General features: G+C 42.0%; 7 protein-coding genes and 1 long non-coding RNA gene across 11 annotated transcripts; 3 read left to right on the top strand and 5 right to left on the bottom strand.

The window, feature by feature from the left end:
• Nucleotides 1-15,512: 15,512 nt before the first annotated feature.
• On the bottom strand, nt 15,513-26,583 carry LOC135480326 (uncharacterized). 2 transcript variants are annotated; one of them, XM_064760146.1, is made up of 7 exons: nt 26,571-26,583; nt 26,089-26,188; nt 24,945-25,025; nt 24,198-24,254; nt 22,782-22,880; nt 21,999-22,082; nt 15,513-15,786 (listed from the first exon to the last, which is right to left on the bottom strand). In XM_064760146.1, exons 3-7 carry the CDS (start codon nt 25,006-25,008, stop codon nt 15,725-15,727), a joined length of 366 nt encoding a protein of 121 aa, XP_064616216.1. In that variant the 5' UTR covers nt 25,009-25,025; nt 26,089-26,188; nt 26,571-26,583; the 3' UTR covers nt 15,513-15,724. The 2 variants fall into 2 exon arrangements, with proteins under 2 accessions (XP_064616216.1, XP_064616217.1); XM_064760147.1 differs by lacking the exon at nt 26,571-26,583 and having other exon boundaries at nt 26,094-26,174.
• Nucleotides 26,584-29,180: 2,597 nt separating this feature from the next.
• LOC135480182 (kynurenine--oxoglutarate transaminase 3-like) lies at nt 29,181-60,770 on the top strand. The gene is made up of 13 exons (XM_064759948.1): nt 29,181-29,300; nt 37,069-37,130; nt 38,847-38,898; nt 43,852-43,950; nt 45,412-45,561; nt 46,133-46,219; nt 49,550-49,672; nt 50,462-50,582; nt 51,632-51,798; nt 54,368-54,554; nt 54,841-54,914; nt 57,739-57,825; nt 58,554-60,770. Exons 1-13 carry the CDS (start codon nt 29,184-29,186, stop codon nt 58,611-58,613), a joined length of 1,386 nt encoding a protein of 461 aa, XP_064616018.1. The 5' UTR covers nt 29,181-29,183; the 3' UTR covers nt 58,614-60,770.
• Nucleotides 60,771-72,714: 11,944 nt separating this feature from the next.
• On the bottom strand, nt 72,715-119,157 carry LOC135480617 (transforming growth factor beta receptor type 3-like). Of its 3 annotated transcripts, none has more exons than XM_064760501.1 (17): nt 118,901-119,157; nt 111,101-111,388; nt 88,835-89,059; nt 88,033-88,142; nt 86,955-87,141; nt 86,039-86,168; nt 84,604-84,787; nt 83,502-83,679; nt 80,538-80,716; nt 79,387-79,536; nt 78,541-78,768; nt 78,033-78,153; nt 76,776-76,863; nt 76,162-76,351; nt 75,471-75,609; nt 75,018-75,230; nt 72,715-73,062 (listed from the first exon to the last, which is right to left on the bottom strand). In XM_064760501.1, the coding sequence occupies exons 2-17, from the start codon at nt 111,174-111,176 to the stop codon at nt 72,968-72,970; spliced, it is 2,493 nt and encodes an 830-aa protein (XP_064616571.1). In that variant the 5' UTR covers nt 111,177-111,388; nt 118,901-119,157; the 3' UTR covers nt 72,715-72,967. The 3 variants fall into 3 exon arrangements, with proteins under 3 accessions (XP_064616571.1, XP_064616573.1, XP_064616572.1); XM_064760503.1 differs by having other exon boundaries at nt 86,039-86,120; XM_064760502.1 differs by lacking the exon at nt 118,901-119,157 and adding an exon at nt 118,141-118,336.
• A 16,895-nt stretch (nt 119,158-136,052) lies between these two features.
• Nucleotides 136,053-138,619, bottom strand: LOC135480771 (uncharacterized). The gene is made up of 4 exons (XR_010445962.1): nt 138,556-138,619; nt 137,201-137,316; nt 136,746-136,883; nt 136,053-136,229 (listed from the first exon to the last, which is right to left on the bottom strand). It is a non-coding gene; the product is annotated as an uncharacterized LOC135480771 (long non-coding RNA).
• A 4,123-nt stretch (nt 138,620-142,742) lies between these two features.
• On the top strand, nt 142,743-148,073 carry LOC135481053 (uncharacterized). The gene is made up of 6 exons (XM_064760983.1): nt 142,743-142,790; nt 143,872-144,006; nt 144,129-144,275; nt 144,730-144,831; nt 147,292-147,430; nt 147,982-148,073. The coding sequence occupies exons 2-6, from the start codon at nt 143,920-143,922 to the stop codon at nt 148,071-148,073; spliced, it is 567 nt and encodes a 188-aa protein (XP_064617053.1). The 5' UTR covers nt 142,743-142,790; nt 143,872-143,919.
• An 11,099-nt stretch (nt 148,074-159,172) lies between these two features.
• On the top strand, nt 159,173-161,643 carry LOC135481052 (uncharacterized). Its single transcript, XM_064760982.1, has 4 exons — nt 159,173-159,281; nt 159,403-159,549; nt 161,204-161,305; nt 161,560-161,643. Exons 1-4 carry the CDS (start codon nt 159,195-159,197, stop codon nt 161,641-161,643), a joined length of 420 nt encoding a protein of 139 aa, XP_064617052.1. The 5' UTR covers nt 159,173-159,194.
• A 33,074-nt stretch (nt 161,644-194,717) lies between these two features.
• On the bottom strand, nt 194,718-199,671 carry LOC135480785 (uncharacterized). Its single transcript, XM_064760709.1, has 6 exons — nt 199,654-199,671; nt 197,731-197,875; nt 197,486-197,632; nt 196,666-196,767; nt 196,061-196,199; nt 194,718-195,011 (listed from the first exon to the last, which is right to left on the bottom strand). The coding sequence occupies exons 2-6, from the start codon at nt 197,815-197,817 to the stop codon at nt 194,941-194,943; spliced, it is 546 nt and encodes a 181-aa protein (XP_064616779.1). The 5' UTR covers nt 197,818-197,875; nt 199,654-199,671; the 3' UTR covers nt 194,718-194,940.
• A 9,277-nt stretch (nt 199,672-208,948) lies between these two features.
• On the bottom strand, nt 208,949-209,947 carry LOC135481051 (trace amine-associated receptor 13c-like). The gene has a single exon (XM_064760981.1). It carries the CDS (start codon nt 209,945-209,947, stop codon nt 208,949-208,951), a length of 999 nt encoding a protein of 332 aa, XP_064617051.1.
• Nucleotides 209,948-213,507: the final 3,560 nt, after the last annotated feature.

Genomic DNA, 213,507 nt, shown 5'->3' with positions numbered 1-213,507 from the left:
GCTCTGTCATACTCAGCATAATAGGCCTGCTGTGTCATACTCAGCATAATAGGCCTGCTGTGTCATAATCAGCATAACAGGCCTGCTGTGTCATAATCAGCATTATAGGCCTGCTGTGTCATACTCAGTATAATAGGCCTGCTGTGTCATACTCAGCATAATAGGCCTGCTGTGTCATAATCAGTATAATAGGACTGCTGTGTCATAATCAGCATAATAGGCCTGTTGTGTCATACTCAGCATAATAGGCCTGCTGTGTAAAAAATCTGCATAATAGGCCTGCTCTGTCATAATCAGCATAATAGGCCTGCGGTGTCATGTTCAGCATAATAGGCCTGTTGTGTCATACTCAACATAATAGGCCTGCTCTGTCATAATCAGCATAATAGGCCTGTGGTGTCATGTTCAGCATAATAGGCTTGCTGTGTCATACTCAGCATAATAGGCCTGCGGTGTCATACTCAGCATAATAGGCCTGCTCTGTCATAATCAGCATAATAGGCCTGCTCTGTCATAATCAGCATAATAGGCCTGCGGTGTCATGTTCAGCATAATAGGCTTGCTGTGTCATACTCAACATAATAGGCTTGCTGTGTCATACTTAGCATAATAGGCTTGCTGTGTCATACTCAGTACAATAGGCATGCTGTGTCATGCTCAGCATATTATTCTGTTAGTCTAACGCAATCTTTGCATGTGTAAATAGAAGGTGTGTGCCGCATTTAAAAGAATATTATCTGCCACAATAACAGAATACATTCTAACCTCACTTAAAAAAAACAAAATTTCTGTTAAATTTAAGATATAATGTTTGGAGTGAGTGGGTGAGTGCTTGGGGTTTAACGTCGTATTAACTATGTTTGGAGATTACCTTCACATGTACCTGGCAATTATATCATGTGAACATAGGGCTTGGCATGGTAAGGCGGGAAATGAGCCCCGGTGCAAGAAACCATGCACCTCAAGAATGGAAACTGTCCATAGCTGTGACTGACGCCTTGGTAATGCCACTTTTTTCATTTCTCCTTTACTCCTCTTTTCCTGTTATACACATGACAAGCACGCGACAAGGTCTAATTTGCACTGAGGGAAGCCAACATGGGTGTTTTCGATATACTGCTGATGAAGGCATCCTACGCCAATCATATACACAGAAATATCTTTGTGCGTAACAGACACTGCACAGTGAGACAAGTCACTGTAAAACAAACGTAACTTTCTGAAGAATTCTTTAGAGCGGCGTTAAACACCAATCAAATCAATAAATATATGACAAACGTTACTTTCAGCCTTATAATTGCACTGGACATTACATGTAGTATGACAAACTGATGATAGGCGACCACATGTGCTGTCAAAAATGATTCACGTGTGATTTCTGTAAAGTTGTCACTTGTTACGTATATGCTATAAAAATGATCGATTCTAATTTCTGGTAACACTCATTTATTGTAATTTCATCTGTATCTTTACGGTATGATTCCAAAAAATGGAAAAGAATAACTAAGATTCGAAGAAGTGTTACCGTAGTTGTTCTCCTCAGTGACTTCGTCAACTCCCTGTTTTATAAGGGATTCTTTGTCGACTCCGGGAGAAAACAAATTATAAACTTGCCAAAATATATCAGATCTGATCGCACTATAAACGTTATGTGTTATGTATGACGACAAACGTTATCCAAATCGTATCCCTCTGGGACCGATCGCCCGCGTTGTCGTACAAGGTCCCTTGCACTTTCTTATCGTACCTCTCTGGGACCGATACCCCGCTTAGCTGTGCCAGTTCCCTTGCATTTTCTTATCTCACCTCTCTGGGACCGATTGGCCGCCTTGCCGTAACAGGTCCCATGCTCTTTCTCATCGCATCTCTCTGGGACCGATTCCCCGATTTGTCGTATCAGGTCCATAGCACTTTCTTATCGTACCTCTCTGGGACCGATTCCACGCTTTGCTGTACCAGTTCCCTTGCATTTTCTTATCGCACCTCTCTGGGACCGATCAACCGCCTTGCCGTACCAGGTCCATAGCACTTTCTTATCGTACCTCTCTGGGACCGATCGCCAGCCCAGCCGTACCAGGTCCCTTGCACTTTCTTATCGCACCTCTCTGGGACCGATTCCACGCTTTGCTGTACCAGTTCCCTTGCACTTTCTTATCGCATCTCTCTGGGACCGATCGGCCGCCTTGCCGTACCAGGTCCCATGCTCTTTCTCATCGTAGCTCTCTGGGGCCGATTCCTCGCCTTGCCGTACCAGGTCCCTTGCACTTTCTTATCGCATCTCTCTGGGACCGATCGCCAGCCCAGCCGTACCAGGTCCCTTGCACTTTCTTATCGCACCTCTCTGGAACCAATTCCCCGCTCCCCCGTATCAGGTCCCTTGCACTTTCTTATCGCACCTCTCTGGGACCAATTCCCCCCTCCGCCGTACCAGGTCCCTTGCACTTTCTTATCGTACCTGTCTGGGACCGATTCCCCACTTTGCCGTACCAGGTCTTTTAACTCTATGTAACTTAATTTATGAAGTTTTTGTCTTGTTTTCTTGAAGTAGAAAACTGTAGCCAAAATATAAACGATAATAGTTTGGTTTTTGGGCATGTTTGTTTGTTTGTTGTTTTTTTTTTGTTCCTAACCACAACTTTGTAATCAGTATGAATATGTGCTAGATCTAAGGCTATGTTCTGCGGCTTGAGACTGAAGTCCCACTAAGGCATGTATCTCGAGTTGTAACGGTGTCTTTCGCCGTGAAGTGACCTGCGCATCATTCCCCAGTGGGACAGGCACTCCGCATACAAGCATGGTGTATAGCCCAGGCTGAGTTACTTCTCAACCCGCAAACACACTGACACTCAATCCAGGAGACAGACCCGTTACTATTGCACATATTTAGTGGTAGGCCTATACGCGTGTACAACTGGGTGCATGTTTTCGAGCGTATACTCTTTACGTAACAGTAATCTTTAGTCGAAATCAAATCATTATTACACTTTTACTCTGAGCTCTACTCGATTACTCATCCGCACATTTTTGCCTTCTACAAAAATGTTGTTTGCATTGCATATGATAACTTTTAATAATAAAATCAACGTCAGCATTGTATTACTTGACAAATGCTTGGTTACTTGATAGCGAACTATGTATATAGTTTGAGAAAAATAATCTCCAACACCCGCTGCACATGTTAAAGACACCGACCCTTGGACAATGAGATCGTGTGTTCGTATCCACCACCCGCTGTTTAAGACTGCGGCTTTAATTTAGGCCAGCTTATGCTGGCTGCCTCTTCGGCTGTACGTGGGAAGGCCTGGCAGCAACCTGCGGATGGCCGTGGGTTTCCCCCGGGCTCTTCTCGATTTCCTCCCACCACAATGCCGACCGTCGTCGAATATGTAAAATATTCCTCAGTACGGCGTAAAGCAATCAATCAATGAAATTAATATAGACGTTTTGTTAGGAACCCGAGAAAGCCGTTCGTTTACCTGGAGAATTCGCTGTCCTTCATCTTAAGCCTGACCATATATATTCATATATGTGAAAAATTGTTGAGAAGTACGTTACAACCCCAATCAAATGGATAAATAAATAAATAAATCAATAAATATGACATGTACATGTATTTGCGAGAGTTTCTCTAGAAAGAACATTCTGACTTCCTTTGCCAGGATTTTTGCGACCCTGATTTCCAGCTCGAAACTGATTTTGCGTCGAACCCATGCATGTAAACACGTAAGTAGCCACGTTGCATTACCGACTCACATGACTTCGCCTGTTATATCCCCGATGCACTCATGCCAGTTCACGTATATGCAGCCTCAGTGTCTACCACTGAAAGCCAACCCAGTGCAGGACTCCATGCAAACATGTTATGTATATGTAAAGCTGACAAAAGCTTACCTGCGATCAAGACGTCCCTTTTCTCTCTTACCTGTTTCTGTCTATTGGAATGTATCAAAAGCATTCACCAAAAATGTGTCTTGCTTACGTTGGCCTATAAGAACGATTCTCACTGAAAATGCTGGTAAATGCTATGCAGTCAAATCAACACTGACAACATCCGCTTTGGTTTAAACCAAGTCCGGTTCCACAAAGCTACAGTTCAGCATAGCTGGAATATAGTGTATCCGGTGTCACTGCTGGGAAAGTGTTGAGGCCTTATCTGAACACAATACAGGATGGCGATGCGTCAGAGGCTGACATTGATATCATATTGCCAGCCGCATGGTATAACGCTTCAAGTGGATGTCAGCCACTAAAGCTGAATTCATTAACAAAGTAGTATTCCAGAAATATTTTAAAAATACTTTTAAAAATTCCACACCACTTATTAACAAAATAAATACCAATAATCGTCAGTACCTGGCTACTCACTTGGTGACGCCATTTTGCTATGTTTTAGCTATCTGGAGTGATGTCACAAAACCTAGGAGCTCTCCCGTGCCATCGGTATTAAACAATGTGACAATGAGAAAATACAAACAAAAACGCCTGATACCCAACCAAAGAATATCGGCTTTGTTCCGTGTCCAAAGGGCCGATGTTTCTTTTAGTTTGGCGGTCGGTCAGGGTGATGTTCATGGACACAAGTCATTGTGTTTTAGCGGTCCTCCTCGTCCTCGCCCTTCATGGTTGTAAGCATTTTGCCTAGTTGGCTGCACCGGCTTCAGGGAATTTACCGAACATAGTAGGACCTTCTGACGGATAGACCCTTCTATTCAGATTTTGAGGAGATATTTTCATAATAAATCTGGCTTTACCTAGGAAAAATAATGCACAGTCAAAATATTTTTCTTCAAGCAATGACTCTACCGAGGCTGTTGTCTTGTCAGCTCACTCTGACAAGTTACTGCAGTATCCTGCCCAACATGTACGCATGATGACATGGGCACGCGTTCTCAGTTCCCTGCTCGCAGATGTGTGGTTTAAAATGCTTCAGTTTAACACTTAAACTAACCGCAAAATCCAATTTATTCCATCGATATCTGTCTATCCATTATAAGAATCCACACTGACCACCGAGAGCTAATAGGTTTTTTTAACGTGACAGCCAATTATCACCTGACGCTTTCAGCGGTAGTGATTGGCCAAGTTCATAGGGGCTTGTACAGCATGGCGACTCGGAGATAATTGTCCGTCAGTGCCATATCTTCAATGCTGAATTTCATCTTCTCGACTTTCAAAACTTCCTAGAATTTTTTTACATGTTTTCTGTGAAAACTGTGTCCTATATCATTTTTTTTTTATGTATATATAGTAGCCGACTTTATGTTCTTTTTAACATTCACGTTTGTCAAGATGCTCAGAGCGTTGGAGATGGAAAATGTCTTCTGATAAACAGAACTGAAAATCGTACAGCACACCAAAGGTCATGTGACCAGCTCAGCAAGTTACGAGTCAACCGCAAACATGCACGTAACGTCTCTGATTAACACTACAGTGCCCAGATGATGCTGCAGTGAACAATACAAGTCTATCGATATCCAGGATCCCACTGCCTCAAGACAAACTACGTCATGTTTCAGGATTATATGTCTCATTAAATATTCTTTACATACAGGAAACTTTACCATTGAGACGACTTTGGGCAGAAACGAGAATTACATGCAATCTCTTTTCTGAGAAAAACAGATTGGTTTAGTTTATACCAGTGTTTTATGGCATACCACTGAAAAATCTACATGTGACAAGTCGCCTCGAATTCATTACGAAAACAACAGTTATGATTCTTTGCACGATAATGGAGGCCATTTTTTCATGAGGTACTTCAGGCGCTTAAGGCACATCCAGTCAGCAAAATGCGTTTGTGTGATTCCTTTGCTGGTACATAAAGCTGTATGAGTCGATCTGTCTGTCTGTCGGTTGGTTGATTGACACTGTAGAAATTAACATAAGCCTTTGACCTAAAGTAAGAACAATAGATTAATTGTATATATCCACCCCACATAAAGTATTAAAAGCACACGTTTTTAGTTTTGTGACCGTTTAAGTCTGTTAAACTCTCTTGAAATAATTCATTCATTTATTCACGAAATCACGAAATCAAGGCAAAATTCTTGTCTCCAGACTGCCCCAAGACTACAACAAAACTACAAGGGAACTATGGAATGTTGGAAATATAACGTCCATACTTGTTCGTTTATCTGATGGTAAACAGATTTACTATAAAGGCACAACACTATGAAGTTTATATTTTAAAACTCTTCAGAGATATTTGTCAACTATAATAAAGATGAAATATATAAAACTAAACAATCATACTGGTTGTGGTTTGTCGATAAGAAAAATAACCCAAACAATAGGACGCAAAGAACCTGGTACAGTGAGGCGGTGAATCGGCCCCATAGAAGTACGATAAGAAAGTGCGAATTTTTAAATCCCAGCACGACTGTGCAGATTTCCAAGTCAGCAGTATAAATCTTGGTCGAATCACCCAGAAAAGTTATATGACCATAAAAGAGATGGTATCTTAGTACTAATCAGCCAAAAATGAACTCTCGACCAAAAACGCTAGTTTTTTCGTTTAAACGAGGTACTGTATCTTTAATTTACAGTATAAAGATCAACATTAACCAGAAAAATGTCTTTACTGAAACTTTCATGTGCTGTCAAAGATAAAACATCCCCATTTCTACCATAGTATGTCAGGCATCCGTCACGGCACATTGAACCAATGAAGTCACCACGGAGAACAAGTTGCACCTCAAGGAAGAGGTCAAGTCTTGTTGTTCTCTTTTTTCTTTGGCAACATACTTTTCGTGTGAGTAAAGATATGGACGGTTTTGCAATAAATAAGTGTTATCACGAATTGGAATGGATAATTTGGTAACCTATGGTATTACGTAATGTGTGGCAACTATAGCGAAATCATATGTGAATCCTGGTTGAGAGCACATGTGGTACGCCATGTCGATGACACTAGGCAGCTGTTTTGCCACTACTGGTGACTATGCATGCAGTCCATTTGGCTGGTACGGCATGTCGATGATACCTGACAGCTGTTTTGTGACTACATGACTACATATACTGTTAACTATTGACTGGTACGCCATGTCGATGACACCAGACAGCTGTTTTGTCACTACGTGACTACGTATACTGTTAACTGTTACGCCACGTCGATGACACCAGACAGCTGTTTTGTCACTACGTGACTACGTATACTGTTAACAGTTAACTGGTACGCCATGTCGATGACACCAGACAGCTGTTTTGTCACTACGTGACTAAGCAGGCAATCCTGTTGACACCAGACGCCTGTTTTGTCACTATACGTGACTATGCATGCAGTCCAGTTGACTGGGGCGCCATGTCGATGAAACCATACAGCTAGCTGTTTGGCATCTTGAGTTTATTCAGCACCTTATGTATTGTACTTACAAAAACCATGGAGGTATACATGGATCTCTATACATGTATATCTTCATGCTAAAACATAACTATATGATCTATATTCCCAATCCACTGTTACAATTATTACAAGATATTGTAATTTTTAGGACGTTTGCTTGGTTATTGAAGCAAAGTGTCAATCAAATTAAGTTGTAATGACTTTTATTTATTTATTTATTTATTTGAGTGGTGTTTACGCTGTATTCAAGAATATTTCACTAGATAATCACGACAGGCCAGCTTTGTGGGGGCAGAGCCAGGGATAAGCGCACGTCCATCCGCGGGTTGCTGTCAGACCTTCCCATGTACGGCCGGAGAGGAAGCCAACATAAGCTGGACCCGAACTCACCTCGACCGCATTGGTGAGAGGCTTCTGGGAACTTGTGTCGCGCTGGCGTACTAACCCTCTCGGACATGGAGGCCCCCCGCAACGACCTTTAACTAAGGTGTATTTGCATTAGATTTAAACCACGTGGAGTAATTTACAATACTTTTTTCCCCTGTGCTTGAGACAATTATGGGATGTTAGTGAGATACATAGAGACGTCAGTCATGTGGATTAAGGGACTGTTCAAGAATGCCATAGTCATCAGATACTTATGGTAAAGTAATGGGGGAGGTGGATTATCCGGATGATTGAAGGATTTGTAAGTAAACAAACAAGAGGATAAGGAGGAAAGTAGTTCGCTGGTGGTACTTCTGTAGACTGCGTTAACCTTGGAACTGATGCTGGGTGTGATCGACACAAATATACTGAGAGCTAATCACGACGGGAATACCTCCTCTGAATTGTCACGATTGGTTAAAAGATCAAATGTTAAGAATAAGTTTACCCGAGAGATCTTATCATAGCGAAGGCACTCGCCGTATATTATAGAATAATCCTCGGAATATGATGAGTAATACTGAAAAGTAAGCAGACCTATCTCCTCTTTCACCAAGGACATTTTAACGTACAATCAATATGTTTATTTCAGAAAAAAAGTCACTAAAGTTCAGTATGACGAACTTTTCGTGTTGTCTTGGTTACCTAGTTGAATTTTGTTATATTGGGTTATTATATATGTTATATTCTGTTTTCACAACTTTTAACGATCACAGCAAAACCGAAAATGAAGTTTTCATTCCTGAGCTAAATTCCAGAAATAGTTTTTTGCATCAAAATTTTGGAAAATTCACGTTCAGCGTATAGTGGCTTACTCCTAGGCCTCACATGAAAGGTCTGCCCGCAACCTACGGATGGTAGTGGGTTTCCTCCCACAATTGTCGTATGGCCGCCGTCGTAGGAAGTGAAATATTCTTGTTTAGAAATATCATTTATGCATATATGTAAGAGATAGAGGTAGGTGATCTGTGGGCGACTAGTTGTGGGGCAATCCCAGAACAATGACTCAGGAACCTCTCACAAGTGCAGTCGGTGTGTTCGTGCAAATTATATTGGCTTTTCCGTCGATCGTATGTCGGAAGGTCTGGCACAACCAGCCGATGGTCGTGGGTTTTCCCCAGGCTTTTCCCGGTTTCCTCCCACCATATATGCTGGCTGGAGTAGTATAAGTATAAATATTCTGGAGTACGGCGTAAAGCACCAGTCAAATAATACATAAATAAATAAATTAGAAGAAGCAAGGGACCTAATATAGTTACGATATATATCAGATGCGTCACGCCATACTGAATAATTTTTTCCAAACACTTTACGCCCAGCCCCTCGCACACCATCGATGTGTGGTTCTTAAATTCTGTGTTCAACCCCCAAACAATTGCTTAAAACTGCTTGCATCTAATGTCTGTCCCCCGGGCTCAGCCCGGTGTCCTCCCACCATAATGCTGGCCGCTGTCGTTTAAGTGAAATATTCCTGAGTATAGCGTAAAACAACAATTAAATAAATAAAATAAATATCTGTATACTCTAACACACGCTTTAAAAGACACATGTGGACTGTGGACGACTGTACACTTGAGGTTAGGTTCAGCATGTTGTGTGTTTTCAACCATATGAACCCAATACCGAACATTTGAACGACCACCGTGTCCTGTTGTACCATTTAATTACGCATGCGTTAACATAGATGGTCTTTAACTGGTGGAGGGAGTGAACACATCATAGACATTCATCCAATAACGCAACCGATCGTGTAAGCCTAAGGTCCAGGTCATGAAATGTATCCCTCTGTGGGAGAGAAAGGTCAAGGTTGCGGTGTAGAGTTCCAGAGGTTCTGAATTACGGACTGGGGCAAACCCACCTGATGGTGAAGCATACCGTACACACGTACGGAACACGGATGCGGCCACTCGTGTTCTTCTGATCATTCAGTATATATGTTATTCAGCTTTTGTCGTCGGGTTTAAGCATGAGCTTAGCCTTGTCTATAAACGTATGCATGTGGTTTATGGGAGACGAGACTGTAAAATATATATAGCAAATATGACATTATATGTCCTTAGTTATGTTTAGTGAAAGCATTTTATCTTTTATGTATCGTAACTTTAGAATATAGGATGACAAAATGCACCACATTTTTGCCTTTACGAACGTTCTGTTATTTTCACATTGCAAAAAAACAAAACAAATCAAAACAAAAAAAAAGATAAAAAAGCGCAAATCACTACTTAGTAATTGTGCTGAAGGGCTAATCTTTATTGGATTTTGTGTGACTTTCGTGTTGCTTAGAACACGGGAATGCAAAATTAGTAAAAGTATTAATTATAAATGCGAGGAGCTTTTGTCAAGTCGCACAGTGTTCTGTGGTTAGGTAATCTTAGGTGATCTAATTCAGCTGACGTGGTTACGTTGACGCTCCAAATCATGCAGTTTGTCGGTTACCTGGATGAGACGCTGGTATCCTGTGCCCATAAGCCAGATCGGTGGTATATACCGTAAGTTAGATATCACTTAGTATACCAGGTAAACCATCAGTGAATATGAACGCTAGCCTGAGATTACTACACAAAAGGCGCTCCGGTTTGTGACCGGTGCTGGAAATAAACCACAGGCCTTCGGCAAGTTAGCCTCCTTGTAGCCTTTCACTCCATATTGGTGGAAGACAATTAGCCATCAACGAGCGTAAGACTACGTCAACGGCCATGCAATCAACGCCCAACCTGTAACCAAGAACGAACAAGGCGGAGGGGGAGGGGGAGGGGGGTTGGTGGTGGTGGTGGTTAATGCCACGCAATCGACGTCCAAGCTGTAAACAAAGACGAACGAGAGGAGAACGTCCACCCTGTAACCAAGAGCAAACGAGAGGGAGAACGGCCATGCAATCGTCGTCCACCCTGTAACCAAGGACGAACAAGAATGGGGACGGCCACGTAACCGTCGTCCACCCAGTAACCAAGGACGAACGAGATAGGGAACCGCCACACAATCGTCGTCCACCCAGTAACCAAAGACGAATGAGAGGGGGGAAATCTAGTCCCACATACGTATCTGTAATAACAGTCGTAGAAAATTAGGCGTGTACGAAGGGCGCTCAAACGTAGGTTCTCCAACCCCTTTCTAATAAGAAGAAATCAATTAGTGACCACGTCAGGTGGTGAATCAAACTAAGATGAAACTAAAATGTCGCTGATCTTGGGTGCCATGAAGACGTAGTAATAGCCACAGTCCTGAATTAAGTTTTAGCTGCCACAAGAAGCTGTAGTAGTCACTGCCTGCTTCTTGGTTGATACCCTACGATTTAACTCCAGTTTGGGATATTCAGTCTATCACCATTGTCGCATCTGTTGAGAATCTGACTTTGTTAAAGCTGACGTTCAGGTAAATACATCGCTTAAGTGTATAGGTCTCCCATTACATATGAATATCGGCCAGAGTTTACACATACACTCAAAAAATTAATCTTCTGATTTCAACAGAAATCACTCATCACTCAGACAACAGAAAGTCTGTTGTCTGAGTGATGCTAGATTATATTCTGCTATTGCAACAGATTATTCTATTAAAATTGACACATTAATTTTTTGAGTGTTTGCGCGATTTTCTGAGCAGTCGTCGCCTTAAGAACATTTACGACGGCTACCAGTGGCGATTAAAAAGGCAAGAATATGGATTGCGACTGTTTCCGCTATGGGGTTTAAGTTCCGCCTTCGTTTTTCCTGTCATTTCTTGTGGTCGCTCCGTTCTCGCAAGTAACAACATCCAGCGATAAACATTGTCTTCACCTTCGGGTATGTGCAAGGATAACGGTATGAAGTTATCATAACATGCATAGATGTGTCAGTTACCATCTTTTACTCTCTAAATGGCACTCTAAATGGTACACAAGAGGAACTGGACGAAAGAGCGGTAAGATTGTCTCTACAGGGCACAAAAGGAGTGAGGTGAGAGAGCGGTCACATTATTGCTACGAGACACTCCCGTATCGTCGACAGCCCTTTGGGGTCGTTAAATCTGGAGTTCATTGAAGGCTGCTGGCCTTTTCATAACTAGGGAATTTGGCGTGAGTCTCAGTCACATCACACCGTTGAGCAGTTCGTAAGTAGCCTGCCAAAGGTCGGTCGTTTACATCACCTATAAAAATGACCGGGTCTGGAATGGTTTCTGACTATGCATGCATTAAACAACAATCAATCAATCTTTAAACCACAGACTTTCGTGGACGCGATATTTCCTGCGTAATACCTGTCCGTGTCAATCTTTTTCTTTTAACACTTCAACGAAACTGTAATATAATTAATGACTTACGGCATAGAGAGTAATCCAGATCAATGACGATAGTGCGATATTTGGCAGATGGTCACACGTATTACCCGCCCGGTGAAGTTCAGTCACTTATCAGTTCACCTCAGTTAGGATTTTTTTCTAATTGTTCACGTATATGCATAAAAAGTAGCAACGTACACGCCTTTAGCGCCATGCAGCCATCTTAATCACCTTGTATTTGGCGTCACTGGTCTAGGGTGACTCAAAATGTTGTGTTGTGATTTATTTATTTGATTGATGTTTTACGCCGTACTCAAGAATATTTCACTTACACGACGGCGGCCAGCATTATTGTGGGTGGAAACCGGGCACAGCCCGAGGGAAACCCACGACCATCCGCAGGTTTGAACAGCCCTTCAAAACTGATTTTCATACACATCGGCCTACACCGCTACGACAATACGTACTACAGAACTCTGACGTAGTTTCGTGTCACTCCCAAAGTAAACTACCCGTACAGAGACAAAGGATTCGATTATTTCTGACGAACGAAAACATCCGTTCGGTCACAACGACCTGCCAAAATGGAGACTGCATTCCATTCGGCTTGAACGCCGGATTTTTGAATTCCTGAAACCTTCGTCTGTCTGTTAGGTCATGCAGGTTATCATGGTCTCGGCGATCTCGACGACAGACATCTTGCCATCGTGGCGTGTCACCTGCAATAATTGTCATTTGGTGGGTGAAAAGTAAAGGCGGTAGAAGACATCTGATCTACACCAGCAATACCGTGGGCATACATACTGACCACACGTTCGTCAGTGACTTGCCAAAGGTCAATAGTTTACGCGGGCCACTCCGGTTTTTTCACCCATAAACCCGCCCGCCCGCTATAAGGCACGTGAAAACTCACACGAATAGGTTAAAACAAAAAAAAAACCACAGGGAAACCACAACATGCACATCATTGTCCACTAAATATACTGTCCAATTTTATTATGTACGTTAAAAAATTTAAATAAACTACAATGTTAGATTAACAGACAGCATGTCACACAAATAAACAAAAACAAAGTACATTCTTGGAAATGGTCAAGTCATGGTAGTGAAAAGAGAAGCCCATTAGGCGTACATCTAAACTGTGAATCGCTTCAGACATGATGATGTACAGATTCTGACGCCTGAAATCGGAGACGATAGGCACAGCAAAACAAGTTAGCTTGCATCTCCCTTACAAGGGGATTTGTTTCCAGTTGATCTAGTTTTAATTACACGATATCTTGACAACCAGCAAGTAATGAATAATTAACTAAATACACAACCGGTGTTTCGGCTTTCCTTTGTATTTATAAAAATAGCGCTGCTGATTGAAGCACATCTGTATAGCCGGTGTGCCATGGATTAGATTCTAAGTAACTCTTGTTTAGTATGTATAGCAGGCCAATACATTCCGAGATCAATGGGTGTCCTATGTACATTTTGTAATGATCAACAAAAATTGCCCCACCCCATAACACACTAGTTTTCCAGGTAATGCGGTGAGGGACCGCTCGTTCACAGCGGATTAACCTCAACTATTCTGTTTGCGCTAGATATGTCATGTTAATTCTTGCAAATACCACTTTCGAAACTTAAAGATACCATTTTGTATTTTGTAAGTCTTCAGAGCCAGTTTTCCTGATAAAGATCAACCAGGACAGTTTTTCAAGGCATCAAGCATGAAAGTTGCCCAAACAGCACGACTTTCACCTAAAACATTTGTAATTAAAGCACTTTGTACGAATACCCTGAGATTGTGTGTTGTTTTGTTTTGCCACGAATCCTTTAGATTTATCTCCTCCCGATGGCAACCAGGAATGTAAAGTCCAAGAACGGACAATTTCCAAACCGATAACTGTATCTATATTTCTGTATGATGGAGAAACAATGGCTTGTGTTCCTCCAAACCACGCTTTATATACGACTAAAGTAGCTTTATATGTCAGTAAAATTCCTGGCCGGCATTTTCTTCACGAGTACTCAAATGGTCATGGCGATTAACAGATGAAATTCTCTTCATCGGTATGTCCTCAAACAACAAACCCAGGTACACCCAAATATGGAACCCAATGAGATACTGATGAATGAGTAAGGCTTACACACTATGACAACAACAACATACATAGAAAAAAAACTCAAAGACTCATGGACGATCTACACAGATGGTCCAAATGACAGTAGAACGTACCATTTTTGTCTGTGACATTGCAGTGCATGTGTACTCCATATATGGTTTACGTGTGCCGATAGGTGTAACGTAATAAAGGAAAGAAGAAATAAGTACACAGGTTTGAAAAGTCTTGTACAGGCGGGAAGGAGTTGTACGAGTTCCCCATTGCAAAGCACGTCTGCCACACAACAATTAAGTATATATAATATATGTATGCGTGTACAGTGTTTATGTTCAAGTTTAACGTTCATGACAGTGAGTACAAATGTACGTACAAGTTGTACAAATCCTGTGTATCAAAAATCTCTGCGGAAAAAAACCCCAAATACTCCATCGGACAGACGCAGCAAAAATGCACTATAGAAGACAGAAAGTAATAAAAATCTACTATGCTTGAGCCGGTATGTGGTGTTATTAATATATTATCGTAGGAGTATACAATATAAGTGAGCTTAGTGCCGGCTTATGAACAATGCTGGCATGGGACTTTCGCAGGTCTTTCTCACTGTAGGATTGCCTTCAACAAGCCCTCCCCTCTCAGAAATTGCAATTCAAACATTGCAGATAGCACTTGTGTTACTTACTTTTCTGTGCCTGAGCTTCACAAGTATGTTGTACGACAATCGCACCTATAGGTCAAATCGTATGGCAATAGTGACATACAAAATATCCTACGACCAATGTACGATAAAAAAAATGTTGTACACCCCTTGGTGAAACTCTGCCCAGGTGCCTACTACAAGGGCACAAATATCGATGTAATATTGTGTCCATAATTCTTCTTCATTACCATGTAAAATGTTTCACCATGCACACCATGGACATAAAACCAGCACAATGTACTCAACCCTAAAACTTGCCATTATTGTCACAGAAGGGATGGTGTCAAAGACCTCAGCACTATTGTCATGTTTTGCACTAGTCAGTTGAGAACTAGCATGTCTGTCAAAGACTACAGCACTATTATCATGTGTACACTACAGTCAGTTGAGAATTATGACGTCTGTCAAAGACTACAGCACTATTATCATGTGTACACTAGTCAGTTGAGAACTATGATGTCTAAAACCTTTTTGACCACTGACACACTGTCAAAAATAACCTACTTCATAATAAATAAGTAGTATAAAAACAAAAACCACACTTAACAACTCTGTTATACAAATCAAAACAAAACCAATACCCAGCATTCTAGCACCAACATTTAGGGTTTGGGATAGACTACCACAAAATCTTGCCACTCCTTCATGGCATGAATAGAATGTGCTGCTTTCGTCTTCTGTCAGTAAACTTGCATCTAAACAGAAATCTAGGCGGCCTGTTCCACTTTGAACAACAGGGGATGGAAGGCAGGCTGTGAATGAGTGGGATTGTGGGAACTCTAAAAAATGGTCTCTAAATCTACGGGACATGCTGTCTTTTCAGTGAGATATAAACATGACGAGAAACCAAAATGATCGGACAAAAGTCATTCCCTGATTTTGTCATCACTTCTTGCTTTTCTTGCCCTTTCCTCCAGCAAGGCGTTTCACGGATTTGCTCTTACCCCCTGCAACAAACAAAAAGAAAAATATATTACACTTAATGAAGTTTGTCAAAAACCCCCTGACTTCAAGCACACCAGCCAAAATACAGTGAAATCAGGACTGAATGCAATCCCTGCAGTGGTGCTTAAAGTTTGCAACGAATAGGCTGTACTCAAAGAGACACAGTTACATGTAAATCCTTGGGAGCTGGAATCAATTGTCAACCTTGTTTGTGAATCGGTGACATCAACAACAGAGACAGTTCAATCAATCTGAGAGCTGATGACTAAAGTTCCCTGGTCCTGTCAGACACCTGCTGACAACCATAAATCACCTGAAGTTTCATTTCATTTGCCAACAAGCATGGCCCAGAATGCCTTACTGATTTTAAAGTACAGCATGAGCTCAAACACAATGTTACATGTATTTTCCTCTGAAATACATTACCTAGCACTATAAAACTCCAGCAAACTAAGTCCAGGAAGACCATGTTCACTGCAGTGCATGGCCTGATTCTTGTTGGAAGCTTAAAGCATTTTCCTGGACAGACAAGGCATGTCCGAGTTTTTGATAAATTATTTTTCTTCTTTTTTTGTCCATTCAGATTGTTTTCAATTCTGTATTTAAGAATTTTTACTTGTTTATACAAGGAGGCAGCCTGAGTCAGGTATTATAAACAGAACCACACATTTAGCCACATATCTCAAAAAGTCCAGACAGCCTGAGTCAGGTATTATAAACCAAACAGAACCACAAATTTAGCCACATATCTCAAAAAGTCCGGACAAAAAAGAAATAATAATCCAGGCCTAGTAAGATATACAACAAAAATAATGAAAAACTGCAAGAGTACAAGGGCACAAGAAAACTAATCTGATCGAATGGGAAGAACACTTGGTTAATAAAGGTCGAAGTTCTGGGTACTGCAAAGATTTGTTACTGTCACGTGCAAAGTGGGAAACTTTCATTACATGCCAACTTGCTATAAATACCACATACATTATGTATAAAGTTGGCAAATACCAGGTACGTAAAATGTCATACTGTCCTCATCCATGAACATGTACATAAAATGTCATACCGTCCTCATCCATGTATATGTACGTAACACGTCATACTGTCCTCCTCCATGTACATGTATGTTACACGTCATACCATCCTCCTCCATGTACATGTATATTACACGTCATACTGTCCTCCTCCATGTACATGTATGTTACACGTCATACTGTCCTCCTCCATGTACATGTATGTAACACGTCATACTGTCCTCCTCCATGTACATGTATGTAACACGTCATACTGTCCTCATCCATGTACGTAACACATCATACCGTCCTCATCCATGTACATGTCATACCCTCCTCATCCTTGAACACGTCATACCCTCCTCATCCATGTATATGTACATAACACGTCATACTGTCCTCCTCCATGTACATGTACATAAAATGTCATACCGTCCTCCTCCATGTACATGTACGTAACACGTCATACCGTCCTCCTCCATGTACATGTATGTTACATGTCATACCGTCGTCATCCATGTATATGTATGTTACACGTCATACTGTCCTCCTCCATGTACATGTACGTAACACGTCATACCGTCCTCATCCATGTACATGTATGTTACACGTCATACTGTCCTCATCCATGTACATGTACGTAACACGTCATACCGTCCTCCTCCATGTACATGTATGTTACACGTCATACCGTCGTCATCCATGTATATGTACATAACACGTCATACTGTCCTTCTCCATGTACATGTACGTTACACGTCATACCGTCCTCCTCCATGTACATGTATGTTACACGTCATACCGTCCTCCTCCATGTACATCTATGTTACACGTCATACTGTCCTCCTCCATGCACATGTATGTAACACGTCATACCGTCCTCATCCATGTACGTAACACATCATACCGTCCTCATCCATGTACATGTCATACCCTCCTCATCCTTGTACACGTCATACCCTCCTCATCCATGAACATGTACGTAACATGTCATACAATCCTCATCCATGTACACGTCATACCCTCCTCATCCATGTACATGTGTAACACGTCCTACCGTCCTCATCCATGTACACGTACGTAACATGTCATACTGTCCTCATCCATGTACATGTACGTAACATGTCATACCGTACTCATCCATGTACATGTATGTAACACGTCCTACCGTCCTCATCCATGTACATGTATGTAACACGTCCTACCGTCCTCATCCATGTACATGTATGTAACACGTCATACCCTCCTCATCCATGTACATGTATGTAACACGTCATACCGTCCTCATCCATGTACATGTATGTAACACGTCTTACCGTCCTTATCCATGTAGATGTATGTAACACGTCTACCGTCCTCATCCATGTACATGTATGTAACACGTCCTACCGTCCTCATCCATGTACATGTATGTAACACATCTTACCGTCCTCATCCATGTACATGTATGTAACACATCCTACCGTCCTCATCCATGTACATGTATGTAACACGTCCTACCGTCCTCATCCATGTACATGTATGTAACACGTCTTACCATCCTCATCCATGTACATGTATGTAACACGTCCTACCGTCCTCATCCATGTACATGTATGTAACACGTCCTACCGTCCTCATCCATGTACACGTACGTAACACGTCATACCGTCCTCATCCATGTACATGTATGTAACACGTCCTACCGTACTCATCCATGTACACGTCATACCCTCCACATCCACGTGCATGCACACCATCTTGCCACAAACCATTTCAAATGTACATGAAGTCATTACACACTATTTCAAATGTACAAGTACATGAAGTCACCCAACACCATTTCAAATGTACACACAGACACCAAAGGCAAGGTTGAGAGGGTGACCTAATAATGGACAATGACAACACCGTGTTATCATAGTTATCAGGAGGACAGTCAGTTTAACAGTCAGATGTCTTGTGGCAAGATGTCTTCAAATGGCATATGAAATATTTGTATGACAGACATGAAAACATGAGTACTCTGAAATAATGAATGCGAGATACTGAATGAGAGAAATGAATATTCTAAAATACTGAGCACAAGGTTATGGTTCCTCTGAAAAAAAAAAATCAAAAGCCAAGCACTGGACTGACAATAAACCGCAGATTCATCATCCTCTGCAAAAACTGATTGTCATTAGGTAATGGCACATACGGACACTCTGAAAAAGTCAACATCGCTTTAGTGAAAACTACAATACTGGTGAGCAAAATGTTAATGGGAATAGAGAAATGAGTAAAAGTATAACATTATGTACAATGATCTAGAAATTATGAGGTCTTTCAGTACAGCACATTGTACACCATGTCCCATCTATCCAGCCTTAATATGAAGTGACCACATATACAACGTAGACGTTTATCGTATGTTATCCACCAAGATGGCACAGAAATTGAGATTGTATTGTAGGTGCAAATCTGTCCCTCATACCTCTAAGAGGGGAAGTTTGTCAGTTATTTGCCATAGGTGGTTTACTCAAGGTAATACATGAGAATGACTCTTACTGGAGAGTATTAAGGTAAAATACTCTTGAGTTAACCAATGACACACACATAAGAGGCTAGACAGATGTTCTGTTTCCCTCCCCCTACAGTCTCAAGCAGAGGCTGAACAGCAGAACCCCTGGGAGAAAATCATTTTCATCTAAATTTCTCCTGACACCAGCATGTCAAAAAATCATCTGAACTAGGAGTATGTGTAACTGGGTCTATTCTAGGACCACAACTGAGCCTCACTCTCAATTTATGTGATGGATCATATCAATTGTCTTGATGACACAAACGGTTATGTGACAGATTAACTAGAATGGGTGAGACGACACAAGAATTCATGCAATAGATTTTAACAATGGCAAAGACGGCAAAGAATTTATGTGATAGATTTTAACAATGGCAAAGAAGACAAGAATTTATGTGATAGGTTTTAACAATGGCAAAGATGACACGAATTTATGTGACAGATTTTAACAATGGCAAAGATGACAAGAATTTATGTTACAGATTTTAACAGTGGCAAAGATGACAAAGAATTTATGTGATAGATTTTAACAATGGCAAAGATGACCAGAATTTATGCGACAGATTTTAACAGTGGCAAAGATGACAAAGAATTTATGTGATAGATTTTAACAATGGCAAAGATGACCAGAATTTATGTGATAGATTTTAACAATGGCAAAGATGACCAGAATTTATGTGATAGATTTTAACAATGGCAAAGATGACAAGAATTTATGTGACAGGGATTTTAACAATGGCAAAGATGACAAGAATTTGTGCGACAGATTTTAACAGTGGCAAAGATGACAAAGAATTTATGTGATAAATTTTAACAGTGGGTGAGACGACAAGAATTTACATGTATATGATAGATTGTAACACTGGGAGCGATGACAAAAACTTTTGTGATAGATTATAACAATGGCTGTGATGACAAGAATTTATGTGATAGATTAAACAGAATGGGTGAGACAAGAATTTATGTTATTGATTAAAACAGAACGTGGGAGTGATATTTCAAGATTTGCTCCACGACATCTTCAAGACAAATAAGCTCTATAATACTGATCAGTGTTTTCAATGAGAATTAGGTCAAGATTAAAACGCAGGAGGAGGAAAATAAGGCTGAAACGAATTTAAGTATCTTTTTGATATGATTGTTAAATTGTTATATGCCTGGTTACAGTACAAAAAGTAGGTGGTTACAAAGATAGCTGTCTGCAGCCTTGCATCTTGCTCTTTCTTGAAAGCCCTGAACGATGATAAGGTTAAAAGGTGCCCAATGGTTCATTCAGCCAAGCCTGAATGACCAGCTATTCTTTATAAAGAGCAAAATGGCATTCATGTCCAAGAGAACACTTTCATGAAACTTTGCAAATCAATTTTCTCGCAAGATTTTACGACATCGTTTCCTTTTTCCCCCCACTAAATTACATTTATAGATAGACTGCCACAGGGTATTCAACATTATTTTTAGGTCAGGAAGAAATGATTTACCCAGTTCTGTGAAAGCAACATTATGCCATGATCTGGATACATGCAGCATGGTGAATTGGGCGGAGATGGCAGCACAGCAGAAGACATGCACTTTGATCAGCAAGCTGGGTTTCTCAGTGCAGCGTTACATGTGGGCCATTTGATCTGCTAAACCTGAGTTTTGTTGAATATTTTTTCCTTCTAAAAACAATGCCAAAAGGAGACCATTTTCACACTTTGCCAATGATAGTGAAAATATGTCTCAATAAATTTGAGAAATCTGAGTTGCTGGGAACAGGCTCTGCTACATCTCACTTTTAAGAGTATTTATTGCTTTGGTTTTTCTTGAAATATAGTTTTACACATGTGGAGTTTTTCACAGGTCTACTACTAATTAAGCCTTCTTCTGGACAATTCCAGGCTTCGTTAGCATCTGATGTCCCTAACACAAGCATAATTTTGCTAATCATAACTAAATACAATGTGCTTTGTGTGAAACAATCTGTACTGAAATCTCAGAAAACATACATGTGGATATGGTGCACTGTACCACAAAATGTGGCTCGAGCTAGCTACCATCCAATAATCCCGCTAGTAAAAATACTGTTTAATAGCCAAAGAGAAACGGCATTCACAGCTTTATTCTCTGATTTCCTACAGTTTAGATTCTCAAAATTTATCTAACTTTTATATAAAGTTATTAGTGAAAAATATGAGAAAAGCTGTTACAAAATTAGTTAGTTTCCATGTGATATTTCTCCAATTTTCAAAATTTTATTGTCCAGGTGTTTACTTTAGTTTATTATTTAAACTAAAAATAAAAAACAGTCCCACAGATTTTTAATATTCATCTTTGATTTTTCTAAACATTAAGAAATAAAACTTTTAAAAATTCCAAAAGTTTGATTTTGAGGAGGTTTCTATACTGAAGCAGTAGAGAACGTGCACTCGTGAATACGTTTGATCTACTACAAAATAATCCCAATGTCTCTACAGGAGTTTCTCTTCCAATGTGTGAAAGTGTAAGCCTTGTACAACTTGTGATTGTTCTGTTGATGAAATTTGGAACAGTTCTGATACCAGTCAGTCCACACCATGATGGCTGACACAATGTAGCGTGGAATAGGGGGCTACTCTGAATCATAAAGATAAAACTCAGGTTAATTGCAAATGGCCCCCTACCAGACAATCGGTACCCATTATTTTACCTGCATCTAGAGCTGCAGAATGGTAAGGATTTCCCCTACCCCCTGTTCTGGAACCAGAGCTTGCTGTTATGGCGGACTCGACCTCTGACACGGAAACAAACAAGATCAAGGTCATCATCTCCAGACAGGTATGTGTGCTAACAGTAACACTGACTGTCTGTACAGATCCTTACAACTCCATCTCAAAATTATGAACAAAACCGAAATATGTTTTAAACAGTTAAAAATCTCAGTTTAATGAGCTGATCACTCTATTTCATATATTACAGGCCAAGAAAGAAAGATGTTTAGAAAAATTATGGAAACAAACAAGTGAATTCTGTTTTTGAACTATTATAGAAAGCATGATTTGGTTATAATACAAAAATACCCAGAATGAGATGCCCTGTAAACTTGTACATGTACGTCAAATTGTTTTCTGAGCATAGTTATATTATTAGCACGCACAATGACTTAGCTATAATGGTATCGAAAAGAACTTGTAATGAAGTTTTACTTAATTAGAAAAGACTCACATTCTACGTCACAGAAGTAAACATGTAAATGTCTGAAGTTTGTAGATATCTGTAACGAGTTCCAAAATTTGAATACATTGTACTACATGTATTAGTATGCGTTCACACCCAAAACACAATATGAACTAGACTTGAAATACACGTAGTACATCTTTTAAGAAGCTGGCTTACAGGTACATGTATATACTTTACAAAATAATAGCCAAGGGTATGTTTTACTACAACTTTGTGCATCAACAACGGCTTATCCAACTTCCATCAAGTTTACCTGCAGAGGAGTCTAGAGCAGCAGAATGATAAGGGTTTCCGTCACCCCCTGTCCCTGACCCAGTGCTTGCCTTAAGCACTGGCTCTATCGCTGGTGTCACTACAAACACCAACATTACCTTGGTTATATGCATACAACAACACTGATCAAACTTTTGTAGCCCACAGCTCATACAGCTTACCTGGCAAAGTGTATTAATCAATTTTATCAACCTTTAAGTTTAAGATGAACTTCTGCAAAGACAAAATGTTTTGTATGGACACAGCATTAATACTGTATCCACATTAAGCATGTATACATTGTCTTACGTACCCCTGGAATAAAAAATCAAAACCCCTTGAATACTATCATCTGTAATGAGCATGTGGTCATGTGAACTACATATATCACATATATGTACTGTTTATGTATTAACTGTCTTATGAAATACATATATAAATAAACTACGTACACATAAATATCATTTCTTGTCATAGCCTGAAAAATGCCAGAGAGCCCACAACACAATGAGCCTACGCACTCAGTTTGTTAGTCTCTTCATTCAGTACATGTTAGCGCTAGAATTCAATATTAAATGGAATTTGGAAAACTAGAACCCTGTTCTTGAAGAGCCAAAGAGATCAAGTGAGTGGGCTCATTATTTAACAAGCTCTGTTACACACTACATAAAATCTTCTTTGCTGCGCCCACCTCTTGACAACAGAAACGAATTCATCTTAGAACATCAAGCACTCTGCAACCTGAGCTGTTCCAGATGATGTAAAATTTTCAGTTTACTTCATACATATGGAATTATACATGTTGAGAAATGCTGCTGTCAGAATTTCGACAGAATGGTCATCATGAACTTTGGCACACAGGGAAAAAAACACTGCCAAAAACTGGCTTCGAACTCAAATTCAAAGGAAACATTTTTATGTCTATGGAAGTACATGTAAAGAGCATCAGAAAAGAATACTAAAACTCAATGCAGAAATATGCATCTCCCATAACAAATGTGTGTATGTATGCTTGATTGCTTAGGTTCTAGCCATAATTCCAACACTCTCTCAGACATATCGCAACTTGCAGCACAGCAGTCCCCATGCTGACAATTTCATAGTGCTGCCTCACTGAAGCTCCAGGTGGTAGACACCAGGATGACAAGTACTTCACCTATCTTCTTATGAGCTGCACTGTATCCTGATTCCCACGACACGATGACAAAGATTACCAATTCAAAGCTCTAGGGTACCTGTACATGTGCAGTGTACGACTACACAAAGGTTTGAACGACGCTCACTGGACAGGTACCTATACATGTAGTATACATTTTTATCAATATTATCTGTTTTATCTGTGAACATGCACACTCTACACCTCACCCTTCACTTTGCCTTTGTAACTAATCAGTCTCCACAAAAACCTCAACTCTACCTTTTGCTCCCTTCTTTCCTGCTTTCTTGCCAGTTTTTTTGGGCCCTTTCTTGGCAGCTGTAAAAAACCACGGGAAGTCAGTCAGATTTTTTTTTTTTTTTTTTTTTTTTTTTTGATTGGTGTTTTACGCCGTACTCAAGACTATTTCACTTATACGACGGCGGCCAGCATTATGGTGGGTGGAAACCGGGCAGAGCCCGGCGGAAACCCACGACCATCCGCAGGTTGCTGACAGACCTTCCCACGTACGGCCGGAGAGGAAGCCAGCATGAGCTGGTCTTGAACTCACAGCGACCGCATTGGTGAGAGGCTTCTGGGTCACTACGCTGCGCTAGCGCGCTAACCGACTGAGCCACGGAGGCCCCTGAAGTCAGTCAGAAGTATTACATGTATTCAACACCCTAACCAGTGCATTTTAGGAAATATCTCACCTACTCTCACATCAAATAGCTCACATGCAAAGTAAGCAAAGAAATAGTCCATGATCAAAAACCAGTTACATGTACCCAGTGGTCAAAATGTACCCAGGAGTTCAAATTAACCACAACATGTCACAAGCCAATAGGGCCGCCGCCCTTCAAAATCTACTGGTACTTGAGTCAAGTAACATGATCAAACTATTTAGTGATTTATTATCATCTAAATCTATAAATGTACCATCCAGTTTAAACCATATTCTTGGATAAAGACCAGCAAACCAGAGTTAATTTTGAGTCCCAAGTACCTTACCACATCTTCTTATTTTACCTTTTTTAACACCGCTATCCCCGGCTGGAGCCTTGGCTTTTGTTGCGCCTTTCCTAGCTGCCATTCCGACAACGTTGACACCTGAACAAGGATTAACACAAACATGACACATCAGACAGTGACATAGTTTGTACAGGAGACATAATTCAGGAAAATTGGCAATATGGTTACCATGGTAACTGCTGCAAGACAACGCCGCACCAACCTCTATGTCTATAATGTATTCATCAAAAAAAATATATTAACTGCATATGTCTGCAAAAAAAAACTGCGAGATGTAGCCCGTATGCAAAGTCATGCCTATTTATATTGTAGATGTGTAGTGGAATGGCATTCTGGTTACCGTAACAAGCACGGAAGTGTGCCTTTGACACACTGTTACCTCTGTATCCATGCATCCACCAAAGATTACAACCGTATATGTACAACAGTTGGAGTTGTAACTTGGTCACAGATACTGGTGGACGGATAAAATCATTTTGAATAGTTGAGAACCAAATGACATTTAAGTGTCCCAGATCAACTTGTGGAGATGAAATCTTATGAAAAGTAACACAATGATGTCGACTGACATGAACAGGGAAATTAAATTCAAAGTTCATCTTCTGGTACCGGTACTGAAAAACAAATTTATTTATTTCCTGAATTTACACGTATAAATATATATAAACCGTTTCAATCTTGCAAACTGAACAAAAAGAAGACAAACAAAAAAAAACCGGAACCCAAAAAATAATAAACAAAAAAGCAATCGCCGGTGAAGACGTTTTCTAGAAACTCTTCATCATTCGATCATCCCGAGTTTATTTAACTGCCGATTCAAACCGCTCGCTGATGTAGCGCAGCTGATGAAAGCTCGGAAAAAGGTTTCCTTTGAATACACTAAGTTTATGGCTGATCTGTTACACTTATCAGGTATGTGAAACTGGGGAACTTTAGGGCACTACTACAACTGTGAGGGCAAACATGTCTTTCTTTGTTACGCTGAGCTTGCAGAAATTTGACCAGTGCTTCCTTCTCGGGAGGCAAAAACCGTGCCAATTTCAGCATACAAACACCTGAAAAACGCTCAAAAGTCATGCAAACAGCGATGAGAAACACCTAGGCAAGTGTTTCTCTGTGAAAAACAGTGATTTGGACAAACCTTACGTGAAAACTTCTCGCAAAAATACAGCGGTTTTTATCAGTGATCACCTCTTTCCGCGCAAAGTCTTCGTTTGCGTCAAATGGCGTGCTTCAGAGGGCTGTATACAAACGAAAGCGACGTCATGAATCAAATGGACCAATAGAAACGAACATTATGATTTTTCCTCGTATTTTATCCAATGAAATAGCTTTTAAGTGTGCTTTGGCTCTGGATATTAATATTCATGTTATTGACCTATCTTTTCCGAGCTTTTTGATTGGTGAAAATTTGGCGTAAACATGAACAGCACATGTTGCTTTTTTGAAAACAAACCGCGTTTTTCTTAAAACGCACGACTGACTATATTCTTTGCGTTTGAACAGTGAATCACAGATTAGAGAGAACTAAACGAAGGCACTGTTTCAAGTTTTTCATTGATTTTTTTACATTTTGTTTTAGAAACCTACGGATGCATAAAAGTTGAAATAAAAAGGACGTACATCTACCTGCAACCAACTTAACCAACCGTACCCTAGCTATAGTTCCTCAAACTTGTCACATATGAAAGAGCAGCTTTCAGTGTAATTTGTGCTGAGCATTTTAAATTTTCTCTTCGCAACACAAACCTACACTAGGTTGACTGACCAATTTCGGGGCTTCAAAAAAAAGTGGAATTTTATCAGTCGAACTACACAGAATAATGCCTTCATACAGAATATCCTTGAATAAGCACATTGCAAACATGCGAAAAGAATTACCGTGTGTACAAATGATCGTACGTACGTAAGTCTAAACGATGGGCCAAAAACCAGACATTATCGGCTAAGAATAAGACAGTTGGGTTCGAACGTCGTGATCCAGCCGCTAGGTCCCGCTTGGTGACAGACCCTATTCATATATCCAGCCGGCGCCGTGCTGGCAAACGTCATAAAGCTTTAACTTGGCTCCCAGTTACGAAAAAGGTGAGTTTTTTTTTATATTATTATTGGTTTTACTTACTGACAACACGCACGGATGAAAACTGATAGTTTTTACACAATTTTCTACTTTTGGCGTGGTATTCTCGTGTGGGGAATAATGTCTGAATGGAACGCAAATTTCAGTACAACAACAACGCTCTCGAGTTCATTCACAATCATGGCTCTATAGGGCTGTGGTTACGTATACTGTCATAGCCCTTCCTTGTTCCATAAGCTTCCCTTGCTGGCTTTAATGTACCACTTCTGGGCACCAAATAATTTATCTGTCCGTAGTCATACAGTAGTTGTCTCCGCTATCAATTTTAGGTACTTGTAGGTGTACCCATGTGTCATCATAGCCCAGGACGACTGCGCCACACTCGTTTATATTTTGTACTGATGCCCCGGCGGGAACAATTGTCAAATTTTGGAAAACAGTCGATTGCTGAACTACCACCCCCGTCCAGTCACTCCCTTACAATGCTTAGAGTCCTAGAATGTTGAACTGACTGTTAAAATCCCAAGATGTTTGTCATCCCAAAGGTAAATATTTATCCATATTTATTAAAGTCCAGCTTCTCAGCTCACTTCTCATTTATGAAATGGCCGCCATCTACATGGCATGCATGCACCAACAGACAACTGGATAAGAAACTATCCCTCCCTTTCAATACTAATTATGATGTCCTTTTGTTGTTATACAATCACACTAGGACTTTAGTCCTTTTGACATTAAATGTACAAATCGCACACCTGAGAACGAAACTAAAGCATGTGCAGTTCCTCCTCAAATGAGGGCAGTATGGGTCAGTTGTTTTGTATCCAACTGCCTGGCGGCGCATCTCCGCCCTTGTAGATGGCGTCCATTTCATAAATGACAAGTGAGTGGAGGTGCTGGAATTCAATAAATGTGAATGGATATTTACCTTTGAGATGATTGACATATCAGGATTATAACAGTCAGGTGCCCTAGGATCCTAAGCGTTGTAAAGGGGTAACTGGACGGGTGTGGTAGGTCAGTAAACGACTGTTTTTTTTTAAATTTTACAATTCTTTCCACCAGGGTTAAGGGGACTCCATGACAATGCGAGCATCAGTACAAACATAAAAGAGTGTGGTGTAGTCATTCAGGGCTGGTGTCATCACTTATAAATCCACACAAGTATGAAACTTGTGGAAACTAGATAAATTCCAATTCCAAACGCCGTATTTGGCTGCATAATCCTCGCAGTGAAGCCAATCATGTATACAATTATCACTGCCACTATTAGGCAAATTAGACCTTTTGACACACAGACTGGATAATTGTTTAGGATCAGTCTCACCAGTAATGACATAGGGGGAAACCATAATCTACATTGATGAATAAAAAAATTTCTCAGACAATTTAAAAATAGATTAAACAAGATTTGCAAAATATTCTAATGGCTAGTAATGTTAGTGGTTATCTCCCTTATATGGGCTGTGAGGAGTATGCATTCAAACATGGCGGTTGGAGTTAGAATTTATCCAGTTTCCACTAGTCTCATACTTATATGGATTTATTAGTGATGACACATGGGAACACCTACCTAGAATTGACAGCTGAAACAACTGTGACTACAGACAGACAAATTATTTAGTGCCCAGTACATTAAAACCAGCAAGGGAAGTACAGAGGTATCACATTGATTGAGTTGACAAGAAGATGAAGAAGAAAAAAAAGAAGAAAGGTGTCTTAGGAATAATTCAATAGCCAGCAGTCGTAAAGTCTAGGTTGGTTCTTTTGTCAGCCAATGAGTCCCTTCTGTGATGTTGACGTCACATCTACCACGTGAGGCGAACCTGCTCTAAAATTCCCTAATTGCCCCACTGTCAGCTGCAGCCGCTTTTGGAAATTTATAGATGAGGTTGCTGTGACGCAGTAGAAGAGCCAGCTTTTCATAGCGAACATCTGAAGTAATATATATAATGGGGATAGAGGGGTTGCATGATCCGCTTTTGACAACCCAAAAGAGTAATGCGCGCAGATATACCAGTCAATGTTACTCCAGATGTCATGTGCAACCGCTCTATTGACCAACAAAAGGATCGGCCTAGTCTTTACCTTTTTTTTTTTTTTTTTTTTGTTTTCTGTCATTCACAGTCATGTTCTGTGTTTATTTCAGCAGGTCAATGTCTGGAAGGGTACTGTTATCAATTATCTCCCTTAGGAAGTGCCCCCTGTGCCTGGATAGAGTTATCTCCCCTTTGAGAATAACTTCTTCATCATGTCTGCAATATGTTGCTAAGGTAGAAGAAGATATTTTGTTTGTGTGTTTGTTGGAATTAAAGAGACCAGATGCAGTACATGTAGTAACCACCCGCTAACTTTCTGAGAAAATTAAAAGAAAAAAATAATGCAGTTTGTATTTTCTGTAATTTCCTGTAGGTGTTTTTTTTGGGAGGTGTGGGGGGAGTTGGATACAATGTACATGTAACTGAATTTATTCTTTTATCTCCGGCCTTCTTGATGCCTGAGTAAGATCTAAGTTCTTTTTAAAAGGAGTTCCGTCAGTGAAAGGAACAAAAGATTCCTTGGTCTCTTCCTTTTGACCAACCCATACTGTACATGTTTCTGCTAAAGTTCCTACATAGTCATGGCTTTCTTCCATTCACCCCTTTAGGACACTCAGTAAAGTTTCAGAAAACAGTTGATAATTGTTAAACTCCCCAGCCTGTCAGATTACTCCTTAAATAATGCTTAGGGTTCTAGAGCACCTTACTGATAAAATCCTAGGCAGCCAATCATCCCAAAGGTACATGTAAGTATCCATCTGTATTTCTTCATGTTCACCGACCCGGATAGCACAGTTGATAGGGCGTCCGCTTTGGGACCGGTAGATCCAGGATCAATCCTTGATCGAGTCACACCTAACACTTTAAAAGAGGAAGTTGTAACTTCCTCGCTTGGCGTTCAGCATGAAGGGGATAGTGCAACGACTGGTTGATCCGTATCAGTATAATGGCTCGGGCGGGGCGGCTTACTTGCCTTCGGTAAGTCGTCTCAGTGAAGCAGCACTAAATAAAAAAGCGATGGACATCCGTCCTGCAACAAGGAGGCACATTACACGTACATGCACCCTAATGATGCCTTTGTCGTCATATGACTGAAAAATTGTTAAGTACGACGTTAAACCCCAAGCACTCACTCACTCACTCTTCATGTTCAACCTCTATGCTGATTTCAAGATCACAGAATGGCTGCTTTGATTTGTCTGGCCCCACCTTCAGACGGAAGGAATGTGTGGCCCAGGTAGCATGATGGATTACCATTTTTGTGGGGGACCTCCGTGGCTCAGCTGGTTAGCGCTGCATAATGACCCAGGAGCCTCTCACCAATGCAATTGCTGTGAGTTCAAGTCCAGCTCATGCTGGCTCCCTCTCCGGTCGTATGTGGGAGGGTCTACCAGCAACCTGTGGATGGTCGTAGGCTGTGCCCGGTTTCCTCCCACCATAATGCTGGTCGGCGTTGTATAAGTAAAATATTCTTGCGTAATACGGCGTGAAACACCAGTCAAATAAATAAATAAAATACCATTTTTGTGAAGTTAAGAAGTTGATCTTTAAGAAATATGGATGGATATTTACGTTTGGCATGATCAGCAGCTCAGGATTTTATTCAGTACGGTGCTCCAGAACCGTAAGCATTGTATAGGAGTAACTGGACAGGCTGGGGAGGTTAGTAATATTTTCCAAGAGTTACATGTAACTGAATATCCTACAGGGGGGAATGGGAGCAGGTCATGACTATGCGAGCACCGGTTCAAACATAACAGGAACACATTAGTCCAGGGCTAGTGTGATAGAGAATGACCTAAAATGGCAAACTTTAGTCTCTTACATGTAGGTTGCTTTGATATTTTGTTGGCTTCTTGTGAAGAGAAATGGGTTTTGTGTGTTTGTGTGGGGTACATGTATATGGCTGTGTGTCTGTGTGCGGTGCATGTATATGGCTATGTGTGTTTGTGCAGTACATGTACATGGCTGTGTGTGTTTGTGGAGTACATGTACATGGTAGTGTGTGTTTATGTGGTATATGTACATTGCACATGGCTGTGTGTGTTTTTGTGGTACATGTATATGGCTATGTGTCTGTGTGGTTCATGTATATGGCTGTGTTTGTGTGGTACATGTGTATGGCTATGGGTCTGTGTAGTACATGTACATGTATATGGCTGTGTGTGTTTGTGCGGTACATGTACATGCCTGTGTGTGTTGGGGGGGGGGGTACATGTATATGGCTGTGTGTGGTACATGTATATGTCTGTGTGTGTCTTTGCAGTACATGTGGCTGTGTGTGTGTGTGTGTGGTACATGTATGTGGCTCTGTGTGTTTGTGTGGTACATGTATATGGCTGTGTGTGCTTGTGTGGTACATGTATATGGCTTTGTATGTTTGTGATTTTTTTATTTATTTATTTGTTTGATAGGTGTTTTACGCCGTACTCAAGAATATTTCACTTATGCAACGGCGGCCAGCATTATGGTGAGTGGAAACCGGGCAGAGCCAGGGGAAAACCCACGACCATCCGCAGGTTGCTGGAAGACCTTCGCGCTTACGGCTGGAGAGGAAGCCAGCATGGGCTAGCTAGCGCGCTAACCGACTGAGCCGCGGAGGCCCCCTGTATGTTTGTGTGGTACATGTATACAGCAGTGTGTCTTTGTGTGGTGCTTGTCTATGGCTGTGTGTGTTTGTGCAGTACATGTATTTAGCTGTGTGTGTTTGTGCAGTACATGTATTTAGCTGTGTGTGTTTGTGAGGTACGTGTATTTAGCTGTGTGTGTTTGCGCGGTTCATGTATATGGCTGTGTGTGTTTGTGCGGTTCATGTACCTGGCTGTGTGTGTTTGTGAGGTACATGTACCTGGCTGTTTGTGTTTGTGCGGTACATGTACCTGGCTGTGTTTGTTTGTGAGGTACATGTATATGGCTGTGTGTGCTTGTGAGGTACATGTACCTGGCTGTGTGTGTTTGTGTGGTACATGTATATGGCTGTATGTGTGTGTGGTACATGTACAGTATATGGCTGTATGTGTGTGTGGTACATGTATTTAGCTGTGTGTGTGTGTGCGGTGCATGTATATGGCTGTGTGTGGTTGTGTGGTACATGTATATGGCTGTGTGTGTTTGTGCAGTGCATGTATATGGCTGTGTGTGTTTGTGTGGTACATGTATATGGCTATGTGTGTGTTTGTGTGGTACATGTATATGGCTGTGTGTGTTTGTGAGGTACATGTACCTGGCTGTGTGTGTGTTTGTGTGGTACATGTATATGGCTATGTGTGTGTTTGTGTGGTACATGTATATGGCTATGTGTGTGTTTGTGCAGTGCATGTATATGGCTATGTGTGTGTTTGCGTGGTACATGTATATGGCTGTGTTTGTGTGGTACATGTACCTGGCTATGTGTGTTTGTTGTCACGAACATGAATAATCCATTCACATCTACAGAGAATTTGAGGGCTTCTTTTAGTGTGACACTTTTGCTTTTAAGTAACCATTTAGTTTTGTTTGTTGTGTTTTTGTGAATTGTTTTAATGGTCAAGTGGATTGTGTGCCTGTAAACATTTTTTCCCATGGTTATTATTGGATTGTGCTAGTTCAGTGCTATGGATAGTTGTACTGTTTTAGGGATGAATACAGACAGGTCTTATTGTGCCCATCAGACAGACTTTTCTAAAAATCATAAAGGCGAAAATTTGAAATGAAATGTTTGTTTGTGTTATTAAATTCATCGTAGGACTACCTCAAGTCTCCTGGCTAGGTGTTAGTGATATACTTGTTATAATATGCGCAGAAATAGCTGAAAATGGCTGAGAATACAGTACATGTACACAAAAACTGTGGCCTCCAGATGTCACCAGATGATAAGGAATCTGCAAAAATTCCTGGATCCAACTGGCAGGCTGCTAAGGAATTACGGCAAGGCTGCCAAAGCTGTAGCGTGCATATTACTTAGTGCAGGTCTGTACTTTCAATGGATACAGAAGACAAGTAAAGCAAATGTAAGGGTTCATAGCTCTGCCTGAGTGTAAGCAAAGGTGAACTGTACTTTCAAAGGATTCACAAGACAGGTAACGCAAATATAAGGGTTCATAGCTCTGCCTGAGTGTAAGCAAAGGTGGACTGTACTTTCAAAGGATTCACAAGACACGTAAAGCAAATGTAAGGGTTCATAGCTCTACCTGAGTGTAAGCAAAGGTGGACTGTACTTTCAAAGGATTCACAAGACAGGTAACGCAAATATAAGGGTTCATAGCTCTGCCTGAGTGTAAGCAAAGGTGGACTGTACTTTCAAAGGATTCACAAGACAAGTAAAGCGAATATAAGGGTTCATAGCTCTGCCTGAGTGTAAGCAAAGGTGGATTGTACTTTCAAAGGATTCACAAGACAGGTAACGCAAATATAAGGGTTCATAGCTCTGCCTGAGTGTAAGCAAAGGTGGACTGTACTTTCAAAGGATACACAAGACAAGTAAAGCGAATATAAGGGTTCATAGCTCTGCCTGAGTGTAAGCAAAGGTGGACTGTACTTTCAAAGGATTCACAAGACAAGTAAAGCGAATATAAGGGTTCATAGCTCTGCCTGAGTGTAAGCAAAGGTGGATTGTACTTTCAAAGGATTAACAAGACAGGTAACGCAAGTATAAGGGTTCATAGCTCTGCCTGAGTGTAAGCAAAGGTGGACTGTACTTTCAATGGATACAGAAGACAAGTAAAGCAAATGTAAGGGTTCATAGCTCTGCCTGAGTGTAAGCAAAGGTGGACTGTACTTTCAATGGATACAGAAGACAAGTAAAGCAAATGTAAGGGTTCATAGCTCTGCCTGAGTGTAAGCAAAGGTGGACTGTACTTTCAAAGGATTCACAAGACAGGTAACGCAAATATAAGGGTTCATAGCTCTGCCTGAGTGTAAGCAAAGGTGGACTGTACTTTCAAAGGATACAGAAGACAAGTAAAGCAAATGTAAGGGTTCATAGCTCTGCCTGAGTGTAAGCAAAGGTGGACTGTACTTTCAAAGGATTCACAAGACAGGTAACGCAAATATAAGGGTTCATAGCTCTGCCTGAGTGTAAGCAAAGGTGGACTGTACTTTCAAAGGATACGCAAGACAAGTAAAGCGAATATAAGGGTTCATAGCTCTGCCTGAGTGTAAGCAAAGGTGGACTGTACTTTCAAAGGATACGCAAGACAAGTAAAGCGAATATAAGGGTTCATAGCTCTGCCTGAGTGTAAGCAAAGGTGGACTGTACTTTCAAAGAATACGCAAGACAAGTAAAGCGAATATAAGGGTTCATAGCTCTGCCTGAGTGTAAGCAAAGGTGAACTGTACTTTCAAAGGATTCACAAGACAAGTAAAGCGAATATAAGGGTTCATAGCTCTGCCTGAGTGTAAGCAAAGGTGGACTGTACTTTCAAAGGATACGCAAGACAAGTAAAGCGAATATAAGGGTTCATAGCTCTGCCTGAGTGTAAGCAAAGGTGAACTGTACTTTCAAAGGATTCACAAGACAAGTAAAGCGAATATAAGGGTTCATAGCTCTGCCTGAGTGTAAGCAAAGGTGAACTGTACTTTCAAAGGATTCACAAGACAAGTAAAGCGAATATAAGGGTTCATAGCTCTGCCTGAGTGTAAGCAAAGGTGAACTGTACTTTCAAAGGATACGCAAGACAAGTAAAGCGAATATAAGGGTTCATAGCTCTGCCTGAGTGTAAGCAAAGGTGAACTGTACTTTCAAAGGATTCACAAGACAAGTAAAGCGAATATAAGGGTTCATAGCTCTGCCTGAGTGTAAGCAAAGGTGAACTGTACTTTCAAAGGATTCACAAGACAAGTAAAGCGAATATAAGGGTTCATAGCACTGCCTGAGTGTAAGCAAAGGTGGACATATTCAGAGGGAGGTTACATGTATGTGAGTAAAAGCAATGCAAGACAGATAATTCTTCTAGTGTTAAGTGATTACTCATGCCTTAACTGTATGACCAGGCTTAACACATAGGCTGGGAAAAACATTTTGTTTTTATCAGATTACCATAACATTTGTAATGGGCCATATTCAGCAGTGCTCTGATAACAAATGTACCAAAAATTACCCCATTTGAAATATGCATATCCCCAGGCTTTAGAAATTGATGTTTGTGGATTCTTGCAACTCTATCTGACCAGAATATTTACGTTCTTCTAATTTTGTGATAACTCTAATCCATAGGCTACTTGTACCGTGGCTTTCTTATAAATCTTATTACATAGAATATGAAACACACTCATTTTTGTTTTGTCTAGTATGTCTAGAAAAGAAAAGAAAAAGTGTCATGTTCTAAAATTGTAGATGTCACATTTTGCTGTGACACATACAGACAGTGTTCCTTTCTAAAGTTTTAGATGTCATTTTTTACTGTGACACATACAGACAGTGTTCCCTTCTAAAATTTTAGATGTCACATTTAGCTGTGACACATACAGGCAGTATTGGCTTTTAAAGTTTTAGATGTCATCTTTTACTGTGACACATACAGACAGTGTTCACTTCTAAAGTGTACTGGTATATGGTCACATACATTCATCTGATGGACAGTGTAAAGGTCAGCATTTGGTGCATTATTAAACATTGTAAGTAGTCTACAGCACATGTACGGAGCTGTATTCCTTGGCACGGTCTGTGATTACATATGAGCTAGCTGTGTGTCCTGTAGGTTTGTGAAGTGAAGTTGATGAACACTATAGGACAGTAGACACACATGTGCACACCCACCATCAGGAAGTCAGACATGGCTTATAACAGGATACAGTTACAATAGGACGTTAAGGGTTTGACCCAGGTGGCCTATATGTATGCAGTGTGTGAACGCTGGGTGGATTCACAGGTTTTGAAAACTCCTATATTTCTACATGTTTAATACATATATTTGTTGTAATGTAGCGCTTGATGTTTGGAATTTGCGTGACAGCCTGGGTGTATAGGGATATGAAATGCAAGTTTATTTACAGTAAAAAGGGGTTATTGTTCTAAATACTGTTTTTTTTTTCAGCAGTGTTAAGTCTTGAATTCCAGTATACAGGTGTACAGTGCTTGTTTAAGTGTTGATTTTGTAACTTTGATAACATGCATACCCTAATATTCGATCGCAGACTCTTTTATTGCTGAGGGTAGAATAAATCCAACTGTATCATGCGACCAGAAATGTGAGGCAGCTATTTTAATCCCATTCACTGTAACTTGAGCATCTGAAAAAAGTGTCGTAGGAAGTTATTTAGAGTTGAGGAATGAGAAGATTGAGAATCTGAATCTTTGTGAACTTGAGAAGGTTCTAAAGGAAGGAGGTGTCATTTGTGCCTCTGGAAAAGGGTGAGACAAAGATCAGAAAATTCAGTTAACATGACGCAGTAGGACTGTTACCTTTAATGACAACTTAAAACTCCCCAGTTCTTCAGCCTCTACGACTTGTTTGCCTCTCACCAATGCAGTGGCTGTGAGTTTCAAATCTAGCTAATACTGACTTCCTCTCTGGCCATATGTGAGAAGGTTTGCCTGAAACCTGCGGATAGTTGTGGGTTTCCCCGGGGCTCTGTCTGGTTTCCTCCCACCATAATGCCGACTGCTATCGTATAAGGGAAATATTCTTGAGTATTGGTATAAAACACCAATCAAATAAATCCTAATATATATGTATGGCCTCTATTTGAAAGGAGTGGCTACACATTCGTACCAATCAGAATGATCATTTCTAAAGGTGCATCTTCACATACCACAACATGACAGCAATATTTTGATTGGACGATCAGCAGATTCAGGTCTGTCAGATTGAGTTCACATATGGAGTGGCAGTGTGGTAAGTATACAGGCAGATCTGATCGTGTGAGAAGGAAACATTTGTGCACAAATAGAACTGTCATGGATATAAGGTGAACTGAAGGATATATATGTTGTCAGTTATTAGGAATTCTGGAATATACATGTATCAGATTTATCTTGCATTTAAAATTGTCTCTTTTTGAAGACTCTCTTTTTTGTCCACAGTCAACCATGTCTAGCAAATTTGTTATGGCGGATCGAATTCGTGGAACTGACAAGAATGTGTGGTGAGTTTACTGGCCAGGTGTATGTGTGAACCGCTGTAAAGCGGGCTAAATGTGATAAGCTACTAGCACACTTCTATCACATCACTAGCACATTTCTACCACACCACCAGCACACTTTTACCACAGTTCTACCATTCCGCGGGCTTCATTTGCTGAAGGCACAGTACAGTCTGATACTATCACTGTCCATTCTACTCTCACCTGCCCAGAGGTAAAGCCACTTCAATTGCTGGAATCCCAGCTATTACACATGAATTTTCTCCTTTTTCGTACGTACTGTACCTTCAGTTCCTGGAATCCCAGCTATTACACATGAATTTTCTCCTTTTTCGTACGTGCTGTACCTTCATTTGCTGGAATCCCTGCTATTACACATGAATTTTCTCCTTTTTCGTATGTACTGTACCTTCAGTTGCTGGAATCCCAGCTATTACACATGAATTTTCTCCTTTTTCGTATGTACTGTACCTTCATTTGCTGGAATCCCTGCTATTACACATGAATTTTCTCCTTTTTCGTATGTACTGTACCTTCAGTTGCTGGAATCCCAGCTATTACACATGAATTTTCTCCTTTTTCGTATGTACTGTACCTTCATTTGCTGGAATCCCTGCTATTACACATGAATTTTCTCCTTTTTCGTATGTACTGTACCTTCAGTTGCTGGAATCCCAGCTATTACGCATGAATTTTCTCCTTTTTCGTACGTGCTGTACCTTCATTTGCTGGAATCCCTGCTATTAGACATGAATTTTCTCCTTTTTCGTATGTACTGTACCTTCATTTGCTGGAATCCCTGCTATTACACATGAATTTTCTCCTTTTTCGTACGTGCTGTACCTTCATTTGCTGGAATCCCTGCTATTACACATGAATTTTCTCCTTTTTCGTATGTACTGTACCTTCATTTGCTGGAATCCCTGCTATTACACATGAATTTTCTCCTTTTTCGTATGTACTGTACCTTCAGTTGCTGGAATCCCAGCTATTACGCATGAATTTTCTCCTTTTTCGTATGTACTGTACCTTCAGTTGCTGGAATCCCAGCTATTACGCATGAATTTTCTCCTTTTTCGTATGTACTGTACCTTCAGTTGCTGGAATCCCAGCTATTACGCATGAATTTTCTCCTTTTTCGTACGTACTGTACCTTCATTTGCTGGAATCCCTGCTATTACACATGAATTTTCTCCTTTTTCGTATGTACTGTACCTTCAGTTGCTGGAATCCCTGCTATTACACATGAATTTTCTCCTTTTTTGTACGTACTGTACCTTCATTTGCTGGAATCCCTGCTATTACACATGAATTTTCTCCTTTTTCGTATGTACTGTACCTTCAGTTGCTGGAATCCCAGCTATTATACATGCATTTTCTCCTCTTTTGTACATGCTATACCTTCAGTGAAACAGTGTTTTAATTTTAGATCATCTTGTTGTTTTCCTTTCATCACATGTGTTTCTGTATAAATGGTTATTTGGATTTATGAATATTGCTTATAGTCAGTTGATCATTAAGTAGCTCGGAGCTCATTTTATAAAGCTCTTCTAGTGTTAGCAATATAGAAAGCCCATAGCTGTGTGTATGTTATATGTTTGCAACATATGTTGTCATGGCAGTTAAAGGCAGTACTGGGCTAAGTGTGCGTCATGACACTGACCCCAGATTTAGAGCCAGTGGTCTTGTGAATGCCTTATAAATATCCTTGTGTTTTAGGGTGGAGTTTGGCCGCTTGGCAACAGAGCATAAAGCAATCAACCTGGGACAGGTAACAAACAATCATTAAGTACATTTCATAGTTTTGAACATCCGTGTTCCTCACCAGGACCAGGAAGTCATAAATAGCATGGGTGTAAATGGGTGAAATGCTGAGTTTTGCTGATTTCAAAAGTTTAAAGAACTACAGATCAATGACACTATTATATTTGAAAGTTAGGTACATTAGATTATCTTATTCAATGTCTAGCTCGCCTGGGTTAAATTCTGTTTAATTTCACCTCCATTATTTTTGTCACATGACTAAAGAGGATAGGTTCAGTGTAGCTATGGCATCGTTCCAACACTATGAATGGGTACATACAGGTACATACAGGTACATGTTCATTATGTCCCATAGTTTCTCTCCATTGGTCAAACTGGCTTGGATGATAAGGTTGTTAAGGTTGTCTGTGTTGATGTCAGGGTCAGGTTGTTAGCTAGGTGGTTAAGATGCTTGTCATTTAGTCACCGAGGCACACCTGAAGTGGATTCTACTGCACCCTCTGCCTGCATTATACAAACGTTTTCAGTTTCCTCCACCTTAACTGTTCAGAATTGCAGAGTTTGCTTTGCGTGTACTGTAAAAAGTGTTAGAGTTTCCTTGTGGGGACTATGCATGTACAAGACTCTTCTGTGGTAATCAGTGGTGAACACCTGGTGACTGTACATTTACAAGACTCTTCGGTGGTAATAAGTGGTCAACACCTGGTGACTAGACATGTACAAGACTCTTCTGTGGTAATAAGTGGTCAACATCTGGTGACTGTACATGTACAAGACTCATAGGTGGTAATAAGTGGTCAACACCTGGTGACTATACATGTACAAGGCTCTTCTGTGGTAATAAGTGGTCAACACCTGGTGACTAGACATGTACAAGACTTGGTGGTAATAAGTGGTCAACACCTGGTGACTATACATGTACAAGACTCTTCTGTGGTAATAAGTGGTCAACACCTGGTGACTATACATGTACAAGGCTCTTCTGTGGTAATAAGTGGTCAAGATCTGGTGACTATACATGTACAAGACTCTTCTGTGGTAATAAGTGGTCAACACCTGGTGACTATACATGTACAAGGCTCTTCTGTGGTAATAAGTGGTCAAAACCTGGTGACTAGACATGTACAAGACTTGGTGGTAATACGTGGTCAAAACCTGGTGACTATACATGTACAAGACTTGGTGGTAATAAGTGGTCAACACCTGGTGACTAGACATGTACAAGACTTGGTGGTAATACATGGTCAACACCTGGTGACTAGACATGTACAAGACTTGGTGGTAATACATGGTCAACACCTGGTGATTATACATGTACAAGACTTGGTGGTAATACGTGGTCAACACCTGGTGACTAGACATGTACAAGACTTGGTGGTAATAAGTGGTCAATGCCTGGTGACTATACATGTACAAGACTTGGTGGTAATATGTGGTCAACACCTGGTGACTAGACATGTACAAGACTTGGTGGTAATAAGTGGTCAACACCTGGTGACTAGACATGTACAAGACTTGGTGGTAATACATGGTCCACACCTGGTGACTAGACATGTACAAGACTTGGTGGTAATACGTGGTCAACACCTGGTGACTATACATGTACAAGGCTCTTCGGTGGTAATACGTGATCAACATCTGGTGACTATACATGTACAAGACTTGGTGGTAATAAGTGGTCCACACCTGGTGACTATACATGTACAAGACTTGGTGGTAATACGTGGTCCACACCTGGTGACTAGACATGTACAAGACTTGGTGGTAATACGTGGTCAACACCTGGTGACTATATATGTACAAGGCTCTTCGGTGGTAATAAGTGGTCAACACCAGTTGACTATACATGTACAAGACTTGGTGGTAATACATGGTCAACACCTGGTGACTAGACATGTACAAGACTTGGTGGTAATACGTGATCAACGTCTGGTGACTATACATGTACAAGACTTGGTGGTAATACGTGGTCAACACCTGGTGACTAGACATGTACAAGACTTGGTGGTAATACATGGTCCACACCTGGTGACTAGACATGTACAAGACTTGGTGGTAATACCTGGTCAACACCTGGTGACTATACATGTACAAGACTTGGTGGTAATACGTGGTCAACACCAGGTGACTATACATGTACAAGGCTTGGTGGTAACACGTGGTCAACACCTGGTGACTATACATGTACAAGACTTGGTGGTAACACGTGGTCAACACCTGGTGACTAGACATGTACAAGACTTGGTGGTAATACGTGGTCAACACCTGGTGACTATACATGTACAAGACTTGGTGGTAATACGTGGTCAACACCTGGTGACTAGACATGTACAAGACTTGGTGGTAATACGTGGTCAACATCTGGTGACTATACATGTACAAGACTTGGTGGTAATACGTGGTCAACACCTGGTGACTAGACATGTACAAGACTTGGTGGTAATACGTGGTCAACACCTGGTGACTAGACATGTACAAGACTTGGCGGTAATACGTGGTCAACACCTGGTGACTATACATGTACAAGACTTGGCGGTAATACGTGGTCAACACCTGGTGACTAGACATGTACAAGACTTGGCGGTAATACGTGGTCAACACCTGGTGACTATACATTTACAAGACTTTGTGGTAATAAATGGTCAACACCTGGTGATTATACATGTACAAGACTTGGTGGTAATACGTGGTCAACACCTGGTGACTAGACATGTACAAGACTTGGTGGTAATACGTGGTCAACATCTGGTGACTAGACATGTACAAGACTTGGCGGTAATACATGGTCAACACCTGGTGACTAGACATGTACAAGACTTGGCGGTAATACGTGGTCAACACCTGGTGACTAGACATGTACAAGACTTGGTGGTAATACATGGTCAACACCTGGTGACTATACATTTACAAGACTTTGTGGTAATAAGTGGTCAACATCTGGTGACTATACATGTACAAGACTTGGTGGTAATACGTGGTCAACACCTGGTGACTAGACATGTACAAGACTTGGTGGTAATACATGGTCAACACCTGGTGACTACATGTACAAGACTTGGTGGTAATATGTGGTCAACACCTGGTGACTATACTTTTACAAGACTTGGTGGTAATACGTGGTCAACACCTGGTGACTAGACATGTACAAGACTTGGTGGTAATACATGGTCAACACCTGGTGACTAGACATGTACAAGACTTGGCGGTAATATGTGGTCAACACCTGGTGACTAGACATGTACAAGACTTGGCGGTAATACGTGGTCAACACCTGGTGACTAGACATGTACAAGACTTGGCGGTAATACGTGGTCAACACCTGGTGACTAGACATGTACAAGACTTGGTGGTAATACGTGGTCAACACCTGGTGACTAGACATGTACAAGACTTGGTGGTAATACGTGGTCAACACCTCTCGTTAGGCTTTTACATGAAGCTCATAGAATATCGTCAATATACATGTAAGATGCGTATGGGCTTAAATTTGCACTGAAGTTGAAAATTTCGCATGTTGAAAAGTTTGTGTCAAAGGCCAATGATTTACTGTGGGCCAGCACCCTGATGTTTTACGTGGCCGTGTTGTATTCACAAGTAGGCGTAAGTAGTATGAATAGTCTTGAATTTGAAAAAAAAAGAAGACACTTTTGGTTATTGGTGCTTTCTGATTTTATAGCATGAGGGGGGCCTTCATGGCCTATAGTGGTTAAGGAATCCTGCGTGACCTATAGCGATTAGGGGAGTCTCAGTGGCCTATAGTGGTTAGGGGGGCTTGTCGAGCGCCTACTTGTGCCCAATGGTGGTAGGCAGGGCCTTCGCGTGGCAAACAGTGGTTAGGTTGGCCTCTGTGGCCTATAGTGGTTAGGTGGGCCTGCGTGACCTATAGTGGAGGAGGCCTGCGTACGTGACCTATAGCAGTTAGGGAACTTTCAGTGGCCTATAGTGGTTAGTGAGGCATGCATGGTCTATAGTGATTAGGGGGGCCTGTCGAGTGCCTAATCATAGCGTATATTGTTTGAGGGGCCAGCGTGGCCTATAGTGGGGGGGGGGGGGGGGGGGGGTTAAGGGGCTTGTCGAGTTTCTCATTGTGGGCTGTGGTGGTTAAGGGGGCCTGTGGGACCTAAAGTAGCTACGGGAGTCCCGGCGGCCTATAGTGGTTAGTGGGGCCTGCATGGCCTATAGTGGGGCCAGTCAAGTGTCTAATCGTGGCCAGTAGTGGTTGGGGGGTGGGGGGGCGGGGCCTCTGTGGCCCATAGTGGTTAGGGAGTCTTTGTGGTGTATGGTGGTTATCGTTGCCTCAGGAGTCTCTCACTAGTGTAGTCGCTGTGATTTCCGGTTGTACAGGGGAAGGTTTGCCAGTTACCTGTGGATGGTTTTGGGTTTCCCCCAGGCTCTGCCAGGTTTCTTTCCACTGCAGTGGTGGTAGCCGTCGTATAAGTGAAATATTCTTGGGTACAGTGTAAAACATGAATCAGATAAAGAAGTAAATAACTTTTGTAGCATGACAAGACAAAGTTTTAATAATTAATAGTTAAGGCATCAAAACTATATATGCTTGCATGCATTTTAGGGTTTGGATTTTCCTACCTGTAAAATTTAAGTGGAGGGGGAGGGGTTCTCATGACAGTTGCGTAGCAGTGCTTTGGTCTTTGATTTAAACATGAAAGCTGGGCATAGTGCACATAAATCAGGCCACCTGTGTGCACATAAATCAGGCCACCTGTATGCACATAAATCAGGCCACCTGCATGCACATAAATCAGGCCACCTGCATGCACATAAATCAGGCTACCTGTTTGCACATAAATCAGGCCACCTGTATGTACATGTTTTACTCAGCTCTGTACCAGAGTTTTTGGCATAAAAAACTGATTTGTTCCACAGAAGATATATCTGCTCTTGTTTGTAATGGTAATAAATCTAACATTCAAAGCTCCGTCTTTCCTCATTATTGTTGCAGGGTTTCCCAGACATGCGTCCCCCACAGCACGTAGTTGACGCCCTGTGTAGGGCTGCCACCAGTGATAATGTCTACATGCATCAGTACACACGCAGTTATGTGAGTTCTGAGGATATTGCAACAAGTCATCCATTTTGAGGGAGGGGGAGGTTTGGGGGCTGACATAAATGTGATGGTGAAAACCTAAATCTGTTTTGCACACTTGTGAAATATAAAAGTCAAGCCTGTGATAAGAAGGTTTGACAGCAGGAGTCATAAGGCTTCAGTGTACTGGGAGGTTCTCTATTGAGAGATCCTGTAGTGCATACATCAGATATACAATCAGAACATCAGGTTTTCCTTAAGTTAACGTTGGTTTAGGCGAAATTTTATAGTAATTGATAGATTCAATATAAATCATTTTTTGGTCGGGTCTTGGCTCAAGGGTGCCGTTGACAGCTGCATGTACCATAAAATGACTCCTTTCAGTATTGTTATTTTATAACAAAAAGCTCGGCTGAGCTTGCGACACTGTGGAGATCAACTGAGTTAATAAATTCAGGCCTCTTTTGTCTGACAAAATCCCAGAGTAAAAGTAGTTCTGACTCTGTATCTTCTAACTGGCAGAATTTTTGGAATGAACTGCTATGAGCCAATCAAACTGCTAAAATTTAATTTTCCAGAATTTAGGCTTCTAAGGCACAATTTGATTAGTCACATTTTTGTGCTTATACTCTAATAAACCAAAAGAAGTGAAGCCATGCCCTTGTAGGACTACTTTTTCTAAGAACAGACCCTAGAGACAGAAGGCATGTCCTGTGAAATGACAAACAGAATACTATACATGTATCGTCTCACCAAAAACATGCCGTTTTGGTCAAAATCACTTTCCATCTGATAAGATATCAGTTTTGCACCTGCCATGACGAAGTGACCCCCTGCATATCCTTGATGTGCAACAACAACAGCGCAAACGCCTTGTTGCCTAGAAAGTGCGTCTCATGAAGTAAATTCAACTCCTTCTGCATCTTCCATGCCCAAAGTTCTCTAGCGTGGAATTTACCTTGTAAATGTTTTTAGAAAAATGTTTTCACAATTCGTTTTGAAACGACCTACAAATGTAAACTTTACTTTGTCATTTGGCTCGCTGTGCACGTGACGTTACTTCACTTCGTAAAGGTAAAACTTTGATCACCAATTTCATTGGCCCAAAGAATCTTATTCATACAGTGTGTATTCTGGAGCCTGCCGCGTTTCCTTCTTCAAAACAAATCAACTAACATTTCTCACAGTTTGGAGTGAAAATGAAACGTTAGATAGAGCCGTTTTATTCCTTAAACTAAATTGTAAGGATTGACTGTGCTATTTTTTAGATTTATTGGAGTATAAACGAAAATTGGTGAACAGCTTTTGTATGAACCGCTATGGTTTTTTTGTTTATACCAAAATAATCTTGAAAAATAGTACAGTCAGTCCTTGATTGAACATTATTGATGAAAGATGATTTAATTATGCGATTTTTATCCCACTCCCTACACCCAACTCACATTACAAACCTATCTGTCTTCTCCACACCTGCAGGGTCACCCTCGATTGGTCAGTGCCCTGGCCAAGCTGTACAGCCCTCTGATTGGCCGACCAATTGACCCCATGACGAACACGCTTGTGTCAGTGGGAGCATATGGCGCCCTGTTCTGTACGATACAGGGGCTTATCAACCCAGGGGATGAGGTACAGTGTAGGGCATATTCATGTTCAGTTACAGATTTACATGTTCTGAGATCGAGTGGCCATGATCCAAGCTCAGCACCCAGATTAGCTACTCTGAATCAGTATGCTAACTAACTTGGAACTGGGTTCTATCAGGTGGGCTGTCCTTAAATTGTATGTCTCAAAAACAGGTTTTCTGTGATCTTATTAAAAGTGAATTCATACCACCTTATCATATGTGTGCCAGAATAATAAAGACCAATAAAGGAACAAATGTCCCAAACTGTAAGACAAATATAGCAGACATAATCACTTGACTATGTTGCTACTGGGTGGGTTCGGCTACTCTTCCCAAAGTTAAGATTATCTTGTTTTTCACAGTGATTGCTTAGACATTTAGCTCCTTGTGTTCATTATTGAAACAGAATAATAATTTAAAATGTTAATCTTCTCAACCAAATGTCAGTCTGGTACATGTGCACTCCTGTACATATATAAACTTGTGTAATGTTTTAGGACATTCTCATTGACAGATTTTTTATACTCTTCCAGCCGTGGAGCTGACATCTTTTGTGTTTCTCTTTCCCCACAGGTGATCATTATTGAGCCTTACTTTGACTGCTATGAGCCTATGGTCAGAGTAGCAGGAGGAGTGCCAGTCTTCATTCCCCTCAGGCCGGTAGGCATCCTTCCTTAACTCTTGAAAGAAAACAATGGACTCTCCAAACAAATGTTCAGGTCTTGTGTTGAGTATTTGATATATTTATACTTTTTGTGAAGTCATGAAATTGGTCAACCAAACCAATGTAGTTTTGTCTGAAAGCAAATGGAAAAGGTGAATAAATCTTTCTGAAATTTGCTCTTTAATATGCGAAAAGGTTGAGGAATTAGGGTATGTGGGCACCGTCACGTTTGCTGGAAATATGCAAACTCTCCGTTTTAGGACCATCAGTTCTTCAGTGCCTGGAGGTAAATATTGTCTGGCCTGTCTGCGGTAGGGCCATCAGTTCTTTAGTGCCCGGAGGTAATATTGTCTGGCCTGTCTGTGGTAGGACCATCAGTTCTTCAGTGCCTGGATGTAATATTGTGTGGCCTGTATGTGGTAGGACCATCAGTTCTTCAGTGCCTGGAGGTAAATATTGTGTGGCCTGTCTGTGGTAGGACCATCAGTTCTTCAGTGCCTGGAGGTAATATTGTGTGGCCTGTCTGTGGTAGGACCATCAGTTCTTCAGTGCCTGAAGGTAATATTGTGTGGCCTGTCTGTGGTAGGACCATCAGTTCTTCAGTGCCTGGAGGTAAATATTGTCTGGCCTGTCTGTGGTACTGCCATCAGTTCTTCAGTGTCGGGATGTAATATTGTGTGGCCTGTTTATGGTAGGGCCATCAGTTCTTCAGTCCCTGGAGGTAAATATTGTCTGGCCTGTCTGTGGTAGGACCATCAGTTCTTCAGTGCCTGGAGGTAATATTGTGTGGCCTGTATGTGGTAGGACCATCACTTCTTCAATGCCTGGAGGTAATATTGTGTGGCCTGTATGTGGTAGGACCATCAGTTGTTCGGTGGCTGGAGGTAGTATTGTCTGGCTTGTCTGTGGTAGGACCATCACTTCTTCAGTGCCTGGAGGTAAATATTGTCTGGCCTGTCTGTGGTAGGGCCATCAGTTCTTCAGTGCCTGGAGGTAATATTGTGTGGCCTGTCTGTGGTAGGACCATCAGTTCTTCAGTGCCTGGAGGTAATATTGTCTGGCCTGTCCTGTGGTAGGACCATCATTTCTTCAGTGCCTGGAGGTAAATATTGTCTGGCCTGTCTGTGGTAGGACCATCAGTTCTTCAGTGCCTGGAGGTAATATTGTCTGGCCTGTCTGTGGTAGGACCATCAGTTCTTCAGTGCCTGGAGGTAAATATTGTCTGGCCTGTCTGTGGTAGGACCATCACTTCTTCAATGCCTGGAGGTAATATTGTGTGGCCTGTCTGTGGTAGGACCATCAGTTGTTCGGTGGCTGGAGGTAGTATTGTCTGGCTTGTCTGTGGTAGGACCATCAGTTCTTTAGTGCCTGGAGGTAAATATTGTCTGACCTGTATTCACCTACATGAAGCGTTTCATTGCCACAACATGAATGCAAAGGATAGCCAGATATTGCAGAACTGTGTATTTTCATTGGGTAACAGACCACGGATCGAACTTCTGTCTCACATTTTGTGTTTTTCTGCATTTCCTTAATTGCAACGCGCTAACCAACTGAGCCACAGAGGCCCCCTGTATCTCTTTAATAGAGAGTTTTATGTTTCTCTTGACAAAGTAAACTGCCTAGTTGTGGCAGGGTGGGTAGAGCATCTACATGTATGTAATCAGCCAAAGACTATGGACTAATCCCGTAACTGATTGATTCATTGATAAACTTTATTTCCAGAATGTCGTTACTCCGTGGAGGCTGTAAAACTCCTTCACACATGCACAGAATGGTGTTACCCGTCAGAGACCCTAAAACTCTCCTTCACACGTGCACAGAATGGTGTTACCTGCCAGAGACCCTAAAACTCTCCTTCACACATGCACAGAATGGTGTTACCCGCCAGAGACCCTAAAACTCTCCTTCACACATGCACAGAATGGTGTTACCTGCCAGAGACCCTAAAACTCTCCTTCACACATGCAAAGAATGGTGTGACCCGCCAGAGACCTTAAAACTCTCCTTCACACATGCACAGAATGGTGTTACCCGCCAGAGACCCTAAAACTCTCCTTCGCACATGCACAGAATGGTGTTACCCGCCAGAGACCCTAAAACTCTCCTTCACACATGCACAGAATGGTGTTACCCGCCAGAGACCCTAAAACCCTCCTTCACACATGCACAGAATGGTGTTACCCGCCAGAGACCCTAAAACTCTCCTTCACACATGCACAGAATGGTGTTAACTGCCAGAGACCCTAAAACTCTCCTTCACACATGCACAGAATGTTCTTACCCTCCAGAGACCCTAAAACTCTCCTTCACACATGCACAGAATGGTGTTACCCGCCAGAGACCCTAAAACTCTCCTTCGCACATGCACAGAATGGTGTTACCCGCCAGAGACCCTAAAACTCTCCTTCACACATGCACAGAATGGTGTGACCCGCCAGAGACCCTAAAACGCTCCTTCAAACATGCACAGAATGGTGTTACCCGCCAGAGACCCTAAAACTCTCCTTCACACATGCACAGAATGGTGTTAACCGCCAGAGACCCTAAAACTCTCCTTCACACATGCCACAGAATGGTGTTAACCGCCAGAGACCCTAAAACTCTCCTTCACACATGCACAGAATGTTCTTACCCTCCAGAGACCCTAAAACTCTCCTTCGCACATGCACAGAATGGTGTTACCCGCCAGAGACCCTAAAACTCTCTTTCACACATGCACAGAATGGTGTTAACCGCCAGAGACCCTAAAACTCTCCTTCACACATGCACAGAATGTTCTTACCCTCCAGAGACCCTAAAACGCTCCTTCACACATGCACAGAATGGTGTTAACCGCCAGGGACCCTAAAACTCTCCTTCACACATGCACAGAATGGTGTTACCCGCCAGAGACCCTAAAACTCTCCTTCACACATGCACAGAATGGTGTTTCCCGCCAGAGGCCACGTTCACATGGCCAAAATTTAAACCAGATCAGATCTGAACTGGTTTAAATTGAAGCCACTGGCTCAAAGCCACTTTCACAAGTTAAACCAGCTAACTCTGCCCATGCGAACGGAATGCAAAATAAATTTAAAGTCCAATTTAGAGGGAACTCAACATGAGATAGTTTTATGGTACAGTATGTTTGATTTGCTGGCGTAGTGCTCACCTAACATGGTATGAATGAGAATGGTAAACTGCTCACCAGCTATTTTCTCAAATCCAGGCCTTTTGTACATCTACAAGGTTTCTAAATTTTCAACATTTGTTTTCTTGAATAGTGCTTATAGTCAGTCAATGTTAGACCAAAATTGCACATGTGTTTGTAGACAAAGAGTTAGACAAAGAGTGGAAGCAGGCTCTCAAGTGCTGACTGGAAACTGGACCCTGAAGAACTGAGAAGTAAATTCACAGCCAAGACAAAAGCTTTCATTCTGAACACTCCAAGCAACCCATTAGGAAAAGTAAGTGATGTGCTGTATATGTGTGCAAAAGGAATGCAACCATTTAGGCCAAGCGTATTGTATATTATTGTATATGATTTTTGCCTGTCTGTCTGCCTGTCCATCCGTATTCGAGTCTGGGCAATATCTCCAATTGTTTTCCATTGAGAGTTTTACCTTTTAGTGAATACATACATACACAGATGTTGATGTGTCGCGACTCATGCTTGTCAGTTCCGCAGTTGTCATGGTTACAACATCGCCAGTTCCCCATGTATTCAATATAAATAGATATGATTTGTGTCCGGGCCAACAAACGCCAACTGTTTTCCATATAGAGTTTTAATATTTGGTGGATATATAACTACACAGATGATGATGTGTCGCAACACACCTGTCCATTTTTGCGGTTGTCATGGTAACCAGATAGCCATTTTCCAAGTATATAATATTTAAACAGATATGATTTCGTGTCCGGGCTACAACTCCAGTTGTTTTCCACATAAAGTTTTCATTTTTGGTGGACACGTTTGTTCACTCGTGCAGTTGTCATGACAACCACGTACCTATCATCAAAACCCCATGAAGATTCCCCCTCATGGTTTATACTCACCACACTGCTGCTAATAACCTTTTTACGCATTTCAAATAAATTAATTTGTTGGGGTAAAATATTGCGTTCACCTGAACTCTTGGTAAATGTTAGTGTGATAATCTTGTTTAGTGATGAGAATTAATCTGAATAGTGTTTACTGTAAATGATGGTAGCTTGCTGCATTGGAATACACTTGTAGTGATCTACCTTTTCAGGTATTTTCACAAGAAGAGCTGGAAATGATAGCTAATCTGTGCATAGAAAATGATACCATCTGTGTGGCAGATGAAGTATATGAGTGGCTGGTGTTTAATGGCAGTAAACATATCAAGATAGGTAAGTTAGCTTGTGTTTACTAGTACCTTAATTCCTCACCTTTTTCGTATACAAAAGCTAAAGCAATTTTCAGTGCAATTTATGCACATCTTTACATTGATTTGATTGGCCCGTTTCAGGGCTTCGCAGTAAGCAAAATGTAATCAGTCTACACAGAAAAATGCCATGGAATATGGTATAGTATAAAACCTTGCGAAAAGGTGGAAGAAACTTATCAAATTTAGGGTAGCAAACTTTATCAAGATAGCTGAGTTAGTTTGTGTTTACGGGTAGTAAACTTATCAAGATAGCTGAGTTAGTTTGTGTTTATGGGTAGTAAACATATCAAGATAGCTGAGTTAGCTTGTGGTTACTGGTAGTAAACATAACAAGATAGGTAGTAAACTTATCAAGATAGCTGAGTTAGTTTGTGTTTATGGGTAGTAAACATATCAAGATAGCTGAGTTAGCTTGTGGTTACTGGTAGTAAACATAACAAGATAGGTAGTAAACATGTCAAGATAGGTGACTTATCTTGTGTTTGCTGGTAGTAAACAGATCAAGATAGATAAGTTAGTATCAGTATAGGTAAGTTAGCATCAAGATAGGTAAGTTAGTCTGTGTTTAGCCACTATTAGTCTGACACTAAAATTTAAGTTTAATGACCAGGAATTTACACGTGTTCTGCATCAGAAATTTTAACTGTTACTTACCTTTATCTTTGCTCATTGATTACCTTCGATGGGGATGTCTTCCTACATGTGTTGTATTTATTTATTTAATTGGTGTTTTATACTGGATTCAAGAATATTTCACTTATACAACGGCAGGTGGGAAGAAACCGGGCAGAGCCTGGGAGAAACCATCTGCACGTATGTCCGGAGGCCCTTTACATGTTTCGTAAGGTGGCTGGATGTATTTATTGTGGTCCCATGGTGTCATGTCTCCATGCATCACTGAGGAAACACTACATACAAATGTTGTCTTGGGTGTTCTCAGAGTAATATTACAGTTTGGGGTAAGTAGTTAACCAGTCTGTCAGTCATTTAAATAAATTATGTTCTACTTAGCCTCCCTTCCTGGCATGTGGGAGAGAACAGTGACAATTGGAAGTGCTGGGAAGACATTCAGCGTGACGGGCTGGAAGCTAGGCTGGGCTGTGGGTCCAGAGCCTCTAGTGCACGCTCTGCAGACCATGCATCAGAACTGTACCTTTACCTGTCCTACACCTCTACAGGTGAGCTCAGAGCCTCTTCTGCACCCTTTACATAGCATGCATCAAAACTCTACCTTTACCTCTCCTACACCTCCACAGGTAAGCTCAGAGCCTCTACTGCACCTTTGCATAGCATGCATCAAAACTCTACCTTTTCCTGTCCAGCACCTCTGCAGATAAGCTCAGAGTCTCCAGTGCACAGTACAGACCGTGCATCAAAACTACATTTACCTGTCCAGCACCTCTACAGGTAAGCTCAGAGCCTCTACTGCACCCTTTACATAGCATGCATCAAAACTCTACCTTTACCTCTCCTACACCTCCACAGGTAAGCTCAGAGCCTCTACTGCACCCTTTACATAGCATGCATCAAAACTCTACCTTTACCTCTCCTACACCTCCACAGCTAAGCTCAGAGCATCTACTGCACCCTTTACATGGCATGCATCAAAACTCTACCTTTTCCTGTCCAGCACCTCTGCAGATAAGCTCAGAGTCTCCAGTGCACAGTACAGACGTGCATCAAAACTACATTTACCTGTCCAGCACCTCTACAGGTGAGCTCAGAGCCTGTACTGCACCCTTTACATAGCATGCATCAAAACTCTACCTTTTCCTGTCCAGCACCTCTACAGGTAAGCCCAGAGCCTCTAGTGCATGCTGTCAAGACCATGCATCAAAACTCTACCTTTACCTGTCCAGCACATTTACAGTACAGGTGCTGGACAGCACCTGTACAGGTAAGCCCAGAGCCTCTATTGCACATCCTACAGACCATCCATCAGATCTCTACCTTTACCTGTCCAGCACCTGTACAGGTAAGCCCAGAGCCTCTACTGCACGCTCTCAAGACCATGCATGAAAACTCTACCTTTACCTGTCCAGCACCTGTACAGGTAAGCCCAGAGCCTCTAGTGCACGCTCTCAAGACCATGCATGAAAACTCTAGCTTTACCTGTCCAACACATTTACAGGTAAGCTCAGAGCCTCTACAGACCATGCTTGAAAACTCTACCTTTACCCGTCCAGCACCTCTACAGGTAAGCCCAGATCCCCTACTGCACGTCCTACAGACCATGCATCAAAACTCTACCTTAACCTGTCCAGCACCTCTACAGGTAAGCTCAGAGCTTCTACAGACCGTGCATAAAAACTACCTTTACCTGTCCAGCACATCTACAGGTAGGCTCAGAGCCTCTACTGCACCCTTTACATAGCATGCATCAAAACTCTACCTTTTCCTGTCCAGCATCTCTACAGGTAAGCCCAGAGCATCTACAGAGGATGCATCAAAACTCTACCTTTACCTGTCCAGCACCTCTACAGGTAAGCTCCGAGCCTCTAGTGCACGCTCTCAAGACCATGCATCAAAACTCTACCTTTACCTGTTCAGCACATTTACAGGTTAGCTCAGAGCCTCTACAGACCGTGCATCAAAACTCTACCTTTACCTGTCCAGTACATCTACAGGTAAGCCCAGAGCCTCTAGAGCCTCTAATGCAGGCTGTCAAGACCATGCATGAAAACTACCTTTACCTGTCCAGCACATCTACAGGTAAGCTCAGAGCCTCTACTGCATGTCCTACTGACCATCCATCTAAACTCTACCTTTACCTGTCCAGCACCTGTACAGGTAAACTCAGAGCCTCTACTGCATGTCCTACAGACCATCCATCAAAACTACCTTTTCCTGTCCAGCACCTCTACAGATAAGCTCAGACTTTCCACTACAGACCATGCATAAAAACTACCTTTACTTGTAATTTTGCACCTGTACAGGTAAGCTCAGAGCCTCTAGTGCACGCTCTCAAGACCATACATCAAAACTCTAGATTTACCTGTCCAGCACCTGTACAGGTAAACTCAGAGCCTCTACTGCCCGTCCTACAGACCATCTATCAAAACTACCTTTTCCTGTCCAGCACCTTTACAGATAAGCTCAGAGTCTCCAGTGCATACTACAGACCATGCATAAAAACTACCTTTACCTGTCCAGCACCTCTACAGGTAAGCTCAGAGCCTCTACAGACCATGCATCAAAACTCTACCTTTACCTGTCCATCACCTCTATAGGTAAACTCAGAGCCTCTACTGTACATCTTACATAGCATGCATCAAAACTCTACCTTTTCCTGTCCAGCACCTCTACAGATAAGCTGAGAGTCTCCAGTGCACACTACACACCGTGCATAATAGCTTCCTTTACCTGTCCAGCACCTCTACAGGTAAGCTCAGAGCCTCTACTGCACGTCGTACAGACCATCCATCGAAACTTTACCTTTAATTGTCCTGCACCTGTACAGGTAAACTCAGAGCCTCTACAGACCTTTATTTGTGTTTACACAAGTACTTGTGTTATCAGAGTGTTTACCTTTTACCAGTATGGTGTGCATATGTGTATGTCACACGTGAGACTGTTCATCAGTGACTTGCATAGTTGCCAAAGGTTGGTGGATTACCCCAGGCTATTCATTGTTCTTTACCTATAAAAGTGACTTGATGTAAAAGTGAAAAATTTCTTAAGTATGATGCTAAAGATCAATCAGACGAATAAATAACAAATAAAAATGACTGAATAACCACTTTCCAGGAAGCTGTGGCAGAGGGGCTGGAGAGGGAAATGTCTCTGTTTGGAAGCCCTGAGTGTTACCTCCAGTCTCTGGCGCGGGAGATCCAGCCTAAGCGAGACGCACTGGTTGACCTGTTAGAGCAGTTGGGGATGGTGCCCACGGTGCCCCAGGGGTCATACTTCATCATGGCAGACTACTCTAACATGAGTGAGTCCTGTTTAGTGTGGAGAGCTGTACATTTTTCATTCAGTACATTCAGGCTTAAGATGTCAGTCAAATCCAGGCAAAGTGATGGTGGGGTCTCCGTGGCTGAGGTGGTTAGCATGACAGAATTTCGGCTGTCGAAAAATTGAAATATTATGAAGTACAGCGTAAAACACCAATCAAATCAGTAAATAAATAGAAAAAGTGATGTTGTTGTTGCACTTGTTTCTGTCTTCTTCTGCATTGGTGTTAGGTCACTTGTTTCCCTCTTTTTTCTTTTCTCTTGCAGATATTTCAGTACCAGATGATGGCACCTCAGATCCGGCAGACTTCAAATTTGTCCGTTGGATGACAAAAGAAAAGGTGATGCAAGAGTATAGTTTTAGCAGGAGTATAGTTCAGACATTGATGTTTGTCAGAAGTTACACCATTTCCTCCAACCATAATGCTGACCACTGTCTTCTGAAATATTCTTGAGAACAGCATAAAACTCCTATCGAATAAATCAATACATGTATTTATGTTGTAGTGAATATCTCTTTACCTGTATGCTGCTGTAGAGCTAGTGACATATGTCACCTGCATGTGTACCTTTACCTGTGTCCTAGTGTAGAGCTAGTGACATGTGTCACCTGCATGTGTACCTTTACCTGTGTCCTAGTGTAGAGCTAGTGACATATGTCACCTGCATGTGTACCTTTACCTGTGTCCTAGTGTAGAGCTAGTGACATATGTCACCTGCATGTGTACCTTTACCTGTGTCCTAGTGTAGAGCTAGTGACATATGTCACCTGCATGTGTACCTTTACCTGTGTCCTAGTGTAGAGCTAGTGACATATGTCACCTGCATGTGTACCTTTACCTGTGTCCTAGTGTAGAGCTAGTGACATGTGTCACCTGCATGTGTACCTTTACCTGTGTCCTAGTGTAGAGCTAGTGACATATGTCACCTGCATGTGTACCTTTACCTGTGTCCTAGTGTAGAGCTAGTGACATATGTCACCTGCATGTGTACCTTTACCTGTGTGCTGCTGTAGAGCTAGTGACATATGTCACCTGCATGTGTACCTTTACCTGTGTCCTAGTGTAGAGCTAGTGACATGTGTCACCTGCATGTGTACCTTTACCTGTGTGCTACAGTAGAGCTAATGACATATGTCACCTGCATGTGTACCTCTACCTGTGTGCTAGTGTAGAGCTAATGACATATGTCACCTGCATGTGTACCTTTACCTGTGTGCTAGTGTAGAGCTAGTGACATGTGTCACCTGCATGTGAACCTTTACCTGTGTCCTAGTGTAGAGCTAGTGACATGTGTCACCTGCATGTGTACCTTTACCTGTGTGCTACTGTAGAGCTAGTGACATGTGTCACCTGCATGTGTACCTTTACCTGTGTGCTACTGTAGAGCTAGTGACATATGTCACCTGCATGTGTACCGTTACCTGTGTGCTAGTGTAGAGCTAATGACATATGCCACCTGCATGTGTACCTTTACCTGTGTGCTACTGTAGAACTAGCGACACATGTCACCTGCATGTGTACCTTTACCTGTGTGCTACTGTAGAGCTAGTGACATATGTCACCTGCATGTGTACCTTTACCGGTGTGTTAGTGTAGAGCTAGTGACATATGTCACCTGCATGTGTACTTTTACCTGTGTGCTACTGTAGAACTAGTGACATATATCACCTGCATGTGCACCTCTACCTGTGTGCTAGTGTAGAGCTAATGACATATGTCACCTGCATGTGTACCTTTACCTGTGTGCTAGTGTAGAGCTAATGACATATGTCACCTGCATGTGTACTTTTACCTGTGTGCTACTGTAGAACTAGTGACATATATCACCTGCATGTGTACTTTTACCTGTGTGCTAGTGTAGAGCTAGTGACATATGTCACCTGCATGTGTACCTTTACCTGTGTGCTGCTGTAGAGCTAGTGACATATGTCACCTGCATGTGTACCTTTACCTGTGTGCTACTGTAGAGCTAGTGACATATGTCACCTGCATGTGTACCTTTACCTGTGTGCTAGTGTAGAGCTAGTGACATATGTCACCTGCATGTGTACCTTTACCTGTGTGCTAGTGTAGAGCTAGTGACATATGTCACCTGCATGTGTACCTTTACCTGTGTGCTGCTGTAGAGCTAGTGACATATGTCACCTGCATGTGTACCTTTACCTGTGTGGTGCTGTAGAGCTAGTGACATATGTCACCTGCATGTGTACCTTTACCTGTGTGCTACAGTAGAGCTAGTGACATATGTCACCTGCATGTGTACCGTTACCAGTGTGTTAGTGTAGAGCTAGTAACATATGCCACCTGCATGTGTACCTCTGCGTGTGTGCTACTGTAGAGCTAGTGACATATGCCACCTGCATGTGTACCTTTACCTGTGTGCTACAGTAGAGCTAATGACATATGTCACCTGCATGTGTACCTCTACCTGTGTGCTAGTGTAGAGCTAATGACATATGTCACCTGCATGTGTACCTTTACCTGTGTGCTAGTGTAGAGCTAGTGACATATGCCACCTGCATGTGTACCTCTACCTGTGTGCTAGTGTAGAGCTAGTGACATATGTCACCTGCATGTGTACCTTTACCTGTGTGCTAGTGTAGAGCTAGTGACATATGTCACCTGCATGTGTACCTCTACCTGTGTGCTACTGTAGAGCTAATGACATATGTCACCTGCATGTGTACCTTTACCTGTGTGCTACTGTAGAGCTAATGACATATGCCACCTGCATGTGTACCTCTACCTGTGTGCTACTGTAGAGCTAATGACATATGCCACCTGCATGTGTACCTCTACCTGTGTGCTAGTGTAGAGCTAGTGACATATGTCACCTGCATGTGAACCTTTACCTGTGTGCTAGTGTAGAGCTAGTGACATATGCCACCTGCATGTGTACCTCTACCTGTGTGCTAGTGTAGAGCTAATGACATATGTCACCTGCATGTGTACCTCTACCTGTGTGCTACTGTAGAGCTAGTGACATATGTCACTAAGTGACATCTGCAGTTATCTTCTCTGCATTATATCTATCAAATTGAAGGAGCCAAACACTGGTCTTCATCAACAAGAATTGATTCACTTCTGGGATGTTCTGTTTATGTCATTCAGTTCCTTTTTGAGGTATTTAATCATACTTACTTTAAGACTTCTTGTGTTATAGAAAGTCTCTGCCATTCCGCCATCAGCATTTTATTCCAAGGAGAACAAAGACTTAGGAGAAAAATATTTAAGGTTTTGTTTTATTAAGGTACGTATCTACAAATGTCTGTACATGTACTATAGTTAGTATAGTGGGAAAGCTTGTTGTTAAAGTGCTCAGCAAACTCTGTCTGCAATTTGGACAACACTTTTGTAAGGAGACACAGTTATGATGCATTTCCAAAAATAATGGTGAAAGGAGAAGTAAAGCCATTACATGTGGAAAAAAAAGGATGTGGATCTGCAAGATGAATGCATGTATGTATGTACGCATGCATGTATGTACGCGTGTGGGTATGTATGTATGTATGCATGTATGTACGCGTGTGGGTATGTATGTATGTATGCATGCATGCTTGTGATTTAATGTCATACTTAACAATTTTTCAGTCTTATGACGATGAGGAGTCATTAGGTATGTGTATATATATTGTGTCTTCTTGTGGCAGGGCAAGTCCATGCAACCAAAGTGTTGCCGCCACTGAAATATCATGCCAAAGACAACAGACATGACACCCCACCTAGCCACATGCATTATACTGACACTGGGCCAACCAGTCCTGTTTCCTTGCTCTAACAGCTCTAACAACAAGTCCCGGGACCTGACCCAGACTTGACTCGGGACCTGACCCAGACTTGAACCGGGTCCCCCTACATAAGATGAATGTAAGGCAAAGAACTGACAGATTTTCAGTCAGCATTGTGTGAGAAAGTAGTTGTAAGAAATAATATCCTAGGGATATTTCTGATTTATACATTTTGTCTGACACATTGCAGGAAGACTCTACTCTGGAAAAAGCTGGGAAGATTCTCAAGGAATGGCATGCCTCTCTTTGATCCAACATCTGCCCATACTCAATCTGAATTAAATGCAGAGCACTGTTTTGATCATAAGGTCTGTTTTATGGACCCTAATAATAATGAACATATTTGTGGCTACTGATGTCACAGAGTTTTCTCTGGCCCTGAAGTAGGTATTACTCTAATCCTTCAACCTTTTTATGTGTTCTCAAGATGTTTATTCAAGCATAAAATAGGCATTATTTTGTGTAGACTAATAAAATTACACTTTCCAAGAAGCCCTGAAGTTGACCAACACAAGTAGTGTAGTTTTGTATCTAAAATCAAATTAAAAATGTACATAAATTGTGCAGAAAGTTGCACTTTCATATGCAAAAAGGTTGAGAAAATAGGGTAATGTCAGATTTCCATTTTCATACCCAGGTACACATTACTGAGTACAGTTTACTCAGACCTGAGTAGTTTATTCAGACGTGAACATAAAGGTGTAAAGTTAAGTGACATATTTGGTCAGATACTTTATTAGTTCACAATTCCAGTTCCCAATAGACTAACTTGAATGTTGTAAATTATGGTTATTAATATGCACATAGGATATCAGCAGTGGAACATCAGCCTTGTGTTGTTGTGCCATGCACAAAACATGATTTCAAAACATGTAGTACGTTTTAAGCTACCAACTCTAACATAAGCTACATCAGTCCTGTACTTTGCTACCAACTCTAACATTTACATGTGCCTTAGAATTACTCCCACTGTTATTGGAGACCAACTCCAAGGTGACAACATTAGCTACATCAGTCCTGTACTTTGCTACCAACTCTAACATTTACATGTGCCTTAGAATTACTCCCACTGTTATTGGAGACCAACTCCAAGGTGACAACATTAGCTACGTCAGTCCTGTACTTTGCTACCAACTCTAACATTTACATGTGCCTTAGAATTATTCGCACTGTTATTGGAGACCTACTCGAAGGTGGCAACATTAGCTACATCAGTCCTGTACTTTGCTACCAACTCTAACATTTACATGTGCCTTAGAATTACTCCCACTGTTATTGGAGACCTACTCCAAGGTGACAACATTAGCTACATCAGTCCTGTACTTTGCTACCAACTCTAACATTTACATGTGCCTTAGAATTACTCGCACTGTTATTGGAGACCTACTCCAAGGTGACAACATTAGCTACATCAGTCCTGTACTTTCACAGGACAGCTAAAAATCTAAATAAGTGCGAATTACATCTGTAATATTTCAGATGCAGTTTACCGTCGGTAGCCTTTTTTCTGATACCCGGTCATTTCCTGTAACGTTCTTAGTGGGATTGTTTTCTGTGTGTGAAGAAAACGGTGATGCAGTATTAACCAGCATTAATTCACACTCAGGGCTGCTCTGCCGAATTTTATTGTTACATGAAAACTCATGGTGCTACCTAGCGAGCTTTAACCCTGGAACCTGTCTGTTATGTTGATACGTTTATATTTTAGCGTCTTTGTTTCTTTTGGAGTTTTTTTTTATTAAATGCTTTGTACTGTATGAAGGCGTACAAGGAGCAATTTTTGTCTTTCATGTTTTATTAACATGGGTTATATTGGCAAAAGTCTCTACAAAATTCTGTGTAGTTGTATATGAATTTCTACCCTGTGCTATTGACGTAAGATCACTTGTAGTCATGTAAAACCACCTCAACTTCAGACTCTTGATTTGACTTGATTATTGTTAAAGTGTAGATCGTTGACCTAAAAACTAAAGAAGAAAAAAGAAAGGTGTTTGACTTTATCCCGCATCAGACGAAATACTCCGCTTTTGATAGACATCAACGGTCTCCAGAGATACAGATATATTTTCCTGCCTGCGAGTGGGTTATCTCCCTTCCCTGTGAATGGTCATACAGCTGAAGCGATTCACCAATATATCGGTCTTCTGTATTCAGCTGATGGATCTTTGCAGGATGAATTTGTTATATGGTGACTTGGTGATTCGCAAATGACGCCTGGTACAATATGAGGATTATTACCGCCATAGATTTGTGCATCCTATGACTGAGTAACCATGAAGTCTTAACAAATAGCATTTGTCAGCATTTGGTGTTATATATGTGTGACCGTGAATAGATACTCCATTGTTCTGAGTGCTGTTGTATGTATGTAAAGTAAATATATACATGTAGGATTATTAAAACATTTGCAAACAAAAAGCTGTCCTCAGTTTTTCTGCATGAAAAAGGGGAGACAACTGTATCTGTAGCATTTTTGTATACAATGGTAATTTTTTGGCTTTTGTTGGTGAGGTAACGGGAGCAGCCCACCTTTGGCAAGGTGTGTGGTTTTGCTGCAAGACAGATGATTTCACTGACGTGAGACTTGAACTGCCACACAAGCGTCGCCCGGCATTGTAGGAACAGGAAATCGAAGTATGAACTGACCCGAGTTGAAGCGAACGTCACTTTTCATGCTCTGTTCCCAGCACAAGTATTCTACTAAAAGATGGTGTCAACCTTTATCGGCAAAAGAAAGTGACCAATACCAGTTGCTGACACCAACAAAATAAAAAACAAAACTGAGAATCCACCTTTATATTTTGATATTGTAACGGTTGGCGATTTTGATAGTGAACGGACGGGTCATTTAGTTCGTGTGAAATCTTAATTGTTGTTAGGGTCGGCGTTCTTGTCAGTTTTACCTCCACGCAGAATTCGACTGCTGAGAGACGTTCTCCACACGTCTCCGTACTATTGCCCCACAAGCTCCTGGTTCAAACAACGGCAGAGTTTTGGATTATGGCTAGCCAGTGGGTTCCAAAGTTATATGTTTGGCTGCAAACCTGCATGGTTTGGACTTAGCTCTGAAGGGCTTTGATTACGTATACTATCACAGACCTGTCTTGATCTTGAACACCTCTGTACTTTCCTTGGTTGCTTTAATACACATCTGTTGGCCGCCAAATAATGTGTCTGTCCGAACTCATAGTCATCTCAGGCATCGATTTCAGATAGGTGCCCCAGCCGCCCTGTATTTGTAAATAGTGTTCTTTATACGACAGATGTAAATCGCCTTTATTTTGAATGCATGCTATTTTTATTTCATGCATTTCAGTACTGTTGTTTAGTCTCAGTACAGGTTTCCAATCTTTCCTGGCCCCGAATCCCTACTGCTGAAGGGGTTTCCTTGGTGAAAACCAAAATCAATGCCAGCCAGTCCCAGGTGTAATGGCTAACGAAGCTAGCTTAACATGTTACAATATTTGTATGATTTTACTGTTGTTCAAAGCTTTATTATTTGTTGTTCAAAGATTTGTTCGTGAACTTTCAGAAAAATTTTAATGTTGGCATCAACGGTATCATTTTACGGCCTTAACGAAATTCCAAACCAAAGAAGAGAACCAACAAGAACTCTTGTAATGCAAATACCCCCACTCCTCACTCTTCCCTACAGGAATTTTCTTCAAAATCATGAACACTAACATCTGAGCACGCCAGTCTATCTAATAATATGGAAATCTGACTGCAGTATGATTTCTCCTAATTTAATTGGGGCTTCACGAATCTAACTTTGGCTGCATGGATTTGATGTTGCTAAATATTATTAAAATCTTATTTATAATTACAGCTTCTGTTTGGAAATAATAGGCTGGTCCTAATTTTGACACTTACACCAATGTAATTAAAAGGACGTATTGCTTGATAACATATATACTTAAGAATTTCTCTTTTATGGATGCATGACCCCTCTGCACACAATATTGGCAGAAGAGTGAGTGAGTGAGTGCTGGGGCTTTAATGTTGTACTTAACAATATTTCAGTCATATGACGACGAACGAATCCTTAAAGTGCATGTAATATGCCTCCTTGATGCAGGACAGATTTCCACTGCTCTTTTATCTAGTGCTGCTTCACTAAGACGCCTTGCCAAAGGCAAGTAAGCCGCCCTGTCCAAGCCATTATACTGATATGGGTCAACCAGTCGTTGCACTTTCCCCTTCATGCTGAACGCCCAGCGAGGCAGTTACAACTTCCTCTTTTTAAGGTCTTATGTGTCACTTGGACCCTGTATTTACTGCTTCCGAAGCAGACACTCTACAAACTGTGCTATCCGGGCCAGCATATTGGCAGAAGACGAATGGCTTTCTGCACAAATGGTCGCACAAGATTGGCTGACCAATTTAATAGTCACCTAGGCTCCACAAGAAGTTAGAGTGAAACTGAAGTGTCTCAGCACATGGACTCCTTGCCATTAGATGTGAAACCTCTTCCAGGCACAGCCTACTGACACTGGACATGATGCCACACTCAGTCACAGTATACTGACACCAAACATGATGCCATCCAGTCACGGTATACTGACACCAGGGAGAACACCATGCCCAGTCAAGGTACATGACACCAGACATGATGCCACACTGGGTCACAGTATACGGACACCAGACATGATGCCACACTGGGTCACAGTATACGGACACCAGACATGATGCCACACTGGGTCACAGTATACGGACACCAGACGTGATGCCACACTGGGTCACGGTATACTGACACCAGACGTGATGCCACACCCAGTCACAGTATACTGACACCAGACGTGATGCCATACCCAGTCACGGTATACTGACACCAGACGTGATGCCATACCCAGTCACAGTGTATGTTCACCAGAAAGGACACCACACCCAGTCACAGTATACTGACACCAGACATGATGCCACACTGGGTCAAGGTATACTGACACCAGGCATGATGCCGCACCCAGTCACAGTGTATGTTCACCAGACATGATGCCACACTGGGTCACGGTATACTGACACCAGGCATGATGCCACACTGGGTCACGGTATACTGACACCAGACATGATGCCACACTGGGTCACAGTATACTGACACCAGACATGATGCCACACTGGGTCACGGTATCCCGACACCAGACGTGATGCCATACCCAGTCACAGTGTATGTTCACCAGAAAGGACACCACACTCGGTCACAGTATACTGACACCAGACATGATGCCACACTGGGTCACGGTATACCAACACCAGACGTGATGCCGTACCCAGTCACAGTGTATGTTCACCAGAAAGGACACCACACTGGGTCACAGTATACGGACACCAGACATGATGCCACACTGGGTCATGGTATACTGACACCAGGCATGATGCCACACTGGGTCACAGTATACCAACACCAGATGTGATGCCGTACCCAGTCACAGTGTATGTTCACCAGAAAGGACACCACACTGGGTCACAGTATACGGACACCAGACGTGATGCCACACTGGGTCACAGTATACCGACACCAGACATGATGCCACACTGGGTCACAGTATACGGACACCAGGCATGATGCCACACCCAGTCACAGTATACCGACACCAGACACAACATTACAACACGATGCTTCACCGCAGTCCAGTCTTGAAGAAATAGGGAACCTTTCCCACCTTATCTAATAGCAGCCTAAACTGTAAGCTTGACATTGTTATCACGGGTATTGTGTTACTCATGCATTCCACGAGAACAGTGGTCAATTCAGATTACATTGTGCACTTGCTGTGATGTCGCTCTATTGAGAAACTCTAATTTCTCCCTCATCCCTCCCACAGCAGCCATACTTTCCTAAATTTGTCTGGCAGATTAAGGTCATCCATGTCGTCATACATAAAGAATCAGAACTGAAACATAGGCTTTGTGTGACCTGTGCACTTCGTATCCCCACTCCCTACCATCACTAAACACAGAAATCATTTATTATGTAACACTAATGCAACCATTTAAACTGGAGGAAAACCTCGTAACTCTACAGATTAACAGTTCATTCCTGGATTAACTGTATTTTCCTGGATTAACTTTGTATTTGTGCCTGGGGCTTTCTTATCTAGGAATGTACAGTTACTCATCCTTTCTCCACACCAGAAAAGGTATCCTGTTTTCATCACAATAGATAAATGACCCACACAGACACGCGCAGGTACAGACACAAACAAACAAACAAAACAATGAGGTGACACGGAAATGTCTGATTTATTTCACAAAATGATGGGTTTGCATTTTACAGTAAGGTAATACTGTCAACGATACGTTATGAAGTCAATTGATACACATTTGTAATATAATATATATAAGGTCACACAACCTAACCCCACCGCACAGCCAAGCCAGACGGCCTGAGTTAACATTCTCTTTCCTGTAGGAAAACGTCACAACAACCAAATAACATTACAAATGTGCGAGAAATTCCTGAAGTCTCCTTCAAGCCTGCATAACCTTGCGTGCGTTTTACTTCATTGACAACAAGCACTAGGAACTGTCGGGGCAATTCCACGCTGGTGATGTTACAACGATGTTGTGCAAGTAGACCACAATCCTATCTCATTCTGTAAATGTAGTTTGGGGTATACAGCGGTGTCAGGACGCGCTCGCGTGGCAGTGCGTTGGGGTGGTCAACTCCCTGAGTATGTCATAAACATGTGACGAAAATCTTGAAAACATGCAGTTACGAAAGAAATACCGGCTGCTACAAAGGATGGCCAGAGAAGTTCATGAAGAAGCAGAGCCTAACAGATTAAACCCGATTGACACAATCCTGTGAATACCACGCACTGGACAAGATGACACAGAGTACTCAGTTCCTGAATCTTAACAGAGGACTTTGACTGAATCCTGTACATAAAATCTACCACCTGTACTATTACCTGAATTTTCATAATAGAGTGAAGCTCAGTTGTCTTTGCTACAATCTTGTTAACATGCAGTTCACCAGGTATGGTGGAACACAATGTATTGCTAACCATTTCATTACATTTCGGGTTATACAAACAAATTCATCTGTCACAATGTTCTGCTACACTAACCTGTCAAAAAGTTGACGCAGTTCGGACAGAATTTTGTTCAGATTTGAGCAGAAATACAGAGCAGCTACCACGCTGAATCTTTCATTTTCAGTACGTAGAATAATTAGCATAGAATATGTTGAAACGCGTTGAAAACCAGCCTGCACTCAGAAATGTCAATCTTGACACTTGTAAAAACACACAGCCATACACGATTCATTTTCTGAACGCAATTCAGAGAATTCTAAATCTGTCCACACAAATCTGATCAATGTTCTGTACCATTGTAACAAAGCTCTTTCAGTTTTCATGTACCAGTACTCGTTTCAACATGGCACTATTCTGTTCTGTATTATCACAACAACAACAACAGAATTGTGTATATCTAAGGAATTATCATGTTTAATCCGTAGCTTAATTTGTTACCCAGTCTTCTTACCTTCACAATCTGAATAAAGATCGATCTTGCAAATAAAAACTGATTGCTATCAATATTTGAACTGGCTTCCAAAGTTCTGATGAAACCAAACAAACAAAAAAACAGACACATATGTAGGTATAATGATACAATAAAACCGGCCCGTTAAGCGATGGTGCCCCGCACAGCCAGGGTCTCCGTTACAGTTACACAATGATTCACCCAGACTAATACACGACAACGAGAAGACAATGGGTGTGGCGGGGCATGCTGTGCTTCCTGAGATATCTGGTGACATACACTTCTGTGCAGTTCCCAGTGGGTCACATCACTCAACTCCAGTCGGGCACTCGTAATAATGACTATGCTGACAGATGACAAATTCCAAACTAGACAAAGCCAATACAGACGAAATCAAGAAAGTAATGCTGGCTGTATTACTGGGACCAATTCAGAAATCTGAATGTCTCCCCACTACGACCTCGCTTGTGAAGGTTTGCCATCTCCAACCAGTGATAGAAGTTACTATTGCATGTATTGCTTTAACTTCTAGAAACCTGCGCAAACTTAGACAGCTCAAGTTGTCATAACTTCTAGAAACGTGTGCAAACTTAGACAGCTCAAGTTGTCATAACTTCCAGAAACATGTTCAGACTTTGACAGCTCAAGTTGTCATTACTTCTAGAAACGTGTGCAAACTTAGCTCAAGTAGTCATAACTTCTAGAAACGTGTGCAAACTTAGGCAGCTCAAGTTGTCACAACTTCTAGAAACGTGTGCAAACTTAGACAGCTTAAGTTGTCATAATGCAGAAAATTATTCAACATCCATAAAATTGGGCAGAAGGGATTTCAACTAAGGAAGCAGCCATCCAGGCAATGGCCAGATGTGATAGAATTGTCAATGGAAGTGGTGACAAGACTTTCAGTGGTAGATGAAATAGGTGAATGACCATGTAATATCGTCAAACGTATCAGTAGTTCAAATCTATGTAGGTGAAGAAAAAGACAAAACAGAATTCAAACTGTTCAGTTGCACAACAAATTAAATTTTAATCACGGTTTTCATTGAGCTTTTCAGAGAGTAATGCTCCAAATGTTTATCTATGTTGATGTCCACTTGTTTGTAATTCCAATGCCTATGAAAGTCGATATTAACTTCATCTTTTTGGGGGAAGCTCCAAAACAATAATCTGATCCTGTCAAGCTGAACTTTGTTCAATCAAATATTAAACCTATAAAAAAAAATAGCCAAAAATGTTCTTGAAGACCATAAAAGTCTCTGAAACATGATTTGCTTTATCTTGAAAAAAAAAAGGAATGCATCCACATACTCTCCGCAGAAAAGAAAAGGATAGAGCTTGGGTTAGGACAAAACTGTCACAACTTAAAGTGGCAAATCACCTACATGTGTAATTCAGATCATCCATATAAAAACCGGACTGTGTCTAACTTCAAAAATCTATGGGAAGAACTCAAAAACTGTAAGTAAATTGTAGGCTATTTTTTTACACCAAAGTTCACTTCCAAAACATTGCAAAATGCAGACCCATGAACTGCACAACAACCAGAGCTCAGTATAAATACACATATATGTATGTGATTACACCAGCTTTAGAGACGGGACAATCGCTGGGTGATGACAACTGTGTACTGCCGCTACAGTGTTTCTTAACCACACAAACTACCTAACCGCTTATTTTCTTTTCTAAAATTCTGTTACTGATGCAAGTGCTGTAGCGTGGAAGTTCAACATCAGATCTAGGAAGAAACTTATGCTCAGCTCTGAGTCTTTATCCACATACTAAGTACGTGAAATAAACTTTTGTAGCATAAACAGCATTACATTTTCACATGGTCTGAATGCAATGACAAAGGGAATTTTTGCCAACACAAAGTTGGCCACACTCCCTCTGTGCGACTGCAAACTTTGTGCTGTCTTAAAAATGCCAAGCTCGAAGTATGACAGGAGGGCATGGCCTCCATTCAATAGAAACAAACATTTCTTTGTAGCTGTAACTTGTTTTGTGATGCTGGATTACAGAGTTAACCTCAGCATCCTTTTACACACAAAACCTGATAATGAGCTTTTAACAGTTCAGCCAGACTTTAGGTTGAATACAGAATGTACCAGAATTACCAGTACTCGTGTACATCAAGTGGTTCAATAGAAATGTATGAAACAGTGCGGAAAATTCCGAGATAAAATCCCCAAATTAACCACTACCAGCTCGCCTGATTGGCAGATATGGCAAGAAGTTGCATACCACAGTTTTATGTAAAGACGAGATGGAACGAGGCGAAGAATGCAAAGATTAATGCAGATCTGAAGCAACACCGGGCAATCCCACCAGCCAAAAGGCAACACAAACCCAAACTTGCACACCGGTACAAAATTGTCAGTAGTATGTCACAGGTATGTTAAGTGGATGTAGTATTGGTTGCAGCCATGGGGTGAATGGTTGGGGAGGGGATGAGCTGTGTGTACCTGATGGGGCTCACAGCTGAACAGTCATACAAAAATACTGACATGGATTGATGATGGTCTCCATAGCAGGTATGTCCATTAGCCATTATGTACAGCCATGAATATATATTAAACAGCCTGAGAAAAACTGACAGGAAATGTGTTCTAGCTTAAACGCTGCAATGCTCTTTCACAGCATGTGTAAAACCAGAGCAGATGACCACCCAATACCCAAACACACCCCTGGGCAAACTGATAATATACCCGTTTCTGTTTTCAAAATAAGAACAAAAAGATATTGAGGTAAAAAAGAACATGTCAGGCTTGATGATCTGCAATTCAACCAGTAACCAGTATCCAATGCAGTGTTTACCCAGTACACTGCTCAAAGCGTCTAATTTATCAAGTCAGCATTGGCGTTTGTCCAGTTTGTGATGGTGAAATATCTATATACTGTATTTTCATTTAAACATTTATCGTACAGTTCACATACAACAAGAAGACAACAGTTCCACGGAATCAACTATACAAAGGAAGACAATACCACCGGGTGTGTAACATTCAGGCAATTTAACCACCATCATAACAAATCTTCAAACATCATGAAACATTAGTGAGCATCTGGTGCGTACCTTCTGGCACATACCTTCTAACCCTAACCAGTCAGTGTAGTATCAGCCCAGTCTAGCCAGGCCAGGAAACTCGCCACCCCAATTATGGCTGCCCTGCACATAATCTGCTCCTCACCTGCCCCATTCACCAGTGACTATGCAATGCTGTCTTACAAAACTATGAATGCTTCACCTTACTTGGATTCCGCACACTGGTGATGTCCCTTTCACTGCAGCGTGAGGCTCTTGCATCTTATTTTTGGAGGTTCTTTCACAAATCATTCACACTTCTAAGGAAGGGTCATGTCGGAGGGCAAGAAACTCACACTGTAGTGCCAGAGAGCCGAAAGCACACCACTTCACACTGTAGTGCCAGAGTAGAGGGCACACTTCTTGACACTAGGGCCAGAGAGCTGAAAACACACCTCTCGACACTGTAGTGCCAGAGAGCTGAAAGCTCACCTCTTGACACTGTAGTGCTAAAGAGATGAAAGTAGACTTCTTGGCAAAGTCAAAAGACAGGCAAACACGAGTGCTAAAGAAGATATGCTACAGTCGCATAGTACTGCTAAAGTGGGATTAGAAGGTCAGCCATCAGCCTGGGCAGACTGAACTCACCACAGACCACACCATTAAACAAGAGTACAACGGGCAGAGTACACGTCATGCGGTGGAGGTATTAAAACAAGGAGATATATAATTATATATGTATATATACGTATATGTACATCGTCAGCTGGTACTGAAAAACCACATGTACAGGCTTGTACATACCTGGAGGTAGAACGTCAACATTTAAAACTAGCATAAATATATACAAACATATTTACTCTGACCTAACAACAACAAAACGAAAAAACCACCGTAATAAAAAATTCGTAGATCTTCAACCTACTCTCTTCAGGAGGAAGATTCACAGAAACTGTCGAGTGTCTACACTTCACACAGTAGATGCAGACTGTCTACACTTCACACAGTAGATGTAAACTGCATGCTTACACTTCACACAGTAGATGCAGACTGTCTACACTTCACATAGTGGATGCAGGCTGTCTACACTTCACACAGTAGATGCAGACCGTCTACACTTCACAGTGGATGCAGACTGTCTACACTTCACACAGTAGATGCAGACCGTCTACACTTCACACAGTAGATGTAAACTGCATGCCTACACTTCACACAGTAGATGCAGACTGTCTACACCTCACACAGTGGATGCAGACTGTCTACACTTCACACAGTAGATGCAGACCGTCTACACTTCACACAGTGGATGCAGAGTGTCTACACTTCACACAGTGGATGCAGACTGTCTACACTTCACACAGTAGATGCAGACCGTCTACACTTCTCACAGTAGATGTAAACTGCATGCCTACACTTCACACAGTAGATGCAGACTGTCTACACTTCACACAGTAGATGTAAACTGCATGCCTACACTTCACACAGTAGATACAGACTGTCTACACTTCACACAGTGGATGCAGACTGTCTACACTTCACACAGTAGATGCAGACGGTCTACACTTCACACAGTAGATGCAGACTGTCTACACTTCACACAGTAGATGTAAACTGCGTGCCTGCGCTTAACGCAGTAGATGTAGACATTAAACACACGTGACTTCCACAATGTCTATTTTACCTAGAGCAGGTGTAGACATATCTCGCCTATAGTTCACATAACAGTCTATGTAGACACACATAGTCTACACTTCACATAATTTGTATGTTGTCTAGACTTCACACAACAGATGCATATGAAGACACATGCCACCTACAATTCACGTAACTTACAAATTTTGCCTACATTTCAAACGTATGCCATCTGTATTTCACATATTGCAGATATACTCCGTATGAATTCTACACAACAATAATCATATCTGCCATACCCCACACCCTTCCAGTTCCAAACATGTGAGTGTAATGCATACAAACACATGCCATACCAAATCCGTTCAGTCACTATTTTCAGTTTCTACAAACTGAACAAATCACTGTCCATATCTACTCATCAAAATTTCTCCGCTAAAGCAAACTGTGTCACACACATATGGCATACAAATGTTAATGAAGGTCTACAACACTAACATTACAACTCTAATGTGTCATACATTCACATTTTGGGTTAAAAACATAATTAAATCTAAAATACCAATTTCGCAGTACAACGTTAGTCCATTAAAGGGTGTAAAGATACCAGGACAAGTAAAAGTGTGAAAACAAAGTGCCAAGCCTGAACAGGATCGTCCAAATTTTACTGAGAAAAAAAAACAAAACAATAAAACTAAATGGCAAGAACCTGAATGTAAATTTCAAGAAAATACCAACAAATTTTTCTTTATTCCACCTCTGGCAGCTATGGGTATTTGGGATCGTGAAGCCTTAACGGCCAGCATAGCAATGAAAGATGACACGTATGATCAGGCGAAATCATTTCTTGAAATTTAGTAAACTGTGGACGACCCCTTGGGATGTTCTCCTCACCCATAGTAGAGTTTGTATCAAAAAGTTCAGCTGTCAGTTGAGGCAGATTCCACACGAAAGGACAGAGGTGAAAGGTCACACCTTTCCTTAAAAGTCATGTACATCAAAGTGATGTAACATCGTAAAAAGATTTGAACATAGGTTTGACATGTGTATATATATATAATATGACTTCTTTCAAAAACATACCAGTTTACAGATAGCACAGATCTGTCTTCCACAACATCCCAGGTACTATCCACCTGTACCCCAGGAAACAGAACGCAGGAGCAGTTTCCTCCCTACACATATTCCTTCAGTTGTCACTGTGTTTCAATACCACCACTGACCTTCCACTGCACAACCTCACCACAGTGATACATACACGCCCATCAATACAAGCATGCCACACTTCTGTTGGGTGTTGCTGTCTCTTGATGTTGTTGTGCTGAGTTTTCTCATATATAACAGCCCATTCTTCTTATCAATATGGCAACACAGTATTTTCTCCTCACACCTTAGCGAAATGAAGATTCCATCTGAAAGATGTTAGGTAACTTTCCTGTGGACAGCTTTTCCAGTGCCCAAAACGTGGAACCATTTCAATACCTGGCAGCTAGAATGTGTGTATCCTTTTCAGCAAACCCCATTCCTTCAGGCAGATCAATTTTTATCCTGCATCATTGTGACCGGCTTTGATTTCGGGAAAGCTACAACATGAGAGCTGTGCAATTTTGTCTGAATCACTTCTCTTGACCACAAAAACAACATCCACCAAGAGACCATTTTGCACCTTCCTGCACTTCTTCAACACTTCCACTGCTTTTGGCATTTGTGTTTCAACACAATTGAACAGCAACCCATGTAGGTAACACACAGTCTATTTAGCACTTCAGATTTCTCCTCTTCCAGTAAAACTTACAAGTTTCATTAAAAATGAACGGAAAAGAAAATAATAATTCAAACAAAAGAAAAAAAAATTAAACATACAAACAAACATATTTGTAGTACAGGTAGCCAAGGTTATAAGCTTAACAGAGTTTCCTGAGAGGCGAATCAGCACATAATTGTTTGGAACACATAATCTCTGCAATTATTACATAATACACCAATAATGAAGATTTGAGTTAATGAATAAATCATTAATTCCTCCTGATTTGGCATAATGGAGGGAATCATTGGCTACAGCTAAGGGTCATCTCATTTCACAAATACTATCAAATGATCCTTAACTTTATAATTATAGCTTAGTTATTCAAACGGTCCATTATAATTATAATAATAATAATAATGATAATAATAATAATAATAATAATAATAATAAAATGCCCTCTCTGACTCGAGTCCACGTCCTATATACAGCATTCATTTGTTAGAGGTATACAGGGTTGGCCATGGAGTAATAAAACTTTACATATCAATTGCTACCCGTTTTCTCCAAGAAAAAAATATTTAAAAAAAAATTTGAAGAAAAAAAAAACGATGGCTAATAAATACATGATGATATCAGAATGGGAGGGAAAACAAAGAGGTAATGGGTTTAGGATTTGCCTTCCGAACTGCACGGGGCTTTGATCGACTGGGCGTTACGTGGATATATGGATGGGGGCTGTAGAACACGGAGTTGTCTCCCCACTGGACTCTGCCCATCCTCTTGATGGGCCTGTCTGCTTCACTGGGCCTAGAGACAGAAAGACAGTTCAGACATACTAACACTATCATCATAACCAATCCTGAGAGACTCACTTACTCAAAAGTCAGTGTTTTATTTACTTATCTGATTGCCATATAACACCACTCTTAGATTCTTCACTTACTCTATTGTGATCAGTCTACTGGATGCAAGAAACCTAGAAAACAGACTTTGGCAAATCACTGACTAACTTTCCCACAGAGAGATGCACACCATATTGCTTGGAAAAGACGCCGTCTACAACAACTATAAGACTGTGCACACATGAGGGTCGTCGGCCGCTACGTAGGTGTCATTAAGGCCCCATGAACAATCAGAGGAGCATTCTGCAGTTCCAGTGATTAACAGATTTAATATCAGCTGACATTTCAAACCTGGTCAGTTTTGCATCCGAGGCCCCAGGATCACAAAGCCACTTTAGGACTTACATCAAAGGTTTAATCATGGTTCATTCAGAGACAATTGAATGAGTTTTCAGGGGCCAAATTGCCCGGTCCACACCACCAGACTTTTACTTCTAGTAGCCTTGTGTCTATACAGTTCCCAATATTGGGAAAGAGCACGGAAGACAATGGAAAGGAATGTAGTGGAATTGAACCTTAAACTGCCACCCATGGTCAATGGTTTCACGCAGTCTACCTCGAAGCTCCCTTGTTATTTACATAGGACGATTTTGTCAAATTTTTTTTTTTGGTCATAACATGAAAACAACACAAAGTACAAAAAAATTCTTGCAGATTTGTAATTGTTACATCAACGGGCACCAGATAGTGTGTTTGCTTAATGATTTTAAACAGTTTTAAAAATTGACCTACTTTTGAGAAAAGTTCATTGGTCAGTTTTTGCCTTATTTGCATACCAAACCAAAAGCTTTTTACAATCTGGGTAGGGAGATCCACCTAAAAACTGTAACGTTTATCTCGATACGTTTAGTCATTTTGGAGAAGAAGAGTTTTTTAGCTCATCAATAAAATTCAGATTGGCCGCTAAATCACGTGACTGGTAAAACAGCACAAAACCTTTTTTTTATTTAACAGACAAAATGATAGAAATGTATAAGATGTTTGCTTCACCAAAACTCTTGCCTTTTTTACAATAGCTAGATCTTATTACAACAGCTACAAACAGTGCCCTCTATGATGTCACCTCCACAAACTTTATACATTAACTGTGTTTTAACCCTGCTTAGTTTTTGGCTGAATAAGTAAAACACTGCATGCTACTAGGGTAATGAATGAAAGCCATGACACCATATCTGTTTGATACAGTCACCTGACTTATTCTTAGGAGCCCAGGTAGCACATGTGGATGTGCAGTCGTAACAGAAAGGTAACAGAAAATGAGCCATGGGTAATGCTGCAATCGCCTCAGAAATAGTTTTAGTTTGTTTTAGAAAAATTAGCTCTACAAAATTCAGTTTTCTCATATTTTGATTAAGAATGATGTACACGACAGTACAATTCCTTCCACCCAAAATTGGTATTTTTCCAAGTTTCCAGGAGTTTTTATTTTTCAAGGACCTTCAAGTACTTGAAACGGAATTTTGTTTTTCAAAAAAATTCCAAGAGTTTCAAGGGCTATGCTAACCCTGATAATTAAATAAGGTTCGTTTCCATTATTTTAGTTGAAAATTGGTGCAAAATAACTGACCCAAAAATTTGCATTGTCAAGTAATATTTTGACTTTGTTAGATCAGAAATAACAAAAGTAAATGATCTAAAAATTTGACTTTAGTCCAAGATTGCTTCCAGAGCTTAGGGCCAGAACAACACACGTGATACCCATTACACTATGACCAGCCAGGGTATCCACACTATATACACAAGGATACTGGAGGAACACAGGTCAGAATATGACGGAACAGACTAACCGTGGACAAATATGAGCAAACGAATGATTGAAAGACCTCCTCCTCAAACCCTTCCAGAATTTTCTGCGCTTACCAGTGTGGGCGTGGATATACCAGAGTGCAGCTGTCAACATGACACCAATGACGAATGCCGCAAATGCGATGCCTATGACGGTACCAGAGTCCAGCCCCTCCATAATGATCTTCCCCTGAGGTGTGTCCTTGTTCGACTGTTCGCTGTTCGTCATCTTCAGCGTTGTCAGATCTTTAGGTTCGGGAAACGGAAATCTTGGAGGATGCGTGTCAACTGGAAAGACAAAGGAGTTGGTCAGTGAAAATTGTGAGAAGGTCACCTGTCATTTATATTTTCCCGGCTGTTTTAGCTCTGTGAATTCCGTGTACAAAAGCTCTCGCTTTTCCAAACCATCTTTAACATGAGCACTGGAAATCTCATCCTGATCAATGCACTCGGATATCAGTAGATGCCAACCACTTAGTTTTGAACTTTTATTCCATTAGATGTGATAAGGGTGAGAGTTTGACTTACCTGGGTACATGCCGAGTAAGCCAGTGTTGTCTCTCTGCAGTGTGATCCTTCCTGTTGTTACCTGGGAAATAATGGCCTTAGGCAGGTGTTGTGGGGAGGTAGACAGCTGATTGGCACAGAACTGATCCTGGTCCATGCACTGAATGCAAACAAATAGATAGATAATCGGCTGACATCCTAAACCCAAACAAACAATTACATGCATTTAATCAAAGTCAACATAGCCGCGCAATGAACTCACCCGAGGAAGTTTGGGGTTGGCCGCTGATTGGCCACAGGGAATAACTTTACAGACACTGTCAAAGGCCACATCGCCTCACAATGAACTCACCTGAGGAAGTTTAGAGTTGGCCGCTGATTGGCTACAGGGAATAACTTCACAGACACTGTCAAAGGCCACATCGCCTCACAATGAACTCACCTGAGGAAGTTTAGAGTTGGCCGCTGATTGGCTACAGGGAAAAACTTCACAGACACTGTCAAAGGCCACATTGCCTCACAATGAACTCACCTGAGGAAGTTTAGAGTTGGCCGCTGATTGGCCACAGGTAAGGACTTCACAGACACTGTCAAAGGCCACATCGCCTCACAATGAACTCACCTGAGGAAGTTTAGAGTTGGCCGCTGATTGGCTACAGGGAAGGACTTCACAGACACTGTCAAAGGCCACATCGCCTCACAATGAACTCACCTGAGGAAGTTTAGAGTTGGCCGCTGATTGGCTACAGGGAAGAACTCTACAGACGACGTCAAAGCCAACATGGCCAACGACAGTCATGTGATCAGGTATTCTGAAGGTGAAACGGACGGTGGAGGCAGAGGTGAGGACATCGTTACCTGAGGAAGTTGTTAGCCACTTTGTGCTGCCATCCTCAATACACCTGGTAACAGTAAAGCACTGAGTTAGGGATTGATGGAAGGAGTGTGGTCAACAAAATGTGCACATGACATATGGCAACAGTGAGGTTATCTTCCACGCCACGGACAATATTCACACCTGTGATTCGCAAGTTTTCTTCACCCACTATCCACCAAAAATCAAAACCACATATGGAAAACAACTCCACATTAATTCTGAATGTTACACAAGCTTTCTACCCTCAAGCCAGGATAAGACGTGAAATTCCATAGGAAAAATATTAGTGTCATCAGTGTCGTCCATGTGCCCATGTACGACTCAGCCTGTAGCAGGACACGTACATAACTCAGAGTTAGAGCCTTGACACCAAGTCGTATCTATTTATATAGTAGATACAGGGAAATGGCAACCAGGTTACCATGACAACTACACAAATGCTGACTTACCCTTGACGGATGATGTTGAGGAGTGAGATTCCCGGGATACTCTGTGACTGAAGGCCACATTCCAGCACCTGAAGATGGATGCCTGGCTCTGAAACAACAACAGCATCTCACTGACCCAAATCCATGGCAAGTTTTCATTTTCTTTACAAACTGTACATTTTCAGTCAGAACTCAATCTTAAGAGTACATGTGCTTTCCTGCTACATGACTAAAAGGCATTTACACTGAATAAGGCTACTTATGTTCAAAAACAATGCTAATGTGAAGTACACATGTGTCAGATAACAGACCGGTATACTGAAAAACAATGCTAATGTGAAGTACACATGTGTCAGATAACAGACCGGTATACTGAAAAACAATGCTAATGTGAAGTACACATATGTGTCAGATAACAGACCGGTATACTGCAAAAACAATGCTAATGTGAAGTACACATGTGTCAGATAACAGACCGGTATACTGCAAAAACAATGCTAATGTGAAGTACACATGTGTCAGATAACAGACCGGTATACTGAAAAACAATGCTAATGTGAAGTACACATGTGTCAGATAACAGACCGGTATACTGCAAAAACAATGCTAATGTGAAGTACACATATGTGTCAGATAACAGACCGGTATACTCTATCCACAAAACTAGATTGATTGATTTGATTGAGTTTTACTCCACTCAGGCTTTATACGAAAGAATATTGCACTTATATAGCTGCGGCCAGCATTTTGGAGGAAGAAAACTGATCCGAGCCAAAGCAGAAACCACGATCGTCCGTAGGCTGCTGGCAGACCTTGATATATATGACTGGACGAACAGTTCTAGCAGTGTAAGAAATAATATCCTCCTCTCTTATCTACAAATGACTGGCCATTTGGGCTATCACGGCCAACATCCACACCTTATTTTCTTCTGTGTACTGCCTAGCTGATAACATGGAAAGTACCTCCGACATTAAAAGAGCTAGGATAAACGTGATGTCCCACTGCTCTAGATAATGGCGACATGTGAAGCCCTGTCAACATCAAGGTTTGCTAAACATTTACTTGGCTGAATAAAAAATCCTTTAAAATATCTAATGTTGGCTTACAATACTTTGAATACATCTTTCACTGAAAAGTAGACAGTAACCAACATTTACTTGGCTGAATAAAAAATCCTTTAAAATATCTAATGTTGGCTTACAATACTTTGAATACATCTTTCACTGAAAAGTAGACAGTAACCAGGTGCTGTCTTACAGCTTTAACAGTCAGTACCTGCCACAACAGAAGCCTGGGCATATATACTCTCCCCTGGACGGGCCAGGATGGGGTCTTCAGCCAGACTGTCATATCGAGGACCAGAAAACACGTCCAGGAAGAACCGATTGTTCGAGTTCTGAGGGAGAAGATCACAAAATACATTTACCGGACTGGTCTTTCGCATTGCACTCAAGAATATTCTAGTTATAACAGTAATGAGGTTTATCGGAAAAAATCATTCTTCACAGACATGGGAGGGGCCAAGAGTCAGTCAATGATAAGAGTCACCATACAGTGACAAGTGTCATGCATAAGGCTGGTGTCTACAGCATAGCCTTGCAACAAAGCAGCACGGTAAATACACTAGCACAAGGAACAGCTCCACCAAGGGACCTCACTGTGCTGCAATCAACAAAATTTTCTTAACATTATAGCAAAGAAATGACGTCCTTGTAAAGGGCTAGACTTTGTGCATACACAGAGATGAACCCATGGGCTTACCGTGAGATAAGATGTTACTTACCTGGCCGTGCTTGTCACGGTGACAGGTAATTTCAATTTCCAATGTCTGCACATGGTAATCCTCATCATCCATGTGTGTCATGGCAGCCGCAGAGTTATCTCCCTCTAATCCTCCATAACCAGAGCCAGAGAAGTCTTCCTCTCGGTCGTCAAGGTTACCATCGCCGCTGCCGACGAGGATGCTGTCATCACGACGACTGTCAGCATAGGTGATAGACTTGATAACCAGCTAACAAACACGAGAAACACAAAGATTAGAAATGATTCTCCCAGGCATCAAATTGTACAAAACAGTTTATCTATTTTCATTTCACAGGATTCATTTATTAAGCTGATATTACACATCAAACCTTCTGAATATGGCTTTTGTAACACAGACTGACTTCTTTTATCAAATTCATGATAAATGTTTTTCTTTGGTGTAATAGATCAAGACTTTGTGACATACTTGTGTGTGACATACTTCACACTTTCCCTCTAATATCTCACTAGTCCACCTTCTTTGACACTCAAACTTTTGTGAAATGGATCTCACAGAAATATTTTTACTTGGTTGGAGTTTATGCTGTACTCAAGAATATTTCACTTCTGCAACAGCGGCCAGCATTATGGTGGGAGGAAATCAAACAGGGCTCATGGAAAACCCATGACCATCCGCAGGTTGCTGCCAGACCTTCCTATGTGCGGTCAGAGAGGAAGTCAGCATGAGCTGGACCAGATCTCAGACTACACTCTTTAGGATGACATACTCCACATTTCCCTCATCTGTCACTTGATGCATCATTTGTGAACAGCTGTATGTATCATTACGTACTGAGTATGTGTAACCATCTGTTGTCACCCTTACCGCGTTTGTAAAGGACATCTGTGTCTTGTGATGGGCAACCTGTGTGTTACAGCCATACAGAGTAGAGCTCAGGATAAAATGGCTGGCATTAGCGTGAGCGCGACAAGCTGGATTTCGCAGAGACAGGTAGTCCTCCAGTATCCCATATGTCTGCAAAGACAGAAAACGGATGTACTTATTTAGTTGACTGAAAAGCATACTCAAGGAAGTTTAATGCAGTACTCAAGGACATTTAATTCCATACTCAAGGATGTTTCACTTATAAGAGGACAGTTAAGTTTATAGGTAGAGGAAATCTAATACCCCATACACACGGCCAAAAATTTAATCCACATCTAATCTGAACCAGTTAAACTGAAGCCAGTTGAAAAAATGCGGGCAATCACACAACCCTGTGGCCAAGCTGGTTTAAGCCAGTTCAGAAATGTTGCTGCTTACATGGTCACATTTAAGCCAGTTGCACTACATGTAGCAATACTTTAAGCTATGCTGAAGCCAGTTGTACCACATGTAGCAATACTTGAAGCTACATCGAAGCCAGTTGTACTACATGTAGCAATACTTGAAGCTACGTCGCTAGCTGGGGCAAATAAACCAGATTAAGTGCCCACACTTTACAGTCACACAGGTGATGTCAAACTGGCTCAAAGCCACGTCAGCATTTCAACCAGATTAACTTCGCCAGTGTGAACTAGGTGTCTGTGCTGAGGATAAACCATCCACCCTTCTTTGTACGCTTGTAACCTACAAACCTCGTAATGCACCAAATGTACGGAGACGAGGTATAAGCCTTTATATACACAGGTTACGCCACGACAGCAGGCAGGCTTATATATGGATGACAGCCAATCATACTAAAGCTTCTGGACAACAAGTCCTAGGTTTGTTACATTACTGATGTAGCACAGATGCACATGTACCCATACAACTACCTGTCTTTTACAAATAATGTAATGGAACAACTACAGGACCTAAATCAAGATGTACAATAGCACAAAATGTGGTGTTAGCGCCTAACAAGACAATGGAGTTCCAACAGCCTTACGTAACATGGGTGTGCCATAAAGTACATCCTAGAAAATACAAGCTTTTTAGCTCCCCTCTTATTCACTGGAAAACTTCCAGGAAATAAAACCAAAAGTCTAACTCACCGATGCCACCTTTTTGGGAACAAATATCATCAAGCCATTCCTCTGACACTCAACAGACATTGATCTCCGCACAGCCATCTCCGTACGCGAAGGATTCTTAAAAGGAGACAGCTTGGGAGCATCGGGCTTGGACAGGTACGGAGGATAGTCACTATTAGACTTCTCGTCTCTTGGCTCATCTGAAAAAGATCCATAACCCGAGAGTTTTATCTCAAACTGCGGTCTTGTGAAGTTTGTGATGCAGTGCCTCCATATCTTCGGGATAATTCATATTGTCTGTGAGACAATGTTACTGCCAATCCCAAAATTCCATCCAATTTATAATCAACAAAATGCCCGAACTTTATTCTTAGCTTTTATTTATCTTCATTGTCATACCACCTCTATGATCATAGTGTTTTACTTGTGGGCGCCCCGCTGTAGGACAGGCCCAAGCTCTAGGACAAGCCCCTCAGTGTAGGACAAGCCCCTTGGTGTAGGACAAGCCCCTCATGATGTAGGACCACCCTTCATGGTGTAAGACAGGTCCCCCCTCTGTAGGACAGGCCCCAGCTGTAGGACATTCACCCCACTGTAGGATAGGCCCCAGCCCCCTGCTGTGGGACAGGCTTCTTGCTGTACAGTACCGCCCATGCCCAACTACAAATTGGGAGCGCCCAGACCCCTGACATAACTTGTCTAGACTGCTAACAAAGCTCACCCAGACCGCTAACGAAGCGTGCCCAGACATCTAACAAAGCATGCCTAGACTGCGAGAAATCGATGACCTGCCATCCGTCCCAAACGGATGCATAAGACTACATGCTGTAGGGGACTGTTTGTGCCTTGAAAATAAATGTAGTTTGGCTGGCAAATATGCAGCTTACCTGGTGGTAAATCCAAACAAATGGCACAATCCGTAAATACATGCACACACTTACTTTAAATCAATATTATCTATAAGACACCATCGAGAGTTTTCATGTTTTCATGGATTCAATTCATGAACATATTTTGTTTTCAAATTTTGCTTTCAGGCGCACGGGTGGACTGGAATATGCAGGCAAGATGCCAATACAGTGTTTATGATCTTTGGTCAGCAAAACTATATCATTGCGCCGGATTTCATTCAGTTGTGTGATGCCTGTACAGAAAATAAACATCATAACTTGTCTCAGCCCTGAAAATAAATGTAGTTCGGCTGGTATGCTGCAGCTTACCACAACCATGTGGCGGTAAAATCTGCCTTGAGAATTACTAGACAAAAAATGACACAAATTGCCAAAATGCTCACAGACCTCTAGCGCAATCTTTAGAGTCTGATGTCAGACAAACCTAATTATGCAAACCCAATTTAATCCCAACTGAACATGCCTGCCTAACTGCTTAATCAGTTAAATAATCAGTAATTATCTTCAAATAATAAACAGACATGTCAGCCGGTAAACTTTGGGAGCCTGGTCATGAGCAAGTATGCGGTTTATCCACACAATAACAGCAATCAAATTGATTTGTTCAGTTGAAAACCTGTGACAAAAGACAAAAGAATACAATAAATCATGCAGTTAGTAAATAATTTTATTTACCTATCAGTTAACTTTCCACGAAAATTTTTGTTCTCATTAAAAAGTAGCCAGGTGACGTAAAACCATAATCGCTGATTTCTGGCAATGCTGTGAGCAACACTAAGAATAAGATTTAAAGTAAAATAGAAGTGAGTAGTGTGTCGAAATGTTATTTCGACACGCTACTCACTTAAAAATATTTACTATTGAAATAAAATTATTTACTACTGGCATGTTTTGTTGTATAATATTTACATTACAGGATGTATACATTCTCTCCAGAACTTGTGCACGCCGAAATCAGAGACCTGACGTGCTGAGTTTGCCCACGAGGTATCTTTTGTATCAGAGTTTCAGCATGCAGAAGTTAACCGAATTACACGAGTCAATTTAAATAGTTTTTTATTGGTAGCCCATTGGTGTGTTGTCAGTACTTTTTGTTGTTATGTTGTTCTGCTCCACAAGTAATCCACACCAGCACCCGATGGTAGGCCTAATGATCGAGGTTTGGCCAATTCTAAAGTAGCCACGATTTGGTGAAACAGTGATATTATGATGTAAAGCTGAATTCATTCATTTTTGACCGTTCTGTGTATATCATAAATGAAAACAGTTTACAGTAAAAGCAAAATATATATAAAAACAACACACTGAAAGCTAGTGTGAGTAGTTTGATCTACATATCTACATATTTCTGCAGGGATTACGATATCCTCTTCTGTACATTACCACATTCTGGAAATTCTGCAAATGTACCCAGAAATTATTCTAAAATAATCATAACAAGCTATTATTGTTCATGTATCATAGCCATATATAAATGGAACCATTTAGAAAACGCCTTTTGATTTGATTTTGATTTCACGCATTCATTTGTTTTTCCAAACAAAATAATATGTTTACATCATCGGTGATATCACCACTAACGCAACTGTTCACAGAACGGACATGTGGCAAACCTTCGATTGCGGAAGCACTTGTATATTGTTACTGCGGTGATCTGTCTTGGCCATTTCTGATTAGGCCTGTCGGGAAGTTAGTAGAGCGCTTACAGAGCAGCAACAGACTACAGACAGTGCATACAGGGTACTGACAAAGCAGGGCCAGACCAAAATAGCGCACCTGATAGGCTGTTGGGCCTGGGTGGTGCTGCAGGACAGGCCCCCCTGTAGGACATGACCCCTGCTGTAGGACAGGACCCCCCCCCCCCCCACCCGCTGTAGGACAGTTGCCCCGCAACAACTGAAGAACCGGCCCCTGATGTAGGACAAGCCCTGCGCTGTCGGAACCTCCCCCTACACCTCCCCCCCCCCCCACACACTCTGTAGTGCAAGCTCTCCAATGGAGGACACGCTCCCTGCTGAAGGCCACGCCCCCTGCTGAAGGCCACGCACCCCTCAGAGCCCTGTAGGCTACTTACCTCGTTCTGGTACCAGCAGCAGGATGTGGTTACTTGTGGGCACCCCGCTGTAGGAGAGGATGGGTCCATAGCGGTACTCCACCCAGCTGACCAGGTCCTTACCACTGTAAGGCAGTTTCTCTATCCTCGTCTCCACAGTGTCCATGTTCACCTCCTCTGTGTCCATGTAACTGTTACCCTGCAACAACCAAAGAGCAACAGATTTCGTATGTTTAACACAGAATTTTTCACTAATAATGCCAGCACTCTATTTTACCTGTGGAGGAACCAGGTAGTCATGGAGTGAACCAACTTTGCTGGATACATGACAAACCATGGACTGAGTGAATCTACCAAACCACCTTTGCCGGATACATGACAAACCATGGACTGAGCGAATCTACCAAACCACCTTGGCCGGATACATGACAAACCATGGACTGAGCGAATCTACCAAACCACCTTTGCCGGATACATGACAAACCATGGACTGAGCGAATCTACCAAACCACCTTGGCCGGATACATGACAAACCATGGACTGAGCGAATCTACCAAACCAACTTTGCCGGATACATGACAAACCATGGACTGAGTGAATCTACCAACAAGAGCTGGATTTGAATCAACAGTCTTATACTTGTCCAATGTGGTATTCATTTAGGCCTAAATCCATTACTTCATCATAGCATTTTTCTGATAAACTCAGCAGTTACAAGCCTGACACTACCTGAACCTCCTAACAGCACTTGCCCATTTCCATCCTAAAAACGTATCTATGTCTAACTAGTACAACATTAACACCTCAAAATTGCTACAAAGACCGTTTTCAATATCCCAACAATGTACACTTGCTACATCCTTGCCTTTCAATGCAACATGTTTAAATGCAAGTATTATGAAATTAAAGGGAGGTAACCACATTAGTCAAGAGAATGAGATTATCTCCCCCTAACAGTTCATTACTGGACAAGCATGTAATTTTGCATTTGCTTTGGCAATTTTTCAACGTTTGTGAACATATCCAGACTACAACAAAATGATAGATACGCAATGCGCAAAAAAAAATTTGTCTTATCAGTGACAAAAAATTTATTTCAAACAAACCTAAAGGCCCCACTCACCACAATTTCGATATTCCCACGAACTTTGCGAGACTTGACCTTCCAGGAGAGGTTAGGCGGAGATTTCAGGAGCAGAACCAGTTCGCTTTTCACACTGCCCAGGATTTCCGGCACTATTTCCACAACAATTTCAGACGCCGTGCCACCTAGGTCTCCTCCACTAACTTCTATAATGTGAACTGACCTGAAGACAAATTGGGACACACAAATGAAATGTAACTGAGAAAAAAGTTGACATCATTCACAAATAAGCACGTTTTTTTTGATCAGTGAGTAAATTGTCCACATCCACGATGGTATAACACAATGGTTCAGATTTATAGGTGGAGTAAACCATAGTACCCTGAAGTAAACCAGAGTGCCTGGAGTAAACCAGAGTGAGTGGAGTAAACCAGAGTGCCTGGAGTAAACCAGATTGCCTGGAGTAAACCATAGTACCCTGAAGTAAACCACAGTACCCTGAAGTAAACCATAGTACCCTGAAGTAAACCAGAGTGCCTGGAGTAAACCAGATTGCCCTGGAGTAAACCATAGTACCCTGGAGTAAACCAGATAGTTCTGGAGTAAACCAGCTTGCCCTGGAGTAAACCATAGTACCCTGAAATAAACCAGAGTGCCTGGAGTAAACCAGATTGCCCTGGAGTAAACCATAGTACCCTGGAGTAAACCAGACTGCTCTGGAGTAAATCAGATTGCCCTGGAGTAAACCATAGTACCCTGAAGTAAACCAGAGTGCCTGGAGTAAACCAGATTGCTCTGGAGTAAACCAGATTGCCCTGGACTAAACCATAGTACCCTGAAGTAAACCAGAGTGCCTGGAGTAAACCAGCCTTGGAGTAAACCATAGTGCCGGGAGTAAACCAGATTGCTCTGGAGTAAACCATAGTACCCTGGAGTAAACCAGATAGCTCTGGAGTAAACCAGATTGCCCTGGAGTAAACCATAGTACCCTGAAGTAAACCAGAGTGCCTGGAGTAAACCAGATTGCCCTGGAGTAAACCATAGTACCCTGGAGTAAACCAGACTGCTCTGGAGTAAACCATAGAACCCTGAAGTAAACCAGATTGTCTGGAGTACAACAGATAGCCCTGGAGTAAACCAGATAGCCCTGGAGTAAACCATATTGCCTGGAGTAAACCAGATTGCTCTGGAGTAAACCAGATTGCCCTGGAGTAAACCATAGTACCCTGAAGTAAACCAGAGTGCCTGGAGTAAACCAAATTGCCCTGGAGTAAACCAGATTGCCCAGGAGTAAACCAAATTACCCTGAAGTAAACCAGAGTGCCTGGAGTAAAGCAGATAGCCCTGGAGTAAAGCAGAGTGCTTTGGGGAAATCAGTACCTGGAGGAAACCATAGTGCCTGTGTCCTGTTGGCTGAAGTGAAGGTTAAACTTGTACCGGCTGTAAAGAAAACAAATTGTGACTCACGACTTACTTGCTGTTTTTGTTTGCATTGTCCACATTGGCACACCCAGTCAGGTGACGATCCTCGCGGTATGCCCCCTTGATGAAAGATGCTGTTGTTGATCGTCCAATCAAATCACATGATGGTGGAAGCCCAGGAACTGGATATTAATACAATTATTATACCTCATAAGGTAATTCTCAGTTTCCATTAGTTGAAAGACAGTCACATGATATTTCGCATAACATGATGTACAACGATCACGCGCACCAAAGAATGCAACCTCACGTTCACGAGGCAATATCCAACCATCTTGTGCTAATATCCAACGATCACAAGCGTTTATTCCACAATAGTTACCTCCCTTTGAGAACTCTCTGGCAACTGCTTCTTCGTAAACTAAACAACCAGATGGTGGTTATAGCTCCCTTATAGAAAAAGTACTTTTGGAGAGAAGTGATATTCAACGAGGGCAAACAATTCCAGAAGAGCTGACAATTCCTGATGTTCCACCCCACAGCATGCACTATGTGTACAACATTATTTTTTGAAACACGGAAGTTGACAAACCAGTAACTGCACTTTTTTGACGACTACCCCAATACATATTCACATGGCTGTTTACAGACTGGTCAGAGATAGCAAAAAGCTCAAAATAATAAAAATAATAATAGTGAAAATAATAGCCGGAATCACAAATATATACCAAACATGTCATTTCCACCTGACATATAGTCACAAATTAAATGTGACCACAAACATAATTGGATAAGAAGTGCGTGGTTTTACAAAATGGACCAGTCCACTGGAAAGAGGAACAATTTTGTGGGTGACAATACGCCTATCAGAGAAGAAAAACAAAACCACCAAGCAGGTAGGATGGTTACTAAATGAGGACAGGTGGACAGCCATGAAGAGCATTCTCTATTACACTTAACTCCCTCACCTGTGTGCATGCCAACTTCCATGACAAGGGCATTAACTCCGCTAAGCTCAGAGAACGAGGTCAGCTGTCCATACATCCTCTCCACCCAGGCTATCAGGGACTCGCTGTCATCTGGCATTCCATCGACCTTCAACACGCTTTGTCGCAGGCTGAAGTTGTGGAACAAAATTGTCGACTGTTTCGAGATCTGTAACATGACAACATTTAACGTTAAATAACCCATCTGAAATGACAGCTGGACTCTTTACCACTGATGTTTTGCTTCTGAAATAACTGACATTTTGTTTCATGGTATTCCACAATTTCCCCAAATATTTAATATTTAAAATGGAAAAGATAATGGGGGGATAACGGAAAATTAACCTCAAAAAATAGAAACCCTGATTAGTAAGTCAGACTAAATTGATCATTTGCAATAAACTGCAGTGGTCTGTGGAAATGATATACCAATCATCAGTACCTCACTACAACCAGTCCACTACCATACTACAGGCAAACCACTGGCACACCAGAGGTACAACACTAGAAGAAAACCCCTGAAGAACTTTTCACCTGTATCACAGAGCACATAGAAACATTTACTCAATGACTGGGAGGGGGCTTCCGTGGCCGGGGTGGTAAATGCGCCAGCGTGGCGCAATAACACTCAGGTGCGGTTGCTGTGAGTTCAAGCTCAGCTGATGCTGGCTTCCTTTCCACTTGTACGTTGGAAGGTATGCTGTGGACGGTCATGGGTTTCCTTCAGGCGCTCCCCGGTTTCCTCCCACCACAAAGATGCCGTGCTGCCACGGTATTGGGGAAATATTCTTGAGTACAGTGTAAAATGCCAATCAAATAAATAAATAAATACAAATTGGAATTTGAATAATTGGACACGATATCAACATGTGCTAATATGATCACTGAGGGGTAGAAATATGTACATATTCAAAATACTTTAAAACAAGCATGAAAATGTTCATACTTATCATGTGCAGGAGAGAGGAGTTGATGTATCACTCCTGTGATAGGCTGCACACTGACCAATGATCTCCTCCACACAATATCAGTGAAAACTCATCATCCAATCATTACTCACCACAAACAGATGTCTGATGGGAGATGCATCGCGGATTTTAATTGTTTCTACACGCCATGTTGTTGGGATGTCAGACTTCAAAACTATCACCAGAGGCTTCCGATATTTGCCTGTACACAAAAAAAAAAAAAAAAAAAATTATTCAATCAAAATAAGAACATGTGGACTGAAAAACAGTCCTGATACTGAATGCACAAAGCTTTTTTAGGGTCTTATTAAATGTCAATAACTCAAAATTTGATACTTCTATAATTGGGAATCAGGTTTATCAGTGGAGGCATCTGCGTACTCTGAAGAAACTATGGCCCTTCTCCAACCTCCTGCCAAACCTCCTCACTTAAAGCCACAGCCAAACAAAGACAGCTGGAATAATCTGTGACTTATAAAATTTGAGGTCGCAACCTCTGACCCACCTCTGTTCCAGTGCTGCTTGACTGTGACTTATAACATCAGAGGTCATCCCCTATAACCCACCTATGCACTAATGTAGATGGACGTTGACATACGACATCACAGGTCGTGACTCACCTCTGTTCTGGTGCGAGGCTGTCCTACAACATTAAAGGTCACCACCTCTGTTCTGGTGTGAGGCTGTCCTACAACATCATTAGAGGTCGTGACCTCAAACCTCTCTGTTTGAGAGGGAAATGACCCTGACCTATAACAAAATTAGAGGTCACGACACTTTTCCCCACCTCTGTTAGCAAGATAAGAGGTTGTAACCTCTGACCCACCTCTGTTCTAAAGTGGCTTAATTTTGACTGACCTTAAACAATATCAGAGGTCGTGACCTTTGACCCACCTCTGTTCTGGTGTGGCTTGACTGTGACAGACACCTCAAATGGTGTGGGGATAGAGGATTGTGACAGTTCAACCAGGTTCACCACATGCACTTCCTGTCCAGCAGTCGTTGTCGAGTTGGAGGCACATGACCTGCGCTCCGATATGCTGTGTTCTAGGTAAGCCCGGACGTAGCGCGACTCATATGGGCTGGCGATGACGCAGTCTTTTGGCTCAACAGCTGCACCTATAACATCACCATGGAAACAATATCATGCCGCATGTTATGGTCAACATATCAAAGTAGGCCGTACGGTCGATCCAATTTGCATACCTGAATTACTGCACATTTGATGTTTTCATACACAATTTCCCAATTCTGAATACTGTACACACAAACATGTAGGATGAACTTGTGCTAGTACTGTACATGTACATACACCCAAATACAAATATATGGCAGAATGAGTAACCATCAAACTCACACCTGTACGTATTCAAACATAATCAGAACATATAACCATCAAACTCACACCTGTACATATTCAAACATAATCACAACATGTAACCATCAAACTCACACCTGTACGTATTCAAACATAATCACAACATGTAACCATCAAACTCACACCTGTACGTATTCAAACATAATCACAACATGTAACCATCAAACTCACACCTGTACGTATTCAAACATAATCACAACATGTAACCATCAAACTCACACCTGTACGTATTCAAACATAATCACAACATGTAACCATCAAACTCACACCTGTACGTATTCAAACATAATCAGAACATGTAACCATCAAACTCACACCTGTACGTATTCAAACATAATCACAACATGTAACCATCAAACTCACACCTGTACGTATTCAAACATAATCAGAACATGTAACCATCAAACACACACTTGTACGTATTCAAACATAATCACAACATGCAACCATCAAACTCACACCTGTACGTATTCAAACATAATCACAACATGTAACCATCAAACTCACACCTGTACGTACTCAAACATAATCAGAACATGTAACCATCAAACTCACACTTGTACGTATTCAAACATAATCACAACATGTAACCATCAAACTCACACCTGTACGTATTCAAGCATAATCAGAACATGTAACCATCAAACTCACACCTGTACGTATTCAAACATAATCACAACATGTAACCATCAAACTCACACCTGTACGTATTCAAACATAATCACAACATGTAACCATCAAACTCACACCTGTACGTATTCAAACATAATCACAACATGTAACCATCAAATCACACTTGTACGTATTCAAACATAATCACAACATGTAACCATCAAACTCACACCTGTACGTATTCAAGCATAATCACAACAAGTAACCATCAAACTCACACCTGTACGTATTCAAACATAATCACAACATGTAACCATCAAACTCACACCTGTACGTATTCAAACATAATCAGAACATGTAACCATCAAACTCACACCTGTACGTATTCAAACATAATCAGAACATGTAACCATCAAACTCACACCTGTACGTATTCAAACATAATCACAACATGTAACCATCAAACTCACACCTGTACGTATTCAAACATAATCAGAACATGTAACCATCAAACTCACACCTGTACGTATTCAAACATAATCACAACATGTAACCATCAAACTCACACCTGTACGTATTCAAACATAATCACAACATGTAACCATCAAACTCACACTTGTACGTATTCAAACATAATCACAACATGTAACCATCAAACTCACACCTGTACGTATTCAAACATAATCACAACATGTAACCATCAAACTCACACCTGTACGTATTCAAACATAATCAGAACATGTAACCCTCAAACTCACACCTGTACGTATTCAAACATAATCAGAACATGTAACCATCAAACTCACACCTGTACGTATTCAAACATAATCACAACATGTAACCATCAAACTCACACCTGTACGTATTCAAACATAATCACAACATGTAACCATCAAACTCACACCTGTACGTATTCAAACATAATCAGAACATGTAACCATCAAACTCACACCTGTACGTATTCAAACATAATCACAACATGTAACCATCAAACTCACACCTGTACGTATTCAAACATAATCACAACATGCAATCATCAAACTCACACCTGTACGTATTCAAACATAATCAGAATAATTTCAAGATTTCAAATATGTACACCCTGATTTGAGTTTCAAAAGAATTTCCAAAAGAAACCCCTCTCTATCAAACCACTCAGAACCCAGTAACTTAATACATCCTCAATTCATATCTACATTCTCTACAACCCCCCCCCACCCCCCACGCCTCCTCCCTACCGCTCCACCCCTAGTTAGAATTCCTCTACATGGACATGGAGTGGGGGGGGGGGACAGCATACATGCAGTATCATCTACTTCATAGCTCTCCAATTTCTTTTTTTTCCCTTTTTCATCAAAAATCGGTAAAGATGGCCTGATTTCTCTGGGGAAATAACGACTAGTTTTAATTCACTTACAGCGAATCTTGCAGACTAAAACATGCTGACAATTTGCCTACAAGTACATCTATAAGCCAACATAGATGTTAATATAACTACCTCTGCTACCCTATATATAGTGAACCCGACTAATATTGCACAGGAGAAACCCACAACACAGGGATAGTTTCTCTCCCCTACCCTGGCCCCACCCTTCCCAGGTCCTCACAGATTTAGTCAAGCTTGGAAACAAGGGTGACAGGAAGGCACAACCTTCGCTAGACTTGTACATTTATGCCCCACGCCAAAAATATGAACTAGCTTTTTATAAACGTATTTATAGTCTTGTCCTTTGTTTCACTATTCACGTAGCATATACGTATGTACATATAGCACGTACCTACTGTATACACATGTACATCCTCAGACAATTACATCTGTGCTAATGTTTACACACAGCAGAAAAATGTTTATCCTCCATCAGGGTAATAAACAAAACCCAGTATCATGTCATTCTATAAATACACGTCAAGGAAAAATAATCCAAAAATACATAATGTACATAAAATATACCGGTAACTGCAATGCAACCATCAAGAAATCAGCCCAAAGGTATCGTTCTCAACCGTTCTGGTTCCAATTTTCACTTCATTATTTATTAACGTGTGTGCGGCCGGTATTCTATGCAGTAGATGTACCTTAAAATATTTCCCTCAGAAGCAAGGATTTAGCCAGCTATACGTCTCCCCGTCCCTGCGATGGGCAAACCAGGCCCGTTTATTATTTGTAAAATCAGTAAACCATGAAACCATGTAAAACATGAAATATCCACACCTTGTTATTCTGTCTTTATTCCCTGTCAGGCGAAATTTTAAAATCACTTAGCTGAACACTACCATAGTTTAAGAAAGCCTACCGAGCCGAAATGTTTTAAAATCCACCCTTCGATCAACGTGACCTAGATATCCAACCAGAGCTGGTATTAGCCGGACAAGGAGTTGTCTCCCTTCATTATAGTACAAAGTGCAGCGAAATTGCGGTACGTATAGGAAACATCGAACCGCCTGGAGTCGGCCTAAGTAAATATGTGCTGAAATTGGAAGATGTCAAAACACGGCTCTGATAAATCTAGCAAGATAATGCCTTTCTTCAACAAAGCTTCAACTCATGCTAGTGTACACTTAGAAACAGAAGAGGATTCTGATTTGGAGCTTGATGTTGAACTTCAGGCACATGCTGGAGCTGAAATTGACAACGATGACTTCATCGGACATGTTGGAAGTGGACCACCGAGTCAGTGTAGATAACGGCCCAAAGTGACGAAAAAAAGGTGTACCGAAACAAAAACGTTTTCTGCAGGCTGAATGAAAACGTTCGCGTGGCTAAGTTACGGTCAGGCTTAAAACACAGTTAAATTGAAAGTATGCAGTCAGAGTGGGCGAGTGGACTGAGGGCACGAGAAATTTCAGGTCTGGTTTACTTTCAGTTTTGTTGATGTTGGCCCCCTGTATAAATTCCACATAAGTATCATTCGCAGTGGCCAGTGCAACCAAAAATCACGTCCAACTTAAAGTCACCATATTTGTTTAGTGTAATTCCTTTTTATTTAAACCATCAATCTAACTATCAGGCTCCATGATCATGCTAAAAAATACATGTACTAAGCCACTGATGCATAGGCCAAGAAGGCTTTAATGACATTCGCCTTTTGTGCAAAGGTAATTTTCATACTACATATATCTGTAATAAAAGAACTCTAAGTCCCATGAAGATGTAAAATTTTCAGAGGAAATAACAAAAATGATGACAACATGAAAAACAGCGGTTTGACTAAACTTTGTCCACCTTTGAAGGCCTCTAGATTGCATCTCCAGCCCCTGGACCCCGGCCTATTGGTCCTGGGTCACTCCAGTGAGACACCCTCACCTAACACCCTGGCTAAACCCCTGCTCAGAACAGAAGCACTCAGGGAACGGTGCCCATGGGGTAGAACTGAAACCCACTTGGCTCCTGACAAATCTTTTAATGTAATGTACATGTACATCATGCCATGACTGAACAAGTGAAGGTCAGCGGTCAAGAGCCTGTGGACTTCTGTCAATCTAAGCAATTCAACTGCTTGCACAGCCCATGACAGCCCACTTCAAACAACCAGTATAAAGTGATTATGCTAACACAATGTAAGCCCGAACACCTAAGGTCATTCAGAGATGGCCTTGACCAGAAAATGAATTCAGAGACTAATTAGCTATTCAGAACCTGACCTCCCCAGGGGCCTTGTAATGAGGAGTCAGGAAGTCTGACCAGAGGTATCTGACCACAGGGCAGCAATCTACCTCAGAAAACTTGAAGGATGGTTAGCCCCTTGCTTAATTTGTCTGTACATGAACAGCTGAAGCTGTACAGGAAAAATGCTTCGGGCTACAGAATTCAGGGCAAGGCCACAAACATCAAGAGGCAATTTTCATGTTTCCATGACCATCTTAATGTGCACTGATTCTAGGAATAATTGAAGTGAACATGTCAGGCACACACACAATCCTTGATACATATATGATGACACTTGTTACAAACCTACATGTCTGATCATGAACATAGTCAGGCCAAAATGAATCTGATATACCTAAACAAGAGAAAAAAGCTACATGAACATGTAAGTTTTGACATATTGTAATACTAAGATGACACGTTGTAACGCTAAGATGACACATTGTAATACCAGCATGAGACATTGTAATATCAACATGAGACTGTAATACCAACATGACACAATGAAATATCAACATGACACACTGTAATATCAACATGACACACTGTAATATCAACATGACACACTGTAATACCAACATGACACATTGTAATATCAACATGACACACTGTAATATCAACAAGACACACTGTCATACCAACATGACACACTGTAATACCAACATGACACTGTAATATCAACATGACACACTGTAATACCAACATGACACACTGTAATATCAACATGAGACACAGTAATATCAACATGACATACAGTAATATCAACATGACACACAGTAATATCAACATGACACATTGTAATATCAACATGACACACGGTAATATCAACATGACTCATTGTAATATCAACATGAAACACTGTAATATCAACAAGACACACTGTAATACCAACATGGCACACTGTAATACCAACATGACACAATGTAATACCAACATGACACATTGTAACATCAACATGAGACTGTAATAGCAACATGACACATTGCAATATCAACATGACACACTGTAATATCAACATGGCACACTGTAATACCAACATGGCACACTGTAATATCAACATGACTCATTGTAATATCAACATGAAACACTGTAATACCAACATAACACACTGTAATATCAACATGAGACACTGTAATATCAACATGACATACAGTAATATCAACATGACACACAGTAATATCAACATGACACACAGTAATATCAACATGACACATTGCAATATCAACATGGCACACGGTAATACCAACATCAAACATTGTGATACCATGATGACACACTGTAATATCAACATGACATACTGTAATATCAACATGACACACAGTAATACCAACATGACACATTGTAACACTAACATGACACTGTAATATCAGTATGACACACTGTAATATCAACATGACACACAGTAATACCAACATGGCACATTGTGATACCATGAGACACTGTAATATCAACATGACACACAGTAATATCAACATGACACACAGTAATACCAACATGACACACTGTAATATCAACATGACACACTGTAATACCAACATGACACATTGTAATATCAACACGACACACTGTAATACCAACATGACACACTGTAATACCAACATGACACACGGTAATACCAATATGACACATTGTAATACCAACATGACACTGTAATACCAGTATGACACATTGCAATATCAACATGACATACTGTAATACCAACATGACACACTGTAATACCAACATGACACACTGTAAATTGACACATCCTAAAATTCACCAACAGATGATCACACATCTGAGCATGGCAAGTGACAAAGAAATCAGTCAGCGATGAGAATCAAAATTGCAACAGCCCTAACAATGAGAATCAACACCTTTAGGCCTCAGTTAACCATAGCACATGTTCATGTACATATTTTTATGTATTTATTCGATTGGTGTTTTACACTCTACTCAAGAATATTTCTTTTATATGAAGGCAACAAGCATTATGGTGGGAGGACACTGAGCAGACACTGGAGTAAACCCACAACCATCAGCAGGATGCTGGCAAACCTTTCTACAAACGGTTGAAGAGGAAGCCAGCATGAGCTGGACTTGAACTCACTGCCACCGCATTGGTGAGAGGCTCCTGAGTCATTGTGCTGGGCTGGTATAGGTACATATGGCTCCAATAGAGGATTAACATGCCCCTACACACATGCAGCACAAACTGAAATGCAAGAGGAGCTACATGTTTACTGTAAGAAGGATGAGGGCCGAGCAGGATGGTTTGAGGGGGTGGTGGTCACACAGTGACCAGAAGTTCCTGACCTGTACTGGTCTGCACTCAGGGAGCCACTTCCCTAGAGCTGAACATGGAACCAACTGCCTACAAGCCTGGAAATGGGAAGGGGAGGAGAAGCCAGAGTGTAGTGAGATATGGTGGGGAGGGGGGAGGGTGCAGATCTCTCAGAGGCTAGAAGTCTCCCACCCAATGCTGACCTATATACAAGGTACTGACAGGAGCAGATAACACTGTGGTATAGATCAGGGCTGCCAAACTTAACTCCACAGGAATAATAACTCTGAGGAGAGTGAGAGTGGTACATGTACAGGCTGTGGTGGAGTCGGAACAGAAATACCCAACACATGTACAGGTTGATATGTGTAAACTCCCTACTCTCCCAGCAACACTTTGTACTGGGTGACTTTTACATGGCAGCAATAGGCATTCATAAATACTTGCAAATGTCCTCCTTACTTCTGTAAGAGCCAAACATTTGACCACTTTCTCAGCATCCATGAACCACTGGTTTTAACCTTGTTTTTACATGAATCTGACAAAAATGTGTCACTTTAAAAATCCTAAACTTCAGGTGAAATAAAGGAGATATTTCCTTGACTATTGTTTAACACCATAATCAGTAATTTTTCACCTTTAACACCATAATCAGTAATTTTTCACCTTTAACACCACAATCAGTCATTTTTTCACCTTCCTGCTGAACCATGGAGGTTAGCGACATTCTCACATGTGAAATAGACATATAGACTGATGAGTGGTCTAGATTATACTGAAGCATAAAGCAAACCTTTTTTCTGAAAAGAGCAACTTTTATACCTCAGGTGTATGGCGGTCATAATTTGTTGACAATTTGAAGTTTTTTGTTTTGTTTTTATTTGGGGATCGGTCTGATTTCCTTCCAACATGGCGCTGGTCGCCGTGATATAAGTGAAATATCCTTGAACGCGGTGTACAGTACCAATAAAATAAATAAATAATTTTTTTCCCCCTTCTTTCCCTCAGTATTCTCATGTGCCTCAATGAGAAGCATTACTACTTTTAGAAGTTTACTACTGTGTGCATGCATGATGAATAACCAAGTGACAATTGACCGGGCAGAATACAGTGGCTTATGCTCTAGCGCTTTAGGCACACCCACAGATGTTACATATAGTGGCTTGTCCTCTAGCGACTTACGCACACCCACAGATGTTACATATAGTGGATTGTCCTCTAGCGACTTAGGCACACTCACAGATGTTACATACAGTGGATTGTGCTCTGGTGCTTTAGGCACATTTACAGATGTAAAATACAGGGGATTGTGCCGTGGCGCTTTAGGCACACTTACAGATGTTACATACAGTGGATTGTGCTCTGGCGCTTTAGGCACACTTACAGATGTTACATACAGGGGATTGTGCTCTTGCGCTTTACGCACACCTACAGATGTTACATACAGTGGATTGTGCTCTGGCGATATAGGCACACTTACAGATGTTACATACAGGGGATTGTGCCCTGGCGCTTTAGGCACACCTACAGATGTTACATACAGTGGATCTTCCTCTGGTGATTTGGGCACACTTACAGATGTTACATACAGTGAATTGCGCCCTGGCGCTTTGGGCACACTTACAGATGTTACATACTGTGGATTTTCCTCTGGCACTTCAGGCACACTTACAGATGTTACATACAGTGGATTGTGCCCTGGTGTTTTAGGAACACTTACAGATGTTACATACAATGGATTGTGCTCTAGCGGTTTAGGCACACCTACAAATGTTACATACAGTGGATTGTGCTCTGGCACTTTCAGCACACCTACAGATTATACATACAGTGGATTGTGCCCTGACGCTTTAAGCACACCTACAGATGTTACATACAGTGGATTGTGCCCTGGCGCTTTAGGCACACCTACAGATGTTACATACAGTGCATTGTGCTCTGGTGCTTTAGGCACACCTATAGATGTTACATACAGTGGCTTGTCCTCTAGTGCTTTAGGCACACCTAAAGATGTTACATACAGTGGATTGTGCCCTGGCGCTTTAGGCACACTTACAGATGTTACATACAGTGGATTGTGCCCTGGCGCTTCAGGCACACCTACAGATGTTACATACAGTGGATTGTGCCCTGGCACTTTAGGCACACCTACAGATGTTACATACAGTGGATTGTGCTCTGGCACTTTAGGCACACCTACAGATGTTACATACAGTGGATTGTGCCCTGGCACTTTAGGCACACCTACAGATGTTACATACAGTGGATTGTGCCGTGGCGCTTTAGGCACACGCACAGATGTTACACATACAGTGGATTGTGGCCTGACGCTTTAAGCACACCTACAGATGTTACAAACAGTGGCTTGTCCTCTAGCGCTTTAGGCACACCCACAGATGTCACATACAGTGGATTGTGCTCTGGCGCTTTAGGCACACCCACAGATGTTATATACAGTGGATTGTGGTCTGGTGCTTTAGGCACACCTACAGATGTTACATACAGTGGATTGTGCCCTGGTGCTTTAAGCACACCTACAGATGCTACATACAGTGGATTGTGCTCTGGCGCTTTACACACACCTACAGATGTTACATACAGTGGACTGTGCCCTGGTGCTTTAGGCACACCTACAGATGTAACATACAGTGGATTGTGCCCTGGTGCTTTAGGCACACCTACAGATGTTACATACAGTGGATTGTGCCTTGACGCTTTAAGCACACCTACAGATGTTACATACAGTGGCTTGTCCTCTAGCGCTTTAGGCACACCTACAGATGTCACATACAGTGGATTGTGCTCTGGCGCTTTAGGCACACCTACAGATGTTACATACAGTGGATTGTGCCATGGCGCTTTAGGCACACCTACAGATGTTACATACAGTGGACTGTGCCCTGGCGCTTTAGGCACACCTACAGATGTTACATACAGTGGACTGTGCCCTGGCGCTTTAGGCACACCTACAGATGTTACATACAGTGGATTGTGCCCTGGCGCTTTAGGCACACCTACAGATGTTACATACAGTGGATTGTGCCCTGGCGCTTTAGGCATACCTACAGATGTCACATCGTACTATGTACACAGACTGGGATATATGGCTTTATGCAACAGCTTTGATCCCGGAGGTTAATCGGTGCAGTTACAGCCCTGCGACAATGTGACAACACAGCTGGCTCTGCTAACGTTACATGATTGTACAGACTCCAGTAGACTAGCACTTTCTCCATATCAAAATGGTCCTCTTTATCAACATATTCTTTTAAAATATGATTCATAAAATGTCATTTTTCATCCAGTATAACTTATTATCTTCTCAGAAAGAGTGACATTTCTAGACAGATGTCACTATCTCAACTCAAGGTCTAATTTTGGGGATCCTTAAGTGTGCCTAAATTAAGAATACCATCCATGGCCTGATCCTAAAAATACTGTGTACGCTTGTACACAGTCACAGTCACAGTATGTACGTTTGAACCATGCAGGTCACAGTATGTACACTTGAACCACGCAAGTCACAGTATGTTCGCTTATGTACATACTTATGTCACAGTATGTATGCTTGAACCACGTAAGTCACAGTATGAGGCAAAAAGACTGAATCATGAACAACACAATGGGATAAAAAAAAAATCAATGAGCCAGGGTGGTATAGCTACAGCATACCTGACAGGTATATGTTGTAGCGTATGGTACAAACAAAATGTCAAACCAAACAGATGACACAAGAACAGGACATACTGCAACTACCGGACGAACTACAACATTCATGTCATGAGATGTAAACACGAAATTAAATGTTGTGCAGAATTTACATGTAGGTACCTCGTCAGCAGTGAATAAGCGATGGTCTGACGTACATGATTACCTGGGAGAGCTATTCAACAGATTTACCTGCAGCTGCACATGTATTTAAATAGATCTAATTTGACTGGTAATTAAGGACAACTTTCCAGGCAGTTGGTGGTGCATCATTAAAATGCTTGTCCACAGACACTAGACAGAACACCACTACATACTACTAGAGTCACATTTTACACACGTTCATAGTGCTGTGTCAATGAACTGTGAGACGAAAGACACCAGACACAACACCTCTACTGCTAGTCACATCATAGCCATTCATAGTGATGTTTCATGTACCTACATGTAGTCTGTGTGTATGCAGATAGACACCAGATATGACACCACTATATAGCTACACTTTATGGACACCAGGTCAAACGTCTTAACGCAGTTTTATATCAACTGGACTGGACAGTGATGACATTCCAGTCAAAGTTCTGGTCTAGCCACCACTACTCATGTCAGGACCATAATTTTCCTTCATTATTAATCGTGGGTGTTTCATTTGGGTTTTAAGTTGCAGTTCACTTGTACAGCCTCCACAATTACAAAAACTCTACTGTATAGAAAATGTGATACCTCCACAAATCACAAATGCACCCTGGAGTGGTACATAAAAACTGCCATGCATGTGTGTTTCACGTACAAGTACATGTATAGATTTATGAATGCTCTGACAGAAATTGCTAGCATTATAGTCCGTTACTGACTGCACTTTCTGCACCTTCTTTATATGTAGGTTTACGGAAACACTGACTTCGGCGGAGTAAGCCAGCAGTTTTCCAGCACAAGTGGAGCTGATCATATCATATGTTGATTCATCTTATCCAGGGTTACACGTACAACGCCCTGGTCCAGAACCAGTTCACAGTCCTTATCATCATCTCAACTGCCAGCCATAACACACATATGGTTTGGCAATCTCTCTGTATTTTTTTTCTATCCACACCACTGGCTTTATTGTTACATGTAAAGTACATCAGTAGGACAGGCCACACCAAATCAACCACTGACAAATGTACTGTGATGTATATTATATAACATGCCTTATCTCGTCACTGGTTTGACTCTGTCAGCGAGGAGAAGAGGAGCCACATGTCCATGAAGGAGGGTTTCTTCTACCACCACATAGACATTAAGTCACACTGTACACCTACATGTAAATACAGGGGCTGGTTGTCATGACGGAAATGTTAAGCTTGTTTCCAGGAGCTTATCAGTTTATATAATACAGGTAATCAGCACTATTTGAGCTGCCATCTATTGTACATACACATACACGTCGTCTAAGTAACAGTTTGTGAGGGGGCTTATTCTTACAGGTAACCAGCCAAACTGTCATACAGACCGATGAGCACAGCTCAGAGATTCCAGCATTTTCCAAGTCCTGATTTCAAGGCTTGCATGTGACCTCCCCTGACACCGTGACCTCCCCTGATGAGTCCTCCCAACACTGTGACCTCCCCTGACACCTTGACCTCCCCTGACACCGTGACCTCCCCTGACGAGACTTCCCATGACACCGTAACTTCCCATGACACCTTGACCTCCCGTCACCTTGACTTCCCCAGACACCGTGACCTCACCTGACACCGTGACCTCCCCTGACACCGAAATCTAACCTGACACCTTGACCTCCCCTGACACCTTGACCTCCCCTGACACCGTGACCTAACCTGACACCGTGACCTAACCTGACACCGTGACCTCACCTGACACCATGACCTCACCTGACACCATGACCTCACCTGACACCATGACCTCCCCTGACACCGTGACCTCAACGGACACCGCAACCTCACCATGACTCCAGAGAGTCAGAGTAGACTGTATATACCACACATGATCTGTAATAATTTGCCACTGGACAAACCTGTACAACATCTACAAACTGCCATATCATACATCAACGATATTTAGTGAAATTTCTTAAGTTGTTAATCCACATTTGTGAGAAAATTCATCTAGCGAAGAATTAATGCCATCTATGTCAAAGTATGTGCATGTAATATGTTAATGTGTCTACATCACTTCACATCTGATAAAATGCTGTTTCACACCACACAGAGATTTTTTTAATTAGAGAACATATGCATATGTAGTTACACTTTATGGGCCCTTTGATACTTCATGTGTGTGTTCATGTCGGAGGGGATGGGTGTTCACTTACAATGTCTATGATTTATTTATTTATTTGGTTGGTATTTAACGCTGCACTCAAGAATACTTCACTTCTACGATGGCAACCAGCATTATGGTGGGAGGAAACTTGGCAGAGCCTGCAGGAAATCCCACATCCATCTATAGCTCACCAGCAGATCTTCCAGCTCAGGAATGCGGCATGAGCTGGATTTGAACTCACAGTGACCAAATTGGTGAGAGGCTCCTAGGCCACTGTGCCGCGCTGGTGTGCTAACCCCCTCAGACACAATGTCTATGCATTCTACACCAGTCAGGAAGATTATCAACACTTCTCATGGACACAGATAACCATATAACATCCATGATCATACAACAGAGATGACCATATGACAGATGACCATATAACAGACATGAAATGCTACTGGTCAGCTGGCTAACTGCCTTCCTCGTCACCACAAAGTCGACGGTCATCTCAGCTGTCCCAAGTCTGTGATCCCTAACATGCACACTCGTTAACGTTAATTATGCATCTTCATCAGGTTTGGTTTGGAATGACATATCAGGATAGACAAATGTTATGCGATATCCCTCCATGAATCATTCACCACTGTGCCTGTGGTCAGTCAGTACCCACAGCCATGCCCAACAGATTGTAGTACATAAATCAGTCAGTATCCACAGCCACAACCACCAGATTGTAGTATATAAATCAGTCAGTATCCACAGCCACAACCACCAGATTGTAGTACATAAATCAGTCAGTATCCACAGCCACAACCACCAGATTGTAGTATATAAATCAGTCAGTATCCACAGCCCAACCACCAGATTGTTAGTATAAATCAGTCAGCATCCACAGCCACAACCACCAGATTGTAGTACATAAATCAGTCAGTATCCACAGCCACAACCACCAGATTGTTGTACATAAATCAGTCAGTATCCACAGCCACAACCACCAGATTGTAGTATATAAATCAGTCAGTATCCACAGCCACAACCACCAGATTGTAGTACACAAATCACTCGGTTCTCGGTAGTGCGACAGCACAGGTAATTACAGGTGAGTCATACATAGGTGAGTATATGTATACTTCTAAGTGGTACATGCAGACAAACTTTCATACTCATGATGGTGCCCAAAATAGAGTAAAACACCCCAAAAAAATTTTTACCCCCTAAAAAATTTAAAACAAAAATGTCTTTATTTTTCCATTAATTCGTCGGTGGATAAAAAACTACATCTTACCCACTACTGTTGTCAGTAAAGTTTCTTGATTACCCTAATATTAGATGTATTTCCACAAATTCTCGATATATGCCCAAATTAAAGGGAAACAGAGTTAGACTTGACCCTCATACTACTTTACAAAATTCGAGTGTGTTCTTCCCACCACCTATCATGGCCATGGCTAAATCTTAGAAATGAATTATCACTTGAGCTCACCTTCTTCTCACCTGAGGTTAAATTTAGGCCAGTGATCTACATGTATAACTGGCAATAAATTTAGCAAATTAAAATGAAAGTACAGAAAACTATTCACTCGCCTATTGCTCGCCGCAAAGAGCAAGATGTTGGGGGAAATTGACTACCCGGCTATTTTCTCACAGCCAGAATAGAGATTCATGTACATGTATGATAACATATTTTAGGCTTAAACTGCACTGAAAGTTAAAAATGTACCCGAAATCTTGCCAAGTGTAAGACCAGATTATCATTGACAATATGTACCTGTATACAATGTTTGACTTTTGTTAAGATTTGTATGTAGTTTTGAAAAATCCTTGCTATCTATACCTGTCCAGACTGCTACTCAGGGGCACTAACAGATGGTCATTCATCACTAACAAGTGTGAGTGAGTGAGTGAGTGCTTGGGTCTAACATCGTACTTGACAATTTTTCAGTCATTTGACGACAAAGGAGTCCTTAGATTGCATGTAATGTGGATCTACTGCCCCCAAAGCAGATGCTCTACCAAGCTATCGGGGCCGGTCAATTCACAAGTGTAAATGTGTACAAATCAGCCCTAAGCCCAATGGCCTCCTAATGTAATCAAACACTTGCTGACATATGGAAAATGAGCCTTGGTAATTTTTTTCTTATACATATACTTCTTTCAGCATGTGAGTAGTGCAATGTTTTATTACATGTAAACAGAATTACGTTATCTTATACCGGCTCAAAAATGTTAAGCATTCTGCCAGAAATTATTCATGCTTGGGGCGTAACTTTGGAGCCAGATGAAAGCGAAGATTCCCACGAGAGAGGAGTTAAAACGGTGACCTTTTTGAGGGGTGTAACATCTCGTGTTGCCTATCAATGAATCACACCAACCTCTTACTGCCTTTCACCTTTACACCGCCCCCTCCCACCCACCCAGGGGTTTTGTGAAGGTAATTAACATCTCTCACAAATGCAGAAACTTGTTCATTTTTATTCCATTTTTGTTTTCGTTGAAAAAAAACACACACAAAAAGCATGGCACTTTTGACACCACTCAGCGTAAGCAAGAAAAATATCAACACATGCAAATATACCAGTCCAGACAAAAACTAGATGAAGTAGTCAAATGCACTTGCCAGATGCCAGCTAATTTAAGGCTGATTTAAGGATCAGCTAGGCGCAAGACCAAGTAAGTGCAAAAGATCAGTTAAGGGCTCAATTCATGCCCTGATTACCCGCATCTTGACAGTCTACATAGCAGATCTTCACCTGGAGGGTACTCTACACATCAGTGCCTATGCCTTCAACAGGCAATTCGTTTCCTCTGATATTCCAGTGTTTATAACATGGCATTTTGTTTCCCCTGATATCCAGTGCCTACAACACGCCATTCCGTTTTCCACTGATATCCAAATGCCTATGACAGGCCATTCTGTTTATATCGCAGTGCCTACAACACGCCATTCTGTTCATATCCCAGTGCCTATGACAGGCCATTCTGTTTATATCCCAGTGCCTACAACAGGCCATTCTGTTTATATCCCAGTGCCTACAACAGGCCATTCTGTTTCCCCTGACATCCCAGTGCCTACCACAGTCCATTCTGTTTCCACTGATATCAAAATGCCTTTCTGTTTATATCCCAGTGCCGACAACAGACCACTCTGTTTTCCTCTAATATCCCAGTGCCTGTAACAACCATTTTCACATATCCTGATATGTCAGACTTCCCCTGATCTGAGCAAATCATGTAAGAACAAGAGATTTGCGCTTCTGCGCACTATCAGCATCGAAGTAATACAGCCTGCTGCTGCTCTACACATTGTACCACACAGTTAAAACAATGAAACCTGACGTTTACTGAAAATGACGCTGATCCTCAGTACCTTGAACATCTTATGGTGAATCACTCTACTGCCCGGTCTTCCTGGTTTTGTAAACGAAGTTGCTTGGGAGGCGACGTGCTTTAGGAAAAAAGTTACCAAAATTTGATTTTGGGAAGTTTTGTATAAAGTACTACAATCAGCAGCTGTGAAGTCTTGGTTGTGCTTAAAATTAACTAAAAGAAAACAGTAAAACCCACGTGTCGGTTACCCACAGACGACCCACGTAGCGGTTACCCACGGACGACCCACGTGTCGGTTACCCACGAAAGACCCACGTGTCAGTTACCCATGGACGGCCCACGTGGCGGTTACCCACGGACAACCCACGTGTCCGTTACCCACGGACGACCCATGTGTCCGTTACCCACGGACAACCCACGTGTCCGTTACCCACGGACGACCCATGTGTCCGTCACCCACGAAAGACCCAAATGTAGAAGCTGGTTAGCAAGGTAGCTACATGCACATGTACTCCAACAACGATTTAATTCATTTATTTGATTGGTGTTTTACGCCATACTCAAGAATACTTCACTTATACAACGACAGCCAGCATAATGATGGGGGGGGGGGGTGGAATCAGGCAGAGCGTGGGGAAATAATGATTTGATATACCTCAACTGTTGTTGAATATTCAACAATTTTTTATTTATATGACATTTGGTAAATATCTGATAAACTTTCTTTTGTCTACTGCTTATTGTCGTAAGGTTCCACAGTGAGAGCAAGAGACTCCTGACAAAACCCCGCCCCATGTGTCCTAGTGATCAAAAGGCCAGCACTCAGCAATGGCCCTTCCACATGTACCTCTCAGCCATGGCCCTTCCACACGTACCACTTAGTCATGGCCCTTCCACATGTACCACTCAGCCATGGCCCTTCCACATGTACCACTCAGCAATGGCCCTTCCACATGTACCACTCAGATATGGCCCTTCCACATGTACCACTTAGTCATGGCCCTCTACATGAACCACTCAGCCATGGCCCTTCCACATGTACCACTCAGCCATGGTCCTTCCACATGTATCACTCAGCCATGGCCCTCTACATGTACCACTCAGCCATGGCCCTCTACATGTACCACTCAGCCATGGCCCTCTACATGTACCACTCAGCCATGGCTCTTCCACATGTACCACTCAGCCATGGCCCTCTACAAGTACCACTAAGCCATGACCCTCTACATGTACCACTTAATCATGGCCCTCTACAGGTACCACTCAGCCATGGCCCTCTACATATACCACTCAGACATGACCCTCTACATGTACCACTCAGTCATGGCTCGCTACATGTACCCCTCAGTCATGGCTCGCTACATGTACCACTCAGTCATGCCCACAAAATGAATCAGCGCGTTTAGAAATTAACATGAAATCAACACTTGCTGGTAAAGTCACTTGATCCTGGGGCAATTAGTGACCGTGTTGTTAATTCAGGCAGATGATTGAGTGAAAAGAGCCACATTATTGTTAGCATACCCATGAACCTGTCACTGAGGTTCAACCTGCGGTCAATTGGCCAAAAGATACAACACATATACACTTACATATGTTGTACTTAACTCTGTCTTCCCCTCCAGCCATTTTATACACCCTATGTACTTAAGAATGCCCAAGTTAATGAATTGTTACGCATCTTTAGCATGGTTGAAAGACAGAAAGAATTAAACAAAAAGACAAACTGTTCCTTGCAAATGATACATCAGCTGTCTTTTTTTCCCTCAAACTGAATGTTACAGTATACATGTCTTTAATATTAAGCTATCAAATGTTTGAATAGACACACTGTAAAATTGAAATTTGAAGGTAAATGTATAAAAATAAATAATAAATAAATACAACTCAAGAAGTATACCTGCTAAAGCAGCAATGCCAGAGTTCCAGCTGGTATATCCGGCATCAAGTGATGGTTAATCGAACTGTGTAATCGAAGTGATGTATAACCAACTTAATTAGAAAGAGTATATTCTTCGTGGGCATCCATACAATGTATGGATACACTATATAGCATGTATATGTAAATGTGTGAAAATGTGGTAAGTTTGCATTTGGACATTATTCAAAAACACGCATGTCCTTTGTTTCTTGACACATGTATAGCCCTCTATATACACAGATTTTCAGCTTTACAGCTGTAACAGTTTTCTGTCACATGGCATGCAAAATTGAGGGATATTGTGCTTTCTTGCGTTCGCAATTTGCATCAACATGCTAAGAATCTTCAAGTTCAAATTTTTTGTTTTCACACGATGTCACTCCATATGTATGACCTAAAATTTAATTTCCATCTTTTTTCGATCCAAGCAGCTTCCAGGGAACACTTGTTATACGTGCTAAACTTTAAGTGAATCGGACATTGGGTTTTGGAGAAAATGTCTGTCAAATGTTTTCACTTCAACCCAAAACTTGTCACAGTTCAGCTCAGGGTCTACCACATACCTAAGTTTCACTCATTTCTGTTGGGCCTTTTCAGCTGTGAAAGTTTTTCAATTTATATATAAAATATACAAATGGCGATTTTTTTTTGGGGGGGGGGGGAGGCATATACTACATTCAGTTTGGTGACATCCCCTTCTGTTATGTCAAATTTGTCTTCTTGCCTGGGAATAATGTTAGGTCTTAAGACTGCGTCACTAGCTTGATTTATTCAGGAGATATACCCACTTCAGGTTTTGATGATGTCACTTCCAGTTTTGCAAAAAATGCATTTTCGGAATCAGTGTCCAAAACTGCATCACATAGGACAATTTGCCGGACATACTGTATTGAAGTGTGGAAATTATTAGCCAACAACTGTTTTAGTCACATGACATTTTCACCCGTATGCACCTATGCTCTCTGCAACTGCAATTAAAATTTCAGCTCAATCCCATCGGCCATTCTGGAGAAATGTGTTTTTTTCTAATGTTACCCACAAAATTCGATATGGCTGCCAAGTCATGCCACCAAATGTTTCCAAAAGCTAAAAAGCACAACTTCAGATCCTTTCCTAATGCATACTGAAGTGTCAGGCATGTACCATTTGCCATTTTCTCACAAAATATATCACAAAATTTGTAAGAATAACAACAATAATCCTAATGACAGAGATTTAAGTCTGAATGAACTGAACTTCTATTAATAAAACTTACAAACTAACGCCTGATGGTCATGGACAATACATTCTCTTGAAACCTTCATTTTTTTCTGGTACGTGAGTTAGATAGTGTACAGGTATGACAACGCGGTTAAAGAGTTAGATGTAGCCCAGTGACATGACTGAGTCATCACAACATGGACTACAATGCCCGGCACATAACCCCACACAACTGCTGTCCACATAGCAATAAGTCACAAGCTGCTTTCACCTTGATAAAGATATATTCAGGTCTCACACACCTTTAACCAGAAGTCCAGTCTTTGATGAGAGGAGATCATACAACTGCACACTCCATTAAAGCTCCCCACTCAAATACTGTACATGTAATCAGCATAATTTATGTTAATGTACGGAAGCAGAGTATAAGACAGAATTCATACAACTGGTTTACAGGTATGTACATGTGCCAGGTGTAAATGTACTGATGGCAGCACAGCTACACATACTGCAGACCCTACCTGGGGAGTTTGAAGGTGGGGGGGGGGGGGGGGGGTGGGGGGGGGGGGGACATAGATGTATAAACGCAGTGTTTTCAGAAAGGGTGAGAAGCCTGCAGCAATACACACTTGATGCTGATTGTTATACACCTACACTGTACTTTAGGACAGTATTGCCATTCAATATTACACTGTACAACTGTATATGCACCCGAGGTGTCCCGTGGCCGTGGTGGTTAGTATGCCAACGCATCGCAATGACCCAGGAGCCTCTCACCAATGCAACTGCTGTGAGTTCAAGTCCAGTTCATGCAGGCTTTCTCCCCAGCCACTGTGGTCATGACTTTCCCGTCGGATCTACTCGGTTTGTTCCCACAATAATGGTGGACGCCAATATATTTGAGTGAAATATTCGTGAGTACTGTTATTTATTTATTTTTTTTATTGGTGTTTTACGCCGTACTCAAGAATATTTCACTTATACGACGGCGGCCAGCCTTATGGTGGGTGGAAACCGGGCAGAGCCCGGGGGAAGCCCACGACCATACGCAGGTTGCTGCCTGACCTTCCCACTTACGGCCGGAGAGGAAGCCAGCATGAGCTGGACTTGAACTCACAGCGACTGCATTGGTGAGAGACTCCTGGGTCATTACGTTGTGCTAGCGCGCTAACCGACTGAGCCACAGAGGCCCCTGTGGAGTACTGCATAAAACACCAATCAAATACATAAATCAATCAATCATGTTTGACTCAGTCATCTACATGTATATGTACTCTACAGACTTGAGTTTTGTGGGATCTGACTAGAATGTTCTTTGGCATGACCCCATAACCAGGTTTCCAGGCATCCTGATTCTGAGGTGGACCTCCTAACCATTATGCCCCGCAAGCGTCCACAACCTACATGCACGTACAATGTAAAATTACATATCAATGCAGAGTGTTCAATACCATCTTTCAGGCAAAACAGCTGCCTTTTCCAACAACGGAAAGCTCTATGGCACTGCTGTTGTTATAGCCAGTCTTCTGAACCAGAGTTCATGTACCTTGTCATTCTAAAACCAGATTTTATATCATTGCATTATATCTCATATTTATGCATTCAGCAAAGATTGCTTTATTTGGTGTAAGAGACTATTATTTTCTTCTTGCTGACTCCATCATTGACTGCGAGTGAGGGCAGCAATGGTACATGTACAAGACCAGCTCAATGCCAAGTGAAACGATGTGCACCGACTTTCTCACTATGGTGATGAAGCACAAAACACAAAGTTGAAGGCCGAAGACAAGCTGGAGTTTCAGCTAAAATCCTAATAAACGTAGCCATGACTTTTGTACTGGTAGGTCGTATGAACTGTGACACTTTACCTTAGTAAAGCAGCCACATCAATCAGGTTCATTTCACATGGAAATTTCGTAATCAACTCGCTATAGCCATAAAAAAAAAAAAAGAGACAGGTACAGAAACAGTGGGAATTGTACTTTGTTAGCTTTGTTTGTTGCTTGTTTCTGTTTTTTTTTTTTTCTTTTTCACAATATTTAGGAAATTATTTTCATTTCAGCCATTTATAATGAACAATGCTTAAGGCCAACATGGTATTTCAGGAAGTGTCCAGCATGAACTATCGATAGGCAGGGGACCTACCACATGTAGGCGACCTCTACAACACCAGAAACATCCCCATTGCTCTAATGTCATCAACCATCCTAAAATGTTTTAAATCTATTAACACCTCCACCATTATCCATAATGAATCTAGTCCACAGGCTGTCTGCTCACAATCAAACACGGACAAATGTGGTTTTAAAGCCAACACACTCTGGCCATGTTTTGTCCAGCATTCTGAATATCTCTGCAATTCCTCATCACAAGAAGCCTGTTTTTGTATGATTAACTGGCCAGCAAACTTGAGATCCACTTTCATAAATGCGTATGGACCTAACTGAAAACTCCTTCCAATGGAGTCAGAGAATGTTTGGTACATTTGATCAGACTCTGGTCTTTGCTGCGGTCATTATGACATTACATGCATCACAGTTGGAGGGTCCTCTGGAGACATCAGTGACGTACCATCCAACATCGACAAAACAACACAACAGGACACAATGCAAACACCACATCAGAATAAATGGCACATTGGAAGAATTTCAGCAGCAGTAACAACATGCTCAGAACCAAGAAACCGTTGCAATGTGCAGTTTCAACATGAGAATGCAAACATCTAAAATCAGGACGAAAAACAAAAGCAGTAAAAATTCTAACCCCACATTAAGTAGTTATATATATATATATACACCCCAAGATCAGAACACAATAGAACCTAACTCTAAGAGAACACATGGTAAAGTACTTACCCCACGTTTTCCACCGCAGCAATAAATCCATGTTCAGGGCCAGCAGCAGGCCCAGTACCCAGGAGCAGCCATGCATGGTGCTCCGTGTGGCGACACCTCTCCTGGTGACCGTCGAGGTAGGATGTTGTACTGGTGAGGCCTAAGGGAGTAGCTATCAGGTGTTAAGATCAGATCACAGTGCTCCCTAGGCCTGCCGGTATCCAAGGCATGGCCTCAGCAATCCCCGGGTATGTTTGAGGATAACACCAGCTCTCAAGGTAAAAATGTGGTTTTCTTCTGGCGGGAGACCTGTAAAAATAAGAAACACTTTCAGTTTCACTCTGATTTGAGGCTGTAAAGAAAAATACTTTTTCAAACACATTTCACTAAAATGATACAATGTAGACAACACTCAGCAGAATGACACTGACGCGAGTATAGACGGGTTTACACTTCAAGGAATCCATTAAAGCCCACGTTTGAACCACTGACATTAGTATATGCTTCGAAGAATCCAGGACACCCCAGGTTTGAACCGCTGAAATGTGTATAGATGGATTTACACTTTGTGGAATCCAGGAGAGCCCAGGTTTGAACTGCTGACATGAGTATGCACGGGTTTACACTTCGAGGAATCCAGAACAGCCCAAGTTTGAACCCATAAGACCACATGGCCACTTGTGACAACTACGCATGTCAGGTGGATTCCTCATATTCGCCCCTCAAAAATCAAACTGTTCCATTTAATTCGATCTTCCGTCAGGGTGAACTTTCATTCTTGATGGGAACCATCCTATAGAACACCTCAAGCTCTCGGTCTCTACTAGTCAAAATCCAGCTCTGTATCTCTACCAGTCCAAGTCCAGCCCTCTGTCTCTACCAGTACAAGTCCAGCCCTCTGTCTCCACCAGTACAAGTCCAGCCCTCTGTCTCTACCAGTCCAAGTCTAGCTCTCTGTCTCTACCAGTACAAGTCCAGCCCTCTGTCTCTACCAGTCCAAGTCCAGCTCTCTGTCTCTACCAGTACAAGTCCAGCTCTCTGTCTCTACCAGTACCAGTCCAGCCCTCTGTCTCTACCAGTCCAAGTCCAGCCCTCTCTCTCTACCAGTACAAGTCCAGCTCTCTGTCTCTACCAGTACAAGTCCAGCCCTCTGTCTCTACCAGTACAAGTCCAGCCCTCTGTCTCTACAAGAGTCCCTCTCTATCTCAACCAGCTCAAGTCTATTAGCTCACGATGCACAACACTCCATCGTGTGAGCTACTTGTACTTGTGTACTGGCATCAACGACCATTATTATGGAACAATTTATGTTTTGTGACATACGGTTACACAGTTAAAGTAAAACAGTATGATGTAACTGTACATGTACCTATACAGAACAACACACTTTGTAAAGGCCATACGTGCACCTGTATGTACGTGTATATGTATGCTTTGGGTTTTACGTCATACTTAAAAAATTTTCAATTTCATGACGACAAAGAATCATTACAGGTAGCTGTGTGTACATATACTATGTCTCCTTGCGGCTGGGTGAGTCCATACCACCAAAGTGCTGCCCTTAGTGAAGTATCATGCCAAAGACACCAGACACAAAACCCCATCCAGTCATATTACACTGATACTGGGCCAATCAGTCGTCCGGCTCTAACCTCTCAGTGCTGAGTGCCGAGTGGGGCAGCAACAAGTCTTGACCCGATCCAGGTTTGAGCCCTGGTTTCCCGACTTTGTGTGACAATGGCATGTACATATATACAACTTACGGATTACATCACAACATATGCACGTACATGTAAGAAATGGCAGAATGTGCAAGAGGCACTTGAGGTAGAATAATTGCATGTAACTATTCACTAACCATTTCATGAAGCTTTACAGTCACCGCTCTCAAACAGCTGGTGAAATGCTGTAAACGTTTTAGGAAAAACATGTACAATTATTGTGGTATTAAGACACCATTATACATCAGAAGGTCTTCACATAAAGAGAAATGTAATACTAAATACCGCTGACCACAAATGTGATCAAAATTAAATACCACTGACCACATACATCTGATCAAAACTAAATATCACTGACTATATGCATGTGATCAAAACTAATATCACTGACTTCATACAGGTGATCAAACCTAAATATCACGGACCACACACATGTAATCAAAACTAATATTACTGACCACATACATGCGATCAAAACTAAATATCACTGACCACATACATTTGATCAAAACTAAATATCACTGACCACATACATCTGATCAAAATTAAATATCACTGACACATACATCTGATCAAAACTAAATATCACTGACCACATACATGTAATCAAAACCTAAATATCATTGACCACACACATTTAATCAAAACTAAATATCACTGACCACATGTGATCAAAACTAAATACCACTGACCACATACATCTGATCAAAACTAAATATCACTGAATGTATACATGTGATCAAAACTAATATCACTGACCACATAAATGTGATCAAACCTAAATATCACTGACCACATACATGTTATCAAAACTAAATACCACTGACCACATACATTTGATCAAAACTAAATACAGTTCAAAGAGTTTTCTTCCCTCAGGGTTCAAAATATAATGCTGAGTAATGTACTTCTCTGTAAATTTTTATATGTTATCAGTGGCTGACTGACTGAATCACTATTAAACCAGTGCCAAAGGTAATGTATGTAAATCTTCCCCATTCCTAGCTCCAGTTCACTTAGCGCAATATTTGATAGGTTTTGATACAGATACATGTATCTCTATCCCCCTTTGAGACTCTGAGACTCCGGAATGTCATGCAAAATTGGTTGATTTGAAAACTAAAATGTGCTTGGCAGAAACAAATTATATCACATGCACAGTTTTTATTATTATTTTTTAATTTATATTCAATACATGTACACCTATATACCATAAAGATAGCAGGTACATGGACATCTTGCATGTACTCACCCTGTAGCAATACATGTACACCTTTACACCATAAATATAGCAGGTACATGGACATCTCACCAGTACACAGTCTGTAACAATACCTGTACACCATTAAGATAGCAGGTACATGTACATCTTGCATGTACCCACCCTGTAGCAATACATGTACACCTTTACACTATTAATATAGCAGGTACATGGACATCTCACAAGTACACACTCTGTAACAATACCTGTACACCATTAAGATAACAGGTCCATGTACATCTAGCATGTACACACTTTATAACATTACATGTACACCTGTATACCAATAATATAGCAAGTACAATGCATAATACAGTTGGGTTTTTGACTAATACATTTTAAAATGAAGATATGCACCTGTACCCACATGTACACATCCTGTATCAATACATGTAACATGTCAAAGGAAAATACCGTGTGTGCTTTCTTACTTATCCACAAATTAAAAACAGATAATTTTGCAGATCACATATTTATAAAATTATAAGTATAACAGATTTAAAGTCCAACACGAGCATGCCAGGGACACAACTACTGAAAAAGAACGCATATGCCACATGTAAAATAACAGTAAAGGCAACGACACACTTCCATTTATATTTCTAAAAACAGTAACATAATATTATCAATAATAAAATGCTACATAACGTAACTACATGAACTAAGTAAATTTCTCCAAAAATTCCAAAAAATATGCAACTTTGTGACAAAGTAAACCATGGAGTACAAATTGTGTCTGCCGTAAGGGCTAAGGTTCGGACTGCTCTCACAACAAGTCAAACCACGAGTGTACACATGGTACACCCCCACTTTCAAATGCCTTCATCATCACATGTGTATACATGGTACACACCCATCATCACATGTGTATACATGGTACACACCCATCATCACGTGTATACATGAAACACCCTCCATCACATGTGTATACATGGTACATACCTACCATCACATGTGTATACATGGTACACTCCCAACATCATGTGTATACATGGTACACACCTACCATCACATGTGTATACATGGTACACTCCCAACATCACATGTGTATACATGGTACACCCCCACCATCGCATGTGTATACATGGTACACCCCACCATTGCAGGTGTATACATGGTACACACCTACCATCACATGTGTATACATGGTAACTCCCAACATCACATGTGTATACATGGTACACCCCCACCTTCAAATGCGTATACATGGTACACACCCATCATCACATGTGTATACATGGTACACACCCATCATCACGTGTACACATGGTGCACTCCCAACATCACATGTGTATACATGGTACACACCTACCATCACATGTGTATACATGGTACACCCCCACCATCACATGTGTATACATGGTACACACCCATCATCACATGTGTATACATGGTACACCCCCACCATCACATGTGTATACATGGTACACTCCCACCATCACATGTGTATACATGGTACACACCTACCATCACATGTGTATACATGGTACACCCCCATCATTACATGTGTATACATGGTACACTCCCAACATCACATGTGTATACATGGTACACACCTACCATCACATGTGTATACATGGTACACCCCCACCATCACATGTGTATACATGGTACACACCTACCATCACATGTGTATACATGGTACACACCTACCATCACATGTGTATACATGGTACACACCTACCATCACATGTGTATACATGATACACACCTACCATCACATGTGTATACATGGTACACACCTACCATCACATGTGTATACATGGTACACCCCCATCATCACATGTGTATACATGGTACACACCTACCATCACATGTGTATATATGGTACACCCCCACCATCACATGTGTACACATGGTACACCCCCACCATCACATGTGTATACATGGTACACCCCCACCATCACATGTGTATACACGGTACACCCCCACCATCACATGCACAAACCATGGGGCTACCCAAACCCAAATGATCACCGCCCTGGGCATCCCCCAAACATGAACTTTATGTGTGTAGGACCTTATAGAATCCTCCTGACCGAACATCTTCATAATGAGTAGTACAAATGTGAAGTACAGGGAACATCTTCATATTGATTAGTACAAATGTGAAGTACAGGGAACACCTTCATATTCAGTACTACAAACATGTAGTACAGTATTTCACTCTGTAGTACAGAGAACACCATCACCTTGGATAGTACAAACATGTAGTACAGTACGTCACTCTGGATAGTACAAACATGTAGTACAGGGGACACCATCACACTGAATAGTACAAACACGTAGTACCGAGAACACCATCACACTGAATAGTACAAACATGCAGTACCGAGAACACCTTCAACCTGACTAGTACAGACATGTAGTAGAGAGAACACCTTCACACTGAATAGTACAAACATGAAGTAGAGATAACACCTTCACACTGAACAGTACAAACATGTAGTACAGAGAACACCTTCAACCTGACTAGTACAGACATGTAGTAGAGAGAACACCTTCACACTGAATAGTAGAAACATGTAGTACAGAGAACACCTTCACATTGAGTAGTACAAACATGTAGTACAGAGAACACCTTCAACCTGACTAGCACAGACATGTAGTACCAAGAACACCTTCAACTTGACTAGTACAGACATGTAGTAGAGAGAGCACCTTCAACCTGACTACAGACATGTAGTACCCAGAACACCTTCAACCTGTAGTAATGAGAACACCTTCACACTGAATAGTACAAACATGTAGTACAGAGAACACCTGAACATTGAGTAGTACAAACATGTAGTACAGAGAACACCTTCAACCTGACTAGCACAGACATGTAGTACCAAGAACACCTTCAACTTGTACAAACATGTAGTACAGAGAACACTTTCACACTGAGCTGTGCTGGGTACATATTAGGGGGTGACATACTATAGCTCTACAAACCATGTAGTACCAGGTGTCTGATGGGAGGCCATTTGATATGTGCTGGGTACATGTTTAGGGGGGACCTACTGTAGCACTACAAACCATGTAGTACAGGGTGCCTCATGAGGGGAGGCCATTTGACATGTGAGGGTACATGTTTAGGAGGGACCTACTGTAGCACTACAAACCATGTAGTACAGGGTGCCTCATGAGGGGAGGCCATATGACATGCGATGGGTACATGTTTAGGGGGGACCTACTGTAGCACTACAAACCGTGTAGTACAGGGTGCTTCATGAGGGGAGGCCATATGATGTGTGATAGGTACATGTATAGAGTTGGCACGCTGTAGCACAACAAACAATGTAATACAGGAAGTGGGTGGGGGGGGGTGCATATCCTTTAATAACACTGACAATCATCAAATTAAGATCAAAGCTGCAAGCACCATGTAGGGTCAATCTGCTATTATATCTCCCCCCCCCCCTCTCTCTACAGGATGCCATAAAACATCCACTGTACGGCAAATTTATCATGGGTGTTAAAGATGAGAAATAAACATTTTCCCTAGTCCTTGCTGACAGCTTGTCAAAAATGTCAGGTGTCAAATTATGCATCAGCTGGTTCTGTTTTTAATGGTCACACTGCAGAACTAACACAATGCTAAACATTGGTGTATTTTGTTCACAATTATACATTTCACATTTCCCAGATAACACAGTGACCAAGCAGGCACAGTGAGTGATTTATGGAACAGCAGTACGCCCCTACATTCCCGTATATATACAGATAATTAATTGGTAGATGCAGGTACATGTAGACGCAGTTCACACACACGCATACCTATCTGGTTGACAATAATGTTTTCATAACAGTACTTGTAACGATAGAGTTGCTTTATTGGGCCTTGTGTTGCGAAACTAACTGTACACACTGCCAAATAATACAGACCAGTACACTGGGTCAGTCTATATATAACACACAGCCTGCTAACACACACATCAACGCTCCATGGGAAGCAAATCACCCCAAATCACTGACAGATTCAATGATGTACGTTCATGATATCATTGATATTTCTCTCTCTTCGTTTAGTCTTATCCGTGAACACCTCTGATTTTAGCCATCTTAGCTTCAGCACTAGCAGTACATGTACTTACCAGAAGAGCCTTTCTTCTGCGCTGGGTTCGTCCGGACACCAAAAACACACTCACATATAACGACTTAATAAAGCACGTTCAGAAGGAGAAAAAAACGAGCAAGGCAGTGGCGAAGACGAACACAAATCACGACCTAGGCAAAAAGCAAAAAGCAGGCGATTTTCGGCCGATTTGTGGAGAGCCTTTTAGCCCACCATCAGGTCACCAAAACAAAGATGGCGCTTGGAATGACCGCTGCGTTCACCTCGCAACCTTTGGCCAAATATAGGTCCATGGGCAGTGCACTGCACTAAATCAGATGACCTACTTGAGGCTCCAGCGGGGGGACATATCGTGAACGTGTGAAATTCTTTTCATCTCAGCCGCCGAATTATTGATAAAACATTAGAAAAACGACTATGCAATATCGCGTTTCTTCTGTGAATTATAATTTCCATATGTAATCGGCCGCTTTTAGGACGATTGATACGATTTCCTATGCGCCCAACTTCACCTCTACTCCCCCTGTTGTGCCCCTCAAGTATTGGGAATTTAGGTCAGCGCTAACCTAACATACTGAGGTTCATTCTCTGCCTGATTCAGGCAGCGTCTTCGGACATCGCAGATTCCCCCTCCTGGTGGGAAAGCTTCGATCGTGCACGGCTGAAAATTACTGCATGCGAAGGTTCAGTACAGATCAGGAAGCGAAAGAATGAGCGTTATATTCACTTGAGTGTTATTCCTCGGCTTAGGCATGCTGAAATAATCGACAAATACTTGCCTTGCTCCGTAGAGGATGTTTTGGGATTGCGGCCTGTAAATTTGCGTGTTTAGTTTCAGTGGTGGAAAAGAGGTCACGACCTCTTTATCCTCACATGTGGCCGTGCAGGGCTGATAAAGCTCCGCACAGATACACTCCGCTGATTTCACATTGCAGGCTCTAATTCACGGCTAGAATGTCACAACTACAGGCACAACAACCCATCGTATCCCGTGCTATTTTTACTGGAGCACACAACGCAGTTTTACACTTTAAAGTATCGGGGATCGGACTGAGCCACTATGTTGTCATTGCGAACACACTGATTAGCTTGCCCAACATGGAACTGTGACGTCAGAGCACCTGCTTTAATGGCGCCCTCTGCTGGCAAAGGCGAACAGAGGTCATAATCGGGCCTGTTTTGAACATCGCACCAATCTGAATGTTGCCTCATTTTTTATTTTATGATCTTTCTTACAGGAAAAAAAATGTGCAAGAATTGTTTACAATCGATTTCGAGAAACCATGAGTTGGTTTGAGCACACGAGTCTGGAGCGTACTGCTGATCGATGAGAATCTTCCAAAATTTACAGCCATTCGACAATCATTTTATACCGCGATGTGGAATGGTTAACACCCCACCCGTTCAGAACCTCAATGTCCTTGGTTGACCAGTGACCTAAAATTCCCCTGAATATCACGCCTCTCCACCTCCTCATTCTTATAGTCTGTGTGGCAGCCTACCAGGAACGGCACAAGACTTCATGATATTCAAACCCTATCAGATGTATCAGTCGGATAAGAAAATTTCTTTACGTCATTTTTTTAAATCTAATTTTGACAGGCAATATATAGAATACATAAGATTAAAAGTGAACAGTTATGTAGGACTTTTAAGCGGCGGATTTGATAGACTTTGTAATTGCATGCCGCAGGCCAACATTTTATTGTTATGTAAGTTAGTACACATATGGAATACGACTGCGTCAAGTCGACTTTATTTATAGTCTTCTTGACGATATGTATCGCTTGCTAAGTGGAGGCGGCTGTAGCTATCCATTAATAAGTCGACAAGTCGAGGCGAGAAATATGGTAGTCCCGGAGCTAGCAGGGGTTTATCGGTCGGGTCGCTTACGAAAGGCTTGACACTTTGAACATACAGAACTATGTGGGAAAACGCCAAAATGCTGATTTTTAAATGCTGCATCCGTGCACAGTCACCTAGGGGTGGGGTTGATAGTAGGCCCCCTACCCTAAAACTAATTTATCGATCACGACTGAGCACGAAGATGAGTGTGAGAAACTTTTTATACATTCTTTACGACAACCCGATCACTTAAAGCCAATTCTTAAGTTCCTAGCTCATGCAGTAAGCCAGTTAAGAGCGGCCTAACTAACAATGGTTATGACTTTTATCGATCATGTCACGTAAGAGGAATTTTTTTTTACCAAAAAAATAGCTTGGGATATGTTGAATATAAAATGGTAATTCTTAAGTTCCAACTCCATGCTTAAAACAATTCAAGAACTGGCCCAAGGTCAATATTCGGGCTAAATTACCTTAAAACAACGGTATAGGTGACGCTTGAGTGCAACTCTTTTATACATTCCTCATCACAGACTGATCACTTACAATCAATTCCTAAGTTCCAGCTCATTTATTGATCCACTTAAGAACAGCCTAATATTAACGCTAGTTGTGACATGTATCGGTCATGTCGCGTACGACGATTTTTTTTTTTACTGAAAGGTAACTTGAGATATGCTAATTATAAAATGCTAAAATGAAATATGGTGGATAAACTCATATGTAAGATTGCATGACCGACAAGCAAACACGGTGCCCCCTCTCAAAAAGATAAAAAAAGTATTAGCATGTCAGTTGTGAACCTAGACATGTATATTCCTTGGACGTTTGTGTTGGTGAGTGCCTTTCCAAAAAGGCTACAAAAACGGACACAGATCAAACCATTAGCCTCTCAATGAATTAGCGTCTTGACCAACGGGACCATTCTCACTCTCCACCTCAATCACGCCATACCCCTACTCACCACCTCAATCATGCTATATTCCCACTCACCACCTCATTCATGTCATATCCCCAATCCCCACCTCAATCATGCCATATCCCCACTCCCCACCTCAATCACGCCATACCCCCACTCACCACCTCAAACATACCATATCCCCACTCACCACCTCAATCACGCCACATCCCCACTCACCACCTCAAACATGCCATATCCCCACTCACCACCTCAACCATGCCATATCCCCACTCACCACCTCAATCATGCCATATCCCCACTCACCACCTCAATCACGCCATATGCCCAATCACCACCTCAATCACGACATATCCCCACATCAATCACGCCATATCCCCACTCACCACCTCAATCACGACATATCCCCACTCACCACCTCAAACATACCATATCCCCACTCACCACCTCAAACACGCCATTTCCCGCCCCACCTCAATCACGCCATATCCCCACTCACCACCTCAATCACGCCATATCCCCACTCTCCACCTCAAACATACCATATCCCCACTCACCACCTCAATCACGCCATATCCCCACTCACCACCTCAAACATACCATATCCCGTAATTTCTGCATATAGTCGTATTCATATGAAAACAGGTATAGGTCTGCCAAAAGAGGAGCACAATTGGTACCCATTGGAATACCTATGCACTGTTAGTAAATGGTATCTCCGAATTTCACATAGATCTTATTAATGAGAAATTCAAGTAATTCAATGAATAATGTAACATCCCATGAGTGGTAACCTTTATAAAGAGTAGAACTAAAGAAAGCCTTATTGCTTCTCACGTTAATGTAACGGTGACCAGTTTTAGTAAATGCCGAGACAATTAACAACGATATTCTTTCAATAAGATCTTTGTGAGGAATCGTAGTATAGAGAGTAGAGAAATCCCATGTGGATACGTCTTTGTACTGTATATGCATATGAGCATCGAGTTCTTCTGCAAGACGTTTGGAGTTGTTAAGAATCCACATGCAGTTGACACCTGAATTTTTTGTTATGGCACAACAATACTTATTCCAAAATGACTTTACTTCTTGTAACGCTCTCGTAAGTAGGGTTGACAAGAGTTTGGTGGTACAGCTTCTTGAACCTGCAAAGCTCAGACTCAATCAATGTCGCGCTGCCTAGGCTGCGGCTTTTAGTCACACAGTTTGTCAGGCACCTGGTGAAGGTCGGCACTCCTCTGCCCTCAGGTCCACGTGGAGCACGAAGTTGTATTATTGTACTCAAGTGGGATAAGAACATGAATTTATACATGTAATCCATTAGCTTTAGTATGTTTTTATGATTGGGGTTTTGCGTCGTACAATTTTTCTGTCATATGACAACGACGAGGCATTTGGTGTGTGTGTGTGTGTGTGTATATATATATATGGTGTCTACTCGTGGCAGAGCCCATTCTGCCAAACAGCTGCCGCCAGTGAAGTATTATGCCGAGAACACCAGACATCACACCCCACCCACTCACATTATACTGACACCAGGCCAACCATTTGTGTTTCTTTGCTCTACCCCCTGAGTGCTGACAGCAGCAAGTACCATTTTTAAAGTCTTTGGTATGACCCTACCCGGGTTTGATCCCGGGGTCTCTTAACTTCGAGGCGAGCGCTCTAACCATTAGGCCAGTGAAGCGATCTCAAACTTTCTGGTGCATTGGCCAGTAGATAACTTTGGATCTGTTCTTATTTGCATATGTACATGCTGGAGTTGGAACTTCATCAGCCCTTTAACATCTGTATTTCACGGCGTATCTTTTGGTTTAGTGCAAAAGCTGAATTGGTCATTACGGACCAGGTTGTCATGAGTAACGTATAAAATAAGTTTCATCCTCGTACTTAGTCGTGACCAATATCCTTGTTTTAAGGTAATTTAGCCCAAATATTGACATTTGATCCGTTCTTAAATGGTTTTGAAAATGGAGTTGGAACTTAAGAATTACCATTTTATAATTAGCATATCTGAAGGTATGTTGTGGTAAAAAAAAAATTCCCGGCACACGATATGACCGATAAAAGTCATAATCAGCGCTAATCAGGCCGTTCTTAAGTGGATTAGAGCATGGGCTGGCAACTTCATTTATTTATTTGATTGGTGTTTTACGCTGTACTCAAAAATATTTCACTTATACGACGGCAGCCAGCATTATGGTGGATGGAAACCTGGAACAGCCCGGTGGAAACCCACGACCATCCGCAGGTTGCTGCCAGATCTTTCCACTTACGGCTGGAGAGGACGCCAGCATGAGCTGGACTTGAACTCACAGCGACCGCATTGGTGAGAAGCTCTTGGGTCATCACGCTGCGCTAGCGCGCTAACCGACCGAGCCACGGAGGCCCCAGCTGGGAACTTCAAAATTGGCTTTAAGTGATAAAGTTGTCATAAGAAATGTATAAAATGAGTTTCATAGTCGTACTCTATTGTGACCGATAAAATTAGTTTTATAGTACTTTCAATCCCACCCCTTGGGGGCTGTGCACGGGTGCCGCACTTTTATTCGGCTCTTAATCAAGGTTTTACAATGGCAACCCTTATAATACCCTCGTGGTCTGGGGTTACATGCATGTCGGATTTCTCTTACCTGTGTAGTGCCTAGCAGAGTATTCCCCCTTGATGGAACCCGCGATGTTGAGTGTGATACAAATTGTACGTTTCGCTGGTGCGGAGGTTTGTGCTCATGGAGCCCTTTTTGCATTGTTTTTATGATTTGTATTATTAACTTATAGACCAATGCGGTTTAGCAGATTGCAGTTGACATCATTGTACTCTTAACCTTATTCTTTTACAAGCCGTGGTGGACGCAGGCCCCCTTTAGAACTTCAGTTTTTCGAATGTAATTCTGTGTATTTTAGGGTGTGAAGTCTTTTCTTGCTGCCAGCCTGCCGTTTTTGGTGTACAGGTGCATGCTTTGTATCAAAATGACGGAAATTGTCTAAGCTTTGGGCAGGTATGAGTTTTAATGATGAAAGTTTGAAATTCGGGGCAAGAGGACACAAGGAGACAGGTGGTGATGAGGCTGCGAGTGACGTCTCCTTGGCGTTACTGGACGCCCCTCCCAGCTGCGGGCATAAGAAAGGCCCAGATTTTGACGGTCAACCCATGTCAAGATTTTTACGGCTTCTGTCTCACAGGCTGGGCCAGGTATGGACCAAAGCTTACTGGCCACGGAATGTTTGGGGCTGAGCTACAGCGCTGAACGTTAACATTGTCGCTTATGGAACATTAATGGGTTCTTTGACCTGATTCTAGAGGACCGGAAGTTGCTACTTTTTAAGCATTTGTAGGCCTAGGAATAATACCCTAACTGAGGTAAACTGACAAGAAGCCTGATTTCACCGGTAACGTATGGCTAACCATCACACTGCACTGGTTTTACTCTCTAGGCTGGAATTGTTTTATATTCTCGTGTTTGATTGGTGTTTGAAGTGGAGCTCAGAAATACACTCGGAAACTCAATGTGTTAATTTAACAGAAAGTCTGTTATCTGAGAGATCCCGGAATGTATTCTGTTATTGCAGCAGATTATTCTGTTAAATAAAATACACAAATTCTGTTATTTCAACATAAGGACTTTATTAGACTAAGATTATTGCGTTGAATATGGCACAATATAACAGAATACATCCCAACATCACTCAGACGACAGACTTTGTGTTAAACTTAACAGATTAATTAAGAGTGTATTATAAAGGCGGTCATTTTCATGGGTGGATTTTGCAACCATTAGTAGTATACTAATTTTGGAGTTCCAAAACAACACCGTAAATGGTACAGGTGCACTGAAACACATCGGTTAGTTCCCATTTCTGCTTGGACCAGCCATAATGATGACCGCCATTGTATAAGTGAAATCTTCTTGAGTACGGCGTAAAACACCAATGAAATAAATAAATAAATAAATCAAACAATTCTGTTGTACAACGTGTTGTATTGCGTTATATGATGACTAAACGTGTGACGCATGAGTAGGCCTACCGGGACCGTTTCGGTGGCCTACTGGCTAGGACGTTCGCCTCAGTTTGAGTCCATAGAGGATGACGATGAAGTTCCAATTTATGACACTGACATCTCTGGCCAGACTTTAGGCTTCAGACTGGTATTAAAGGTATGGCTTTATCCTGCGTTACACTGTAGGCCTACATTTCGTGTTATTATCAAATTTAATATTTACTATTCGTTCCTTCTGTCAGCTTCACAATAAATATAATTCTGCTCCGTGAGGGATTCTAAATTCATGCCCATAAGCGATGACAACTACCGGTACATGTTATTGTCGGCACTGGGAACAACTTCTGCCTACATGTATTAGGGGTCTATAGTCGTGTACAATTTATTTATTTATTTGATTGAGGTTTTACGCCATACTCAAAAATATTTCACTTATACGACTGCGGCCAGCATTATGGTGGGTGGAAACCGGGAACAGCCCGGGGGAAACCCACGACCATCCGCAGGTTGCTGCAAGACCTTCCCACGTACGGCCGGAGAGGAAGCCAGCATGAGCTGGACTTGAACTCACAGGGACCGCATTGGTGACAGACTCCTGGGTCATTACGCTGCGCTAGTGCGCTAACCAACTGAGCCATGGAGGCCCCTCAACACTCATAAAAAAGGGGATGCACAAAAGTAATATTCTATATATATATGTATATATATATATATATATATATATATATATATATATATACACACACAGAAAAAACACAAGATGTCTACGCCGTACTCAAAGTGTTCACCTGTCTTCATTAACAGCGGTCAAAAACTAGCGCGGTTGTCGGGCTCTTTTTACAACGATCAACAAGTAGCTCGGTTTTCGGACTCCCTTTACAGCGATCAAAGACAAGCGCGGTTGTTGGACTCCGTTGCGATGTCGGACTCCTTTTACAGGCATCAGAAACCAACGCGGTTATCGGACTCCATTCGCAGCGATCAAAAACTAGCGCGCTTGTCGGATTTCGTTTACAGCGATCAGAAACCAATCTGGTTGTCGGACTAGGCCTACATAGGCCTACAAGGAATGATGTTAAGCTAATACGGCTTCCTCTAGCTATTTACCACATTAGTTTAGGTGAATAAAATTTCTCTGTAGTGAAAGCAAATAGGCGTCTCTTCGCCACGGCGAAGAAAACAATGAAGTATAGTTGTTGGAAAGTAATGAAGTTAACAACTACTACGGAGATTTTTTCTTATCAAACACTCTATTCTCTTCAATACGCGCGCGTTCTGTAAAAACAGAAAGAAATAAAATAGCATTAATGATCGTATCATCCATGTTCAAACTGATGAAATAACCACTATGTCAGTGTTCTACACAATCTTAATACAAACACATTAAAACAAACAACATAGGTAACGTTCGGTAAGCAATATTACAAACATGTACCGTTTTCTCTTACATAATATAAAAGAATACAATATATGACTACTTATGCCATTCCAACTTTGTAAACCTGCTAACCCAGGTCAAACATCGAATAGATCAGTTCATTTATATTCATGGGCGTGGAGTGACGTCATGATCTACAACGGAGAATTCAAAGGCTTTAATTTTCCACAGTTGTCAAAGAAATAACAAGACCAATGGTCAGTCTAACTAATGAGAACGAAAGAAATATTTATAGGGCACACTTCAGTAGATGTTTTGTCTACATTTATATCAGATAAATGCCTTATATGAGTGCAGTCTGTGACTGCGTCCTGTGTTATTGTGTGACCTGATTTGTAAGTGCCCGTCTGGTTACGTCGCGCCGAAAAATGATCAAGCATCACTAAATGTATATGTATCAAAGTATCCAAAATTTTGCGCGTCAATTAGCAAAGAAAATGTACGTCACTTCACCTGAAGAGTGGATCTCCGTACTCTGAAAACAAGTTTTACGCAGCGAAACTGGCTCTTCGTCACCGCGTTCGTAGCTATCGCTTCGCTATCGTCTGGCTGCTGTGACGTCAGGTCGCGCGCAGTAACTGGGTGAGTGTGGGGACAGTTTAATGCTTGGGTGATGTCAAGGAGCGACCCTTGCTTGCATCTGACGTACTTTCTTAACACATAGGCCTGTGCCATTTAACTTCAGTTTTTTCAGCTTACAAGCTGGTAAATTTACTCAAACTTTGTGTTGAATCTAGCATCAAGAAGGAATATTTGACATAAATGTGAATTAACTTGGTTATGGAAACAATTAGTTGCATTTGAAATCGGAAATTTATTTCTAGAAACATGTGACAAAAAATTATTTAGTGATAATTAAATTAACCTTCAGATGATAAGATCGTTTCAACCATGGACATGGCATCTACGGTATAGTTGTAGGACAAGTCTGGAAATACTGCGACATGATTGGCAAATTTTGCCACTACCCATATTACGTTTTAAAAAGGGCACAATATTATTGACACAGCAGCTTTGCTCTGTACAAAACAGTTGGCTCCTGTCAAAATGTTACTAGGTAGGACATTGTCCTTACCTTGCTGCTTATTGCCAGGCTTGCTTTTTGGTTTCATCATGTCTACCTGGCGGCATTTAAAGTGTTTTTAATAGTGGTTCAAAATGTTTAATGGCTCTAACTGAAGAGCATTCGGAAACAAAATCTCAATTCCGGGGTTTCCATAACATTATCTCAGTTCGGCAGTTTCCGTAACATTTTCCCGATAAGACGTGACGGCAATACCGTATTCCGTTTGTGACGTTGATTCGGGCAGATAAGCTACGATATCGAGTAAGGCATTATGCAGGAAAGACTTAAAAAGCGTTAGAAAGTGAAGTGTGACATAGCACATCCAACGTCACATTTTAAAAGACTTAGAAAGCGTTAGAAAGTGAAGTGTGACATAGCACATCCCAAGTCACATTTTGAAAGACCTAAAAAAACGTTAGATAGTGAAGTGTGACATAGCACATCCAACGTCACATTTTAAAAGACTTAAAAAAACGATAGATAGTGAAGTGTGACATAGCACATCCAAGGTCACATTTTAAAAGACTTAGGAAGCGTTAGTGAAGTGTGACATAGCACATCCCAAGTCACATTTTAAAAGACTTAAAGAGCGTTAGATAGTGAAGTGTGACATAGCACATCCAACGTCACATTTTAAAAGACTTAGAAAGCGTTAGATAGTGAAGTGTGACATAGCACATCCCAAGTCACATTTTAAAAGACTTAGAAAGCGTTAGTGAAGTGTGACATAGCACATCCAACGTCACATTTTAAAAGACTTAGAAAGCGTTAGATAGTGAAGTGTGACATGACACATCTCAAGTCACATTTTAAAAGACTTAGAAAGCGTTAGATAGTGAAGTGTGACATAGCACATCCAACGTCTTATTTTAAAAGACTTAAGAAGGGTTAGATAGTGAAGTGTGACATAGCACATCCAAAGTCACATTTTAAAAGACTTAGAAAACGTTAGATAGTGAAGTGTGACATGGCATATCCAAAGTCACATTTTAAAAGACTTAGAAAGCGTTAGATAGTGAAGTGTGCCATAGCACATCCAAAGTCACATTTTAAAAGACTTAGAAAGCGTTAGATAGTGAAGTGTGACATAGCACATCCAAGGTCACATTTTAAAAGACTTAGGAAGCGTTAGATAGTGAAGTGTGACATAGCACATCCCAAGCCACAGTTTAAAAGACCTAAAAAAACGTTAGATAGTGAAGTGTGACATAGCACATCCCAAGTCACATTTTAAAAGACTTAGGAAGCGTTAGATAGTGAAGTGTGACATAGCACATCCAAAGTCACATTTTAAAAGACCTAAAAAAACGTTAGATAGTGAAGTGTGACATGACACATCCCAAGTCACATTTTAAAAGACTTAGGAAGCGTTAGATAGTGAAGTGTGCCATAGCACATCCAAAGTCACATTTTAAAAGACTTAGAAAGCGTTAGATAGTGAAGTGTGCCATAGCACATCCTAAGTCACATTTTAAAAGACTTAGGAAGCGTTAGATAGTGAAGTGTGACATGACACATCCCAAGTCACATTTTAAAAGACTTAGGAAGCGTTAGATAGTGAAGTGTGACATAGCACATCCCAAGTCACATTTTAAAAGACTTAGAAAGCGTTAGATAGTGAAGTGTGACATGACACATCCAAAGTCACATTTTAAAAGACTTAGAAAACGTTAGATAGTGAAGTGTGCCATAGCACATCCAAAGTCACATTTTAAAAGACTTAGAAAGCGTTAGATAGTGAAGTGTGACATAGCACATCCCAAGTCACATTTTAAAAGACTTAGAAAGCGTTAGATAGTGAAGTGTGACATAGCACATCCAAGGTCACATTTTAAAAGACTTAGGAAGCGTTAGATAGTGAAGTGTGACATAGCACATCCCAAGCCACAGTTTAAAAGACCTAAAAAAACGTTAGATAGTGAAGTGTGACATGACACATCCCAAGTCACATTTTAAAAGACTTAGGAAGCGTTAGATAGTGAAGTGTGACATAGCACATCCAAAGTCACATTTTAAAAGACCTAAAAAAACGTTAGATAGTGAAGTGTGACATGACACATCCCAAGTCACATTTTAAAAGACTTAGGAAGCGTTAGATAGTGAAGTGTGCCATAGCACATCCAAAGTCACATTTTAAAAGACTTAGAAAGCGTTAGATAGTGAAGTGTGCCATAGCACATCCTAAGTCACATTTTAAAAGACTTAGGAAGCGTTAGATAGTGAAGTGTGACATGACACATCCCAAGTCACATTTTAAAAGACTTAGGAAGCGTTAGATAGTGAAGTGTGCCATAGCACATCCCAAGTCACATTTTAAAAGACTTAGAAAGCGTTAGATAGTGAAGTGTGACATGACACATCCAAAGTCACATTTTAAAAGACTTAGAAAACGTTAGATAGTGAAGTGTGACATAGCACATCCAACGTCACATTTTAAAAGACCTAAAAAAACGTTAGATAGTGAAGTGTGACATGACACATCCCAAGTCACATTTTAAAAGACTTAGGAAGCGTTAGATAGTGAAGTGTGACATAGCACATCCAACGTCACATTTTAAAAGACTTAGAAAGCGTTAGGTAGTAAAGTGTGACATAGCACATCCAACGTCACATTTTAAAAGACTTAAAAAAACGTTAGATAGTGAAGTGTGACATGACACATCCCAAGTCACATTTTAAAAGACTTAGAAAGCGTTAGATAGTGAAGTGTGACATGACACATCCCAAGTTACATTTTAAAAGACTTAGAAAGCGTTAGTGAGGTGTGACATAGCACATCCCAAGTCACATTTTAAAAGACTTAGAAAGCGTTAGATAGTGAAGTGTGACATAGCACATCCAACGTCACATTTTAATAGACTTAAAAAAACGATAGATAGTGAAGTGTGACATAGCAAATCCCAAGTTACATTTTGAAAGACTTAGAAAGCGTTAGGTAGTGAAGTGTGACATGACACATCCCAAGTCACATTTTAAAAGACTTAGAAAGCGTTAGATAGTGAAGTGTGACATAGCACATCCAACGTCACATTTTAAAAGACTTAAGAAGGGTTAGATAGTGAAGTGTGACATAGCACATCCCAAGTTACAGTTTAAAAGACTTAGAAAGCGTTAGATAGTGAAGTGTGACATGACACATCCCAAGTCACATTTTACGCCCTTCTTTCAATGGCATTTAGAAGTTGAGCTGGATAACAAAACAAGTACATGGATCGCAACTTCTTTTTATCCAGTGAGCGATGTACATACACCGTTATCAAGCATAATAACGATTACGATTTATGCTTTGTAACATACGGTAGGCCTAGGCACGGTTAGTACCTATACCGGAACGTCGTTCACTGAATATAAAGTAATGATCCAAGTGCAGGGAAATTGTCCCAAAAGCTTAAGTTTTCTGGCTTAAAATATTTAACCACGGCTTAACGTATTTTTCTGCTGGCGGAAGTCTAGATATTCTTATATGTGATAACAAGCCATTCAGGGATAGATGAATCTAGAGAGGATGATGGATGTTGTTAGCTGCAATACATGTGACTCATCTGTCCATCGAGTGGCGCAGCCAGGAGCATTCCAATGTGAAAGCCAATCTAAAATGTCGACTTTCTGAATGTCGACATTTATCGGTAAATATCGGCAAAATAAGCCAAACTTAGTTCTTATTTTTACGTTTTCAACATTTACGTAGGGCTTCTTTCAAAACATGTTGTTTTCGGTCTGAACTATGATGAAAAAATTCATAAACCCGAAAAGAAAGAGTTTGTCACTGGGATTTGTGACCTGGGTGAGTCCGTGTATACACTCTGGAACCTCAGTACAACTTTTGATTTGCAGCGTGTAATATTTTTGAAGATATTTACCGATTAATGTTCTCAAGCAGAAACTCGACACTTAGGAAGGCCTTCGTACTGTAACTCTTCTGACTGCACCACTCGATTGAAAGAAAGATGGGTACAAATATTGCAATTAGTAGGTTGTGTGTGCAAATCATAATGTACTATATCATTAATTGCATTATGTGTACTTTTTGATTGTTTTATCACGTGGTCTGTATGGCGTCACCTTTCCTTGTCACTGGCAGTGCACACAATATGATGGAATATCTGAATAAGATGCATCGCCCATTGTCAATACGCGCTGTCATCTAGGTCGATAACTCTGTTATCTGAGTATTGACAGAATGTATTCTGTTATGATGACATTATATCATTTGCGACAGAATGTATTCTGTTATGATGATATTATATGATTTGTGACAGAATATATTCTGTAATGATGCTATAATACTCTGTGAAATTCAAGACAATATCCCGTTCGTCTAATGTAATTGGTGTTGTACTCTGTACTCAAGAATATTTCACTTATACGACGCCGGTGAGCATTTTGGTGGGAGGAAACCGGACAGAGCCCGCAAGAAACCAACGCCCATTCCCAGGTACGTCCGGAGAGGAAGCCAGCAAGAGCTGGACTTGAACTCACAGCGACCGCCTCGATGAGGGGCTCCTGGGTCATTATCCTGCTCTAGCGCGTTAACCAACTGGATATTTATTTATTTACTTATTTATTTACTTATATTTATTTAGAGCCCGGGGGAAACCCACGACCGTCCGCTGGTTGCTGACCGATGTTCCCACGTAGGGCCAGAGAGGAGGCCAGTATCAGCTTCACTTGATATCCGCAAGCCTTGACTGGAACCTTAGAAAAGGCTGACTTGGCAAATTGTCCTTTCTAATCTACATCCATGATAACAGATGAAATCATCGCTAGTTGTCATCCTGTCTTGTCTTGTTAGGTTGATTCCGTATCTTATGGCACGTTGCTTTGAGATTTAAGTACACCTGACTTGCCATGACAGCACAAAGTCATTTTGACGAGGGAGAAGGCTATATGTCTGTTTATTTCAACAACATTTCAACTTGGAAATGGATTTATACTCGCAGAAGTCATGTTAAAAGTCCTATTCTCATTAAAACACATCAGAAATTGCGCAGCCGTTTCAAAGTGGATTTAAATGCCCACTTCGTTCCGCAAAGTGCCTTGCTGAATGGACGTAACTGGCGTTTTAATTTAATTGAACTAGTATGACCAAGACAGGAGTATGATCATTTCGATATAATATGTTATGCTTGTGCTTCATTGTGTCATCCATTACATCGAAGGCATTTTAGTGGGTAATATTTGGCTCTGTCGAACATTGGCTGTGGGCGGGTACATATAGATTAAGACTATTACCTGCCCTGATGGCGGGCCCTTTCCCGTACGTATACAGTGAGGGCAGGCTGACTTGAGGTGTAGGCTGCCCTGATGGCGGGCCCTTTCCCGTATGTATACGGTGAGGGTAGGCTGACTTGAGGTGTACGCAGCCCTGAGGTGTAGGCTGCAGTGAGGGCAGGCTGACTTGAGGTGTAGGCTGCCCTGATTACAGGCCCTTTGCAGTGAGGGCAGAATGACTTGAGGTGTAGGCTGCCCAGATAGCAGCCACTTTCCAGTGAGGGCAGGCTGACTTGAGGTATAGGCAGCCCTGAGGTGTAGGCTGCGGTGAGGGCAAGCTGACTTGAGGTGAAGGCTGCCCTGATGGCAGGCGCTATCCAGTGAGGGCAGGCTGACTTTGATGACTAAACATCGTCACCATAAGTTAGACCTCACGCAAAGACCAACTTTGTTGACAACAAATTAAATAACAGTATCACACTTATACTACAGTCCATATGTCATTTACACTTGAAGCAGCCATATTCCCACAGATTTGGTTTCACATTTATACACGAAACACTCATTTCTCTACAGATTTGTTTTCACATTTATACCCCGCACATTCATTTCTCTACAGATTTGTTTTCACATTTATACACGAAACAGTCATTTCTCTACAGATTTGTTTTCACATTTATACACGAAACAGTCATTTCTCTACAGATTTTTTTCCACATTTATACACGAAGCAGTCATAGCCACACAGATTTGGTTTCACATTTATACATGAAACAATCATTTCCCGACAGATTCGTTTTCACATTTATACACGTAGCAGTCATATCACCACAGATTTGTTTTCACATTTTACATGAAGCAGTCATAGCCAAACAGATTTGTTTTCACATTTATACATGAAGTAATTATATCCCCACAGATTCGTTTTCACATTTATACATGAAGCATTCGTATCACCATAGATTTGTTTTCACATTTATACATGAAGCAGTCATATATCCACACAGATTTGTTTTCACATTTATACACGAAACAGTCAATTCTCTACAGATTTGTTTTCACATTTATACATGAAGCAGTCATATCTTCACAGATTTGTTTTCACATTTATACATGAAGACGATTTATTTATTTATTTATTTGATTGGCTTTTTACGCCGTACTCAAGAATATTTCACTTATACGACGGCGGCCAGCATTATGGTGGGAGGAAACCGGGCAGAGCCCGGTGGAAACCCACGACCATCCGCAGGTTGCTGTAGGACCTTCCCACATACGGCTGGAGAGGTAGCCAGCATAAGCTGGACTTGAATTCACAGCGACCACCAGGAGACGAAGCTCCCCCTACCCCTTTCGTTATAAGCCGGTAGTTATTAACTGATTAATTAATCCATGGATTGATTGGTGAAATTTTTTATTTCCTTAACGAGGTTCAACTTCAACACACAAGTGTCTTCTCGAAACCTTAGTAAATACATTGAATGACTGATAAATTAACAGACAGACACAGGCTTAAAGTTTCCCTGAATATTATATGGCCTTGACACCACGATAACGGCGATGTACATCCTCCACAAGATGTGTATCTTGTAATACAGGATCACGTGCAAACAAATCAGAGGGGGTTCTTAGCAACAATTATAACTACGCAAACCAAGCAAGCAGTTGTTCTGCTGGTCGATCCTGGAAGCAAAAACGTGAATGGGGAAATTTCACACAAAGTTCAAGCCTTCAAGCAAAATTCGAGTGTATCTAAATTGGAGCCAAGACATTTTACACATCTCTCTGAATTAGCAGAATATGGACCAGGTTCACAAATGTCTTACTACGTTTTAAGTCTATATAGTGAAGGCAAAAGCGGATCACCTAGGCTCCCACTACTCTACTGATGAAAAGCTACGGTGGACAATGTATCTTACTTGTACGTCGTGTGGCGTCAAGCAGCCAGTAGGTAGGAAGTCCAGAGCAGAACCTTCCAATATGGCTGCCTAGAGCGTGGTCCAGGAACTCAGCAGGAATTGTTTCCCCTGATTTTACTTTGTTCAGTGTCAACGTCTTCTCACTTGGCTCACTGGCTGCCTGCAAAAGTTTCATAATGATTGTATCCAAAACACAAACTCAGCCCAAACGCCGGATCAACTTAACACCGTTTCAGATATCTGGGATATATCAGTCTCCGTCCTCAAGGCTATTTCACTTGTGGGTTCATTGCCAAGTCAGGTATCTGAGAGGTCTTCTGACTCAAGGCTGAGTCAAGGAGCCTTTGTTTACTATAGTGGGAAAGCTGAGACTAAAGTCTTATCTGCGTTAGATAAAATATAACCCTTGGCACTACCCAGAAGGGATAAGCAAAGCTGGACTGTCTGGATTCTGGTATCCGTACGTTTTTAATGTCTAATTATAGTGTCATGACTGTTGTCAATATAGGTGTACTGTGACCGGTCTCGTGTCTGGTGTCAGTATAATGTGATTGGATCCGGCCTCATGTCTGGTGTCAGTATACCGGGACAGAATGTGTGTGAGACATGACTGGGTGGGTATCATGTATACTGTCAGTATGCTGTGGCTGGATTCGATGTATGGGGTTGGAATCGTATCTGGTGATCCCAGTTTAAGTTTGTCGGTCAGCATGATAAAAGAAGACACAGCTGGGATGCGACAAAAACTACAATGAATGATTTCATTTTTCACACGACTCACACATTTATCCTGGGGAGCATTTGTAGTCTTGTCATACGAGATTCTCAAGGGGGTTACCACTTACATATTTGTCCTGGGCAGCAGTCTGAGCATCCTCATAAAGGATACCTGGGTGGGTTACCACTTACATATTTTTCATGAACAGCATCCTTGCGCCTCTCATACGGGATTGGGTGGGGAAGGGGGGGGGGGGGGGGCGGGGTACCACTTATATATGTCCAGGGCGGCAGCCTTAACCTCCTCACATAGGATACCTGGGTGGGTTACCACTTACATGTTTGACCTTGGCAGCAGTCTTAGCCCTTCTCTTATGGGATACCCATGGGGGTTACCACTTACATGTTTGTCCTGGGCAGCCGTTTCAGCCTCCTCCTTTGGGATACCAAGGGGTGTTACCACTTACACATTTGTCCTGGGCAGTATCCTTGGGCCTCTCATACGGGATTGGGTGGGGAAGGGGGGGGGGGGGGGGAGCGGGGTACCACTTATATATGTCCAGGGCGGCAGCCTTAACCTCCTCATATAGGATACCTGGGTGGGTTACCACTTACATGTTTGACCTTGGCAGCAGTCTTAGCCTTCTCTTATGGGATACCCATGGGGGTTACCACTTACATGTTTGTCCTGGGCAGCCGTCTCAGCCTCCTCCTTTGGGATACCAAGGGGGGGGGGGGGGGGTACCACTTACACATTTGTCCTGGGCAGTATCCTTGGGCCTCTCTTACGGGATTGTCGGGTTGGGAAAGGGGGGGGGGGGGTACCACTTATATATGTCCTGGGAAGAAGCCTTAACCTCCCCATATGGGATACCCAGGGGGGTTACCACTTACATGTTTGTCCTGGGCAGCAACCTTAGCCTCCTCGTACGGGGTACCCAGGGGTAGAATGAAACATTGATCTCTCTTTAAGTCCTTCACAGCCTGCAGATCCTGGATTAGACATGAACAGTATCTGTCTAACACGTGGTCTTGCATGAGGTATTTTTGACAGAGGTTAAAGATAAAGATATATAGATTATGACATTTATTTTACTTATAAATATAGCCTACTTATTTTCAATTGGTGGTCATCTTAGATCTGTAGGCCAAGTTTGCATTTCTTGAACAGAAAGCGTTCTTCTCCAGTGACAACAGTTTCGGACTACATTACCGGATGAAAAGCAAAGTAATATTGTGCTCTTCCGAAAATGTCTCTTAATCATAGCTGAACAGAAGAAAAACTGACCGTCTTAACTTTTTTTATGGTTTTATGAAGACGTACGTATAAAACTCTCTGTTATAGTAGTCTTTTAAAACAGAAGGTGTGCCAAAACGTAGAAAAAAAACTTTCATACCCAAGTACGTTTCTGAATTCCGTCGATTTCGGCATAACCAAAATTCACTGCAGAGATTTGTTTTGAACACAGAAGTTGGTGGGGCTATATCACCAACAAAATACTTGTTTACCCTGTTGAAGTCTTGTAGTGTCAAGGTGTCGTCCAGCGTTTGATCCGCTGTCCGAGTTTCCGTTATGATCACACGCTCTGCATCCTTCACCTCAACCTTCCCGGTGGATTGGAACCCCGAAATAACCAAGGAAAAGTGCTAATACAAAATATACAAGGCGAGACAAATAGTTATATACATGTAGGCCTATTATTATACAAGTGTCCTATTTTTCCACAAACCGCAAAACATACACAAGCTTTATGCTATATATATTTAAATGCGTCATAAAAACAGTAAAAAATCTAAATGAAATGAAACAAAAACAATATTTGAAGACTGGGAGACACTTTGCTATGGTGTCATACGCTAAGTCAGCTACTTTATAATGAGCTGGCTTCTCTCATAGCAATTTTCAAAAAGTAAAACATTTCGTGTCATTGTCATTGAATTTACTTTAAAACACAAACACTTACCTCGGAAGCAGGGATTTTCCGGCATCGCAGTGTTGATTTCCAAGTGAGATAACCACGACGGCCAGCATTAATCTACTCATTCCTCTGAGTGTCTTTTCTCGAATGTAATCGGGCATCTTGTGGTATGGAATAAAGCGGAAAAACACAAGAAGTTTATCTTAATCTTCGCTCTAGAAAGAATCTGTTATTTTTCATAAAATGCGGTCTTTGTTCTTCCCGGAAGTATGTTCCGTCTTTCACGTGTTGACGATAAACAAACAAACCACGTAAGTGAACATCTGATGTGTTGCTTGTATCTTATAGGTTACCTGAGCGCATTGACTTTCCTTACTATTTATGTTGCAGATTTGCCAACATTAACTTCAAAAATGTATATCTCCTACAACTGTCACGTGGTACAATGTCATACTACCACATGAAGCTTGACTTTCCTCTACAACACATGAACAAGTCAAGTCAAGGATGGACTGGAAGTGAAGTCATAAAATTTTGTTACATATACCCTTGTAGCTTCCAAGGAGGTGGAAAGTAACACTGGGCAAAAGTTATTTCAGTTCCAACAGAGACAAATTTCTGATATATTTTAACTAGCGGTAAAATAGCGGTTTAGAAATTTATGGTGTATAAGCGATAATGTCTCAATGGCAGTATTATCCAATCCGTGTTCCTTCACTCTTCAGTTCTGAGGCAAATTTTAGACCCAACTGCCCGAATTGCGCACGTGTAACCTATACAGGGCATGTCCTTCATACTGTAAGTTGCTCGAGCGCATTGTAGCCTAAATGATACGTATTAAGTCCTGTCCCACAAAGTGGAAAACTTACAAAGAGACTCACTTAATTAAAGACATTTTGTGTTTTACCCCGGACAATCCGGCGTCACCCACCGATAAACCTGTCGTGCAATTTGTACATTTCCGAGTTCACACAAACAATAAATAAATAAATAAATAAATAAATAAATACATGAATAAATAACCTGTTAAATATGTAAAAATTACAGAATTCCTGGCTCAATAAAAGGTACAGAATTTTTGGTTCTGTAAAAAGTACAGAATTCTTGGTTCTGTAAAATGTACATTATTCCAGGTTCTATGAAAAGTACAAGATCCCAGGTTCTATAAAAGCACAGAATTCCAGTTTCTGTAAAATGTACATGATTCCCGGTTCTAGAACCATATTAGAAATATTTGAACAGCAATAAACCAAATATAAACTTGGAAAATACATGCAAAATAAATGTACATGTATACCATGTTTTTATGTTTCGATAAACGACTGTCGGATTGGTGATAAATTGTCCATTCATTAGTAACTTATCTCTTAGCAGTATTGACAGATTAAGCTTAGTCTGACCTTTTAGGTGTACCGTGCTTCTGTTTTCGTGTCTCTGACTCTCTCGAAGTCACCAAAGGTCCAGTCACGCTTCTCAGTATCGAGTCAGATGTTTGCCACGGATTTTAAACATTTCATCACGGAAGTGGGTTTGTAAACAACGCGTCCTTATTGATAAATTTGATAAAAGTTTACACAAAACAGGCGTCTCGAACCTTGGACTGTCTGTGGCTTATAGGAGAGTTTATTGTTGTAAATTTTTTGAGTCAATTGCCGTGAGATAACCAGCTCGTAGTCGGCGTCAACACTCTGCTTGAACTATTACGATTTTAGGCTAAGTGCTGAGTATAGATATAGCACAGATAAAAAAAACTTGTATAGTGTGGTAAATAGAGATACTTAACAAAGAACTTTTAAAACGAAAAAGCAAAACTAAAACTATTTTACTATGTATAATATTGATAATATTGTAATGCATTCTTGTGAGAACACTGGTCCTTTGTAAAGATTGTAAGCAAAACTTGCCGCGATGCATACAATTCGAGACAACATACCTAAACAAGCATTCAGTGCCAAGCCCATAAGAGCGCTTTGGCCACTTTATGGGTTGTTATATCATAATGCTACTACAAGGTCAGTTCATCCATGTTTATGTTATTTGTACCATCCTACCCAATATATATTGAAAGAACACATCATTCCAGAAGGTGGTAAAGCTTCAAAGCTGTCCAAAATAAGCACATGTGAAATGAGTATTGCTCTTGAAATTCCAGCATCTCAAGAGTTTTTCACTTCTGTCATGACGGTCAGGTTTATGGGCAAAGGGAACAGAAGTGCCTGGGGTAAAGCACCGACTTCTGGGGCAAAGGAAATCCAAGTGCCTGGGGTAGATCCCCGATATCTGGGACAAAGGGAAAAGAAGTGCCTGGGATAAAGAGCCGACTTCTGGGGTAAAGGGAACAGAAGTGCCTGGGGTAAAGCACGGACTTCTGATGTAAAGGGAACAGAAGTGCCAGGGGTAAAGCACCGACTTCTGGGACAAAGGAAATCAAAGTGCTTGAGGTAAAACATCCACTTCTGGGTCAAAGGAAACCAAAGTGCGTGGGGTGAAGCACCGACTTCTGGGGTACAGGGAGCAGAGGTGCCTGGGGTAAAGCACGGACTTCTGGGGTAAAGGGAACAGAAGTGCCCGGGGTAAAGCGCCGACTTCTGGGCAAAGGAAACACAAGTGCCTTGGATAAAGCGCCGACTTATGGGGAAAGGGAACATAAGTGCCTGGGGTGAAGGAAACCGAAGTGCCTGGGGTAAAACACCGACTTCTGGGGCAAAGGGAACCGAAGTGTTTGAGGTAAAACATCCACTTCTGGGTAACAGGGAGCAGAACGTGCCTGGGGTAAAGCACCGACTTCTGGGCAAAGGAAGCACAAGTGCCTTGGATAAAGCGCCGACTTATGGGGCAAAGGGAACATAAGTGCCTGGGGCAAAGGAAATCCAAGTGCCTGGGGTAAAACACCTAATTCTGGGGTAAAGGAAACCGAAGTGCCTGGGGTAAAGCACCGATTTCTTGGGCAAAGGGAACCGAAGTGTTTGAGGTAAAACATCCACTTCTGGGGTAAAGGGAGCAGAAGTGCCTGGGGTAAAGCACGGACTTCTGGGGCAAAGGAAACCAAAGTGCTTGAGGTAAAACATCCACTTCTTTGTCAAAGGAAACCAAAGTGCCTGGGGTAAAGCACCGACTTCTGGGGTAAAGGAAACTGAAGGGCCTGGGGTAAAACACCGACTTCTGGGGTAAAGCACCGACTTTTTGGGTAAAGCACTGACTTCTGGGGTAAAGCACTGACTTTTGGTGAATTTCTCACAAACCTTTACATACAGACATGCGTACGATATTGATGGAAGACAAGTGGTTCTTAACCGATATAGAGATAAAGCTGGACTTCGGAAATACCCCATCCAAAGCACGATTTGAACCCACATCGTTTTTGTCCTATACACTGAAAGGGAAGTACCTTCACAACATAACCACTGCCAGCTTTATAAGCAGGAAGGGTAGATATTTAACTGTCAGACATTCAGTTCTGCTGCGAGATTTCAAATGGGCACTCACATCTGATTAATGTGCAAGTTCGGAGTATAGATACGTATACTGATGTCGAAGCTACTGGTAATAAACCATTACATATCTGTTTTAAGTATTTACAGTGAAATTAATATTGTAAATCATGCTTTTGATGCGAATTATTCAGCACCGTCCTTTGTCGCCATAATGCGATAATAATTAGGAAATTACACGACGAATCAAACTGAACTAGAATTATGGTGTAGAAGTGGGTCCATTATCATGCTGTCAGGTGCAGAAACAATGGGCATGTTCGTAACTGTTTCTGCTGCATCAGGGCTACTTTATGTTGACACTTCATCGGACAGATTCCCCAGTATAGATAAATTGCTTGGGCGTTCCTTGTTACTTACATGTATTTGTATGTGCATTTTATTGAGACATTACACCTACATTTCAAATGAGGCTAAACTAACTGTAAATAAAGATAGCATTTTCTCTTCCATGACATATACATCGTCTTCATTGACTATCGAGGTTACACGACTGACGGTGTTTATGCTTTCTGGGGCATTTTATGGCGTATAATTTTGTGTGTAGACCAACTGTCTGTAAACAAGCGGTCTAAAGTTCACTTATTCCTTTTATCACATTGTTTGTACCATACTGGGATGGACAGCGGTGTAATCATTTGAATTTATTTATTTATGTGAATGGTGTTTTACGCCGTACTCATGAATATTTCGCTTATACGAAGGCGACCAGCATTATGGTGGAAGGAAACAGGGAAGAGCCCGGGGGAAACCCACGACCATCCGCAAGTTGCTGGCAGACCTTCCCACGTACGGCCGGAGAGGAAGCCAGCGTGAGCTGGAATTGAGCGCACAGTGATGTAACTGTTTGAGCGGGATTATTGTTCGACTTGGTGTTACGCTCAGGAATCGCCATAAATACTTGGTGATCATACCAAGCTTGGTGAAATAATCATAGGCTGTCTCTAGTTCTAATCACACACGATTAGAAGAAGGGTGTGCTATTTAATTTTGACAGAAAGATGTTACGATAAGCTTTTTTTCCACATGCTGTTGTGGCTAGTTCTTCTTTTCAAAATGAAGGCAAGAAAAGTTATTGACTCGTACATTGTCAACGAGCGTTGCTGTCTACCCGCACGTGCGTAACTGATACAGAAAAACTATGTAATGCTTGATACTGAGTTCCTCGCCTGTTCGACAAATAGGTCAGCTTATCAAAGTATGATTAAGCAAGCTAAGGCTCCGAATTTTCTCTGAATTGTGACAGTTTCACAGCTTTTGGCAGTTATTTACAGAATTTGATTCAATTGTATTTTATAAGTAAGCCAATGATAAACGTGGGGTGGAATATTCATTGGCTAAGTACTTCATGTCTCCATGTATGGTCATCTGCTAAGGTCATTTGCAGAGGCACAAGCCCAGGTCCAAAGGAGCAAATCATGCCTGACGAGTGAGATTTCATAAAATGTTTCCCAGGTTCTCATATTCAAGTTGCATGGACCTGCCTTTGTGCCCTTTTGGACATATTTGTATGCTGTTCATTAAGTGCGCTTTGTAAAACTGTAGAAAAACAAAACTATGGTACAGACTAGCACAAAGCTAGAGGCGCAATGTTACATGTAGTTCAAGGGTATTTTTTCGGCAACTGGTTTGAAGAATTCATGCTTACGATCCCTATTTCTGTATCTCCAAACAAAACTGTAGACGACACCCTCAACTAATCTTGACCTGAAATCATTCAGTACGTTTTTGACAGACATAAGAGATAACTCTTCGAAATTGTTAGACTTTGGACAAATATATGATCTCCACTGGACGCGTTAAAAGTTTCTACGCGGTTGTTGACAAGACAGCAAAAGTTAATGCCCGCGCCTGGTCAAATAACAAAGGTCGATTTGTGATCAGCGTATTTACGCCGTCAGAAATGGGTAAGTCTTGAATCTGATTCGTGATAGCTTCAGTTTTACACAACCTTGAAATGCTTGTGAAAAAAAGGTCAAAACAACAGTTCTCTTGACACAAAATCGTTTGGTTATCAGCGGAGACAAATCTACGCCATAACAATTTCTTTTTTGCCTATAAAAACTGGGGAAAACTATCCGACAATTTATTTTGAGGGTGTCGAAAAAGCCACTTGGACAAGAACGGAAGAGGTCTATGCTTCGGTAAGACGTACTTCACACTAAAGATAGCAGCTCTTGATCTATCCATCTTGTATAGGCAAGAACAGAAGAGGTCTACGCTTAGGTAAGACGTACTTCACACTAAAGATACCAGCTCTTGATCTATCCGTCTAGTATAGACCAGAACGGAAGAGGTCTATGCTTAGGTAAGACGTACTTCACACTAAAGATACCAGCTCTTGATCTAACCGTCTAGTATAGACCAGAACGGAAGAGGTCTACGCTTAGGTAAGACGTACTTCACACTAAAGATAGCAGCTCTTGATCTATCCGTCTAGTATAGACCAGAACGGAAGAGGTCTACGCTTAGGTAAGACGTACTTCACACTAAAGATAGCAGCTCTTGATCTATCCGTCTAGTATAGACCAGAACGGAAGAGGTCTACGCTTAGGTAAGACGTACTTCACACTAAAGATAGCAGCTCTTGATCTAACCGTCTAGTATAGACAAAAACGGAAGAGGTCTACGCTTAGGTAAGACGTACTTCACACTAAAGATATCAGCTCTTGATCTATCTGTCTAGTATAGACAAAAACGGAAGAGGTCTACGCTTAGGTAAGACGTACTTCACACTAAAGATACCAGCTCTTGATCTAACCGTCTAGTATAGACCAGAACGGAAGAGGTCTACGCTTAGGTAAGACGTACTTCACACTAAAGATAGCAGCTCTGGATCTAACCGTCTAGTATATGCCAGAACGGAAGAGGTCTACTCTTAGGTAAGACGTACTTCACACTAAAGATAGCAGCTCTTGAATGAAGACATCCAGATTCCGCCACATTAAAATAGCATTGCCTACTGCCACACGGGCTGCTCAAAATTTCTATTTAATTTGATTTCATTTGTGCCTTATGACATATTTAAATAAATTTTCCTCATTAGAAAATGTTCTTATTCGTCGAGATCCTGTGGCCGAACAACAGAAAGACAAAAAACCTAACTACGCTCCACTTCCTGCTGAAAAGAGACGTGACTGAAAGATGTAAAATTTCTTGTCAAAGTAATATGTTTAATTTCTCGCCAAATGTTCTAAGCTAAAGTTTTTGTATTTTTGACAGCAGTTGGTGTCCGAAAAGAAACAGTCGATTCTTGTCAGATCTAGATTAAAAATGATGAGGAGTTGCCTGCTGTTCGTGGCTACCTCCCTTCTTTACGGGACTTGCACAGGTTTGCCTGTGGAAACGCCTACACCTAAGGTAAGAGGTCGAGTCGATAGTCAACATTGATAGGAGACAAAGTGAACAGACGGTGTTTGTTTTTGAATAAGTTGCCGAACATACAGACAACTTAAAGCGGTATCAAACTCTCAACGTTTCAGGTGATATTCTGGGTACGAAAGGTTGGTGACATCAAAATCCACGAGTCCGTGGTGATCGACGAGAAAGAGAGGACGATTCTGATGATCTCCTCTGAAGCTTACAAGAACAACCAGAACAACTCACTGGCTCTTCACGATTATCAAACGGTGAGTAAACATTACAAGTACAACCTTTATTTATTTTCAATAAGAGTGTTACTTTAGAATTGGTACTTTGTGTTTGTAGTATAGTTCGTGTAGTATAGATACTTGTGTTCCATTCCAAGATACAGCTATAGTTTGATAAGTAATGATACTTGGGTTTCATTCCAAGATACAGCTATAGTTTAATAAGTAACGATACTTGGGTTTCATTCCAAGATACAGCTATAGTTTGATAAGTAACGATACTTGGGTTTCATTCCAAGATACAGCTATAGTTTGATAAGTAATGATACTTGGGTTTCATTCCAAGATACAGCTATAGCTTGATAAGTAATGATACTTGGGTTTCATTTTAAGGTTTAAGTAGTTCCACGCACGAAAAAGAGCATGCAAAATATCTATAAGCAGTAGTATGCCTTCACTGTAAGATATTTAACTTTTGTTCGAATTGTTTCAGGGCAACGTGGCCTTGCGGGACTTCGATGCCAACTTATGTTTTGTGGGAAAAATCCAGACGCCGGACTTCGAAGATGTGAAGGTTATTCTGGAAAACAGGGAGGTAAAGATTTAAGGCTGAGGCCAAGAAACAATACTGAAGTCGTTAGGTCAATGTCAATACGCTCACAAGTGAGTGTTGTAAACGACAATATCTGTAGTAATTAGGGGTCCACATAGGTGGGTAGGACGCCAGCATGCATGTATTATTACTGTCACGATTGTTATGAGTGGCTCAATCCATCAAGCTTGAAAAAGCTTTATTGTTTTTTGTTTTGGGATGTCCACGCCGTCCTGGCGGGATGCCTATTGAAATTGGTAAGATTACTATTCTTGGTTAATTTCAAACCCCAGCATCACCAGAAACTGGCAAAGATGAATAAACCAAAGTCAACAGTAAAAGTAATGAACAAACTTTTGCTTGTTTGCAATTTTTGATGGGTCACGCAGTTTGGCATCCTTTTTGAATTTTTTTAGAAAACCGCTTATCCCAACAGGTTGAAATTCGATAAGCTCTTTCACGGTTAGTAATGCCTAATTAAATTGTAAAAACGTATGATTTCCAGATGTAAATTAGTATTATTTTTTCATTTATGTGACTGGTGTTTTACGCCGTACTGAAGATTATTTCACCTACACGAGGACGGACAGCATTATGGTGTAAAGAAACCACGCAGAGCTCGGCGGAAACCGACGACCATCCGTATTTATTTTATTTATTTATTTGATTGGTGTTTTACGTCGTACTCAAGAATATTTCACTTATACTACGTCGGCCAGCATTGTGGTGGGAGGAAATCGGGCAGAGCCCAGGGGAAACCCACGACCTTCCGCAGGTTGCTGACAGACCTTCCCACGTGCATCCGGAGAGGAAGCCAACTTGAGTTGGACATGAGACGTTCCTGGTTCATTGCGTAGCGTTGGCACGCTAATCAAACCGGATATGTCACAAGGCTGTAAAATACGCCACGTTCAGTTTTGAAGGCCTCACTGTTTCACAGTTTGCAGCACAAGAATGAAAACTATCAACGTTAGAATGATCGAACCTATACCCAATTTTAGCCCGTGATATGGAACCTTTTCTACAGTTGGTCAGGCAACCATGTATCATTCCCGTCGGCGAATAGACTGTTAGCAGTAAACCTGTGGGTACAATACAGTAACACCGGAATGTAAAAACAATGTATTCGTTCCTTTCACTGGTTTTAGACCTAGTCCCACTGCGTATACCATTTACAAGTCTCAGGTTCAAATCAAGTTTACTCGTCTTCATTATTAAAACTTTTTCCTTCTCTTTGCTGTTTCATTATCTTGAGCACAATATATGCACCAGGCTACCTGAAATGGTAACACGCTAGTTGCGTGGATCCCCGCAATGCTGATGGAGAAGATCTTAAATTTTAATTCTCGAGAGTTTTTTTCCAGTTTTCCTGTTAATCAAAGTTTCCGTGTCCCGTTGGCCTTCTTACAGATTGTAAACTTGCACAGAATTGTCCTCAGAATTGACCTTTTTAGGAGCTTAATTTTCTTCAATTTTATGCAATGTTAGTTGTAAAAATGTTCGTCAGGTCATGCAGTATATTTCTTCATATTTTGTTTCGTTTTCGCGGTAAGGGTATCATAAATTGAGGCAAATTTAATCTCTTTAGATGTAACATTTGACACTAAATCTAAATATGACAATCTTATCCTAAATTTTCAAGACGTTGCAAAAAGTTCGAAAAACCCATTGAAAATTCCACAGAAGATCGCCTTACATGAACCATGACATGTCAGATTCAGGGGTACATATGCCATGCTATAATATATACATAGATTTTCACACATATCCTTCATTATGAAATCAATACATTATGCCTTTATGACTTGAATGATGGGATTTGTACTAAACAGTAGCCCATGCTCTGACTTTTCAGAAATATGTGAACCAATTTGATGAACGATCAATAGTCTTTGTTTGTAGTTATCTTAATGATAGCAGCTTTGAGTTGTTGGCTGAAAGTCTGATCTCTTCAACTAAAAAGTTTTACTTAACTTGGAGACTTCATGTAAGAAGTTATGAATTTGACCATAAGTGAAATACCCTTTCTTCCCCCACGAATTCTCTCCAGGTTAAAAATAAAGGGCAGAAAGTACCATGCGTAAGTTAGTTTCATTATCTTTATCCATAAAGGTTAACAGTGATTTAAAGCTACCAGCTCTTTGATATAGCACTACAATGAAATTCGTAGGATAACTTTCCTAGAGTTGAAACCTGTTTTGAACATGAATTGCGAACGAGTTAAATGAATCCGAGTTGTTGTTTTTTTAACAGACCAGAGGAGATCAAAAGAGGCAGCTGATATAGTGTTAATCCCAATTGTATGCGCCCAGTACGTACTTTGTCACTGTACCCATCATCTTAGATTAACAAGCGGTAAAACTACACCATCACAAGTCTAATTACTATAATTATTTTTTCGGGGATATTCACGGTATTTGCCACAGGTGTTCCTAGCATGTATATGCTTCTATTTATGAACAGGGAAAGGAGCTCCCCCTTCAAGATGTAAAAGACGCCCACGTAAACCCAAAAATCCTGACGTCATCAGAGCTGGGCCCGAGGTTGAGTCACTTTTGTGAAGGAGTACCAGCGCTTTGGTTCGATATCGAACAGAAGCGAAGTACGTCACAGAGGAGAGCTGAATTTTGCGTGAAGTATATTGCATGTAGTATATATGCAGCTACCAGGTTTGTAATAATATGACTTGATAACATCAAGTTAGCACTTCGTGCACTTATCGGCACTTCAAAACGTCGTGCCGATAAACCAAGAACTATGTCTATAAGGAACATCTTGACTACTGTACTTCTTCAGTAACTTAATACGCCATTCAGTAGTAGTCAGGCTACCACCCAATAGGCGTAAACACCTATATATTAAACTATGTATAAATACTTTGGGCTAAAAGATTTCCAAAATGTGACAGATATATTTTAATTATTTCACCGGGCTATGCTATCAGTTTCTACCATTTATTATCCTGATAGCCATCGTAAGACGTTCATCACATAAGTATCTTAATCGCCCTCCAGTCAGCTTTAGTGGTGGAGTCCATAGACAGGTCTCCTCACATAATGCCACAGCCAAGTAAATGAACGCATATACTGACGTGGAATTAAGAAAGAAAATTTTTGTACGTGCTTGATAATGTTGTATCCTCTCCCAAAACAGGGCTAAAGAGAAATAATTCTGGCGAGCGTTTGGCGTGCATAGCGTGCACAGCGAACATGCAGATCCCCAATATTGTCGCCACATGGAAGTGAAGACCCTCAGCGAAAGGTCATCTCAAAGTTGACTAATAAGACGCCTGTGCAATCACCTTAGCCTGTCTTGTTTCAACTGCTGTCGGGAAGAAATGTGTACATGTATGTAACAGAAAAATAATGTTCCAAAGAATGTCTTGTTTACAACTGGGATTTCGCCCGAGTTACCCGTTTCTGGAACGACCAAGAGAAAACTATAGTTTAAACTTTCTTCACTTAATTTCTCTGAAATTTTTGTCACTAAATTTGAATGAAATTATATATTTTAGTTTATTTTGGGTTCTGTGTGGAAAATATTAATAATGTTAAATAGCAGTGATGTGAATAAAGAGTTTTCCCATTTTACTTTTGCCTGTGGATGACATTTACTGGTGTAATCTGTAATCATGGTCACGGCCGAACCACTCCAATATCTAATACACGGTGAGTGAGTAAGTGCTTGGGGCTTAACGTCGTGCTTAACAATTTTCCTGACATATGATAACGAAGGAGTAATGTGCATCATTGTTGTAGGACGGATTTCCACCGGTATTTTATCTAGAGCTGCCTCACTGAGACTTACCAAAGCCATTATACTGATACGGGTCAAACAGTTGTTGCGATATTCGCGCAGTACTGAACGCCAAGCGAGAAAGTTACAGCTTCCTCCTTTAAGATCTCATATTTGACCCGAACCAGGATTGACCCTGGTCTTTTTTCTCTGTCAGTGCTTTCACTGTTTAATTTGTTAGAAAAATCTCCAGAACAAGTGTCTTCAAGCACGTACGAGAGGCTCTCTTGTGCCTTTCTATATTGTATCATCTGGGCACAGCGTATCTTACGTGTAGGGGTGTGGCGTCAAGTAGCGAGTAGGTCAGGAGATCCGATCAGAGCCTCCCAATATGGCGGCTGATAGATTGGCTCAGCGAACGTTACATAGTGTTTAAAAAAACACTGAGAAATTGGCATTTGAAACCTTTTTTCAGCTTAACCCAGTTTTGACCCTCACAAACACACAGAGAAGCAAAACATGGAAAAGCGGTGCGTGTCTTTGACATGAAAAGGCTAGTCTGCACCCGCGTAAAACGTACAGCGGTCAGGTTACTGGCGGAGGAATCTAACAGGACTGAGAGGAAACATTCGCTAGATACCTTCGCTAGGGACCTTCTGACATAAGTTTGAGAAAATCATCTGGGGAACGAGTCTTCTAGGACCCTTTTGTTGTTTTATAGCCAGATGCATGATACTGAAATGCGGTTTGCCTTCGAAAGAAACAATACAGCGTTTGAACTTTCTGGCACCACCACCAGCAACCTCCAAATGGTCGTAGGTTTCCCATGGGCTCTGCCGGTTTGCACCCCCCCCTCAACCCCCCCCCCCCCCCCCCACCCCCCACCATACTGTTGGATGCTGCCGTACAAGTGAAATATTCTTGAGTACAGCGTAAAACACCAAATAAGTAAATTAATGAATATTTGTCACCAACAAAAGACATGTTAATATTCGGATTCAGTGTTCGACTCTTGGTACCTTGCAGCTTGGCGGTACGCAACAGGGAATAAGAAAGGCCCTAGTTAATATCGTGTCCATATACTCTGACCGGCCCGGATAGCACAGTTGGTAGAGCGCCCGCTTCGGGACCGGTAGATCCAGGATCAATCCTTGATCGAGTCACACCTAAGACTTTAAAAGAGGAAGTTGTAGTTTCCTCGCTTGGCGTTCAGCATGAAGGGGATAGTGCAACGACTGGTTGACCCGTGTCAGTATAATGGCTCGGGCGGGGCGGCTTACTTGCCTTCGGTAAGTCGTCTCAGTGAAGCAGCACTAAATAAAAGAGCGGTGGAAATCCGTCCTGCATCAAGGAGGCACATTACACGTACATGCACCCTAATGATTCCTTCGTCGTCATATGACTGAAAAATTGTTGAGTACGACGTTAAACCCCAAGCACTCACTCACTCCATATACTCTGATCGGAATTGGGTGTTATTAGTTAAGTATTTCTGAATATGGCGAGGAGGCTGGTGACGGTACTGTCGATTTCATGTCTTCTGCCCTTGCACTCTGACTGGATCGGGGGTCATGTGAAGTGTCGACTGAACTCGGTGTCATGTCTGGTGTCCGTGCACTTTGACTAGATCCGGGTCCTTAACTGTTCACGGTGAGCGCAATTAGTGTCGTGTGAGGTGGCGGCAATGTAAGCACGTCGACTTAGGCACCAGTCTGTTACATGAAGACATTGTAATACTGGTCTCTCTTCAGGTTTTTACAGATTGTAGCTCATGGGCTAGAGAACAACAATGGCCACGTAACATCAAATAGTGGGCTTTAGCAGATAAAGTAACTGTTATGACATCAATTGTCCTTCCGGACAAACGATAAGTAGGAAATTCTGCCCGACAAATAGAGCAAGTGCATAACAATAGGGCTGATTAAATGTATTTGTCATTTTCATTTAGATACGTGTATATGGTGGCGATGAGTTTTATAAGTGGTGAAATCCGGGGAAATCTAACCAAAGGATTCACATCAACTCAAACCTAAACAGTTGGTTGTTATTCGGAGGTTTTCAGCCCTCGGCGAATGTCCGCCATTTTTCCGGCAGGGAATTCGGCTTATACATACGACGAAGAGCTATGTGTCACGTGACAAGGTCGATACCACCAAGAGAGCATATGGTGGATGCTAAGCAACACTCACCATTGTAACATCGTCCACTATGTCAGACTATGAATTCGATGCAATGGAAAAAACACTTTTTAATCAGAAAAAATTGGAAAGCACGATTATTTGCATAAGCTCAGGGGAAAGGAAAATGAGTTATTCACGTGAACCCACAACATAGCCGTAGACATACTAAACTGGAGAGCCTCTGGTGTAGAAATGTCAATTGGGAGTAATACATGAAAACACAAATCAGAAACACAATGTCCACCCGATTAGACAGACACGATGCAGACCCAATTAGACAGACGAAATGCCAACCCGATTTGACAGACGCAATGCCCAACCGATTAGACAGACGCAAAGCCCACCGATTAGGCAGACGCAATAACCACCAGATTAGACAGGCGCAATGCCCACCGATTAGACAGGCGCAATGCCCACCGATTAGACAGACGCAATGCCCACCTGATTTTGCAATGTCCACTCGACTTGACAGACTCAATGCCCACCCGATTTGAGAGACGCAATGCTCACCTGATTTGACAGTTGCAATACCCACCCGATTTGACAGACGCAATGCCCACCCGATTTCGTGACTGTTCAATATAAACAACTTTAATATATTCCAATGTTTAATACCTGACCCCTGGTTTACACAATACGGTCTGGGGATTCATAGACACGAAAACATTGCTTTTTCATTACTTTGTCCATTCGTGTTTAAAATGAATCTTTGTATTAGTAACTAGAGGCATGTTACATCTCCTCACACAGGGCTATACTCGTATATAATGCTGCCATTCTTATTTCGAATTCCCAGGCAGGACTTATGGCCTTCTCAGACTATTTGGTAACACGTTATTAACCTAAAAATCACATTTTGTTGGCATAAATCTTTTAATTTATTTATTCATTTGATTGTTGTTCCACACCGTACTCCAAAAATATTTCACTAATACGACGACGGTGAGCATTATGGTGGGGAAACCCACGATCATGTGCAATTTGCTGCAGACCCCCCAATCCACGATCGGGACAAGTTATATATAAACTGATAAACTAATACATTATAAATACAGCTGCTAAAGCAGCGATGCCGGGATTCAAGCTGATATTTCCATCTTTAGCATCCTCCCTTCCGGTTAACTGAATTGTGTTTTTATACGTCGGGAGAAAAACAACTTGATTAGAAAGTGTACATTCTCCTAGACACCCATTTACTTGTCGGTATTTAACACAATATGACCTTGTAATCATGCCAAACATAGTAAATCGCATGCAAAAATCTTTGAAAATCTACAAGTTCTGTATTTACTGACACAGTCAAACGGTTTTAGACACACGCAAAAGATTTTTTTTTTGGATTGGTGTTTTACGCCGTACTCAAGAATATTTCACTTATACGACGGCGGCCAGCATTATGGTGGGTGGAAACCGGGCAGAGCCCGGGGGAAACCCACGACCATCCAAAGGTTGCTGCAAGACCTTCCCACGTACGGCCGGAGAGGAAGGCAGCATGAGCTGGTCTTGAACTCACAGCGACCGCATTGGTGAGAGGCTTCTGGGTCATTACGCTGCGCTAGCGCGCTAACCGACTGAGCCACGGAGGCCCCCACACACGCAAAAGATACATACTTTTTGAATGAAGCAAGTTTCGACTAAAACAGTTTGCCGTTACCTAACCTAAAAATGTGGGAAAATTTGACTTTTTCACAGGTTGATCGCACTGTGCAAGAAAGCTGTAAACCACAGAAAAGAAATAAGACCCAATTTGTGAGCAGCATGTCAAACTCCGTCAGGTAGCATAGGCATAATTTTGAAAATCAAACATTTTTGGTCACGTAATAAATTTGGTATCGGTGCATTCCCCCAGGTTTCAAGAAATAAATGTCATTTTTGCAAACTCAGTTTGTCGGAACATATTGTTTCTGCTCAATCGAATTAACCGTTCTCGAGAAAGACTTCTAAACTTTTTTATTGATGGCAATATGGGGGCGCAAATAGATAACGCATCTATGTATTGGCATATTGCATATTGTTGTTCTTATGTCTCGTGTCATTTGTAAAGGGTATATCATTAGTTCGGTTTCGATGACGTCATTTCTGATTTAATTAAGCGGCCACACCTTGTCGCGGGGAATTTAATGCTGTTTATCCAACATCTGTAGGGTTATTTGCAAAGGAGGTGTGAGATTTTTCGGTTTTGAAGATGTCGGTTTCGGTCCGTTAAAATGACAATTCAGTCTGTATGCATTCAATCATAATCCATAGTGTTAGTCATTTTTTTGTGGAGTTATTTTTTGCTTGGCTCTCGTATTTTGTTCACAGATAGCTGAAATTTCCTCCTGGCCATACCCTGGCGCATCTGTAGTGCAGTTTCAATCCTATTAAAATTCAAAGCCATCCATTAGTTTAAATACGTTTATTTGTCACATCATGATGTTTACAAACATTTTGTGGTATTATTTTTTTAGTTCTACTTGCATATTTTATTAATTTTGTCTTTTTTATCAATTGGTTCACTTTACACCTGTATTCACCACTGATTTCAAAATTTACGATGAGCGGATTCGAACTTGTACACAGTAATAAAAAAAAGTTGAGGGGTACAGCAATTCGAGTTTGTAAGTAGTGTGCAGGTACCAACAAGAAACATGCAAGTGCGGGGGGATTTGGTCTCTGTTATAATGATGTCGATATCCAAGTGTTAATCGTGATATCACGACATTACAGGTTCACAACAACAGTAGCATCTCTGTTTCACTGAGCCATGTAGGCCTACTGAGACCTGCATATGTTGACTTCCACTAACGTTCACTGTCACCAACAACCGCTACCAACCACCACGACCGAAATCAAGCAAAACGGTGTTCTATTATTATCTTTCATTTAACCATACATACGTACAAATAACGACAGTAGAAATTTACATGCAGGCACGAGTTACAGGTACTTTGAACCCTTAGGTACATGTTTACTTAAAACATATATCCTAACAACTTGCAACATGAATACAAAATTCTACATTTACTGAAGTTACATCTTAATGAAGTTGCACAAGCAACGACTGTTGCATAGTCATTGTACTTCTATGCAGCATGACTGTTTACACACACCGCTCTGTCAAAATGTAAGCTACTACAACAACAACAGCAGCTATAAGACAGCAGTGCTTTATCTCTGCATCCAAAACAAATATTTAGTGTTCTCCACGTTACAAACACTGAAACAAGAAAATATTTCTACCGCTCGTAGGCTTGGGCACACTGCTTGGACAATGTTCAGTCATAAAAGCTAATTAAAACACAAAGAACGCTCACATCACAAAACATCACACGTCACGAAGCTAATGGAATTATCTTCCTTTATACAGTAAGGGTATACTGTGATAAAGGACTATTTGGCCCTAACATCCTGCATGAATTGTACTGGTAATAAAGATAACAAATATGAAGAAAGTGAGTAAAGAACGCGGCAAAAAGGAAATGGAATATACTGGATTTGAACGCGAAACTTCCAGCTATCACCTACAACGAGTCTAGTAGTAAAGGCCAGTAAAGAAATTATGAGATTTTGATCCCCTGCACATAGGCAAAATAAAAGACTGAAACAATACATTGTTGCAAGGTTCATTCCGTTCCCACGATGGACTACAGTAAACAGATCCATGCAGTCTAGCACGAAGCCCTCATGTTAAGTAGCCAAAGACTTTTCCAAACAGCTGCACTGTAGTAGATTCAGTCCTGTAGGACTTTAGTTTTAAAGCATTTCATTTAAATCCAATATGGCCACCAAGTCACGTGATCGAATCAGCCCAAAATTAACGTGCACAACTTTGACTCATACCCGAAAACCTACTTAAATTTCGTGAACTTCATGACTGACCATTTTCTCTGAGAACGTGATATAATTTTGCCAATAATAATAATAATAATAATAATTATAACAATAAGAATTGGGTTTCGAGCCGAAAATCTTATTGTGTGTAAAAGCCACAATAACAACAAAAAGAACTTCAATATCATGAAGAAAGTAGGTTGGCAGATAAGACGTCACCGGGCAACTGGTAATGGTCGTAACCACTCAGCATGACTGCTAACAGTTAGACTCAATAATATGTATAGGGAGAGACATCTGTGCATCAAGAACTTTAGAACCTAAAAAAATGACGTCAAAAGTAATATTGTAATATATAAGTGTGAGAAAATTAGTAGAGGTAAACATTGCATGCAAAATTTGAAGCAATGCAAGTAGGCTCCTTGCTCATTTAAGTTCAAAATAAGATACATACTTGCATACATATATCATATATAAAGGGTCATGTATGTATATATCAGGTTCATGTATATGTATAAACGTTCTTGCACACTGTTACGAACACCGTCTATAAATATTGCATTATATTTATTTTCCTTCTGAGTGTCTGGCCTACATTTTCACCTCTGTGTACATTGTAGCCTGCACTGTAATTCAGTCGAACGTTCACGAGGCTTCGGTGTTTATGAGTTTCGTATTCCTGTACATAAAGTATACATTCTGGAAATATGTATTGGTGTCGTAAACATGTTTACGATCAAACCATCCAGAATTTTCTTTAGTTAGTCTATAAATATGTGCGAGAGAGTTGTGAAGCTCGCAGTCATTTACTCAAGTTCACTTGAGAGCAGTCTTATTTATTGTCATCCACTGTGAAGGATTTTGCTGGTTTTAGAGATTTTGGCTTTCACGCCATTTGACATACGTCATTTGTGCTCCATTTTGACCAGGCTCCTGGGTCATTACGCTAACCAACAGAGCCATATACATGTTTTCAAGAATACACACAGATAAATATACTGTTATCCATCTATATGAATGAAAATATGTGGTAAAAGGATTTCGCCGCCTCAGTCAACCGTATACAATAACTGAAGCAACTTGACTTCTAATCTGCACGCTGGCACTGGTACTATCACAGCTTTGTATTACAAGCAAGTTCAAGATCACAACATGTAGCTTAATCCGTTGTCTGAATATATGCGCTCTGTTTTGTATAAGTTCGTGAAATCAAAATAATATTTATTGCAAATATGAAGCCAGAAAGTAACACTACAATCACGCCGATAGTTCATCAGACATCTTAAGGAGTTGTTATACCTACCACAGTTGGCATCCAGAAGTACAATGACCACAAGAGGATACAATCTGTATTCTATTTACCCTTTCGTACACGCCGTTTCCGACAAACACACAGCAAGCTTACGTTTCAGATGTTCATTGTCCTTATTTTTACACGTTATTAGTGATTAAATGGACCGGGTAAGAGTAAAATCTTTTTATTCCAGCAGCTGGCCATTAATTCTGTCAGGCGTGTTACTGGTGGATTCTGATTTTAGCACAGTTTTACCCAGCTGCAAGGCTTTACACATACAATTTTTGATATATCAAGTGGTCTTGTCTTGTAACGGTCGAGCTGATGGCTAAATAAGACAGATGTTATCAACATAGATCACGTGACTGATAAAACACATACAATGTTACCACCAATACCGACTTTAGAAAGAGCAAGGTTATATTGAACATCGCAAACTTGGGGCGATGGTTAGCATGCTAACGCACCAGACTAATTCAGGAACCTCGCATGAGTGCGGTTGCCGTGAATTCGTCCAGCTCAAGCTGACTTCCTCTCGGATCGTACGTGCAAAGGTCTGCTAGAACCTTGCAGATGGCCGTGGGTTAGAACCTCGATTCCTCTCATCATAACGACACCCGTCGTGAAATTTTCTTTAGTATATGTCGTAAAACACTAATCAGTTAGAATACATCAGCATATACACAACACCAAGGACTAGTTATTGCGGCAGGCGTACAACTACTGGTGTCCACGCAATTAGTTTTAGTCTAAACCGTGAGTTTGCACTGAAAAATATCAGATGATTTGGATACCATAACGCATGGGCAAAATGAGTACAGTGTAACGAACTGTGACATAATTCAAACATTATAAACAGTTAATTAGGTTTAGAAAGAATTTGTTTTAATAGTTGAAATAAAAGACAAAATTTGTAATAATATTTCATTAAATATTTAACAAACTTGAAATTAATATTGCAAATTATGGTTTTGGTGGAAACTAAAATGCTGCAAATGAGATTAGAATTACGAAAAAACATCACCACGACTTTGTTGTTTTGTGCAAAGCGCGAGAAGTGGCCAGATGATCGTCTGCCGTCGAGATAACCGCTTATCTTTTCATGCGATACGCAAGCAATAACCATGTTCTCATGTATGAAAGCATTTCATCTGCCAGTTTTCTACAGTTGATATTTATTTGCACCTTTTTGTACATATATCTGAAAGCGATAGTTTGTCCTATATTTTTAAACTAGATTAAATCAGAGATGTAAATACACATAGTATTTTTTCTTCCGGGACATTTATCGCGTCTTGATTAGGCAATGTGGTTACGCCATTGACGACGTGCATGATGTCTCAAGAACGTTTTCGTGATATAAATTGACCATAAATGACTTTTAATCAGTGAGCCTCTACAAAGGACAACAAACTATACAACAAACAATAGGGTCACACGTTTAAATCCTACACTATTTAAAATGTTTGTATATGTGTACAACCTTTTGCTATGTTTTCGATAAAGGGGTTGCACATCCTGCACAAATCCACACGTGAAATCAAACATTTACTTACCATTCGCCAAATAAAATGGACGTTCCGGTCCTGTAATCGCAAGGTGAATGTCCAAAACGAAGTCTGATATTTACTGTAAAGGAATAAATTGAGCCATTCGTGGTAAATTTAGAAAATTTACATAAAACAGATGAACTTTAGGATATCGCTATTTATCAAATTTTATTCTCACCAGCACAAGTTTGGACACCTAGGGAAGGATATTTTAAGACTTTGTTTTTAATAATTACAATGTATTTTGAAGGAAACTGGTCACAAAAATGAAAACTGTCTACAGGGTATTGTCTATCATATTTCGTCAATGTATTTATTTGCTTTTGTTTCACACAAAACTGTAGATTTTACCCTGGACCTCAACATCCGAAACTATATTCATTCGCTGCATTTACTCGTACATGAGTGGTACCCATAGTGTTTGACTAGATTTTTACAAAACAAATGAACCCTATGTTCTTGTCGCCTTGGAACTTGTTGACGCTGGAGCTGACGAGATAACAAAGGTTAATGCCCAGGGAGAGTTCAAAACAACAAGTTCTGGTGAGTCAATGAACTCTAGTAAGGTTTATCAATAAACAGAGAATTACCTTATGTCATACCGTTTAATCATCACACGTGACAGGTGTGGCAGGAAAATCTGACTATTTATTCTGCAGCGCCCAGCGAGCCACCACAAAACTCAACAAGGCAACACTTAGGTAAGACGCGCTACAGACCAAAGATACCCGCTCTTGATCTAACAGTCTAGTGAGCCACGTAGATCAGAACGGAAGAGGCCTGTAAGGCGTACTTCAGACTAAAGATAGCAGCTCTTGATCTAATTGTCTAGCGAACAACGTAGACCACAACTGAAGAGGGCTTCGCTTATGTAAGGCGTACTTCAGACTAAAGATACCAGCTCTTGATCTAACCTTCTAGTGAGCCACGTAGATCAAAACGGAAGAGGTCTACACTTAGCTAAGACGTATTTCAGACTTAAGGTATCAGCTCTTCGTCTAACCGTCTAGCGAACAACGTAGACCAGAACTGAAGAGGGCTTCACTTATATAAGGCGTACTTCAGACTAAAGATACCAGCTCCTGATCTAACCGTCTAGCGAACTACGCTGACCAGAACTGAAGAGGGCTTTGTCTCGATATTCTAGTGTCTCTTCATCTAATATAACTAAGCCACAAAAGGCTTATTTCAAACGTTATTGAAAAGATATGATTGTTTTGGGTGTTAGATTGTATGTACATGACCAGCTAGAATAAAACCCTGACCGATTCATTTATTTGTTTATTTGATTAGTGTTTTACGCCGTACTCAAGAATATTTCACTTATACGACGGCGGCCAGCATTATGGTCGGAGGAAACCGGGCAGAACCTGGATGAAACCCACGACCATCCACAGGTTGCTGTTAGACCTTCCCACGTACGACCGGAGAGGAAGTCAACATGAGCTGGACTTGAACTCACAGCGACCGCAGTGGTGAGAGGCTGCTGGGACATTACGCTGCGCTAGCGCGCTAACCAACTAAGCCACGGAGGCCCCGAAACCATAACCGAAGAACATTGACAAGAGGCAGGATTTCAGCGGTTACGTGTGACCATTTGCGGTAATTTAGCCGAAGCAATAGAAACGCGAATTGCACATGCATTGCTGTTGAATAAGTTTATCACTGTAAATGAATGAAAATGGCCGACATTATTACTTGATTGCTGTTAGTGTTCTAAGCTGAATTCTTGTTGTTTTTACATCAATTGATGTCCACAAAGATAGCGCCGATTTAATCACACCGAGATTAAAGATGCTGAGGATTTTTCAACTATTCGTGATTACCTCCCTTCTTTACGGGGCTTCTATTGGTCACCCTGTGGAAACGCCGACATCCAGGGTAAGCATTTGTGTGACTAGCATTGATAGGAAACAAAGTGAACAGACGATATTTCCTTGGGATTGGGTCGATCGACACAGACTATGTATTGCTGTAACAATGTGTACGATGATTATTTCAGGTGATGACATGGATACGAAAGTTCGGCAACACAAGCATCCATGAGTCCGTGGTTGTCGACGACAAAGAACAGACTGTGCTGATGATATCCCCTGAGGCTTATAAGAATGACAAAGATAACTCACTGGCGCTTCACGATTTCCAAACTGTGAGTACTAACTTCACGATTACCACTGAGCATAGACGTCATGATTTCCATATGCTGAGCACTCGCGTCATGATTTCCAAAGGCTGAGCACTCGCTTAACTATTTCCTTATGGTGCGCACTGGTTTGGCGATCAACAAAGTGTGAGCACGTGTTTAATGGTGGACAAAGAATGAGTACTGGTTCGACGATCAACAAACGGAGCATACTAGTTTGACCATCAATAAACGGTGCACACTGGTTTGACGATCAACAAACGGTGCGCACAGGTTTGACGATCAACAAATGGTGCTCATTGGTTTGCCGATCAACAAACGGTGCACACTGGATTGACGATCAACAAACGGTGCACATTGGTTTGACGATCAACAAACGGTGCGCACTGGTTTGACGATCAACAAACAGTGGGCACTGGTTTGACGATCAACAAACGGTGCACATTGGTTTGACGATCAACAAACGGTGCGCACTGGTTTGACGATCAACAAACGGTGCACATTGGTTTGACCAGCAACAAACGGTGCACACTGGATTGACGATCAACAAACGGTGCACATTGGTTTGACGATCAGCAAACGGTGCACACTGGTTTGATGATCAACAAACGGTGCACATTGGTTTGACGATCAACAAACGGCGCACACTGGATTGACGATCAACAAACGGTCCACATTGGTTTGAAGATCAACAAACGGTGCACACTGGTTTGACGATCAGCAAATGGTGGGCACTGGTTTGACGATCAACAAACGATGCGCACTGGTTTCACCTTTTCTATACGGTGAGCTCTGGGTTCACAGTATTATACTTGGACCTAGCAATATGTCTTTCAGGTGGTCTTAAATAATGACCTAGGAACCCCTTACCAATGCGGTGGCTGTGAGTTCAACTCCAGCACATGCTGGCTTCCTCTCCGACCGTACATGGGAAGGTCTTTCAGCAACCTGCGGATGGTTGTGGGTTTCCCCCGCGCTCTGCCGGTTTCCTCTCAATATAATGCTGGCCGCCGTCGTATAAGTGAAATACCCTTGAATACGGCGTAAAATGCCAATCAAATAAGTACATAAATATCTTTTAAACGGTGAGCCATTCAATTTTTATCTGTGGAGAAGAGTTTTGTGATTTTAAAACAGTGTAATTGTTAAACGATACACTGTAAAAAATGTGTTGCATTCAGTCTGCATATATGGAATTAGGAGATTACATTTTGTGAAAGAAGATTCAAGCAGAATATTTGTGTTTCATGATACCAACCAATTTTGATGGAAGAAGTTTTATTATTTGATGTACATGTATTTAAAGAAAAACTTTATCCTTACTAAGAATACAAGCAAGATAGACATATATGTATGCACTATTCGCAGGAACCAATTAAGGATTTTAAATGATCTCGTCAAAACTTGATAAATAACTTGTATTTTCTTTATTTATTTGATTATGTATGTTTTTGGTGATTTACTCATGAGTTGGTTACTTATGAATTCATGTATTGTTACACGAAGATCACAGGCAAAACTTAAAACGCATAGTTGTGTGGTAATTCTAAAGCATATGTATAGTTTGACAAGCTTTCGCGTGTGATTTAGTCTTGCAAACACAAAGTGGAAATGGCAAACACTCAAAAAAGCATTTTCTTCTGTGTAAAATTTGTTTCAGGGCCAAGTGGCCTTTCTAAACTTCAAGACCGACACATGCTTTGTGGGTGAAATGCCGAAGACAGATTTCCAGTCTATGAAGACAATTCTAGAAAACATGGAGGTAAAAATTGAAGTCTTTTTAAGGTGTTAGTGTTTATGTAAGTCTAAAGACAATGATAAAAGACAGAGGGCCAGGAATTAAGGCTGTGGTGACAATGATATAGAACAGAGATTTAGTGATTTAAGACTGTAAAGACAATGTCAGAGAAAAGAGATGTGATGATTTAAAGTGAAGATTAAGCCTGTCACTGTATGTACACAGAAAAAAGGATATAGGACAGAGTTATCTAAATATCTAAAAAATCTTCAAAACAGAAAGTTTTGACAGCCAAGAAGATAAAGTTCGGCATCGAAAACATCACACTGACGGAAAATTCTCTCTTAGTAGCCACGTTGTAGCAGGCCTTATAAACTTGGAACATCACGAGCGCTGAAAGCGTCACGTGATTATTGGCTGTCACATCAAAAAACCTGACAGCTCTCGATTGCCAGTGTGGATTCTTGTAGTAGATAGACATATATCAATACCATAAATCGGATTTTTCGGTTACTTTAAATGATGGTGATGCATTTCGAACCACACATTTATGAGCAGGGAACTGAAAACGGCTTTCCTGGAACAGTGTGTACATGTTGGGCTGGAGACTGCAGTAAACCGCCTCGGGAGAGTCGTTGCTTCAAGAATAAATGGCGACGTTGCATTATATTTCCTTAGCAATGTCAGATTTATTACGAAAACATCTTCCCAAAATCTGTATGAAAGTGTATCTTGTAAATCAGAAGGACCTGCTGAGTGCGGTAAATTCCTTGAAGTTGGTACAGCCAGCTAGGCTTAAAGCTTACACCCGAAGACGAGGACGAGCTGGACCGCTATAACACGCCGCTTGTGATCCCAAAGACCTCCCTAACCTAGTGCCAAACTAAAGGAGTGCGGGTGCTTTGAGTCTAACCAAATTAAAAGAAACATCGACATTTTGAACAAGGACCAGAACTGATGCTACTTGGTTGGGTTTCAGGTGTTTTTGTTTGTATTTTCTCATTGTCACATTTATTAATGCCGATTGTACGGAAGAGCACCTAGGTTTTGTGACGTCACCCTATGTTATAACATGGGAAAATGGCGTCGCCTAATGAGTGGCTAGGTACTGACGATCAATTCCCATTTATTTCGTTGATAAGTGGTGCAGATTTAAAAAATATTATTAGAACATCTCTGGAATAGTAATTTAGGAATTGCTTCAGAATTAGTGGCGGACAATTGCGTGGACAATAATGCCGTATTTAAACGTAAAATATCTCTGCCTTTATAAGCCAGCATTGTCCACAACTCAATCTACGATATATGAAGATTAGAAGCGGATTTTTTATGATTTCTTAAATGTTACACAAACATTATCATCGGTTTTTGCGTAAGGAAAAACCCGAGCTCGTTCACATAAGTTACCATTTATAAACAGGGGAAGGAACTTCCAGTCCAAAACGTGAAACAAGGACAAGTGACGACAAAACTTCTAACGTCATCAGATTTGGGACCCAGGTTGAGTTCACTTTGTAAGGGAATACCGGCCTATTGGTTTATTTGGACGGAAACAGGTTGGTATGATACAGTATGATACAGAATTGGACAGACATGCCTGTGTGGACCCATTTGTGGTTGAGTCGTTTTGCAGTCAGAACAGTTACTAATGCCAAGGGTTTAATCCAGGTCGTTTTTTTTCGGTCCTGGAAGTTTGTTTCCTTGGGGCTGGCCAGTGTGTTTCCTTGGATACTCAAGTTGACTCTATACCTTAAAGTAACCAAGTAAATTAAGCAAATAAAGGACTACTTTTAACTTTACCTTCAAAGCGCCCTCTGTCGGTAAAACTCTTGAAGTATCATCGGAATGTGGCGTCGCGTAAGTACAGCACCTGCAGCATCTTTGTTTTGTAATTTAAATAAACATGGACGGCCTCCACAGCTTGCGTTGAAAAGCGTGTGTGTCTACTCTAAATTATTATTTTGCCGGGTATGATTCAAGCTGTAACAAAAATGCAACAAAAAATCCATGTTTTTCAATAAGCATCAGCATCTTAGTAAATCTATTTCTTAAGCATCTGTTGATATTGATCAATTAAACAAAGGGAAATCTCGCTATTCCTAGAACCCTGGTGTTAATTACTACCGAAAAGTGGGACCGGCTAAACGACAAGCCTGAACAATTTGTCTAAATACGACAACTGAATACCTTGTGCCTCTAAAACAAAACAACACCTCGTGTGTTTTTACCATTTTCTACGCACATTTAATGGTATATGGTAAACGAAATGCCAAAAACGTGCTATCAGTGATTGTCTCATTGTCTGATGTCGGGTTGCTGCGTCAACTTCGCTCATCGAGTTCGGCTGATACGACCGACCGATTCTTCACATCGAATCACATTTTAGTAAGATTATTTCTGAAGATACCACTGCTGTTAACAGTATAGAAGGCAGTGTCAGTCTTAAGCGGGCGTTTTATAATTCCAAAAGTTTTGCAAGCAGCACGAATTTTATACGTGTCCTTTCTTTTCAACAGATGTCAGAAGGAGAGAAATATCTACTATGCACTGCCCCACAAAGTCAGTGCAAATGACCATGTCAAAGGAACTCTACCAGGACAACTGGAAAACGGCTGCTAAGTACGCGCATGCTAATACTGAAGCAGCCAGGGAACCTACGTCAGGTAGAAAACAAGAAAAACTCTGAAAGAATAAAAAGTATGTCAACACAGTTTGTCTGTTTTTATGCCATAATGTTTTTTTATGTGTGTTTACAAAATCTGACGAAACAGAGTGCGTGTCTGACACATCTAACATGTTCTCGACGTTACTGTGATGTCTACCACAATTGGGACGTTCCCAACGATAATTACAATGATGTCTGCCACAATTGGGACGTTCCCAACGAACATTAGAATGATGTCACGACTGAGTCTTTCCCAACAATAATTACAATGATATCTACCAAAACTTGGTTGTGACTTTTTTATGTATTTATTTATATCATTGGTGTTTTACTGAAGAATATTTTACTTATACGACGGCGGTCAGCATTATGGTGGGAGGAAACTGTGCAGAGCCCGGGGGGAAACCACGACCATCCGCAGGTCACTGACAGATTTGCCCGCGTACGAGCTAAGAGAAAGCCAACGTGAGCTAGACTTGAACTCACCGAGAGAGCCGTCTGGGTAATTGCAATGCATTAGCACGCTGTTCTCATTGGCCACGGAGGCCTCCGTACGAATATTGTACATATGGAACAGAAAGACGTCAGTCAAACGGCGCAGAGCCAATTAGACTTCATAAACTTAACGTATCCGCTGTGGCGGAAATATTTTCTTCGTTCCATTGCACGAAGCTTTGTGGGGCTCGATGTTTCGATGATTTGGTCACGCTAGGTAAGATCCATATGGTAAATGGGCAATGCATTCCACAGGGCAATGTATGGTATACCTTGGATTTGGTTTTGGACAAATTACCGGACATGGAAAATCTCTTCACGGCCTATAAGCAGTACGAAAATATCGGACGGTTAAAGTCATTCTCTGCACATAACACACGTCACATTAAAACCCATCTCAGTAGCTTAAAAAGCGTTCTTGACTTTACTACACTATCCCCGCAGGTCTTGTATCCTTATGTAGGCGGATTGGTGGCAGACACACGAGAATAAATCCACTTTGTCATTTACCCCGGGTGTTTGTCAAATGGCGCGAGCAGAGCAACATATAAACACATACACAAACGATACGACTCCAAGATTGGATGCGATATCTTTGGTTTATATACCGAATGACGAGGTACGCCTGTTAAAATGATGACAATCGGAAAGCAAATGACTGATTTAAGAATTTAACATTTAAGCATTAAATTCATTAATTTATTCATAGGTTTCTAACATAGTACTCAAGACTCGCTTTGTTGCAACAGTTAACCTAAGCATCGTGGTTGAGTAACTACAATTATGCTCAGACAGCCCCTCTAGGAGCGATGTTCCCACGCCTACTTCTACACAAAAACATCAGGGATATCAAGGAGTGCCAGTCCCGATATGCCTAAAGTCACTCAATGGAATTTTAGTTGCTATTCATCCTTGTTTGACATCATCTTGCTTTGTATAACATCATCTTGCTTTGTATGACATCATCTTGGTTTCATCTTGCTTTGTATGACATCATCTTACTTTGTATGACATCATCTTGCTTTGTATGACATCATCTTGCTTTGTATCATGTCATCTTGCCTTGTATGACATCATCTTGCTTTGTATGACATCATCTTGCATTGTATGACATCGTCTTGCTTTGTATGACATCATCTTGCTTTGTATGACATCATCTTGCTTTGTATCTTGTCATCTTGCCTTGTATGACATCATCTTGCTTTGTATGACATCATCTTGCATTGTATGACATCGTCTTGCTTTGTATGACATCATCTTGCTTTGTATGACATCATCTTGCTTTGTATCATGTCATCTTGGCTTGTATGACATCATCTTGCTTTGTATGACATCATCTTGCATTGTATGACATCGTCTTGCTTTGTATGACATCATCTTGCTTTGTATGACATCATCTTGCTTTGTATCATGTCATCTTGCTTTGTATGACATCATCTTGCTTTGTATCTTGTCATCTTGCCTTGTATGACATCATCTTGCTTTGTATGACATCATCTTGCATTGTATGACATCGTCTTGCTTTGTATGACATCATCTTGCTTTGTATGACATCATCTTGCTTTGTATCATGTCATCTTGGCTTGTATGACATCATCTTGCTTTGTATGACACCATCTTGCATTGTATGACATCGTCTTGCTTTGTATGACATCATCTTGCTTTGTATGACATCATCTTGCTTTGTATCATGTCATCTTGCCTTGTATGACATCATCTTGCTTTGTATGACATCATCTTGCATTGTATGGCATCGTCTTGCTTTGTATGACATCATCTTGGTTTGTATGACATCATCTTGCTTTGTATCATGTCATCTTGCTTTGTATGACATCATCTTGCTTTGTATCTTGTCATCTTGCCTTGTATGACATCATCTTGCTTTGTATGACATCATCTTGCTTTGAGAAAAACAAGTGATGCATTCTGAGCCCATTGCTCACCCAACAGAGATTACTCGACTGCACCCGCACAACCCCCTAACCCCAACTCCTACCCGGGGAAATCTGAATTTCTGAATTTAAATACTACAGAAAAAGTGAAAAACTAGCTCCTGTTGTCACAGCCAAAATAAATCAGAACGTCATAAGGATGACTGGTCTGGAAAAAAACCGAGAGGCAATAAACAGTATTATACAGAACTGCACAATGACAGCGTTGAAAACATTCCATTTGCGGTGCACACTCATTTTGTTTAGTCAGGTTTGCGACGTGATACATTAAATAACACACACAGAAATCGTGATTAAAAACATCGACGTTGTACGTCGCCAAAACGCGTTTCTTCTTCTTTTCTGAAAAAGGAAATCGATACAGTGTTACGACCCAAACTGTCTGTATTATAAAGAGATGGCTTGTTCGAAATACACGACAGTTTAGCCGCCCAAAAAAGTAACCAAAACCAGCAGATTTTATTTTACAACAATTTATTAGCTTTAACAAGAACAGATAACAAGACTTATACAAATACTAAAGTACTTACATGTACAACGGTGTCAAGTCCAAACGGACGCATACACTCCACAATGCTTGAAAATACACAGAGCCAATATTCACAAGAGGGAAAAGCCACAGTATAACTGAGCGTATGACGAAGTATACACAAAATTCCACGGACAGGGTCCGTGTACTAATAAGCACTGTGTACACAAGAGCAAAAATTAAATATACAAGTTCAGACTGAACAAGTGCTCGGTGGAGATATGATATAACAAAGCCAGAGGCTATAAAGACACCAAAATTCAGCACAAAGGCCTACTAAAGTAATACACAGCAAAGCATCCAAAACGCTCAATAATTCTCCTTTCTCCCCTTTTGATCTGCTTTCATAGGTCTTACATAGACTGGTGGAATTTTCTAGAATAAGAAAATTCTTGAACACTTGTAAACAAACAGGCCCCAAACTGAGCGTATTCTGGAGCATTCTAATGCAGAGGCAGACCACAGGCCCTGAACTCAGCGTATGTAAACAGTGGCAAGCTAAATTTAGAAGCCCACGGCAGTTGTGCACATAACATACAGTCTTATTAAACACGTGCACTCTTGGCACTGACTATAAACGTGTATGTTCACCCTAAATAGGACAACAGCGACAACAACAGCAACTGTTGAGTTGGCAGCGGTTCTATATCAGTATGTGTGTCAGTGACAGGACCAGGTGCGGTGGTTTACTGCAGGTATTAATGTCTTCACTATAGTTTAGCACAGTGGCATTTATTCTTGGTTTGGCGTTGAACAGCGTTGTCAGAAATATTTCATTCAGGTGGCGGCCGTCAGATTTGACACTAGGTAGGGGAATTAAACCGGAGCGCACGGCGGAAGAAAACGGCTGACCTTCGACAAGTACACTGTGTGACATTGTCATAGTTTGCCATGTGCATTTGTTTACATCATAGCGCATTTGTATGTTTACATCACATGATCAGCTCCCCTATATTAATATTCATGACATTGCAGCATAGCGATTGGCTAATAATACGTAAGTAACATACTGCAGGGCTGCTCAAGTTGATGAACCGAGTGGAATAGAGTGACTGTCTGAAAGGAGATGCCGTTTCGAGTCCTTTATTTACTTATACTTTCTTACGTCAAAACAAGTAGTATAGGGAATAAGGGTTCTGGCACACACTCCCCTTGGGGCCCTCCCCAGAACAAATAGAGGCCCCCAGTCCCCCAGCGGAGGGTCTGGCGGCTATCGAAATTTCATATTAGAGAGACATCGCCACTAGGCATACGGCGATATTGCACAACGGCGCGTACAATGGCCAATCACCAAGAAGCACGAGCACTACGGGAGGAGTATGAGACGCTCATAGGCGTGCGGCCCAGGTACCCACGGTCCCGCATTGCCTTGGAAGAATTGCAGGGGTTCCTCGACAGGTATAAAACGGCTGGGAAGCAAGACAACATGCCAAAGAGTCTCAAAAATTGCCGGTGGCATCTTATCGGCTCCACGGAGCTCTGTGGTAATAGTTGCCTGGGAGAGTACTGCGGCTTCCACCTATACCGTCTGCGGAAAGGTCCTGGCACCCAGCCATGTATTTGCTGTGGTGGGGGCGTTAAAAACCAATTTCGGCTTTGCGGGGCCTGTGGATTTCATAATGTCCAGACGCGTGAAAGGCAGCGGAGGCGCAAGGCTTTCTTGGACGAGTTCAAACGGCTGGCGGCTATCGAAATTTCATATAAGAGAGAAACCACTAGGCATACGACGATATTGCACAACGGTGAGTACAAACAGCTGGCGGCTATCGAAATTTCATATTAGTGAGGCATCGCCACTAGGCATACGGCGCGTACAATGAGGCACCATCAAAAAGCGCGAGCACTACGGGAGGGGTTTGAGACGCTCCTAGGTGTGCGGCCCAAGTACCCACGGTCCCGCAATGCCTTGGAAGAATTGCAGGGGATCCTCGACAGACATAAAACGACAGTGGCTGAGTTGAAGCGGCTGCAAGACAGCAAGAACTCCCGAAGTAACGAGGAATTGAAGCAAGACATCAAGAACCCCCTCAGTAACGAGGAGTTGAAGCAAGACGTCAAGAACCTCCTCAGTAACGAGGAGTTGGATGAATTGCTAGGCGGAATACAGGGTGAAAAGAAACTAGAATTCACTAACACTGGCCGGGCCATAAGAAATCTCCTCCGGGCCTGGCAGATGGGCGTACCCGAAGGCGTTTGGACGGACCCAGTAGCCTTCTTAGAAGAAATTCGAGCCATTATTCGCCAGAAGCTAGAAGAAGAGATCCTGGCACTCAACGGGGTTAAGTTCCAACTAGGCCTCAGGGTTCAGTTGCGAAAGGACAACGCCGATGGCAGTGAAGAGTATACCAGCCCAACACTCCACAGCAAACAGGAGGCCCTCTTAGAGGCTGGTGACATTGACGGGGCTCTAGATAAGGCCTTCCCCACCATCCAGGAGGTGCTGGAAAAATGGACACAGCGAGGGTCAGGGTGGGTTGTCAATAGCGTGCAAACACTCTGGCTTGACATTGCAAGGTATCAGGCACTGAGAGGCGGGTCCTACATCCCCCTACCTGCAGCTGTGAGTGATAAGAAAGCTGTCATCAATGTGAAGAACAAAGGCGACGACTGCCTCCGATGGGCTCTCCGGTCTGCCTTATTTCCAGCCGCCAGAAACCCTCAGAGACCAACAAAGTATCCCATCAATGATGGTCTTGACTTTGGGGGGATCGACGCCCCCACGCCCATCTCTCAGATCCCTAAAGTGGAGGAAAAGAACGACCTCGCCATCAACGTGTTCGGGTGGGACAAGGGTGTGATCGTGCACCGCCTCAGCAAGCCCCGAATCAATCTGCTGCTGATTGAGAGATTGACAATCTGGTTGAGGCCAACAAACCTGAGGCTTTCCACATCACAGCCCGGTATGAGCCTGCCGAAGAAAAACGTAAGTTACTCATGCGCAAGGGTGTCTACCCCTATGAGTATATGGACTCCTTGAAGCGCTTCGACGAGTCCAGTCCCCCACCCAAAGAGGCTTTCTACAGTAAGCTCAAAGTCGGAGGCATTAGCGATGAGGACTACATCCACGCTCAACAGGTATGGAAGGTATTTAACTGCACCAATCTGGGAGACTACACAGACCTTTACTGCCGCACAGACGTGCTCCTGTTGGCCGATGTTTTTGGGCCTTCCGGAAGACTTGTTTACGGCAGTATGGATTGGGCCCTGCTCACTACTTTACGAGCCCAGGTCTCTCGTGGGATGCGCTGTTCAAGAAGAGTGGGGTAGAGCTGGAGCTGTTGACCACGATCAACATCTCTTCATTGGGACGGGGTTGCGAGGAGGTATACGCCAAAGCCAATAATCCGCAGGTGGAGGGATACAACCCCGAAAGCCCAAACAGCTACATCCAATACCTAGACGCCAATAATCTATATGGCTGGGCTATGAGTCAGTTTCTTCCGACGGGCGGCTTCCAGTGGGTAGATGACGCGCAGCGTCTCGGTGAAACGATTGCTACCCACCCCCCACGACAGTCCTTCCGGTTACATCCTCGAGGCCGACCTAGAGTATCCGGCCGACCTACATAACGCACATAACAGCTACCCATTAGCCCCAGAGCGTCTGGTGGTCCAGAAGGAGTGGATGTCAGACTATCAGCACGGCCTTCTCGGCAAGAAAGCGCCTACCGAGGTCAAAAAGCTGGTCCCCAACCTCCGCAACATGGAACGGTACATCCTGCACTACCGGAACCTACAGCTGTATCTATCTCTGGGAACGCGCCTGACAAAGGTTCACTGGGCCCTGAGATTCGCCCAGAGCCCTTGGATGGAACCCTATATCAGGATGAACACCGAGCTCCGAAAAACGGCGGCGAGTAAATTCGAGAAGGACCTGTACAAGCTAATGAACAACTCGGTCTTTGGAAAAACCATGGAGAACCTTCGGGAGCGAGTGGACGTCAAGCTGGTACTCTCTGGAGAAGACGACAAGCTCCGACGCTTGATAGCCAGCCCGAGCTTTGCACAGGCAAACATATTTGATGGTGACCTCGCAGCGCTTCAGGTGCACAAGACCCGTCTAGTCCTAAACCGACCTATCTACAACTACATGAAGGCCCAGTACGGAGAGCGTTGCCAGCTCCTCTACACTGACACGGATAGTCTGCTACTCGAGATTCAGACTGAGGATGTTTATAGGGATATGGCTGAGAATGCAAACCTGTACGACACCTCAGATTACCCACAAGACCACCCCCTGCACACCATAGCAAATATAAAGGTCTTGGGGAAAATGAAGGACGAGTGTGCGGGGCGGCCGATCCCCGAATACATTGGTCTGCGTCCCAAGATGTACTCCATTCTGGAGGCTGGTGGAGCGAACATTAATAAGGCCAAGGACGTGAAAAAGGGAGTTGTGGAAAAGTGCATCCGCCATAAGCAGTACAAAGAGGCCCTCTTTGAGAAAAAGATCTTCCGACACGGTATGGACGTGCTGCGATCAGAGCGCCACCACATCTACGGACAGCACCTGAATAAGGTCTCACTGTCCCTCTTCGATAGTAAGTGCTGGATCGCCGAAGATGGTGTTCACCCCTTATCTTATGGCCATAGAGATGCGGCGCCTGCAGGATGGGCTGGAATGGACATCCTCATCGAGGAGCTACTAGCACCGTAGAATCCCATCCGGGGGAAGCTGAGTATCGGGAGGCACTATAAGCAACTCCTCACGAACCAATCCCCGTCGCGGGCCTTCCGACGTATCGTCTAAATTGTACAGCACGGGCTCATTAGGCTTTGTGACAGAGCGCCCAAGCTGATATATCTCTAGAGACCACCCAGGATCAGTCGCGCGACGTCGACCGCCCTCCAGCTCTCCAGGCTGATAGAGATAACGAACGCCAACACCCTCGGGGATCTTCCGCACATTAAGTCCAACGGGACGACCTGGAACCGTCGAGGAAGGCTTATGGGGCGCCCCTTTTGCCTTGATGACGTCTTTCAGCTTTTTACCGATCAGTCTCGTTGTCTCGTTATTCAGAGCGGCCACAACAGAGGGCAGCCGAGCCGCCCATTCAGTAGACTGCTGTTCTGGAGGGCGGCGCATCTCCTGGGCGTACTGATGTCCAAAGAGCCGCTCAGCCAGAGTACGGTTGAAACGCTCTACTATGTCTTGGTCTCGGTGGATATCCACGCGGCCTCGCTGGACTGTGACATCGTGTTTGGCCAGAAGTTGGCTCACTGCACCCATGAACTCGCGTCCAGGGTCAACTTGGAGAAGCTTCGGCCATCTAAGGGGCCCCCGCTTGTAAACGCGAGAGAGAGCAACAGCGATTTCTTTGGAATCTTTAGTAGCCAGAGGTTCCGCCTCCTTGTAGCGAGAAGCGACATCAACAACTGTCAGCGCGTACTTATACAGCTTCCGGCCTCGCCGATCATGTGGTAGAAACAGAAGATCGGCTTGGTGGATGTCATTCGGCGTGGAAACATCGAACATAGGCCTCGGTATTTTTCGGGGACGAGGCAGATATATCTGCCAGATAGCCTGCTTTTTCAGCCAGGCCCGGACCATATGTCCGGAGACTTCAGCCGCAGTGGCAAGCTTCTGGATGGCCGCGCGGCCCTTCCAGTACCCAGGAGGGCTGTAGTAGATATTTGCCAGGCGAGCAGACACCTTACTAGCCATTTCATCAAGGTATTCTGGCAGCCCTCTAACAGATTTGCGACTAAAAAGATGTTAATCATCGCGGCGTATTTGCGCGCGCAGAACCACCTCACTAATAAGATTCTGCCTGCCATACGGCGAGGAGCTCAATGGCGAGTCCGGCACAGTCAGTTCGGATTACTTGGTGAGTTTTGCGATTCCGTAACTCACACCCCCAAACACACACATTCCCAGGATGACGAATGTCATCTCGCGGTGTTTTTAATCTTCACTAGGCACATAGAAATCGGAGAGCTGTGGCTCTGAGCCCAGCAGCGCCAGGCGTGCGTAGCGTGTAAGAGTTTTGCCCGTGACCCTAGAATACTCGCGGATTGCAGCGTCGACATCCCGGAACGTTTGGACAGCGTGGCCCTGGCGGCGGAGTTCATCGTTGATCCAGTCCAAGCGCTCAGTGCGCTTTCGGGCCCATTTTTCCTGGCGGCTTGGAGCTGCTCTACAGCGCGGTCATGGCGCCTCTGCTCTTCGTCGACACCGGAACTCCTCAGCATCGAAAACATATAGCTGCTCCCGCTGAAGGCGAAAGCGTTTACGTGGGTGCCGCCCATCATCATTGCGATGGAGGCCATTACTACTGGATTATATTGGGAGGAAGGAGCCCTTGTTTAATTAGAAATTAGTTTTCCTTTGAAAACATGGCCAGGCCTACATCTGCAATGACCATGCCGACGTCACGGGGTGTTAAGTCCAGCTTCGAGAGGGCTCCTTTCAGGAACATCTGGCCGAGACGAGCGTACCCAGTAGCCAGGAGAGAGACCACAGCGGCGTGGTAGGCCGCGTTGACTAGCACTTTTCCGTCACCGGGTGGAGTAGACATGCTGCTCTATATAGAAAGGGTCGCGATGTGCTGCTCTATATAGAAAGGGTATGCATGTGCTGCATAGCGGCTGCGCCACACGCGTAGCAACACTAGCATTGCAAGGCTGCCAGCGCCTAATAACGCCAGGGGCGCCCTCCAGTGGGTGATTTGGTGTGCCTTCGTAGAATCCGGTTCCTTCGCGGCCTCCCCCTCCTTCGAAGAATCCGTTTCCTTTGGCTGTTTCTTGTTGGAATCAGCTGCGCCAAGCAAAGCAGCCTTTGCCTCGCGAAGCTCGTCCTTGAGCTTTTCAGCCTTGGCCTTTCTCGTTGCAGCGACCCGCAGCGACTTTTTTGGGATTCTTCGCAGGGCCGTCATTCGTAGAATCCGCTGTCACCCCATCCGCTTCCTTCAGGCCTTCCGGATTCATTGTACTCATCTTCCTCTGGATCATACGGCTCATTTCTAGGACAGCAGTGGTGTTCAAATGAGCAGTGCTCAGCTGTGGTCAGCGTCATGGTTAACGGTGCTAAGTACTTACCATAGCAGTAGTATAGCCAGCAGCTAGCACTGCTAAGCGCCTGTTCAACAAATGGGTCGGTGGCGAGCTGTGCCATGAGCATTGGTCGATTCTCGGGTGGGATTAGTAGGAGCCAGCTGGCCGCCCTTACATATGATCTCAAGAACATACCTCCGAGACCGCTAACCATCTGCGCACAGAGCTTAGCCTCGTACCGGGAGTACAGCCTTTCAACGTCTTCGTCGCTCATGGCGTCGATCTCAGCGGCTGTTACGTCTTTTCCCAGATATCGCTTGGCCTGCCCACCCACCGCAAGTGCCGCCAGCCTACCCCTGAGCTGCCGTGCATCATCTTGGTAGCTGGGGTCAGGCTGTTGGTTGGGTCCGGGCTGTTGGCTTCGGCTGGGTTCCTCCTCTGCGCCCAGAATCTCGTCTATAGGCTTAGATCTTAGATGTGGAGGGCGTATCAGTCATTACCAGGAGCTTAGAATGCGGATTGTTCTTGAGCTTCTGTCGAACCTCTGCCTTTTCGCTCTCGGCCTCGATGATGTGGTTCTCCTCCAGGCATTCGTTGAACGAGTGCCGATCTTTGCAGTGGAATAAAGCCACCCACCTTGTCTGCTCGTGAAAGTCTTTGAGGACGGCGTTGTATTTGTGAGTGAGGACCCAGACACTTTGTTTCGCAAGACGGCACGAGATAGCCATGAATGTGAGCATTTTTTGTTTTTTTTTCTTCATCGCCTCCAACGCGCTACAACCATCGATGATGTATAGGGTGGGCTCCCCCTCGAACAATCTGTAGAAAGCTCTCAGACAGTCGTTGTGCCGCTCGCCGGGGTCAAAACAATAGACCTCAGGGTCAGACAGTATCTATCGCCGCCGGTACGCCTCGTTATGCTTAAGAGTGGGGCACAGGATCACAATGTAATGAAAGAAACCGCAGCCATGCAGCTCGTCATCGTCGCTTGGCCAAAGGTCAAGCCAGAAGGCGTGCTTGTGCGTCAAGAACTCTTCCAGGGAGACGTCTGCCAGGCCTAAGTCTTTAACGACCCTGGCCACCTCATCGTCCCGCTTCCGTAGGGGCCTTTGGACCTCGCCCCATTGCTGGTACGCACGCATGCCCTGGCTGTACAGCTGATTGGGGACCCCTTCTATTGTGACTTCTACTTTGGTGATCTTCGGGTTGTAGAAGTATTCCGACCTCCTCTTCCACGGGGTTTTTTTAGTCTCGAACAGCATGAGGATGCCCTTCATTGCTCTCGCGGGCGTGTTCAGGTGTATGTTCCAGAGAGTCTCAGACTTGTCCTTCACAAACTTTCGGTGGCGGAGGACGCGATCATACAGAATGGAGACGCCTTCGGAAAACTGGGTGCGGATCTGTCTAGCGAGCTCCTCTTCGGTGACCATATTGAACTCCAGGCTGATTTTGTCGATGGTGTAAGTCGCGTCGGCATCGTCTGTTACCTGGATGACCCGGCCGTAATCGTTGAACGTCAGTTCGTACTCCAGTCGGTCGGCCAAGGCACTCTGGTAGAATGGTATATGGTTATCTAGAAGCTCAAAGTCTAGCGGGATGTGGAACCGGCTGCCAAAGGCGCTAGCGATGGCATTTTCTCCAGTATCGTCGTCACTTCCGTCCCCCGCTCCGACTCGAAGCTTAAGCATGTTTTCGCTGCCGATGCCTTGGTAGGCCGCATTCCGCCGTTCGTTTTTGGTCAGCCATAAGTCGCCGTAGCAATGAAACACATCAAAGTCGTCGATGGACATTACCTCATTCCCGCTGATTCTGATCGTGGTTTTCTTGACTACTGCGCGTCCGAGATTCCCGACCACTGTGGCGTCCGGGTCGGATGAATTAATCGTGATCGAGAAGGCCAAGCGCACGGTACCGGGCACAATGACGTCATTTGCGCCGAGGTTGGGGAAGCTGACCAAGAGTTGTTGATTCTGGTCGATCGTTCTCGGGTTATTGTTGACGACCACGGACTGCCGTTCACCTTGTACCCCCCGAGGCTTACGGAGTGTTCTGAAAGGGTTTAGTCTGCGTCCGTATGCATCCATTATTGTATTGAAGGCATACATTGCAATGTTCAATACGAGGATTATGGCAGACTTCGACTTTGATAATCCGGCGTTCGACGCCAGAGAGGACAACGCCCAAGACGACGAACAGACCCCTCTCTTTGCAGGTGATGATGTTCCCGAGCAACAAAGCCGGGGTGCGGCCGCCAAAAGCCTTCAACAAGAGCTGACGCAGGCCGCCGTGAATGATTATTACAATGCCTTGGCGAAGGCGGATCCCAGCCTTACCCCCATCTTTCGCGATTACACGAAGTTTGAGGTTGTCCAAGGGCGTCTGCGACTCGTGGCCCACCCCCACTCTGGACATCATCAACAAAGAAACAGGTGGACCGCTAGCCCTCTCAACAGTCGCCAATAAAGGGGTTGATGATGTTAGGGGGGAAGGGGGGGCTTGGCTTTGTAGACTGGAAAAGAAGAGAACAGGCATCGTTGCATCCAGCAGCAGTTGCAGCCCTGGAGACAGCGAGTTTAGGTGCCGCGTGCCGGCGCGGCAAATATCATGGAGCTGGATGATTTAAGCCAACCAACTAAAAAGGCCGCTGATGCTGTCCACATACTGGGAACAAGCTTGACGGATAGTGAGGTCGAGTAGGCTCTTTCAACGATAAACGACCCCCTTCTTCCCATGCGAGAACTCCTGGGGCTTGACAAGGCACTGCAGACCTCGGAGGGCGAACACGCGAATAACCTCGCCAAGCTGTCAAGTCTCGATAAGGACATCGCAAAACAAAAAAAGATGTTGGAGGAGGCCACTGATGAATTCTCCCTGCGCCGGATTGCAGACCGGATAAGGAACCTCGAGGACGAGAGGGTGGCCCGGCTCGAAGCAGCCTCTTTAACGGGCGAAGCCCTGCGCATGCAATTACGCCGCATCAAGCAGACGATCGATCGCATCCTACACAAGGATACCACTCTGGCCGAGCGCGTCCGCACCCTCTTCCGGGAGCAGGGAATAACCGTGGTCTCCATTCTCACGGCAATTGGGATGGCGATCTCGACACTGGGGCTAGCGCTAAAGTTGGCGCTGACTGGCGGGTCCGGCGGGGGCATCCAGCCAACACCTCCTCCAGCCCACGGGCGTGGTCTTAAAGAATGGGTGAAAAAGCATCTCCAGTCCCTGGTGCGCGCCCTTGGCAAGCTGGCTGGGAAGGCTGCCGCTGCAATTCCGGGTATTATTGGCAGTATCGTGTCCTGGCTACTGAACCTTCTCGGGAAAGCGGCAGGGTGGCTGGCCGATAATGTCTGGGCTCTAGTCGTCGCAGTAGGTGGCCTAATGCTCATGGCGGTTCGCAAGTATTTAACGCATAGTCCACAGCAGCAGTAAGCCGATACCAACCCCAGCGACGACGATGGCTGTCTTCTCCGCATCGTGATTCTTTTGGTTTGGAAATAGGGGTTCTTGTTTTTCTCCGGCGGCAGCAACATGCTGAACGCGCGCGGTGGGTGGTGGGACGCTTTCTTTTGGCTCAACGATCCCGTGGGAAGGTGCGCGCTTGTGCAAAGTGGGCGGCACTTTAGCGTTCACATTCTCATTGGCGCCTAGCTTCTGGTCATCTGTGGCCACGACGATTTTGTTGTTGTAGTTCGCCACATGGCCGATCTGCAGAAGCATGTCGCTTGGGGCCATATATAGGCCTATGCCATACACAAAGTCTACAGAGCTCCCTGCATACTGTAGCACGTCCTGGTAGCGTTTGATAGCAGACGGAAGGTCGATCGGAGAGGAAATAGCGTCTTCAACGTTGGCGGCAAACTGTTTTTGCGCGTCGAAGGCTGTGTCCGTGCCTAGAATAAGGGCTTGGGCGCCTAAAACAGCCCACACGTATGTCCGGATGGATTCGTTCAGGCGCTCTACGCCCGGCTGCGTGAATCCTTGGGATTTGTCGACAATGAACGACGCCCAAGCCTCCTCGGCGTCCTGTAGTCGACGTGGAGCGCTGTAGGCTTTCTAGAGAACGGCATCCTGCTCGGATCGAAGGTCCCATCGCTAATGGGGCTGTAGCCCGCTCTCGTGACATAGTAATATGCCACTCCGAGGCCGTGATTCACCCCCCAGCGCGTCCAGTCTGTATGCGCATCTACGCGGAACTCCCTACAAATCCTCTCATAGGCCCTCTCGTCAGAGGTTTTTGAATGCCGCCCACGCTCTGTCTTGCGGCAGGGGGGCGTTTATCTTTTCCAAGATCCGCCTAACTTGGTAATACACATGGAATGTGTACAGGGCCCTTATTGTTTGGTCGGGGGCGAGAGGATGGTCTTTTGCAGAGACGCCACAGCCCGTGGTTGCTCACCAGACCGCGAAGTTCACTTGGTTCTGCCAGAATTGCATAGGATTGGTGTTCCAGGCCCTAACAGTGGAATCGCTGTTTATCTTTGGCAGCCCGTACTTGGCCAACACATCTGTGAACTGGACCGGAAAGGCCTTCTTTTCATCGATGTAGATATCAAATCAAGTGAGCTGCTCTGCATGGGTTTGGATACTATGAAATGCCCCGGCCTTGTAAGTGGCCTCTCTATTGAACCTGTATGCCTCGCTGTTCATCGTGGCTAAGATGTTTATCACATTGACTGACATTCTAAATGGGGCACAGCACACGCTGCCTCATGCCCTTAACAACCTCGACGGCCGCCTTAAAACCGCCCTTCGCGAGATAACATTCTACCCGAACTGGGTGAATATCCCCTCCAAAGCGGGCTTCTTTCTTGATGGCAAACATGTTGAAGTGCCGACGGGCTACTACAATGTCTGTATGCTGGACAAGGGTATATTCCGCCCACATGGGGTTTCTCTGGAAATGAGCTTGCCCCCATATTAGGGTTCTCCAACGGGAATATGCCTATAGAGGGGACTGTGGAAGGTGATAAGCCATCTAACTTGGTCCCACAAAAAGAAGCCTTCGTGCATTTAGATGAACTGAGCACCTCAGACAACGTGAGAATAACCTCAGGTTTCGGTGGCGGTGCCACACTACTTCGGGCCATCGCCGTGACTGGTGAAGGGATTAACTGCGGGAAGACGGTTTCATTTCCCAACCCACAGTACAAAACCTTGAGCGCCCACTATATAACGCACTTGACCGTGGCGCTTTTAGACAAAGACGGCAAGTATATTTATGTGATTGAGGTGATTGAAGAACAAAAACTCTCATTAATTCGCCTTAAAGACCGCTTTGTTCTTACCAGAGATCGCGACCCCGATTGGTTCATAGATGTGAAGGTGACCCCGATGTCGGTCCAGCCCACCGGGGTCAATGTGAAAAAAGTTTTCAACTCCGGAGCCTATTTCTTGTCGTACGTACCAACCGGCAGCTGTCTTCTAGATTGGGACAGAATAGGCCACTTCGTACTAAGGGCGTCGCCGGGGGGAGAGACCGTACGTCTTACCGCGCAAACCGATTTTAAGGCCGCCCTACCACTACCCCTTAAATCTGTGCTTATCATCGACCTCGTACTTGGCGCGGCCTCTCACCGCCGTTGCACCTTGATTACCGGGTTGAAAATAAGGTGGCCTGCAGAGCAGGATGGAAAGGAGCTCAGAATTATGATCAAATTACCGGCCCAGGGCGACCCAGTCGTCCGGAGCACTCTTGAGGATATACGAGTCGTTACAGGGGTCGTTTTCAATCTCGATGAAATCTATTTAGAGTGCAGCATAGGCCTTTGCCACTTTCGTGTTAGTCATCCCGACGACAATTTAGAGCTTACCGACGTTATTGATTCGTAGGACGGACAATATGGGGCGACTGTACCCATCAATCTTGGCTGAAGACTCCTTGCCGCCGGAGGGCGCGGCCCCGACGATTACGGATGACCACCACTTGGCCCCGACCGCGCCGATGATTATGGTTGAAAACCCCTCCGACCGCGCCGCCGGAGAGCGTGGCGCACGCCCATTGTCTGCTGTATATCAGCTAAATACAGAATCAGCTTGAATCTGAGCGAGATCTCCGTCGGGCCTTGTACAAAAAGTACTGGTGCGGTGTCTTAGCCGCCGAGACCCTTGATTCGGCCATGCTCACGGCCGGTTTGGGACTAGGGGTTGCAGGCGTGGGGCTACTCACAACGATAATTGCAGCCCCTGCTGTCTTGGCCATGGAAGCTGCGGCCCTAGCTTGCGGTGTTTTAAATGTTGCGGAAAATTCGTTAGCCGCCGGCTTCACGCCAAGAAACATAACGATATACTGCTGTTGGCCGAGGCCAAACTTAACAGCATCCGTGCTCAGGTGTCTACGGCATTATCTGATGGTGTTATTTCAGACGTGGAGTTCAAGCAAATCGTTCAGAAGCTCAAGAACTGCTCTGATCTGAAGCAGGAGATACGCGCCAAGTCTTGTAAGGTATTCAACGCCGTAGAGATCGATGAAAGCACGAAAAAACAGCTTATAGATCGCGGCCGAAAACTAGCTCGGCAAGAGCTGAAAAATGCTCTTTCCGAATGATGTTCTGGGGAGGTGCCCAGTGTGGGGCTCGAACCCTGGTCCAAAAAGGCCTGGTTTATAGCTCAACCTGTTACCAATTAATCACCACCATAACGGTGGGCTCCGGATTTTTTGCGCTAGGGACCCCCCGTGGTGATACGGCGGCTGACTGCGGTGTTGCCGTCGTCGAGCTCGTCTCCCTCGAAGACGTCGTGGACCGTGATACTGTGGCTGGTTGGCGGCTCCACGACGACCACCTCCATCTCTGAGGGAATGGAGAGGCCCATGTTCGAGGCGCAGACAGCGTTCATATTGACGATGCCGCTGAAGACGGAGTGGGAGCGTATCAGGTGGACATTGTGCGCTGTCACCGGGTGGCCGTCAAAGGTTAGAGGCTCATAGGTGCGCTTGCCGGTCTTGGCGTCGCGGTGGGCCTTCGTGTAGTCGAAGAATGTGGCCTTTTTGGGGAGGCCCGTGTCCTTGTCGAACTTTGTGTTCGTGCGGCAGATCGGATTCGCCAGCTCAGTACCGGGATCCGTCTTTGCCTCCATCGACACGTGGGTTTGGAAGAGCGGGACGATCGTGGTGTTGGGCACGACGACCACGCCGGGCGGGTAGTCTTTGCGGCGAGCATCCCGGAGGATTATGGTCCCGTCGGTTAGGCGTTCCTTCATCGTCGCGTTGAAGCATTCATCGACGAACTGGCGGACGCGGAAGTACTCGGACTTCTGGTCGCCGCCGGGCAGGGCTCCTTTAGAGCCGCCTTGCTCGTCTGTCTCGACGCGGTCCTTGTATAGCTGCACATTGAGGGTGGGGTAGCGTTCGCAGTGGGCCTTCATGTACTCCAGGGGTGGGATTTGGCCGACGTGCTTCTCCTTGAGAACTCGCACCATCAGCCGCCCCGTCTTGCCTTGGGTGGCGGCGTGGAGCCCCATGTACTTCGTACCGTTGGGGTTCGGGCGGGCAGAGGTTTCAATCGAGAAGACCGTCGAAAGCGGCTTGCCGGAGGCCTTGGCGGCCTCGCAAGCGGCGATGAGCTCAGCGCAGTCGAAGATGACATTAGACGCCATGTCTGTTTTGTCGTTCTGGTTGGTCGTTCTGGTACGTTTTTCGGCGGGGGTAGATTGAAAGACCGATGTGTCTAACTGCGACACGAGAAGGGGCTGGGGGCCTCTATTTGTTCTGGGGAGGGCCCCAAGGGGAGGGTGTGCCAGAACCCCTATTCCCTATACTACTAAAGACGGTAACATAAAAGTATTACATGGTGTCAGAAGTTCAAAAGAACCCTCGCGATTGCAGCAAACGTGAAACAGATGTCTCCCATGAATTTCGACAGCGGTAATGTTGCAAAAAACTGGTCACGATGGAAGGAACTGATGCACCTCGTGTTCACCGGACCGGATGCAGACAAGTGGAAAGCGGAGCAAAAAGCCGCACAGTTCTTGATAAATATCAGACAAAATGGCAGAGACATTTGCAGAGCATGGCGTTCTAGTGGTGAACTTTCAGAGGAAGATTCTAAGAAGCCAAAGAAACTGTTCGAACTTTTCGAGTACTACTGCAACCTGAAGAAAAACAAGTCAGTACAACTTAAGTTATTTTATCAACCGGATCAAGGTAAGTCAGAATCGATAGACGAATGGGTCACTCAGTTAAAACTCATTGTCCCTGACTGCAGTTTTCATGATCTAGACGACATGATTAAAGACAGGATTCTTATGAGCTCAAATTCATCTGAAGTTCAGGAAAAACTCCTCTTAGAAGATGATCTGACTCTAGAAAAAGCAACAAAAATTGCCAGGGCTCATAAAATATCACCTGAACAATTGAAAATGTTGAACAAAACTCCCGATGAAGTCCACGAGCTAAAATTTGAGAATAAATTTGGAAAGAAGAAATTCAAAACTGATCAACAGAAATTTCAGGGACAAAACCAACAGAAATTTAAAAAGTTTCAGAAACGGAACACACATGACAAGCAGGACAATTCTCAGTGTGGTCGGTGTGGATATGAACATAAGAAGTCAGAAACTTGCTCACCAATGGGAAAAATTGTATGAAATGTGGCATCAAAAAGCACTTTAGGAGAATGTGTAGGTCTAAATCAGCTCATGCTGTTTGTGAAGATAATTATGACACAGAAGACAATGTGGTATTTTTAGGTACAGTTAACAAAACTGAAAACAACGAAAATGAAGCTTATGCAAACATTGAAATAGAAAACACAGGCAAAACTCTCAGGTGTAAACTGGATACTGGAGCAGAGGTAAACTGGATTCCCACAGAAACATACAAAAGACTACTGTCAAGTGAAGTACCTCTACAAACACGCTTTCTCACCAAGTTGTCAGGATATGGTGGTAATCAACTCAAAGTCACAGGTAAATGCACGGTACCATGCAAGTACAAAAACATTATTCAGAACTTAGGGCTTGTAGTTGTGGATAGCCCAGGGAAACAACTCCTAGGTTTCAATGTCTGTAAGCTGCTACACCTGGTGAAAGTGGTTATGACAACTGATCAACCAATCACAAAATAGTTTTTGACTACAGAATCAGTGGTCAAGGAGAACAAGGATATCTTCACAAAGCTTGGTTGTTCAGGAAAAGCCAAAATTAGACTCAAAGACAAAGCACTACCAGTTGTGCACGCAACACGGCGTGTCCCCGTAGCAATAAGGGATCGTGTCAAAAACGAACTAAAACGTATAGATACAATGGGCGTTATCAGAGCCATTGACGAGCCCACAGAATGGGTAAACTCAATGGTCGCCGTCGCGAAAAAAGACAACAAACTGCGGATATGTATCGACCCGAAGGATTTGAACGAAAACATAATGCGAGAGCACTATCAACTTCCTACATTGGAGGGCATAACGCATAAACTGGCAGGTGCGAAGTACTTTAGTCGGCTCGACGCAAAATCCGGGTACTGGCAGATCCAGCTAGATGATGAAAGTAGTAAACTCACAACATTTAACTCTCCAGGACAGATGTTAGCATACTATGACGTCACCAAGGACGTCACCCTCCAAGTAGACGCGTCAAAATCAGGCCTTGGCGCAGTCATTCTTCAAGAAGGCAAACCAGTTGCCTACGCCCCACGAGCACTTACGCCAACACAGCAAAACTATGCACAGATAGAAAAAGAAATGTTGGCAATTCAGTTTGGGTGTGAGAAGTTTCATTCTTATATCTATGGAAAACAAGTGACAGTACACAGTGATCACAAGCCCCTTGAGATAATCATGCGCAAACCACTGGCTGCAGCACCACCCAGACTACAACGCACGATGCTGCGCTTACAGCCCTACGATTTGAACGTAGTTTTTCGCCCCAGAAAGGAAATTCCGATTGCGGACACACTGTTGAGAAATTACAAATCTGGACATGACGCACATGAAGATCCAACCCGTGAAGAGCACGTTCATGCAGTATTTGAACGGATCCCAGTAACTGATCAAAAAAATGGAAAGCATCAAATCGGAAACACAGAAGGATCAAACTCTCATCAAACTTATATCTGTCATTCACAGAGGCTGGCCACAGACTAAACAACAAATGGACGCTGATCTTAGAGAATTCTGGCATGTGCGAGATGAACTGACTGTTTTGAACGGCATAGTGTTCAAAAGCGACAAAATTGTGATTCCAGCATCATTGCATGTCGACATGCTGCAACGGATACATGCAGGACATTTCGGCATGGAACTTTGCAAACGACGTGCTAGAGAATTTCTCTACTGTCCGCACATGTGTTCACAAATTGAGGACTATGTGAACAGATGCAGCACATGTCTTGAACACAGATCCTCCCTACCGAAGGAACCGATGATGTCACCGCCGATACCAAACGGGCCATGGAAATTGTTAGTCACAGACCTGCTTGCGTGGCACAACCGTAACTATCTCATCGTGGCTGATTATTATCGTCACTATTTTGAGATCAGCCTGTTACCTAATATCACCGCCAACAGTGTCATCAATCACATGAAATCAATCTTTGCCCGGCGCGGCATATATGAAGAACTGATATCTGACAATGGAAGCCAATACACATCTGCAGAATTCAAAAGATTCGCTGCAGAATGAAGTTTCAAGCACACCATGAACAGCCCCTACCATCACTAATCTAACGGACTTGCTGAAAAGTATGTTGGTATAGCAAAACGGACCATGAAGAAAGCCCAGACCGATGGTACTGACCCGTACATGGGACTGTTAGTCTACAGAAATACACCCACTGATGGAAGCGCTACACCAGCTTAACTCCAAATGAGTCGTTGTCTTCGAGACAACCTCCCAGTCTAACAAAAACGGCTCCGTCCATTTGTACAAAACGCAAAAGATGTACAAAAGCGACTTTCACAGAAACGGATGAACAGTGAGAAATACTACAACCGTAACACCCAATCTCAAAAACCATTAAAGGAAGGAGAGGATGTGTACATGCAACAACTCAATGGGAAATGGAAACCAGCAATAGTGAGAAATGTAGCCGAGATACCACGATCATATATTGTCTCCACATCTGATGGTGGAAATTATCAACGGAACCGTCGTCACATCATTTCGTCCAAACCAGTCCCGCTAGCCAACAGTCCGGACAAATCAACAGGCTCTACAGCCCCACCGCTGGAATACCCAACTCCTCCTGAAACTCCGAAAACACCTGACACATCTCCAACTTCACAGTTCTCACGTTTTGGTCGACGTATTAAGCCCAAGGTTTTATCTGATTTCATAACTGGATAAAGTGGAAATGTGTGTGTGTCATCGTGAGCACAGTTTGTTTTGCTCTCAGTCGCAGATCTCAGTCAGAATGCAAATTCCAGCTCCAACAGTGAATTTTGGAATCCGTGATTAATGTCTGCATTCTGTTCAGTTCATTGGATTCTATCATTCCTCGGCATTGAAATGAGTGATGCATTTACAGATAGGTTCAGTTTTTCCACCACACAGATTCATGGATTTGGATGCTTGAAAGTGCTATGATAGTTTTATTTACTATGTTAAATTGTTCCGAATTGTGTGATCTTGACATTCTTATGAAAGTTTAATGAATGGATAAATTTGTGTTTAGCTTTAAAACCTGGTGAACCACGGATATCATTTGACATTTGACTCCAACTCAAGTTTTAAGCATCAAACTGACACTACAAATGCTTACAGTTTGCAATGTATTCTATCTTGTTTTAAATTGAAATTTGTTGCATCTGAAATGTATACTTGGGCAGTCCTTTAGAAGCAAAATTTGTTAAAGAATGTAATACCACTAGCTTTTCTTCAAAAGATGGGGGATGTGATATTGTCATAGTTTGCCACGTGCATTTGTTTAGATCATAGCACATGTGTATGTTTACGTCACATGATCAGCTCCCCTATATTAATATTCATGACGTTGCAGCGTAGCGATTGGCTAATAATACGTAAGTAACATACTGTGGGACTGCTGAGGGTGATGAACCGAGTGGAATAGAGTGACTGTCTGAAAGGAGACGCTGTTTCGAGTCCTTTGTTTACTTATACTTTCTTACGTCAAAAGACGGTAACATAAAAGTATTACACACTGTAGTCTTATATTCATTTATTTTAGATAAAAATATTTACACAGATTTTTAGATGATATTTTCATGTTGAAACGTAAAAAAGTTTGATTGAGCTGTTGAAAAGAAAGACTTTTTAAAGAAACCTGTCCATTATTCATTTTTTATCTGTGGAGAAGAGCTTTGCAATTTTAAAACAGTGTAATTGTTAGACGATACACTGTGAAAACTGTTTGCGTTCAGTCTGCATAATGGAATTACGGGATTACATTTTGTGAGTGGAGATTCAAGCAGAATATTTTTGTTGCATGTTACCAATCAGTTTTAAAGGAAGAGATTTTAGTATTTTTTTTACCTAAATTTGACATACATATAAAAGAAACTTGTTTATCCTTTACTAAAAATACAAGCAAGATAGACATATATGTATGCACCATTCGCAGAAACCAATTAAGGATTTTAACTGACCTCGTCAAAACTTGACAAATAACTTTTCTTTATTTTCTTTATTCATCTGATTATATATATTTTAGGTGATTCACTCATGACCTGGTTACTTACGAACTAATGTATTCATACACGAATATCACAGGCAAAACTTAAAACACATAGTTGTGTGGTAATTCTAAAGTATATTTATAGTTTGACAAGCTTTCGCGTGTGATTTAGTCTTGCAAACACAAACTAGAAATGTTAAAATCTCAAAAAGCATTTTCTTCTGTGTAAAATTTGTTTCAGGGCCAAGTGGCCTTTCTAATCTACAAGACCGACACATGCTTTGTGGGTGAAATCCAGACAGTTGATTTCCAGTCCATGAAGACAATTCTAGAAAATACTGGAAGTAAAAAGTGAAGTCTTTTAAGGTGTGAGTATTTATGTAAGCCTGGGGTGACAATGTTAAAGAAAAGAGATGTGAGGGTTTATGTAAGGCTAAAGACAATGTTAGAGAAGAGAGATGTGGGGATTTATGTAACGCTAAAGAAAGTGTCAGAAAAGAGAGATGTGAAGATTTATGTAAGGATAAAGAAAGTGTCAGAAAAGAGAGATGTGAGGATTTATGTAAGACCAAAGAAAGTGTTAGAGAATAGAGGTGTGAGTATTTATGAAAGGTTGTGGTGACAGTATTAGAGAAGAGAAGTGCAAGTATTTATGTAAGGCTAAAGACAATTTTAGAGAAAAGAGATGTGAGGATTTATGTAAGGCCGTAAAGACAAAAAAGAGAAGAGAAATAAAGACAGCGATAGAGAATTGCGATGTGAGGTATTTATGTAAGGCTGTGAAGATAATCTTAGAGGAGAGAAATATGAGTATTTATATAAGGCTGCGAAGACAGTGTTAGAGGAGAAAGATGTGAGGATTTATATAAGGCTGTGGTGACAATGTTAGAGGAGAGAGAAGTGAGGATTATGTAAGGCTGTGAAGACAGAGTTAGAGGAGAGAGATGTGAGTATTTATATAAGGCTGTGGTGACAGTGTTAAAGGAGAGAGGTTTGTATTTAAATAAATACAAACTCTACAGAGGGCGAGGAATTAAGGCTGTAATGACAATGTTAGAAGACCGAGGGTGAGGAATTAAGGTTGTGGTGACAATGGGATAAATGAAAATGCCAACGAATAATAAGTATTGTACAGTAGGACACAGTTATCACAGAAAAATATCTAAAAAAAACTAAGTTTTGAAAGCCGAGAAGATGAAGTTCAGCACTGGGAATATCACACTGACAAACAATTCATTCCAAGTAACCATGTTGTAGAAGCCCATATAAACTTTGAAAATCACGAACGTTGAAAGTGTCACCTGATTATTGGCTGTCACGTCAAAACACCTATTAGCTCCTGATTACCAGCGTGACTTCTTATAGCGGATAGACAGATATCGACACAACGAATGGGCTTTTTGGCTACTTTAAATGTTAAACTGCTGCATTTTGAGCCACACATTTATAAGCAGAGAACTGAAAACGGCTGCCCGTAGAATAATGCATACACGTTGTGCAGGAGACTGCATTATCTTGTCAGGGTGAGCTGGTCAGAAAACCACCTCGGGAGAGTCGTTGCATGAAGAAAAAATAGTGACGCTGCATTAAATGTCCTTAGCAATGTCAGTTTTATTACGAAAACATCTTCCCTAATTCTTGTACGCCTGTAACCCCGAAGATCGCCCCGGCCTAGTGCCAAACTAAAAGAGTGCGAGTGCTTGGGGTTTTTAACCACACTAAAAGAAACATTTGCCCTTGGAAAAGGGAACAGAACTGATACTCTTTGGTTGGGGTTGGCGTTTTAGTTTATATTGTCTCAATGTCACATTGTTTGATACCGATGGTACGGGAGAGAGCCAAGGTTTTGTGACGTCACTCTAGACGGCCGCAGCATGACAAAATGGTGTCACCAGATGAGTGGCAAGGTACTAACGATCATTTGCCATTTATTTGGTTGATAAGTGGTGTAGAATTTTTAAAAATATTTTTAGAACATCTCTGGAATACTAATTTAGTATTTACTAAATTATTACGTCAGGCTGTCGTTATGTTCACTTTAAGGCTGTAAAGACAATGGTGTAGACACAAATGCTACACCATTATCGTATTTACGCATAAAATATCTTTGCCTTTATAAGCCCGTATACGATTTATGAACATTAGAAACGGAGTTTTTCTTCATAATTTCTTAAATGTTACACAATTATTTTCTGTATATTCTTAACAGATTGCGTAGGCCGAAAGCTATACATGAAACTGTCGGTATTAACTCTGAAATTTTACTTAGTAAAAGTACACCAACAGAGTTTAATTCTTTTCAAGAAAATATAAAACTAGGCGAAGATGCTAGATGAAGCTGCCAGCGGTGTGTCTGATGAGGACGCCATTCTTTTTCTTTATTCGTGTTGCTCTTTCTGAGTATTTCCTGTTTATTCGCGTTGCTCTTTCTGGGTATGTCATGTTTATTTCCTGTTAGTATTTCCTGTTTATTCGTGTTGCTTTTTCTGAGTATTTCCTGTATATTCGTTTTTGCCCTTTTTGAGTACTTCTAGACACTCGCCAGTAAAACGGCTATTGAGTTCACAACCCATCTTTTTATTTTAACCGGAAACATAAGTCCATTTCTGGTAATCTGAGATAAAACCTTTCCGTGAAAGATGGTGATATTTGTCTGTCAAGAAAATGGTTTACTATCGGTTTTTGCTTTAGGAGAGATCCGAGCTCGTTTACATAAGTTACCATTTGTAAACAGGGAAAGAAGCTTCCAGTCCAAGACGTAAAACAAGGACAAGTGACGACAAAACTTCTAACGTCATCAGAACTGGGACCCAGGTTGAGTTCACTTTGTAATGGAGTACCCGCCTATTGGTTTATTTGGACGGAACCAGTTTGGTATGATACAGAATTGAATGCACATATCTGTCTGTAACCATTTGTCGTTGACTTGTTTTGTAGTCAGAAAACAGTTACAAATGCCAATGGTTTAACAGTTCGCGCTATGTCGGTTCAGGAGGTTTGTCTTCGTGGCGATGGTCAGTGCGTCCGTACTCCGATCTCAGGACACTCAGCTGCCTTTGTATATTAACATTACCAAGTAATTTACGTCGAGTAGTTTTGAGCTTGGCGTTAAATCTTAATGCCCGTTATCGTAGGTGGTGCTTAAATGAATGATCTAAAAACATGAGCTATTTTCAACATTACCTTCAAAGCGTCCTCTATCGGTGAACCTTTGATGTAACACAGGAATGTGTCTTAACATAACTACAACACCCGAATTATCTTCGTTTTATCAATCAAAGAAACATGCATGGCCTGCACAGCTTGGGTAGATAAAGGTACGTATCTGCTATCTGCTGTCTACGGGCAAAGCGTCGATAATGTACCAAATAGTATATCTGTAAGTGCAGAATTAATAGAGATATGGGCCAGACTGCTGTTCAGACGGGTATTCACAGAAGCGCCCCCTGGTGTTGGAATCGGGGATTATTGACATCACGTGATAGCCCGTATTACGTGTCGTTGATGTACTAAGTATGATGTTTGTTGGTGCAGTACTCATGGAGATATGGGTCAGACTGTTTCAGATTGCTATTCAAAAAAGCGCCCCTTTGTGTCAGAATCGGGAATTATTGGCATTACGCTCGAATAGCCCGAATTAAGGGTCATTAAAGTACCACATATGATGTCTGTTTGTGCAGTTTTAGTTAAGATACCACCTAATATATAATTTATAGAAATAATGACTTAACTCCGTTGAATAGCTAAATGTAACCGCCAACTGCGGACCGCAGTATAAGTTATTTCAGCTACTCCCAACTTTCACAACTCATAACGTCATTTTTCACATTTATTCCATGCTGATTTAGTGACATTTCTATGTTCAGTGGAAATATGACTGACGAACTCAGCAGAGTCCTGAAATATGCCCCAATACAAGCGTCGCCGGGCATGCTTCGAGCTGTACCAAAAATACATCAAAAAATCAAAAGTTTTAAATAACCATTAGCACCTTAGTAAATCTATATCTCAACCCTCCACTGACATTTGTTATTCAAAATAATGTAAAGTCTCGCCATTTCTAGAACCCTGGTGTTATTTTTACCGAAAAGAGGGACCGGGATCACTACCGACAGCTTTGTGAAAGTTACATACCAGGCCGTGCAAGCAGGGAAATACTTCACCCCTAACCAGATTTTTTTAAATTCACCTTACATAGATCGACAGGACTATTTAATACAGTGTACCTGTATCGACTGATTTGAAAATAAGGATGCACAAACGCTTTCAAGAATCACTAATCACGCAACATTTTACGTCTTCTTCTCAGCAGATGTGAAAAAGAGAGCACAGATGCTAACAGAGGTGTTCGCGGAGATGTCCTGCCACCAATCGGCAGTGCAATTGTGCAACCAAAACAATGCATTTGAACAGGTCACTCGTGACTGGTATGAATTAGAGATTGGTAAATAAAGCTTAGTAACCTACGTCACATGGAGAATCAGGAAAGTTTTGAAGAATAAACCTCTTTCAATACAATTTGTCTGTTTTCTTTTTTATTTCTTACGCCACAAACCTGAGAAAACAAAATGCCTGTGTACCGTATTTAACATTATCCCCGAGATGATTAATATAATGTCTACCGCAATTGGAACATTCTCAATTAAGACTCGAACACATATATCTACCTAAAGGCCCAACCACTTAAATATACCTAAAGACACGACCACTTCTATCTACCCAAAGGCCCGATCGCTTATATCTAACCGGAGGTCCAAACGATTATATCTATGTTTATATCTACCTAAATTCTCGAACTCTTACGATATCTATGATGCCTAAAGCCCGGAACTCCTTATACCGACCTAAAGACCCGACAGCTTATATCTAACTACACGCCCAACTGCTTAAATCTGCCTAAAGACCCGACCACTTATATCTACCTACAGGCTCGACCACTTATATCTATTTGATGGCCCGACCACTTAATGCACCTAAATGTCCGATCGCTCATATCTAGCTACAGGCCCGACCACTTATATCTACTTGATGGCCCGACCACTTATATCTATCTAAATGTCCGATCGCTTTTATTTAACTAAAGGTCCGAGTTACATCAAACAACTCCTCTCAAATTCTTGATACGGTTTGGCCGATGAAATATGTCACAAATTTAATAAGCAGCAGATGGGTATCAAAACCGTTCAGTGAAAGGCTACTGAAGTCTGAAATCACTACTGTTAGTTGGTGTCTATCTACAGCCGTTTCCAAATATTAGTAACTAGGATGAAACTTTGAAACTTCCCCTACAACATTTGATACCGGGCAGTAAGCAGAAAAAGAAAACAAAAGGAAGAAAATATGTCAAAAATAGCAGGGAATTACATGAACGACTCTGAAGCATTAATTATGGACTTTAGTCTTGTTGTAGCGAATCTGCTCTGAATGCAAAGACGACAAACAGCTGACGTAAGTATGCGGACTACGAATTTGATATGGAATTCATGCCTGGAATATTCATTGTCTGCCCGGCATCACTGAAAACTGATGACCGCTTCTAACTTGTGTGTTACCGGCTTTATTTCTTATTTGCATAATTTCTTACATACCTTTGTCTTTGGGAGTTAGTGTTAAACGTTGTTTTGGAAATGGATCTTGCGATTATCGACTTGAAACGCCCTTTACGGACTACAAATGGTATATGAATGTCTGATTTGTCGCTTATATTTCTCTTAGTTTGCCATGATAAGGCTACAAAAGAAGAGATATGCCATGATACTGAGAGACTCTAGGACGAGATATTCGATCGAAATGACATTAAAAGGCAGATTTTCTTCTGTGACGTTCCAGTGCGTATGTACTTCATACACCGACAACTGTGACGTAATGAAGAGAAGAATTAATGAGTTCACAGCTTTGGACCGTTTTCATACGGGCGGTGAGGAATTTTACGAGTTCCTATTCATTCATTCTGTCTTCTGATTGACTTGTGCACAAAACATTGCGTGGAAGTATCCTATGTTTTCATTTTTGTTTGTACAGGAAAATGTTTAAAACATATAGAACAGGAAGACGTTTGTACGGAATATAGAACAGGAAGACGTCTCAGCGCAAGTGAAGCAGAAGAGAGCCAGAGGACTAATAATGATGTTATTAATGTGTATGTTTCTATTGTGCACTGGGTGCCACCCAACGCGAGATAGCACGAGATTTTGCGGGACGAAACGTCTTTATGTTCTAGTCATGTACGCATAGATCCATATCCTTTCTCTGAGTACAGTAGTACACTTCAGATATGATCGTGGACAGGTTTGGCTATGGATCTTGTGATTACCGACGTGGAACATCTCTTCATGGTCTACAAGCGGTATACAAATATTGGGCTTTCAGCTTAGATTTATTCTGTACACAGAATACATTTCGCATCCAAAGCAATGTCAGTAGCTCGCCGAGGCAATGTTCACCTTAGGGAGAACTTAACTGCAGAATACCCACAGGCATTGTATCTGTGTGTAGGCGGATTGAACAACGAGAGTGTATCCACGAAGTCATTTAACCTTCGGGTGTTTGCCTAACAATGGTGCGAGCAGAGCAACACAAAAAACCCATAATCGAAAGAAACGATTCAAAGGTTTGATACGAATTCTATGGTTTATAAATCGTGCACAGTGCGACAAAACATTGCTTGCCTAAATCAGGCCAGAGGCTACGTAACATGTACAGGACTTTGTGGAACATACATTCTGGTCACGCAATACATAAGGCCATCAGTAAAGAATAAGAGAATATGTCAACAACAAACAATGTTACAAGTAATTCCCTTTGTGACAACGTCAGCATCAGTGTGTCATTCATTGTGTAAGTTGTTAATCATTTAAGCGTCGTATACTACTCGTAGACCACGAAGAGACAGAGGGCCGAGAACAGGCAATATATACCACTGAAGCTGTTCATTTGTATGAGGTCAATACACTTGGAAAAAGAGAACGATGACGCACTCATGTTAAAATGATGAGAATCGGAAAGTGTTTAATCAAATGATTTATAGATTGTTTAATTTATTGTCAGGTGTGAAACATAGGACCAAAGACTTATTCAAGTTAATAAAGGTGGCGAGGTTCGTAGCGGAGATCGGTGTGGTGATGTTCGTAGTGGAGATCGGAGTGAAGAGGTTTGTAGTGGAGGTCGGTGTGGTGACGTTCATAGTGGAGATCGGAGTGTTTTTGATATTTGACAAGAAAATGACGAGTTTTTCTACATGCTGTACACACATACCACAGATATGATGGCGATTATGTTTTAGACCTTAATAGATATAATTCGATCAGGGATTAGATCCCCGTTCTCATGTGCCACAGCAGCGCCAAGGCGCATGTGCGTTCAACCACTTGTATACGACCATTTAACCGAGAAAGGATGTTATTAACCGACAACTACAACACTGATCTCCAGTAACTACACTTATGCTCAGGAAGTTCCTCCCTCAGCGATGCCCTCACCCCTACTTACGCACAAAAACAACAGAGATATACACTGTTAGAAGGATCTGGTCAATTCGACCAAACACATTTTGGTACAGATACGACCGACCAAATAAGAGGGCGAGCAAACATGAAAGGATCGAAATGACCAGATATTTCAGGGTCAGATTTTTTTGATCGCCAGAATAGCGTCAAACTAGCCATTAATAGACTGGTCCAAACAACCAGTACAATTTTGTTCATAATATGACACTATTTTGGTGACCAAAGAAAATGTGACCATAGAAATGCGACCACAGAAAATACAACCTCATTAGTTTTGGTTACTTCGACCAAATGTAATGGTCACTTTGACCTTATTCTAGTGACCATCATAATGCGACAATTATGGTTCCGAAGAGTACCAATCATCGACATGCAGGAAGTCGCGGAATGGAATTTTGGTAGGCATTCTTCTCTGTATCACATCATCTTGGTTTGAGAAAAAGAGAAGTGATATATTCTCAGGTCATTGCTGACAGAACCGAGATTACGCGACTAACCCACCCCCTCCCCCCGGGTAAATCTGATAATTTCTCAATTTAAATTAAGTGAAAAAAAAAACCTTCGTTAAACCTAACTCCTGTTGTCACGGCCTAGATATATCAGAACATCATGACGATGATTGGTTTGGAAACAAACCCAGTGGCGTTAAACGGTAAATATTTACAGTACTGCTTTGGGAACGTTCACTTATGACAGACAGCATTGTAATGACGACATCGTTGAAAACATCTCATTTGCGGTGCACACGCATTTTATTTAGTCAGATTTGCGACATGATACATTAAACAACACACACAAATGGTGATTAAAGAGATCTTATTCTCAGGAAAACTCGAAAAACATTAAGTGTTTGCCTTGGACCTCGATTAGACGAAGGAAGCCTTGGTTGTGTTGTTTTCTTTACATCACGCCTGGTTTACATCGACATGGGGCCGTTAGAATTGCAATGTTGTTTTCTACGACAACTGCAGTCTTGCTACCACACACTGTACGTTGTACGTCGCCAAAGAGCGTTTCGTCTTCGTTTCTGAAAAAGGAAATCAATACAGTTTTATTAAACACGTGCACTCTTCGTGTTGACTTTAAACGTGTATGTTTACCCTAAATTGGACAACAACAACAGCAACTGTTGAGTTGGCATCGGTTCTATATCAGTATGTGTGTCAGGGACAGGACCAGGTGCGGTGGTTTACTGCAGGTAGTAATGTCTTCATTATAGTTGATTTATTTATTTATTTATTTGACTGGAGTGAGTGAGTGATTAGGGTTTAACGTCGTACTTACCAATTTTTCAGTAAAATGACGACGAAGGAATCCTTAGAGTGCATGTAATGTGCCTCCTTGTTGCAGGACGGATTTCCACCGCTCTTTTATCTAGTGCTGCTTCACTGAAACGACTTACCGAAGGCAAGTAAGCCGCCCCGCCCGCGCCATTATACTGATACGGATAAACCAGTCGTTGCACTTTCCCCTTCATGCTGAACGCCATTGTTTGATTGGTTTTTATGCCGTACTCAAGAATATTTGACTTATACGACGGCAGCCAGCGTTATGGAGGGAGGAAACCGGACAGAGCCCGGTGGAAATCCGCACTATGGTTGAGCACAGTGGCATTTATTCTTTGATTGGCGTTGAACAGCATACACAGGAATATTCTACTTATGTGACAGCAGTCTGGTTTAATAATGGATGGAGGAATTAAACCGGAGTACATGCCAGTAGAAAACCACTGACCTTCGACAAGTACATCGTGTAAGTCTGCAGTGGTGAAATTCGGCTTTTTATATCTGAACAGCTAGAAAAAAGGTACAGTAACCAATCAGAGGACACGTATCATCTACATTTAGGAAACAAAACATACTTAAACATGACAGTGGGCGAAGAAGACGGAATCTCTCCTGCACCACTGCCTAATTCCCACAACAAATACATACATTTCAAACCCTGAATATTGCAACGTTTGGCGAGCTATAGCAAAACCCAGGAAAAACAATGTAATTAAACCTTCAACACCCACACATTCACGCGCATGCAAGTGTATATTTAACAATTTATATCGACCTGTACCGTACCAACCTGTTTTCTGATCAATATCGAACCAACGTGCCGGTAAACCCTTGCAAAATGCGCTCAGCCTGGGGCCCAATTCCGCTGACGTCAGCAGTTTTGTGGTCAGATGGCCTTGTTTTACCTCCGGCAGTTGAAGCTCCTTTCCCTGATTGTACAAGAAAACGTTCATGTATGTACATGGAATTTGTCTGATGCAAATACAATCAAAAATCTCTTAGATTTAACAGACGGTCATTATAACGTAATGATGTGTCATATTCAACATAATATCCTGTTAGTCCAATAAAATCTTTACGTTGAATTAATACAATGTCTGTGGTATATGTAATAGAATAATCAGTGGCACTTGCTATGTCTTAAGCGCCACATCATGTCACCCTCTGAACATGTGCGTGTTTCGGAAAATTCATGGATGTAAATGCCGCGTTCTGGGTTCAGAGTATTTCATACCTAGTATATTTCAGGCACTGACGTTCTTTGAGGCCTCCTGTACCCAGAAAATTCAGAAACTTTCTTAGTTAGGACATTTGTACATATTGGCCTTTTTGGGGTATATTTTATCTCTCGTTTGTATTATTTGCTTTAATCATTTAGCATGATTAAGATCTCACCTCTCTCTCCTCCACCATTGTCTTCATAGCCTGGAAATCCGGTATCTCGATTTTACCAACAAAACACATGTTGGCATCAAGGTCCCGCAAGGCCACGTTGCCCTGAAGAAATTTTTAAGTTACAATATGCCTAGTATACATGGAAATGACTGTCTATTAATGCTTTTGACGTTACTCTTCCAACTGTTCACAACATTGACCCAATAGTGTCAAGCTATGCGCGTGTCTTGGATTTGTATCACTTCGCTCGTCTTATGAATTATTCACACCACTAGTATATAAACAAACAAACAAGCAGTTCTTGAGTATAATAAATAAATAAATAAATATCTTGCTCAAGACAAACGATTAAATAAGTTTAAGTTAAATGTCATAACTGATATCTGAAGTGTTTAATAAGAAATGTACGTAATCCAGATACAAACTTAACCCAAAGCATTTGTTTCTGAGAACAATGTGGTTTTGAAATGGCTAGATATAACCCCTCATTTGAAACTGAGGGGGCATGTCCTCGCCTTTCAAAACTCGTGACACTTTTTTTTCACCTTCTGACAATCATGATGAGAAGTTTCGTATTGAATGCCATAAAACCATGTATCAGTGCTCACCGTATTGAAACCGTTTGGAAGTCGTGAAAAATGTGCTCACTGTTTAGAAAAAGTGAACCAAATGCTCACTGTTTAGAAACCGTGAACTCATTGCTTACTGTTCAGGGTCGTGAAACCAGTGCTCATTGTTTAGAGGTCGTGAAAAACGCGTTCACTGTTTAGAAATTGTAAAACGATTGCTCACTGTTAGAAATCGTGAACAAATAACTTACCGTTTGGAAATCGTGAAGCGCCAGTGAGTTGTCCTCGTTGTTCTTGTAAGCCTCAGACGATATCATCAGAATAGTCCGCTCTTTCTCGTCGATCACCACGGACTCATGGATGCTCGTAGTGCCGACTTTCCGTATCCAGGATATCACCTAAAACGATGAGGGTATGCGGGAGAGATTACCCTGTCTTTGTTCGTGAACTTTCTTTTCCCTTCACTACGTGAAGTACTATTCACACAAATGCTTACCGTGGATGTTGGAATTTCCGTAGTCTGACCCATGGAAATTCTGCAAAGAAGGGAGGTAACCACGAACAGCAGGCAAATCTTCACCATGTTTACTCAGGGCGTGATGAGAATACACGTTGCGAACACTCCTTGCGAACACCAAGTGCTGTGAAAACACAAACTTGTTATTTAACAACATTTATAAAGCAGTTAAATGTATTACCTTCCTCGTTCATTTAGCATCCACTAAGCCCTTGTTTTGATTTTTCTCATCCATTTACAGGATTCAATTTTTAGTCGTGCCTTTTTCCAACAGCTATAGAACTATAAAGGGGTTGAAATCTTTATAGTACGTCGTAAAAAGTTAAATTTAGCAGCTTTCCAAACATGAGAGCTAATCTCCAGACGAAGTTACAGCACCGCGCCAGAATCCGCACAATCTTTCTGACTTGGGGCTGCTGCCATGCAAGCATGATATGTGGTGTAAGTTCGCCCCGCCAAAGTGGGGTCCGTTTCTATTCGGCTGCCCGTTTAACAAAAAGCCCAAAAAAAACCCCTCTGCTTAAAAGGTTAACTAAGTTAGCTAGCCAACAATCTTGTCTGGCCCGTTTAACAGAAAATGTTTGAATATCGACTAAAGCTTTTTGTCTTAGATTGTGAAAGATTTACTAAGTTTGCTAGGAGGACTCATATTCGTGAGAAAAGTGTTGCCCTTTCGATTTCTGAAAGTTTATTTGATGATTTGCGAAAATTAGATCTGCGTAGTCCACTAAACAGTTGCATCAAGCGTTGGTATTTTTAGTCTGAAATGCGTCTTAGCTAAGTGAACCCTTCCTCAGTTCTGGTCTACGGTTAGATTAAGAGCTGGTATCTTTATCGCGAAGTACGTCTTACTTAAGTGTAGCCCTTTTCAGTTCCGGTCTGTACAGACGGTTAGATCAAGAACTGGTATCTTTATCGTGAAGTACGTCTTACCTAAGTGTAGCCCTCTTCAGTTCTGGTCTGCGGTTAGATCAAGAGCTGGTATCTTTATCGTGAAGTACGTCTTACCTAAGCGTAGACCTCTTCCGTTCTGGTCTATACTAGACGGATAGATCAAGAGCTGGTATCTTTATCGTGAAGTACGTCTTACCTAAGCGTAGCCCTCTTCAGTTCTGGTCTATACTAGACGGTTAGATCAAGAGCTGGTATCTTTATCGTGAAGTACGTCTTACCTAAGTGTAGCCCTTTTCAGTTCCGGTCTATACTAGACGGTTAGATTAAGAGCTGGTATCTTTATCGTGAAGTACGTCTTACCTAAGCGTAGCCCTCTTCAGTTCTGGTCTATACTAGACGGTTAGATCAAGAGCTGGTATCTTTATCGTGAAGTACGTCTTACCTAAGTGTAGCCCTTTTCAGTTCCGGTCTATACAAACGGTTAGATTAAGAGCTGGTATCTTTATCGTGAAGTACGTCTTACCTAAGCGTAGCCCTCTTCAGTTCTGGTCTATACTAGACGGTTAGATCAAGAGCTGGTATCTTTATCGTGAAGTACGTCTTACCTAAGCGTAGCCCTCTTCAGTTCTGGTCTATACTAGACGGTTAGATCAAGAGCTGGTATCTTTATCGTGAAGTACGTCTTACCTAAGTGTAGCCCTCTTCAGTTCTGGTCTATACCAGACGGTTAGATCAAGAACTGGTATCTTTATCGTGAAGTACGTCTTAGCTAAGTGAACCCCTCCTCAGTTCTGGTCTGCGGTTAGATCAAGAGCTGCTATCTTTAGTGTGAAGTACTTCTTACCTAAGCGTAGACCTCTTCCGTTCTGGTCTGTACTAGACGGTTAGATCAAGAGGTGGTATCTTTGTCGTGAAGTACGCCTTACCTAAGCGTAGACCTCTTCAGTTCTGGTCTATACTAGACGGTTAGATCAAGAGCTGGTATCTTTATCGTGAAGTACGTCTTACCTAAGTGTAGTCCTCTTCAGTTGTGGTCTGCGCAGCTCACTCCAAGCGGAATAAATAGTCCACACTTTCTAAAGACTATCACGTGCGACGATCAAAAGGAATGACATGATCCTTTCTCCATTGCGAACTTCACAAAAGTTCATCCACTTGCCGTGATGTCGAACAATGAATGTACTTTTAAGAGTAAATTAAATGTGTGATGGTCAGGTCAGTACTGGATATATTTTACTTTTATTTCCTTTGTCTGATTCAAAATTGCTGTATTAAATTTCGCAGCGCAATATTCAACCAGATACCTTTGATTAAAAAGAATGATAAAAGGTTCAGCACACAGAAATCTGAGATGGAATTGTATCATTATACCCACAGGTAAGTCAATTGTGGTAATATTCTGTAGGGTCTTGAGGCATAGAGAGACCGATGTTTGAGTTTGGGAGATGTGTGAACTCATACAGCGCAAACGTGGCGTGCCTACGCCATGTATGTTGTGCTTGCTCAGAACCACCATCCCCATCCCCACCCCCAAGGACCTGTGAATGTCTCCATGGACCTTATAAACTGTTATATATACACGCGTTATTGAAAACTATTAAAAGGTGAGCCACTGTTTCTGATATCGATCTGTTTTCGATGGCCCTTTTCCATAATATCTTTTCCCGGTATGATGGCTTAGATATAGCCTACCTACTATAGTCCTCGAGCATTGACAATATATATATATATATATATATATATATATATATATATATATATATATATATATATATATATATATATATATATATATATATATATATATATATATAACACCAGAATTCGAGCCAAGCGAAATAAAATCGGAAATCGATGACAATAATGGTTGATTTACAACATTACAAATATCAACACTAAGAACAAATGTAAACACCGCCATCCGGGACAAGGAGGATAACTGTTTCTTAACATCACCTGTTTTAAATCCTCAAAGTTGCATGATACGGCTATGCGCAGGTCCCTTTCCAACAAATATAATTAACTAATGCAAGAAGATCATCGAAAATTGTTCACGTTGGTTTTGCACAAAATAGTTAACTTGAACATTAACTGTACCATGTTTTGGGGAGCAAATGTGTTTTCATGCATTATTCAGAAACATAAGAAACATTAAGTATTCTCTGTGGAAACCCATGAGTTTTTAGAAAACACAGCTATCATTTTGTGCGTGTCCAAATACTTTTCTCAGCTGTCAAATACAATGCAAACCATGAGTTTATCATTAATATATCATTATCATTATCAATATCATTATCAATGTGAGAATATATATGCATCCCTCTATGTTTTTAATTTTAATTTTTTTGGCGATATTTTATAAGCAAGACGCTTATTTTAATGCTTACCATTGTCAACCCATATTCATTAGTTTTACAGCGCTGAAATAATTTAAATTGCAAAACGAACTTACATTTACGTTTACATTTATTTTCATCTCTATAGTCTTTACAAGAAATAATTCAAGATAAATATGTATTTTAATGTGAAATTTTAGTGCAGTTCATTCACATTTTATACACGGCATCTCAACCTGTATTTATACAATATCTATATATGCACTGCTTTCTTATCGAGCTCCTTAACTCATTGTAATCTTACATTGTTATCTGTTATCAAATCTGCCAGTCTCTTCTGGATATGTTCATCTTGAATAAATGGATACAAAAATACAAATACGATACCCATGAATTTGTACAAATGAATGCAATAGACACAAATGTAGACACATATAACAAGACACAAAGCCAGAGTCGTCCTCATGACACGCGCGATTTATCTCAGGAACGTTATATCAAATTCTACTAGAAATCAGTCAGTCAATCAATAAAACATACAAAACAGTCAGGCAACTTGTTGTCATTGTAGTTTCAGCTCCACATGTACAAAACGTATGCCCGATACCCATTCTCGTAATCCTCTTATACATTTTACGCTTGACTTGGACAGACCAATTATCAGTTGCAACGTCCAAAAATTATTAAAGACAGCCTTATGGCGGTTAACTATTGCTACGACGTAACAGTCAAGAAATAATATTTCATTTTGGCCGCAATGGTATTTTTTTCAAGTTCTACGATGCCGATCAGGTAGAGCCTGTCGGTTGTGGCAGGGGATCAAGTAGAGTCTCCCGGTTGTGGCAGGGGAATCAAGTAGAGTCTCCCGGTTGTGGCAGGGGGGGGGGTCAAGTAGAGTCTCCCGGTTGTGGCAGGGGGATCAAGTAGAGTCTCCCGGTTGTGGCAGGGGGATCAAGTAGAGTCTGCCGGTTGTGGCAGGGGGATCAAGTAGAGCCTGCCGGTTGTGGCAGGGGATCAAGTAGAGTCTGCCGGTTGTGGCAGGGAATCAAGTAGAGTCTCTCGGTTGTGGCAGGGGGATCAAGTAGAGTCTCTTGGTTGTGGCAGGGATCAAGTAGAGTCTCCCGGTTGTGGCAGGGGGATCAAGTAGAGTCTCTTGGTTGTGGCAGGGGGGTCAAGTAGGGTCTCCCGGTTGTGGCAGGGGATCAAGTAGAGTCTCTCGGTTGTGGCAGGGGGGTCAAGTAGAGTCTCCCTAATGAGGCAGTGTGTCAGGTAGAGTCTCCCGGTTGTAACAGGGGATCAGTTCAAGTCGCCCGGCTATGACAGGAGATCAGGTAGAGTTCCCCGGTTGTGACAGGGGATCAGTTCGAGTCGCCCGGCTATGACAGGAGATCAGGTAGAGTTCCCCGGTTGTGGCAGGGGATCAGGTAGAGTTCCCCGGTTGTGGCAGGGGATCAGGTAGACACTCCCAGTTGTAGCAGGGGATCAGGTAGTCCCCTAGGTTGTGACCGGGGATCATGTAGTTCCCCAGTTGCGGCAGGGGATCAAGTAGACCCCCGGTTGTGACAGGGGACCAGGTAGTTCCCCCGGTTGTGACAGGGGATCAAGTAGACACTCCCAGTTGTAGCAGGGGATGAGGTAGTCCCCTAGGTTGTGACCGGGGATCATGTAGTTCCCCAGTTGCGGCAGGGGATCAGGTAGTCCCCCCGGTTGTGACAGGGGACCAGGTAGTCCCCCCGGTTGTGACAGGGGATCATGTAGACACTCCCAGTTGTAGCAGGGGATGGGGTAGTCCCCTAGGTTGTGACCGGGGATCATGTAGACCCAGGTTGAGGCAGGGGATCAGCTAGCCCCAACTTGTCCAACGATCGACGTCTGCAAGAACATTTTAAGACAATTCGTACAAAAGCAAAAATCAACCAAAAATCATATAATAACGAGAGATTTATTCCACATAATTAGCTTGTTGTGAAAGCAATGGCATGAAGGTATCGCGTGAGTTAAAAGAAAATGATTGAGGACAACTGAAAAATGAGAAGTAATCACCAAAGAATTCTGATTCATCGTATGATGACGAGATGACGACAGCTAACCTGTCACGGTTAGCGACGGGCTAACATACCTTCTGGCTGTACTTTCTGCTTTCTAGAGACATATCGTCAAGTGTGAGTAGGAGGGAATGTTGAGTTAAGTTGTTTTGTTACATTCGTTAGAGAGAGAGGACTGGGGTATTTTGCGGGCTTATCAAGCTTCTTGCCTCTCGATCACGAGGATAAGGGATTCGTACATTCTCCCGCTCTTACCTCTGTTGGGGGCCTTAGTGACAGTTAGCCGTCGGCTACAGTCTCCGGCTCTTACCTCTGTTAGGGCCTTAGTGACATAGCGGTCGGCTACATTTTCCCACTCTCACCTCTGTTGGGGCCTTAGTGACAGTTAGCAGTCGGCTACATTCTCTGGCTCTTATCTCTGTTGGGGCCTTAATGACATTTATCGGTCGGCTACATTGTCCCGCTTTTACCTCTGTTGGGGCCTTAGTGACAGTTAGCGGTCGGCTACATTCTCCGGCTCATACCTCTGTTAGGGCCTTAATGACATTTATCGGTCGGCTACATTGTCCCGCTTTTACCTCTGTTGGGGCCTCAGTGACACTTAGCGGTCGGCTACATTCTCCCACTCTTACCTCTGTTGGGGCCTTAGTGACAGTTAGCGGTCGGCTACATTCTCCGGCTCTTACCTCTGTTGAGGCCTTAGTGACACTTCGCGGTCGGCTACGTTCTCCCACTCTTACCTCTGTTGGGGCCTTAGTGACATTTAGCGGTCGGCTACATTCTCCGGCGCTTACCTCTGTTGGGGCCTTAGTGACATTTAGCCGTCGGCTACATTCTCCGGCTCTTACCTCTGTTGGGGCCTTAGTGACATTTAGCGGTCGGCTACATTCTCCGGCTCTTACCTCTGTTGGGGCCTTAGTGACATTTAGCGGTCGGCTACATTCTCCGGCGCTTACCTCTGTTGGGGCCTTAGTGACAGTTAGCGGTCGGCTACATTGTCCCGCTCTTACCTCTGTTTGGACCTTAGTGAAATAGCGGTCGGCTACATTGTCCCGCTCTTACCTCTGTTGGGACCTTAGTGACAGTTGGTGATTGGCGAGGCTCGTTTGGCAATCCCCGCAGTCTTGATATACGTTCATAGTTCTTTGATATTTTGTGCTATACGTCGTTTTGAGAATTGGCGCTGCGATTATTCACATGGAATGTCCTCTTTGGTTGTCGGCTGGTACATGAATGTATGTTTCGATGCATAGATTCCATCAACATGCTGTGCATGTCTGTATATCAAATGTGGATATCAAAAGTTCGTCAGCAGCTTTCCAAAGTTCGGTGGTTTACCCTAGGCATTTTGATTTAACCGGGATAAAACTAATCGGCATTGTATATTCATAAGTAAAAGATACCTGATAATGGCGTTAAAGACCAGTCAAATAAATAAATTAAGAAATAAATAAGTAAATAATAAATCTTGATAATAAATGAACAAGTAAATAAATAAATCCTGCATTCTATCACCCTCAGATACCATCGTGGATTTGGCGAAAAAGTGAAGAATTTATTATTAATTTATGATGTTTCTGTTTAGACATGTTTCATACACGATACCATCGGGCGAACGTGGAAATGATTGGCCAGCAATTCACTTGTGTTTTTCGTTAAATGTCTCGCATTTTCATCAAATATTCGATATTATGTTTTTTTTTCTCCAGACACTACAACAATAAGTGTGCGACAAATATGTTAAAATATTGAAATAAATAAATAAGTAAATCTTAAGTGTTAAACGATTTTTGAAACAAGTCGAGTCTATTTAAAACTTAAGATATGATCACCTCTTCGTAACAGTTGGATCCATCTCTAATTCATCTCTAATAATTCCGATAAGCCTGGAAAGGTCAGGGTTAGGTTAGAGAAAACTAAAAGTTGGTTAGCAAGTTTTACAAGCCTTTTGAAAACATCACGCGTAGAGCTAATGGATCCACGAGCAGATCGCACAAAACCACACAGGAGGCTCGTCAGTGTCAACAGAAATCCACTGTACCAAAATGAAAACTTTTCAAACAAGAACCTTTGATTAAATTTTCCCGTTACAACCTGATGCTCAGGGTGTGACATAAGGTGCTCGTCATTACATGCGGTTCAAAAAGGTGAACATTTCAAAGTATTCGTGATGAAGGCGTGCTAGGGCCTATTATCTTACAGTTACCGGCTGAGGATCAGGTGTTCAAGCCAGACGATCACCCAGTACAGTCCGCCTTTTGTCACAGAGGTCGAGAAGCGACCGAGGTCGAACATCTAGCTTGAACTCCGAAATCAAAGGTGAGTAACTGACTTGCACAGTGGTTTCATTGTTTGGCAAGAGTCATTCCTTTCATGAAATCACTGTTTTAGCGACTGAAATCGAACGAATTTTTAGAAATATATTAAAATCCACCTTAATTTACCCTGAAAACGCCTGTAAAACTATTTATTGTACTAACGTAGTAGCGATACTGATGCCTTTTTGTAAGAAACACTTAAGATGTTATCCATTAAACATGGTGCCGTGACAAACTACATAGGTTTACCATGTACGTTTAATTCGTATTATCGTTTATGTTCACATTAACCAGTTTAGTATGTTTTTCAACCAGAGTTTAAAGATACCTAATAAGATAGCTTACGTTAACATGAAAGAATGCAGCAAATTGTTATGTTTATATAGCCCTCGAACACATATTTCCAGCAGAGCTTGATCCATTTAGAGACTTAAGGAAAACGATTCATCTCAACAGGGCAATTTCTCTGAACAAATACCATGCATATGTAATATACCCCGCTTTAAACATGAAACAACTCATTTAGAAGCTTTCACAGATATTTCCCATTTTCAAATAACATATTTGCTTGAAAAAATAATCCAGTAGCTCGTAAAATTTAATTCGCTATGCTGAAACTGGAAACATGTTTGCCTTTTTTTGTTTTTAATCGTTGGAACAAAGATCATTATGCCCGACATTGTGTTATCGGCCCCTATAGCACAGTTGGTGGAGCTTTCGCTTCGGGAGCGGTAGATCCAGGGTCAATCCTGGTTGAAGTCACGCCTAAGAGGAGGTTGTAGCTTTCCCGCTTGGCGTTCAGCATGAAGGGGATAAAGCAACGACCGGTTGACCAGTATCGGTATAATGGCTCGGGCGGGCCCAGTGAAGCAGCACTAGATAAAAGAGCGATGGAGATCCATTCTACAGCAATGAGGCACATTACATGTACATGCAATCTAAGGACTACTTCGTCGTCATACACCTGAAAAATTGTTTAGTACGACGTTAATCCCCAAGCACTCATTACTCCATCGATGCGGTGTTGTTACCGAGAAAAGATGATGAGGGCTTGCATAGAAGCGCCAACACTGGAGCCAGTGTGTAATGCACGAGATTTGTCGTCTCAGGGATCTCTTAACACCAGTGTATATATAAAGCAGTGTAAACTATAGATGTACAAAGCACTTTGGTAAGTATATATGCTCATACGAGATGTTATGTCTCTCCAACACGACTGCGTTTATTTGTCTTGGCTGCGTGATTAAGACGCTTGTCTTTCAATCACCAGAACACACAAGATCTTGTTTCCATTCCAGGTACGTACACCAGGAAATTATCGATATCATCACGCGCTTCACGCTTTTTGTTTTTTTTTTTTGTTTTGAATTTCTTTTGGGGGGGGGGGGGGTAGGGGGGAGGGGTGGGAGTTGATGCCAACTTGCGCCGGGCGGAGCTCCAGCAACCACTTGGATAATCTTGGAGTCAACAAAAAGTTTATTAGAGATCATTACCGCACACCAACATGACAGCAAGATAAACTGACGCCACAGACGGAAGAGTTTGTCCCTACTTAAGCATTTACATGAACAGTTAGAGTAAAGTGCTAACTACGGTAAATTGAAAAGAGGCCACACGTGTGAGTTATTTATTTATTTGATTGGAATTTTACGCCGTACTTAAGACTATTTCACTTATACGACGGCAGTCAACATTATGGTGGGATGAAACCGGGCAGAGCCCGGGGGGAAACCCACGACTATCTGCAGGCTGCTGGCACACCTTCTCACTTACGGTCGTTTGCCAGTTACCACAATGTCACCTCTGCTCTTTTTTTAATACGTAGTGTAAGTTATTTTATTATATTACTCTCTTGTCATTCATCCAATTAGTTGTTACATTTATGTATGGTTGGTTATAACACTCACCATTAAGGAAAGACAAGGGGTTTTCAAAAGACGTAAGGTTGTACACAGAGCTCCATGGAAGATGTCGACAAAGAAGCATCCGAATAAATCTGTCCCGATTTCTCGAGGCTGACTTAAGTCTGAGCAAACATAAAGAACTTTCTACTTTCTTCATTTTCTACAATGGATGGTCTGGGGTAGATTCCACAAAACCATTTCTGATTTAAATCAAAATTTGAAATACGATGTCAATGCTTATTTTTCAGTTTAAAATTTCCCCTCATCAATGTTATCTTAAGACAAATTTGTCCAAATTTCAACTTACAGTACCATTAACTATGCATCGTACAGATTTTTTTGATTTTCACTTATGTGAAAAAGGAATCGGTCCCCTGCAAGCTTAGAGATGAAGCTGAAATGATGAAACATCTTATTGTCGAACAACGACAGTATCACTGCGCAGAAACAGGAGGCATTTAAACTTTTGAATCGAAAAAAATCGAACCTACGTCGGCAATGTTTTGAGTTCGAAATTCTGCCACTTCCGGCAATGTTCTGGTTGTTGGAAAATTTCTTGAAACGAGACCTGTCGTGGGGAATTTATTTGGTTTTTACTTTTTCTGTCTTCAAACGAATAAGGGTATCCTTATCATTGGATTTCGTTGTCATTTTACATTTTATATTTCAATCAGCGGCCACATACCTTGCCTGAGGATCAAGCATGAAACATGGCGGACTATACGCGCTACGTTAGAGTAGCACGGTTCAGTTGGCTACGGATAAACCATTCCGTCCAAGCGCGAGCACAAAAACTTTCTACTCGTACGTAGGAAAGTCTCGCAGCAGCCTACGGGTGGTCGTGCGTTCCCCAATTGCTCTGTTTGGTTTCCCTAAACAATAATGCTGGCCGCCGTCGTATCAGAGAAATATTCTTGAGCACGGCGTTAAACTCCGAATAAATTAATAAGTAAAGAAATCATAACTTTATAATCCAAATCTGTACCCTTCACAATCACAATTCCCACCAAACTCACAGATACAAATCCATTACAGATTCAAAGCGGGAGAATTTTGTAATAATTATTTCTCCAGTCCAGCTATAAGTCCAGCTCACGCTAGCTTTGTCTCCGGGCTTACGTGAGAAATCATAACGAAGGTCTGCAGCAACCTACGGATGGCTGTGGGTTTCGCTCGGGTTTCCTCCCACCTTAATGCTTGCCGTCGTCGTATACGTGAAATATTCCTGAGTGTGGTGTAAAACACCAATCATATAAATAAATAGCCAACTGAGCCACGGAGGCCCCCTCTACAAATAGTAAATAACGCTAAAAACATGTAAAACAGAAGCAATCGTCAATTTTCAATAATGCAGTTGGTGCTGTAATAATAACGAATGCAAAATCGAAATATCAAACTCTTAGTTCGTTGATAATTTTCAGGCAGAATTCAAGTGTAGGTATGTTAGATACCCTTTGGTTCCATCTGTTAAACACGGATGTTAACAAGTCCCCTAACACAGCGGTCAGAGGAATCAGACAAAATTGTGACACAGATACTAAACACTCCATATCTGCCAACAAAAATCCTATACTCACTGTCCGTAATCTCCAGACCGAATACAAGGAGAAGTTGGTCATCCATTAATAGATACAAGTCACAAAAATATATATATATATATTGACTGTCTATTGTCTTCTTCAAATGTAAAGTTAAGGATTTTAATTTTCGAGAGAACTGTTTTCTTCCGAGACATGAAATCCACGAAACTTGCAGAGTAAAACTGAACGGATCAGTTGGGCAGTCTTCACTCGGAATGATTTGTAAACCATAGAGTAGATAAAGACATTCATAAAACTGTTACTATTAGCCAGCCACATAAACGAAAACTGGACACCAGGTGGGATTGTAACACTATCTGTGAATATTAATGTGAACTCGGATACGACATAAGGGCCCCACGCGATGAAGTAAACGGAAGCAGTAGCGCTGAGCACATTAATGGCACGTATGTCCTGTTTCTGTGCATTGCTTTCTCCACCAGCAGGTATTACCCGGATTTTGGACAGAATTCCCATCTCTCGTATGACGGATATGGACGTGAAAACTATGGTAATAGCCGACGGTAATGGGGTATACAATCCACTGACGAGACACAGCCATCTGTATTCCCAGTACATCCCGCAAATCACAGTAGCGGGAGAGAACTCATAGTATATCAGATCTTCTGAGATGAAGATAGGCAAGAGAAACGTCCCGACCCCAAGGCCCCACAAAGCCAACAGAGCAGTCACACAGCGCCTAGGTGTCATCAAGGTGTGGTACCGCAAAGGAAACTTTATAGCCATGTACCTGTCAACGCTAACCACGGATAGACTCCATATTGAGACAGAACAACATGTCCCGTGGAAGATCCCGGCGATTTGACACCAGATCGTTCCGTACGGCCAGGAGCCGGTCACAGCCGGCACCAAACAGGGCAGCATACAGACGACACCCGACGACAGGTCGGCCACACTCAGGTTGAGCACGCAGATCTTGGCGATGGGCGGAATCTGTCGTGTTTTCTGTAGCACGATCAAATTGAGCAGGTTCGTGAGGATCACGGTCACAGAGACCACGAGGATCACTACAATCCGCACGGTCTGCGGGATCAAAGCCTCTTCCGATTGTAGTAATTCCGATCGGTTAAAGGAGCAGTTACTGATTATGTTATCCATAGGGAAATCCACTAGCTTGTATTTTCGGAAGTGCCCATATGGTCATCTATAGGCTGTTCGCAGATATACGATGATGCATTGGAAACAGATATCTTGGTTGTAAATTTGACACAAACTCCTTTGTGGACAGACTACACCAATGTTTTAGTTTGAAGGCATTTAGAAGCTGACAGAATAACCTTGGCGCACCCCTCACGTTTCATTGACAAAACCAGTTACATGTCATATGCAGCAAGACGAGAGATGTTAAGTCTTTGAGGGGGGACTCGGTGAACTGCTGGCCGTGGCATTGATCATTTACGGTACCGTTTCCATGACGACAGATCAAAAATAGTGTTATGAGAAATTATCAGTGATAGCTTATTATCTACATGCGCCCTACCTCCTAGGGAAACCCTCAACGGCATCCAATTACCTTCCCGCCTCGAGAGCACAAAACCCCATTAAAAGATTTGCTCCTTGCGTGTCGATTGTCCTGCGTATAGATACAGAAAATCTGCCACACTGAAGCTTAATCGATCTAGACGTACATCCATGGGAAATTTTGCAAACATGTATGATTCTGCCGACACAATTAGAAAAAATCCGGCCTCACAAAAATCTCATTCCACAGGACAATGCTATATGTAACATCCGTAAATATATTCACAGACAATCGCAGGCAATTTCGTGATGTGAAACGGGCTATATATTTGTATTGTGACATATAAACTACAGGATGCAAGAGGATGGATATGGTGATCTTAAACAAAGCAACACAAGAAGTGCATTATTTTCAGCTTAATACTCCATTCTGCGAGCATGGAGTGAGCAAACCGTCAGAAAATCGTAGCCCACAATTAACCGACTACTTTGTCGATCAGTCATTGTGTAGTCCGTCATGTAGTCGCAGTTCTCTGCGACAAACTATACTGTTGTTATTTGTAATGACGGAATACTTTGTTGTATTATTGCACTATTCCATTATTTTCGACTTTAGCTTTCCAATTATAATTTTGTCAGCAAGGCACTCCGTCCTTTTAGATGTAGTTCTTTGTTTAACAAAACAATTGTATTTACAAATTATTTTCACACTCATTCATCTGAAGTTATCATTATTTAGAGGCTTTTATATCAGCCACTAAGGAAGGAAACCCTTGGGGTGAATTATTTCCAGGTGTTCCGAGATCCATCTCGATATGTTGATCAAGCAAATATTCAGCAGGTTTTACACTCTCTGAAATCAACTGTTCTAAATCTAAATACAGTTACCCGATTACCTGCCCGTACTCAAAGGCAAGTCTCTGCCATTCTTCTTCACAGTTCGTGGCGAATTTTTGTTCCTGCCGTCATATTTTCTGACTCGCAGTCTGTTTTCTTCACATTAAAGACTTTGTATGGCGTTGCGCTCTACTGACTTTGTTTCATATGTTACTTTGGATTAGTACTTGTTTTGTAAGTAACAGAGATATGCGTTGACAGGATGCCAGTACGTGGAGATTACAGGTAACGAAGCAACTGATGTCTTTCCGAGTGCTGTGCAGCAGATAAGGTGTTAGCGCCCACTTGATTGCAGGCCAGAAATATTACTTCAAAGTTTCAGTCCAAGGTATGCTGTATCGTCTACAGCCGTAGGTGGGAAGGTCTTGCAGCAACCTGGTCGAGTGTTTCCCTCGCGTTCTGCCCGGTTTCCTCCCACCATAATGCTGGCCACTGTCTTATAAGTGAAATATTGTTGATTAAGGCGTGAAATGCAAATAAATAAATAAATAAATAAATAAATAAATCTAGGTTTTTTCCTCATAATACGATGATTTAGGCTTGGCCATTGATGGTGGGTTTCACCATTCTCTCCACCTGAATTGGGGCGATTTGCTTTTCTTTAGTTGTCATGAAGGAAACAGGACGTTCAGCTCTTTAAGTTGCCGGGGCCTCCGTGGCTCAGTCGGTTAGCGCGCTAGCGCAGCGTAATGACCCAGAAGCCTCTCACCAATGCGGTCGCTGTGAGTTCAAGTCCAGCTCATGCTGGCTTCCTCTCCGGCCGTAAGTGGAAAGGTCTGCCAGCAACCTGCGGATGGTCGTGTGTTTCCCCCGAGCTCTTCCCGGTTTCCACCAACCATAATGCTGGCCGCCGTCGTATAAGTGAAATATTCTTGAGTACGGCGTAAAACACCAATCAAATAAATAAATAAATCAAGTTGCCGTCTGGAAATTGTCCATTATATTCACGACTTTATCAAATAAATCACCGTCCTAAATGATTCTGTGAAGCGTTCCATGTTGACAAGATGCGTGAGCAGTATCTACTCTGATGCACCAGGTATAGATCGCACAGAAACAAACCACAGTAGGCTATGTCGTGCACTGGCATGGCGGAACTACAGGGCTCAAATATATATATATATATATATATATATATATGTTTAAAGGTAGGGTAGTTACGGCTGTAGCAGTAATAGATGTAAACAGTTTCACTAATATTTGTCGTTCTACATGTACGTTCATCTCTGCCCTCATCAAGAGTTAAGGTAAGGAACAGAAAAGGCAGCAAGACAGATCTTTACTCTTCGGAATTTTTCGCAGGCTTTATTATACACTGGAGAAAGAGGTTCGTATACCAAGTTTGAGAGCAGGCCGCGTTTACAGCATCTCCAAATAAAAAAATGAGTACAGTTGTGTCGATTCCCATGAATGCATTGAAAACAAAATATATCAAGTCTACAGCAGTGAATCTGGACATGTCAAGAATACATTGTATATATTCTGTAGATTCGTGTTCTTGTGTTATCTGAAATATTTACGTCAGGTGTAAATCAACATACCGCACTGTAAAACGCAGTTTTGTACCGAGACAAAAGCCCGTTTATTTATGCAGAATCGTATTCATACGTATTTGACGCGCCATCGTATCAGTGGAATATTCTTGAATATGGTGTGAAAAAATCAAAGAAATATTTCACAAGTCGGCTTGACAGTGCGTGAAATCATTGTCAAACCTCAGATACGTTGCAGTCTTAAAAAGTCAGTTTAATGCCGTATTGAACTAATGTTGTGGGTGGAGATGGATCATGAACTTGATCACATACATGTATCAGTTGTGGGCATGAGATGGATCATGAACTTGACCATATGGATGTATCAATTGTGGGCATGAGATGGATCATGAACTTGATCACATACATGTATCAGTTGTGGGCATGAGATGGATCATGAACTTGACCATATGGATGTATCAATTGAGGGCATGAGATGGATCATGAACTTGATCATACACATGTATCAGTTGTGGGTAGGAGATGGATCATTAACTTGATCATATACATGTATCAATTGTGGACAGGAGAAGGATCATTATCTTGATCATGCACATGTATCAGTTGTTAACAGGAGATGGATCATGAACTTGGTCATATAGATGTATCAGTTGTGGGCATGAGATGGATCGTGAACTTGATCATACACATGTATCAGTTGTGGGTAGGAGATGGATCATGAACTTGACCATATAGATGTATCAATTGTGGGCATGAGATGGATCGTGAACTTGATCATACACATGTATCAGTTGTGGGTAGGAGATG

The sequence above is a fragment of the Liolophura sinensis genome, chromosome 13 (genome assembly GCF_032854445.1).
Source record: "Liolophura sinensis isolate JHLJ2023 chromosome 13, CUHK_Ljap_v2, whole genome shotgun sequence".
NCBI lineage: Eukaryota > Metazoa > Mollusca > Polyplacophora > Chitonida > Chitonidae > Liolophura > Liolophura sinensis.
The sequence above is the reverse complement of the archived record's forward strand: the minus strand, read 5'-3'. Positions and strand labels throughout refer to the sequence as shown.

Coding starts and splice junctions, on each gene's coding strand:
- LOC135480326 (XM_064760146.1), bottom strand. CDS start 25,008: ATGGCAGCTAGGAAAGGCGCAACAAAAGCCAAGGCTCCAGCCGGGGAT. Junction 22,083..22,781: donor TGCTCTAGACTCCTCTGCAG/GTAAACTTGATG, acceptor TTTCCGTGTCAG/AGGTCGAGTCCGCCATAACA. Junction 15,787..21,998: donor TTCTGCAGCTCTAGATGCAG/GTAAAATAATGG, acceptor TGTTTGTTGCAG/GGGGTAAGAGCAAATCCGTG.
- LOC135480182 (XM_064759948.1), top strand. CDS start 29,184: ATGTCTGGAAGGGTACTGTTATCAATTATCTCCCTTAGGAAGTGCCCC. Junction 45,562..46,132: donor TTATCAACCCAGGGGATGAG/GTACAGTGTAGG, acceptor CTTTCCCCACAG/GTGATCATTATTGAGCCTTA. Junction 57,826..58,553: donor TAAGGTTTTGTTTTATTAAG/GTACGTATCTAC, acceptor GACACATTGCAG/GAAGACTCTACTCTGGAAAA.
- LOC135480617 (XM_064760501.1), bottom strand. CDS start 111,176: ATGCATGGCTGCTCCTGGGTACTGGGCCTGCTGCTGGCCCTGAACATG. Junction 86,169..86,954: donor GGAAGTTGGCATGCACACAG/GTGAGGGAGTTA, acceptor ATTAATATCCAG/TTCCTGGGCTTCCACCATCA. Junction 76,864..78,032: donor CCAGGCTTCTGTTGTGGCAG/GTACTGACTGTT, acceptor TTGTTGTTTCAG/AGCCAGGCATCCATCTTCAG.
- LOC135481053 (XM_064760983.1), top strand. CDS start 143,920: ATGATGAGGAGTTGCCTGCTGTTCGTGGCTACCTCCCTTCTTTACGGG. Junction 144,007..144,128: donor TGGAAACGCCTACACCTAAG/GTAAGAGGTCGA, acceptor TCAACGTTTCAG/GTGATATTCTGGGTACGAAA. Junction 144,276..144,729: donor CTCTTCACGATTATCAAACG/GTGAGTAAACAT, acceptor GAATTGTTTCAG/GGCAACGTGGCCTTGCGGGA.
- LOC135481052 (XM_064760982.1), top strand. CDS start 159,195: ATGCTGAGGATTTTTCAACTATTCGTGATTACCTCCCTTCTTTACGGG. Junction 159,282..159,402: donor TGGAAACGCCGACATCCAGG/GTAAGCATTTGT, acceptor TGATTATTTCAG/GTGATGACATGGATACGAAA. Junction 161,306..161,559: donor CAATTCTAGAAAACATGGAG/GTAAAAATTGAA, acceptor TCTTCAAAACAG/AAAGTTTTGACAGCCAAGAA.
- LOC135480785 (XM_064760709.1), bottom strand. CDS start 197,817: ATGGTGAAGATTTGCCTGCTGTTCGTGGTTACCTCCCTTCTTTGCAGA. Junction 197,633..197,730: donor CGGAAATTCCAACATCCACG/GTAAGCATTTGT, acceptor TCATCGTTTTAG/GTGATATCCTGGATACGGAA. Junction 196,200..196,665: donor CAATGGTGGAGGAGAGAGAG/GTGAGATCTTAA, acceptor TTGTACAATCAG/GGAAAGGAGCTTCAACTGCC.
- LOC135481051 (XM_064760981.1), bottom strand. CDS start 209,947: ATGGATAACATAATCAGTAACTGCTCCTTTAACCGATCGGAATTACTA.